Source organism: Pempheris klunzingeri, chromosome 10, assembly GCF_042242105.1.
Source record: "Pempheris klunzingeri isolate RE-2024b chromosome 10, fPemKlu1.hap1, whole genome shotgun sequence".
Classification (NCBI taxonomy): domain Eukaryota; kingdom Metazoa; phylum Chordata; class Actinopteri; order Acropomatiformes; family Pempheridae; genus Pempheris; species Pempheris klunzingeri.
In genome coordinates this window covers 15,016,912-15,260,704 of record NC_092021.1, presented here as the reverse complement: position 1 = coordinate 15,260,704, position 243,793 = coordinate 15,016,912, and the positions used below count along the sequence as shown (strand labels likewise).

The 243,793-nt window shown below is 41.8% G+C and overlaps 9 protein-coding genes across 14 annotated transcripts; 5 read left to right on the top strand and 4 right to left on the bottom strand.

Moving 5' to 3' along the window:
- Positions 1-1,229: 1,229 nt before the first annotated feature.
- LOC139208139 (hyccin 2) lies at positions 1,230-38,527 on the bottom strand. Of its 2 annotated transcripts, none has more exons than XM_070837719.1 (12): positions 38,352-38,527; positions 24,608-24,692; positions 20,702-20,779; positions 17,707-17,808; positions 16,269-16,448; positions 14,022-14,102; positions 12,143-12,258; positions 10,218-10,313; positions 8,848-8,964; positions 6,676-6,763; positions 6,282-6,438; positions 1,230-2,386 (listed from the first exon to the last, which is right to left on the bottom strand). In XM_070837719.1, the coding sequence occupies exons 3-12, from the start codon at positions 20,750-20,752 to the stop codon at positions 1,731-1,733; spliced, it is 1,644 nt and encodes a 547-aa protein (XP_070693820.1). In that variant the 5' UTR covers positions 20,753-20,779; positions 24,608-24,692; positions 38,352-38,527; the 3' UTR covers positions 1,230-1,730. The 2 variants fall into 2 exon arrangements, with proteins under 2 accessions (XP_070693820.1, XP_070693822.1); XM_070837721.1 differs by lacking the exon at positions 38,352-38,527 and adding an exon at positions 38,116-38,190.
- A 1,471-nt stretch (positions 38,528-39,998) lies between these two features.
- Positions 39,999-46,769, top strand: LOC139208641 (CASP8 and FADD-like apoptosis regulator). Its single transcript, XM_070838365.1, has 10 exons — positions 39,999-40,101; positions 40,289-40,647; positions 40,737-40,842; positions 41,021-41,156; positions 42,046-42,095; positions 43,151-43,220; positions 43,377-43,489; positions 43,620-43,698; positions 44,501-45,005; positions 45,115-46,769. The coding sequence occupies exons 2-10, from the start codon at positions 40,352-40,354 to the stop codon at positions 45,242-45,244; spliced, it is 1,485 nt and encodes a 494-aa protein (XP_070694466.1). The 5' UTR covers positions 39,999-40,101; positions 40,289-40,351; the 3' UTR covers positions 45,245-46,769.
- Positions 46,770-48,811: 2,042 nt separating this feature from the next.
- dip2a (disco-interacting protein 2 homolog A) lies at positions 48,812-133,347 on the top strand. 4 transcript variants are annotated; one of them, XM_070838470.1, is made up of 39 exons: positions 48,812-49,259; positions 95,103-95,174; positions 99,789-99,908; positions 99,999-100,118; positions 105,273-105,542; positions 107,294-107,431; positions 108,807-108,848; positions 111,107-111,226; positions 112,393-112,590; positions 112,818-112,909; positions 113,284-113,394; positions 114,534-114,657; positions 114,739-114,848; positions 115,000-115,102; positions 115,715-115,779; positions 116,261-116,354; positions 116,908-117,027; positions 117,234-117,348; positions 117,800-117,939; positions 118,201-118,337; positions 118,475-118,555; positions 119,276-119,403; positions 119,516-119,630; positions 120,249-120,450; positions 120,630-120,730; positions 121,028-121,108; positions 121,517-121,634; positions 121,888-122,009; positions 122,220-122,331; positions 122,490-122,599; positions 123,050-123,180; positions 123,350-123,518; positions 123,905-124,075; positions 128,589-128,650; positions 128,941-128,998; positions 129,125-129,199; positions 130,569-130,743; positions 130,950-131,073; positions 131,244-133,347. In XM_070838470.1, the coding sequence occupies exons 1-39, from the start codon at positions 49,136-49,138 to the stop codon at positions 131,494-131,496; spliced, it is 4,803 nt and encodes a 1,600-aa protein (XP_070694571.1). In that variant the 5' UTR covers positions 48,812-49,135; the 3' UTR covers positions 131,497-133,347. The 4 variants fall into 4 exon arrangements, with proteins under 4 accessions (XP_070694571.1, XP_070694570.1, XP_070694573.1 ...); XM_070838469.1 differs by having other exon boundaries at positions 120,630-120,739; XM_070838472.1 differs by lacking the exon at positions 108,807-108,848.
- Positions 133,348-133,762: 415 nt separating this feature from the next.
- Positions 133,763-153,840, bottom strand: sacs2 (sacsin molecular chaperone 2). Its single transcript, XM_070837791.1, has 8 exons — positions 153,806-153,840; positions 152,712-152,757; positions 151,293-151,380; positions 149,057-149,168; positions 148,463-148,609; positions 146,917-148,348; positions 145,620-145,708; positions 133,763-145,506 (listed from the first exon to the last, which is right to left on the bottom strand). Exons 2-8 carry the CDS (start codon positions 152,738-152,740, stop codon positions 134,537-134,539), a joined length of 12,867 nt encoding a protein of 4,288 aa, XP_070693892.1. The 5' UTR covers positions 152,741-152,757; positions 153,806-153,840; the 3' UTR covers positions 133,763-134,536.
- A 1,069-nt stretch (positions 153,841-154,909) lies between these two features.
- LOC139208639 (zinc finger protein 678) lies at positions 154,910-156,155 on the top strand. Its single transcript, XM_070838362.1, has one exon. The coding sequence runs from the start codon at positions 154,910-154,912 to the stop codon at positions 155,945-155,947; it is 1,038 nt and encodes a 345-aa protein (XP_070694463.1). The 3' UTR covers positions 155,948-156,155.
- A 1,584-nt stretch (positions 156,156-157,739) lies between these two features.
- prmt2 (protein arginine methyltransferase 2) lies at positions 157,740-163,322 on the bottom strand. Its single transcript, XM_070838558.1, has 9 exons — positions 163,147-163,322; positions 162,829-163,047; positions 161,407-161,568; positions 160,496-160,660; positions 160,171-160,346; positions 159,207-159,336; positions 158,985-159,121; positions 158,636-158,810; positions 157,740-158,465 (listed from the first exon to the last, which is right to left on the bottom strand). Exons 1-9 carry the CDS (start codon positions 163,231-163,233, stop codon positions 158,433-158,435), a joined length of 1,284 nt encoding a protein of 427 aa, XP_070694659.1. The 5' UTR covers positions 163,234-163,322; the 3' UTR covers positions 157,740-158,432.
- Positions 163,323-164,110: 788 nt separating this feature from the next.
- Positions 164,111-168,020, bottom strand: ercc1 (excision repair cross-complementation group 1). 2 transcript variants are annotated; one of them, XM_070838160.1, is made up of 9 exons: positions 167,704-168,020; positions 167,085-167,483; positions 166,788-166,891; positions 166,503-166,602; positions 165,549-165,625; positions 165,047-165,146; positions 164,768-164,839; positions 164,541-164,609; positions 164,111-164,449 (listed from the first exon to the last, which is right to left on the bottom strand). In XM_070838160.1, exons 1-9 carry the CDS (start codon positions 167,761-167,763, stop codon positions 164,387-164,389), a joined length of 1,044 nt encoding a protein of 347 aa, XP_070694261.1. In that variant the 5' UTR covers positions 167,764-168,020; the 3' UTR covers positions 164,111-164,386. The 2 variants fall into 2 exon arrangements, with proteins under 2 accessions (XP_070694261.1, XP_070694262.1); XM_070838161.1 differs by lacking the exon at positions 164,768-164,839.
- Positions 168,021-169,218: 1,198 nt separating this feature from the next.
- On the top strand, positions 169,219-179,628 carry sona (SON DNA and RNA binding protein a). Its single transcript, XM_070838473.1, has 10 exons — positions 169,219-169,346; positions 171,212-171,304; positions 171,877-172,084; positions 172,406-172,482; positions 172,574-174,409; positions 174,812-175,223; positions 175,408-175,925; positions 176,151-176,638; positions 176,756-176,849; positions 177,406-179,628. The coding sequence occupies exons 2-9, from the start codon at positions 171,277-171,279 to the stop codon at positions 176,828-176,830; spliced, it is 3,642 nt and encodes a 1,213-aa protein (XP_070694574.1). The 5' UTR covers positions 169,219-169,346; positions 171,212-171,276; the 3' UTR covers positions 176,831-176,849; positions 177,406-179,628.
- Positions 179,629-201,332: 21,704 nt separating this feature from the next.
- Positions 201,333-214,745, top strand: LOC139208175 (neuroligin-4, X-linked-like). The gene is made up of 8 exons (XM_070837767.1): positions 201,333-201,810; positions 202,823-202,975; positions 205,931-206,116; positions 206,624-207,074; positions 207,626-207,839; positions 208,555-208,679; positions 211,703-212,312; positions 214,338-214,745. The coding sequence occupies exons 1-8, from the start codon at positions 201,333-201,335 to the stop codon at positions 214,743-214,745; spliced, it is 2,625 nt and encodes an 874-aa protein (XP_070693868.1).
- Positions 214,746-243,793: the final 29,048 nt, after the last annotated feature.

Here is a 243,793-nt window from a genome sequence, read left to right as displayed (position 1 = left end):
AACAGAAACAAATTGCACTTCAAAAATCATTACATAAAAAGATAAGCAGGACATTTCTGGGGAATTCAAATAATCAGGTTAATCCCAATGTGGTTGTTTGATATATGACGGAAAATACCAGAACCTGAAGACAGTCACATGTTCTTGTTTCGCAGCTAAGTTTTCGTTTATGATGTGATTGAAGTGAAATGCAAAGGCCGAGATATTCAGTCATAACTCCTCATTAACACATTAACGCACACAGATTTTCCTGTGTTATTACAGTTTGCAGTGTGAAACCGTTTTGGTCCTCACTATCTAATCCCCAAACTGGTCAAGCGCTCCAGTTTCAGACCTAACGGGGGGGGGGGGGGGGGGGGGGGCGGGGGGGGGGGTGTCTTTAAATCCATGCATCTGATTGGGAGACTGGTGTCTGAGTGGCAGGTGAACACACAATGAGGTAGAACAAAATGTTTTCATGAGCATCCAACCAGAGCACAAAACATGAGACCATCGTCATGGTGACTGCTGATGCGCGGTGGCTGATACGAGCCTCCAGAGGGCAGTAACGCACCGGCTCAGAAACGGCACCGTGCACATCCTCGCAGACCAACACACACGCCAACAAGTGCTTTTGACATGGAAGGACCCACTGAATGGTTTTAACCACAACAATCCAATATAAAATACAGTCATCGCCTTTAGCGTCAGACCCAAACATGCATCGTCTACAATGTTTTAATCCAGTTCTTCCACAAGATTCAGCTTCAGATTTTAAGTCACAAGATGAATTCATTCCTCGTGTAGCTGCACAGTAGTGATTTCTTCGGATTTGTCCAATTAAAAAGCTTGGGGCAGGACAAACCATTACCATATTCCAGTTTGGTTTTACAACAGTCTTAAAAGTCTGATTTTACGGATCAAATGAAAATATCATAAATAAAAAGAAGTGAAAGGTCATGGGCTGAAAACTAGAGGATCGCTTGGGTCTGACTGATTTCTGCCAAATCATTGTCAACAAACGCTACCGTCTTTGGATTGTGATTTAAAAAAGAAAAGAAAAGAAAAAAAAAAACACTGAAAGAAATTTTGATAAAACCTTTTATGCCTAATTAAAAACAGTAATTAACAAGGAAGATAATCAGCAAGAACGATTGCACGTGAGCCCGGGAATGAAAGGGAAGGAATGAGGAGAAAGAGCAATAATCTCCACTCTTCTCTGCGTGAGCGACGGTAAGTGTTATTGCTGATTCTTTTTTTGACTGATTCAGTCAGGAACTCAAAATATCTGAAATGCCATATATATATATTTCCAACGGCTAGCGTGGCGTCCGTATGGGTTTTCCTCTCCTTGTTTCCTCATTTTGAGGAGAGCTTCTGAGTGAAAAGCTCAGCTTGGTCAGACGGGAGGACTCCTCTACACTCGTCATTTACTACTGTTGCATTTTCATGAATGTTAAACCCTCCAGCAACGACTGCAGGTCACTATTTTAGGTGTGATGGATGTTAAAAAGGTGGGGACACAACTTTTGAGATCTGAAGATGTGTTCCTGCGCACGCACACACACACACAAACAAACACACCCACACACACACACAGATAGGTAGACAGAGTTGTCACAGCAGGGCTGTAAAGAGTTGCAGAGAAAAACTGCATGAGGATGTGTGGTATGAACAGGTATTTTGTATGTATATATATATGTGTGTGTATGTGTGTGTGTGTGTGTGTCTACCATGCCCTGCACTGCACGTTAGACCTGTGATATGATCTGCATGTTGAAGCTGGGGGAGCGGGACTGCTTGGTGAGAGGAGCTCCAGGAGACAGGAGGTCCTGGGCGTCCTCTGGTCTGATGAGGTGCTCCTCCTGCAGGCTAATGGTGGAGTGGCGGTGGGAGCCGCCTGCTGCAAGCCCTCCTTCCTTGTCAGAGCCGCCTGTCGCCTCCTCTCGCTCATCATCACCTCCGTTCAGGTTGAAATTCATGCAGTCAAAGGACTTGCTGGAGGAGGTGCTGCCAGTCCGCACCAGCGTGGGCCCCGCAGGGAAGCTCAGGTGCTTCTTTATGGGGCTCAGCTGGATGGCATCCAGGTTGATGCTGGCTGGAGGTGTCTGCTGCCTCTGGTGATGCCTCCTCACAGCAGCCTGGTGATCCGCCGACAAATCTGCCTGTTTTTCCGCCTCCCTCTCCCGTTCCTTCTCTCGCTCTCGCTCCTTGTCCCGAGACAGCCGGGCCGTGATGGCTTTCTTGATGCTGCTGCTGCTGCTGTTCAGGCTGCCGCCCCTCGGCCCTACGCTGCCGCCCGCCTTTGTGCCGCTGGGCTGGCTGCTGTTAGACGCTCCGGAGGAGAAACCTTCGTCAGGGTCGTTGACGTTGAAGGAATCTTCCCCGCCGCTCATACCATCGGCATCTGAACACGAACATGCACCGACATACACAGAAAGAAAGCATGATAGACAAACAGGAAAGTGAGCAAGGTCAGACCACCTCTGAGGTTTTGTTGACAAATTTAAGTAAAACCTGACTGTGAACAAAACCTAATGCTATAAGTCAAATTTTGACAGACAGCTGCAAACAACTTCTAAAATACTAATAACCCAATTGCTAATCACTGTAAAGAAACTAAATACAAAATATCAGCACAATCCATAGAAAGGCCTTAGCTGCTCATTTGTGTTACCAGTGATGTGAAATGTGTTTACAAATAATGCCGAATATATTAGCAGACTAGATTAGTACCCTTCAGGCAGGCCAGCTCGAATACTCATTCAACAGACAGTGCTGCCTCATTAGCTCACTCAGAATTAGCACCAAACAGAGCTACAATTCAATACAGTGCACAATGACCTTGAGCTTTGATCATCTGACGTCATTCAGATTGACTAAAGTCTGACGAGCTGTTTGTTTAGGAAAAGTGTGAGTTCAATGACCTGCCTGATAAGACAACAGAGGTTGTTTTACAAAATGTGTCATATTCAATATTCATTAAATATTAACAGTTAATATCTATAATAATAATTTGGTGGGATTCTAACAGGCACAACATTGACATGAAGAAATCTAAACAATCATTTTTAATTTAATAATCCATCTATGACCTCGTTGTTTGAAAGCTGAAAGGGAAAAAGATGATAAATTGAGTTATATAAAAAAAAAAAAGCAGGTTATTGACATACAGTATGCAGGGTAAAGCCTGTTAAAGAGAGGAGACAGAGGATCAGCCGTCTGTCTCTGTCATGCATCGTTGGGACGAGCAAAATTGGACGACAGGGAACCACAGGCAGCACCAGAAAAGAAATGGAGAAACCGAGAAGAAAAGGTCTGGACTGACATGCACATAACATGAGGAGAAGACACATGCTCTCCTGCCCCATCCCTCCTCTCTCCTGCAGCACTGGCCCGGCGGTCACATGGTTGGCTGGCCGAGACGAGCCTGCCAATCTGTGGAGAGCACTAAGGCGAGTCCGCACACCTCACCAGATCAATAGCACTCCAGTTAAACTGACAGCCCGCGAGGCTAAACGGGCCGGTCTGCAAGCCAAACCAAAGCCAACCCAAATGAAGAGCTAGAGCTTTACAAACATGGATGCAATTCACGGATTGTACCAGTGCTTTTGCATGTTTTAGCCTTTTAATTGCAGCTGTGGGGCAGGGACCATTTTAAAAACTCTTCCTTGATGGTGCATTCAAGGACACAGTGACATGCAAAATTTTAGAGCTGAAAATCACCTCTCATATATGAAGTATATTTCCAGGAATCTGAGTCCTGAATACTTATATGCAGTCCATGTGAAAAGGATAACGCAAGTTTTGTAGTAAAAATCCAAGGAAGGAAGCGCTACTTGGGTTTGGCAGCAATACAACACAAAACAGGTTGTGCTAATGTGAAGGCAGGAAAACACAGTCCATATGTAAGGGAGCCTTTGGTTTGTTAAAGTGTAAAGCTTAAAAAGACATTTTTAAATCATGGCTACATTATTTTAAACAAGATACATAACGACTTTGTGTGTTGGCCTTGTGATTTCTGGCATTAAAATCATGTCCGGTAGTCAAATTACTCAAACCAAAGACTTTCAACTGTGGAAGGAAGGGAATCATTCAAAAAAAATGTAGTGTGGAAAATGTGACCAAAACTAAATTAAATAGCAGTTAACAGGTGTAAACATGCAAAACCACCAGTTTGGTCTTTTCCAACTTTGCTGAAATGCAGCTCCAAAATAAAGGACACCATGTGTAAAGGTTCTCGCTTAACTGGGTGGTAGATTTCTGCCTCGTGAAACAACTTTAAGGATTCTTTCGCCATAGCTGCACCGACTTTAATGAAAGATCAAGGGAAGAAGACGGGATGGCACTCAGACAAACACTAACTGTAAGGATCTGAGTGATAGTTCAAGATTTCAAAACACGGAGCCACCACACATGGAAATGGACACACATTCAACAAGACAAAATGGGCCGTATGGTAGGTCCTGGCAGTGGAATAGCCTCTGCTGTTCAAAGTATTGGACTTGTTAAGCGTGACAATGTTCAGTCTGCTCTCTTGGCTGTGTCATTTGAAATGTTAATGTCCTAGGGTTTCATGTGTTTGCAGAATGCTTCGAAGCTTGCCGTAACGTGCGCATGCATGATGAAGGGCTCGTTCCCACTCACTGAGCTGAGGAGAAGAAATGTAATGTGGCAGAACACAAAATTAGCTGCTGCACTGAAAAACAAAATGGAAGGCCTCTTCCTGCAGAATGGCGGCAGCAGATGGGTGCTGCTGGCCTGAGTGACCCTGAACTTGTGGTGCTGTCAAACACCGCGAGGGGCAGCACATGAACAAGATGTCGAGTACTCTGCGCCAGCTTTGTAAAACTGATGTATTTTTCCTGTTAAAACTACAGAAAAAATAAATCTATGAAAGCTATTGTCAGACATGGGGAGCTGAGAAAGCCCGGAGGAGAAGGTCGAGCTGCAGGCTGGGCACTGAACATGCTCAGTGAGTGACAAGGGCAGCAGTCTTAAGTACGTTGGAGGCATGATGAGGAAAAAGAGAGGATATGACATGATGACAAGGCCCATGCAAAATGGCCACTAGCCATACTTCCTTCAAACCCAGAATAGGAGACTCTTCCACTCTTGGATGAGGCGAAAAATAGCAGTCTGGTAGTAGAGGGGTTAACGGCTGAGGGTCTTATAGACTGGATGAGTTAGTATACTCTGGGGAAGTGAAGAGGCAGCCAAAACGGCAGAGTAAACCCCCTCAAGCTGTGGAGTGGCGGAAGGAGGAGGAGGAGGAGGAGGGTTGGGAAGATACAGATCGAAGGGGCACCTCCTTCTGAGACCCTCTCTGTTCTGAGTGTCCGCCCCTGTCCCCTACCCTCAAATGTGATGGGGGGAATGATGCTGCTGCTGCTGCTGCTGTGGTGGCTGTGAGGCTGCCCTTCTCTCTCCTCTTTGGCTGCGGGGTCCCAGGGAGTGTGGTGGAGGTGTTGTAGCTGGGCGAGGCTAGGAGGATTGACGATGAGGCTCAACTCTGCATCGGTTGAGTAGTCAAAACAATCTGGGAGTCAACAACACAGACGGGGAAACGTGTTTCTTTAGTGGCAGCAAGCCTCAAATGATTCGGGCCTCATCCATCATGGGCACAGCAGGCCTAACAGCGCTCTGTAAATTCATTTGTAGATTAATAAATATAGAAAAGAGGAACGCAACGCTATTTTAAAAGTGAACTTCCCCCGGTAATCGCCCAGAGACAAGGTAAAACGCAATCAGCAGAATCTACAGGCACCATTTTGTCGCCAGTTTCTCTTTATCCGCAAGCCTTAAATTTAACTGGTGATACGAAGCACAGCACACACTTAATAGACAGGACGAGCAAAAACAGGAGCGATAGGGAGCAGTGAGTGGCACAAGCACTGCAACACAGAGACTTTATGACCAAGATTACGTACAATAGCTGACACGAAACACCATTTGGATAATGCCAATGGTGTACTGGTTTACACAGAGACAGATTTTCTTCTCACTGCTAAGGACAAACACCAGAAAAGTCATTCTCTCACCAAATAGTTCCCTCCTGAGGCCTTTCACTGATCAAAAAAAAAAAAGTAACAGCTTGTAAGTTTACAGCTTAAATCATGACTGGTCTTTTTTCTTGCACAACCTACCCTAGTGTGCTAAATTAATAATGAGGATAGAAAAAAAAACGTTGTTATGGATCCACTGTGCTGTCACATGTACTGAGATCTCTCCTGCGCTGAGGCCTGCCTCACTTCGCTGTGTGCTGAAGCCGTTTCCTGTCTCCAGGGCTGCTGCGGTCTTACCCTCTCTCTTCCAGCGGTGGCGTCGTATGGAGGCGGTCGTGATGGCTGAGATGGAGATGCGGCTAATGGTGGGTGTCACCTCCACCTGGAGCACCTTGCGTCCCCGAGGCTCGTCGGGAGCGCTGTCTGGCAGCGAGTTCGTCATGGCGTTCCCCAGCTTGAGTTGACACATAAACGGATGTGGTTCAATGTGCAGTTAAATGAGAAAATCAGGGAGGTATTACGACCTTGATTGAGCCATTGCTGCTGACTTTAAAAGCCTGTGCTAATTTGTGTAAAACATGCCAGATAGAAAACTTTACTAGTGGCTTTATTTGACTCAGGCTCCATGGTTACAGACAGGTTGAACTGATTTATGTGATTAACTTCATACACACGGTGCTGTTGGTCTTACCAGGAGAGGCTGGGAGTAAAGCTCCAGCTGGGCTCTGTACAGAATGTCCTCCAGAGCTTCCCGCCCCATCTCCCACTCTCCATTGTATCTACACATCACAAAACACAAAACACAAATGCGCGCACGCCGGCTTTTAATAACATCATGTTGTGAGCTTATTTGAGTAAACAGGAGTGTCTGACAAGATGCCTTGATGTCTGAGTCACATCCCCCTGAACTATTAATAGTTATTTAGTAAGGCCTGCAGCTACAGCGAGGGAGGGAAGGAGAAGCTGGGCACATATCCAGTTTAAGTGATTATACCTCTCTGTCACACTATTGTCTGTTTAACCTCTGCATGACCATTTTCCTACAAACTACAAAGAGAAGTTTTAGAGGGAACAGCTTCCAAAAGCACCTGGAGAAGCTGAAGGCTGAACACAACAACAGGAGTGAGAAAAGGATCAATGTGAGGGCTCAGCTGGTATATTTTTGGGGTTATCACCTGGTTCTTTTCTAAAAACGAGGGGCGTCTTTAGCTTTGCATGAGGTGAGGCCACAATCCCGTATTAAATCAAGAAGGATTAAAGGAACAGCAACGCTAAATAAATACATTGCACATTTCAAAAAACGTGAGAAAAAAAGATGAACTGAACGGGTGAACTCTCTTTGATCTGGTCCTACACATACGACACAGCCAGAGACAAACGTTTGGGGATCCCTTTAGACTCAAGATGAAAAGGAGGGCATGAATGGGAAGGTAAAAACAGACTCTCTGATGTTGTGAGAGCTGGAAAATCGGTCCAGAATACATTTAACCTGATAGGAAAAAAAGAAATTAGATGAGTATCTATTTGTTCTGATATCCCTGCCTGTCTCTCTCTCTCTCTCTCTCTCTCTCTCTCTCTCTCTCTCTCTCTCTCCCCATGTGGTATTACAGCGCTGTAGCATTAGCGGACATATTAACCTAAATCCTAGAGTGTCCTCGACGAGTGCCAAGGTCCCTCTGCATGTGTGGAGCTGTGTATTCATGTTTATCTGCCCTTCATGTGAGCCTGCTCGAGCCAAGGGTGAATGTGTGAGCCCGGGCTGGCACTGAGGTGACCTATGGTAGGGATTGCTAAAAAGGCTATTATTCTTACACACATACACACACACCTATACACACAGTCTGGGTTTTTATCCAGCGGCACTGACTGCTCCAATCTCCTGCTTGCTGATGTGTACCCTTGTGAGGCCGAATGCATACTCATTCGCTCTCTCTCTCTCTCTCCCCCTTACAACATCATCCTCAACAGTGGTGATTCCAGTCACTGCCATATCAGGGGATCTATCTCTGAGGACGAGCTATCATCGAGGAGACGTAATCAGCTTTGCAATGACTGTCCTCATAGGGAATGAAATCACCTGCTCCCACAATGCACTGTCGATGTAATCAGCCTGTGCAATGGGGAGCTTCTGTCCTTGGTAGAGCGCTAGCATATGCTGTTAGGAGACTTTCTGCAGCAGATCACAGCAAACTCACAGAGAGACTGCCCTCATTAGTGACGTCCCGCGGAGGAACAACAGCAAAAACGAGAAACATTATGTTGCGTAGCTCAAAAAGGAACTCTGCACATGAGGATATCTGTTAGGGTGAGGAACATACATGAGATTATCTTCCTCCTTGATATCCAGTAGTCAATGTTAATGTCCTCAATGATCTTCCAACTAAGAGTGGTGATGGAAGAAAAACACTTAAAGCGGCTATAATCAATAGTTTTAGACTGAGAACAGTGCATCAAATGAGAGAGCGAGTCGCTCGTAGTGGTGACCTTATAGAGAATTTTCATCAGCTGTACACTTTTAGCACATTGTTAAGCTGTCAGGCCCGTGACTTAACTGTTCTGGTTCACTCCTGCTGCTCTCATAGCATCGTTTTGGTCACAGCAGGCAGCTGTTTTCAGTGAAGATGCTTTAAAAAAACACACTGAAAACTACCTGCTCAGCATTAAACAGCAGACAGACATAGTTAGCGACTAGCTGGCGAACATAATGGAGCAGCTAAAGAGCCAGATATTTCCCTCAGGGGTTGGTAGCCATAAAAAAAACAGACCTAAAAGAGATTGAATTTGGACTTCTATTACCCAGGTGGCCCTTAAAAACTCCAAATGAATTATAACGGTGCTCCGTAACTGCTTTAAAGATACATACATGGCATGATAAACAGCAGTCAGCATCTGCACCATGAACTCGGGGTCCAGCAGCACGCGGTTGCACGGTTCCTTCCAAAGCTTCTGCTGCTGCCGGGGGAAGCCACATACACACAACCTGAGATGAGGAGAACACACACACACACTCACGTAAGTAAACTGTAAAGTCATTCAGCATCAAGCAAGTTCCCTCTAACTGCTGCAGGAAGTATCAAGTGCCTTGAAACGGGGTCGTGTTTAATGTGTTCAACAGAAAATGTTATGAACGCCCGTCTTCTTGTTGATGTTTTCAGAAACAGCATTCATTAATCAGACGGGAGGTACATTAATATACTGTTATTTTAGTCATATAGTTTTTCTTAGTAATTTTATGTCTGAGATTCCCAACAGCTTCAAAATTCCTGTGCTCACTTGCTAGCTAATTTGTTAGCCTTGATGGCTTCTAGATGCCAACTTTAAGTGCTTATAGTTTAGCAACAAGTATAAAAGCCTTGTGTTACAACAATGTTTCTATGACTATAACCACTGGTTTATCTTTGGTCATGCAGCTGTATCTGTCAAAGTAAGTAACTATGCAACACTAGAAAGAAGCAAAGAATGACAAGACAACAGCGAGTTTGCCTTTTGGCGTCCACGTTGCCTAGCAACACTGTCATCACAACATAACTACTTGAATGCAGAGCACCATGTTTAAAGGCAGCATGTGAGCCTGGCTGAGAAGAACAACGAGACTGAACTACACAAAGAGGAGACACGTCAAACAGGCAGTAAAATTTTAACTACTTTACACTTGCAGAGGTCGGGCAAGGTTAGACAGCGGGGTGTTCGGGGGCTACACAGTGAGGCTAAACTCAAAGAGGGAGCATTGTTCTCCAGCTCGGAAATCTTCACAATCACAGTTTGCTGTCTGTCTAGACTGAGCTTGCTTCAGGCGTTGTCCGTCTGCTCACACAGTGCAGGGAACTTTTCATATCCTGAATCGCCTGCACGCTGCAGTGGAACAATCACCGGGCGGCCTCATATTGTGAAGTCCGCATTGATCTTCTCTCCTAACTTCAGGGCATCTCAGTGTATCCATGACAGACAGACTCAGACAGGTATCCAGCAGTGACGCTTACATTTGGGCAACCACAGACAACCGAGCCCTAATGAAATCGTACCTATCAAACCCTCCTGCAACAAGGACAGTCAGTATCGAGGTCAGTGTATGGCTGCAGGGTAGAGGAGGTGATTTAATGCTAGATTCAGGAGAGCAAGTAAGTAGAGGAGCGGGTGGTCACTAATTGGGTACAAAAAGGACAAAACTGTGGGTGAAAAAAGGCAAAATAACAAAACAAACAAACAGATATGCTTTACATGTGTGTTTCTCACCGTGAGCTCATTCTGCAGACTGACTGATAGGAAGATAGGGGCATGTAGACCACAGCAGAGTTGTAGCAAAGCATGAGGAAACATAGCACTTCAAACCTGCAACAGCAAAACAGTCAATCACCAACAATCAAAGACAATAAGACAGATTTTTACTGGGGTCCAATTAACTCATTTAAAGTCAAAACACCAGGAATGATAAAATGCAAAAACTCTCAAATTTAACAATAAATACTAAAAATAGATATCCGTTTAAAGCAGATTTCAGTTAAACTCTTATTTGTCCATTTTATAAAACATTCTATTTTCAATTTTCTGTGTCAATTATGTTGAGTTTCTAAACAAGTTATTAACTTGGAACTGTAAAATAGTCCTCTAAGCAAACTGCTTGCCTCTGCAGTGTTGTTCATTGTGAGTTTCTGTATTGTATGTAGACGCACAGCTTAATATCCCTGCCGTAATCTCCCTTGAATGCTCAACACACACTGTGTCAGTGGTGTAGAGTCTGTAAAAGTATGTAAAAGCTGGAATTATGCTTCTCCGTGCTGCACATCAGTTAACACACACAGAGGGGTCATTTAGATATGTTAATGTGGTTTATACTTTCATGTATTAATTAGTTTAATACTTCAGACATAAGTCAAATCCACATGTCAACTGGGGTCAGACACAGGTCTGTATATCGCTTTGTTTTCAGATTTAGAAGTTGTGTGTCGATTCCACTGCGATCCTTGTCAAGAGCTAAAAGTGTGCCTTTTTTAATCCAAAATGTCTCATAATTCTGGTTAAATTACATGTAAATAAGATGTAGCTCATATCTGATTTTCATTTGATCACAACAGTCAGCAGACTGTGCAGAGCTATAGAGAATCTTGCTGCTGTAGAAAAACTGCAAGAACATAGATGTTTAAAAATGTAAAGCCAAAACACATATTATTTTTGAGTTGAAGGGGACTGTGATGATCTCTTTGACAGACTGCAGGTACTTGCACCCTATTTAGGCCATGTGTCTTTTGTAGTGTGTGTGACTGTGTGTGACTGTGTGTGACTGTGTGTGTGTGTGTGTGTGTGTGTGTGTGTGTTTGTGGGTGTGTGTTGATGGACAACAAGGAGGCGGCTGGCTGTATATCATCAGTTGGAGTGAGTTGGCACCTCTGAGGAGCTTTGGGCTTTCTTCTCATAAACACTAACCCAGGCCCAGCCACTCAAACGGATTTCCAGATAAGCTATGAGGCCCGGCCCTGCTGAAATTCATAGAGTATATTCACAATGACGGCCACGCTGCTCTGGACAACAGGATGTCCAGTGCTGTCTGTGCCGCCCTTACAACATCAGCTCTGATAGTTCAGATGTGTGTCTGTCAGTGCGCATGTGTCACAGCAAACAAACGCATGTACGAAGTGCAAGTGAGCTCATTTCACTGCAGCAGAAGAATATTTTCTGGCAGGATTCCAGCACCCTTCATTACTATGCTAAGATTATCATCCATCCACAGCAGCAGAGAAAATGTGATAGCCAAAAAAGCTTTCAGGCCTGCTGAGTCTGGTCAGGGGAGGCTGAATAGAGATGAGGGTTACCCTCTGATCAATTTAAAAGGTCTTATTCATCTCCTGTCAAAGGATGAGATGTCAGGAAAAGGGAACTATTTTGTTGTAAAAAAATAAAAATAAATAAATAAATAAAAATAAACAAGAGAGAATGACGTCTATAGTCAGACAGTCTGGTGATGCCACCTGTGTTTACTGACGCTGAACGTCCTACAATGCTCCCATTTCTCGGTCAGAGGCTTCACTCTCTGGTAACCCATTCATTGCGCTACACTTACCACAATGTCTTTAAACTGCTGCAATTTAATCTCTTTTGTGACGTTAGCACTGCGTCTCAGATTATTCCCTCTCTGTCAGCAGCTGGTGGAGTCAGAGTAGTACCTGTTCTGGGCTGTGAATGTCTCTCTCTGAGGGTGGAGGCCACTGTACACCACTCTGATCAGGTCATGTTGACAGAGAGCCCCTTCTGTCAATGCCATGGATCCCAGGCTAGAAGGCTACACACACACACACACACACACACACAACAGAACATTAATTAAACACTTTCCACCATGTTGGCTTTTACAGCATGTTAGTAAATTGGCATCGATGATGCTGTGTTTCTAGCAGGTGCAGACAAGCTGCTGTGCTCTTCAAGTTGTTGTTAGTATTCACATTTTATTAAATAGGGGAATGATTTTACTACTGGACTTATCACGATTAAGTCAGTGTGTTAATCCCAACATAGAATTGCATACCTTTAAAGAATTAGGCACTCGTTCAGCTGTAATCTACTAACTAAAGTGGCCATAAAATGAGATTTGTGAGGATTTCAGTGGCTTGCTGCCTCTGCTAAATGATTTCCTCGGGGAATTTGCATTGGTCGACTATTGAGTCAATCCAGAAGACATATTCATTGCAAATATGGTTGATATGGCAATAAGCAAATGAATCTTAAATCTCTTTCTTTCATGAGCAAAATAGAAAGAGGAAGTGGCATTGGTAATGACAGAAAATGACTGAGTGGAGTCTAAATTTATGTCCAATGATAATAGATCACAAAGCTACTTCATTCTTATGATGTGCAGAACAAAAGTCACCCCTAAATTGAATTGATATTCTGCCCTAAGTATCTCGGGTGATTCTGAGCAGAGAGGGACTGAAGTGTATGCTAATTCTGGAGGCCTGGGGATTAGGCCACATGATGTGCAGGACCGTACTACAGTCTGTGAGGCTTGTTGTGATTCATGCACACACCTCCCAATCCTGCCTCCATGCTTTCTTCATTCTCTCAGCATGGAGGGAAGAGTCTCTCAAGCTTGTAATTACAGCGATAAATTGCCCTCAGCACGCGCCACACACTGTAGAGTCATCAGCACTCACTCACACAGACACACTAGCACCTGCTGAGGGCTATCATACCATATAAAAGTAGACTATACAGTCTTTGCTTTGCGTAGCAGAAGCCAAAAAGAGTAGTCAAGAAGACACACTGCTTCCTTATGCCCTCAGGAAATGGTCGTAGGTCAGCATGTCCTGTTAAACACCTTGCTAATGAAATCCAGGTCAACACAATAATCAATACTAAGCCCTGTTTTAGCAGTCAGGTCAGAAGTTGGGCTGGGTAGCAGAAGCCCAAAAGCAACGGGAGATTAAAAAGAATATTAGGGAAATGAAAAGAAAAGGTAAGAGTTATCTAATTCTAATATAAAAGTCGACACAAACAGAAATGTTTAAGTATAAGCATTTCCAGCTAAACTTTAAAGGATTTGTTCCTGGCTAGGCTAGTTCTTCGTTGTCGGGCTGCCCAAACTTTTCACCCTAAATGGTTTTAATTAAGCCTGTGGAAAAGTGGCTCTGGCAGAGGTGGCGTTAGCATGCTCAATCATTCCTCAAAACACATTCATAGTTGAAGCTTTTGGTCGTTTGCGCAAATTGACAGTAGTGTGTGAAAAATGACCCCCTCCCTCCTTCCTTTGCCTTAGTTCTGAAACATCCTGACACCTTATGACACATAAATGGATAAGCTCAGGAGACGACACTGAGGAGGTGTCATCTTCCAAACAGCCACTTAAATAAGTCTGTTGGAGAACGCTTCCACAGTCAGTAGGAAGGAGGAAAAGACAGAGAGAAGGAGACAGAAGCAGTAAAAGAGATTAAAAAAAGAAAGGGGGGGGTAAGAAAGGCAGGAAGGGTGAAAGTAAATAGTATACTTAGAAAAGAGGTGTGGTGAAAAACCCTTAAAATAATTGATTGATGGGACAGACGGGAGGCCCACCTCATGATATATCGACGGTTTGGACAGAGATGGGATTGTGAAGGAGAGGAGCTTGCTGTTGCCGTCTTTGTCCACGATCTCCTGCAAAACCAAAGAGAGGGAGGGAAGAGGAGACAGAAAGGCTGCGTCATTAAAGGAGTGGAGGATTGTTTTTAACAGTCTGGTGCTTGATGTTCATCTGCATTGGTATGGTAGATAGATATTGTTAAAAAAAAAACCCATCTGATTTGAATTCAGATTTCTACCAACATAATTCAATCTAGTTTAGACCTTCTCTGTGGTCCTGGAAAAGGCATTCAGCAGCGTGCGGTTAACAACTGCTGCACAATCCACTGTCCCTCCTGCTGTTGGGCTAAGACCGTGCTGCTGGTACACGCTATCGACTCTGACGCACTAAATATCATTGCCAGCTCCCTCACCACTCAATTCCCATTTCAAACTGTGATACATAACAAAGATTAATGCGTCACTAAAAAAAAAAAGATGCCACTTCCAAAAGCAATGCCTGATTATAAGCACCAGTCACAATCCCAGTGAAAATAATAATGAAGTACATGTAGAGCAGAGAGCTCTTGTTATTCCTGCTCTGCTCTGTAAACCAATTATGTGCAGCTGAGGAGGATTCAAGTGGTGTGCAAGAGTTATTGAGTAGTTTTATTACACGTGACCACTGCAGGCATTGTTAACTGAAAGACATAGAAATGATTGTGCTTCTTTTGAGTGTATTAGTTTCTCAGTACTCTTTATCTATTATCTGTATAATTTATGGCTGATGTTGAAGGTGGGGGGATTTTTATAATATCATTAAATATGCATAAATGCCCTTTAACTGCAATAGTTTTTCCTTTCACATACGCTCATCAAATTAGTCAGATTTATATTTTCCGTCTGCGTGGGTCCACTGCACGTAAATTAATGCAAAAGAAAACAACAACCATCAGTTTATCCATCCATGCATCCGAGCATCCATAATCTAGGTTTTGGAATGGGGCACTAAAAAGGCTTTATCCCTTTTATCTCCCATTCTCCCTGAGCGTACTGCTGGTTCAGGCCTTGTCCTGCCCTTCACTGGATCGCAGTATATCTCTGAATATCTGATGGGACTGCTGAGAGCAAAGCTGTTTATCAGAGCTCAGTCATCAATGGCTATAGGCAAGAGGTCTTTGTGCATGTACAGAGTGTGTGTGTGTGGTATGGACACAGAGGAATAAATTATGCATGGATATACCTTAAGCCATGCTGGCTGACATGGAGCTCTGTCTATAGATATCTCTGGCTCTTAGCCCATTTCCCCAAGGGTGTTTCCTGGTGACGCAATCCATCCCGAGTCTATCCATTAGGTTTTCCCTGGGTTTTCCCTGTGGATTGTCTTTAATGTCAACAGACTTACAACCTCCACCTGTCAACTAAAAGATAACTGATGACTTGTATATCAACGTTTTCAACGGTTTCCTACATTAACAGTATAAAAGCTGCACACGCAGAGCCAATCATAACCATCCCCAGGGTTGTAAAAGCAAATGCCAAATATGTTTCTGAGAAAAGCACAGCTTTTCCTGAAACAAAAAATTACATCTACATATATCCATTCACATCAAGCAATCACCTGTAAAGTATGATACTGAGCCCCCCTAATTAACAATGTCCTGTAAAGATTTGAGAGTTGGGAGACAGAATAAGGCCGTCTTTGTCGGCTGACAGTGATGTGACAACATAACAGCGACAGCATCCTGGTTAGTCAATTATCACGTCATGTATTTGAAGAGTTAAAGTCCAAATGCAGGAATGTGGACACGTCCCTGTTGGCCATTTATGTCCATAATGATAGTGACAATGGTGTGATTCTCTGTCAGGGTCCTTTACAGGGCAACATCCCTCGAGCTGTGGGGACCCAGTGTTTCTCTAAATGACACTTGACCTAGATGATGTTTGCTGTTTCTCTCATCACTGCAGTACCTATCTGCACACACAAGCCAAGTGCAGGACAATTACCCATTCATGTTCTTATTCTTTGCTCATCCATTGCTCTGTTTTATGTGACAGCTCCTTTTCTGAAGCCATTGTGGTTGCCATTTTGCATCCCTCTTAGTAGGTATGGATACTTTGAATTGGGGATAAAAACAGGCAGATAAAGATATATCTCACAGCTAACACATTAAGAAACAATTGCTCCAAATGCATATCTTGTACAAGATCTCGCCTTTAACCCCCCCATGCCCCACTACATACACAAGGGCCGACACCCACCAGGTTATAGATGCCCAGGAGGAGGGCCTCGATGCACCCATTGCTCTGGCGATCCCTGCTGGCTGTGATGCGCAGATATACCCACACCAGCTCAGGCAGGAACTGTAGGGTGAAGCGCCGCAGACGGTCTTCAGAGCTCCGGTACAGCTCGAACAGTTGGTGGCACACAGGTTCGAGTAGCTAGATTGGAGAGGGGGACGAAAGTAAACACAAATAAGTCTAAGACCCTAGTGGAAATACAGTATGTAATTTCCATTTGTCAACCTTTCTGAATAGCCATCAGAATTACACCGAGTGCCTTTGCTTCACAGCTCTCATCATAAAACATGATTGAACATCCTGACTGTAACACAGTGGGATGGATAGATGGAGGGAAAGTTTTGTTGCCGGTCAATAGTGGGAGGTGCGTAGGAGCAGAGGGGATAAATCACTACAATGAAAGCCTGGTCAGATGTAGTCTCAGGGGAGCCAGCTGGACCGATGTGTTTATGCCGGCCAGGGGTCAGTGAAGCGAGTGCCCACGCAGCACTACTGTCTAAGTGTGTGTGTGTCGTACTGTGGCTGACCCTGAAATAAGCAGCAACTCATTAATGAACTTGGCAAGGCATATGGCCCTCCATGTCATCAGCGAAAAAACACCCAAACATGCAACAGTCAAGCACACTTTGCAAACACACGCACGCACTCACACTCTCTTTCTCTCTCCCTCCCGGATCACTTGTCTGATCATTAATGGGATTTTGCAGCCACAGTGACAACACTAATGGAAATTAGATCCCTGGCTGCTTGACACCCAAGTTCGACCATGAAAGAGTGGGGGAATAAGGGGGTCGGGGTGCAGTGGAGGTGGGGAGAGAATTGAAGGCACTGACTGTATAATTATAATGAAATCAAAGTCGTATCTCATTGAGTGCTTCAGGCCTTTTCCTCAAAATCATGTCATTAGGTCCTTTAAAGACAAAATACTGGTTTAGCCTTGCTGGTACAGCAAACACCTGTGCTTTAAAAAATAGTTTGTGAGTTGCAGCACACCTAATAATAAACTGAATTTGTGAGTCTGTGCATATACAATATCTGCGTTACAGCTTTTCTGGTGTGTGCAGCAGATCTTTCAGTCAGACTGCTGTATGTGTATGTGTATGTGTATGTGTATGTGTGTGTGTGTGTGTGTGAGTCGGTGTGTGAGTGTAGGGAACATGCTGTGCCATCTCACAGGTAATGTGGCTGGCACTGCCACTGTGCCCGTCCATCACACTCTCCCAGAGTACAGTCTGCATGTGTAGCCCGCAGGCACAGTTGCGTGTTTCTTGCTCGCTGCCAGCTGAGACTACAGAATGTGAGTCACAAGCAAACACTTTTCCCTGAGCTAAAAAAAAAAAGCCATACTTGGGACTCTGTGCGTGTTTGTGTGCGTGTATGTATGCCCTCTGTGTATCACCTCATTGTTGGGGTCCTGGATGACTCTGTAGAGAGCTGGCACCAGGGACTTCTTTAGATGAAGGCTGCCGGCGTAGCTGGAGATGTGGGTTTCTGGTAAGGACTGGAGCGAGGAGAAAGAAAGGTTTGCTGAGCAATGGCACCCAATTTTTACATGAAATTACAAGTTTAAAGGTATGACACAAGATTGTTAGAGAAAAGAAGTGTATATGCTGTAAACACAATGTTTTCTCCCACCGGGGTGCTTAAAATGACAGCCAGTAAGTATAGTGCACTACAATGTAAAAGGAGCGTTTTCAGAGTGACACAAACAATCTTATTGGTCCATAAAGTTTGGTGTCATCCTATGATTTCAGGCAAAGCTCCACTCAACTGCAACCTGACGAAAGATCTGTTCGCCAGAGTGACTGAAAACACCAGCTAGAGTGTGCACAGCATTTAAATGTCTACATTAATGTTGAACAATCAATCAAAAATAAATGCATAAACTAATTCTCCAACGGCAGCTGCACAAATAGATCATCTTTCTGACCTAGTCTACTGAAACTTTGCTATTGTGATTTTACTATCATGACCCACACCTGAATGTCACCCTTACCCTTTTTTCACAGCAGGGAAATCATGTATTACTAATACAAGGTGCAGGGTACAAGGTTCATTTATTGTCATACTACAACACAGGGCTGCACAGCAGCCAGTGTGCACAACACCAGGACCCTGAAACTGAAGCAGCTAAATAGAACTCAGCCATGATCAACTGTATTATTTATTTACACCCGTGCTTTTCATACTGTGACGTGTCAAAATGTGTTGATAAAAGAGGCCCATCTCTGGTAAGTGACTGAGCAATTTAATGAGGCTGGTTAAGTGAAGGTGAACATGCTCATGAAATGGAATTACGAAATAACTCTTTGGAGGCACTGAACATCACAGAGTGATCTCCGTCTGTGACAGGCTCACAGTATCCTGGGGGGGAATTCTTTAAATGGTCAAGATTGTGTTTGTCTGTCAGTGACAGAAGGCAGAGATATCCTCTCAGCAAGGCCCAAGTATGGTCACTCTGAGGACAGAACACAATGTGCCTGGTCTGCACCACACACACACACACACACAATGAGTCATACCAATCCCTCACTATTCATCATACTCCCTCTTTTCTCTGTTTCACAATTTAGTGCTCTCTTCTGCCATCCCTCTTTACATACCTCACTCTAATTCCTTATTTTTGGCTCATCTTCTCTTAACACTCTGTAGATCTCATACATATAACTTTAAATACTTGATGTACAGGACATCTCAGACTCAACAGGGGCAGGTCTACCCTGATTGTTACCTTGGGTTGCTGTGTCCCAAGTCTGGTGCGTCTTCAAGCAGCCACATCTCCAATATTGCTTAGGTGTGTTTTGCCAGCATTTTTTTGCATCTTGAAAGCTTCTAGAATAGGTATTTGCCACCGATTAATGATTGTAAAGTAACAGACACTTGAATTTGTTTAACGAAATGGTGATAACGGCTATATTTGTTTTATTGAATAAACACAGTGTGCTGCCCAAAGGGAAACAATAGCTTTGCCTCTCCTGTTTAACAGACTTTAAAGTAAACATGACATGAACAAACAAGAAAATCTACTTAACCGTCTAAAAACAAAGTCAATAACAAAGGATATATATCATTAAATATTCAATTTCTGTCAGTTTGCAGGTAATTTCTGCATTCATATAAATTCCCATGTGAATATTGTGCTTTATAGACACGAGCCAGACCACCAAAAATAAACCCAGTGAGTAAAGATGGTGCAGTGGAGAAAAGAGATGCTCACAAATTAGATAGTAAAGGTTGTGTATGTGTTAGTCGGGGTGCTGTACTTCCTCGTGTTTCAATGAACTTTGTCAGACCCAGCTGTGCCTTAATATCAGTGAAAAGTAGTGAAGTGAATGTTGAAACGAGCATGTAGTTCCTCGAGATAATTAAACCAGATTGGTGTTTTTAAATTGCACACGTTAAATACATGCGTAGAATTAGGAACTGACAAGCTACTGTGAAACTGTGCCGGGTTTTTTATTTTGTTAGTTACGTTTTCCTTGGAGGAAAATCTAAATATTGTCAATATTTGTGATTAGTGCATGCTGATGAGCACTCAACACAACTCATAAATTAACGCTCCACGAGTCATCTTTTTTCAGATTAAACCCTTTAAACATGACTGTTTTGTTGTTACACGTCTTTAGGCAAAGCTCTGAAGGCTTTGTGCTATGAAAATGTGCATCTTTATCAAAGGATTATGTCAGTGGACTTCTAATGCATCTGATCTTAAATCTACAGCACATTAACAATGACAAATTAACAACAAACAGGAAAACTGCTGTTATCATTTCACCATGTTTGAGTTTCAGTTATGAGTGAGTGAAGCTGACTCTGTTTACTGTTTTTGAGTCAGTTTCATCAGCTTTTAGCACTTGAAAGAAAATTATATGGCAGCATTTATTATATGCTAGCAAGACATAAATCATATTCTTGCAGGTTAACAGAGTATAGAAAGTGTGATCTGAATGACCGCTTGTGTCCAAAGCCTGTTTATATTACAAACAAAAACAAGTTTCAATTAGAGCATAATGATACGGATAAATGTAACACGTGTCTCACAGGTAAAATCAAAAGTGTATCTGCTCTGTGAGATGGACGTCCAATAAATGCTTCAGGCACTGTTAGTGTGTTCAGGTTGAACTGGACGAAGTACAATCAACTTCAGCTGATAAAAGTAGAGCCATCTTAACCGTCCTAAAATGGCCACAGTTCTTGCTTGCATTCACAATTTACAAAAGGATTAAAATGTTGAAGAGGTGACATGCATAAACTTGCACATTTAACACTCAATCACAGCTCTTACTCCCACAGTGTGTGGTTTCTCTGGAAAAGTGCCTCTAAAGATGACGTCCAGGAGAACATTTCACTGATGTGAGTCATAAGAGGAGAGGAGAGGAGAGTAGGACCTTTACCTTGAATTCTGAGAGCCATTCTTCGACAACACCACGCTCTGAACCCAGCATCTTCTTCAGAGACCCCCCCTCGGCTGCCTGGTGGAGGACAGAGGGAGAGGGGAGGTGGAGGTTGAGGTATAGCAACAGGGAAGGTGGGCAGGAGGACACATGGGTGGAGAGGCAAAGCAAACACTTAGTTAGTTAAAGTCAGACAGCAGTAAAAAACGGTGAGCACTTATCCAAACCATGTGTGCTTGCAATGACGCGATGAAGATCAATACCAGCGTCTTTCGGTGTTTGAGCCTGTTTACCACATAGTACACGTACTTCATTTTAGTGCCAACCATTTTCGAAACAATACATTTTTTTAAAGATGTTATAATGTATTTCTAAATAGGCAGCCATTATGAAAATTAAGAAAACTAAATGTTTAGTGTGACTGATCACCGGCAAGTTGGAATAAACTATTTCCTGCATAGATGACAGTAGTTAGGAATCTAAGAAACTATGATACGCTTTGGAAACAGCAGTGATTATTGCAGATGACTTGTAGTGAATGGGATATAACGCCAGCATGGCCCTTTAACACCTCTGAGTGTTGAAGCTATAATGCTGGCCACATTGTTGTATAAGTAGCCACTTCAGTGACCTCACCTGTCACCATGGATCAGCGATGACATGGACATGAACCACAACACAGTCATATGGGTTTTCCCATGACAAATCTTAGGTGGCTGAGCTCAGGGCTTTTAGGAAATAACTGAAAATGACTGTGTTGTTTTATTGTACTTTGCAATGACAGAAAGCTAGATGTGAATTTCCTACATGTTATCACAGATTCTATTCATAGTACATTAAGAGAGATGATGTGTGAGATAATAAAAGACAGTTAGCCCCCTGGTTTCTTCAAACATACTCTGATCTCGGGCTACAGGCGCCCTGTTATCCCTCGTCTTGTTCTCTGCGCTCAGCAGCTAAAATTAACTTCAGCAAACTGCCCAAAATAAAAAGCTATTTCTTCTTCACACTTCATTGCATGGAAAATATTAATTATCCCATAAAATGGCTAGCTGAGAAGGAGGCATGAGTCTCAGCTAGTGTGTGAGTGTGAGAGTGCAGCTCAGCGGGGTGAGAGGTCACAGACTGCAGTGACAGTTTGGACACAGACTGTCGGCGATGTTGCAAGAGACACAGTGAGCCAAGCTGCCAGAATGAAGGAGATAAATCAAGCTGAAGTAATTCTAGACTTATAGCTTGCCATAAATGCCAAAATCTTTTTACACAATTTGACAACCAGTCAGTTAAATCTCTCATGACTCAGACGGTAATGTGAAATCTGTAATAAACAAACTTGGACTGAATGGCAGCCATATTTAAGGAACAAAAGGATCTTGAATGGCAAAGCAGCCAAAGCTGAGCTATACTTGCCTAGCAGCTGCACACACAACTGGCAAAATGTGACAGATGAAGAGAGTCCTTGACTCCAACCTCACTAACTAAACTAAACCATGCGGACTGAGTCATGGTCACACTGGGGCCTTTCTGAAAACACAAACCTAGAGACTTTGTCAACTCAAAGGCATAAACCCTTTAAAAGAGTGTTTTTTCAGACACGAGTTTGGTCTCTGACTTCTGTCACCTTTGCTCAGCTTCGACGTGCCCTGGAACCTTTGCTCTTGGAAACACCGTGTGGCTCATAAACTTGTTGTGGTTTTACATTGATGGGATTAGGATTAGCTCGATCTATTCTCATTTCAAAGTGGGAAGATCCCACTTAGCATTTCAGGCAAAGGCCTCTTGTCAGGTGCTCTTCTGCAGCTAACAGTCTGACTGTGTTACCTGCACGCTTCAAAACAAACTCAGTCTGAGCTTTTTATCAAATACTGTGACTGTGACAGCAATATTCAATTGACAAAAATTAACTATAATATAGATCGCATACATGCTGATAAACTATTATGGTGGTACAGAACTCATATTGTTACACAAGAATATATTTGTGATTACAGATGACATCTTGGTATTTGTACTGTTCATTTTGGTTAGAAGCCAGACAAAATATAAGTAGACATTTGACTCAGTTGGTTTGCAATGAGCTATTTCATCAAAGCTTCTGCCTTCATGCTGTGACCACATTGCAAGTCACAATCTGAGATCTGACCAATGCATTCCTCTCTTTGGCAGAACAAATTTGCTCTCAGAGCAGACGACATGTGACAGAGGAGTGTTGCGAATAAACTCATTCCAGCTGTATCTGGGTCAGTGTCCTTAACTTTGTGACACTTGCAAGTAAACAAACCTCAACTCCAGCCACAGAGATTATGCAGACAGTTATTCAGAGAGTTAAGACATATAAAACTGCCTAGATTCAAGAGTAAAAGGCTGTGTAGGCGCAAAATTGGGAATATGCAAACACAGACTTAGTCAGATTTAGCAACCCCTGCTTATAAGATGCTCACACACTGCTCTTTTTTGTTAAATCCCAAACAGTGTAAAAGTGTGTGCAAGTATAATGTTGACACACCCCTGTAAAATCTTATTTGATACACCCGAATCATTAGGCAAGGGAATTTGCAAAAGCTCTAATGCTTCTCTGGGATTCATTTCTCATTCTCTATGTTTTTATAGGGCAAGACCAAAAATGTTCACGTTCTTACTTTTGCCTGCAAAAAAGCAGTAAATGGTAGTAATGGACACACAAATGCTACAATCAAACCTGTGTTTAAAGCCTGAACAAGCGCTAACCTTAATGTGGACTACCTACTGTAACGGTTTAAAAAGGCACACCAGTGTTTCACTCCAGTATTTAGAGGTTAGCATCTTAAGCTAATCCAACCTATAATGATGCGTCGCACCCTGAATGGTGCAGATAAGTCTGAAAATGTTACAAAACAAGCTTAGGGGAACAAGATATCCGATTTGCCGTGAGGCTGAAGGAGACAGAGATCATGTTCTCTGCTCAGAGCCGATGACGATCTGAACGAGTCAAATCTTTTTGTGCAAGCACACTCCTTAAATCCGAGTGTGTGAATTGAGAGGCTCCATTTAGTAAGCTTGTTCAGCTCTTCATGAAAGGCTGACTCATTCATTTCCTCTGGCTTGTCAAACTGTCAAAGACTCACTGAAGTGTAATTCTCCATCAGCAGGGCAGGCTTATCAGTTACCATGGGAACTGCAGCCGAGTGACTTTTAGGCAGTGGCAAATATTCACCAATAAGATCTGACCATTTTGTAAAAACAGCTTAGTTTAAATTGCTCTCATGATGTAGATAAAACAGGGGGCTGCTGTAAACGTCAGGTAAGGGAAGAGCTGATACGAGATTAAAATCTGAGAATGTGAGATGTGAAACATGAAAAGGTTTCAAAATTTGTTGTTACATATGCCAGCAACACCATAATTCTTAAAGCCAGAGCTCATTGTGTTTTGTTTTGTCGTTTTTTGATCTAAGTGTATAGGGAACACATATAAAAAGGTGAAAACATAAAGCCAGGGGAAAAAAACATGTGTTTAACTTTGATAAAAAAACATCTGTAATCACTGAATTAAGGAAATGATCCGTCAAACAGATCATCAGGGGGACAATTTTCATATTTAAATTTCATTTGCAGTTTGCGATGTACAGTAATTGTCATGGTTAGCATTTTACATAATCAGTAATAGCAATCTATCAGTCTATATATACTGAAATAAACCCAAATGACTAGAGAAACATGCCGAGAATAGAATAAGCATCAATACTGGTCTAGTTCCAGTCTGTCACTGAAAATATGCAATACACTGTAAATGAGAAACTGATTTTTGTAGCATCAAGGCAGAAAATACATTCAACAAATACACAATTCAGGAGATCACCAGTATCAGTAAATTCAAAAAATATGAGGCAGTTTGGTAAACGTGTTGTTGACCCCCGCCCCTGTGCTTACCTCAGCGTCCCAGAACTCAGATCTCCACTGGGAGAGGCAAATGTTTCTCCACAGTGTCACACATCTGTCAATCACTGAGGGTCACCTGCAACAACAAGGCAAAAATGACCCATCAGTCACATCCTCAAGGGAAGAACTATCACGGGAAAAGTGGTCATCTGCAACAAATGATACTTAAACTTGATTCACATAACTTGTGCAACTGTGTGTCAGATCTAAGGACCAGCTACAATAACCTACACATACACAACATGGCCGTCAGTCAAACGTCTGACCACCAGAGAGAAAACTTCTGTGTGTGATCATCCACAGGTGTCTACTACTAAAAAACAGAGGTCCATTATCAACAGACCAAAGTGACATAACTGAAGTGGTAGAATCAATTTAACAAGAAAATGTTCTGTGCTTCAGCACCCATTAGGCGATACCAGTTAATATTCTTTTTTTACAATACAATGATCTGCCATCTGCAAATGATGCAAGATAATCAGATAAAGTAAAACCATAAAGAATTAGTTGATTGAAAAAAATGTATTAGCAACTGTTTTACCTATTAAAAAATGGCAAAATATAATTGTTCCAGGTTAGAAAATGTGAGAATCTGCAGCCATTGCTTGTCTTACATTATAGTGCATTTAATATCTGTGGGTTTAAGACGTAGTAGTTGGACAAAACAAGGAATTACATTACATCAATTTGGGCTCTCAGACATTGTGTTATTGTGTGTGTTTTTGGTCTTTGAGACCAAACCAAATGAATGTGATTAATTGAGAAGATCATCAGCGGATTGGTCGATACTGAAAATAATTGTTAAACTGTTTCCTCCCTATTATTCAGTATCATTTGGTGAGCTTGCAAAAAAATGCTTTACAAAGATTGGTGGTTTTGAATTTATGAATCTCATTTTGTTGAAAAGGGAAATTCTACTGCCAGCACTCAACATAAATGACAAATGATCAGTCAAAGACAATGCACAAAGCAGTTGACATCATGGAGACTTGGAAAAGTCAAACGGTTGCTACAACAGCACGGCCCTCCACTGAAAGACGCCCAGTTTTAGCATTAAAGGACATCGCAGTGATGCAGAGGCCTTATTACATGCATCCAGAGTACAAACCAATAACACGCATTTTGTTTCAAGATAAAAACTGCATTTGTTCAACAAACACTTTTGTTTTGAAGGTTATTTTGAGGCATGGCACAAGGAGTTATTGTTGCATAGCAACAGTCAGCTGGCGAACTTGTTATCCTCGGCTGCTAAAAATGCATCTTGAGGATCCACACCCATAGTTTTTACTGTATATTTGGCAGGAAGAATCAAGGCTGTAGAGGGCTTGCTCTGCACTGCTGCATGTCCCTAAGAAGCAGACCGTGCCACATCACTGAGCACTCCATCTGATGTCAAGCATTTCCAAAACAGCCTTGTGCTTATCGGAAGGACTCTTATATTAGCAATTCATCACAAAGAGCTGAGGAAATTACCATGCAGGCGTCCCATCTGTCTAGAATGATGTGTATACCCTCTTTACCATCTATTGAAAGCTGTAAAGAAGGTATTCACAAAGCGTACTCATAGTGTGACTCATCAAAGCTGAGGGCAACAGTGGCTCCAGGTTGAGTGAATGAAATAAAGGGAAGGACAAGGAATGAATAATAAAACAAGATCTGCAACACTAAAACATTGCATACATCACAGAAGCAGGTTAAAGGTTTGCCGGGAAGTTATTTTCAGTTAATAGTCAACCACAAGTAGCCATTAATTGTGAGAAATCTAATCTGAGGTTTCTATCTTTCTTTTAAATGGTAGAAACAGTGACTGATCTTAACCAGACAGTACAAGGTAGCAGTGGCCTCATGGTATACCCCTGTAGAAATGTGTTTTTCACTACTAAGGTACAAATTCATCTTAATAACTATGACGTTTAGAGCTTTGTTCCAAGTAGCTGGTGTGAAATCTTCAAGGGTTCATCTTTTATGCAATTACTTGTTAACTTTTCTTTATTTCACATAACTTTTACAGTAATTAGATATCTTCAATAGGTCTTCAATAGGATTCTTGCTCACTGCTGCTTTTTCAAATGAAAAAAACAGCTCCTTAACAGTAAGGAACAAAGCAAGCAGGAGGTACATCTATTAAGACTCCCCGAGGAACTTTCAGAGAATACCAGGTGAGCAAAAGAGACCCACATCATTTGAACTGCAGTGAATTGGTCTTTGAATTGTCGCACAAGTAAGACAGAGGAGGTGCCTGAAATCATAAAATATAAGAAACTGATTGCACTGTAACAAAAGGATATTCATTTTCTACTTCAGTTCAACAATTTCAGTCTTAACGAAAGGATTTTTGCCTCAAGCCTTTGATATTAGGTTGAATTTTGACCGTCATACAGATGAAACACAAAAGCCACAGAACCAATATAAAATAATTAATAATAAGACATATTAAACATCTACCTAAGCAACACAGCAAGACCAAAGAGTGGCAGAAATGTCCTCTCTGTCCTCCCTTCTGGTTACAAAACTGCATAATTACCTGGACGTGTACTTTGGGAGTACAAAGTAATTTCTCCCCACTCTGCTTCTATCTCATCCCGGCGTTTGCATGTCTAACAACAACAGTGTTTTCCAGCGCGCCGTCGCTGTTAGCTAAATGTCACACACCTAATGAGGCCCAGCGAATGACAATAAGCAAACTTTCCTTCATGAGCCACTCTTCCTCTGTGCAGGACCTGCTCATTGTCCTGGGGAGCGGCTCACATGGGAGAGTGCCAACCCATCCTGTTTACGGCACTTCAAACCCCAAAACACAATGTCGTTGTTAAACACACTGCTTAACGGCGCACGCTGCTGAAACACAGCCAGCAAGTTTATTTTGTGTGTTTATTTCCAAGAGCAGTTAGCACACAATAAATATGTTAACTGCTCTGCGTGGTTTTAACAAACTGTCGTGAATAATACAGCTAGCAGTAATCCTTTATCACAACAATTTTATACCAGAATTATATTCAGTTGCCCAAATCAACACCTCTCTAGAGACCTTTCAACAAAAAATGAATATTATAAGATGTATTGCAGGGTTGCTGTATTAAGGCAGCATTCGTTTTGGCTAGGTGGATCTAACAAACTGGCAATACAGAGTGCATTTGTGTTGTATAACATAGCTAGATAAAGCAACTTGGCTCAATATTTTCTTTATGACAAATACTACAGTACTTTCTTTTTGTCTGGATACACCCTGGACTGAGCAGTGGACAGGAAACAAGATTAAGAGTCTACAGCCGTAATAATGGCCCGAACAAAGTGAATTTTTTCTGATGTTGGTGCTAAATGAGAAGTTTTGGGATCAACAGATCTATTACAATTCATTTCATGGGGATTATGAATGTCCAAAGCGTGTGTCGATCAATTAAACAATTATGTAAATATTCAGTCCATCAAGTCTTCCTTTCTCAGTCTGTAAACGCAATCCATTTATTATATGATGATGCTATGGGGCTGAAATAGTGGAACCTTTCATACCACCACTGGTTAATACATAACTGAGTCAGGCAGGTGTGGAGTGCTTCATGTTGCTCTCACTGCGCTCATGAGGGAGGGGAAAGAATTGCTCACCATTCACACTCATACTGAACCCTGGAACCTCTGCAGTCTCATGACTCAATAAGTACTGTGTTGGCTGGCTAAGCTGGTGAGTGAATACAATCGGTCAAGTCGGTGATAAAATCCAAAACAGCAACATAGGATTAGCATCTTGAGTGTTTGGGGGAAAGACTGTGGCATGACTCTCGTCTCAGCCCCTCCTCCCCTCTGCCAGCTGCCAGGACATACAGGACCAACAACAGCTGCAGCATGCTAATCGACATGCTGTGCAACTCTATAAACAAACACTGCAAGCATGCTAATCACGTCAGTTCTATGACAGACAGCTTGCATGGTAATCCCACGCTGCTGGTCCATGCGCTCTGTATGTGTTTAACTTGCTGTCAGCGTTAACAAACCTCTTCATTTGGGGCTTGACTGAGCAATACATTAGGTGGGAGGCTCAAGAGTAGCTGATGATTATACCGATAAAAGGACGCTTTTCCAACAGGTGACACATTGGTAACAAAGCACCACATAAAACCGTGCAGCTTTACCCTGCAACCTATGCCCGTAGTAGCTGGAGTCTCATGTCAAGTGAGTACTAAGTGCTCTTTCAAGCACCAAACAATTTTCATCATTCATTGCAGACGGATGAATCATACAAGTATCCATGGCTAAGTGACTCATTAAACCAGTGTAAACAAACACACCTAGTTCTACAGAGTACAGAGAACCACTCTGAAGCACTGCTGTATTCAAACAGAAGAAAGGAGACGGACCTGGATGATTTCAGTTGTTGTAAAAACTAACCTTAGGCAAACCAATAAACACTGAGCTTCTATTAGTTAATTCTGGGATACAATTTTCCCTGCCAGTGGTGGCAGGTTTGCTGTTGTGGTTTCTGTATGAACCACTGGTGAGCCGTAGTCAAGACCTCCCTAAAAAAAAAAACAGAAATACCTGACACAATCAACACTTATTTAGGTTTTCCGGTGATTGCTGCAGTCTCAACATGTTAGAAACAAAATGATTTTATTTCCCCACAGCCAGCTACAAGTGTGTCGGAAATGTAATCACTTTTATCACATGCGCCAGTTCAAACACGAGTCGGCAAGTGCGTGCTCAAAACATTCATCAAAGCAGCGGAAAAAATATAGAAATATTTAGAAGGAAAATAAGTGTGGGGTAGCTTCGCCACAACAAATGCAAATGCTGCAGCAGTTTTAGTCAGCGGTGACGTGTGAAGACACGGTTCAAATGCTACCAGTACCCCATGAATCAGCACTTCTAGTCAAAACTGATATCTATGATACCTAAACTGATATCCAAGTATTTTTGTTATCAGACCGAATTTTGGAAAACGGTCATGTCGTAAGATTACTGAGAGGTTTTGGCAGGAGGAGGAGTGAAGGGAGTCAAAGCCAATCTCATTTCAGTCTCTATTATTTCAGTTAAGCATGGTGGACTAGTGCCCATTGCCATTATTTGCTTCTTCCGATGTTTGTACTGTGCTGGGTACAGCAACAACAAAAACAAGGCAACATCTGAAAATAAGTCTAGACAATAAATGGTAAATGATGTGTTTGTTTGTCTAGTGCCTTTCTCGTCATTTCAGCCACTCAAAGGACTTTTTACATTACATCCTCATTCACCCATCATTCATTCAAGAGGAATCTAAGTTGGAGGACACTCTTCCTTCACACACATTATGGATGAAGCTATGCTTCAAGAGCAAGTTTGGGTTCAGACACTTCGACATGCTGACTCATAGGAGACTCATTGAACCACTGACCTTCTGATTGATAGACGACCTACTCTACACCTCTGAGCCACAGCCACCCACAGTGGAACAATGGAAGTGTTAGCTATACAACTTCCGTTTCTTTGTAGCCAATGAAGAGCATGAGACAGCAATACAATAAAAATAATAAATAAAAAAAAACACATTAATAAAAGTAATAGATGAATATATGTTGGCTTAACCAAGTGAAGGTACAAAAATTAAACAAATAAAGAGCACATGTGAACTACAGTGATGAAATAAAAAATTTGCGTCGGCACATGACTCTCTTAACCTGCATCAACGAATAAAAGAAATAAAAAGTTACCACACGGGAGACTTAAAAATGTTCCCTATATGTGGCTTTGCATCTGTCGGTCTCAACTTCTCCTCTCTGCCCTAAATGAGCAGTGCCAGGTTTCAACAGTCCAACACTGGGGATTTTTCAAGGTCAGCTTAGCTCAGTCAGCCATGAATTATTGAGCTTGAGCAAGCTCTGTTCCTGCTCTGTTTGCGCCACTGATGCTGTCCTCCTTCCTTCAAGTTTGCTCAATGTGACACATGGCAAACTAAACGTCCAACAATGATGGTGTTATGATTCATTGATCCCTGTTGGGAAATTCTTTGCGTCTCACCTTTTTCAACAGGAAGGTCAGCTCATGGGGTCAAATGCAGACCAGGACTGACCCAGTGTCTTGCTCAAAGACAATACTGGACTTCATCTGTCCGCTGTTTCAATATGTTTGTGCGGTTCTCATACAGCACATGCAAATATTTTTGAGATTTAAATATGTTGTGCTTCCTAAATTATGGCCATTCAACTGCTCCAGTCAATCTGCTGGTTTGCATATAAACATGGCCCCAATGCTTAACCCTTCAGAGTCTTTTTTTCATTTTACCTTTGTGTTTCCCATTAAAACTGCTTAGCTTGCCTTTCTTTGTGTCTTTCTTTTCAGCACAACCTCACCTATGTGATTCTACAAGTATTTATTTATTTTGACGTAATATATGGACACACTGTATGTAAAAGTGCAAAAGAAACACAAAATCCGAGTAGGAACTAGTTGGATCTTTGGAGGAGCGGGGGTCTGCGCGGACACCTCCTCTCGTTCGTCTTCACGCGCAGCATCCAGTTCATCCTCTGAAAGGAGTCTTCCTCAGAATCAGAACGTTCTTTCCCAGATTCAGCATCTTCTAACTCGTAGAAGAGCTGTAGTGCACGACTTCGGCTCTTCAGAAATTTAGTCTTAATAGGCCGATCGCCAAAATTCAAACACTTTCCAACAGTCTTTGAATTGAGCACGTGCGTGCTTGTGTCACAGCTTTACGTTTTCAAACGTGCGACATGTGACTTTGACGCCGTGTGGCGGTCCTAGACTCTGAAGGGTTAAACACAAAAACACACACACACACTCATTTTGTTTCTGCCCAAGAATCCCTCTCGTACGTTTGATTTGACACAGTCAACGAGGGAATTTTACTCATCCTCTCTGGTGCATGTGTGTTTGCAGGTTGCCATTCTTCATGAACCACACACACAATCACACTACACACACAGACACTTTCCCTCGGTAGTGGGATTAACTCTAATACCTGACCACAGTAAACCAGTCGCCTGTAATCTCCGTCCCTGTGCTTCTCTCAATCGTAACAAGAACCAGCCACTCACCAGTGCAGTAGGCTGTCTGCTCAGGAATAGAATCGGGTTTATTAATAGCAAATACAGCACTGGAGAATGACCCCTGTTGCCTGGTTTATATATATATATATATATGTATATATATATATTTATAAAGATAGGGCAGCAGGCAGGTACAAACTTCAGTGAGACTCCAACTGACAGACTTTTGGTGGGTAAAGGTCACAAACAGGCAGGCAACTGTGACTACAGTCAATATGTTCCTGTACGAATCAATAGCGGTGCTCCTAGGACACGTGGACATAGACACAAAAAACAGCTTCTTAGGGCATGAAAAATACATACTAGAGGTGATAAAACCAGCAGGAATGAAGGGAGATACGTGCACAGAAAAGAGGAGGGAAAGAGAGAGTGAAAGATTGGCTATTCTGTCTCACTCATCCTCTCCTCATCTCTCATAGGCCAGGCTAGGGGAACTGAGGCGTACGCACATCCTGGGCTAAAATTAGCTCTGCTGCAGCTGCAGGGCCAGACGTGTTGGGATGGGCCCGTGATGCAACTACGCACGCACGCACGCACGCACACACACACACACACACAGACACACACACACACGGTTCCACAAATTAAACAGGGTGAGCCACAACACACAACAGCACAGGTGAATGCCAACAGCATCCTGCCTCCTTCCTCTCTGCTGTTCAAACTGAGGCATGCAAATGATCTCAACACAAATGTTGCATGCGAGGCCCTCCAGAGTGTCCCACACTAACCTCTCCTACACACATTAGCACTGGGATCAAGGAGGAACAATTTGATTTATGAAAGCCAATGGCATGTGGTACATTTCAAGCATTTAGTTCGTGATCCTATCCAGTAGGACATTCAATGGGATGTTGCGTACGACACTGTAATTTCCAGACAAGTATCATAATAAGCAAGCACTTACTGAGACTACAAGTGTTACAGCTGTGTCGTGGGAAGTCATGGCTTTCCTTACAAAAGGGAAAATGACACCATTCTACAGGAGTCTCATTTCCAAAGTAGTATTTTGAGAATTGAGTGTTCTCATGCTTTCCGTCCATCCATCGTCTACATCACTTATCTGTCAGGGTTGCAGGGCGTGCTGGATATTGGGCGAGAGGTGGGGTACACCCTGGACTGGTTGCCAGCCAATCACAGGGCCAACACATAGAGACAGATAACCACTCACACTCAAATTCACACCTACGAGGTGCTTTTTTGGTGTAAAATATGTCGAATAGCACAGCTTTTTCAAATCGAGTATTTCTGAGGAGCGCAAATGTTCCTGTGGACACAGAAGCATTGTGCAGTTGAGATGTACTAGGCAAGGACATATACACTGACCTGCTTCTTAAGATCACCAGCACAACCTATTGATTAGATTGTACAGGTGAACTTGATAAATCCCATCCTCATGAAGGTTCAAATGCTCAGTTGTTGACACTGTGTCACAGAAGCCTTGAGTCAACACCGTGGTTATTTTCTAAGCCGTGGTTAGTGGTGATGTTGAATTGAATTCATTATATTGAATGGTATCTCTAACATTCTGCCACCCTTGTGTATATAAAAAGGGGCAAACACACATTAAAAACCTTTCATTTTATCACTGCGTGATATAACACCACCACTGGCTACATCCTCAAAGAATACAATAGAGATTAATCAATACTGATACAATGCCAACAAAATTGAGGATTAGAAGCTTCACAAGGGCTGGATTCATAGCAGGGATACTGTAACGTATTGAATGAAATTGTTCAGGTTTTTACCAAATAAACAGTGTAAAACAAGAGCCATGGGGCTGCTTTTTAACGAAAGCTTAGGAAATCAGGAGGTTCGCTGACAGTTCAAACTACAGACACATGACCACTAATTCCACAGTATTTAGCACGGCTGTTGACAGTGTGTGCATGGTGTGTGGGGGAGCAGCTAAGTATTTAACTTTACTCCAGAGAAACTGGGAAAAATTGTGCACTGCTGTATAAGCCGCTCAGCAGTCTCCTATGAGTGGGCCACCTTGAGCTTTCGTGACATGGCCAGACCACTGCACAGCACCTCGGCCTCCAGGCCTGAGACCCCAGGCTGCGTGACCAAAGGATCAACAAGGGGGGGAACAGAGGAGATGGGGCTGAATTATTACAATACCACTTCAGATGCTGAAGGGGACAGGTAACTTGGCCTCTCAACCTCCCAAGAAACTCGTAATAATTGTTCAATCAAAGTGCTCCCTACATTGCAAACACCAACAATAATGTGGGCTATGTTTTGGCTCCGTCTATCCCACTGCAGCAGACACAAAGATATTGCGCTAGCTGGACAATAACAGTAATGTCTGCTAGCAACTGTAGCCAAGTTAATAAGCATTAGCCATCGAGCCATGGCCAGACTTTGGCTTTCCAATGAAACACTTGTCACTCTTTTTAAGACATAGACACCTAAAAAAAAAGAAAAAGAAAAAACATCTAATTACATAATGCAGAATTCCGTCTATGCTTTTAACCAGGTTTTAATTAGTACACTGTGTATAGTTGATCAGTTAGGGTGAATAAGTTTAGAGATACTCCCTCCCCTTATTACCAAACAAGGCCTCACGAAATGTAAGAGGACATATTTGTTAACAGGTGCCACGCTCGACAGCGCCTCGGCAAAAGCCCCCACTCTCCTTCCACGTCTTTTCCATCATATCACAACAGCAAATAACTGGCAATGACTCAAAGGCTCCTGGACTCAACCAGGCTTTGGCATCCGTTCAACCTCAGACAGGCGCTGAGTCGTGACCAGCAAGCTGAGCAGATCTACTGGAAGTTAAAGCCCAGCAGAGAACAGTGGCTCTGAGAGGATGATGACCTATTATCTTGGTTTAAATAAGCCGTCCATGCTGCCATACTAATGATACAGAGCTTGTGTTTCCCCTCAAAACACACGAGTGGGAAAGTTCACGTGCCGTTCAGTCTCATGTTAATTGTGTTCACTGATGTGAGCTATCCATTTGTGTCTGCTGACAAAGTATTATCTGGATACAAGAAGTGTAGTCAACTGAAAAAAGTTCAGATTCTACTTCATTCAAAGGCATTCATTGAGATTTTCTATTTTTGGCCACTAACCCATGATATAAATAGATATCTTTCTTTTCTCCATATATTATCAACACTGTATAATACAGATACAGAGAATGGTGGACTAAAGGTAAACCACTTCTTCTGTCAACACAGTGTTGGATTAATAATGGACTGTTTCAGACACAACACTCGCTGAAATGACCTGAAGGAGGTGAAAGTCTGTGGCTCACTGAAATCAACTGGTCATACTGCACAGTAGAGCAATGACAAAGCCTTTCACCACTTCCATGGGAACCAGCTACTTCCCCTTGGGGATAATACAGTTAATCTAACCTAATCAAAACATTCACACACGTCCAGCAAACCAACGCTCCAGCGATGGCAGCACACAGCAGCAGCACAGGCCACTTTCCAAATGTAATCTGAGATTGTTTTAAAAACCCACTGCGAGCACATGTAATCCTCTGTCACATGTCAACCGCTGTCAAACCCCGTAAACAACACCAACGTTGGAGTTATGGGTTTGATGAAGCATTCATACAACGTACCACAATGTGTTCTCCTTAGAGAGGCAACAAATAGTTCTTAAATGGATTGGATTTGAAATAGTAATTTGTTAATTTTCGCTCTTCTTTTAAACTTCATTAGCCGATAGTGAAATGATTTGAGATACAGTAAGATGTGGTGTATCCATCCGTTTCTACACATTTATGATGTAAATGTCACTTGTTTGCTTACTTTTGAATCTTATGATTGGATACAACGTGTAATAATAATATCTATAATAGTAGTTGTGATGTATATGCGCTTTAAAGGCTAAAGCTACACTTTGTCGCACAGTTTCTTAAACTTTCTCTTAAAATTCTGTGCAACTGAATCATAATGCTGTGACTAAGTGTAGTAAAACTGACTGCTTCTATCTATTAGAGCTAGGTTATAACTTCAGTGACACAACTGCAGCTGCAGAAATTTGTCACTTGACTGAGAACAAATTAATCTGCAACTTTTTCATAAACAATTACTTGTTTTATTCATTTTCAATCGTTTTCATCTGAAATTGGAACAAAACAGGCAATTTATTTATTTACATCACCTTCGGATGTGGGAAATTCTGAGAGGCATTTTTCACCATTTTACAGACTGATGTTTAAAATGAGAAAATAATCTACAGATGAAGAGATAATGGAAATATTGGTAGTCGCAGCCCTAAACACAATTATTATAATGAAACAGTCACCCTCCTAACATGCATTGTGTTTGGCAGAATTGCCTGTATCATAATACCATCATTAGCTGGGGCATGTACTCTGTGACTCCTAAACCTTGTTGCAATCAGTTTTGAAAGCATTGATTCATTTACAAACAAGAGAGTACGCACATTATGCTGCTCCACCTCTTCGGAGCCCCCAGAGGAACAGTATGAACTCGTGTTTGGCTGACAGAAAGACAGGGCTCTGAGCGGAGGGTGCTCAGGGAGAGACATACTGTACATCATGGAGACAGCCTACACACAGAGAGACCTCATACCTGGCAGTGCAGTGAGTCAGCAGCACCACAGCTCTCTCTCTCTCTCTCTCTCTCTCTCTCTCTCTCTCTCTCTCTCTCTCTCTCTCTCTCTCTCTCTCTCTCTCTCTCTCTCTCTCTCTCTCTCTCTCTATGCCAACCACATATCCAGCTGATTCTCAAGACTGTCAGCACGCAACAACAAGAATGACACCACCGGTGACTTAGAAGTGCACCGCATAGCGATTTGGATGCTTGGAGGCAACAAACAAAAGCAAAATACCATAATCGATTTAAAAATATTGGGTGTCCACACTAGAAGAAGTGGAGGGACGGGGGGCTGTCTGCCTGTGTGACCCTCTGGCTCAGTGGGAGCGAGTACAGTGGAAAATAGTCCCCACTGCTAATCTATGTCAGGCTAATTACAGCTTTGATCCCCTAGGCGTGTTCACCACCGTAGGAGGGAGGGAGGCAACGCACTCTGGGGCTCAATACAGTTACGGTTACATTTGGCTTGTTTTAGAGCTCTCTCAATAAGCTCACATCTGCTGCAGATGTGTGGCCAACACACGACAATGTTATTAGTCAACTCGAACACTGACACAAAGTTCAGAAGAGTTGACCTCAGCTTCTAGCAAATCCCCTTTGAAACCATTATGCAAGCTTAAGAGTTTTACACAGCACATGGCTCCATAAGTAACTATAATTTACTGTCTGATAAGGGAATTCACCAACTCCATAATACCACGATATGACGTGAGAGATTTAGCACCCTTGTGCTCATCTGAGAACATGGGCCGGATAAGCTGGCAACAATTTCCGCACTGAGCAATTGAAGAAACTCACCTCCTGGAGACGGAGACACAGATTAAGTAGGTAAATGGAGTTTCTGTCAAAAAATAGGCCACAGCTCTGATGATAGCCTAGTCCCAAAACACATGGTGGCAGAGATAGAGCAAAGGAGGAGGAGAGAGGAGGATGATGATGATGATTGAGGATGAACAGCAGATGGCATGGAATTATCTAGATCTTCAGCTCTGCATCTTGGCACACGATGCCATTACTTGAGGCGTAGTTTATTTATCATGACCAGTATCACTCCAGGGAGCATTCATTTCATGTGCTGCTGCCAGAGTGGGACCCTGTCTTCAGCCAGCTGGTGCAGGTGTACCTCTGTTCTTAAGACACCTTCAGGCCTCTGGTCTCATGCTTTTAAACTTGCCATGCACTGTCAGCCCTCGGTTATTTGGCCATTGAAACATGCAACATACATGTGCGTAATATGCAGTGAGCATGGTACTGCTGCAAACTCACAGGCATGATGGTATGGCGATAAAACTACTGACCAGCGAGAATTAAAACATACAAGTCACCAACTCTCCACTCTGACACTGTAATAAAGGATATTAAGCGACTTAAAGTGCACATTACTCCTTTCAGACCCAACCCTTTAACGTTACTTCGTACGAAACGTAGCTAATAGATGAAGGTTTAGCACTAAAAAGTTATACATCATGTCTGCATGAGAGCAAAACTGACGCTTCCGCTTACACATTTCAAAATAAAACCAGTGTTTTACCAACAAGCCGCGGCGTTTTAGTAGAGTTCAACTTTAAGCACCACAGTAAAAAAAAAAAAAAAACAAATAGTGTAAGTGATATATGTCTGGACTAAATGTGTAGAGGCTAAACCTACGGGCTGTTTTACCTTGTTAAACAGTAGCTAGCTAACGTGTTGACTGGAGGCTCTACGCAGCTGTTAGCTAGTTAACTAGTTAACTGCTAAACACTGTTAGCTAACGTCCGCTGCCACGACAGCCTGAACCTGGACGGCAGCGTTAGCCACCTTAGCTCGGCTTACAAGCCGTCAGCGTCCCTGCTGTAGTCAGCAGCTGGCGGACATCCTCATCCTTATTTCTCACCAGTCGTGACCAGGCCGACGCGGCTGGCTGCTGGCTCCGCCGCCGAAACATCTGCCGTGCGGTCTCCGGATAAAGACACTTCACCCGAGCCAGCCCGCAAGCGCTGGAGCCTCCTCTCCGCGGGTTCACGGCAACACAACGCCGCCGATGATGGTCCAAGTCACCAGCAGCCCTTCACTGCGACTACCTGGAAAATCCTGGATGTTTTGCCAACTACCAGGTAATGAAATACTCACCGCGACTGGAGCTGGTTGTGGCAATGTCATGCGGTGACAGTATCGGGGGAAGCGGGGGTGGTGTTTGCCCAGAGCGGTCACCCAGGTCGAGGATCTTTTCCTCCAAATTATCCTTCTCTCTCTCTCTCTCTCTCTCTCTCTCTGCCTCTGTGTGTGTGTATGTGTGTTTGTGTGTGTGTGTGTGTGTGTGAGCGTGCTAGCACCTCCGTATGATCTCTCCACACTGCAATGGTGCTGGAGCACAGCGGGACACGATTGGCCGGACTGAGCGGAAGAAAGCAGGAAGCTCCGGCGACCTGCAGGGGGAGCAGCACCGACACCTTCACGGCTGTCGGAAAACACAGCACCGCGGCTCCAGTGCGCCTCTACATTAGCCTGCAGCAGACTTAACCGTATTGATAAAGACACATTAAACTAATCGATTTCACTGCTTATGTGCACGACAGCTATAGAATAGAGAAATAAAAAAAATGTAGAAAGTTAAAATGTAAGAAAAATGAATGCAGTCGTTATCTGAAGCAAAAGGACCCTTATATAATCATATGATAACCTTGTTCTTTTGTTGCATGTTTAAAAGAGCAAAATGTAGCCTTTGTTAATCTTTTATTACTATATGGTGCTGCAATATTTGTATAATAAAATACTTCGATACTCCGATACAGAAAATCTTTTCTGCCAACAGCCATAACACTGTTTAATAACTCACCTCTGGCTGCCAGAGAGCTCTCAGCACCCTCTGCCATTTAACATTAACATGTTACTACTGGACTTTAAAACTTGCACTACAGTTTTTATTTAACTTGCACTTTGGTTTTAATCTGCACATTACATTTGGTACACTTGGTACTGTTTATAGTGTATATTACACTCTGTATTCATTTACCTGCTACACACAACATTTTGTACATTTTTATTTTTGCTTATTTATTGTTTGTATTCATGGTGGTGGACATTTTAACTTCTATACTGCTATAACACCAGAATGTCCCCCTGGGGATCAATAAAGTATTTCTATCTATCTATCTATCTATCTATCTATCTATCTATCTATCTATCTATCTATCTATCTATCTATCTATCTATCTATCTATCTATCTATCTATCTATACTTATTTCCCCCTCCCATGCAACCACCAAACAGAATTTAATTAGAAGGACCATTTTGATTTTGAACATAGTCTAAAAACACCAACCTGTTTCACTACAGTGTTCCTTTTTTTTTTTTTTTTTTTTTTAATATTACTCATGTTCATCTTAACAATCCCTGGTGGCTTTTTAGTCGTGGCTACTGGCTTTCTCAGTGGCTCATTATGCTTGTAATAAGCCACTGATAAGAACAAATATTGATTTATCATGATATGAGGACTCCCACTGGCGAGTCTCCTTTCTCTTTGGTAATAACACAGTAATACATGGTGTTAAATGCTGACGTGTCTCTGACTCTCCAATAAACATCACATCTGCTGTTATAAATATAAATACGCCACCAATAACAGGACTGAATGATAAAGTCTGCAGGTTTATAACTGTTTACAAATTGTCAATGAGCAGATTTTGGTGCAGACCATCTGGAGCTGCACTCCTGGATTGTGGCTTTAAAGTCTTTATCAGCTCGCTGCCGCCTTTTTTTTGCTTTCACTTTCACTGTAGCTGTGTGACACCCTATTGTGCAGGTTATCTTCACGAAAACCTCGAATAATTTGGTAATAGCAACGAATTGACCCGTATTCAAGAAGATCTTTGCGATTTGGTGAGTAACACGGCTTTAAGGCTTTCTGTTGAAGTCGAGGTACTTCCCCAGACACTTCTAGTTTTTGTTTTCCTTTTATATGCGTCATATTTTCCGCGTGGTTTCTAAATTCCTCATCAGGGGTTGTTGAGTGAGTTACTTCGGTGATTCTCACAGTTGTTGGATCATTCACTGCTGTATTTTTCAGTGTATTCAGAGGTTTGTTGAACCTGATCCAGTTTGTGGGCACACCGTCAGCTGGCACCCGCCCATGGCTCTCCTAGACCAGCATCAACTTGAGACGATCAACCACATAGCAGAGGCTCTCAGCAGCAGTGAACGCAGGAGCCTCTTCTACCTGTGTGGGAGCCTGGACTTGGACGACAGCGTGCCTTGTTTGAAGGAGATGTTGAAATCCGAGGTGATGGGTCAGGAGAGAGGTCACCTGTTTCTGAGAGAGCTGATGCTGCAGCTGAGGCGTTTTGATATCCTGAGGAAGGTGTGTAAAACCAGCAGAGAGGAGGTGGAGAGGAATCTGAAGCACAGGCAGGTTCTACCAAGGTTCAGGTAAGTTTACATATGTTTTGTGAATATTATAGCAATCCGAGTTAACACGCTTGTGGTTCTTTAAGTAACAGTGGGTTTCCTTCATTCAGAGTGTTGATGGCCAATATAAGTGAAGATATGGCCAATGAAGATATGAACAGTGTGAAATTCTTGTTGAGCAGCACATTACCTCGAGAGAAGATGGAGAAGGCAAAGGTGAAAAAAAATGAATGACGTTTGGTTTGGTTTTCCCAGATGTCTGATTCTAATGTGTGTGTGTGTGTGTGTGTGTGTGGGAGGGGGAGGTTTTGGTGTCACTTGACAAAAACCATTTAGAAATAATGTCTTTTACATTCTGAGGAAAAAAAGACACACCCTCTCTCTTTCATCACAGAGTTTCCTGGATGTGATTATTGAACTTGAGAAGCTGGACATAGTTTCACCCGAAAGGGTCGACTTTGTAGAGGAGTGTTTGATGAAAATTGACAGGGTTGACCTCGCCAAAAAAGTGACTGCGTACAAGGTGTCAGGTGGGACTGTGTTTTTACTTTTATCTTTTAATGCAGAATGGCCTGAATTTTTATGGAGTTTATGAATCAACGAATGTGTGAATAGGAAGTGCATGTTTGTATTGTATGTAAAGTAGGAAGAGTGAAAATTACTCATTCTTTAGGCAGGGAAGTGAAATATACATGTTTGCATGTTAAACCACTGAATGGTCGCATACTTATTTATAAGTATCTGTGTAGACATTTACCGCAGATCACGTGCTGTGCACAGCCCCCATATAAAGCACCCAGAAACTAAATCATGCTTTCCACAGAAGGAGAACTGAAACCCAATAGCTACTATACATATTGTGTTCCAACGGAAAGTAATTTTTTTTTCTTCCCCAGATTACGATAGAAAGGACAATATCAAACAAAATGCATTTCATCTTCTACATTTATTCAGCCATGTTGTGTGTTTTAGCTTATTCCAAACCTCATAATTCCATTTTACTGTAAACAACAAGAGACCAAACCTTATTCAAACAATATTAGCTTTTTCTTTCATGATGTATGCTTCTCCATAAAGTGTGCATTCGCCCAAGGGGCCACATATCTGTGCCGTAAATGAGGAGTTTCTTGCACAGTCTTGGTAGAGTTTAGTGTACGTGGGAATACCGACGTCTGCATTTATGTAGCCCACAAAAAAGGACAAGAAATGGGGAAACATGGAATTAAATCCTGACCAAGCAACCTCACTTGTATGCTGATTCCAAAGCATGCAATACAAAAGCCAGCTTAAAAGTACAGTCAGTCCATTTGCTGTATGATTAGTTAAAAAAAATCACAAGCACAGATATAAGTAAGAAATACAAGCTTTAAATGATCCTATATAGCTTAAATTTACCTGTATCTCTGTCTGCTTTCACAGCTGTAACGTCTGAACAACAACCATCTCAACTGCAAAGGTGCAGAGCTCTGGTGAGTATGACAGAGTACAGACGTCAAGCAATTTTAATGGAATCTCTTTCCATTTCGCTCTTTCCACATTTCGCTTAAGCCACAAAACATTTCAAAAGTGGCTGCTTTACTGAACTGCCTCGACACTATTAAAGATTGGAAGGCAAATACTTTTCTACAAGTAATTACTAATAAAACAGGAGTTCTTATATGTGCTCCAGAAGACATTGTACTGAAGGTGAATGAAGAGCGTTGGCTCTATATCTTCTTATTTTTGTAATCTAGGCGTTTCTCCGGGTCAGGCTTTGAGTCTTAACCAGCATGTAAATTGTTTGGTTCCATTGTTCCATTTCCACTACCTGAGAAACTTTTCTAAACCCAGGCCCATTGTGTCCATAGCTGAGACACAGATGATTAACCAGTAACATGCGTTAATTTCCTTCCATCTACTGTGATTCTTTGTAAATGGTAAATGGTCTGTATCCGACCTTCAGATTGAGGGACGACCCACTCTACCACTGAGCCACAGCCGCCCAACTTGTCTTTGCAAACATCCCCGAAATGCTTTACAAGTGGTCCAAAACACTGCTGCCAAGCTCCCGACCGAGTCCCCAAAAGGGCCCGTGTAGCACCAATCCTGAAGTCTTTACATTGGCTTCCCATCAAATACAGAAGCCAGTTTTAAGATCCTTATAATCTGGTCTAGAGCCCTGCCTGGTCAGACACCAGTGGGAACCCCATGTCCTCAGAACAGGGGAGACTGTGCTTTTGAGGTTGTAGCTCTTGAATTTTGGAACTCTCTCCCAGTGGGCTTAAGGTCTTTGGACACTGTTCAAAAAGCAGCCACAGAGACCCACATGTGTATTTAGTTTTTGTCTTGTGTTTGTTCTTGCTGGATGTTTGCTTTTGATGCTCCTTCTCTCATTTGCTTGTATTTTATTATGAAGCACTTTGTGACCTCTGTCCTTGAAAGGTGCTATATAAATACACTTATAATCATGTTCATTATTAGGATTAACATTTATTCATTTACTCTCTCAAAAATGTAATACTTTTGAAAAACATCTTCTCCTCAGCGTCCCTTCCCCGCTCCGAATAGTTCCCATTCTCTACAGCAAACAAGACAAGGACAGTCCTTCCACAGTGGTAAGACAGGCTACATATCAGCAAATTATAGCAATTTCAAAGATATGTAGTTGGCTGAGATACTGTAAGTGGAAAATACCCCTTTCAAACCGCTGGAACAAATACAAGCAAATATTATTTCACATGGGGCTTTTTAGCTCCCCAGTAATCCCCCAGGTCTGTTATTGTATGTCACTTTGATATTCATATTATTCACATTACCGTATTACTCTTTGTCACCAGCCACAGCAAATGTACCAGTGTCTGTATACAGAGAGCTGAGCTTCCAGGTAATGTCAGGCTTTCACTCACTTACTGAAACAATCCACCCCCCCACACACACACACACACACATTTTGAGCATGTTTAATTCCTAAATTGCATTGATAAAGCAGCTTTGCTTGCCCCTTTGCCTTACAGAGTCAACTCGACTGCTACAAATTTAACACTAATCCCAGAGGAGTCTGTGTCATCATAGACTGCGTGGGAAATGACGGAGGTAAGACACAAAACACACACAGTTCAAGTAAAATCCAACGAGTATTGTCAGCTAAAGGTACTTAAAAGTATCACAAGTTCTGAAGAAAAATGGCCCATGACTGGCATGTTATTATATGTAAGGGATAATGTGCAGGAAGTCGGTCATTAATGCAAAATTAATTCTGACAGTCTTTAAGCACCTTGCTCCACTTATTACACTGCTTCATGCTAAAGAAATCAACCATTTGACACAGAATATTGACTCACAAACAATTGTATTCCAACAATTGTTTATGGTTTCTGCTATGAAAATGGCTTCCACAGTGATGGTCTGCTATACAGAAATAACAATGCTGTAATTTAGTGTGTTTGTGGTGGATCCAATTTTAACTATTTTATATACAGTCAGGTTCAACTCAGTGATTCAGGCCCCACAAATGTGAAGCTGTAAGATTATTCATTGCAGAGGAATTGCAGGTGTTTTTTTTCTTTCTCTTTCTCTTTCTCTCTCTCTTGTGAAATGACAAACAACTGCACCTTTGGGGGCCTTGAACAGTTATTGAAATAAAACCGTGTGAGAAGTTTTAAAGGGGATAACCAAATCCTCAAACAGTCATTGTGTTTTTGTAAGAAGAAACAAGATAAACATGTCGTGATAGGAAAGTGAATATCGTTGGGATTTAGTGTTGGTTGGATTAAACAAGCAATTTAAAAGACATCGTTATTTAGTCTGTTAGTCTGTTAGTCTTCTCTCCTTTATCTTTTTAGTAACTTATTATCAGATTGAAACGTAAATTCTTCATCTTTCCTTAATCTCTCAGACATGTTGGAGCAGACATTTAAGGCTCTTCACTTCAACGTGATCCTCCACAAGTGGCTGAGTGCGGCTGACACTGTTTCAGCTCTCAGAGGGATATTCAGACAGAGAGAGAATCTCAAAGGCGATGGCTTTGCCTGCTGCATTATTAGCCGCGGTGTGCAAAATCGCCTCCTGGGTACGGACTTGTACGGCCCAGGTTTACATCTGGATGATATCAGAGATCTTTTCAACGCTGACTCGTGCCCCATGCTGGCTGGCAAGCCCAAGCTCTTCTTCATCCAGAGGTACACGGTCCCTGAGGCCCAGCTCTGCTCCAGGATGCACCACCGCGATGAGGATCTGGAGACCGACGGGTATGATGTGCTGTCCAGTACTGATTACATCCCCACAGATGCAGATGTCTTCTGGAGTCACTGCTGGACGGATGAACGTCAACTGGAGCAAGGACAGCACCGCTCCGTTTACCTGAGGGCCCTGGCAGACGGCTTCCATAGAAGCCAAAGGAGGTACAGGCAAACACTCACCAGAAGAAAAACTTCTGTATAGCATCAGTTTCCACAGAAGCATTAGGCTATAGAAGCTGTAGATTAAACTGTCGTGTGTGTGTTCTGACAGGAAAACACATCTTGTTGATGTTCATACCGAGGTGAATGGGGCCATCTTTGAACATAACAAGAGGAATCCTGAAGCAAGCTACCAAATCGACCTGAGACATACTCTACGGAAAGATCTTTACTTACAGTAGAGGAATTAACACCATCACTCAACCCTCAATACTACCACATATTAATATGTCTTGCCAAAGAAGAATCTTTTTTTTTTTTTTACTGTTTATATAGTGACACCTACTGGTTGTTTTAACTCAAAGCATTTAATCTCATTTTTTCAGAAGTGGTAAAACTTATGTACCTTATTGTTTTCAAGCATATTCATGTAATGTTGTAAAAATTCTCACCCAGCATGTTTTTTTTGTTTTTTTGCACATGTATATTCTAATAGTTTCATAACAGACATGCTCAGTCATGACAAAACAATAATGATAATAAGACGCTCACTTTCCAACCCAAAGCCACCAGACAACAGTTACTCCTCGACAACAGGTAGCTGCAAACAACAGGGCCAGTCAGAGCCGCACAATAGAGGAAAAAGTCAGTTCGTGCAAGATAATATAATATAATAATAATAATGTTTTTGAAGTAATATCAAGCATAGTGAAGATGTAGCATGTTATAATCAAACAATGCGCTAAACATTCAATCATATTATGTAACTTATTTTGCTTTTTGAAGTGTAATGTGAATGTGAATGGCTTCTTTTATGCCTCATACAGTGCAGCTATGCAGAACCCATATTTTTTATAGTGTTTTTATGCTCTGTATCACTCTCTAGAAACGTTTGAAGCAAGAAATGTAATATTTGTATTACAAAATAATTTGTAATGAAGGAAACACTATAATTTTTTATTCTTGCCATCTACCTGTCTACATACACACATACATAGATATTTTACAATGATGTCTCTTTGTTTTGGGATTTACACTTATTTGATTACTTACTTACTTAATTTTATTTAATTTCATTTTTTTACTCTTTTGTCTTTTTGTAATGCATTCTTTAATGTGACCAGAAATGTGCCCTACTGGCTGGACTTGCTATTGTTAACATTAACATTAACATTAACATATGTCTGTTAGTCTACAATATATAAATACATTCCATGCACTGCTGTACTATATACAGCTTGGGCTAGTAATATAATTTATCAGACAAACTATCATTCAATGGTGAACATACTCATTTTTAAACTATTTCTTCCTAATTCTTGAAAGCAATTTAATGTATGCATTCATTTATCACCTTCAGTATGTTTTTACTCCACAGATTATAGCTGATATTTTGTGTTTTGCTGTTTTTCTTTTAAAGGTGTCTATGTTATGCTAATACTATAGTTAAAGTTAAATATGATGACCAATGTGTTGATGTGGGTCATTTGAGTTCTCGTCTGTAAGTCCATATTTCAGGCGCGGTGTCGGCCCAGACGCCAACCACACCGCTGTCACACAACCGTCTCTTCGGTTTCAGAAAATTGATGACCTAATCACTTTATTAATGGAATATATATACAGTATATATGTCAGTTTGTTGAATTCCGTAGTGACTTTACTTACTATTCTCATCATTTGTTTCATGACAAACGCTTTGACACATTAAAATATCTTTTATGTAAATAATTTGGTAACGTGTGTAAAGTGAAATTGTATATAAAGAACTTTGCCTCAGTACTATAAACTTGCCTTGCTTTCCAGTGACCTTACACACTCATATACACTTTACCCTAAAATTCAATTAACAATGTCTTTCCTTTCATACCTTAAGGCACACACATTTCAGCTTGTTGGAACTTTAATTTCAACTGATACTTACCAGCGCTTAAAACATTTAAAATTACACTTCCCTTTTAATGGGTATTTCTATTACTTTCAGTATTTGTATTATTGCTGTTTCAAATGTTTCTATTGCAACACATCAGCAGCAAGCACACTCATTTTTGTCCTCAGAGAATTTTAGCCATTTCTAGTTATAAATTGTTCTTCAAAGATCTTCATAGGGAGTTTTGTATTCTATCTGGTATACGAAGATATTTTTGCTCAAGCACTGCACTTGAGTGTGAATTCAAGGTTACTGTACCCGAGTATCTCCAATACATCTCAGAGACAAATATTGTACTTTTAACTCTACTACATTCATCTGACATTTGTAGTTACTCGTTACTCTTTCAGATTACACACTTTCAGCCCCTTCCTCTGTGGTGATCATTACTGTTTCTGATAATTTGGAGGATTAAATGTTTATTTTAGTGTGACGGCCTTGCTGATGTGTCTGCTATGCTGCTGTTCTCCGTCCTGACCCCGGAGAAGTGGGTGTCGAGTTGCCTGGCCACACCTGTAGGTGTGGTCTTATCTTATAAAAGGCTGTCTGTCCTTCTGCTCTCTCTCTCTCTCTCTCTCTGGGGCTGAGGTGCTGGCTGACCACGTGGCCAGCAAACCTTTGTTGTTTAGAACAGTCATATTTTGGTTAATTTATGTTGTGGAAATAAATATCTCCTTGCTACTTTTGTGTGTACTCTCTCTTTTGTTGCAACCTGTGAGCCAGGGTTGTAACATTAGGGACTGACAAAATTATCTTCTTATGCCAAACAATCTATTTGGAATCCTCTTGGATTAGCTGGAAATGCATTGTCACAAAGAAAAGCAAAAATACTTCCAGATATTTACTCAAGGTGAGACACTACAGGCAAAAGCATAATTTTTTTTTCATGCACTGCTCAATCTTGAGATTTTGGGCTATTTTACTTTCATAACATGCCTTATTTCAGACTGGTAGAAAGACAGTGCCCAAAATACACATTTAGCTGTTTAGTTTTCCACACTTTGTCTGTCTGCATCTGTAGATTCCTCCGTAGATCTGTCTGTAGATCCGTAAAGGCTGCTTCCCCAAAGTGACTTTTTTCTCATAATCTAAGACACAGATCTGCACTTCAATAGTACTCACATACACCACCTTTCCAGCTCTAATCCCATCTGTATTCTAAAGGTTTTTTTACAGAGGGGTTTGTTCATATATCATTCATAGCCTTGTTTATGTAACATTTTATTCCTAAATACATGGCATGTCATTTTTTTTTAAAATGTTTATTTAATGGATATTTTCTGATATATAGAGTGATTGATTTATATATTTATAGAGTGAAAATGTTGCAAAAAGCCAAAATTTCCTCTGCAGAAACCTTTGGCTCTAATATGTCAGCAATAATCTTGAACGTGTCTTTATCCACTGTTCAGATTTCTGTTCTAAAAATTAATGCAAATGACTGAATATTTGATTAGATGATAACTCAAATGCATGTGTAAACTCAAAATGCTTGCAAGGAAACTTGTATCACGCAAAAAATAATTGTCTCACTGTAAGCAATCAGCTGTTTTTTTCACCTTAGTAAGTAGGCCTAAGGTTTTGAATGCAGCACTTTGCTTTGCACTGGTAGTGCCTCAGAAATCACACCGCATGTGCCTCAGGGTCACGCATGCACGCAGCGCTGCGGTGTTGACAGCAGGAGGCAGGCGAGTTTTATGAGCAACACCAGGGGCCGGCGTGCGGGGAGCACGCGCACGCGCACTGACAGGAGCGCGGGCCTCGTGGACGCGCACGCCGGGGCGGCTGTTGCTATGATGCAATGGCGACTGCGCGGTGGGAAGCGAGCGAGGAGTTGAATGAGTTCCCCGCACAGTTGAAGTGAAGCAGCCGCCGACAGTCAGTCAGTCAGGACAGCGTCAGCGCCGAGGGACCGACAGCAGGCAGGGAGACGCCGGCAGGACCCGGTCCCACCTCACTACATGGACACAGGCGGCCAGGTGTGTCTGCTAGCCCCGCCGCTAGCCGTGTCATGACGGTCGGAGAGGTTTCTCACACATCTGTACGACGCTGCAGCGAGACGGGAGAAGAAGCACCAACACCCAGTCTGCCCTCCGCAGCCGAGACCGAGTGAGGAGGGGTTGTGCTCTGTAATTTTCCTCATTCCTGGTTTCATTGTCCACCCCTGCGACCCAGTGGACCTATTCGTGCCTCGTACTGGACCACCATGGCCGAGAGAACCTCCACCGGGTTGCTGACGATGATGTTGGAGCCCACGCCGGCTGTCGCGATGACCCTGCCGGCGGAGGTCCGGGAGAAGCTGGCGGAGCTGGAGCTGGAGCTCTCTGAGGGTAAGTTGGCAACATGCACACAAACTACAGCACCAAAAGCTTCTTTTTTTTAAAATATACCTGTAGAGGTGCTTTAAAGGTTGTTCATGTACATGACAGCTATCAGAACCACCGCCCTTTATCTGGGCTTTGCAGCTCATGTCTACAAACATGCCAGCATCCCCCTCTGCTCCCGTCAGTCATCCCCAAAACTGAACTTCTGCTGTACTTTTCACCTCATGACTATTAACCACTGCAGCACAGGCTGCTGTTCAACTAATCTACATCAGTTTAAAGGTCGCACGGGTTTGTTTCACTTCATAATGAAGACAAGCTGTTCCGAAATGTTAGATATCTCAGACTCCAAATTCCACATTTGATCAGATGGCTGTCTGCCTCGCCGTGAACAGCTGAGCTGACACACCCATGCTGCTGTTATGTGGCTCTGTTTTTCACAGAACTACTGGGTCTGTCCTTTTGTTAGCTCATGAAAAAGAAAAGTCACACATAAACTTCAGCATATGCTATGAGACTTTGAGTACAAAAGGCCTTTCTCATCTTGTCTGACCAGCTCTGTGATGGTCTCTGGCTCTGAACCATGAAATTAGAAGGTCATCGGAAAAGTTGGAACAGTGAAGAATGTCCTTACATTGCTTCTCAAAGGCAAAGTAGGCTTGATGTTTTTATGTGAAGGAATATCCCATAATTTTGGTGATTTTAGTGCACATCCATGTGTCTATGTTCTTGCTTAGATCCTGTGTTTTGCCTTCCACTTGTTTTTTGATAAGAGTTTGAAAGTGAGGCTTGTGAACGTGGAGACCTTGTGTCTGCAGGGTATTTAAAGTATTGCATTTAAATTTTTCAAAAATCAGACCTTATGAATTGAGCCACTAAATTGAATTCTTTGTGTTTTAATTCCAACATTAATCATTTAATGTGATTTTATGTATTTTTCCTTTTTGTATGAATCGTGTGTTTTGACCAAAAGTACTTACTGTTATATATGTAAGAAAAGGTCTATTTCACATAAGACAAGCCCCTTAACTATCATTCTTACCTGCTGCCATAAACATCATATCATGAACTATGTACTACAGAGCCCTCTACAATGAGAAAGCAGTGTATGATTTATTATGCTGCCTAAACACTTTCCTTGATATTTGCCCTAAAGGACGAATTACTGGATGTAACCTTTGTGCTGAATGTACTAAAAAGGATCTTAATGTGTAAGCCGTCTCAGCAGAGTTCATCCTCTCTGGAACCTCATGTAAAATTAATACATGATGAAACTGTCCATATTTGTACCACCTGTCAACTGAAACCTGCCTGTTTTGTCCAAAAGCTCTTTGTTTTTTTGGTGTTAGAAGGACTTTACAGCACGGTACAGAGCAAACATAGCTGGACTCATCCTCTTGTTGTCTTCACATCCTTAAACGCAGAGTATCTGCGCACTGTAATTAAAGAAGAGGGTGCTCCTTGTTCACAAAGCTTTTCTTTTGTTTTTTTGTTAGCTCAATGAGACTCATTGTTTAAGTTCTCATGTGGTAAAATTAGCTGAGCTGTGGTAAAGTCATACTAATTAATGACCTACATCAAGTCTGATTTGATTTGGGATTTGACCCCGGGGTGTGACCCTGTTTCTTGCCAACTCTGGATAACTATTAACTCTGCAAGCCAATAAGTGTCTTCCTAGAACTTGAAATAATAGAAAACTCACTGACCTGTAGTTGAATTAAAAGGCTTCTCTGCCTCCATGTTAGCTGCATGCAGTAGCACAATACCAGGGTTGGGAATAGACCAAAGGTGCACGCTTTGATAAGCACATTAACTGCCACAGAGGCCCCTAATGGGATAGACATGTTTTCAGGAGAGGCAACCAAATTAATCTATATCTGTCCAGTTTCCTCTTCCTGCTCTCCACATGTCACATCCTGCCGTGTTGGCTCTGATAGCAGTATCTCCCCGACTCCATCGCTTTCTGCTTCTCTCTCTGGCTTTCCTTCCACTGACATACTATGCTGTCTCTTATCCAACGTCTCTCTTTCACTGCCTCTCTCCACGACTCCCCACCTTCATACTTCCTCTTATTTTCGCCCTGATGGGGAAAAAAAAGAGACTATCATCCTCTTTCAGGTAAAGAAAAATCCACCTCTCCTTTTTTTCACTCTCAAATTCTACTCCTGTACGCCGTTGTGAACTCTTCACCTCGTGATGATGCCCTTTGGTTACCTCCCCGTTGCATCCTGTCTCAGGATAGGATAGACGAGTCGTTTTATTGGAAGGAGATGAGAGCCTGAGAATCCTGCAGGTTTTCTGTCCTTCTCAATGACTTCTTCTCATAGAGGTTTAAAGTCGGGCATGTCTGTGTCCCGCTGAGGGACGCATCTCCGTTTTTAGTATGCACGAGTGCGCCAGTAGGTGTGTGTTAGTGTGCAGGAACACTGTATTATTCATGGAGTTGAATAAATGTGCCATGTATGTTTTCTTAAGCAGTTTAGCAGCAGCCATTGGAATAACATGAGCCTGAGACAACCCAGCAGCCCAGCTCGATAATATTCCAGCATCAGCAGCTTAGGCCTGCTGATGTGTGAAATAAACAATCTGTGCACTCTTATTGTGGTTATAATAAATAGTCTGTTCCTCCAGAGATGCATTTATTTTCAATTTGGCTTGCTCTGTGTTTAGTTCTTAGCCAACACGTGTCCTGAAATGTTTAGTTTACTTCACTCCACTGTCCTGAGATGAGTTTTTGTGGTAATGAGAATGTGTAGGCTAACCCAGCCACCCAGTCATTTTGCCTGTGCTTGTCGGCCAAGTTATTCTTTCTATGACACTTTGAATGTGCTTTTGTTCTTTTTGTTCACAACTTGCCTCAATGCTGCTCCGTTATTCAGTGAGTCTGTGCAATGAATAGACTTTCTGGTGAAGCAGGATTATAAAATAATCTGGATACCTTCACTGAGTTAAACCTTGAATCGTTTTAAATGTGGAAAATGGACTATGTTCCTGTTTAAATCTATCTAAAATAAAAACTACAATAGTTGGAGTATTCATTCTTTTTGTAGCAGAAAGCCAAGACTTTATTCTTGAGTTTCTATATTTAGATTTTTTTTTATCTGTATGTTTTGTGTCTTTATTTAGTCAGATTTGATGAAAAAACATGCCAGATTTAGATGAATTGGTTAGGTTTGGCGGTGCTGGTACTCGAATTTTGAATTTTGTTTTCCTATATGTCTCTGTGCTAAGCTAAGATAATTGTCACAGAACACAGCTAATCTGCTCCACCAGGACAGTGTGGGTGTGGTTTGATCAGATTTTACTGTAAGTAACCTAACGACCCACCAGCTGTTGTCTGATCCCGAATCCGATGATGCCAAATCTAGATCAGGGACATCACCGTTTTCTCACCCATCCCCTCCCACTTCTAAACAGTGAGAAGAGCTCAAACAAAATCTCTCATGTTAAATAACCAGAACTGTTCTACCTGTATGTTCATGTAGGACTCCGCCACTCGTCGACACTGATTCAGACTATGTGATTTCAGTGCCTTTTAGTCAGTGCCGTTATCTGGCTCGGTAATTCTGCTTTGTCAGACAGGTTGCTGTGTTTTCTCCCAACAATGCTGGTAGACTGAAATCTCCTCCTACCAAATTCTACACATCACAGTTATTTGAAAGGACCTGTGGTATTTCTCAGCTGACCTGGATGCAGATGAGTGGTCCAAAGATGGGGCGTAAAGGAGGGCAAGAAGACTGATGATCCCCATTATCTCGTGCAGGGAGGAAAAAGGGAGAGACGTGTCTGCTGAGTAATTCATAGGCTCACTCTATCATTCCCTGGTTTGCTTCCCTCCTCCTTTGTTTGCTCTCTAAACCCTCTGATTACAAAGTCATTTTTAGTCCAGTGCTGGTGTTTGCTGGGAAACTGCCAAACCCCTGGTTGGTAATTGTGCATGTTTTGCCTGCTCCAATTCAGCAAACGTTTACAGAGGAGCATTACAGGTTTTGTTTCCTGCTTGTTTCTGGTTCTTTGTATTCATTGAGAAAATGGTAGTAGATTCATAGGTTTTAGGTGGAAGAAGATGCAGCAGTATAAACGTGGCTACTGTATTTAGCAAATATTCTGCAAAAGCATAATGAAAATGATCTGGTCAGTTATCTATATCCTACTATCTGCTGCAGCAATGACCCAATTTCCCAGTGGAGATCATTAAAGTTTCACCTTATCTAATTATTCAGATAAGGTGAAACTTTACTCATTGTGAACCTGTAGGTTAAGACGCCACCAGGCAGAGTGCTGTCAAGCGGTCACTGTAGCAATGAAACAGTGATGATTAAATGTAGACATGCGTGTCAACCTCTGGCACTAACAGCAGCTTGATGCTGTAGTGGTCAGTGGTGTGTATCTTATTGCTGTTAATGGACCACAATAACTCCAAACCACTCTGGATGGATTTGAAAGCTCACATGGGCCTTAAAGCAGAGCTGTGCCATTCATCGTTATCAATCTTATTCTTACCCAATGATTCTTGCATTAGCATCAAAATAACCACTTCTAAAGAGAAAGAGAGAGAGAGAAACTTGTTCAATTTCACAGATGATGTTAACAGTCAAAGTATGAACTTGTATGTGCAACACAGGTACTTCATACAACAAAATACCTTTATTTATAAAGCTTTACAGCTATAAGGGCATTCAGTGCATCACCTTCTGACAGTCTCACTCACGAGGCGCTCACAGATGCAGTGTTTTGATAGAAAATGTTTCCTTAAGAATAGCGATAGGAAACCGTGTTCTCTGTTCTGAGTGAGATAATTGGTCTTTGTAGTAACAGAGCAGTAGATGGACAGTTGTGACCCGAGGCTGCAAGCGTCACCCCAGTTTGCTGTTGATCCTAAGAGGTTAGCAGCTGTCTGAGACTACAGGACTTGTTGCCTCAGCTAATAAACACGCACAGCTGTCACAACATGCTTGTATCTCATGCCACGATATGTAAAACAAATTTCAATTTCACTTCTACTATCATGACACTTATTTTATGGCCCAAGTCCCAAAATGATCGGGTATTAAAGCCATATTTTTAACCGATCTTTAAAAAACCCTAAAATTCTCTCTTGTAAGATATGATTTTCATCCATCAGAAGCTCTGGCCATACATATATCTTACCATTATGTGTTATATAGCCCTGCTATACAATCACATTTATAGTTCTGCATACTAGGAGGGGTTTAGTGGATGGCTTTGGTTTCATAAAACATCTTTTTGGAAAGTTTGAGTCTACAGGAAACCCCAGTGAGTGGGCCTACAGAGTTTAAGGAAAGACCAGTCTGTACAGGGGACGACTGCACACTGGTCCTGACTCATTCCTCTCTGTGGTCACCTACTCCCACCACCAACTCATGAAGAAAGAACGTCCACTGGGCTCACCCAGTGAGTTCAGCCTATTGTTAAGCAAAACCAAAACATTTGATGAATGTAGAATCACATTCTACATTAAGAGCTTTGAGAACATGTAGGATTTAGGGCGATTACTAAAGGGCCTTTGTACATGGCTGCTGGTTGGCTCTGTAATAGGATCCAAAACAGAAGAATGTTGAGCCTTGGAGCGAGCGAGCTAGCTGGCTGATGTACAGTAGCTGCCGCAATGTCCAGTTTAGAGATAAAGAGGCAGCTACGCTGTGCCCTTGCCATAGTGGAGGATAGAGTGTGGAGGGTCATAAATATTTCAAGGGTGTGCCTCAGAGCAGAGTGGAGATTCAGATTCCTGCTTCCATATGCTTCTGCCTGTATATGCAAGTCTGTACACCAAGTGGATTGTTCAGGTGCTCCTCACACCGACCACAGAGCTGGGCCTCATTTTAGCCCGACGACCAGTTATTGTCCTGGTGATTCCACTACATTTTGTTGCTCTGTACCGGAGGTCCCTCCTGCTTGTTTTCTTTACAGCACTCTTCAACATCCTGTCTCTGTCTTTACAGGAGCCATGAATATTTAATGGTTGCAGAATGGGAATATAATATGTAGAAATATGGCTTTTCCTCCTTTGTTTGTTTCAGCGTGGATGAGTCTACAGAGTAAGGTTTCTGCCAGCACAGTCATCTTAGTGTCCCTGTGGTTGTCCGTGTTGGAATTGTTCATTTAGTTTTTCAGTATTGGTGATTATTATAGTTTTTAAAAAGGAAAGTTTTACATGCAACAGTTGCATCTCATTTTAGAAGCAGTGAATATCTATCTATCTATCTATCTATCTATCTATCTATCTATCTATCTATCTATCTATCTATCTATCTATCTATCTATCTATCTATCTATCTATTCAGTTTTTGTATCCACTTATTATTGCTGAATTAACCGTTTCATTTTGCTCTAGTTAGATTTTTAGATTGTGGAATGAGCACAAGCATTGTTTTAGTAATGGTTGTTACTACTTTCTACATTCCTGTGGAAGTATTGTGAGGTTCAGAAGGATTTCAGTAGTTTGCTCTGAAACGTGTGATACAAAGAAGTTTTCCCTCTGCACGCTTGCCAAAAATATGACATTTCATTCTCGCTCAACTGATTCAACCATGAAGAAATACTGACTACTGACTGACTTACTGGTGCCATTTCAGCAGTGTTTTTTCACTTACACTGCCACACTCCTGCAGTCCACAGCGTGTAGCAGACAGCAGCAGTTTACAGTGTACTTTGTACGAGAGAACAAAAGCTGACAATGCCAGGAATTGAGTTTCTTACTCTTTAGTGAAGCTTGATTTACATGTGATACATTTCATTAGTCAGACATGGACGTTTGTTAAATGTCCAACTAGCTGTGCAATTAATTTATTGTGAAAAACCCACCAAAAGCTAAACCAGTCCCCCATCATTTATTCAGTATTTTCATGACATCAGTAACTGAAAATATATGCTGGCTTAATGGGTAATAACCTTTCAACTGGTTTATTAATGTTTTAGAAAACCAAATGAACAGATAATCACTGTCCACATTTATTTTGAATAGTATTGCCAATGAAATATTACTGTTGGCGGCATTATATCATAGTTTCTGTCATTTCTTTATAAGGCTAACATATGTATTAATGCTCCAGATCACGGACTCACAAGTTTTTTGTAAGTTGTTTGTAAATCATTCGTTTTCATCATGTCTAAGGTAAGACACTTTTCTATCCCTCCTCCCGTTCAGAGGACAGAAGTTAGTCCTTTTTCAAACCCACTGGAGACTTGGCCCTTTGCTAAGACAACTGTAGTAAGATGGCGTCAGCCTCCAGTTAGGCCACCATCCTGTCCATCTGGCCACAGATAGATTACTGAGCTCTGTGGTTGGCCAGGAGCTAGAAGGAAATCTTTCAAATCGACAAAGGTGTGGGCAAAATTTTGCGCAACTTGATAAACATTCCCTCCAGTTCAGAACATTTTCCTCATCGTAACGGATGCCAGGCGCTGTGCTTTAGGTGCTAGTGGGGTCGCCATGTGTGTCCTTGCTGCGAGAGAGGTGGCATGTGCAGCGGAGAGCAGGGCAGTGCAGTGGGCACTGGCGCCAGGGAGATCTGCTGAACAAACAAGCTGCATGCCCCACTTCAAGGACACACTGCAAAATTCACTCTGCTCTGTGCAGCGCATTCTTCTGGCCAGCAAGGCTTTTGTTCTGCCTCCATCGGCTTTCTGGTGTAAATTCTTTGCTGTCCATTTGCCTACCTGTGAGTGTATCTTTGATCCGCTCTGCACCCTCTCTGTGCCCATCTGGTGGAGACTGAGGCTTAGCATGAGAGTTGGATGGCAGCTAAGGACCCCTTCCCAGCTACGACCACAGCTCAATCTGGCCTCTCTCTGCTCTTCAGGCAGCTGAATCCTCTCTAGATGCTGTGAATTACACTCATCTCTAAGAGCATATTTTCTATTATTTGTGTTTCTTGCTCACAAGTACAGTATGTTCACAACATTTGTACTGCAGTGTTTTCAAGGTGCTGTATGAATTGCTTGCAGAGGATGGGGGTGGGGGGGGGGGGGTTTGAGGTCACCGAGCTGTTCAGTGAGCCTTTATACTGTAGTTTTTCAGAGCCCAAGGTAAAAATGTATGAATAGTCTTTCAGTAAATCTTTCTTTGCCGTCCCGATTATTTGCTGTCTTTTCTTGTTTATTATGTCCTTTCTACATGAATCGCTAAAACATGATGCACATACCTGAACTGACAAGATACCCATATGGCGTTTCACACATTCATTCGGTGCCATTTATGAACACATTGCCTCACATTGCCACCAAAGGCGGCAGCTTGAACACATTTTGATCGCTCTACACGCATATGCACACAAAAAGAGTCACGTTAGACCTGTTACGCATGCATAGAGTGTTAAAGAATGAAGCTTGAGTAATAATGTTAAAACCTCTTGAACCATCAAGCCTCTCTTACTGATTTTAATCTGTTTGCTGTATTGGCTCCCTGTTCACAAGTGAGCCCTTTATGGTGGAAACCTGACGGGGTGATGATAAACGTTGCAAATGTGAAAATGTTGGCAGGAGTCGGCAGTAGTAGCGATGGAGTAAGTGATGATAATTCATCCCAGAGAGGTAGTTTAATGATGTAAGGGGTAAGTGCCATCAACACCTATTAGCTTCTCTTGACCTTCTCTGGCCAGAAGCTAGAAGGGGTCAACCTGCACAGCATGACAGGACTGTGTGGAGTCTATGAACTTAGCTCCATCAGCAGCTGGCCAACAAGCAGCAAAGGTAGCAAAGGCAACTTTTTGAACAACCTTGATGGTAAACAGTGCTAAAAAAATAGATATAGCGTTGCCGCTTTATTTACAGTAAGATAGGGGTAATATTTTTTTCATGAAAAAAAAGATTGTGCATCTCTTTTGTTGCCAAGAGACTGAAGTCTAAAAATAGTTTTTAAATTGCTAAAGTTGACAGCAATGAGACGTCTAAGACCATAAACAAGTTTTGAATCTTTTTGTTGCTTCAGTCAATGTCTAGGCCTACTCAGGTGTGATGTGCAGATCAAAGACAAATAGGGGCCTTTGAGGCCCAGCAAGCTGCATTGTGAGCCTTCCTGGTGGAAAACAAACAGAGAGAAAATGTCTGGAATGTGCCGTGACCTATCAACTTAACCATGAGGAGTGGGTTTTCCAAATCGCCACTGCTGGAGGGCACGACTATACACAACAAACAGGCACATAGCTTAGCAGGCAGTTCCAGCCTTTTGAAAGAACAAGGCCAAGATGCCCCCCCTTGCTTTACCTCATTCCCTTCGGTGTCTCAGTAGAATAAGGGAGGGAAGAAATAAAATACAACTTTGGGAGGGTTTTTTTTCATTGTGGGGCTAAAGCTTTTTTTAGATATAAAACTTAACTCGGCTCACATACCAGAAAATATATTTTCAGCCTGCATGCTCTGAGCAAGCAGACAGTTTTAGGTGAGCTCTGCTGCTGCTGTTCTCCAGAGACTTTTTCCAGTGTGTTATTCAACGTGTACCTGTACAGCCAGAAAGAAAAGTGGGATGCAAAGTGAGGGCAAGTCAGGACTGCATTTAAAGCTCCTAAGGCATAACTGACAAACTGGAGTCTCTTTCGGTATTTAACAATTACCAACCACTGTAAGACATAAGTCTTATCATCTCTATAAACAAAAAGTTTTTTGTTGCGAGATGTTTCATGAGTCAGTTCCTTGTGCTACATTTAAAAACTAGTGCACATACGTTTGAATGCAGGGGGGCATGACAAACGGCTTATTTATCAAAGCGCAGTCACAGTTTTACTGTGCAAGCTATTCCACCTGGCTTTTGAGCAGCTTTTATGGAAATTCACATGCTTTCGGTGGCCTTTTTTATATTCGGATAGGAATTACTATTTAAGAAGATTGCATCCAATCTCCGTTCCTGAATAATAGTGTATGAGCGTGTTCTCTCGCACTATGCAGGTTCAAAGTCTAAAGTAATCACTGTGATGTGTTTCTCTGGCACTACCACTATTACAACAGATGTTTCTACAGATAAGGAGTTCAGAGAGGAGTGTGTTGTCGACCTTTTTTTTTTTTTACTCTAGACTGTAGCCGAACACATTTTTTGAACCAAGCATCTTGCCTTTACCTGCATTTTACTCAAGGATAACCCAAGAATTTTTAAACCTGGCCACTGTTTTTTCGTGTTTTGGGATCTAAATGGCTGGTAGGTATAGAACACTTATCAATTAGTGCAGTAGATCACCTCAGCCAGCTGTTGTGAATGAGCTACAATGGCTGTAATGTAATCTTTTAGGGCAGTTGTGCCCAATCAAAGCATGTCCACTGGTACGTGGCTTGTTTTTGCCACTGACAGGCTCAGATTGTTATTTGAAGTGTCTGACAACATTACAGAAATGTTCCCTACAGAGGTAGACCTTTAAGATCCTTTTTGTTTAACTAGAAACAGCTGTTGTGTCACACTATTCATACCCACAAAACTCTGTTGAGAAAAATAGTAATTTTACTTTGCAGAGCCTGGGAGTGGCTGTTTCAATAAGTTTTTTTGTTTGAGTTATTATGTTAGACAAATATTGTGTTTGATACGAACTAACCTTTTAAAACACCGCAGTCACGCAATAAAATAAACAAACCATCTCATTGAGACAGCAGTAAACCAGCAACTGTGTGTAAAATTATGTTTTTTTTGTCATTGGAGTCTGACGACTTGGAACCAAGTGATATAACAGCTATTTCTGGTTAAATAAAAAGGATCTTACAGGTCTTTCTCTGTAGGGACCCTTTCTGTAATGTTGTCAGACACTTCGAATAACAATCGGAGCCTGTCAGTGGCAGAAAAAAAGCACTTTAAATGGACACACTTTCATTTGCTGCAATTGCCCCAAAGAATTGCATTAAGGCCATTGTAGCTCTTTTATTGATTCTTCTCGGGTGCCGGCTGAGGTGATCTACTGGACCAATTCCAGAGCTTTTTGTTCCTACCAGTCATTTCGAACCCAATGTATATAAAAACAGAGTCGGCTTTAAAAAAAACTGGAGTAATCCTTTAACTTTAAAATGAGTCTACAGGCTCATTGTTTACACTAGTACACCCGACAATCTGCTAACAATATGTGGCTTCTTAATACTTTGATGAAATACACCTTTTTGTCACTGAAATAACCACACTTTTACTGCTTGTCCACACACCCCAGAGATTCTGAATAATCTTTTTACACAGTGTTACTCGTGGAATCCCAGACACTTGGGGAGGAACAATGACATGGATACAACTTTAAGCTGACCTGTAATCTAATATAACACACACACACACACACACACACACACACGTCACATCTCCGTGCTCTTACTCACAACATTCTTGACATAGAGGTCACAGGCCTCTGCAGCCTGTGGCTGATGCTCATGGCTGTGGTCCCATAACATGTGTGTGACTCGCCTCACGATGACAGTTGGAGCTCAGTTGTTGAATCTCAGACGTCTGTTCTCTATACCCCGCATCCCCTCCCCATCGCACTCTGTGCCTCCCACCAAGAAACTCAGTAGGAGACCCCCACCTTCCAGTAACCTTTCTTCTTTGTGCGAAGCCTTTCAGGCAAATAAGCAAACATTTAATGTGTTTGTGTGGTTTGGTGGGTGGGTGTGTTTGTCTGTGTGTGTTTGAAGTAACCAGGTCTTTGTTTTAAAGTTGCTTGAGGACTTGTCTTGCTCTAAATTGTCTCTCAGCCATAATCACCAGAGCAACAGTGGGATACGCTGGTTCATAATTCAACATCGTCAATAATGCCACATAATAATTGCAGTTTATGCCAAATGTGCTGTAATGATACTGCTGACTCCACCCTGTCTGTCATTAGGGAGGGAGAAGCAGTCAAGTATGAAATGCCAAGTGGCACCTAGCTGCCGGCAGGCTCTCCTAGTGTGTCATGCCCCTGATGACACACACACACTTGAGTGCAAACTTTCTCCTGAGGCTTACCACTGCAGCCTCCAATTCTCAGCGTAATTGGCAATTGTGTGGTGTGTGAGTGAGTAAGCCATATGACTTGAAAATCAGAAAGCTAACCCAGTTGCTGCTTGCGTGTTCCCTCCCTGTTAACTAATTTGATGAAACAAACTGAATTTAATTTTACTGTTGTCATGGTCGGGCCAGTCCTATATTTAGCCACCAGAATATTAAATCATAGTACACTGATGACCAGGTGACTTAACTTAATACGGAGAGAGGAAAATAGTAAAAAGAGGATGCGTTCCTGCACGGCTGCCATGTCTGGTGGAGATCAAAAGGACTGAAATGAGAAGGATTTACACAAAAATGGCAAATTTCTGCTGGTCCTCAACTTGAGCACCTCGTCTTCTTTTGACGATTGAATGCTGTCAGCGCACTGCAAAACATTTCATTTTTCTATTTTTGCCTTTTTTGTAGTTTGCGTAAGGAGTAGTTAACTCTCATTTGTGGGGAACGTTGGAATGAATGTCATGTTGACCAAGCTATGCTGTTGAAAATGTACTGAAAAATGAAAAAAATCAGCGGAGGTAACCAGTCTGCCTCTATTTAAAGATGACATGTCTTTCAAGTTCGCTCCAGTCCTGCATTGTGGTCTGGTTTTCTGAGGTTAAAGCCAGTCCCTCCAAGTCAAATCTATAAAGAGAGTTGTATTTACATGTATGTGTCCAAAGGGTCAGTTGAGGGAGAAGGAAAAAGGGGAGGAAGAAAGGAGGGGAGGTTGGAATAACGAGGCCTGGATTTAAATTTTCCCTTACACAGAAACAGCTGGAGTATGTCAGACCTCAGGGACGTCATTTACCAATTATTCATATTGCTTATTTTTTTAACCTGTTTGTACCAGAGTTATGTGCTTTGTCACAATACCAGAAACAATTACAAGAAACTATTTCAAGTCTATCTTTTATGGGATGACTCCTCCTCCTGATTATAGTTATCTTGATGCAGTAAATACCACAGTGAAACAAATAAAGAAAGAATTAACATCACATATTCTGAAAGACTGGATCCTTATATACTACTCACAAAAAGTTAGGGATATTCGACTTTCAGGTGAAATTTATGGAAAATGGAAAAAGTGAATGCTACAGTGATTTTATATCATGAAAGTAGGGCATTTAAGTAGAAGCATGCAATGGGAATTTCTTCATTTTAAACAATTTGTTGAAAGAAAAGCTAACAGCAGTGGTGGGTATACCACAACAAAAAATTTTCAGTCTCAATAAATTGGGATGTGGCCAAAGGACGTCCACTCCTCTCCTTTCTGTGACTCTTCCAGTCTCTCTGTATCACTGTTACAACCTCCTGATGACACTCTGTGACCCTCTAAGCTCAGTGAACACCTCCGTCTGAGGACTTCCTGTTTGAAGCCTCGCAATGGCGAGGTGCTGTTGATCAATTGTTAGGTGTCGTCTTGGTCTCATGATGTCAGAATGTGAACAGCTTGATGAGGAGGACTGTTTAAATACCAATTCTAACTGAAGCAGGAAATGTATTGGTCGATTCATGGATCAAACCTGTTGTGAATTTTGCTGTTAAGCTTCTTGTTAGAGAACAGCAACTTGTGCAAAAAGTACTGAAACACTGAACAGTTGGACATGTGCATTCAAAGGTTTAGAGAAGGTCACATTAAGTTCACCTGGAAAGGTTAGAATGCATTTTAGGTTCATCCTGAAATTTCACCCGAAAGCCGAATATCCCTAACTTTTTGTGAGTAGTGTATGTTGCATTCACTCTGGTGAAACAGTCACAGTGACTGCAGTAAAAAAAAAAAGGTGTGTGTGCACATCAGCGTATAGAATTTCTGTAAAAGAGTTTGCAATCACTGTGCTTTTTGTAGATGCATATTGATCCAGCCCTGCAGATTAGTACAATGCTGTAAAAGCTGACACGCATTATTCCCTCAGTCAGACTACTGGAAACATTAGGCTTCATCAAAAGCACTTAAAATGTACTGGCTTCTTGTGGCAGTTCACGTAGCACTAAAAATAAAAGGTGTTTTGTTAATTTTATTCACTCCTGAAGAGATTTTCAAAGAGCTATGCCAATAAAAATCATTCAGAGTACTTCCAACATCCGCATGTGTTTCACGCCTTAATTTTCACTTGTGCAGACACGTCACTGTCCTTTTGTCTTCTTGAAGAGTTTTAAAGATGAACTGTCCACAGGCCTTGGCAGGGACGTCCTCAAGGCCTTGACCTCTGACCTACTGTTACTGATGCTGTGTCAGGATGAATGCTGTATTCCCTGTAGGTCAAAGAAGACAAATGGTAGGCCATCAATCTGCACGTTTCTCTTTAGGGCAAAAGAGCTGGCCTCTGTCTGCTTAGATGATCATCTGGGAACCCTGACTCTGCTCCGTTTTGTATATTTCACTGTCTGCAGGCTTCGTACATGAACATGTATGTCCAGTAACGCACAGACAGACACTCCTCCCCTCGTCCCTGGTGTCACAGACTGTTTGTTGAATTAGGCTGGGGGTTTGGCCCCTGGCTTACATGTGTGTGTGGATAAGTGCAAAAGCAGACCCTGTGCTGGCTGCCTTGTCTGTCTGTCTGTCTGTCTGTCTATCTCTCTCTCTCTGGAGCTGACCATTTATTCTTACTCTCACTCTTCTTTTTTTCTGAGTGGTGAAGGGTCTGGAGCACCGAATGCCTCGCTCAGTGAAATATGCTATTACAAGACTCAGCCAGGACAAGAGTTTGTTTTTGTCTTGGAATCAGCTCCACTTGTTTTTTTAAGCTAACAAGTTAAACCCCACCCATAGCAATCTAACACTGGTTCCATAAATACTGGATATTTTGTCTAGTGTAATGACTGGTATTTATTAATTTTTGGAGATGTTTATTTTAAAACAATATGTTACAGAAGTGCATGCATTCCTGCGGTGGGTTCAAGAAACCTTTGGCTAGATCCTCAAGACTGGCCAATAGTTCCTGAGGTTTGAATTGAACCTATTTAGTTCACCACTTCCATGCTGTTTACTGCATGACAGCCATACTTAAGTGTTGCTTAATTGACTTTGAAATAGCCCATTTTTCTGGCAGTCATTAAGCACTTCTACACAATAAGCTTCAACCATCACTTGCCCCTAGCAGGATGAAACTGGAATTATTTGCAAATATTTGACTCAGGTCTGTTTATAAACTTCACATAATGAATTCTCAAGGGACGTACTTGAAACTCTTTAATTTCCCCAGCGAGGCAGAGGCTTCACCAAATTAGCTAATAGAGGCCGATTAGCCCGCAGTGGAGTTGGCAGACAGTATCAGCTGGCTAGTGTTACTGAGAAAGAGCCCTGTGAACAATATCACCACAGCTGACTCTCCTGCCTTATCTTCCACATGTCCTGGAAGAACAGTGAGCAGCCCTGCTGCTGCCTGGTCCGAAGGCTGCCTGACTTTGAACTGTGGGCGTATGTGGAATGTGGGGCTGGAAAAAGGCCTGCGAGGGCTTTGAGAAATTTTAGAACAAGCATATTATTCAGTTGTTTTCCCCGTGTATGGGGAAGCAGCAAGAACTGGCAGAACACGTCAGGAAGCTGCAATGGACCTCAGGCTGGTTGTCTCTTTGACAGACGTGAGCAAACAAGCCTCTGTGGTTGCTGTTATTCTGTTTGTTATTTTTTGCATGATATAACACCATCATACATCTGCGGGACTCTTCATCTACAAAGTGTAAATGATGATTTATGTGTCTTAAGGTGCATCCCAGAGATCTGTCTCATGTTTGTCAGAATGAAGATTTACATACAGGTTAACTTGAGGGCATGTTTCGTTTCTCTGAGGTACATCACCGCACGTCATTGCAGCACAGATGTTCTGGAGCTGTCGATGCATTTCTTTCCTCTCTCAGTTTAAAGGGCATGAGGCTAACCTCAGCTCACCTTAGGCTGAAATCTGCTGCATCTTTTCTGGGTTCATTTCTTTCTGTCTGCCTGCCAGAATCCACACTGAGACACTCACTCAGCGGTTTGACCAATGCCTGAGGTTTCGGCGGGGAGGATATTGATTGAGGAGCTGGAGGATGGAGAAGCAAAGCGAGAGACTCTTGAAAAAGGGAGTAATGGCAGACAATGAGAGGGAGCATGAGGCTTAGATATGTGGAAGAAAATGATGGAAGATAGCAAGAGCTGCTGAGTGACGGAGAGATAAAGTACATTAGCAAAGGATCAGAGTGTGAAGGCTGGAATTAGAGTAAGAAAATGGCAAGAGAGTAACATGCTGCATGAGGTTTTGCTGATATGTATTCTGTTAGACAATATGAATTTTGTCATACCATATAATATGTAGTAGGTAAAGGTGACATTGCTAATTGATAACCAAAAAGCATTACTGGATTTTGATGATATGACAGGTATAGTACTTAATTTTCAGAATCGGCCAAAAACTGACATTTCCATCTGGTTATTTTATCCTTAAACAGTTTATTTTCATTTCTATATATCATGCTATATATCGTTATTGCAATATAAAATCATGTATCATAATACGGCAATAGAGGGTTTTGTCCCTATTGCTCACTCCCATGTCGTAGCCTGTAGGCTCAGCTTTTCATTTGGGCTGGAAAATATAATCCGCAAATTACAGTTTTATCAGTTTTGAAGATAAAGATCAGGATTGGATCTTTCAGTGTTGCCTTCCAAAGCGGTAGCTCGTTATTGATAGCAAAACGATATCAAAACGTCTGAATGAAATCCATTAAACTTGTACTTGTGAAACATCTTGTCCACACGAGTTCATCCACTTGTGTGATCAGCATGTCTAAAACATGTGTTTTCATGATATCACTAAACAAACCAAGACATCGCATGTCTGGCTTTGGCTGTTTCATCGGCCATGTGTGCCCAGGTTTAGTTCGTACTGGATCTCTGATGCCATGTGGCAAAAGTGGATTATCATTGTGACTATCATTGTAAGGCTGTAATGTTTTTGGCTTTCTGGTTGAGGACTGTTATTCGTACGTTCACACGCTGTGACTGCTGACTGATGAAAACAAAACAAATGGCAACTTCTCGTCTTTTTGAAATGCCAAATTCATTCACAAGACCTAGAACTGGCTGAGAGGAAAGGCCCATTTTAAATGTTACTTAAAATCAGAAAAAAAACCTAAACAAAACGTTTCCATTGGCAACAGTTCATATCCTACTGAAGTGGTATCTCACGAGACTGTACATTCTGTATTATGCCCAGTAGATAGTGAAGGTGTACGGTATGTGTTACAGACCAAACCTTCAGGCTATGTCAGCTAAGGGCTTGTCTCACTTTCAGCTGAGGTACAGAGTGTCCCAATGAAAGACGATGAGAAAAATGGTCTCAAGGCAATGCTGAGAAGCATCAAATCACCTCACTGTAAAATGATCAGGCTGTGAAAAAATCTCTCTGCAGCATTCTTAGATTACATGAGCCAGCAGGTGTGTGCGATAACGTTAGTTTGCACATGCTGACGGGTGAGAGGAGCCAAGTTTGTTTTGACACTCACTTCATTAGTAGACTAAGACGATACAATGATGAGTATCAGTGTTGTAAAAGTATCTGTGGTTAGATTGAATTCACTGTTGGGAGATGGAGTTGGAGACTGTCATTCGGCCATTTTTAAGAATTCATATACTATTAGGCCTGTTATGCTTCAGAGAAAAACAGTTGTAGTGCTACATCATACAGACTGGCCACATTTCACGAGTGAATAGATGGTTTAAATCGTCATCTAGAAACTACATCAGTAATGAGTTACATCAGTATATGAAATTGTATCAGTAATGCGATGCGCCAGGATCTGTCTGATTCAGCTCAGCGGTGGACTGATTGATCGATCACATCATATCTTCCCTTCGCAGTAGTTAATCAGAGCAGCACTTCGCAATGTCTGGAAAATAATTAGGTCTGAGTTTTTACAAAGTACAGACAAACAGCTCAATCAGTGGCTGATGTCACTCACCAGGCTCAGTTTGTCAGTTGGAACATGTTTTACCCACTATAAGTTCTACACATATACGTGGGTTTAGATCATGGATAACACATACGATCTGACATAAATGCAGCATCAGAGAAAAGGGTTCTCATCACCTTACACACTCTAAAGTTAAAGCAAAATTTAACACACAATATACGTTCAAGGCGAAATTGTGAATCAGCTAGTTCCACTGCACATAGTCCCAGAGCACTTGTTGACTACTAAATGTAATGGGCCTTCACGTCACAGGGGACCACTGAAGCTTTCACTCTGATTCTCTGACCATTCAGGCCATTTGTGTGCTTCCTGTCTCCAGATAAGGCCTTCAGAAGTGGCTTTATCCCAGCCCTGGGATGTGTGAATGAGCAGCCAAGCATCCCTAGCTGGGACAAGCATTTTTCTTGCAAGAAACCGCTCGTCTTCCCCTGCCCACCATGCTGCTAGTGAGCTATTCTGGAGTTAATGCATGTGTGTGTGTGAAAATATGTATGTGTCTCCTCAGGCGAATGTGAAAGTGGACGGTGCGTGACCTGTGATTGCAGATTGGAATGTGTGTTGCGTTAATGTCTGCAAGCAAAGCACAGTCACGGGTCAGCAAGTGCCTCTGTCCGTCACCCCACCCCCCCACCCCAACCCCCTTCTCTCTCTCTCTCTCTCTCTCTCTCTCCCTCTGGGAGCTGGGCAGCTTGCCTACAGAGGGGAGTGGTGAGGCTAACACCATCCTGCAAAGAATCACTGCACTGTTGTCCTCATTGTCCTTCAATATGTAGCAAAGCCCATCTGATTAGCTGATGAGTCAGTGCGTGGAGTCCTTTATATTACATTATTATAATGATGCTGTTGCTTCATCATTGAAGTGCCAAGCAAAGGTTAAGGCATTAAAGGGTGTTCTTCACTGACTCTGACTGAATATTTTCCCCTTTGTGGCACTAGTTCTCTCTGGATCCCTCTAGCCTACTCCTGTGGAAGTATAAATGTAAGAATTCATGTTAGGGTGTTTCATGTAATGGTTGTTTTTAAGCAAGGCCTCAGATGCACATGCTGACGCTCACCCATCATTATAAGCTCTTCCTATATGATCACAGATACAAACAGATGAAAAGATACTTTGCACAGCAGGGTGAGACGTTCTGGTGCTGCAGCTGACGTACCGCACATTTGTAGTCAGTTAATATAATTCAGACTATCACTGATGCACTGTGTACAATGAACAATGATACATGAACATTGGAGTCTGGCTTTGTGGTCTTTGTGGCATAAACTGGCACTTTAATACTAATAAAAATCTGTTTAATAGTATTGTAAGAGATTCATTTTTCCCCACAATAATATGCTACCGATAGGGTTGGGTGATATGGCACAAATATAATACATTTTCCATATTGATCAATATCGATATATATCATGACATATAATTTGATTAATGCTGCCAGTTTGAAGAGTATCCTGATAATGATTGAAGCCTGAAAAAACCAGAGGCTTCATCAGTTAAACTACAGTTAGAGTACAGTTTAGTGAACTAAAAATACAAATAATGTAATGTTAACATTTAACTGTGCAAACACAGCTTGGTTTAGAATAGATTTTGTGATAAAATAATACATTGAATAACATGTAAATGTAAACATTTAACTTTGCAAGCATGCTTTACCTGCCTTATTTAAACTATACAACGTAGCTTGAATTGTAACTTATTATTCATCCTCTTGATGTGGTCACAGGAATTGGACCTTTTTAAGAGATTTGTTGTGTTTCCTGATTTCGTTGGAACAGATGGACGTACATCCATGCGATTGACGTAATTGTCAATAGTTTCTTTAGCTTTGGGAAAAAACACACATCCAAAGGGACAGTCCTTAAATGAAATAAGTCCAACATGAGATTCCACCTCCTTGAAATGCTCGTTGTCTATGGGCATGTAAGTAAAACAAATTATTAAACCCACTAAAATTCAGTGTCGCTCTCCTTTGGAATATTGTGTTGAAATGAACTCTGGCTGTGCAGCGACTGAATTTTTCATAGGACATATATGGTTTTCCCCTGTTTGGGTGGTTGGTAGTGCGGTTAAGTCTTTTCGGATGAGGGTGTTGCTGTGAGGTAACCAGTGTAAACACTGTTATCAGTCAGACTGCAGGAGGAAGTGTCCGTCATCAGCTGAGCGATCAAACCTCGGCTCTCCGCCACGCTGGTATTTCCGACCACTGGATGCTGGAACCCCTTCCCTTTTGTGAAAGTCGGATATTAAAGAGGTCACGCACTGATTAGCGGGTGTGTTTGTACGCACACACATTTAAATAATTCTATTTCCTGTAGTGCAGGACTTTTCCTTTACCTTTGAACTCTTTAGTCAGGCGGCCAGGTTGGATTCAGATGGTCACTTTGTGGCCGACAGGCTCTGTCCACATGCTAAGGTCATACGTGACACACGCCGAGCTGCGGGCCTTTTAGCCTTATTCAGGGGACATCAGCTTCAAAAGAGGCTGTGGCCTGAGGTTGACCTTTTATGCCTCGCCTACATGAGTTCCCTCAGAGCTGGTATACTAAAGGCCGCTCTCACAGATGAGCCTTTGCAGCTTTGCAGCGCCACCAAATTAACTAAAGGTCAATGAGGTCACACCTGGCCGGCAGCCTGGCTTCGTGACATCACTTGTGAAGCGTGTGGTGCATCAGTGTGTGATGAGGCTGAAAGAGAGAGTGAGTGAAGCCGCTCAGGATTAAAGTTATTGAATTCTGGTGGGAGAGATTAATGGAACAGTGGTTTCATTAGGATCAAGAGCATAAAACTGTATTACTGTATCCTCCACTTGTGAGAGCAAGAGAGGACTACAGCGATTGTATTAGTCATCCCTTATATGTCTCCTATAGTTTTTTTTTTTCATGAGTCATATAGCTTAGCCCAAACAAAAGACAATTTACATTTTCTTACTTCTAGCTTGAGGAGGTTGGACCTCTGAAAGATGAGACAAAGCCACGAAACTCCCTTCAGGACACTATGAACGCAGACCCTCGTTCTTTTTTTGAGCTCTTCTGACAAAGACGTAAAGAAAAGGCATGAAGACAGATGGGAAGATGAAGAAATACAAGAAGACAGGCTGACGGAAAGAAAGAACTGGGAGAAAGACGAGAAATAAAAACCCAGTGTTCCTCCTCTATTGTGTGAAGTTATATGTGGCAGATCTCCAGGCTGCCTTTACCCTGATGTCATCTAACATATCTCTGACCTCAGCTAGCATCTTGCCTAGCAGCGTAGCACCGAATCGTATGGCAACCAGATGACTAATTTGCAAAACTATCCAATGATGTATGACTTTTTTTTTTTTTTTTTAGTACGGGACCTTTCTCACCATACATGGTCACAGTGAGTTATGTGTTGCCTACAGATAACGAAAGAAAGAAGGAACAAAAACTCTTTGCGAGTGTAGTTTCTGTTTGACCCTCTGAGGTTAGAAATATGATTCAGTTGTTCATCCTGAGGGAAATGTAATTTACAATGCATAATTAGCAGATGTGAATACATAGACAGTGTTATACTTGTAGTACACAGGTTCCTTTACCATGAAGTAACAGATAGGCTGACTTTACAAAGTGATGGCAGCATGCAGTGTAGCACCAAGTTCAAAAATAATGAAAAATAGTTAATGGAACAAAGAATTTTGTGGGTTGCAGCTGACAGCTAGATGAACGTCAATGCTCATTTGAGAAAATTATCTCACCACACGCTACATTTTGCAGCTGTTCACTTGATCTCCAGATAGAATTTACCCACTTGTCACGGTAATGTAGATGTTCAAATTTTTGAGCTCTTTTAAGGCTTCTCATCCATGTCGGTTTAAAGTCTATGTTTTAAAGTTCCTTGGTTACCCTTGAAACTGATTAAAAGCCCCCATCTGCTGATGAAGATCATGTGATATGATCAAATGCTCCAATAACAGCGATGAAATGGACCTTTTTGGTTGGATTGGTTGTTTTTTTTTCTCTCAATTGCTGTTTTCAAGGTCAAGAATGCACTCTGAGTATCATTCCAATACGCGCACACTGAGAGTTGAGTAAATGGTTGCATATGCAGTGTCTGCTCCACACGCAGGTGCTTTTACTCTGAAATCCAAATGCCTGTCAAACAGCAGAGCATCGTTTGCCTTTTGTGATGTAAACACAAGGATTGTCAGTGTCAGTTACTATGTTTTGTGTGTGTCTGGTATGCACTTGCAGTCAGGTGTATTTTTTTTACCCATCTTTAGTCTTTGTGTCTGTGTGTTTTTAATGGGGAGGGGGGCTGGCTGTTGGTGTGTGTTATCTGAGCTGGCAGCGGTAGACTGGCCATGGCTTGTGTCCCTTGTTTCCTGTTGGCGGCTCACAAACAAACACACACATGCACGCACACACTTCACTCTCCTTTGCTGTGTCTCCCGTCAGTATCTAGTGTAGCTGTGCTCTCTTTTCTTCACGCCATTCTCTTTTCTCTCATCTCACTCCTCCCATAATCTGTCCGTCAAACGTAAGTTTTCCTCCTTGCTTTTCATTTTTTGTGTCCACACTTATTTCTCCTGTCTCTCATGTCTACTCCCCGCCCTCCCCCCATTCTTCCTGCCTTCCGCCCTCCCTGTTCTGTTTCCAGCCTGATTCAAGTCGAACCTTCTGTTGTCCTCGATGAAAGGCGCTTCAGTTTTTCTGACTGTAGCGCTGCATCACCAGTCCTTTGGTCCTTATAAGGAAATGATCCAAAGTGCTGCCTCAGAGCTGATGATTTATTGTAATGCCTCCTGCTCTGTCTCATCTCTTGGGTTTCATTCGGCCAGCATGTAGCACACCTGAGTCAGCATTTGTGTTCATAAACTGCTGTGGAGTTGTGTTTAAGATGTGGGCCCAGATTTACTATTAAGTATTTATCACACAATGGGGATCTTTGTGGATCTTTGTTGAACACACCTTATTAAACAACCCAGGCAGTTAGAGTTAAGGATGGACAGATGAAATAATCAAGTTTGTCAGAGAAGCTGCTAGACCGTGTCCCGAGTCAGAGAGCACATGTTTACATTAGTAATCCTGCCAGCACAATGGATCTGTGTCACTCATTAGACCTGGACAGTGTGCCGGAGAGGAGATAATACCAGCTGAGTGGAAACAACTCAGGTTTTAATGGGGATCTGCGAGGTAAGCTGCACGCTATTTAGGTTATGTCTGCATATCATGAGAATCTGGGCGGATTAGGAATCAGGATTATGTTATTGTATGTCAAACTCATCTTTACAGTATGGGTGTGTGCACATGTCAGTGTTGTGGTATTTATTGAGCACATGTGGTGTGAGAGAAAAACAAATCTGTGCGTGCTCATGTGTCGGTACATTAATGCATGCATGCTTCTGCGTGTGTGTCTGTATGGATCTGTTGCAAAGCATGTGGAAGCAAAGCGTGTTTGCTCGCTTTGTTTTTTTTTTCTTTTTGGCTCACAAAATAATAGTGGTGTGGTCTGCTGAAGGCCACCTAGGGATGTGAGCATTGATTCGACAGTAGACCCGCTTAGCTGGTTTCACTCTCGGCTAGGAGTGGAGATATGAGGAGTCCAGGACAAACACACGGCTGAGTTCACAGGTTCACAAAAACAAACACAACCCACACTGATATGTGGAGTCAACGAATAGCTGTAAGTGGGGGTTTGTAAAAACGACACACAGCACTCATGCACTGGATGTACACAACAAAACACACATACGCAGATGTATGTGTGTTTATAGAAAAGAGGGACATCGTCTTTGAGTTATAGGTCTACACAAGGATCAGTTCTGGATGTGTTTTAGAAGTGAATCCAGTGTGGAACAAAGGATTAGGGCTGTGTGTGTGTATTTCAGTAAAAGAGAGAATGGATGTGCGTGTGTTAATGCAGTGTGCCATTAGTGTACAGTTCTGTGCAGATGTGGCCCTGTGGCTGAAAGAGATTGCCCTCTTAGTTAAAAGAGTTGAGGTTGTGCATTGATATCTTTTAGGGGTCAAAGTTAAAAAGCAAAAAAAAAAAAAAGCAATATGTGGTTTACTTTCCATTCTCTCCTCTGTAAGCATGTCTCCCATCTGAATTAAAATGTTTCCTCTGTATCGTGACAAAACGCCTCACTCTTCCTTAATAATTGGTACGAAAGCTGTGATTAAGTAAAACGAGGCTTCTTTTAGAATGACTGATTCAGTACACGGGTGTGTATAATTACTGTTGCTCGTGTGTCGGTGCACTGTGTGTGTGGGCCCGGCAGTCTCTGAACCATCAGTGCAACGTTCCTTTGTAGTGTTCATCTGGTCCATCTGCCTCTTTCTCTGCCTGTTACATTAAGGTGTCGCCAAGTAAATAGCATGTGCAAACAGGTATGAGGGTTTACCTGTGTTTACATGTGTATTAACTGGTTTGTTTACGTCTCCCACAATGCATTTAGTATGCAAGCATGCACGTTGTCACATAGGAAGGTATTTGTAAAAGCATTGTGTGTGTGTGTGTGTGTGTGTGTGTGTGTGTGTGTGTGTGTGTGTGTGTGTGTGTGTGTGTGTGTGTGTGTGTGTGTGTGTGTGTGTGTGTGTGTGTGTGTGTGTGTGTGTGTGTGTGTGTGTGTGTGTGTGTGAGAAAGAGAGAGAGACATAGCCTGTGGGGCAGGTGTCAGGTGGAGTGACAGGTGGGAGCTGGGGAATTGGAGGATTTCCTCTTTTTAGCAACGGCTGATTAACTTCCACTCCCTGTACCTTCCATTCACAAAGACTATACATTTCCAACCAGGGCTCAACTTTGGTCCCGTGATTTTAGTTTCTACAGTTAACAGTTATAGTAAAATATGTCCAAGTTTAGAAAGCTTACGTTTGTAATGACTTCTGTTATTGAAAATAACAGAGATGGTAATAATGATGCAGTAAGTCCTCCAGACAGATAAATAAAGCAGGACTCATTTTAGTTTAAAGATATTCTGTGAGCCCAAATCTTTAGCAGCCTCATCTAATGAATATTTTCACTTTTTATTAATCTATTGATCATTTAAGACTATAAGCAAATGTTTGTAGCTTTTGTAAAAAGTAATAAATAATGACCAATACCCAGCTGTTCATTGTGTCTCATCATCAGCCATAAAAAACTTCAATGCATTCAGTTTATTATGTGACTAATTGTTCTTTCTCTGATCTTCTCCAGTATGGCAAAAATGACATAAACAGGAAAAAATGGTCTAGAAGAACAGAGGTTATGTGACAAGAAAAAGGAAGGGAGGGCTACAGACAATGAAAGAGAGAAAGAAAAGAGGTAATGGAGGGTTAAAATAACCTCTGAGGGAGGGGGAGGGAGGGGGAGAAGGCAGTACAGTTGTTTGTTCTCCACGTCAGTCCCATTTGAGGGGATTGCCCCTGTGGGAAAAGTCTTCCGCATCATCAAAGAGCAGACAGATACTGTACAACTACCAGTCTGTCGCTATCATGTTATTTCTCCACCTCCCTTATCTCCCTCTTTTTTTCTCTTGGGCGCTTTTTTGTAAACTGATTTTGCGTGTTGTCTGTGTGTGTGTGTGTGCTGCTGCTGGATTTAGTCAGCTGCTAATTTGAGCTGTTTCGGTTACAGATCGATTTCATCTCCTGGTGTGCTATTGTTTGTACAAAAAGCTTCCCATCATTCCGGTCATCTTTCCTTTAATGTGCGGTGTTTTTCAGGTCACACACACAAACACAAACACATGCTCTCCCTCTTTCTTCTCTTCTTGTGTTCACCCCGAGTCAATCAGGGTCTCTTGACCTCCCATCACCCTGTCAGATTAGTTTCCATTATTATCACACTCCATTAAACTCCCATGAACAACTGAGATGGCCAGAAGTCAAGGGCCCAGCTGTGTCCTCTGTAGTCTAATCTATAGATCGTGTGTGTGCCTCAGGTCACAATACGGGCACACACACACACACACACACACTCACATAATAACAATTGTGTGTAGGGTCACAGCGCCTCCAGATCGGTGTTTGATGTGGACAGTAACACACATGAGACTCACTCTAAGCCTACATCTGTGCAATAGTTCATGTGAGAACACACATTATCACTCAGGTGGACACAGTGGGGATAAGAGGGCTCGAGGTGACTGCAACATTGAGCCAAAGCCTGTCAGCTGAGGGGCGATTCATCTCATTTGTTTTGCTTTCTTAAACTGTTTGCTTTCAGGGAGGACACAGCAGTGCTGGATGTCTGACACGCCATCAGGTTTCAGGGTGGAGATGGACACAAGGGCTGACGGGTGGCGGTCAGCTCAGCTGTAATTACCCCTTCTGGCATCAGAATAGTTTGGTTGGCTGAGGCACATTTAAATGAAAGATTAGTCTGATTTTCTGGCTTGTTTGATAAAGGAAGAATGTACATGATTACCTTTAAAAAATTATGAGCGCGACACAGATGTCACAGATGCCTGCTCAAATAAGTCATACCTAAGGAGTAACAGAGTCACAGCTTATAGTTCCTGAACACCATGAGGTTATATTTCATTAGCCATGATAGCAGAACGGCTGTTGATTGAATCCAGACTGAAATATCTCAACAGCCATCGAATGCATTTCCATTAAGTCTTATATAGACATTCATGGTCCGCAGAGGATGAATCCAGCTGTCTTTTCCTCTTGCACCAACATGACCGAATTATCTCAACAACTACTGGATGGACTGTCATGGGATTTTGACGTTTACGCCCCCCTGAGGTGATCCCTTAAGTTTTCATCGAGCCCCGTCATCATGTCAAATTTGAATTTGCCACTGAAGCCGCTTAAGGTGCCTCTTTAGTGAGGGGCATGTGTTCTTCAATGGATTTCAGACTCTAGCCCCACAGTTTCACACTGGATTTGGAGTGTTGTGAACGTATCACTTTAGTATCTAGAAACTTCTGGCAAACCATTTACATTTTTCCATATTTGTTACCTCTTTCTTGATTTATATTAGAGATGGTGAGGCCCTTCGGAGTGGTCTCTACAGATTAGCATGGACTGAGAGGTGCATGTCCATGCAGGTCTTAGTGTTTAATATACCATTACCCCATGATTATGCCTGATTTACCCGGGTTACACCAAATTATATAAAGCTTTGTCTATTTTTGGTTTCTGTGTGTGTGTGTGTGTGTGTGTGTGTGTGTGTGTGTTTGTGACTGTGTGGGTAGAAAACGTGTTCTGTTTAAGTGTAAGTTGGAAAAGAGTCTATATATTTTTGTCACGTGCTCTCATCCTTAATAGTTTGACTCTTTGGAAATCAATAAACATGCTTCTAAAAAAACTTTTAATTTGCCAGCACTTGAGCGCCTAACTTCAGCTTCACACAGCTGCTAACATGACTGTAGACGACTCTTCGTGTCGTTATAGAACTCCCAAAACAGAACAGGGAGAGATTATACGGGGGAGAGACAAATCTGCAGTATTGATCATTCTACATCTCTACGTTTTGGATTGAATTAAATCACATCTAAACTAAACTATGGTTTCCCAAGAATACAGTTTTCGACCCACTTGGCTTGTGGAAAGAGAAAGATAGAGAAAACTGACAGAGAAATCTCATCAGAGTATCTTTGTTCAGCTTTGTGTTTTGTCAATTCCTCGTGTGTGTACACATACTTGGCCGACATGTTTCCTACTCTGAATTTAAAACTTACTGCTTCTCCCGCTGCGTCCTCCATTACTCTTATTGCTACTCGGAGCTGTGACAGATGACAGCACCAGACAACACCGCAGGTTTCCTCTTACTGCCTCGTGCCTCCTCCTTTTCTCTTTTATTTCTTTCCTTTGAGAATTTACCGTGCAGACAAACGCACACTCTTGCCCCGCTCTGCCAGCCTTGTGAAACAAGGGTCTGATTGGATGATGTCGGGCTGTCGTTACTCTGCTCTCCTTAAATCAATCTTTCCGACAGCTGCCCTCGCGCCCGCCTCCCTGATCCTTTCCCTCTCTCTCCTCATTTTTTGTTTCTTTCTCCACTGACTTGTCTGTCTAGTGGAACTAGTTTCTCTGGGTGTTGGTGGCAGCATGTTGACCTTCTCCCTACTTTCTATCGTTTAAAAATTGCACTGTAGAGGTTATGTCATAAAGATTCAATCCATATTTGAATGTGACTTAAACCAAAACCAAAACTGCTACAGACTTCTAAGGTGCAGTCCATGCAGATGAATGCAAAACATATCTCTTAGAACTAAAATGGAAGTGGGAAGAATACAAGACACAGAACAGCTACAATCAAAGGGGCAGTAGAACAAACATAAGATAATACTGCAAACAAGGTATGGTATATTTGCCTTGTGGCGTGTTGGTTCTCACTTTGCTGATTTTTCACAGATTTACAGATAAAAACATTTTTTAAAAACGTGCAAATGTCATGTAAGAGAGTGAAATTACACTGAAATGAAAATGGTTCTTTAAAAAACAAACAGTAGATTCCAGACTGAGCTGAGTTGAGTGTTGTCCATATAAAACATCCTTCCAATGTGATGTGAGAAGGAAATTCGAAAACCTACGAGGCGCACATGTGACAGACACAGTGAGTGACATTCGTGGCTTATTAACCCTCAGGGAAGAGAGAAGGAGGTGCTGTTACTGTGTCTGCAATAACACACTGAAAGAAATGGGGCCATATACTCAACTTTTAATCTTTTTGATGGCGCGTTGGGATAAATCCCCTCTTTTCTTAGCTATCAGCAGTGCAGCATAGATTAAAGGCAGGATTGATGGGATATTTCAAGCCAAAAAGAGTGCCGCTTTTCCAGAGGCTATTGTGGAGATGCGAATCAATAAAGAGTGGTAAATAGAGTTGGCTGACATGACATATGTTGTGGCTGAAAGCCTGCCATTGATGATTTATTCTGTTCCCTGATGGGTCATCAAACTGATCAATTCATCAGTAAGGATCAGGTGTCTAATCAGACGTTTGGCATGTGGCTGCCTGTGCGCCTACATTAAATGTCGGTTTATGAAGTATCTGATATCACCCCATCTGTGCTGATTCAGAACCTCCTCCTGTTTGTAGGCATCAGGCTCTCTTTATGTTTGAAGTACAGCCCCCACACTCACACCCCACAGCCCCATACTGTTGTGTGTGTGTGCTTCCAAGTGCAAAGGTCTCCACCAGGGGCTCCTTCCTGGTTACTTGCAAACACAGCGTGTTGTTGTCCCTCCCTCCGAGGTCCACGCACATTCCTGCCTTTAGTGAGCTGGACACCAGCAGGAAGGAGAAAGGAAACAAAGAGCCCACTTCCTGTGCGTACAGCCAGTATTCTACACAATGGAACAGGACGTGCCTGGCAACTGTAAGGGAGGCCATGGAGTGTGGAGGAAAGATAAAGTGGTCTCTCCATCCTATAAACTGATCTTTCTGTCCCTGCTACCCCTCTCATGTCTGTCATTTTCCATCGCCCTCTCTGTCAGGGGTCAACTTACGTTTATTTTCACTTCATGTCGTTTTCTGAAAGGATAAAGCACATCCTATTTCTCCTATAGTCAGATTTCTCATGCTTCTAACAGTTGATGGCTAGTTTTCATTGATTTGCAAGACAACTTTGTTTCTTTGGTCTAGTTTCTGTGAAAGTTGAACAATCAGTCTTTTTTAGCACATTGTGTCAGATGACCCTGGAGAGCACTGCTGCTGTCACCATGGTGACCTTTGCTTGGGATAGACAATCTTGGACAGCGGGGCACACTGGGCTAGTGCTGCAGATGCTGGAAGCCTTGCATTAAATCACCACTGTTGGCCTGGCTGAAACAGACAGAGAGACTCACAGGCTGCCAAGTCTGTAAAGAAAAAAAAAAAAAACAGCAAAGAGAAAGCAGTCTTAATACAGACCATCAAGCATCAGAGAGGAAAGTTGTTCAGGTTTTTGCAACAGTCCTTCACACTCAGCCCTTGGTTCCCTGTTTTGTGTCATTTGACCGATAAAACGGGTATCACAGAAACAAAAAGAAATATGGAGGCTTAAAAAGGGTCTGCTATCCAGCTCATTATGATTCATCACCTTTCTCTTTCCTCCAAACATCCACTCTTTACGATTGCAGGCTCCGACCCTCCCCTGGCGTTACTCTAGGGAGGCAGGTCTTTGCTCGGCTCCTAACTTCAAAGCACGTGCCCCCTCCTTTTTTTTCCCTGTCTACCTACTCAATCCCACTCTTCCTTTATTTGTATTCTCTCCTATTGTTCAATCAATATCTTTCCCCTTCTCTGTTCTTTCTCTCCCTTAGTCGTCCTCTATCTCTCTGCACCTCTTCCCTTTCCTGCTCCCGGCCTCCTTTTTTTCTCACCCTCCATCTCATGTTGAGTGACTCCCACCAGCCCAAAGACATAAAAGGCGCGCCTCCCCCTCTTGTAGCAGTCATTTACTCAGGCGGGTGGGCAGGCGGGTTTCATGCCAAGGCCAGGTACCCTCAGGGGAGGATCACACTGCACCTTATCTGGCGAAGAGAGTTTGGGAAAAGTAAAGGCCCATGTAAGGCATTATGTCATACTTGGTGGAATGTATGGACAAACGATGGTGAAATGTACACTTGGCATTGTTAGGCTACGCTCTGAGAGCACCAAGATAGTGAGAGAGCGAAGGAAAGCTCTGTCTGAGAACTAACGCGAAGCCTGTAATCTAGAATGACTAATGTTTCTTTTTTCTGTTTCTTATTTTCCATCTTCGCAACTATTTTTAGTGGAGCTCCCTATTTTCCGCGAACCACCATAAAGCCAGTTGTCAAGCACAAAATATATGCACGACAGGCAGTGCTGCGAGGCACTGCATGGCACTTATTTTAATAGCTGCTGAACTTTGTACCACATAATATCTCCCTTCAGTTAGGATTCTATAGCAGGCTTAACCATGGGTCTTTACAATGACATGCCTGTATTATCAAATTTCCTGTTCTGCCACTCTGTCATGTTCACAAGTGTTTGAGGGTTAAGATAGCCCACTTTTATGAATGTACTCCTTTGAATTCCCTCAAAGTAAAGCTTAAAATAGTCAGCAGTGTGTAAACTACTTTAGCCGATATCTGTTTTCTTTCAAAATAGTTTGATACTGATACATTGACATTAATACCTTTTGTCCAGTTGGCTGTGGTGGGTGGGTTTGTTGATGATTCACCAATGACGGGGGCCCTGCTCCTGTTAGGTCAGAGCTGCACCCTCCGCTCTGCTCTACTAAGACAATACAGTCAGCAAAGATGGTGCTGCACCACCACATGACTCACACATACATACATCAAGCACATGAAAATATGCAGAGCCATTCCCTCATATGCACCTCAACAGAGGTACACACACACACACCTACGCTTTTGTCTCTGTTCAGTCAAGGGTGCCCTTCAGTCAGAGGGTAGAAGGTTAATGTCCAGTATGCTGCACAGATTAGTTCAGCCTGAAGGGAGCTGTGCCACCCGCATTAGCATCGTAAATCCCTTTGAGGGCAGGTCACAGGCTGGCATCACTCTCTCATAGGTACAGTAAAGAGGAGACATCTGTCACTCACCCTTGCATCCCTCCCTCCCTCACCTCTGTATGCAATGGCCCACATCTGCAATCTCAGCACTCTCTCTGCGCATAAAGGGACATGGCTCATTTACAGGGAAGTGCAGAGCTGCCTTTGAGATCAGTAGCTCAAAGGTGTACCGCGTTAGCGTTACAAACAATGCTGTGCTCAGACTGCCATTAACAAAGCAAAAATATATGAAGTAGACTCCATATATTTAGTCAGGGATCTAAATAAGCAACAATCATAGAATATTGGCATATTTCCAATACTTTGACATTCATTACCTATGTTTGTTAGTTTGTTAGCCAGTTTGATAGGAGGATATTAAGATAAAACAAAAGATCTAGTTAATACTTGTAATAAAACTTAAAAACAAAAGGCCATGGTCCAAGGAATAAATGAGTTTTTGACGCAGATGTATTAGGATTCTCAATGATTTCTCTATTTTTCTCATGAAGTGCTCCAGTAACATAAATGAACAAATGGGTCCAGACACGGCTATTAAAAAATCTTCGCATTTGTAATTATTACAGTAACAAATTGATAGGTTTTAACAGAGGTATCTGCTCTCTGCCTGCAGCAGATTATCCATAGATTAATAGATTAAAATAAAATCTCTTAAAATAATAGCGATCAGCGTTTCAGCACTTAAAGTGCAGCAAAGCTGTAAACACACTGGTGTAAACATAAACCCATATGGAAAGATGATGGGTGCTATTTGCCTGAACAGGCCGTGAGCTTGATACTTTGTGCAAGAGTAGCTCTTTGCTTGTGCTACTGAGGCAAAGTGATTGCTTTTTTACAGCTTGGCCTTTGTTGAAGAGAGCTGATCACTCAGAGCTCAGCCTCATTAGTAGCACGCTCATTAGAAGACACACACACACAACCACTGTGATAGATGAGCACAGGCTAAGTGCTCCCACTTCACATGCATATACACACATTCTAAAGCCGGTTTACCGCCATGCTGCAGCTCAGTCTGTCAGTCCATATATGACAGCATCAGGCTCTGTCTGCAAGCTGCTGGTGCTCAGATACAGTATGTCTCACACACTCGTTAGAGAGCCCAGAGCCGCCCCAGGCCATGGTAGAATTATGCCATTAATAGTCTGAAATAGTGGTGTAATGGGGTGTTATCCATGAGAGTTTTCATGGTTATACTCCGGTTATTGAAAAATTATTCTTCTTTCATGTAAATGACTGAACAGACAAAATTTTGGTAGAAGTCTGTTGTAAAACATTTTAATCTTTAAAAATAAACATACACATAGAGAATATCCGGTGGATCTATAAATACCCTTGCAGTGTGACTTTGTGTGAGACTGAAGAAGAGGACAAGGTAGCGAGAGAAGAGGAGGAGGAGGAGGACGAGGAGACTGGGTGAAATGAAAGGCGCAAAGAGGCACTCAAAAAGTGACAGTATGGGAGCCTTCGGGCTACACATCGCTCTAGCACCCTCTGTTGGACAGATTAGACAAAAGCCCACTGCTATTTCACTGCCAATGTGCACTCCGGTGGGGTAGGGCGAGATGCTATCATGTAACATGATAAGCCTGTTTGACAGGAGTGCTATTCCCAGAGTTATCCAGTTGTATGGAGCGTCAATTTATCATGGCAAAATCAAGGTGTCGTGATGATGTGGGTCTGATCGTAGCCCTGGGGCAGGGGATGCATTAATTTGTGACTGTACTGCATGAATTTGAAAGTGTGTACTTAAAGTGTGCATTTTTGCATGTGTATATTTGTGCATGTGTGTGGTAGCAGTTGTGGTTGCTGTGCCACTGACTAATGGACTCATTATAACAGGAGCTCTGCACATGTGCTCCAGCTGGACTGTCTCCTCATACCACCTCTGCTCCTGTTAATGTACTGCTCACTGTGTGTGTGTGTGTGTGTGTGTGTGTGTGTGTGTGTGTGTGTGTGTGTGTGTGTGTGTGTGTGTGTGTGTGTGTGTGTGTGTGTGTGTGTGTGTGTGTGTGTGTGTGTGTGTGTGTGTGTGTGTGTGTGTGTAATAGTGAGTTTAGGTGAGTGTGCGTGTGTCTGTATATATTTAAGTTTAAACGTTTCTTTGCCATTGATGTACATTTGTATGTGTGTGTGCTGCTTTAGTGGGCTTTTTGCAGCAAAGTAACGAGTAATGTGTGTGTGTGTGTGTGTGTGTCTCAGATGAGACTGATTTTAATGAGCTCTCTCTTTCTCTCTCTCACACATGTTCCTTTCTAAGGTAGCCCAAACGATCAATACGCCACGTCTGAACAAGAACGTATGCAAAGTCAGATTGTTACAAAAAAGTCTATAAAAACCTGCTCATCTCTTGTTGTTCCTGAGCTCAACTTTGCTGGCCGTCACTGTGCGTACAGCATTTTCCTTCAGTAATAAATATCTTGTCTGAGAGCAACCAGATGTTCCAGCCAGCCCTGTTCTTGTTAACAGGGACTGGGGCAGTGTTGAGCTGTGGTGTTAAAATTTAAAAGGCTTATGTCTGGCCTTCAGAGTGCTATCACTGCTCCACTTAATTACTTCCTTGGTGCAGCCAGAGGAGCACAGTTCAGCTGTATGGCAGAGAAAGTGAAAGTGCCACGCGACTACTCACTTATAGACGAGCAATCGCACGCATGCATGCCTTATCACACCAGAAAGTGTGCATGTGCATGTGCTCGTGTTAGTTTGTGGAAAACAATGAAGAAGGTTGATTTTCTGGTTTGATTCTCGTATGAAACCATTTTGCATGTAAGCTATAGACGCCCATGGTTGCTTGGTTACTTACTCGCCTGTATATTTTTGGCTGTTGGAACTGTGAGTTTGTGATGCAGAGAGGAAGGGAAATGGAAAGAGAGGAACAGATGGTGTTTGAGAGGAGGTGAGGCTTGTGGTTGTCCTGTCCAGAGCCTGGTGAGATTGGCCTGTTTTACTTCCCGGGCTCGAAAGGGGGAGAATTGTAGCGGACCAGGGATTTATTGCATTTGTGTATGCGAGCAAAAGACAATAAGACACCTCAAACTCACTGTCTAAATATAATCCATATCACTGAGTAAACACCTTGTACCTCTAATAGTGCTGAAATGCCAAACAGCTGCTGTTTCTAGACTTTAGTCTTTTCTTTCAGTCACTGTAAATGTAATATTTTTGATGTGTGTATTGTTAGACAGAACGCTTGAGCTCCAGGAAACAGTGATGGCGATAATTCACTATTTTTTGACAATTTATAGACTAAACATTTAGCAGCATAATTAAATAAATAATACAGATGAAATGAAAATCATTGCTAGTTGCAGCTTTTATCTCCAGGAATGTTTTTGCACCTTCTCAAATTTGATTTTGTAATTGGATAAGAAGAACAAAAGCAAGTCTACCTGATACCTTTGCTGTTTGCCAGCAGTGCTGTCAGTCCTCTCTCACCTGGATAGAAAAAAAGAGCTGTGTGTATTTGGAAACATAAAGTTTCACTGTAGCAGCGTTGACAGGAAATGATGGGCCTATGGTATGTTTGGTGTCGAAAAGACACACACACACACACACAGACACACACACACTTTCATGTAATCACACATACTGGTGCTGGGCTCCCCTCCAAGACCCGGTCATGAATCACAGGCGAGGAACAAAAGAGTTTGTCGTATGGCTTGTTAGACTTGGAGCAGAGTTGGCTGCCGACATATAGATATGGATACACACACACACGCTCACACACACACACACACACACACACACACACACACACACACACAAACGCTCAGTTATCTGTGTGTGCACCCTTTAATTGGATTGCCACGGTACCCATGTGTAGATGTTTAGCTGTTTTGTGTGTATATGCAAAGACACCCAGCCCCAACCCACAGCAAAAGTGTTGGTGTTAGTGTGTGTGTGTGTGTGTGTGTGTGTGTGTGTGTGTGTTTATATATATGCAAGGGGCTTAATGGTTAAGCCTGTGTCAGGCTGGTGAAAACATGGTCATTCATATGGTAATAACCAAGCAAAGAAGAGGACAATAAATCTCTCCATATCCTCTGAGACCTTACAGAAAAGTGAGCAGATCCTACAGAGCTGGGAGCTTCAGATGGGACACCATCTCACTCATATCTCAGACACCAGGGACGCAGGGTTTCTCTCTACAGAGGTTCATGCTGGAAGAGCTGAAAGCCGCCTCTGCCAAGTAGGTGGTAGTCGTACTCAGTAGCGTTAGTTCTTCATTAGGGCAGTAGCCTTAAGTTGTGTTTTGATTTTTACTTGTCACTGTGTCTTTGTGGTTTTTAAAGGAAGGACAAAAATTGAGTAGTGCTGATGTGACAGGCTTTTGGCCTGTATCACACTGCATTTTAGAACAAAAAAGTGTACGTTTAGCAAGCAAGTGTTATGTTCACAATTCTATTAATCAGAGCCTCGGTCTGTGAAAACATTAGTGTCCTTCTCAGGTTATTTAACAGGTCCCCTGAGGAATTTAAAGCAGTTGGATTGCATGCTGATGTTCGGATGAGCGTGGCAAAAGATTTCCCATCAGGGTTGGCCATTCTGGGTTTTAGACTCGCTTTGAATTGAGACAAATTAGATTGTTGAGTAAGAGAATAGAGCTGTGATGCCCTGAATGGAGAGCATTAGGGAAACTGAGTTTGACTTTGCTTGACTTGATTTCTTACTTTTCAAAGCTGCTCACAGCGAGGAACACAACAACTTCTGGTTTCAGCCTCCTAATCATCTCAGTTAACAGTGGGGGTCGACCGTGTGTGAAGGCTGCATCCAGCTCAACACACACACAAGACGCAGTTTCTGAATGAGGAGAAATTGGATGGAGCGGCAGTTTTAAACTGAGCTCTTCACTAGGAGCTAGTAAGGCACCAGTCTTGACCTTTGTGCTGATCACTGCACCTATTCTCACTCTGTGACGACACATCAGCTCGGATGTGTTGGCCAAATGACAGTAACACACATGGCTTTCTGCAGCTCAAGACAGATCCTGAAGCTGTCACCACCAGCAGAGCTGATATATAGGCGTGCCTTCACATAACTGAAGCAGCAGCGAGTACAGTAAGGTCTGCGAGCCAAACATATAAAATACAGTAGTTAGTCCGTGGCGGTGTAGCTGGAGGCTGGAGTTGTGCTTGTTGGCTGTGAACAGATTCTTGTGTTTCATGGCAGCCTCTTTACTGTGAGGCTCCCACACTGGTCACGCCTGTCACACAGATGTCTTGCTCCACAAATCACACACATACACTGTAGAGACACACACACACACACTCACACATGGGCAACATGAAAGGACTTACACAATAAGAGAGCCTTGTGTGAACATTTATATTGCTCTCTCCAGCAGGTTTAAATAGTAAAGCAAACATTAATGTGTAGAAGATATCACACTCACTAAAGAGAAGCGGGCAGGTCAGCTGTAGTACAGATTAGGTGTGCAGTTGTAGTGCTCTTTGTTGTTATTGGTCAGGGTGGTTTCATATGAACGGAGTGTGATGTTGGATATGCAGGTGAGACACATGTTTACACATCATGAAACTCTGGCTGAGAGCCAGAATAGCAGCACATCGCTCAGTTACCGCGCGGCTCAGTCCAGCCTGTGTATCTGAATGGGGCTGAGATGAATATGTTTGGACTGGAGCCAGGCCACTCTCTCTCTCTCTCTCACTGTCTCACAAACACATTTCTGTGATTTCTAGATTTCTAGATTTCTGTGAGGACACCCATTGACATGATACATTCAAAGCATTCAAATAGCTGTGAGGACTTGTGAGGACGTTTCCGAAGTCTCATCACTCTAAAGCTCAAACTGGTCCTCACAAAGATGGACGTACACAGGGTGCCACAATTTAACATTTGACACAGTCAATAACTAAAGTACAATGTGTGAGGTTTGCATGCTAATGTCTATGTCTGTGTGTGTTTATGTGTGAGTGATGGCCTGATCCCTCTTCTGAGTGCTCTGTGCTTGAGTTGATCTGCATCTGCCTCTTTGTGAGTGCTGGTGCAAGCATCGCACATGTGTGTGCGTTTCTTTGGTGTGTGTGTACAGTATCAGTGTTTATTTGTGACTGTTAATTACGGCCCCCCTCTTGCCTGCTCCCCAAATCAGTGCACAGCTGCAGGGCCCCCTGAGAAAGGCAGCACTGCATCTAATGTCTTATTATTCACGCTGTCTGTCTGCTCACCAGCCATACAGGGCCTGGGGGATGGAGGGGGATTTTGGGCTGTGCGTATACGTGTGTGTGTGTGTGTGTGTGTGTGTGTGTGAATATGTGATGAGGGGGTTATGTATTAGCAAAGTGGTAATGGAGGGTTCGTCCAGTCTCCTAATTCGTTGGCACTACTTAATTAAAAGCGATGCGACAGTGTGATTGGTGCAGTTGATGGATGGAGAGACACCCAGGCGCTTTAGGATCAGGGATATCAGTGTGTGTGTGTGTCTGTGTGTGTCTGTGTGTGTGTGTGAGCATGTGTCTGTGTGTCTAGTGAAAGGAAGAGGAAGTCATTACCTTTTAATCATACCCTTTATTCCTTATCCCCCCTCTATTCTCTCTTCATCCCCCCCTTTCTGTCTCTAAATTCTCCCTAAAGCCTCCTCCACTCGGCCCTGCCCCCCCTACGTTCCTCCAGCTGGCTCTCAGTGTCAAGCTCCTTGTCATCTTCAATCAACCCCTCTTTTCTGCCACACTTACCCTTTTTCCTCCTATCCCTCAACCTTCCACTAGGATGTGTGACACATATAAATGATCCAACTCTGTCCATTCATGCCATTCAGTGTGCCTCGAGCTGTACAACAGAATAAATCTGTAGTCATATATTTGTTACAGCCTCGAGGTTACGTGCCACTGGCTTTAATGAAAGGTACTATACTGCTGTGTTCAGCTGGGTGCCACTGGTCCGGGACTACTGTCAGGTTACTTAAATTGGAGGTGACCAAGGACAAAATATAAAAACATCAATATAACTAGACCCCATCTTGTGATTAGATCACACCAGCTGCGGCGCCGATCTATGTGTATGGTGCAATGGAAAGCATGACATGAGAGAAGTGAATTTGGCAAAACAGGTGATCTGTGCCAGATTTATTCAGCATGTGTAACCATCGTCACATAGATAGGGGCACCCAAGTAGTGGTTTAATGCTCCTCAACAATAATATTGTTACTTATTAAGGATGTGATGGTCATCGTTAACAGATGTTGTTATAATGAGGGTTGAATGTTATTGAGATTGGGATGGATCAGTGGACAGGAATGATTGATTGAGACCGGGATACAGTGATCCGCCATTTAAAACAATTGTGTACTTCCTACCCCCTAAGTTTCGTGACTGTCAGTTGTTTACAGGACAGATTTTGGCAACACGACAGCGTCACAACTGTACAAGTATTCAAAATAGCTTCTGTGGTTTGTTTTGGCCTCAAGAAGTGTATCCAGGCCCACATTTTATCATGATGACACACGCAAACACACACTAACAAGGTGGAAATACCTGGCATGCTGTCACAACAGGTAACAACACCAAACTACCGCCTGCATATTATTCATACCGTAAATTTCTACTAACCCAACCACTGAGCTAAAATCAAAAACTGATCATTGAATAATGCTTAAATCCCTGTTTAATGAACTGTACCTATGTATCTGTCGCTGAAGATTGCTGACCTCATTCTAGCCCTTGTGCTTCTGCTCTAGTGCTCAGTCTATAAAGTTTAAAATGCTATAAGAATAAAAGAATAAAAACAAAAAAGAAATTGACCGTAATAAGTAGGGGTGCAACAATTACTTGCTCGCTTGTTTTATGTTGCCAATGGTCCAGATTCCAAAAGATTTTCAATTTACTGTCATATATGACACAAAAAAGCTTAAATGTTAAAAAAGGACAGAAATGATTACTTGATTATCTAACTAGTTCTTTCACAAAGGTGGTGCCGATTGCAGGGCTTTACTGCTTTACTGTTCATTACATTGTACAGGGGGTTTTCTTTTTTCACCCAGTGTATATTGTGGTTAACATGTGAATGGCTTCCTGTGACCTTAAGCCAACATACAGAAGGTGACTGGCCCACTAGTTCAAGGTGAAGCAACGGAGATGATCTATTGTATGTGTGCATTTGCTTGAGTGTTTGTGCAGGTCCATTAGTGTGTGTGCTAGCAAGCAATAATTGAACCTAATTATATGCAGCTATTCATTGGAACCTACTGCCATGGGGTGAAAAGGTCTCTAATTTCTAGTATAGTAATATGCGCGCACGCACCCACACACACACACACACACACACACACACACACCACTTGGGTGATAAGCCTGCTGTGACTGCAGTTGCACTCCATCTTTAACCAGTCTAAACACAGGGCAGTGTTTTCCTCCACATCAAAGGGCTCCTCATTACAATAGTAAAACCTTAACATTACTGCAGCAGAGCTTCTCTTTCCGAAATTCAGGAAAAATGTTTCACGAACCAATTTCAAGGTGGAAATTACAGCAGAATTACAGCCATTAGAGGTTAGAGACAGTGTACGGCTGTTTTGTCAGGCAGGTTTGATCTGGCTGTCCTGGTGGCTTTGTGGTTATGTCTACCAGTCAGCAGTGTTGGTAATGCTGAAACAAACATTAGCTGTAATGCTGTGGTTACCTGCATCAGTGTGAAACCTTCCTCTTGACACTGAAACAAGGTTTGCATGCTCTGTAACTGGACCTGTATCAACGTGTTTTAACAAGCTAACGAAGCCTCTTCCATAGTTATTGTACTGTATGTGTGTGTGTGTGTGAGAGAGAGATTGGTATGTGGGAAGGTGGGGGGCAGGGGTCTGCTTTGACACCCTAATCCTGCAGCCGAGTTTGGCTTTGTGTGGAGACCTTAGCTGGGAGGAGAGAGGGATGGAAAGAGTGAGAGAGAGCGAGAAAGAGGGAGCGGGAGAAGGAGGGGGTGTCAGGGGCAGTCGATTGAAGAGGTGGGGGAGTTGGTTTGAGGCAGGGCGAGAGGGAGGGGAGTGATGGGAAGGGAGAATGAGGGAGATGGGGTTCGTTCATTCTCCTGCTTCTCTCTATGAAAGGAAACAAAGGATGCTGTAAAGGGCCTGACTTATGACAGCAGGACTTCTTAGAGTTTGTCTGTTAGCCTGTTAGCTGGTTAGCCTCCGCTGGCCTCTTCTTCTCCCTCCATCCGTCTGTACATCTCTCACATCTCTGCCTCTGCTGAAGACGCCTCATCGCTCCTCTGCTCGCTTCCCTGGCTGCTCAATGTGAGTTATTCTGCATGTGTCTGTGTGTGTTAAAGCAATTTAATAGGGGTCTGCTGTGGTCATTGCACACTATACTTCTAATATACTTTTTTCTGCAGTTTGGTTAGTTTTTTTTGTCATGTAGACAGTCTAAAAAGCAAGACATGCGGTTGAATCTGTGGTGTGGATCTGCTCTCTCTCCAACTATCGCCCTCTTTGCCACTGATTCATATTTCTGCTCCTTTTCCTCAGACACAAGTGAGGAAAAGCTTTGAGTAGCAGGGGGATATGCCCATTTCCTCTGGGCTGGGAGAATGAGAGAAGTAATAAACAGAGCTGACCATGCACACCTGAAATAGGTCACTTCTGGTCTTCAAATAGAATTAGAAAATTTCAGCGCCTGTCAAGGGTAAAGCTTAATCCAGATGCGTAAAACTGACATTTGTACGCCAGAGAGCTAATGCTAAATGACAGCCGGCTACATCTGCTTTTGTTGGAGTCAACACACAAGACTGCAGAGCAAATGCTGCCCTGCCTAAATATTTAGCAGTGGTTTTCTGTGGCTGAAGGGCAGACGGCTTGGTTGCTGGCACGGCAGCAGTGTTGGCACATAGTCGGTCAGCCTGGCACAGGAACTGACATTAAGGGTGGGTGGGGCCACCTCTCTCGCTGTCTGTCCCTTAAGAAGGGAAGGTAGCAGTGTGGCAAAGACATGGGGGGATTTCTAGAATAATTTTGGACTATTGATTAACAGAAGCCGATATTGACAAAATTAGTACTGCACCAATCGACACAGCATTATCTCCATTTTGATATGTTCATTAATGTCTAATATATAAATTTAAAATGCATTTTCAAAGCCAGATCTCCGATTCTCTGAGAGATTATGGTAAAATTGAACTCATCATTCATTTTAGAGTTGAAAAGATTAGTCGATTTGACAAAATTCATCAGAAACCATTTTGTCAATCAATATACTGTACTGAACTGTTAATGAGCTGAATATCTGTTTGTTGGTTGGACATAAGACGCAATTTTTATACACCTCATCGGGCATTAAGAGAATATGATGGGCATTTTTCATTATTTATCCAAACAATTAATTCATTCATCGAGAAAGTAATCGGCAGATTAATTGATACTGAAAATAATTTATATTTGCATCCCCTACTCATTTACAGATGATGATTGTGATACACACATTTATGTACAGAGGCAATCTGTTATAATGTGAAATTATCACCCAACCTTAGTGTTGCTTGTTGTAGTAGACTGACTCTCATACATTAGTTACTCACACACACACGCACACACACATACTGGCTGTGGATTTTGTTTTTTAATAGGCAGCTTGCAGAAGAGGAAAACGCAAACAGATGCAGGGCTTTAGACATTGAAACTATTGCTGTGGGATTGTCCTTGCTGCTGCTGTTTCTGCTTTGGTTTGTGTGTGTGTGTGTGTGTGTGTGTGTGTGTGTGCGAGATACCCAGGGAGATTGCTGAGAGCAAGAGTTGAGATGCCTGTCTGGCTTTCTGCATCTAAATGAGGAGAGAAAATGTGTGTGGCGGTGTGGATGTGTAAATCTTCATTTCTACTTTGTCTTATTAAGCTAAGCAAGGAGTAAAGCCAATCTCACCAGCTACATTCAGAGCTTCATTATCTATCCTTAACATGTTTGTGCTGGCTTGTAGAGGAATGTGCTGTGTTTGGTATTTCCCTCCTGGTTGAAGAGATCCGCCTGTACAGATGCAAGGTAATTCTCTAATGGGCCCCATCGCAGGAACAGCTCCACTCAATAGCCATCAGTCAATTATACTCAATAGCCATCAGTCAATTAAAGTCAATACGACAAAGCAGAGGACAGCGGGCTCTCTTGCTGTCAGTGTTTAGAGTGTCACAAGATTGACCGTCTCTCTGTCGAAATTGGATTCAGTGCCGGGTGAGAGGAATGCTTACGGTAACAACATTGCACACTGGTCTCTGGGAAATAAAATCGTGCCACTTCAGATGGATGGAGGCTAGTGTCACAAGATTAGCATTAATACTCCTAAAAATGTGGACGTAAGCCATGATATCCCCTCAGAAAGAGCTGCTGCCCATAATTAAAAAGAGAGGTCAAAAGATGACACGATTGCTTAGTATGTGTGGACGGTGAGCCCTTGAGGATTGGGAAGAAGGTGAAGAGGTTAGACTGCAGGGATGGAGGCAACAAAGGAGGTGAGTTTTTATGAAGGTGGATGCCAGCTGAGGAAAGAAAAAAACAGCTCTTCCAGCTGAGCCCCTGATGATGGTCTCTGTCAGCAACTTGAGAGATGCCTCCTTTCTTTTGCACCCCTCCCTGTTGTGCTTCTGTTCATCTCCTCTTCGACACATTTGTTCTCAGGTGCTTGTTTAGATATATACCTTTTGCCTTTTGTTTACAGCTCTCATGGCAAAGCTTGTAGCCTGGAGGAGGGTGAAAGGGGTCAAATCAAGTGTTTCCCACCCACTGTAAATATACAGTAAGCTACAGCTTGTCTCTTTTGACTGTTTAATTTGGCATACATACTAAGCGTTCCTCCATCCATCCTTCAATATCTCTCTTTCCCTACATCCCACTATGCTCTCTCCCCTCGGCTATTCCCCAGGCGGCAGGCCACATATTGAATCCTTTGAATCCTCCTATTTTTCTCTTATGGGGGCACTCAAAGCTCAAACAGAGAGGGGAAATGCAGCATCTGCCTGCAAACACACACTGATGCACAAACAAATATATGCACAACCATATGCAAACACCAACACACTTGCACAGGAAATATTGTGATCCTTTGGTGCCTCAGACTTTTGTTTTGCTCGGGTCATTGTTTACCATTGAATGCTTGAGTCCATTCCTCCATATTCAATGACAAAGCTGTTTGTTCTTGGATCAAAAGATTAGTTTCACTGAGACATAACTTGATGGATCAGTGTGCGAAGGAGCGCTTGGCCACCGAGGCTGTTAGCCAGAATTCGGAGCCACCGCGGAGAATAGCCTTCTATTGTTTGGTTGTCAGGCTGGTTGGCTGCCGTGGCGCGCACACTCAGACATGTTGGCATGCACACAGACATGTACTGATGTACACACATACAAACAGAGACACTTATCACCAGAAAGAGTCAGTGTCAGGTCAGCCGGCTCGGCCCGTGGACAGCGCTGTATTGTTGCTAGCCTCCAGCTCTCCTGGACATTTAACAGTGCAGGCATTCAGCTGTTACTGGTGACTCAGTACCGGCGGGCAGCGCGGCGACCAGTGTGACCAACAACACCTGCCCTCACACTACCACACTGTTGTGTTCAAGAGGATTGAGGAGCAGATGGCCGGCAAAGATAAATCAAGAGTATTTTGCTTCTGAAATACATATTTACATAAATGAAGGGGCATGAAATACTATATGACATGAGGGAGGTAAAAACCACAGTGTACCTTTAATGAATTCAACAATGAGTTAAACATGTCTGTGAGGAACGAGCAAAATAAAGTATTCCCCATGGTGAGATGATGAAATGTGAGCCCATAGTGAGGTTTCTATTGGTTTTGTTCTCATAGCCCTATTGAACGTATTGGTCTTTCACTTGACCTCCACCCTGATGACCCCCACTGAGAGCCCCAAGAGATAAACATTAATGACACATTGTGATCCCTGCTTATTGGACTCTAACGTTAACATCCAGTGGAAAATGTGATGACTGAGATCTTTCATCGACATTTGTGAGTATTTCTAGCTTCCTGCCAAAACAATATATGTGTCATGTCAAGTGGCTGTTTGACTTTGACACTTCTTGTAGCCCGAATATTTGACTGGCATATTTTCCAAGGCCCTTCATATACCACATCTTATTCTGGCCTTTTTTCTTTTTTTTTTTTACATTAATTCTTAGGGGTGTTGGAGAGGTCATGTATGCAAGTATAGTTATGTACACACTCGTGGTTTGTTAGAGGTGCTGTCAGGCAGCCTTCTCTGAGCGAATCAATATGCCTTTTGTCTGCAAAAGAGTGCAAATGAGCCTCCATCAGCCTCAGCCTGGTCCACACCAGTGTCACATATGCAGGAGCACGGTGACATCTTAAACCCCCAAATCAGCGACAAGCAGCCAAAACAGTCAAGTCAGTGACCTACTTCTCTGTATTTTAAAGAGGTCCCATGTGGACATGGATGTTTTTCAACATTTTTTGTCATTTTAGTGGTGCTGTCATTTGTTACAGGCTTTTATGTCACCCAGCAAACATACAGTATTTTGCTGGTTTCTTTCTTCTTGGAAAAAGGCAATAAAGGGTCACTGCATACTCCGTGTAGTTAATGAAGCGTCCTCTAATATTACTGTACTACTGTACCTGACTAGGGATGGACTGATCACACTTTTCTTTCTCACTGTAGATTCTGATACTTCAACTCAGCGAATCTGCTAATACAGTTACCACAGCCGGTGCCTGGCTTCTCTTTTCCCCAAATTTAAAATCTGTGTACCTGATTGTGTGATGATATCATACAGGCAACTATGCCCCCAGCCTGCATATCAACCAAAGATCACATTTTGCTGTTTGTTTTTTACTTAGCCATAGACCTTCCGCCCATCGTTCTGTCTTCCTCTGCCCTCAATGTTTCTGTCTTCATTTACTGTAGTTAAATTCCTGCGCTGGAAAACATGTACATTGATATTGCTTTCAAATAGGGCTATTAAAACAACATGCAGCTATATCCTTTTTAACAGACCACTTTTTAATCATATGTGTGGAGACAACTTGGGTGGATTCAGTTCATGCTGACATCAGCAGTATTTTTATTTCTGGTAAAAATCCTGCGAGGGAAAATATTCCAGACGCACCAGACAAATGATCCTTTAAATGCCCCTTGCCTGGCTGATGTTATCATCCAAGTATTCAGTAGGAAATTCACCACACTACTATCTATCAACTATCATATCTAACGATTGCAATGTCACTTTGCAACCAGTGTGTGTGTGAGTGTGAGTGTGAGAGAGACATCCAGTGAGTGAGAGCTGGTCATCTGCTACCACAACCCTCCTCTGGTGCCCCGTGGTGCCAGTGTAACCAGCCTGGCAGTATGCTCCTGAAGCACTAGTGTACAGACACACACACACACACACACACACACACACACACACACACACACACACACACACACACACACACACACACACACACATATATTACCAAGGCACGGCTGAGCTAATGACTCATCTCTCTGCCCCCCCTCTTCTCTCTCTGTCTGTCTGTTCCTCTGTTTTTCTCTGTCTCTGTCTGTACAGGGGACATCACTCAGAAGGGCTATGAGAAGAAAAGAGGCAAGCTTTTGGCACCGTACATCCCACAGATACAAGGTAAGACTGACGGGCCTGCAGGAAATTTACTGTCCAGAATGGGTTTTATCTTTGCTCTGGCGGTCTGTTAGCGTAGCAGTTAGCATAGTGTCCTTGCAAGAGCAAACCGAATGAGGCAAGTATCTCATATTATTATCATCATTATTATCAATGATACTATGGAGTAGCTTCATTTACATATGCACAGACATATACATACATATAGCATAGTTTGCTTTTTTTAAATAAGACACACCTTATTATTGCTTGTTGGGATAAAGAAAAGAAACAATACCAAATATAATAAAAACATAAATAAAAAGAGGAGCCAAAAGAAAACAGTGTATATGTAGAAATTGTATATTTTAGATGAGTTAATTGAGTCATTTGAATATCAGAGATACCACATCAAACATCACACGGTCATAAAGTTGAGTTAGATGTGTCTCTGCTGTGCTCTCTGTGACCTTTGAGTCTGTTGTTAATGCCTTTAACCCCGCTTCAGCCAGTCACCATTAGTTTATGTCTGTGGCTAAATGAAAACAGGAGCTAATCTACCAAGGCAAGGAAGGCATATTAGGCATATTATGGAAATATTAGGTGTCTCTGCTAAGATCATAACTGCTAGTAATGGTACTAAATTTGTGTTGCTCTTCAATCCACATGCTAATTTGATTTAATAAAATGCACTTTATAGGCTGTGATTATGCGTTTTAGGTAATTGCCTGCTTTTTTAGAGGAATGCTTTTTTTTTTTTTTTTACCATCCTGTGTTATGGGTGTTTGAAATGAGATGTATGAACTTTGAAAAACAGGGAGGCTTGAACTTGATCAGCTGTATGTTACTCATTTGACTGTGTAGGGGCCTGCATGCATTTATCAATCAATTCAGTGTATTTTTAGCCCCAGTCATGCAGTCAGTCAGCCCCAGCCGCCTTGGGCAGACTAAAGGGTTGAGTTGGTTTGTGGTGCATCCCAGAGAGGAGTTGTTGCCTGTATGCTTCATGCTTCTTCGTCCTCTACCCAGGGTCCATGGCAGTCTTTGGTTTGGCCCACTATCAGAACAGCAAGCCTCAGTGGAAACCAGAGTCTGGTGTGGGCCACTCGCTCAAGGCTTTCCACTGAAGTTAGCAGGACTGTTATTTAGCTTGGGCGGACCAGCTCCTTCGTTCTCTGTCATTCTCTTGCGCTGTCTCTGTCCTTGTTATCATGGATTTATGGATTTTCATTCTGATGTCCATTGTTAGATTAGTACAGTGTGGATCCTAACACCTAAAGCAGGGAAGTGATAGATATAGAGCAGAGATGGATGGGCTTCGGAGTGGGTGAGCTTTTTCACATAGATTCATTCATATTCCATCAGGATGAATGGATGTGTTGGGAATTAATGACATATCCATCCAGTGCGATTAATCGGTGGATTAGGGTTCAGCAGCTGCATGGTTTAAATAGGTGACCAATAGATTGTAGACCTCTGAGCTACATGCAACAAGCTATTTTACAGCCTTGTATTTCACTGGTGCCATAAGACTGCATATGTGCCAAGTGCAGTAAAGTAACTGTATAAAACCAGATTGTTAAAATCTACGAGAGAGTACATTAATTTCCTTTGTTCATATTTTAGTGTTCAGGTTTTACTGTGAGCTTTCAGAGTAAATAATTGCTTCAGATGTTGACCATACTTGGAAGTCAAAAAATAAGGGAAAGTTGGCATATGAATATAAATCAATCAACGTCAAATTGCTCTCTGCGGAGGAATTTTTGTACCTTCTCTGTGAGAATACGGGTATGTGGTGTCTGGTTTTCATTTTCTGACAGTGAGTGCTGTTGCTGAGTCCCTGCTCTTTCGCACTGAATTTGCCATCCATTCATTTTTATTAGGCACATGTCAGACATACAACTGTGAACTTGATGCAAGTCATTAGCCATGCATATTTGCTCTCGAGGAAGTGGGACACAGCTCACGTGTCATCAGCCGCCACACCGGTAAGTGTTGGCATCAGACAGGTGCTAAAAATTCATCAGGGTTCGCCGTGAACCAATAACAACATCTGCTATGACATAGCATGCCTCTGATTGGCTCAGTGTCTCTGAAGTATGCTCTGCCCAGCAACCAGGCCCGGTGTCCTGGCTTGTTATATAGACCTGTCTCCTCTGGGAGCGGGGAAAGGCTGTTGTGCGACTGGGTTGTCAGAGCGATATAAGGGACCAGCATATATTGATGTGTCTGTCCATGCTCAGGGGATGCTGCATGTGCATGTGTGTGTCAGACTCCACGCATTGCGTGTCCTTAAATGTCCTCAGGCCTTATTGAACATTGTGTAATATTTGAAACTCATGTTATTAGATTTAGCTGAAGAGTGTGTCAGTGTTGCTCAGTGTGTGTGCTGCTGCCGTCTGAGAGTTGCTGACAGTGTGGGGCTCACTGATCCTCACTAAGCTGCTGCTGAAAAGCCAGGCGGGCTGATGGCTGGCTGACTGCTTGGCTGGCTGGGTGTCTGACTCGCCAGCCAACTAGGTGTTGGATGTAACAGGCTGAATGTGGTGGCAGAACTCTGTCCTCAAAAGGCCGTTTTTGATGCAAAGGCAACCACTCTGTATGCTGCTTGGTTCATTTGGTAACAGGTCGTCACAGCAACCCCAAAGCTGTCCACAGTCTGGTCAGAGATGCTTTTTAGCACCCAATTGTTGATTTGTAGACTTTCTGTCATTCCACACTGTGACAACTGTTAGTCATTGGCCAAAAGTAGGAGCTGCTTTGACTCCCTAAAGGTTTGGTTGAAGTGTGTGAATAGAGCTGGACTGTTGTGGTAATGTTACTGATGAGTCCCTCAGAGGTCGACTGATATTTGACTTTTAAAGGTCGATAGAACGAGAGTTTGGAGCAGGAAGAAGCTGATGGCCAAACCGATTAATCAGTTGGCCTCTAGTCGCTCATACTTACTCAGTCTGTGTCATCAGGTTGATATAATATCACTGCTGACACCTTTAGTTATCCTTTTTTGTATCACTCATCTTTGTAACTATTCAAATAATGTTCCATTGGGGAAAGAAGGCTCCAGGAGTGATAGCCATCTAACAAAAGAAAAACAGTATCAAGATGTCCGTGAAAGCATCTTATCATACTCACGCAGGGAACATTGGTGGTGCAGCAGCAAAGCCTCTTGCCTACCGCCACAGAGGGGTAGGATTCATTTCATAGTAGCTGTACTATTGGCTTTGTTGTGCGTTCCAGTGAACACAGTCAGCTATGTTTGCCATGAGAATTTGTATAAGTTAATGTCTCTGTTACTGTAGGTTTCATCTGAGTAAAGGGCTTTCTGTTAAATTTAGTTGTGTTGCATGCACCTGAGCCTATGATATTTCAAGTTATTTTTTCAGTAGTCAACTCATTGTCGCTTTTGTACTTCGTTCATACAAAAATTCTATGTATTTTGTTGTGCTGCTGCTTTGATATATCTGTAAGTATACATGTAGTGTTTGAGTATCAGAAAGAAGAGAATTTTGTTGTAATAAATCTTTCAAGTGGAGATGAAAACCAGCAGGAGGCTGTTGAAACATGGTACTAGTTGGCATTGTTTATTTATATTGTTACTCTCCTCTTTGTCCCACTCTCTGGAAAATATACCTTCAAAAATTGTCAGATATGGTTGAGTTGAGTTATAATGCCGTTCTTTGCGACAGCTTCCTGTTCTTTTGTGTGAAAAGGTCCTTTAAGGCCTTTCATTACACAACACAGAAATAAAAGCAAGTTGTGGGAGAAGCATTTCTTTAGCTTGTGTGTTCATATTATATTAGTAATATTCCATTTTTATGTGTGCATTTAGATCTTCGAACACGCAGAATATTATATACCATAACAGAGGAGAAGGTGAAGATTCTGGGTCAAGAAGTTTATCTAGATCAAACTTTTGATCTACAGTAAAATTAATTTAATCTCATTTAGACACATTTTACATCCTCTGTGTGTCATGAGATTAAAGCTCATTGGAATCATTTTGTGAGTTTTTCCTCTACATTTATCCATCCTACAAACTTCAAATGCATCAGCATAAGAGCATGAGAGGATGAAATGAAGCCAGTGATATGAGACTACTAATAGAGCCTGATCCATGACCTTCCTTCAGGCAGTAGTCTTGGATTTCTCCTCTGATGCTAACCACTAGTTACTTAATGAAGCTCCAATGAGAATTGCATAAGCTGAACTATGAATCACTGACTGTGTCACACCGAGCACAGAGAGGTTGACGAGTTTGAGAGTTTTATCATTTTAGAATGTTCTACTTAGAAGATGTTGTCTTTTTGACATTCATGGTGCTTAATCACCTCCTTTCCGTTAACGTCTGTGTAATTTGCATTTGCTTCTCTTAAAAGGCTGGAAGGCGGCTGGAAGGCAGCTGGAGAGCTGCGAGAGAGGCTGGATTAATTAAAGGGAATACTTTCACAACTGCAAGCTTCTGTATTAGAAGAAAGCAGCCTAAATAGAGATTACCATTAAGCTTGTGGATACTTGATCTGGTCGAGCAATATTCAGCAGCGTTGTTCAACATTGTGCACATTCTGCATTGGAGGAATATATAACTTTCTGTCCAGTTATCAACTGTCCTCTTCCTGCTTTGGTCTTGTCTCTCCGCAGGTGTAGATCCTTCTCTGCAAATTGACAACAGGATCCAGGCCTCTTCACAAGCTGTTCTCCAAGGCTCTAAGCACAACAAGTCTCGGGCCGCCAACACTCGGGATGAGCGCTTCAGATCTGGTAATCATGTGTCCATGCTTCCTTGGAGTTTTAAATGCCTCGTGCTCTTCTTTTATGCACTAGCTTAACTGTGTTGATGTTTTCTCTTAGATTTGCACACAGAAGCCGTCCAAGCAGCTTTGGCAAAGTACAAAGAGAGGAAGATGCCAATGCCCTCCAAGAGACGATCTGTGTTAGTTCAGTCTTCGGTTGAGGCATGCACCCCGCCAGGTGAGACTTTCCTGTAAATCCACTGTTCACCAAGGGCAGAGTTTGTCCAGTACACACACAGTTGAGGTTTATGCTCACGCCGGCTTGTTTACATGTGTTCCCATGAGTATTGGAGTGTAGGATGCTGACACGGTTGTGCCCAGTGGTCAGTGATGATATCGCCAAGCATTTGCTACTGGAAAAAATGTGCGGTTTGATGAATGTGTCCATTATTTGTGACTATAAAGGACTCGGTTCTCACTGTTGTGCTCAGAGGCAGACCTTCCCACATGAGTTGCATAATGGGTGCATAATCAGATTTTTAACATAGTCTCAAAATGTTGACCTTTTGCCTGCTTTTATAACAGTTTGTATTGTGTGGGCCGGTTCAGCTGAATATTTGTCATTTTACTGCATTCTGCAGCTACTTTTTTGTTGTGAATCCCAAACATTTCCCAAAGAAAGCATTTTATATTCCAGTCAGTCAGTAAGATGTCTGTGTGATTTGATGACAGAAAACTTGCCTCAAAGTCTCTCAAACACTACAGGGGTTTTATCGTTGGTCTGTAAGAGTTCATTGGTGGGGGGCCTTAGAGCCTCATGTCTTGGATAAAGAGAGGACACAGTGGTGGAGCAAGTAACTGGATTATGAGCTCAGACATTTGGGCTTGAACAAGAGAAGGAGGGGGCCTTTTCATGGTTGTTCTCAGTCACTCTGAGTGATCAGCGTTAATCTGTTTGGATAAGGTGCATAGGTAGGGCTGACAGACCCACAAAATCTCATATTGTGCATCAACAGTAAGATAACCTGGGACTCTGCTACTTTTTCAAGGTTAATGGCAGCTACAGGTGTTGGTGTGCACACAGTGGCATGGTTGTGTTAGTTATTTCCACATTTCATCTGAGCAACATTCTCCTTTTCCATCTTGATAATCTCCAGTGGAAGGTTCACATCTGGTCACATTATATAAATAAATCTAAATTGAATGGCTGACTGGATGTGGCCAACGTACAGACCAACTGTGACAATAGACAGCAGTGTCCACAAAACATTGGAACTAAAAACACATTGTACAAAAAAACGCTCCAATGTATTTTAGTTATGCACTGCCCCAGAAAATTCAACAACTATTGGATGGATTTCCATGAAACATTGTACAGACATTCATTGTGCCCAGTAGATGAAGCGTACATACTTTGGTGATCCTCTGCCGCTACTACAAGATTCATGGTATGTTATTCATGTCATTAGATGGACTGCCATGAAATTTGGCTCAGTCATTCATTTTCCCCCAAGAAATTGTCTTCAGTTTTGGTTTAAAACCAAATACCTGCGAAATTAACGACATCCCCCATCAGCCTCAGGTGTAGCTGACTAGCTAATGTTGTTATGAGCATGGTACATATACCTGCTATTTTAACATCATTTCATCACTTAGACTGTGTTAGCATACTGACATGACCATTAAGCTCAAATCACCACTGTGCCCAAGTACAGCCTTTTAGTCTTGTTTTCGTCACTAGTAGACAACTTAAAAGGTAATCAGCAAAAGTGATTTGTCATTTATACTTCATCAATGAAGGATAGGTTGAACCTTCAGGCTCCTGTTTTAGGATACAAAAAAAGAGTATGCACACACATCCACACTTTACTCAGTATAGTAATTGTCACTTTCAGGCACCAACCATTATGATGTTGCTGCAGACATTTGGATTGAGGCATTTTTTGTCGAAATTATTTATTGAAAACCAGCTCAATCTTTTAACTTCTGGGCCGAAGCTTTATTATTCTAACTGTCTGTGTTTGCTATAATGCGGTAGTTCAGTGGTGCACAAGAATAACTGAGATTTTGGCATATCTGCTACTGTCTCTCTGTCTTAGGTATTCTCTCTTTTATACCCCTCTCTACCTCAAAATCTTCCATCACTGCCTGTCTCTCTGACTCAGTCTGCACTATCTATTCTTGTTTTTGTCAGTTTATCTGCGACTTACACCTCTTTTCCCCTTTTAGTTTTTTTCTTATTATTTCCACCTCTCTATTTCTGCATTGCATTTGTTCTCTGACCCGTCTCCCTCTGTGTAACTGTGTCAAGGTTACTGAGATGGAGAGAGAAATTGAGAGAGGCAGAGGAATAACAAACAGAATCATAAATGCGAGATAACCCCCATGAGTCTGCTGGATGTAGAGACATTAAATCTTAACTTGTTATAATCAAACCTCATGCAGCTTTCCTCTGACAGCCTCTGCAAGGCCACGATGAAGCTTGAGGAGAGCAACAGCGAGTTTCTCAATTGATGGACTTTAAGTCTAACTGCATTCTGTGAGTGATCAGGAGGCAGATTAATCACATGAAGGCTCATTAGTTTTGCGAACATCATCAGGCATGTGGTGATCACACACACAGGCTTAATCACTCTTTTTTTAAATGTCTCTCCCTCATCCTCTCCAGGGACTTGAGGTTTTTGTAAAGTATGCTCAGAGACTTTAGTGTAATATTTTGAGACGTTTGAATGTACTTTTTTACGAGGGCTGCAGGGCAAGCACTGCTGTTTATTTCGTTCATGATGAATAATGTGCAAAAGTGTGAAAACAGCAATTTTTATAACTTAAGTATTTAATTTTCCTCAACTGGATGATGCCTAAGCCTGTTTAGCCCTTTCACTGCTCTCAATTCTCTGCAGAGCACAAATCTCAAACTGGGCTGCTCTTGTGTAACTTCAGTGATCCTGTTGAAGGAACAGACATTTCTGGGAATTTGGCAGATGAAATGGAATGTGTTCATTTTGAATGAGCCTTACCGTACTTTGAAGTTGTTCCTGTTTAGGCTTTTTTTGCCGAGACCACCTGCTCACAGTTGCCTCAAAGGAGAGGCAGTAAAATCATCAATGACTGGGTTTGAGTACAAGCTGTAATAGTTTGAGCATACACAATGTTTTGGAATTTTTTTTGTATACCAACATTAGAAATTAAAAAATGGAAATTAGAAAATTTCAGTTTTGTGTTTTGTATGGAAGTAAAGTGTGCGTGTGTTTTTGCAGTTTGTTTTTAAGCAGCACTTTTAAGTAGGAATAATAGTGCTATGTAGTAGGCAAATGCACTGATACAGTAGGAAGAAAACACATCTTTTTTTTTCTTAGCTGCAATTTTAACTCCCAGTTAAGTGCTCAGTTTTCTAGCAGCACCTATTGTAGATATACAGTTGCAAGAAAAAGTATGTGAACCCTTTGGGATTACTTGGATTTCTGCATAAATTGGTCATAAAATATGTTCTGATCTTCATCTAAGTCACATCACTAGACAAACACAGTCTGCTTAAACTAATACCGCACAAAAAATTATAAGTTTTCATGTTTTTATTGAACACAACATGTAAACATCCACAGTGCAGGGTGGAAAAAGTATGTGAACCTTTGGATTTAATAACTGGTTGACCCTCCTTTGGCAGCAATAACCTCAACCAAACGTTTCCTGTAGTTGCAGATTAGACCTGCACAACGGTCAGGAGGAATTTTGGACCATTCCTCTGTACAAAACTGTTTCAGTTCAGCAATATTCTTGGGATGTCTGGTGTGAATCGCTCTCTTGAGGTCATTCCACAGTATCTCAATCGGGTTGAGGTCAGGACTCTGACTGGGCCACTCCAGAAGGCGTATTTTCTTCTGTTGAAGCCATTCTGTTGTTGATTTACTTCTATGCTTTGGGTCGTTGTCCTGTTGCATCACCCATCCTCTGTTGAGCTTCAGTTGGCGGACAGATGGTCTTAGGTTTTCCTGCAAAATGTCTTGATAAACTTGGGAATTCATTTTTCCGTCGATGACAGCAATCCGTCCAGGCCCTGAGGCAGCAAAGCAGCCCCAAACCATGATGCCCCCTTCACCATATTTCACAGTTGGGATGAGGTTTTGGTGTTGGTGTGCTGTGCATTTTTTTCTCCACACATAGCGTTGTGTGTTCCTTCCAAACAACTCAATTTTGGTTTCATCTGTCCACAGAATATTTTGCCAGTAGTGCTGTGGAACATCCAGGTGCTCTTTTGCAAACTTCAGACGTGCAGCAATGTTTTTTTTGGACAGCAATGGCTTCCTCCGTGGTGTCCTCCCATGAACTCCATTCTTGTTTAATGTTTTACTTATTGTAGATTTGTCAACAATAATGTTAGCATGTGCCAGAGATTTCTGTACGTCTTTAACTGACCCTAGGATTCTTCTTCACCTCATTGAGCATTCTGCGCTGTGCTCTCACAGTCATCTTTACAGGACGACCACACCTAGGGAGAGTAGCAACAGTGCTGAACTTTCTCCATTTGTAGACAGTCTGTCTTACTGTGGACACGTGGACATCAAGGCTTTTAGAGATACTTTTGTAACCCTTTCCAGCTTCATGCAAGTCAACAATTCTTGATCGTAGATCTTCTGAGAGCTCTTTTGTGCGAGGCACGGTTCACATCAGGCAATGCCTCTTGAGAACAGCAAACTCAAAACTGGTGTGTGTTTTTTATAGGGCAGGGCAGCTTTAACCAACACATCCAATCTCATCACATTGATTGGACTCCAGGTTGGCTGACTCCTCGCTCCAATTAGCTCTTGGAGAAGCCATTAGCCTAGGGGTTCACATACTTTTTCCACCCTGCACTGTTAATGTTTACATGTTGTGTTCAATAAAAACATGAAAACGTATAATTTTTTGTGCGGTATTAGTTTAAGCAGACTTTGTTTGTCCAGTGATGTGACTTAGATGAAGATCAGAACATATTTTATGACCAATTTATGCAGAAATCCAAGTAATCCCAAAGGGTTCACATACTTTTTCTTGCAACTGTATATAGTTTGTACCATGAACATTTCTGTTAAAAAGCTGGGCTGTCTTGAAACCTCTGTGTATGTGTTGGTGTGGCTACCTCTATAGGTAAATTTAAATTGCATAATCTACCAGTGAAGCTTTAAAAACAAGCATCCCTCAGGCTAACATCTTTCATCTCATCAAAATCATCTGGCCATCCCACTATCTTATATGTACTCTTATCCAGTATGTATAAGTAGAATAATGTATCATCAGCATATCATATAAATCCTGCCATTGCCAGTTTTATTGGTTATTTTCCTGGTGACATTGTACGGCCCGATGTCAATGTCCACTGTTGTGACGCTGCCCTGTCTTGACCTGTCAAACACAGACACCTCCTCAGCGTCGGAAGACGAGGGCTCGCTTCGCCGGCAGGGACGCCTGGCCACCTCCACGCCCTACCAGGGCCACGGCCACCCAGCCGTTGAGCACTGGTTTAACCGTGTCATCCAGGGTTCGTCCACCTCATCCTCCGCGTCATCCACCTCATCTCACCCGGGAGGGAGATCCGTCACCACCACCAACACCACTGCCCACGCAGCTCTCAACGCCAACGCCGCAGCTACAGCACTGGCCGACCTTATGGCACACACCCAGCTAGGTCAGTGACACACAGTCTCACACGCCATCACATTTCAGTTGGTCGCTCTGTATGTTTTTGTCCCATTTCTACTGATGCAGTGCTCTCATGCAGTTAGTCCAGAGGTGAATAAGTTTATCAAACGTTACGTTTATCACGTAAATCAAAGTCTTTTTGCGTCCTCATGCTATTCGGTGAAATGCAAAAATGTGAGTCGTGTAGTTTTTAGCTAAAGTAGGAAGGTATTACAGAAGTACAATGAGATAATCATGCTAAGCAAGCAAACAGTGTTGGATGTTTTGAATTATTTCCGGCATATAGTGTTCTCACTGTTCAAGTTTGCTGATGAAAGAATCCCAATGTAGGTTTAATTAAGGTTACCTTCACAGTAAAATTACAGTCCTTTCAACAAGCCTGCAGAACCTTTTGCTTAGCTGTACGGTTTTAAATTCTTCCATTTAAATATATGCATGCATTGTTGAGCCTGCAGCCTTTTACTTTCTCCATTGTCGTACATTTGCTGGTATCAGCAGAAGTTCATTGTCTTCCATTATTTCCAGCCAATCACAAATTTTGTCATGTCAAAGGTGACATCTTAACTTGTGTTGTTCAGACTGTTTTTCTAGAGCTGTAGCTCAATTGTAGACAGACAGCGGTGTCTTACACATCTCCTCCAGTCAGGGCCATATCTCCCTCCAGATACACATAAGTACTTGATGAGGCAAGACAAAGGGAACCAGCGACAGAGTTTTAATTCATGTCTTTCTAATTAGCCGTCTCTGCCTGCCATCCCACTGTCATTCTGTCATGTGAAAGAGTTCACAGCCACATCCCCCTCAAAGCTCCTCATTCCACGTTGCCATGTGAGTGTCAAAAGCTAGTTAATGAGATTCAGTGGATTTATCTCCATCCGTCTCTCCGCAGCAGCAAAGTGAGATGGTGTCTTGCTTGCGTATGTGTGCGTGTGTTCACGTGTGTCTGTATGTGTTACTGGCAGAAGGATATCCTATTAGGATGGAGCTGTCTGATTTCTGTCCAGCTTGTCTCTCCTCAAGGTTGCTGTCATAAAGTAGCAGCAGAGACTGGTGCTGAATGGACCTTTAAATAAATCTCCCATATCATCCTGTTCCTTGGCCTCTCAAGCTGTCTTTCATTCATTTCAGCAATAGAGAGTGACTAGTAGGCCATCATACATGAGAATATGGATGGTGCTACACTCTATGTAGTTAATATATGTAAGATGTATTTGAACAGGTTATTAGGTGTTTTAGAGGGGATCCTCAGCTCTCACTTATCCATAGCCTTGATGAACAGTGATTGTGTTACTGTAGCAGTTTAGTGTTCAAAAGTTTACATTTTAAACTCAGTTCCCTCCACTCTGTACCAAAGTACCTGGTCTAACTACCCGGTCACCTCTTAAATATCTAAAATAATCTTAATCTGATACACACTATCAGAGAGGTATTATTTTAACTATATGTTTAATAATGAAGTTGTAGTTTACTGTGGTGTTTCTGGACAGCAGACTTGTCTGTTAATCATACTACACAGACATCTTGTCCTCTGTGAACACATCACTCACTGAAAGGAGTGTATCTGCTGATTAGAAACATTCATTCATTATCATGGCAAGTAGTTAAAATGTGGTAAAGTTTGAAATCTTTGTTAAAATACACTCTTCTGCAGTAGTAGACTCTTTACTGGCAGATCTCTCAATCCAGTACCTAAATTGGCGTTTGACCTTTTAACCCCCGACACCCCACTCATCACAGATAACCACTCAGCGCCCCCCGATGTGACGGGGCTGTCGGAGCGCTCCCCGCTTCATGCGGAGCGGCCCCAGGTGGCCTCAGTGCGAGGCATTTCCCGTGGCTACAACCACCACACCAGCGTCATGGAGACTGCAGATGGTGAGTTTCATGCTCTCTCTCTCTCTCTCTCTCTCTCTCTCTCTCTCTCTCTCTCTCTCTCTCTCTCTCTCTCTCTCTCTCTCTCTCTCGCACACACACACACACACACACACACACACACACGGAGAAAGTCACCTCCCTTTCCTTTTCTACCCTGCTGTCTGTCCCTCTGTCTTCTCCTTAGTCAGACTGGCACAAGCTGCTGACTGACCCTCGTGTGTTGCCATGGTAACACTGCACCTCTCCAAGCCCTTCTGCAAAAGACAGTGTTTCTACCTTAATGCTTAATATGTAGTTGATGCTGATAAAAACATGCAATTATCATTGATAATGATTTTTTTTTCTCTTGTAGTCCTAAAAAGGAAAGTTCTTTGAATAACGTTGCTAAACCACATTATTAGAGGTGCTTCTTGTGCTCAGTTTTAATGCATTGATTCACCAGCAACATGACACGATGAACTAATTGCTCCCAAACAGCGTTCATCATTCAAGCAGCACAGTCTGGTATCCAACCAATATTGCCAGCTGTTTGTAGATGGGCCATTGCAGATATTGATAATTAGATGCTGTGCAGTGAGATGGGTACCCAGTGAAACAAACCAAGATGATGTGTCATTATAATGCCTAAAACTTTTATTTAACTGGCCGTTTCTTCCTGGTATTATTGTAAGTCAACTTGTTTTATGATTCCCCCCCCCCCAATAGCACATGACATTTCCAGAAACTTGTGTTTTACGATAGATGTTTTTTTTTCCAACGAGACTTCAGAGAGTTGCTATAGATGACAATCTGGACGACCAGTCTATAAAAGGAGTGACACTGTATTCCTGCCACCCCTCCATCTTAATTTCTTCAACATCAGAGCTGAAATGCTCCTTTGAATTAATGTCCAATGTGTTAATAAGCTCGCAGCCAGAAAAGTGTAACACAGCTTCAGCAGAGCTGTTACCTTCCTGCCATCCGTCCTCTTTCATTAAGAATATGTGCGTGTCTGAGTTTTCACTGCTAATAAATGCTGAACCAGCCCACTCAGCTGACACATAAACAGGAAGGGATTTGTTAAATTTATGGATTTTTAAAAGATGTAAACAGTGTCATTTATATCCCTTCGCGTTCAAGATGTTTCAAGCCCACACTTTCCCACAATGATCAAAAACAAGAACAGAAGAGAATCTTTGTTGCTGTTGTACAACAACAGTCTGTGCCTGAGAGCTTCTTAAGGCTGCTCTCACCTGTGTCTGTCTGCTGATAGATCACTCTATCACACATCAACACTTTCTCACACATGCACACACACACGTGTGCGCGCATGTGCACACACTCTTAGTGTGTTAGTTAGCAGTTTGATTGACATCCTGATGTGTCTCTCCTCCAGGCTGTGAGTGGAGAGGTGATGGATCCCTCAGTTTAATGGATGGTATTTATAACTGTTCCTCCAACTCTATGGTAGTCTGCTATATGTGCACTCTACTGCGTGTGCATTTGTGTTTGTGTGTGTTGGTGTCTGCCTTCGCCTCTACTGTCAGGTCTAGCACTTGTCCAAACCGTGTGTTTTCCAAATATATTTGCAAAGCTACAGTGAATTCAGATGTGTGTGTGTGGGTGTGTGTGTGTGCAGTGTGTAACCCTTAATGTTCTTCAAATTTGTGTTGTTGAAGCAGATTTTGTGAAAAGGCCTTTCCTGTGACAGGTGTAACTACTCATTCTGGGTTGTGAATAATTAGCATGTTGACACACTGGTTTCTGCCTTCACACTGAGACACTAAGACTTGTCAGTTTATTTTTCTCACTATATTCAGTGACACAAGCCCGTTAGCCTGTAGCCACACAGTGGGCTCTTTGACGGCAGCCGTCTAGCACTGTTGCCATTTTAATAACAACACATACTTGGGTGTAGAAAACATGCCACGCAGTAACTTGGGTTCCATCTGTTCTCAGATACTGACACTGTATGTGTGGGTTTCTTTATGGAGCATGCAAACTGTGGTGCATTTTTTTGTCAACAAATCCCATGAAAAGGCCAAAACCAACAATTAATTAATCCTACTAATAAATATTGTCTGTGTATACAAAGCCTAATACAGCTCATTCCTCTGCGCCATAGACCTCCATTGTTGCCAAAAACTATTAAAAATGGCATGTCCCTTCATTATTGTAACAAACATGGGCACTATAGTTTATTTTAAGTCAACTCAACATACATCTTCATGGTGCCATAACCACTCACCAGAGCACCAAATGTGTATTAATCTGATCAACAAATACAATGTTCCTTCTCTTTTGAGTTCAGTAAAAACTACAATGCCCAGCTGTTGAAAGAATCACATCTTCAAATGAGCTTGTGGCTGAGAGTCAAAGACAGAGTAGGGACGACAAAAATATTAAAAAGACAGACTAACACATTAGTTGGTTTTGGTCTGTCCAGTGGTTCAATACTTACTGTTGTAATTTGAAGTTGTTATTTGTAGAATATGGCCAGACTTGTTCTTTATTTCCAATTTTGTTATGGTCTGAGCTTGTTGGTAAATGCATTTCTGTTAACTGTGAAGATCTGTTGTGGCATTATTGTCTCAGAATTAAACTAGAGCAGGGTAAATTATGAAAACATGAATACGTTAATTATAGTCATCATCACAGACGGGTCCTGGTTGACTGTGATATTAATGATCAAGGCCCTTGAGTGGGTGGGGTTCAGGGCCCACAGATGTCCTGTGTGTCTTGGGCTTTCTAATTGGCCCATCAGGTGCGGTGCTGACCCCCACACGTCTATTCCCAGTACATCTGCCCCTACACGAGGAGGCAAAGTCTGTCTGAGCCAGGCTTATTATAGTAAGATAGATCATGCAAGCTTTGTGCAGCTGCGGCCTTCATCTCCTGTGGCTGTCTGGAATGTCTGACGTAGTCCACCCCTCCCCAACTAAGTATGAATTCATATGGAGAAAATGATGGAGTGGTGATTATGCTCTGCACATACCCTTGTCCAGAATGTGAGGGACACTTCTCTCATTCTTAGTCTGTTGTTTCCCTTCTGTCTTGCACTTTCTTTTATGTCTTCATGTCTCTGTGATTTTGATTTCCGAGTATTGTAATTAAGTTCTGGTTCAACGATTTCAACATAAATGTCAAATGACTTACATATATTTTGACTTGACTGGGGTAAGGTTGATGTTAGTCTCCCAGTTATGAATTTTGCAGAGCGTATGTGAGACAGACACCTCATGAATCACTTACTGCTGTGAGGACATCTTTGTTGCTAGGCAGCAGCCTAGCAACAACAAATGCGATTTATTTAGCCCGCGAGGTCTGTCAGTGATTCCAGAGAGTATCTTGACTGAAGGACTGTAACCTTTGACCTCCAGGTGACTGGCGAGGGCCTCGAGGTCCTCTGTTTTGTTGTCTTGCTACAGTGTTGGTGTCAGCTGGCTGTCGTCTGTGTCTCATTAAAGCACCACAATGACCTTTTCTCTTTTCTTTTCTTATCTGTCCTCCGCTCATCCATCCTCCTCCTTACTTCATCAATCTCTCAATCAATCTGTCTACATGCATCTTTATCTACTGTACTGCCTCCCACCTGCTCCATTACATCTCTTTCCACCACACATATCCATATCCTTGTCTTGCCATGTTTATTCCCCCGATCTTTTTCTTTTCATCCCCTCCAATCTCATTGTGTAGGTGTTCCAGTCAACAGTCGAGTCTCCTCCAAAATCCAGCAGCTGCTCAACACTCTGAAGAGACCAAAGCGGCCACCGTTGCGAGAGTTCTTCGTCGACGACTTTGAGGAGCTTTTGGATGGTAAGCTGGCCTGAAAGCAATTACATTGCTTCTATTAAATCAATAAATCATGAATAAAAGCATCCCTCTGTCTGTGGTGTGATCAGCATACTGATCAGACACTTGGCAGTTTTGAGTGTGACAGCCACCTCGGCTGTAATATTTTGCCCTATTTTTTTTTGTAGTTTTCAGCTTCAGTATTGGTTATTTATAAAGTTCTTGTTGCAGCTGAGATAAAAATTCACACTGACCTCACCACACCTCACAAATCAACAGTCAGGGTACACTTTCAGATCAGTGGTTGTTATTTTGTCTCTCGGTGGAGCTGAGACCACCAGGTGTGCTAAGGGAGTGGTTAGGGAGTACAGTGTACAGAGACACACACACACACACACACACACACACACACACACACACACACACACACACACACACACACACACACACACACACACACACACACACACACACACACACGGCGGACCAGCCCTCTCTAACCATTTCCTCCATTCCAACCAGCCCATCGTGGGTTTTGGGTGGTACTCTGCCAGGCTGAATAAACACTGTGAAAATAAATAACCAGCAGGAATAGTAAAACATCAGCAGGTAATTGTAAAGCACAGGAACTGTGGCACGGCAAGCGTCGGTGGTCTTCTTGGTGTGTGCAGAAAAACACACAGAGCTGAAATGGCAGCAGGCTGAACACTATCTGTTCCCGCTAGAGGTGTTTTATTTGGCGGGGACATCTTGCCAGCTCAGTTAAGCAGCTCTGAATTCCACTTATCAGAGATTTCAGGAGAGTGTGAGGGGAGAATAGTGATGGAAAGGAGCAAGTGAAGGAAAGTTGGGTAAAGGATGAAGAGAGATACCTGTGTCTTTCAATAAGCCATAGCTCCAAGTTTCTCATGAATTTGTATCTGAGGCAGCTAAGACTGATAAGGACAGGACACACCTTTAATCCTTCAGTCTTTCAATCCCCACACTACCTCTATCATCCTGCCTTCCCTCAAAAGATTTAGGATTTACAATTTTACCATTTCTTTGTTATTCATTCAACCAAAAATACACACAGAGCTTCTTTCCCAAGTAGCTCAGATGGCACCAGTATACCAGGAGCTGGTTCCGCTTTGTTGCTACATACCCATTGAGCCACATTCACGCCGATATTCTCTTCCCCATGTGTTTAGTCCAGCAGGCAGATCCCAACCAGCCAAAGCCAGAAGGTCAGCAGATGAGTACCCTGGAAGGGGAGCCTCTCGGGGTGGTCAACAAGTGGCCCCCTTCCTTGCCAGCAGCCTTACAACGATGGGGCACCACTCAGCCCAAGAGCCCCTGTCTAACAGCACTCGACAATGCTGGCAAGCCCGTCTACACACTCACCTATGGTAGGTATCAACCTGTGGATGACTGGCTTCAAATTTACAACGGAAATGGAAAACAATATCATCTCGTTATCTATTCTTTGTGGATTTCTCTGTACAAATAACAGACAAGGAAGTGTCTCTACATATCTTATCTGCTGTTATTCTCGCCCATTTTGTGCGAGTTGATTTGCAGGTCTGGGGTTGTTAAATTAAATGAAATATTTGACACTGTATGTTGACCTCTGTAGGTAAACTATGGACCCGCAGTCAGAAGCTGGCCTACACTCTTCTTAACAAGCTGAGCACCAGGAACGAGCCTTTACTCATGCCTGGAGACAGAGTAAGTCATGAGATAAAACAGTGGTGGTCTGTTGCATATTAAATTCCTTATTACATTACAGACATTTGACTGAGGCTCCTAAAGTGAATGCAAGGGTAGACAAGTTCAATTCAAAGTCTGGAGCCATTGTATTTCTCTTAACAAGAAGTAGTGTGGAAAATTGTTGGGGAAAAAAAGTTGATGGATATGAAGTTAGCCTCCTTCAAATCTTGATATGTCTGATTATTCCCTTACTGAAGGCTGCATGTTTTTGTTCTCTCTTTAGAAATAAAACATCACGACTTCATTTTTTGTGAGGGGAAGGAAATGTTTGGCTTCAGATCTTGATCACAATACTCGCTACATAACATATTATGCCTGTGATACACCTGCAGGTTGCGCTTGTTTTCCCCAACAACGACCCAGTGATGTTCATGGTGGCGTTCTACGGCTGTCTTCTGGCAGAGCTGGTACCTGTGCCTATTGAAGTGCCGCTGACCAGAAAGGTAAAGGCAAATGCAAAATGCAGTCTCCTCGAATGTCTGACTTTGTCTTTAATAATGAAATTATATTATTTTTAATATTAATTATGTCATCATTATTTTGTCACAGAGCTTGCATTAATATGCCGATGAATATTAAGAAAATTAGGATGATGTATAGACATTTTTATATGTACTGCTCTGCATAATCAGTGCAGAGCAGTAGTGACCCCTGCTGGACATTTGACCTCTAAATGATTGAAGGATAGTCGAGATGTGCAGTTTTTTTCAATGTGGATATTTACGATTTATTCCAATATCTCAGATTACCTGTTTGTTCCAAACAACATCTAGCTTCTTGGTAATGTGTTGCATGATTACGACTGCAGCAGCAGCATTGTTTGTTTTAAATGTTGTAACTACACAGCGCCGTAATGCATCGCCGTTTCCTTCCATCCATCAGCTCAAACCGAATGAAATTCATCCACATTAGTTACACAGGCTGAATATCAATGCCTGTTCTTGATTGCCCTTTATAAGCATGCTGTTGGCAGACGCTGTCCTGTAATTAATGAGATTTGAGTGAGGTGAAATGATGTGTAATTCCAGTCAAAATATTAGATCACAGGCCAACTGTTCTCAGGAGTCAAACTCATTCGCTCGCTCTGCCAATTCACATTTTTCCTCCCTCTCACTTTCTGTTCCTCTTTATTTCTTCATCCCCTTTTTTCTTCCTATTACTTATTTTCCTCCCTCCAGGTATCTCTCCCATTTTTCTCTCTCTTTTTTTTGCACAGTGTGGTTTGCTCAGCTGTACGCTAATTTGCACAGCCAATCAAATATGAGTGAGTGTTTGTCAGATCTTGGGCTTCGTTCCTGCTACGATTGGGCTTTGATGCTCAGTGGTAGAGTTTTTAATAGTGATTGGCTGTCACTCTGCTTTCTTACCTGCTGCTCCTTTGATGTGCAACGATCTGAGGTTTCTTCTTCTTCGATCTCTATCCTTCTTTCTCTCCCTGTTACAATTCCCACATTCCCTTAGAGCATCTTTTCTCAAACCTTTTATGTTCTGAATTTTATTGTTCTTAATAGTTGTTGTGTGATACTGTTTGACAAAGTTTGCCAGTATGAACTTTTGTTTTTCATCGTCCTTGGTCCCCCAGGATGCAGGAAGTCAGCAGATTGGCTTTCTGTTGGGCAGCTGTGGCGTCACGTTGGCACTGACCACTGATGCTTGTCAGAAAGGTTTGCCCAAAGCACAAACGGGGGAGGTTGCCACTTTCAAAGGTACAGCCGGTTTTATTTTCATTTTGACTGTCTGTACAGTTTAATTTGGTTTGTACTGACTTCACGTCTCTTTCTCTGCAGGCTGGCCGCGGTTGCTGTGGTTTGTGACAGATGGAAAACATGTTGTGAAGCCTCCAAAAGACTGGCATCCTCCAGTACGGGAGGCCAGTAATGACATAGCCTACATAGAGGTAAGTGGAGTTTCATTGTGGATAAAATTTATATTTCATTTGTGTCTAATATTTCTAAGGCAATAATAAGTACTCTTCTTTTTCATTTAATGTTTGCCATTGTTTTTGGAATGAAACTGTTCAAATGTTTTTTCATGTTTCTTATATCCAGTATAAAACCAGCAAGGAAGGAAGCACCATGGGGATCACAGTGTCCCATTCAGCCATGCTGGCTCACTGTCACGCCCTCACACAGGCCTGTGGCTACACTGAAGGTGAGGAGGACTCTCTGCTTTTACTCATTTGTGTGAAAATGGAGGAATAATTAAGAAATGTAGATACTGGGCTTGGCTTTTTGGAAATGATGTGTTGTTTTTTCTTATTTATAGTGCATGTTAGATAAGGCAGAGCACATTCATTGAATACACCTATTTTATTATCTATAATATCATAGAATTCCCCTTTTACGTTGCTCACAGATCCTATTATGAGTGTAATTAAAGTCTAGTTGAGAAATGCAGCTGCTCAGCTGGTTGTGTTTCTTTCTGTCAGACCTGGGTCAGGTCTGCTTAAAAAGAAAGCGAACATAAGGCACATCCTCTCCTCCAGTGTCCCAGTTTTGCTCTAAATAACTCCTAACTACTCCAGCAGCCCCTGGAGACTCTCCAGGTCTGTTTCTGAAACTTTTTGGTTTGGTGCTTCACTCAATCCAATATAGCTACAGTCAGGATTTACATATCATTACACAGCTTCGTTTACTGAGCTTTTGTTGTTTAAAATAATAGGATGATGTATAAATGCTCTAGTAAAGAATAGGAATGCAAGATTAAATGTCACAGACCCCATTTCACCACTAATCTTGGCAAAATCTCCTTTTTGATTTGCAGCTGAGACCATAACCAACGTCCTGGACTTCAAGAGAGAAGCAGGATTATGGCATGGTGTTCTCACTGTGAGTAAAGCTAATAGGAGGGTTATATAATTGGAAATAGAAGAGATCCGTGCTCAGTTTACTGATACAATATCTGATTTATCTGACTTCTTTCCTTTGAGGGTTTCATCAGTATATAAATCCATTCAAACTAATGAAGTCTTTATGGCTAGAAACACCTTGTCTCATTATTTGAGAATTTTTAACCTATAGTAAATTATTCACTTTCTTCCAAAACATACTCAACCTAACCTTGAATGATGCTTTTAAACATGCCTTGGGATTTACATACAACTCATAATTTATATTGACCTGTTGTTGCACGTTTAAATTCCTAAAATGACACAGCAGTACCACAAACATGTTTTATTTGTACTCATAGCATAGTCAGTGATAACATCTTGTCATGACTCGCAGCTTGTTTACAGAGACATCATGTAATTATAATACCCTCGTGGCATATTTTTGGTGCTTATGTGATGCTTCTCCGTTCCCATGGCAGAGTGTCATGAATCGGATGCACGTGATCAGCATCCCTTACTCCTTGATGAAAGTCAACCCCCTCTCCTGGATACAGAAGGTTCACACATACAAAGGTGAGGTTCAATCTATATTAACATTTGTCACTGCGTGCCGGCTCTTGGAAGGAATAAGTTCTGGACAAACCAGCCTTATTTCATCGTAACTGTAGGGTGCATTTTTTTTTTATTGCTATTCAGTACGTAAAACTGATTTTATTTATTATAGTGAATTCTATCATACAGGACATGTCACATGCAGGACAGTATATAGGTTTTCACAAGAAAGCACCTTGAGTAAAATAGTTAAATAGTTTACACAAAATTTTCTTAAGACCATACTTGGAGAGAGAGTATGTTTCAGTTTTGACTCTCACTGCACATTTGACAGGCGGATGGATTCAAGCAATAGATTGTGGGACTCACTGATCTCCAGTTCAGTTGCGTTATCCCAGTGCAGGTCGAGCACAGGAGGCCCGCTGAGTCACCTGTTGGCAACTGAGTCAGGCCGTGCTGCTATTTGTCTGTCAGATTTTATGCTCTGCAATTGGCTGTCAAGCTGGATGACAGAGGAGGTGATTGGCTGATTCTATTACGAGCCTGTCTCTTTGTCTTTGTGTCCCCTGCGCAGCACGGGTTGCAGTGGTGAAGTCGCGGGACATGCACTGGTCTCTTCTGGCCCAGAGAGACCAGAGAGACATCAGCCTGAGCTCACTGCGCATGCTCATCGTAGCCGACGGCGCTAATCCATGTGAGTCCACCTGCAGATTCTCATTTAATAAAATAATTAAACACCCTAAAGCCACAAGAGATTACCATTGATTTGTTTTGTTGTGTTTGCTTGCATGTCTGGCTTTGTGTGTGTGTGCATGCGTGTGTGTGTGTGTGCATTTGTGCGTGTGTGTGTGTGTGCATGCGTGCGTGTGTGTGCATTTGTGCGTGTGTGTGTTACCACAGGGTCGATATCCTCCTGCGATGCCTTCCTCAACGTGTTTCAGGCACGTGGGCTGCGACCTGAGGTGATCTGTCCATGTGCCAGCTCTTCAGAAGCCATGACTGTCGCCATCCGCAGGTGAGCTGCTGTTACTGCTTCTTGTTAGAACAAAAGCGACCTGCCACCACTTTGCATTACTGTGCTATAATATGCCAGTGCATTCCCGACATTGGCTAAATCCGGGGTGGAAAAGATGGAGATTTGTGCTACTTTAACACAGAGGTTCTCTGCTGATCACAGGGCTCAGTCATGGAGAAGGATTAGGAAGACAGAAAGACTAACAACACATGCTTCAAATAGGAAAACTGGCTCTATTTTTGAAATGAAAAATGCCTCTTTTCTGGATTATGTTTCCAGCTCTAGCTGCTGTACAGACTGAGTTGCGCAGTTTGACTTGAAAGGCAGAGGAATTAAAGAGGAATCGGTGACAGTGTTGTTTTCTGACATCTGCAGCTATCTCAACTGCAGGTTTTTTTACATCTTGTGTTCAGTAATAACAAGCGTAACTGTGATAATGTTTGTCTTGCAGACCTCCAGAAATGGGTGTTCCTCCTCCAGGGAAGGCGGTGCTGTCTATGGGGGGGCTGAGCCACAGTGTGATCCGTGTGGACACGGAGGAGAAACTCTCTGTCCTCACAGTGCAGGATGTGGGACAGGTCATGCCTGGAGGTACCGTACACTGTGCTGCTTTTTAACATTTTGCTGCCGTTAATGAGCAAAATGCTGAAGATAAAGATGAAAGACAGACACAACCGTCTGTCCTCAAAGAATAGCGGTGGTCGGATTAGATTTTGTAAAATCTAAAAACTAAACTGAAGAGTTTAGAAATAAGTAATCCAAACAGGAATCTGTAAACTAATTTAGACATCTGCTTTAAATGATATTTCATTGTTCCTAATGTCCCACCCTACTGTCATCATGCGTCTCCAGCTCTGGTTTGTGTGGTGCGGGTGGAGGGAACACCCTATCTCTGTCAGACAGATGAGGTTGGAGAGATCTGCGTGAGCTCAGGTAGCACGGGTGTAGCTTACTACGGCCTCCCGGGCATGACCAAGAACGTCTTTGAGGTGAGGTTCATGTGTGACAAATTCTGCAGTTCATGTCTTTAGATTCTGTATTCATAGATGTGTATTTGTAAAGACAGTTAAAATTTGTTCTTGATCAATGAATGTGTGTTTTTTTAACGTATTGTGTCTTGTTGCAGACCATCCCAGTCACATCATCCGGGCTTCCCATCAGTGACAGACCTTTTACCAGGACCTCACTGCTGGGCTTTGTGGGACCAGTAAGTTCTACCTCATTAATGTGCAGTCTTTTACCCATTCATAATGTTGATGTCTGTCTCGTAACATTAAGGTGGCCCTGTTAAAAACACGAGTTCTCAAAGACGTCCCACTTATTTTGTAGTTTTGGCAGCACATGCTTTTTAAGGACATGTCAGCTGAGGCCTCAAATAGTCTCCTTTTATCATAGATCATCAATCTGCGATGTTCAGTGACGTATCTTTTTGATCTATTTTACCCAACCTGCCCCTGTCCTACGTAAAGGATCAGTTCACTCAAATCACAGAAGCATCTAGAAATATCTAACCATGCAGATAGTTTCAGTTTATGTGCTCAGGGCTTGAGATATATGTCTCCAAAGCTTTGGCTTGATGCAATAGAAGAAAATGGAATTTCAATTGAGCTAAAATTCAACTGCAGTGTGTCTTTTCAGAAACAACTCTGTGTGGACAGTTTTATAGGAGTATATACTGAAGTTCCTATGAAAACTTTTTAGAAACTACCTTTAGATGTTAGTTTAAACAAACAACTGTCACGTTTTACCACTTTAACATCACGAGTTGACAGATAATGATGGTTTTTATTCCTGTTCTGATTTTAAGGACAGCTCAAGGGTATAAAGGCATTAAGTAAATCTTTTCAAGTACCATTGCCTCTCGTGCTATGTGTCTGGACGCATACTGTATGTGTCAGCAGTGTGTGTGCTTTGTGTTTCCCACCAGGACAGCCTCGTGTTTGTTGTGGGGAAGATGGATGGACTGATGGTGGTCAGTGGGCGGAGACACAATGCTGATGACGTAGTGGCCACAGCATTAGCAGTGGAGCCCATGAAGTTTGTGTACAGGGGGAGGTAAAAGAGGAAGCAGCTTTAAAAACATCCAGAATTTAAAAACTGTGCCTCTCTGTATACTGTATCAATAGAGAGTCAGTGAATCAGTGTTTTTTGTGTTGTGTGTTCCCAGGATAGCAGTGTTTTCTGTGTCCGTGCTGCATGATGAGAGGATCGTTGTTGTGGCAGAGCAGAGGCCAGACGCCTCTGAGGAAGACAGCTTCCAGTGGATGAGCCGCGTCCTTCAGGTGCTCATTGTGCTCTGACTTTTTCAGATCTCATCGCATAGTCACATCTAATTTAAGGACTATACATCTGGTTTTATATGTTTTATCTCCAAGTGCAAATCTGGTATGCTTAGTTAATATTACTCCATCTAGTTTTATATTATAAATTGATGTTCTACCTTCCAGGAAATCATTGGTTTACATATATATCAATTTCATTTTAAAAGCAACTTGCAAAACTTTCAATCTTCCTTGAAATAATTTATTGCAGTGAATAATTCTCATGTCTGGGATGTTGAAGCATTCCTGAATGCATTACATTAAGAAAGATGTTTAAGGATGCTATTGCTGTCCAGGTTGAGTATCAATACTGCCTTAATGCAGGCCTTGGAAAATTATATTATTCATAGTTTATATTTAATGTGGTAAAAAATAAATGTATGGTAAAAAAAAAAAAGATCAAACTTTTTGTCTTGATTTGGTTTATTTTCTAATCAAAAAACAAAGAATTGGATTGCAAAAAAACACAAAAACTCATATTGTTGTGTTTTAATAGAGTAAAAGTGAAACAACTTCCTCTCATTTACTTACTAGCTTTACTGATCTCAAATTTTCTGCATGTTACCCATATGTTCCCAGGCCATAGACAGCATCCACCAGGTCGGGGTATACTGCCTGGCTCTGGTGCCTGCTAACACGCTGCCTAAGGCTCCGCTGGGTGGCATCCATATATCTGAGACCAAACAGCGCTTCCTGGAGGGTGCTTTGCACCCCTGCAACGTCCTCATGTGCCCTCACACATGCGTCACCAACCTGCCAAAGCCGAGACAAAAACAGCCAGGTAGCCCACCAGATGTCCCAGCATGGATCAGGTTTAGAGACAAATGTGGCATGAAAACTCATTTATCTGGTTTCTCCATTTTTTAGCGCTGTATTACATATTTTCGTGTTGATATGAATGTTGGCTCTAACCTCACTGACATGTATGATGACATTGGTGCGTGTGGTTGTGCTGGACAGAGGTCGGTCCTGCTTCTATGATAGTGGGCAACCTGGTGGCAGGCAAGAGGATAGCACAGGCCTGTGGGAGAGACGTGGCCCAGCTAGAGGACAATGACCAGGCACGTAAGGTAGATAGTCATCCTCATTTCACCCACTCATCACATCCGCACACACACTGCAGACACAGGTAAGGATCCCTACTGGAGAGAGTGGAATCTGAAAGTTATGTGAATGAACACAGGCGTGGTGGAACTCAGATTTCACTTGTATCACCACCCATTGCTCTTTTCAGCTTCACATCATATCTGTCATTCCTTCATTAGAAAAACCACCATGGTCCATCATTTCATGCGTGACTTTGCTGTGTGTTCCCCTCATTTCTCTGTAGTTAACTTGATTGTCTCTTTCCCCTGTAGTTTCTGTACATACAAGATGTGCTGCAATGGAGAGCTCAGGCCACTCCAGACCATCCTCTCTTCCTGGTTCTCAATGCAAAGGTATTGGCTTTTATTCATGGTATATAGAATGGTGTTTTGCAATAGCAATATATAATGTGATATAGTTTATTTCTCAGCAAACCAGATAAAACGATTTATCTATTTTTCTTGTAATCTACTTATCTAGTTTATGTCTATTTTTGTCAAATTCAGTGGATTGATGCAAAAATTCTTAACTCCAGTTTTCTAAAAAGAAAAAATAAGCAGTCTTAATTATATGTTTGCTACAGACAAGGAAACTAGGTTGCAAGGGACTAAAACAGCAGGAGATGTTAAAATGAAAGCTACCTGGATTGAAATCTCTACTGGCTGATGAATCAATAGGATGATGAAGACGAGCCGCTGTCTTTGAAATACAAACAGCAGTGTAAATGGATGTACCGTGTGTTCTTATCTTTTGCTTTTCAGGGTACGGTGGCCAGCACAGCTTCCTGTCTGCAGCTCCACAAGCGGGCAGAGCGGGTGGCTGCTGCACTGATGGGACGCCTCAACACTGGAGACCACGTAGCACTCGTCTACCCACCAGGTAAGAGGTGCTTCTAACACTAATGCTACTTGTCCTTTCACTTCTGTTCTTTAGTGTGACAGCTATGTCCTCACTGTCCCCATCTTCAGTTCTTCAGTTTTTCCATTAAGCATAGTCACACTCCAGAAGAGACTGAGGCTCTCAGTGATGTTCTTAATGTTACTGTAATGCCTAATCTACTGTTATCCCATATTCAGTTCATCAACTACAAGGTATAAAATGCAAAATTCTAAATATAGACATTTGCATACAGGAATCGACCTGATTGCCACCTTCTATGGCTGCCTGTATGCTGGCTGTGTGCCAGTCACTGTCAGACCCCCACACCCCCAGAACCTGGCAACCACTCTGCCCACTGTCAAGATGATTGTTGAGGTAATAGAGTCAGCTGACCTGCATCTAAATGCTAATCTAATCCCTCTCTGCACAATTTTTACAATCATTAAACCTGACAAATGTATGTATTGACAAATTGCAATGAAATAAGATATATTCAAAATCAGCTCTGCCAAATGAGGGATGCTTTTCTGAATTACATGTAATGTAATATATATGTATTAACAATGTTATATGTGTGTATTAAAGGTCAGTAAGTCGGTGTGTATCTTGACCACTCAAGCAATAATGAAACTGCTGAAATCCAAAGAGGCTGCAGCTGCTGTGGACATCAAGAGCTGGCCCATGGTGCTGGACACAGGTGAGTTGTATACACTCCCACATCACACAGGTTTTCAGTTTATGCTCTCGTATTCCCACCAAAGAGTAGATTTTTTTTTTTAGCAAAGAAAGGACGTGATCAGTGATTTCCATGCCTGCTTTGAAATCTCTCCTTCACTCCTCCTGTCCATCCCCCAGATGACCTCCCCAGGAAGAAGAGTCCCCAGATGTACAAGCCCCCGACCCCAGAGATGTTAGCTTACCTGGACTTCAGTGTGTCCACAACAGGCATCTTAGCAGGGGTCAAAGTATGTTGAAGGACACACATGGGCCATCTGGGTGTTTGATAGGATGTCATAGTCTGTTGTGCCAGTCTTTCTTTGTTTCTGTTAGTAGGACTTTTATTAATTTTAATATTTACAGTCTGCTGTTTGCAGGTAGAGATTATGAGTAAAACAACAATATGGTTACTGTCATTACTAGCTAACAAAATACAAAACTAAATGTTTAGATCGGGTAAACTTCAGCACATTAAAGTTCACAGGCAGCTGGAGGGTATTGCTTTATTGGGCACCAGTCCAGTTGATTATAGAGAAAGTTCTTTTCTTAAAGCAACCATCCTCACACTGCTGAGGTGTCCAAGTGATAACGGATGTCTAAAAGCTCAAGGAGTTGTTTTAACTTAAGGTGTTTTTAACTTCCAAAATCCCATTTTGATGCATCATTCATGTCTTTGTGTGTCATATCATCTCCTCTAGATGTCTCACGCCGCCACCAGTGCCTTGTGTCGCTCCATCAAACTGCAGTGTGAACTGTACCCTTCCCGGCAGATCGCCATCTGTCTGGACCCCTACTGCGGCCTGGGCTTCGCACTCTGGTGCCTGTGCAGGTAAACCAGCAGCTCTGGACACACGAATGACGGTCAAATCAGAAATAAAAGCATTGGTGTTGAAGAGCCTTTGGCTGGACAGAAACGTTGTGTTGTTTTCTAGTGGAGACTTTTTTGTCTCTGTCTTCACATTCAGCCTCCCTGATTCCATGTATGTTTATGGTTTCAGTGTGTACTCAGGCCACCAGTCGATCCTAGTTCCCCCCCTGGAGCTGGAGAGCAACGCGTCTCTGTGGCTTGCTGCTGTCAGCCAGTACAAAGTGCGTGTCACCTTCTGCTCGTATTCAGTCATGGAGATGTGCACCAAGGGCCTGGGTTCACAGACAGAAGCACTGCGGGTTAGTTTCTCTCTACAGGTGTTGAGTCATGTCAATGGTGAAGCAACAAACTGCAGTTTTCCTCCATTATTCATTTTCCCTGTGGTGCTGTTGCCGACAATGTTAAGGTACTCAGCTGTGAAACACTTCACCTCTCCGTGTCTGTATGCTGATTACTGTTTTTACAAATCATGTCTGTGTTTGATAAGTAGAATCTATCTAATAAAAAGTTCTATTAATATGAAAATGTAAATTGCTTGCAACTTCCTCAGTCGTCTTTGCAAATTGAGAAAGAATATTACTTAATCCTTATTTGTTTACTGTATTAAACTACATTTGTGTTTTCACACAATTTACATAAAGTTTTTAGTTTTTGCTGATCCAACTTTTCTTTTTTCCATTTGCAGTTGCGAAATGTGAACCTGTCTTGTGTGCGGACATGCATGGTGGTAGCAGAGGAGAGGCCCCGCATAGCTCTCACTCAGTCCTTCTCAAAGATCTTCAAGGACTTGGGGCTTTCGCCACGCGCTGTCAGCACCACCTTTGGCTGCAGGGTGAATGTGGCGATCTGTTTGCAGGTAAGCGGGTGGTCAAGGAAAAAGAGGAGGAGGAGGAAGAGGCGGCTTAGGGTTAGAGAGGTCCAGAGTTCATGGTGGTCAATGTTTTAGGGGGCAAAACTGGCTATAAATCTATGCAATGTTTTAGAGAAGGAATGAAGAAATCCTTGAAAAATGTAGGCAGTGAATGTTGTTGCTTTACACAGCCTGTTCAGCTAGTTTATGCAGCAGTCAGTTACAGGAAAAGAAAATAAGCATGTAGACCAGATGTACAGTTGTGGTCAAAAGTTTACATACACTTGTAAAGAACATAATGTCATTTCTACAACTCTGATTTTTCTCTGATAGAGTGATTGGAACAGATACTTCTTTGTCACAAAAAGCATTCATGAAGTTTGGTTCTTTTATGACTTTATTATGGGTTAACTGAAAATGTGACCAAATGTGCTGGGTCAAAAATATACATACAGCAACATGAATTAGCAATTTTGGTGACTTAGAAAGTTGTGTCAATGAAATGAGCTTCATAGCATGGCTTCTTAACTTCTTGTGAGTGATTATGAGTGACTACAGCTGGTGACTTCTCTGAGGCCATTTAAATAGGGCTCATTGGATACAAACGCCCACAAACGCTACAATCGGAAAGTCAAAGGAGCTCAGCACGGATCTGAAAAAGCGAATCATTGACTTGAACAAGTCAGGAAAGTCACTTGGAGCCATTTCAAAGCAGCTGTAGGTCCCAAGAGCAACAGTGCAAACAATTGTTTGTAAGTATAAAGTGCATGGCACTGTTTTGTCACTGCCATGACCAGGAAGAACATGCAAGCTATCACCTGCTGCTGAGAGAAAATTGGTCAGGAGGGTGAAGAGTCAACCGAGAACCACCAAAAAGCAGATCTGCCAAGAATTAGAAGCTGCTGGAACACAGGTGTCAGTGTCCACAGTCAAGCGTGTTTTGCATCGCCATGGACTGAGAGGCTGCCGTGCAAGAAGGAAGCCCTTGCTCCAAAAGCGGCACCTTAAGGCTCGACTGAAGTTTGCTGCTGATCACATGGACAAAGATAAGACCTTCTGGAGGAAAGTTCTGTGGTCAGACGAAACAAAAATCAAGCTGTTTGGCCACAATGCCCAGCAATATGTTTGGAGGAGAAAAGGTGAGGCCTTTAACCCCAAGAACACCATGCCTACTGTCAAGCACGGTGGTGGTAGTATTATGCTGTGGGGCTGTTTTGCTGCCAATGGAACTGGTGCTTTACAGAGAATAAATGGGATAATGAAGAAGGAGGATTACCTTCAAATTCTTCAAGATAACCTAAAATCATCAGCCCAAAGGTTGGGTCTTGGGCGCAGTTGGGTGTTCCAACAGGACAATGACCCCAAACACACATCAAAAGTGGTAATGGAATGGCTAAATCAGGTTAGAATTAAGGTTTTAGAATGGCCTTCCCAAAGTCCTGACTTAAACCCCATTGAGAACATGTGGACAATGCTGAAGAAACAAGTCCATGTCAGAAAGCCAACAAATTTAACTGAACTGCACCAATTCTGTCAAGAGGAGTGGTCAAAGATTCAACCAGAAGCTTGCCAGAAGCTTGTGGATGGCTACCAAAAGCGCCTAATTGAAGTGAAAATGGCCAAGGGACATGTAACCAAATATTAGCATTGCTGTATGTATATTTTTGACCCAGCAGATTTGGTCACTTTTTCTGTTAACCCATAATAAAGTCATAAAAGAACCAAACTTCATGAATGTTTTATGTGACAAAGAAGTATCTGTTCCAATCACTCTATCAGAGAAAAATCAGAGTTGTAGAAATAACTGGAAACTCAAGAGAGCCATAACATTATGTTCTTTACAAGTGTATGTAAACTTTTGACCACAACTGTATGCTCGGAATCAAGAAAACAGAAAAAGGCAGTAAAAGGGTTAGGGTTACTCCAAAAAGTAATATGTCAATATACACTTATTCGATGGTAACAAGAGCAAAATGGTTCATTTGGTGAAATGCTTCTGTTACATTTTGCAAAATGGTGCAAAATGTAACAGAAGCATTTCAGCTGGCACAAATAAGCAAGTAAAAAACTCACATTTATTTTATCACCTGAATGGAGGTAAATGCAAAGAAATAATCTTTTTTTATGCTTTAATGCCTAATTTATGGGTTTAGGAAATGTATAAAGGTTTATATTTCATAGGTTTTCGAACATTGGCGAAAACACCATACCAAGCTTCTCAGTCTGACTGTTCATCATTTTTCTTTCCTCCTGTGGCCCTTTGATGTTCTGTTTAACTTGGTTCTCCCTATCCCTGGTGGTTTTGTTCATGAGTGGGTGTGTGCATGTATGTCCACATATATAAACACATATCTATACATATATATATATATATGTCTTTATTTATCTGTCCTGCCCTGTCCCGTCAGCCCAACAGGTTAGGGAAACTGGCTGAGCAGGTAACTGTAGGATAAGAGTTGCTGTTTGCTCATTGGGCTGCTGCTGGATCTGTGTGTGTATGTGTGTGTCTGTGTGTGTTTGTTCCTCATCTGGCATGATTTTTTTACACTTAACTTTAATTCACTGATTTCTTTTCTTGGTTTCGTTTTCCTCTGACAGGCTTAAGCTTCACTTTGCCTCTATTCATTTTAGCCGAGTCTTACCTGTACCGGCTGGCTCTCGACCATTGCTTTATGATAGGTTATACGTGATGTGCTACCATGAGCTAGCAATATGAACTCTGCTGCAATTAAGTTAATTTGGGAGGACTTCTGATTTGAGTACCATGTCAAACCCTTTGATCTAACTGAAACATTTTACCATATTTAGTTTATGTGTTGGTTGTAGTGGATAATTATTTTGTTTAATTATTTAGTTATTTATTTAATGAATATTCTGCTGGTAGCCTCGTCTTTTCTACCAGTAGTCATTTAGTGTGAGACATATTTTTTTCAACTCCTCATTAACAAATACTACACACAGTTTTGACGGTTAAGTCGCACAGGATGAGCCAACATGTTGATCAGGTTCTTAACAGGAAATGTTTGACAGTAGTGATTAATTCACTTGTTTTTTTTCCTAAACTTTATTCACTGAGTGTCAAGACAGATAACAGATAACATTAGTATACAGAGTTCCTAATATGGCTTTACATAATCACAAAACACACTTCAGAGTAAACGACAACAAACAAACACACAGAACAAACAGAACGATCCTCATAGTGTTGAGCTTTTTTCTTTCCCATTGTAACAAAGTAGAGGATGTCTATAAAATCCACGAGAGATGAGTAGGTGGAGCGAGCCAAGAGAGTTACAAAAGCTATACAGTTTTTCAAATAATTTGATATTGCAGGCGTGAGGGTGACTCTGACCATGAGGCAGTGATTCCAGATTGTTTGACAGAGACTGAGGTCATTTGTGAGATTGAATATTTCCAACTAAAGGTTATGCAACATATGGATGTGCCTAAAAAAGATTTTTAGGAAGATTAAACTTCTCTGAGAGTTCTTGTAAATATAAGAATATCTTATCAGCATATCTTTGATATCTTTGTCTTTGATTGTTTTGATCCCACAAGCCTGCCAGGAAGAAAATGTTCTCTATATTGAAGACGAGTGGATTAATGCATTTTCTGCTAGTGGAGCAAAAAGGCCAACATAAACATTGATTTGGCCATTACATTTTTTGAATAGGGAGAGATTTAGATTAAGATTGACGGGAGCATGAACAAGAGTGGACAGGGAGTTTGGTCTAGAAGAGGAGGACTCCCTTATTATCTATGATGGGGGAGATTCATGCACTTTTAATTAGGCTAATCAAATCGCTGGCTTTGGTTTTATTTTTTGTTTGTTTGTTTGTTTTTTTGGCAAAGACTAATCTCTGTATTGAGTCTTGTTGATGTTTTCTAAATAAACAGAATCAGCCCGCTCTGTGTCTTGCTTTGACCTCACAGACAGGCGTTCAGTGACTCATTGCCAGCTTGTGTTCTGGCTGCATGCTGGCAAAGGAGTGATGGGAAACACAATGTGCTGTGACCAGTCTTTCAGCAATAATGATGACAAATCCCAAAGTGGAGGGGATTAATATCTGACAACCAGAATCAGTTCCTGAGACATGGTGCTCAGTTAGACTGTTTCTGACATTTGTTTGGCTTTTTTCTTACAGAACTTAAGCATTCGACGGAAATAAACTACAGCTGATTTATTATTTCTTGTATTCCTTCTATTAACCGGCACTGCAGCTTTTCCCGACCTTCTTACACCTGTATGAAAACAAACTGGCAGCATCAGAGCAGGTGACTTTAACTCTGCAGGTACTTACAGCGTCTGTGGCTACATGGCTGAGTTTTGCCAAAGTCCTAACTATCATAGCCTGGCTGGTCGGCTTCTGGCTGCCCCCCTCCCACCCCGCTTTGTCATCAATTGTGTCATAAGCAGCTTCCACCTCCCCTCCACTCAGGCTACACACAAGCATTACTCTTAGGCCCATAACAGTTACATCACTGACTCGTGCCCCACTCTGCTTGTTTTTATCTCCAGGGCACAGCTGGACCGGACCCCACCACTGTTTATGTGGACATGAGAGCTCTGCGCCATGATAGGTAGGGGGCGCCACTGCAGCCATTCGGACGACATGAGCTGTCTGAGATATAAAAGTTGTCATGTTGATGCATTGTGATTATAATATAATGTATAGTTTGCTACCATATGATGTGATTAATTATTATTCTTGTTTGATTTTATTATCTATGGTTTTCTTTTGATTTTCTTGTAAATGTAAAGTTTTACTTAAATACATTCTTCCAAAGAAGTTTTTCCTTTTTCCAGAACTGAAACGAGAATAGAGAAACAAAATTGCTCATTTTGTGTTTTTCATTCGTGTTTCCTTCAGGGTTCGCCTGGTGGAGAGAGGGTCGCCACATAGCTTGCCACTGATGGAGTCTGGGAAGGTACGGCATCATGTAAACATGCACTACACAAGACACTACAAAACAACTATGACTTTATGCTGCCAAATAGTTGCTCTCTCCTCAAGCTGACATGGTGATTTGAGATATGGCCGTCTGCTGTTGCAGATCCTTCCAGGAGTGAAGGTGATCATCGCCAACACGGAGACTAAAGGACCTTTGGGAGACTCCCATCTAGGAGAGGTAATGTTAGCTGACCTGTTCCATCGTAACCTGTTCCACCATCAGGTTTTCTGCAGTAAACTAATTTCTTAAACATTATGTAAATGAGACACCTACAGTGGGGCAAAAAAGTATTTAGTCAGCCACCAATTGTGCAAGTTCTCCCACTTAAAAAGATGACAGAGGCCTGTAATTTTCATCATAGGTACACTTCAACTATGAGAGACAAAATGAGAAAAAAAAATCCAGAAAATCACATTGTCTGATTTTTAAAGAATTTATTTGCAAATTAACACACACACACACAATCAAACAAAAACAAAGCCATATTTTGCTTCAATGCTACAGTAATTAATGCTGTCAAATAAGTCAGCAGAGGGAGAAATCACATTACTGACCTGCTGCATGAAAATGTGGATACAAAGTAACCATGTTTAGGGTTGCTGTGGGTTCTTAAAAAAAGCTTTAGATGTCTTAAATTCACATTTACTGATAAAAGACCTTAAATATTTTTTCAAAAAACTATAAATACTTGACTGGAAACTAGACTTGAATTCTGTTTAGGAAGGTCTTAGATATTAATTCATCTTAATGCTGTAAACTTGATCAAAAATCCACTCCAAGAACAAAATAAATATTGAATGTTTGAAGAAATCAGTTCAGAGTTTACTTCAAATGTCTCTTTATTCCTGCTAATGGTGCAGCTTCATTGAACACGTAACGTATGCAATTCTGGCTGCAAGACATTTGTAGTGATTAATATCATTAAAGACAAATATGTATTTTTTTCACATTAATAAATATATTTGGACAGTTGTTCTTTAACTAAACCAGTTATTGTCAGCTTATTGTTAAAGTTTTGAACCGACATTATATGTATTTGTACGACTATATTTTAACATTTGGTGTCTTGCCCTGAAATGTAAGTAAATGGTGCCATTAAAGTCTGAAATTCAAATTGGTGATACATAAACAGTTGATACCCTGATGTTTCTTTGGTACATGTAAACATGCTGCCTAAGAAACGGAGCCATGCAGCAGCACCTACAGTACTGTGTAACACTACCTTATTTATTTGGCACAAATCCCATCCGAAATCAAAAATGTCCTCAGATTTTTGTTCTTCTCGTGTATCGTTACCAAATAATCAAACAACCACAGCTGTCCTGTCAGTATCATATGCATCTTGTGACTATGCACACAGTTATTAATATTTTATAACATTTTAATTAATATTAAAATGTTCAAAGCCCAACACAGTCAACACATTAATATTTATGATTCCAAGTTAATACCTTTTTATTATCTTTTTTATGTAAATGTGTAATGGACCCATAACTTTGGTCAAAAGAGCGACAGATGAGCATGATGATCATTCTGTGTGTGATAGATCTGGGTGAGCAGCCCTCACAATGCCACAGGCTACTACACAGTTTATGGTGAGGAGGCGCTGCACGCTGACCACTTCAACACCAAGCTGAGCTTTGGCGACACGCAGACAGTGTGGGCGCGGACGGGCTACCTGGGCTTCCTGCGGCGCACAGAGCTGACTGACGCCAGTGGAGGTGAGACTCACCAGCGCTCGCTCTAGCTTACAGTCAGCGCCTTGCTTTTGGCGTCAGCTGGGCTCACACATTTTTCAACACAGATTATTACAAACTATAGATATTTCTTACCTCCTTTTTTCTCTCACCTCAAAACTTGATCTCTGTAACCTAGCAGATATAAACTGACAAATCTGTGACTGTGTGCGTGTGTTTATGTGTCTCAGAGCGGCACGACGCCCTCTATGTGGTGGGCTCTCTTGATGAGACTCTGGAGCTGAGGGGAATGAGGTATCACCCAATTGACATCGAGACCTCTGTTATCCGTTCTCACAAGAGCATAGCTGAATGGTGAGGAATTGACACCAATTGCAAATATGATGAGATTATCACTGTTCAGTTTGAAATAGTCACCATGTAGCCAGATGTTGATTCATTTTATATTCGAACTGTAGTTGAGTAACATGAATTCTGACTACCGTCTGCCCTTTCCCACTTACCGTGTCTCTGCCTCCCTCCAGTGCGGTGTTCACTTGGACCAACCTCCTCGTGGTGGTCGTGGAGCTGGAGGGGTCAGAGCAGGAGGCCCTGGACCTGGTGGCCCTGGTCACCAACGTAGTCCTGGAGGAGCACTACCTCATCGTAGGGGTGGTGGTGGTGGTCGACCCTGGCGTCATCCCCATCAACTCCAGAGGGGAGAAGCAACGCATGCACCTCAGAGACGGATTCCTGGCTGACCAGCTGGACCCCATATACGTGGCTTACAACATGTGAGGGCCCGGCTGCAGGAGGGTTACTCTTCCACGTGGCTTATCACACAACAGGAGACAGCGGGACAGTGAATATGGGGCTGGTAACTGTCGCAGGCCCGGAGTCAGCACAGCGTCTGCTGAATGAAAGCGAGCTGCTCTCTTCTTTCAGCTCAAGAAGTGGGAATATGAAAGAAACGTGGATGCAAAACTTCACAGCAAAATGGAGATAAGTCCCAAGAGGAATAAGATTGACTCAAACTTCATGTCTATTTCTCCCTGTGATTTCTTGCCTCAACAAATAATGTTTTTATGGGCATTTTGGTTTGTTGAGGTGAGTTTTGTACGTATGCTAGAGACTCCTTAAATCCAGGACAGCCGATAGCAGTACAGCAGGTGGTTAAGTATTACTACACTGTGCCATTAGCATAATTTACTTACTGTCAGTCTCCAAAATGATGAATGTTAGCTGTGTTTGCCATACACTTGTGCCATAGAACAGGACTGATGCCAGTACCCTAACCCTGGTTCAAACAAGCTCCAACACACTTCACTTTCACAGAGGCTCCTGTGCCATTGCAGGTCGAGAAAGTCTGGGAGTGTGGGAGCAGCTCTTCAGATTACAGCTGCACCCTAAAGTGAACCCTGATTTTTGTGCCCCAGCGCAGTTCTAAGAAGCACACAGCAGTGGTGAAGGAGGACGGGGCAGTTAGTTAGTGTTATTTGTTGCTCATTTCCAGCAGTAGTGCTTTTGTTTGTCAGTAACAGAACGCTTAGAAACAATGTGGTTTGACTCAATCTCGTTCTTTTTCTAAATCTAAAATGTATAATGTAGTTATTGTTTTATCTGAACAAAATGCAATATGAGTGATGTAAAAGACGTTGCTTTGAATGACTGCAGACAGCAAGTGCCGATCATTCAAAGTCATCAGATGGCGAGGAACATAATCGTTGCTTACTATTAGCAATGTGCCAAATGATATGAATTAAGCCTTAAGTGTTTTTTCAGATGCCTGCTCCTATCCCAGCTCCTGTCTAACTTAATTTTGTGAAGTTTATCAGCTGTTGGATAGGGAGGGAATATGCAGAGGGAGGTTAGGTGTGGTAAATCCTGCTCTTATTGCACCCAAAGTCTTGATCTAAGATGAATATACTTGATCCTAACATCAGCCATTACAAACACACACTTACTCCATAAACATTTTTAACTGTGTCCGTCACTATTGTCAGTTGCGTTGAATGAGTGTTTTATAGCAAAAGACTGGAAGAAATTGTAGTCGACATTGGGTTGATGCAGAATGTCTCATTTTGAGTGACAAGGTTGAATGAGAGTCGAAACGTCGTTAGCTGCATGTACCGTATGAGGCACGCGTCTAAGTGTTCGTAACACCGTAAACTCCCACCTTGTCACATTGACTTTGTAAAGATTCGGTTCACTGTGTGTCGCTTCTTTTTTTCTATGTGCACATCCCCGCAGAAACAGGCCCCAGCCTGCTGTAAGTATGTACAGGTTTTGTGTAAATTATTAATAGACGATAGGAGGAGACGACAGGAAGCATAACGCAAAGACCGAATCTGGTATATATGTGAACAAAAAACAATATCTGAAATGTATCCTCATGTGTGGACGCTGGGAAGAGACATGAAAAGCCTTGTAAACATTTTTATAGTATGAAAGAACTGGGTGAAACGAAGCACACTCCGAGCACAAGGAGAGGACGGGTCATGCTCTGGTGACTGCTGAGACGCCTCGCGCTCCAGAGCAAACTTTTGTCGTCAACATACAGAAAGATACATTTGTCTGATATATGGTTAGTTGTCATTATTTTCATAACATGATTTCTTAATGAATAAAAAAAGTGCTTTTAACTTGAAATGTTTGTTTTCTTCGGCAACTGAACATCCAAGTGTCCTGTCCAATAAGAACATTTTAAGGTAAATACTTATTTTAAATGCTACGATCTGAGGTGCCAGTAAAAACGTCAGTTCAGCTTTTTGTAAAAACTATTTCAAGCCTGATGCCCCATATTGGGTGAACAATCTAAAAAGCATGATAACAGTCAAAGTGTAATAATTCCTGGGGATATTGTTAATGAAGCGAACCTCCCCTTTAGGTTTCAGCGGTCGCTATTAAGGACTTCTTCACCCTTCAAGAGGTGGTGCTAAAAATAGCTCTCCATCTATCAGCTGCAGCCATCAAACCACCTTAAGTCAGAAATACATGACAGCACAAATCTCCCTCAGACAACAGGTAGGTTGAAACCCATTAAAACACACACACACACACACAATTACTGGATTAAGCTGTTTTTTATTATTATTTTGAGCAAACGTACTGTGCATAATCAATAAGACAGAATCAGAAATAGAGATATATAGCTATATCACATGACACACAATCACTACCAAATGATCAAAGTATTCTTCTGGTGTCCTCATCCAGAAAAGGTTTGCTGAAGTAATAGTTACATTCCTTAATAACATTTCATTATTTTATTTGTTTAAAATTAAAAATAGGTAAAAGATAATAAAACAAAAAAGAATTATGGCAACAAAATTCCACAAAATGCTTTGATATTTGCATTTTCATAACATTGTGCAGTGATTATATTGATCCTCAGTGAGTGCTCTTACTCTACAGCGAGTACTATTAATGATAACATAACAATATCATACAGTACAGTGATCATATTGGTCCTCAAGTGAGTAGTGAGTAATCATGAAGGTTTAAAACACTGCTTAAAAATCTTTGATTCCATTTTTATGACTCATACATTGATTAAATTGTTCCTCTGTGAATAGACATAAATGTTTAATATTGCTATAAAAAAAAAATTAGGTAACAAATTTATACAGTGATTGGTCTTCAGTAATGAGTCAAAGAAAAAAAAAATCATTTCATAATATTCATAACAGTCACATCAGGCACGTTTGTCTTGTTAAAAAAAATAATTTGCTTGTTTCTAGTAATGTTTCAATATCACACTGTTGCATTGTTAACTGCATTTTAACATGTTAAAAAATCAAAAATCTTTAATTGACTCAACGCCTGTCTGTCCTGAATCCTAGTTCACATATGCCTCTATTTTACTGAGCAGCTCAGATGCCTTGTTCAGTGCCAACGTTTCATTCTCTGATTTGAACTGTCCATTGGGAATGTGGGGAAAGGGGTGGCAGTTGGGATACTGAGTCTTTTTGGCGTCCACCCCCAGCGCCTTCAGATTCACCACGATCTGAGGCAGAGCTCTCAGTTGGGGGTCATACAGTGAAACCTGTGCAGCAGTGACTGAAATGGAGCTGCTGCTTGGATGTTGACCATGTTTTTTATATTGTGCAGCTATTAGAGACTTTTCCACTGCCTGATGGACTTTGAACAGACACCACTCTGTGCTTCCCCCACCAGCATCTTTGTGAGCTGCGTTGAGATCACAGCGAGCCTGCCTACACCAGCGCTGGGCCTCCTCTTTGTTTGGCTTCGGGACATTTTCATTGTGGCTCCAGAAATCGTAGTAAAAGTCACCTGTAGAGAATCTCTCACGACTTCTCCTGTGATGTCTGGCCTCCTGGTTCCATTCCTGATAAAAGTCTCTGAAATTTGAATTTCCCTTTGGACAGGACGAACCTGCAGTTGTGCCACTGTCTTTTCCTTTGCCTTTGCCTTTGACAAGCTCATCAATTCGATTCTGCAAGTATTTGAATGCCTCAGTGGCGAGAGACTGGCAGTCAGGGTTTTTGTCAGGATGCCATCGCAGATACAGTCGCTTGATGGCTTTATGCCTCTCCTTCTCAGGAAGAGTCCAGATCTCTGTCAGACATTTGTCAATTTCACTTTTAGCTTCGTCAAGAGAGGCTGGTGAGGATCTTGTAGATGAGGAACTTGGAGTTGATGGTTGGGATGAATGTGGCACAGCTCCTGCTAGCAGCTCCAGCTCCATGCAAGTAGCTTCAGCAGATGTGCAAGTCCTCCCTCCAGGCTTTGGCTTCTTTTGTCGTTTAAACTGATACAGGTCAAGACAACTGACTTCAATTGGCTCATCTTCTCCAACTTCTATTTTGTATCGCCGTAAATATTGTCCAGAGTGCCCAGGGAGTTCTTCAACAATAACTGCATAGATATACTTGTTGTTAGTGCTGTAGCCAACATATTCTCCCTCTTCAAAGTTATTGAGGAAACTCATGTCCAAGGAATCATGCCATTCCTCTGGAATATCTGTTCCAGGGGCTGGTGGACTATGGAAGATGCTTTCAGTTTCAGCACTGTCATGGATCCCATTCTTAGCCAGAGTTCTCTGAACGTCCTCCAGAGTGTCACACATGAGTAGTTGTCCAAGGACTGAGAGGTGGGATGATGCAATTCTGTTACCTAAGAGAGCATTAATCTCCTTTGTCAGTGTCATATTGATGTCATTTATCACCTTAGGAACCATGTCATTGTTGTGTTTTAAGTAAAAGATGCAGCCTTGTTGCCCTCGTGTGACAAAAACATCGGTTTCAGTGGCAGTTTTGTGTAGTTGCTGTTTATCCAGCCAAAGCATTGTTTTCAGGCTTGTGCAACACATAATCTGAATACTGCCAAACGTCTTCTTGCACATGTCAGCTGCATCTTTTTGTGTTATTTCTCCACGAGACTGCTCTCTGATAAGACAAATTAGTCCATGTGTAAACGCTACTGAGGACAGATGCTTGTTAAACCATCCACTAAATTCACAGTCCGTCTCAAGCTCACAACGTTGCATGTCATGTTCCACTACTTTCTCCTCAGTGAATTGCGACAGCATTTTAGGCTGAAATTTCTGAGGCAGCAATTCCAGCAACCGATGATGCTCATAGATGTCCCTGCCCAAATGACATTCACTGAGTCTCTCAAGCAACAGGAACTTCTTCAGCAGTGCTTTTTCTAACCTTCTGGTCTCAAACACTGCGTCATTATAGTAGAGTGTGCATGATGGGTACAGTTTCCCGTCTACTGCAGGAAGATACAGAGTCGTTACACTGTCGACAAGGGACTGGTTTTCCTTAGCTTTGATTGACTTGAAAAGCTGCTCAACAGCACGTTTCACAGTTTTCTGTTGGTTTGGGTGTAGTTGTGGTTTGTCCCAGGAATCAGCATAAACTGCTGCCAGAACATTGCAATACTGCACTGCGGTAGGTTTGTCCTTTACACCAATTTTCTGGAAGAACTCAGCGAACATGACATCCTTTGGAGAAATTTTGTACAAATATGGTCTGAAATCAAGGTCATTGTCCAATGAAAAGCATGTATCATCAGTCCTCACAAGTTCAGTGTCTTTTTCGACCAACACAACAGGAAGACCAGCCAGTGTTTGATCATCAAACCCATTTGCTTGCAGGTAGGCATATGAACTTCGAAACACATCACCACGGGTTTCGATCAATTTGTCAGTTTTACAGGGCGACCGGCAGATGTTGCTCATGTTACTGGTTACACAGTGTGGAGGCGGCTCTTCATGAGCTCCTGCATTTTTCAGCATTTTCAGGAGGTTCTGTGACTTATAAATGGGTAAGTGTATGATGGGCATTGAGGACCAAATCAGTTTTTGATGCTTATCATCACTTTCTATCAAGGAACCTCTGATTGTAACAGCGGTTCTCTCCTCAGCATATGGCTTGTGATAGTTGCAGAGCTCTTTTTGAATTTTCCCAGGAAAAATGAACTTGATGTCAGCGATGCACTTCAGGAAATTTTCCTCTTTGTTTTTGCTGTTATTCACTATTGCCAAGGCGTCATGGAATAACAATGATGATTTCAATTTCAACTCTTCAAGTTGGCAGTTTCCTTTTGCTTCTGATTCTAACTGGTATGCAAAAGTTTTTATGTCTTCTTTTGACACAACATACTTCATTCCAAGTTCTCTGAGTAGCTGTTCTGTTTGTTTTTGTGTATGTGGGTTTCCTTTGCACAGCTCAGTCCAAAATCTCTCAGGCACAAATCGCTCTTTGGGCAACATTTTATTGTATAGCTTGACACTCTTATCAAAGTAGTATGATGCTGTCTCCATTCTGCCTTGAGAATTGCAAATCAACTTCACTGTCTCCAGTGAGGAGATGATTTTGTTCTTGCACTGAGAGTAATTCAAATGATGTTGCAGTGACAGTAACAGCTTGAGGCACTGTAGCAGCTGCTTCTCTGTGAGTCTGTGTACATCAGGCAGAATGAACTTCATGAAATACTCCAAATCAGTTAGGACTTGGATGTCCAAAATTTGTGACAGACTGCAATTCTCTGGACTGTTTTGGAGGAAAATGCAGTTGCTCTCAGCAAGGGTGAACAAATCTGGAAATGTCATTGAACATGCGCTGTTGAGGACAAATACTTCTTTAGGTGCATCAATCCTCACTCGGTTACCATGTATCGTTTCAAATAATGGTAAGGATTTGAGCTTTTGCTGGTATTCCTTATTGTTTTTGGCCTTGGATACTCCAGACTGCAGGACAGACTGAAGCTCTTTCATTTCGTCAGTGGAAAGCTGGGAAAACTCTGAGTGCTTAATGTTGTAGACCTGGTCCAACACAGAGCTCTTATCATTCACATCCATAAGTTCAGGGCATAGGACTAAATGCGCCAGTCGGTCTGCATGTATCTCAGAGAAGAACACACTGTCAAGCCTCAAAAAACCAAGTTTAAAGAGGATGTCTGATATGTCCCTGTCTGAGGCGAACTGAATCACACTTGGCATGTCTTTCATTGTTTGCAGGAAGCGCTTGTTTTTCAACCTTGGGCATACAACAGGTAAAATGCAACAGTCGTTGAAGAGCTGCCTCACATCCTTTAAAGTCAGACTTTGACCGTCCCCACAGGATCTTTCAGGTTTTATGTGACTTATGAAAAACCTCCAAAGTGATTTCAACCACTTCAACATTGACTCATTTGGGACGTGAAGACCATTGTGTGGATCAACTTCACAGTTCAGAAGGTGTTTCTGAATTAATGGCTTCAGATATTTCGTTGCATGTGGAACTGTCAAACCAACGACAAGTTTTAAAGTTTGTAGAACTTGAATGTGGTCTTTGTTGGTCTCATAATCTGCAAATTGGTCCTCGTAGTCAAAGAACAGATGGTCATATCTTGATATCAGTTTAGGGGATTCGGAGTTAAACACTCTCAAAACTTTATCTTTTGTGAGAAGAAGTGGAAGCCCGTTGAGGAGAGTGGAATCGTCCGTGGTGACATTTTTCAAGGAGAAATATTTTAAGCAGAAACTCAAGAGCTTTGAACATCTTTTTTCATCTCTGATCAGAGTGGCAGTTATGGGCAGGGGTAAATCCTTATCTGTTTGGGCTGGATCATTGAGGGGTTTTTCTCTCAGGAATGTCTGCACAGTTGAAGGATTCACATCTTTCACAGCGATACCGGCCAATTTGAAACTGTTCCAAACTTTTTGCATTTCCATGGAAACTGGAACCAATGCCATTCCAAGATCTTCCAAAATATCACTAATCTCGTCACCTATGGATGTCAGGTAAGGTGCCTTAGTTGATTCAGTTTCTTCAACGTTATGCCAGTCCAAAGAGTACACCTTAATTGTTATGCCTGCAGTTGTACGTTTTGAACTCCGCAACACAGGAATCACATTAAGGCCTCTTTCTTTGATCGATATGTATACCTTATGTATCATCTCATGCCAGTCCTGGCCAATATCTTTCGATACAGCTGGCCAAAAACACAAGTATGAGTTATTGAGGCATGACTCGACTTGTAGAAGGGAGGCTTTCTTGTCTGCAATGCTACGGCTGATGTAGTGAAGGAGATCTGCATACAGTGGAGCAATGACATCCAGTTTCAAAGATTCATTCCAGTTAGATTTTAGACTTTGCCCATCTTCTTTCCAAAGGCTTCTTCTAGCAGAATCTACCTCAAAGTTTGCATTGACATGCACTGGCAGTCCAGTTTTCCCTGGCAAAGGAAGTGAACAAAAGGCTACTCCAGTAAAATCCGTATTTGAACTCACACGTGCCGCTATTGCTGCTTGGGGAAGTTTGTATGATTGTGTTACTTCTGTTTTGCCACTGTTTTTGGATGAGCCAAACTGTTCTGCAATGATCCATTTACTTTGTCTTTTATCTGAGGTTGAAATCACAGTTCCATAAATGGCGTTTTGTGGTTTTACCGGTCTGTGAGATTGCAGTGCATTTTGTTGAAGTTTTACAAAAGCATCTTTTCCTTCTCTGCTTTTCTGTGGTAGGCTTTTTTCAACCACAAAGATGGTTTCGAGTTTGCCTGAATGTTGATTGATTTCATGGACTTGTATTTTGCAGATGTTTTTCAGAAACAGAATTAGTCCTTCAGGATCTTCAGAGAGTGCAGAGCAGAGTTCTTTCATGTCATGGTCAGTGACTCCCTGAGTTGATATTTTAGAGCCATTTGCCATGGTGCCCATCCTTAGAGGTAGTCTGAACATGGTGCCCTCTTTAAGTGGGAATTTGTCAGGGAGGAAGGATTTGTAGACATCTATGTACATGTTCTTGAAGGTGTCAGCTAGTTTATAGCCAGTGCCAGTTGGTGACTTGTGTGAATGACATTCAATGTATTTCTGATTGGGATCAGAAATGCAGAGTAATTCATCTCCAGTGAGGATTGAGGGGCAGTCAGTCAGATGGTAAACAGAGTTGAATCCAACTCCATATTTTCCTGTCTTTCCTGGAGAGTTGTGCTTTCCTCCTTCTCCCAGCTGTTGAATGCCTGTCAGGTCAGCATCAGAAAACACTTTGTTGTTGAACACACACAGTGCTGGACCCTGGAGATGGTTCCATTTCTTCCCAAATGTTTTTTCTTTGCCATGTTGTCGTTTGTCCCAAACAAAGTGAATTTCTGTTGCCTCTGCATCATCAGCATTTTGAATAAGCTCTTTGAGGATATCCTTCTTTGATGGATAGGCTGAAATTATGTTTTTAATCCGAACAGTTAGTTCTTCCTTTTGTTCAAACTCAAAAGCAAATGGTGAAATGTTCTCAACTAAGTGGTTTTGCAGAGTATGATGTCTGGTGGTTTTGATTCCAAAGTGGCGAGCCATAACCCGCGGAATATGCTCATGGCATAATGTGACACCTGGAGCAACTGGCATCCATGGGCTGTCATTGTAAAACATCTCACTTGCAGGTTGCAGAACACCATGTTCATTCGGTATCAGACAGTTACCTGTTGTTTTCTCTTTGGCCTCATATATCCCTCTGTTTAAGATTGTGAGGCAAATTGATAGGTCACTCTTTGGCAGGGGCTTGTTGCCGTGTCGAGAGTGCAGTTCCTGGAGCACAGTTAGAAACTGACTGATTGTGAAACATTTTTCAACACCTACACTTTCCCAGAGTCTCCTGAAACTAGTGAGGGCAGGTGGAAGTACATAGAGATAGGGTTTTGCTTCAAACTGCTCATTTTCTGCTACACAGTGCACATTTACAAATGTATCACCCACAAGAATGAATGGGAATGAGTTTGCCCTCTGTGAAATCAAAGCGGAATTCCCAAAATCATTGAGCCACTGATCTAGAAACTTATAGCATTCGTATGCTATTTTGTGAAGCATGGATCTGTCAGTAGATTGAGATTGTTTACAAGCTTCTTGCAGCTGCTGAAGCACTGTCTCGGGGCTTGGACTGTGACGAACTCCCAAAATTTGTAGGACTGGATCAGTGTTGTGCATTTTCAGATTGGTCTGATCCAACACGGGTTGTGTCAAGCTAACGAGTTGGGAGCATTTGTCACTAAAAATATCAGTGGGCCTTCTTAGTGTTACATTTCTTTCCATTTTTGTATCACCAGGGGAAAATGCTGGGAGAAACTCAGTCATCCTCAGTGTTTCCCAGTGGTCAGAGTCTGTGCCATGCATGTGATTCTTCATAAGTTCAAGAAGGCACTTCAGATGCCCATAGGCTTTCTTTTTGTCAGTGCTCCAGGTTTTGGTGATTGTGCCTGCTTTTTCTGTGATGTCCTCCAGTGGGAGATGGTCACTTGCCATTCCAAGTTCCACCAAGCGTTGGATCCTTTTGGGGGAGCAAAAGTCATTTTTGGTACCACCAAGCAAGCGTCCCTCTTCTGGTTCAAAAAGACAGGCCCCTTTCCCTGATGGATTCACAAGTTTCTTGATATACTGGAGTTTCCCGCCTTTTGTGGGGATGCATTGATAGCAGACCAGTAGATTGTCAATTTCTTTCATATCAAGGTCAATAGCATGCAGCACCAGAGTATCTCTACTCTTAGCGTCCAAGGCATCAAGGTTGTTAAACACTGCTTCTTGGTAAAACTTCTCCCAGTTCCATGTCCTGTCTTGTAAAACCTTTTCCAGGCCAGCCTGCTTGAAGCTATTTCTCAACCACAATGGAAGTGGAACAACATAGTTGGGTGCTTTTGCGAGTTTCTTGCACACCTGTACTGCAAGGGCACTGATGTTTTTATCCTCCTCAATGCTCTCATGAAGAAAGATGACACTGTCCATTGAGCACCAGTGTTCTCCATCGCTAAAAAGCTCTGGACCAATGGAGTGCTGCGCAATGGTGGTGTAAAACGCATCCACCAAAGGCTTGAATGTTTCACTCACTTTCTCTCTATCAGGCCAAAATGTGTGATAACAGTAAGCTTCCAGTTTCTTGTTTTCAGACATCGTCTTCAGTACCAAGAGTACAGTAACGTATGCCGTCACTGCAGGATCCTGAAGAAGGGCTCTGTTCCAGTCATGTTTCACTCCACTCTCCCACAGACCTTTTCTGTTGCTTGTCACAGCAAATGTTCCATTTACATTGACTGGAAGACCTGTGTGAATGGAAAGGGGCAGAAAGCAAAATGCCTGTCCAACAAGATCTGTTTGTGATGGGGACAGGTTCCCAGTTTCTGGATCCTTTTGCAAGGGCACAGCAATCCCTCCAATTGGCAAAGAGAACTTGACTCGCTTGTTTTCTTGAAGGGTCATTTTCAAAGACTGATGTACACCAAAGCAGTTGTACAGGAGCCAGAACTGGACTTCAGTTACACCACATTGTTGACTGGTTATTTGGACAATTCTGACTGTGCCGTAGTCAATGACCTCTTTGCATTTTCCATCAAGTTTCATTAAGGATTTCTCAGCTTGACACTGTTTTGACATGTGGGCTTCATTAGGAATCATCATTGTATTCACAGTGGTTTTGGAGACAGTGAGGACGGTTTCTATTTCATCATCTTTTGGTGGAGTTGATGCATTTTTTGAGATACTTTGTAGAGATAATGTATTGATGTTCTTCAGAAACAGCAGGTGAGTTTGTGAATTGTCAGTCAAGTGCTGCTGAAAAGTGATGACATTTTGTTTGTGATACACCTTTGTGCTTATGTCTGACTTGAGAGCCTCTTCTTCAGTTCGGAAAGGTAATTTTATCAGAGTTCCCCTATAGGGTTCAGGACGGCTTTGTTTGGTGAAATTACAATCAAAAATGCGTTCATATGGTCCAAACTGACCAGGAAACCAACGGAAAAGTCGTTGCTGAGAGAGATCCAATTTGATACCAGGATTTGTTTGATGTTTGATGTGCTTCTTAAGGTGAGTGACGTTTGGATCAAGTATGAGAAGACTGTTGCCACTAAGGATCGAAGGCACATCTGTCACATGATACACAGTATTAAATCCAAGTCCAAACTTTCCAATTTTCTCCACCTTGTTTTCCTTTGAGGCAGCGCCAACTCTGACGATGTTTGTCCAATCCTCAGCTGTAAACTGCTCATTATTAAATGCCCAAAGACAAGGTCCCTGACAAAGGGTCATGTCAGGGTCAATGAGACTTTCCGGGGCATTTTCATGCACTCTGAAATCCATCAAGAACTTGCAGGCTTCTGCGCCAGCATCCTCTGCATTTTGGATGAGCTCTTTGAAGATGTCACTTTCTTCATCATACTCTTTGAGAATGTTTTTAATCCTCGTTGTTATCGGTTCAGATTGTCCACACTGTTCTATTCCCACCAACTCTGGATCAAGGATGTAGGTACTGAGAAATCGGATGTTCAGCCATTCAGCTGTTGCTTTTGGGATTTCCTCATGTATGACGTGAATTTCCTCCTGGCTGTACTTAAGCTCCTTCAACCCATTTTTGCTTACGTCACAGAAGACTGCTGTTGACAGTGGTTTGTAGGTGTAATGTTTACCCTTTACATGGACTGGCACTGGGATGTCATCCTGAACTATCTTCTTCTCTCTCCACAGCCAGTTGAGGATTTCTATCGACACTTTGACCTCAGCGGGACTTGCAAATGGCTGTTGCCTTCCTTTGATGGTTTGCTCAATAGAAAACAGAATGCCAACAATTTCTTCATCTGACAGCAATGTTCTCAGACCAAACTCCTGGAGTAACCTCTTGTATGGCAGAAATTCCTTTGGCACCTTTGCAATGTAAGAGCTCAGATCTAGATTTCGTGGGTATTCTAGAACTAGATCCTGTGGTGATACAAACTGGTTGTGGCTCCATAGCCAGCGTGTGTCCTTGTTCATCTTTCTTGCGAATTCAGATATGTGGTCTTGCATGTGTTTGTAAATGCTAAGCAGCTTCCTTCTGAAATCCACATTTGAGTCAGGATCAGCCAATTTCTGTGCTTCTGATATAAACACTGACAAATTCTCTATAACTTTTTCCGGTGGGGGTAGGCGCTTGAGACCAAGTTGGCTGCTAACTCTGTCACTGAACACTCCCACCAGAGGCATCACATGTCCAACAATGTCCTTGTACACAGAATGTCTTATTTCATCTGGACAATAGAAATGACTTTCCTGAGATTTGTCATTGCAGTGTTTGCTGTCACATCCTGGTTTAGCACATGGGACCCATTTCAGCATTTTGAGGCGATGAAGCTGCTCATTTGAAAACTTTGACAGTAGATCGTTAGTATCCAACATTTTCAAGAGCACCTGAGCTCTTTTGAGAGCCTCTGTTTGAGAGCCAGCATATAGTTTGTCAATCAGCGTGGCGACGTACAGCACATGCTCAGGTGACACATCTGCCTCTTTTTTTAGCAATCCAAGGTCTGTTAGGCTTTCAAGCATCTGCGATGTGCGAGTGTATATAGGTGGGGGAAAGAAATTTGAGTCAAAAATGACTTTAAAAGTTTGAATTCTTGGATCAAAAAGGCTTGAGGTCTTTTTCAGCATTCCATTCACATCGATGAAGCTCAAGTCCTTAAGTCTGTGTTTCAAGGTCTGATTTTGAGAGAAAAGGATGTTACCATGCTGTAAAATCCAAGTCATGATTTTCTCTGTGTCTTCTTTTCTGCAAGCTCCCTTCCCAATACAGTCAACGAGGAGATTAGCTGCCTCAGCTGTTTCCAAGAGATGAACTTTGAGCAGCTGTAACAGTCTGCGATCAGCCTCAGTTGCGCATTGCACAACTGAATCGGGCATAGGGAAATCTGCTGGTACCCTCAGACCAGAAATTAGAAGAACAGCCTGTTTTGACTGAGATGCAACGCAGGATCCTTTCATAGTTTGAAACAGAGGCAATTTTGACAGTAAATCTCTCTCTCTGGCTGAGAGACAATCCAGACGAGAGAGGTAATCTTTCAGTTCTTCTCGTGCTTTTTGAGAGGCAGTCTTGAGTTCTCCGATGAGATGCTGAGAATCTAAATTCACCAAGACTTTCATGACACTCTGTGGAGACGGGCACAACACATAAGAGTCAAGATCTTCGTGCCTGAGCCACTCGTTTTCTCTCACTGCTGTGCCACCGATTTTGTTCACCAACTGCGCTATTTGTTCTGGCAACTTCATCTGCTTGTTTTTCTGAAAAATTAGGGTTGTGTTCTGCTGTAGCCTTGCTAATGATACAGGCTGAGTGACAGACAGAGGACTGACTGGTATTAATGGCATTCCAGTGAAACTACTTAACTCTTTGAAGTGAGTGTTGAGAAATTTCCAGAATTCTTTCAGCCAGTCTAAAGGTGGATGCTGACTGCTGCTGATGTCCCAGGTAACGAGGCCCGTCCTCGTCTGCTTCCAGTCCTGGGGCAAATACTTCTTTGTATATTCAGCCACGTGGTCTGCATCAATGTCAATGACCATGAACAAATCTGAAAAAAAGATTTTTGAAAGATATATCCATAAATATATGTAGAATGAAAACATGCAGGTAAAAAATGCAAATACATCTTAAATCCCTTTATTCTGGAAAATGCATTCCAACCTTTTCTGGCCAGTTCTCTCAGGTGGGTTCTGCAGGATGGACTAAGATCATCTGGGATGAAGAGGTGCTTGCAGCATGGTAGCAAGACTCTGCACAAAGGATACATTTATTTATTGTACATGTAACAAAAACAAGGGCCTTTGCATATAATATATTAGTGTAAATGTAGACAGACAATAGACAATATTTTACAATCTGAATCCAATCCAAAAGAGATAAAATAATAGCTATTGTCAAATAATATACTGAAGCAAGTACGCATGTGCCGGGTAGTGCTAATGATAATTAACTGCCAACATGTGAACTTAATATGAATATAATTGCTTTAAATTACACTAAATATTTCTAACTTGTGTTGATATAGAATGTTATAAATTTGAAGAACAGCATTGCTGGAGATCATGGAAAAAATGTGGTGTTTTTATGGTCTGAAACAAATTCTACGGGAACTGAATGAATAAAAGCCATGCATGTAATATCACAGCACTTGAGGATGGAGTATGGGCCCACACCTGTGACCATTTACCTTATCATAGTATCATAGTTAGTTGCACTACTCAATGTTTTTATATTACAATAGATCAGACGACTCCCTTAAGTTTCAAAGAGCACTTTGGCATCTTTCAATCCATCATTTCCTTTACTGTTTTGGTTCAATTTCAGAACCCTCATCAACCCCTTTTCCCGCTGCAGAAGGCCATTCTTTTCAACAAAAAAAACTCTGACAAGCTCATTGTACTGTACCTGCCCAAAACCTAATGGCAGACAGACAAAACTAGCGACAAGCTGGTGGAGCATTTACTGGCTAAATCATGTTTCTCTCCACCTGAGAGTGATGACCAAAACAGAGTTGGGAGTAGCGTGACTATCGAATTCAACGGTGGATGCACAGTAGACGTGGTACAAAATATTCTCCTCAAATCAAGATCTCCTGGCACAGAGATTGCAGCAAATTATTTCAGACTAGAATACCAAAACTGCCAATTTCACCCAGCGATCACTATCCATCCAATTATCCAGTTCTTGCTAACAGTCACAATATTGTTTGGTCCATATGTTGTTCCCCATTATAGTAACAGTGATGTTAATAGCGATTATTTTGCTTGTGTACGACAAATGGCTAAAACAACAGTAACCAAACAACAAATATCTTTCCTTCTATAGATGTAAGGCAAAAATGGTCATGACAAACAATATTTATAACCAGATACCCTTTATGTCCAATAACAGACACATCTTTAGCAGTAATTTATTTATTTTTTTATCTAGAGAATATATCCAAAAATGAAAACCCTACCTTGGAAATTCATTGCTGTCAATCAAAGCAGTGTCCTCCTTTCTGTTTGTGAACGATCTGAAAGAGCCATCGCTGAGTGGAAGCAGCTGAAGACCCTCGAGTTCTTTGTATTTTCCATCACTCAAAATGTACTCCAAAAGACAGAGTTTGTCATCTTTAGAGATGGTGTCCACGCCAATCCTGCGAAGAATGTCCCTTAAGAAAGCTGGAGTCACATGTTTTAGGGAGCTGAGGTGTGGATAGGCCGCGTTTATAGCTCTTGCAACACTACCTGGTAAAGTGACAAGATTTTCTCCAAAGGAAACCAAAGTCCTTTGAATGGCAGCCAGTATGTCAGGGCTTGTTGGACCATTACAGGGGAACACAGCTTCTGGTGGAGTGACGAACTTTCTTTCATCTTTGGCAAGAGAAAGGACGGCCGCATTCTGTCTGAATAAATGATCAAGAACATCCAGAGCGACAGCATGCCATTTGTTTTTGTGCTTCATCTGTGCAATATCCGGCCATAGATCGTACACTGAGGAGACAGGCAGAATATACTCTTTGGCAAGTTTGATAGCATCCTGGATGATCATGACGTACGCCAGTGGGAGCATCTCCTTCATCAGCATTTCATTCCACACAGCATGTTCGTCATGTTTCTGGTCTTCCTCTTGCCACTTGATCTGTCTTCTGTTGTCCGTGAGGCCAAAGCACGCGTTGACATAAACTGGGAGTCCTGTCTTGTTGGACTCATTGTTTGGGAGAGGTAGAAAGCAGCTCAGTCTACTCTCACCACTGTCTCTCTTCTCACCACAAGGGAATGCCAAGTCAACTCGAGGGTAAAAGCTCAACTTTTTTGCGAGTGAATCAAGACTTTCTACTTTGCCTTCTTTCATGGTACATGTTGTCACAAGCCACTTTGTTTCTTTGCAGTCTTTTGAGTTGAGGGTTATTACTTTGAATCTTGTTGAACCCTCAGTGATTGACTCATCGCCCGACTCCAGAACAACATCTGTGGAGACTGAGGATTTCACTTCAAGTTTGGTGTTAACAGTGCCATGTGCATTGATATGGATCAAGGACACAGAGGTCACGTTTTTCAGGAACAAGAGGCTTAAGTGTGCATCTGCAATGAAGCTATCGAAAAGCTCAACCACCTTATTAGAGTCATATAGATTATTTGAGATATCTGATGCTTTATTGCGCAAGGGGAATCTGAAAATTGTCCCGTCAAAGTGCTGATCCTCCATGATGACTTTTGACCATTCTTGTCCGCTGACAAGCGCAACTACATCTCGAAAGGGCTGGAATTGATCATGCAAAGTCGTCAGATCTTCTTGGTGTTCTGCATCATCCAGGGACCACAGAAAGCCTCCATTTCTTTCTCCAAACACTTTTTCTTGGGGGTCCATAAATCCAAGGTGCTCTGAGCTGAATATACTTGGCACATCTGTGAATGAAATTAAACAAATATTGTCCCATTAATCTATGACGTGTGTTCTTTGAGGCCTAAAACTTAACCTGAAACTATCAGTATATGTGTGATAAATGTACATAGTTTCACCTGTTATGTGGTAAACAGAGTTGAAGCCGATTCCAAACCTCCCAACTTTGTTTGGGTCGTTGCGCTTGACACTCCTCCCTGCCATCTGAATTCCTGCCCAGTCGTCATCAGTGAACGCTGCGTTGTTGTAGGCATAGAGAGCAGGACCTTTTGCAAAAACCAGAAAAATTAGTACCAAAGGAAAGTGCTTATAACATAAGGTTATACAGGAAGTCTAAATGTTGTTAAATATTGTTATAACTGCTGATTAAAATGGGTAGACAAGTATAACAGAGTATATGGTATATAATAGTGATCTCAGGGTCTTCTGTTCTATATGGTTTAATGTAAATGTAACCAGCGGCAGAGACTGCATTATGTCTGCTGAATATAAATGATTGGCGTATTATAAGAAAACTGTCTGTGAATGTCAAGATCAAAAAATAAGCATTTTGGGCAAATGACATCCTCTTTGGCCAACCACAGTGGACTGTGAGAGGAAACCCACATGAACACAGACAGAAGATACAAACTCCTTGAGATTAGCTGCATATATTTTTGTTGAAAAGGACATCATGGCTGATATTGGTAACCATCCTAGAACACCCAGCATACCTTGATATCCACCCAATTCATCAGTCCAAAGGCTCTCAGTCCCATAATGCCTCTCATCATGGATGAAGACCACTTCTGTGGCTTGAGCATCATCTGCATTTTGAATCAGCTCCTGGTGACAAATAAGAAAGAACAGTAACCATTAACGAATTAACCATTAATTAATGTAGCAGGCCAAAAGCAAACACTCAAGGATTCACATGTTCCTTTTGCAGCATTCTCACTGTGCTAAGCCCCAAATCTGGGCTACAGAAATCAGTATAGTTAAAGCTCCTGCACAGCCTGAGTCCACCCACACAGATGTTTTCACTTATTTTGCCTAATTAACCCTTTGCTAAGCCCCCGCTAAAAGGGACTTGGTGACGTTGTGTCATTTCCAGCACATGTCCACCCATCTTACTCTAGTCTAGGGGTCTTATCAGCCAGAGTAATATATGTGCGTATTCATTTATCTCAGTCATCCTACTGCTGTAATAAGCAAAGCACCTGGACTTTTTTGAGAACTGACACACCTAAATGAACAGCCATAGTTAATGTGATTAGTTTGATAAGCGTAGCCAAGTGTTCGATAAGTCAAACATCCACTGTGAGACTATTGTCTATTGAAAACTTAACCAAAATACATGGAGTTACAAGTTAATTCAGTACATCCACACAGGTGAAATCTAATGAAATGCAATTCAACAGCTCTGCTTTAAAACGTGTGTATATGTGGTTTAACACGTTCGATTTTATCACTGCATCAGAGAGCTTTGCTAAAAGTGATATGAATTTCTATAGTAATTTAGGAGGCTGTGGGTTATAGTGTTGTTGAATCTTATTGCATTATATTACTAATATGTTGTCTATCCACTGACACAAATAGGGGCAGCTAATAAACTGGCAACTCAGTGTAATGTAAAATGCAAATGCATTCTGCATTTGTTTACAATAAACCAGTGATATCAGATGATGTCATGCTCACCATTTAGCCTGTGTAAAGGTAAACAACAGGCGTCTCCACAGCAGAAATAAGTTGTCATAGTAGAAAAGCACAGTTGTTAGTAATAATATTAATGAAGGCTGCGTTCCATTTAGCTACTTCAGTTTCGGGGTCCTGGTATTGTTCATGCTGGCTTACTGTCACACTGTCATGTCTTACTAGGACACTTTTAGTAACAGCTGTTCTATTCCTACTATGACAAGTCAAAATGTCTGCTGTGAAAAAGGCCTATTGTGAGTGCGCTTTGCACCAAATTACGACCAGTATTTTGGGGTAGAAAAATACATTTTGTACCATTCTCTTTCAATTAGCTCCTTTAATGGAGTGCTCAATGATATATTGTTCATTCAGAAACACATAATGGATGATGGATAATGGATAAAGGAACACAAATGTAATCCAGTTCATTGTCAGAAAAAACAATGAAGACATCAGATATCTACATTTAAAATGAGAATATGTAGAGGCAAGATTATGAAAATGAATTAAAATCAGTTGCAACACAAAAGGGGCTTTTGAACAGAGGTCACAAAAGAAATACATGGCAAATAAATTACAACAAAACAAACAAATCTGACACATAGCAAAATTAAAAAAAAGCTAAACAGTCTGGGGATTGAAGGCAGGGAATGATAATGTCAAAACTGTTACAGCTTAAGTCGTGCAAATCTAAGAAAATATTAACAAACAATTGCCAAATTCCTCATTGTGACCCCGAGACCGCCACCAGTGAGTCTTAAACAGGCCCCACAGTTGATGACACTAAGGGCTATGCCGCTGGCCCGTCGACCCAAATGATATATCCATTGTGGGGAATGCGACCATTACATTGCATTTGTTCTCTACTGTTCAACAAGACAACATATTCAATACACCAAACGTTGCCGAAAGCTCATTTGCTCCTGTGTGGGTGGGAGCCCATCCAGTGTTTTTATACAATCGGAGCTAATGTGCTAAATGAGTCCACTGAATGTGACACGTCCTTTGTTGTTTCACTGGCAGGACAAAAAGAAACCATGCAATTTGAATCAAAGCAAATGTAATCATATTTAGCATTCAAACATTAAGAAAAAAAGTTAAGCTGAATCAACATGTTTAGCATCTTTAGTCATGTCTTAGATTTAAAAAATAGACTTCAAAAAAATCCAGGTGTGTATGAGCAAGGTGTGAAGAATAATGCAATTAGTGGATTATGTACCAATTAAAAAACATGAAAGTAATTATCATAACCCTTTGACAGGGCATTGTGCCAACCTTCAGAATTTGTCCACCATCTGGATAGCGCTGTAGAATATCTTTCAGGTAGTCGATGAAGGGCGGTGCTGTTGCCCCGAAGGACGTTCTAAACAAAGCCGGAGGGTGTAGATAGATAGAGAGGGGTAAAAAAAGACTGGAGTTAAAATTCAAATCAACACAGGGTGAATGAAAATGATCGCAGGCAGACGTGTGACTTTTCCCTCCTATACATAAGGAATGACACACAAACAATTACAAAAAAGGCATCAGTCTTACAGCATTAGGTTGTAACTAGTTACATATAGTATATTATCATATACAGGAGGGTGCTCCAATAAGAATTTAAAAAAATCCTTATCTGGCTTGTAAGTGGTTATGGAACTGCCATGTATTGTTACTGTGCTTAATCAGCCATGCTAAAAAGCCTGTTAAGTCAAATAATACATTAATCATGCATTAAAACCGCCAATTATTTAGATGCCAACACACAACACTTGGCCTTACTAGTACTATAAATACGAGCTTGATCTTAGTTATACTAATGGTTTAAATACTATTAATTGCTGAGCATATCTTCGCGTATACTACAAGTTCCTTTTGGCCTTAAAATGTAGTGAGCTGATTAACACTCATGGAAAATAAGTTAAAAGATCAAAATAAGTGGAACCTCAACCTATGATGATCCTGTAGCCAGGTGAGGTTTGTATGATACAAGAATCTCACCATGCCAAACTTCATTGTAAATTCTGATAATTTAGTGATGATATAATAGCATGCACATATGTGTGTGATACTATGATTCAACAGTGTTCACTCTGACAGTCTCTAGGTCCACTGGTTAATGTGACAAGCATCCATCTGTCTGACACGACAATAATGTTCTGTACAAGATGATGTATGGTGTCCAGGAGGGTCAAAAACTAAGATAGCAGTGTTGACTATTGCTACACAAAGCCACTGTGTGATTGCTAGAGTGGGTTAGAATAGATAGATAGATAGATAGATAGATAGATAGATAGATAGATAGAAATACTTTATTGATCCCCGGGGGGGAAATTCTGGTGTTACAATAGTAAAGAAGTAAAAGTGACCACCACCATGAATACAAACAAATAAATAAGAAAAATAAAAATGTACAAAATGTTGCAGGTAAAAAAAAAGAACTAGTGTGAATGTGTTTCTCTATACAGACGAACTTGCAAAACTGTTTTCTTACAGCACAACTGACAGCAGCGTGTGCATGGACACATGTACCACCCAGTGTTCAAAAACAGAATTACAAAAAAACTAAACAAATACCCCACACATACACAATGGCTGCAACAACCTGAATTTATGGGTTTAACATGATGTTATTCTCTGTATGAAGGCAAACCACTGGCATATTCGAAAAAGCTCTTACAGTCATCGGTAAAAACAAACAGAGGTGCAACTCACCGAGTTTTTTTCTTTATCTTCGAGCTCATCCTTCCTGGGTTGGATGCTGCAAGAGGGTCAGAGTATTGTGATGGAAGCATTGCAGAACAAACTCATTTTATCCACATTGTACATCAAATGAATTCAGGCAATAACAGTAAGTTAACGCAAAGGCCTGAGCACTTCACACAGGACGCTTTGCTTATATATGACACCTTAAAAATGCATCAGTATGGCTGAATATCTGTTTCAGGGCTTTACGTGTTACAAGGCTAAAAACAGAAATAACTGTTTTATTGTAATTTTAGCAGTAAAATACTTTTATCTTTCAGTTCAAAAGTTTTTCTTCAGTAAATTCATAATGTTTTCTAAACAAAAAAAAATCTGAACCAGTGATAAAAGTGATAAACTCAGACAAAACCGACGCCTGGTTCACAGAGCTTTCTGTGTCTGTCTGTCTGAGCCCAGAGATGTAAATCAGATCTTCAATACATAAACCCTGTTTTAGAGTTTTGAGGGTTTTTTGGTTTTATTCAGCTCACTACTCAGAGTCACTGCAGTGCTGTAGAGGAAACTGGCAGCCTCTGCTTGCATGTGCCTGCTGGCTCTTGTCCAGTTTTGTCACCAGGGAGCACAGATTTCCTGCACACTGCAGAAAGCCTGGCATGCAGATGGGTGAGTTCTTAGTGAGCACAATAATTCACTGCACCCTGGATTTTCACTTCTGAACGTTCAGATTTAGAGTTTGCTGCCTCACAGACTCTCTTTCTCTAAGAAACTGTAGTAGTTTAGCAGTGAAAAAAAAAAAAAAAAAAAAAAAGGCCCTGTGACACATCTGCATCTGTGGACAGGGAGATAGGGCAGTGCCCAACACTAAAGCACTAAAGGAAGTGGATGAATAAACACATGCAGAAATAGTACAAATACATAAACAGAAATATATAAGCAAATAAATAAAAGTATTAGTAATAACACAGAAAGAAAGTGTGAAATTAAATTAAGGAACCAACTTTTTTTTTTATTCCATGGTTTAATCCCCTAATCAGGCTACTCTGGCAGTCAATCTTTACTATTTCAGACTCTTATTTCAGATAAATGTGCTAAAGTCACATTACCTCAGTCATGTCTGTTGAAGGCTCCTCTCATCTTCCCTCTGTCTAAGTTTGACAAACAAACTAAAAGATGGTTCATCAGCTGTGCGCCTTATAAATGCTGCTGGTGTCCAACCCCAAAACCACACGTCGTTTCCAGTCATCTACCTCCTTTCTGCACCGGTTTCTCTCGTTTTGCACTACAGTCAAGTATGAAACGAAAGTTAAGGAGGCAGCACGGACACAATGGCTCGTTTCTTGCTGCATCCTCGGTGAAACGAAACTTAAATGAGTGATTAAGGACGTAGTTACCATCTCCGATGAATATCTGCCCTTACGCGCCCTGTAGGCCATCCTATCTTTGTGGCATTGGTGTGCACACACTGGTTTGCTGTAGTAGAACTACTGTAGTAGAACTACAGCAATCATTTGTGAGGGGCTGATTGAAGTCCAACTCTGTTTAAATGCATTTTAATGTATTTTCATGGTGTGCCTCCTCCGGCCCTCAGACGGGATCATTTTTATCACACAGTTACTCCGCCACTCGCTAGATGATGCTGCAGCCCGTCTTCATCGGTGGAAACCGGGCAGCTTCTTGCAGGAAAAAAAGAAAAAAAAAAAAAAAGCAGGCGATGAAACGCGACCCATCAGCCCTCCTGTTGTTGTCATCTGGCTGTGATGTTGTGCTGTATAACCGAGATAATTACCGATAATACGCGCACATTTCCTTAGGAAGACTGAACACGGTATGTAAAGTCTTTGTTTATGCGCCATTACGCGACCTTCTCCTGCTGCTGAGGACGGAGCGAGGCCTGCAACATGGTTGATTGGTTGCGAAATAAGCTAGTGTGTGTGTCTGTATTGTAGATTTGCATGTGGACGGCGGTCTGTGCGCTCATCAGCCCGCGTATCCAGATGAGCTTTGATAGCGCTGATGAGGAACTAATGAAAAGACGAGAGAATCCGAGACGTAGCTCTTATTTATAATAGTAGTAAAGCTGGCAGCGTGGATGTGCGTTGTACTCTGAGCTACACCTCTGTTAAACATAAACTACATGTGTGTCTCACTTCCAGATGTCCTAAGTGGCAGAGAATGGCTCCCCTTCCACTCTGGATGTAGACTGCACCATGCTGGATAAAACCAGTGATAAAGGCCAACAGTCTGGGCGCTGCTCAGACTGTGGATGCACTTTCAGCCTGCCCCAGCCCGACTCTGACCCCGATCCAGCCATCACATCGGCCTCTCCTAAACAGCAGCGCGTGCACAAAGCGGACAGTCCTTCAAAATGTCCATCCTGTCAGGCAGGAGACAGCAGCCTCCCCAATGGCCGGCGTCCACACCGGCGCATCCGCCTGGATCCTCACAGCTGCACCCTGTGCTCCAAAACCTTCATCTCCTCCGCTCACCTGACCCTTCACCTCGCCTCACACAACAAGGAGAGGAAGTTCCGATGCAGCACCTGTGGCAAGTACTTCCATCAGACGTCCCACCTGATGGCACACAAGATAATCCACAGCGGGGACAGGCCGTTTAAATGCCCAGAGTGTGGCAAGACCTTCGGCCGCGCCTCCCATCTGAAGACCCACCGCCGACTCCACACAGGCGAGAAGCCCTTCAAGTGCACACACTGTGACAAGTCGTTCACGCAGAAGGCTGGGCTCCTGGCACACGTTCGTCTGCACACAGGGGAGCGGCCGTACAAGTGTGAGAACTGCGGTGAGGGTTTTCGCACTTTGTCGCTCCTGCTTGCTCACAAGGCCGAAGAGTCGTCTGGGCAGACCAAACCAGCGTCAGCACCGGCGCTCAGCCAGCCCCAGAAGACGCAAAGCTGCCCCGAGGATCTGAAGTGTGGGGTCTGCTGCCGCACCTTTGTGCGATCGTCATACATCAGGCTGCACATTCGCCTCAACAAAGGACAGCGGCCTTATCACTGCAAAGTGTGCAACAAGACCTTTGTCAAGCTGGATACGTTCGTGAACCACTGTGATAAACACTTAAGGCAGAAAAGGGATAAAAGCAAGGAGGCCAAAGACAAAGTTGTGAAGCCTCCATTGTTTGTCCCGCTCTCCAAGCCTCCCTCTCCTGAGCCCTTACCCCCTCAGCCTCTATCCGCTGAGGTCAACACGCGCTCCAGAGCTAAAGCAAAGAGTAAAACGGAGCCATGACCAAGAGGGACGCATCAGCAGCCACACAAACATACTCTTAAACTAAAAGAAATGTGTCATAACAGTTCTGCCACAGCACATAATAGCAAATGCAGGACAAAAGTGTCGTGTTAACGTCATTTAAAAAAAAAAAAAAAAAAAAAAAGTTACATGTTTACAACCTATCAAAGAAAGGGCAAATTTGTGACTCCCAAGTTGCGATTTATATTAACACGAGTTTACAAATTGTACAGTTATTTTATTTAGAGTTATTGAACCATGAAATTATCTTTTCATGCACTAAAATGTTGGTTTTTAATGCCATGTTTAGCATCCGAGTCTATTTAACATTTTGTAAAAGTAACATTTCAGTGGTGTACATTGTTCAAAAAGTTTATCTAGCCATTCAAATTCATGGTTAATCCATTGTTTTCTTTACTTCATAGAGCCCACTGGCATGTATAGCACTTACAGTGGCAAGAAAAAGTACGTGAACCTTTTGGAATTTCATGGTTTTCTGCATTAATTTGTCATAAAATGTGATCTGAGCTTCATATAACTGAAGGGTATTGACAAATGTAATGTGCCTAAAATAATAACACACAAAAAAATTCTGATCTTTCATGTCTTTGTTGAACACACTCATTCAACATTCAAAATGGTAGTGGAAAAAGTAAGTGAACCCTTGGAATTAATAATTGGTTGAACCAGGCGCTTCCTGTAGCGTATCTATGTGAATTTTAGCCCATTCTTCCTGGCAGAACTGCTTTAGCTCAGTCATATTCTGTGGACGTCTCATGTCTATGGCTCTCTTCAAGTCAGTCCATAACATCTCTATTGGGTTGAGGTCTAGGCTCTGACTTGGCCACTCCAAAAGGCGGATTTTGTTTTTCTGAAGCCATTCTGTTGTGGACTAGCTCCGGTGTTTTGGGTCATTGTCCTGTTGCGTCACCCAACTTCTACAGAGTTTCAGCTGACGTACAGACAGTCTCACATTACCCTGAAGAATTTTTTAATACACTTGGGAATTCATCTTCCCCTCAATGATTGCAAGCTGGCCCAAATCATGATGTTTCCTCCACCATACTTTACGGTTGGGATGATGTTTTCATGCTGATATATACAGTGCCCTTTTTACGCCAGATGTAGTGCTGCGTGTTCTTTCCAAATAGTTCCATCTTTGTTTCATCAGTCCACAAAACATTTTGCCAATACCGCTGTGGAGTGTCAATGTGCTCTTTCGCAAATTTCAGGCGTGCAGCAATGTTATTTTTAGTAAGCAGCGGCTTCCTTCCTGGTGTCCTGCCATAGACACCCTGCTTGTTCAATGTTTTACGTACTGTAGACTCATGAAGACTGATGTCAGCCAGTTCCAATGACGCCTTCAAATCTTTGGCCGTCACTCTGGGTTGTTTCTTTACCCCACTGATGAGTCTTTGTTGTGCTCTTGGGGTCATTTTGACTGGGCGCCCACTACTTGGTAGAGTCCCAAAGTGTCTCCATTTGTAGATTGTTTGCCTAACTGTAGACTGGTGAACTTCTAAAGTCTTTGAAATCACTTTGTAACCCTTTCCAGCTTTATGTAAATCAACAATTCTTGATCGTAGATCCTCTCAAAGTTCTCTTTGGCGAGGCATGGCTCACAGAAGCGTATTCTTCTTGTGCGGAGCAAACTCAAAAGGTTTGAGTGGTTTTTAATCAGTCAAAGTAGCTCTAGTCCACACCTCCAAACTCATTTTCTTAACAAGACTCCGGGTATGCTAACACCTGACTCCAATTTTGAGGTCATTAACTCAAGGGTTCACATACTTTTTCCACTAGCACTATGAGGTTTTTAATGGTTGTTCTTAATAAAGACATGAAAGATCGGAATTTTTTTTGTGTTACTATTTGAGGCACATTATATTTGTCAATACCCTTGACTTATATGAAGATCAGATCACATTTTATGACAAATTCATGAACCATGAAACCATGAAATTCCAAAAGGTGTCCACTGTATACAAATTACAAACAATGTCAATGAAATGCCTGTTGTAAAACAATATGCACAGAGTAAAAATAAACATAAAAGCATAAAAGCGGAGAACTGAGCCATTTCATTTCTTGCACCTTGAGACCACAAATATCTGTTAAAAACAATTAGGTGTTTCAGTTTCAACTAGTGTCAACATAACATCTTTATCTTCTATAAAGCCTTTTTACCTGTCTAGCCCAGTGAGCATTCAAGTCAATGTTATAGAGATGCTCCACAGTTCATTCTTGACATTTAAGGTCTTCTCTGTTAATCTGGTTCATGATGTGCTAAATCACCTGGGCTTATGGCTGCCAGGCTTAACACTTACTACAGGACTTTCTGTTCTGAGGACCGTCACATTCGCCATGATGTGACAATCTCACTTGATTCCAGGTCAGCAGCAGCTCACAGCTGACGCCTCGCTGACCCCTAACTCGACAGAGGATGTGACCGTTTGTCTGCGGGTCTCCACCGCTGATGGAGAATCTGTCATCTCCACATGGGGAAACTCTTTGTCCCAACCTAAGGCAGAGAGAAAAAAAAAACCCCACTAAACATCATTTACAAGTTTAAGATCAAGTTAGGATTGATGGGAGGATGGTGTGTGTAAGAGTCACACTGCACGAGAGTCACAAATGGAACCACAGGGACATAAAACACCACTTTATAGATAATGAAGGTTAGATGTTTGCCTGGCTGTTGTCTGTTTCCTCTGTGCTGCTGTTAATGCTCCAGTGCAGGGTGACGGTCATGTGCCGTCTCCAGGTGGGGTTCCTGCGCAGGACGATGGTCCCGCTGATGGAGTCTCCAGCGTACATGCTAACCGGCCTGTCTAGCATGAACAGAGTCTGCTTCCAGTGCGTCGGCCTGAGGAGAAGAGCGCCTCCTTAATATTGTCATGCATTGCAGTTTTACTAAGATGTACTAAGACATTCGCAGACATTGGCTACAAAGTAGTAGTATCTGCATGTTCACCACTCACTAATTTTGATTATTTGAATTACTGCACAACGGAGTGAGAATGTGTCTTTGCTGTTTTACTCAGAGTTAGGTCCAGTGTTTAGCTCCACTGTAGCACCTCCTGTCTCCAGGCTCTCGAACTGAACCGTAAACCAGGCGGTGAATCCATGGAAAATCCCAGACTTTTCCACGCTAAAATGAAACTGACCCTTCATTTCCTGAGAAATGAAACCGAGCACTCAGTTAGGTACACCATGAATGGGCTGGAGCAATTTCCATTAAACACACACATTCCCACACTACCTCCAGATCATTGACCTGCAGGGTGTACATGTCCAGGGATATGACATCACAGGGAGCGGTGAGGCAGTCATCGGGCTCTATGACGTGGCTGAACTTGGGCTTGGTGAAGAACTCCTGCTGTGCCAAGGGCCTGCAGGAACGACACGTTATTCAGCACCGTGGGGAAAATGCGGATGCAGCCACAGATAGCTTGTATGGCCCAAAAGGGAAGAGGACAAATGGAATTTAATCACACATGAAATAAGATGCTGATGAAATAAAACATAAACAACTGTAGGTTTCTGTGTGTGCACCAATTTTAACCACACAGTGTTTAGTCAGTGTTTCCTGGAGGCAAACTGCTCTGCATGAGTCACATAAATGGGTTGTTATCTGGCTCGTGCAGAGCAGGTCTCTTGTTGCAGTGCATTGGCACTTTGTTGTTTAATGTTCATTAGTACCTTGTAACACTGTTAAGAAAGTTGCTATACAAATAAAAATGATTATTAATACTATTATTAATTCACAGCCACCAATTTTATGTATAGGGCAACATATGGGAAACTTAGAGAAATACAAAGACTCCTTTTAGTTTCTGCTTGAGGTGCTGGTGGATCAGTCAGTATGTGTGTTTATGCCGAAGTGTGAAAATAGTTAATTGTACACAAAAGTTCTGTGGTATAAAGAGTCATTTGTTCTCATAAAATATAGAAGTTAAAGTATATTTGCAACTGATGTCTCTTTTACTCATGAGGTTGCCATACCTGTGGATTCTTCTCTGACTGTCACACATATCATTCATCCCGCCAAATGTGACATAATCTATAAAGCAGCATCACAACGTGGCATCGACCTAGCACCACAGATTATTGTACTAAATGCTTATACTCCATATCCGAGATCTTTAAAATGCCCACTGAAAATCAGATTCAGAACTGTGACCTTGTTAGTTGCAAGAACTCTGAGTAAGACTGATGGCTCTTACTGAAGAGGAGTGAAGTCCAGGCCATAGGGCTGCTCCCAGAAGGCCATTTTCTCAGCGTAATAGCTGTCGGCCTGACATGGCACCAAGGTGAGGGCCGCAGATGAGGGCCACATCACGCCGCCTTCCTTTAGCCAGCGGTCCCTGGCCAGCAGAACGGACTCCACCATGAACTCAAACTAGAGGAGAGGGAGGACAGACAGACAGGCAAACATGATGTGGTGGAAGAGCATGATACGATAAAATAAATCTATAATGATACCGGGATAAATCACCTTAAGTAAAATCTTCACACAACAATTCACAGTATTGGCAGAGTCATCATTACCAGCAGACAGTTGCCCATCCACTCAGACACCAGGACGTCCACCCGCTCAGGTAGCTCGATGTCCTCAGCTCGTCCCTGCAGCACCGTGACCACCTCCTCACAGCCGTTCTGCTTCACCAGCTGTCTGGTGTACTCAGCCATAGAGCTCGCCTCCACAGCATACACCTACAGTGTACCACAGATTAACTTATTCACCGTATGCACACTGCTGTTGATAACATGTAGCAACACTCTCTGTCCAGTAGATGGGAGCATGAGTTCACTAATGTTAGACATACGGTTCACTTAGTGCGAGCGGGCTGAATAGTTTGGTTTATTAGAAAGAGATTCTGTTCCCGTGATGATCCATATATCTCTGGATTTTAAGGCAGATTTCTGTGTGAATTCTGTTACCATTGGAGATGTACTCAGTATCCAGGGTTCATACAGCTTTTTAAGGGTAAAATTCAAGCACTATTTGAGCTCTTCCAAGGTACGTCAAACAACAATTTCCAGACTCACAAAGCCTTTATTATCACATCTTAACTGTTAATATAAAAAAAATAAAGTTTACAGAATTCCTTTATACCCACAGCAATCAGTTTATATTGTCACACAACAACAAAAAATACGATCGGGATAATTCATTTTAAACAAAGATTTTTGGTTTACATGAGCGACTGTGTAGATGAAACACCAGATCATGTTATAAAATCTCTCATTTCATCAAATTTCTCAGGAAGTAAATTCAAGTAATTTCCAGACATTCCAGACTTTGTACAAACCCCTGCTCAAATTTAACTCGGGGAATGTTAGGCATCTTAATTTCTCTAATAACAGGATTGCAACCAACTTCAAATGATCTGAGCTGTGTGTTAGTGTGAAAGAGCCTCAGTGTTTGAGTAACTTCCCCACCGTCCTGTTGACATTACCACCGAGGGTTGTGCCAGCTGAGCGCAGAACAGGCTGATGATACCAGTCCCACAGCCGAGGTCCATCACCACTTTACGCCTCAGAGAAGCACTGCTGCTGAGAATGACCTGCCGGTACGTCTCTGTGCGGCTCTTATCCGACAACATCTCCAAGTGAAGCCTCTGTATGATAAAAGCAATAATAATAATAATTACAAATTAATCAAATAAAATACAGCAGCTGATATGATTTGCTGATCAGTGCAACATGCGGCAAGCCATGACACATGCTGTTGTCTGGACAATATTGGCAGATACGCAGGTTCTTTTATAGAAACTTTATATATATCAAATAAAGATGACATTATGAATTTTATTGTTTATTTACATCTAAATTATCTATTGCAAATAACCATTACATTTTGAAATAATCCAGTAATTGTTTTTAACTCAATTGCAATAGGATGTCAGACCAAACAAACAACCAATCAGAGAGCTATGTCTGTGCGGGGTTCGTCCTGATTGACAAACACCGTGTGATGAATGGTATTATGAAATAAAAGAAAAAAGACACTGTGGACTCAAAACAGCCGACTTAAAGTCATATGGATGACTTTACTAGTTAATACTACACACTAGAAGGGTTTTACACAGTAACTTTAAACTGCACATACTCCAAAATAGCTGACAGTTGCTCTCATCAGGCCTTAAGATTTTAGTTTAATCGTCCAACCTTCCAGGCAGCCATTGTTTTCCATTCATTTCAATACAAGGTGACAGGTTACTCTGCAGAGAGGGTAATTCCTTGTGGTTTTATTTTTGGACCAGTAATTGTTGCAGAGTAAACAATTAACAATGCCCTCCTTATACCACAGCAGAGCCATTTGCTGGGTCTTCCTGGGTGGGGCATTAAAGGAAGTGGGTGGATGCAAAGGTTTGAAAGTCAGTGGCTGAACAGCAGCCTCTCTTGTGTAGTTTTATTATTCCTAGACTTTTTTTCTTATTATCTGACCATGTTGCTATCCTTCTCCTGCTGCAAGAATCGAATTTCCACACTGGAGAAAAATTTAAGGTTTACCATCTAAATTCACAAATCTATTCTGGGTTTGATTTTCCAACATTTCTTATGAGAGCAATACATTTCTGCAGCTCTCTGAAGTTGTCGGTAAGCACACCACCAAAGAATGGCACCTTATATCAATAAGAAGAAGTTACATCACGAGGATGATTTAATTTTGACAAAAGAAAAGATTGTGACAGATGACTTAACTGAAGTTAGTTTCATGTCCCTGCCTGTTGACGCATGGCTGCCTGGAGGGATGCAAATCAGCCATCGGTCTTATGTTATACTTCAGCATGTGCACGTTGTAGATCATCAGGCTGAGGCATGCTGAGCATTATGATGATGGTGAGGACGATGATGATGATATTGATGGTACTAACCAGTGTCCCATAACTGCCAAAGTACTCCTCATCTTGCCATGGGTCCTCCAGAGACACCTCCTCCTCATCCTCTTCCTCCTCCTCTTCCTCCTCAGCAGCAGCATGTTGGCGCAGGTAGCTGGCAGGGACATAACCTATGACCCCGTGCAGCTCTGCCCACCACCACTCTGATGAAGGCTTGGTGTGCACGAGCAGTCTGTCCCCCCGGCTGAAACTAAGCTGCATAAACAGCACAGTTTGACCTTCAACTGCATGTGCAGTTATTAGATCAGATGTCAGATGTATGTGTGTGTGTGTGTGTGTGTGTGTGTGTCTGACCTGGTCGCTGGCACTTCCAGTGAAACTAAACAGGGCAACAAACTCTTCAGGAGATGCATGATCCTCATCTTCTTTCTCTGCCTGCATGGTTGCTTCCAGCCGCCTGCTGCTTAGTTTCCTGTCAGAAACGAGTTAAGTCTTATCATGAGACAACACGGTGTCTCTGTGAGTAAAGAAAATCGGTGCTACTGTGAAACGACCGATAAAACCATCATCTCAACACTTCAGCTGGCGTGGACAGCACAAACACTTCCTGCTTTGACGTCAGAATAAATTACCATGCCTTCACGTGCTGTCGGAAATATGTAACTTAAAAATGGAGCAGCAAATGCACGGTCCAAAAAATATAACAGACATTTTATACTCTATCATGTGAACGTGTCAAAACCTTATGGCTGTTATGGTACTGCATTTCGTAGCAAATACTGAACCTACCACGTGTTTCTTTCATTTATGAAAAACATTCGTGTGGCTTTTATTGTATCTGAGTCGTGCTTATTTTATTTATAGTTTTACCACCATAGGCAGGTTTATTTCCAAGGTGTCTCCTCTTTTACTGTATCCAACCTTGCAATTTACTTCTAAGTACTCAATAAAATTGTAACTCGGTGACTTCGGAACTAAGAAGACAGAATCTCGGAGGAGCACCTAAAGGCAGCACCGCGCTCTAAAATAAATGGGAGACTAGTTCAAAACATTGAAACAAACTGATATTTAGCACATATGAGAAAGGGAACTCCAAAAAAGGTTGTGTTCAGGTTATATTCTCTTAGGGTAACCTCACTGCTCCTTTCCATAATGTTCAATTTTATAAATAAATATGGTAATTTGTAATTGAGGACAAAGGATTCAAGGAACTTTATTTGTCATACCGACACACATTTACACATGGGGAGGTACGAAATTACGTTCTCAGGTCCCGGTTTAGTGTAAAGTAACTGTAAGAAAGAATTTAAGCACACTATACAGTAAAAAAATATTTATTTTCATAAAAAATACTTCAAGAATGAACAAATTGTATCACACCTTAACTCAATAAAGCACAAAATCGTAAAACTGATTCTCAGTCTGAGAGCAGTCACATTTTACACATTTCTTTCCTCCCCCCCATAAATCAAGAATGCTTTCAGTTTTTATTCCAATCCACTGAAGTGCGTTTGCGTGTTTGCACGCTGTTCAACGTGACGACCAGCTTCATGGTTCTTTTCAGAGTCATTCTTCACATGCTTGGTAGGAAGTTTCAGCTGTCGTTGGTCTTCGACTTGAGGAAGGGCTTATGCAGCACGTCATACAGTCGTCTCGCCTGCAAGCAAAAAATGTCAATATTACAATTTAAAAGAAATGTTCCATCGACCTTCTGTATATTCACATGCTACTAATTAACTTTTACTCACTTTTTGTGGCCCAAGGCCTGGACAGAGAACCAAGTCTTCCTTAGAGGCACTAATAATTCCTTCTACAGACTGGTAGAAAAAACACAAAATTCATCATCTCAGTCTAATGATCATTAACTCTGACAACAATACTAAATAAAACCAAGATAAAAGGATGAATTCAGTGTACACACACTAATTGTAGTAGAGCATAAATCTGAGAATTTTTTATCTATAGCCGTACTTACTGAAAAGGTGGACAGTAACGTAATGGCATCGGTCTTGTTTATAGACTTCACAGTGGTCAGGCACTCTGTAACCTTGAAATGAACCAATCCACTCAGCATTGTGTTGTTCAAAGACTGAAATACACTTCAAGACTTTGGCAGATACTCTGATTTCAGATAGTTTTCCTTGACTGCATCATAGTCAGTCGATCACATTACAATGTTTTCAAATTGGCAAAATTCTCACACTAAAAATAGCCGTGGAGCCCACAAATAGGAATAGAAGAAGGTGGCACATACCTTTGACAAATAGTTTTTTTCAACCTGCTCCTTCAGTATGTCTGCTGGTTTCTTTTCATATGATTTATATGTTTCCAGGTACCGCCCTGCCTCCTCTGGACTGTCAAGACAACATGAGGAAAATATTAGGGGAGCTTATTTATTGACTTCATTTAGTTTTTGTTAGTTTGTTATCAGACACATTGCTCCCCGGTTAACATGGGCTAGAGTTAGCCTGGGAGGCCACTTTCCATCTCTTCATTCTGGTCTGAAAAAAAGCACCATAATAAAACAATGCTCAAAATATGAAAAGACATTAGCTACCAATTACAAACCCGCAGATTCATTACATAACACACTCAAGAAGCAGAAGTATCAGACTTTATCTTCTGATTACTGGGCCAGGATCATGTCCACATGGAGATAGAAACATTCACAACTGTGTCCAAATACGCTCTCTGACATGTCGGTGTCTTGCACCGAAGTTGTTCAAGTCCTCTTGGCGGTCTGTTGCAGGTCTTACCTCCAAGCCAGGATGAGAGTGCAGTCAGCCATGATGCAGATACGAGCCAGCTCCTTCAGTGCATGATGAGGATCTTTCTGCGATGAAAAAAATATCAGTGAGAAAAGCTACATTCATTCTAAAAGCTTTATAAACTGAACTTGGGGCTATAGATCTGTTGCATTTACAGAGGCCCCGTTTTGTGAGTTTCTCTAAAGGATCTAGTGTTCATCAGCTCTGGCATTTATATTTTCTTACATACAGTGCCGAAATTACCCCCAGACTTCAATTACACCACTGTTAGAGAAACTAATTCCATTGAAGTATCATATTTTCTTGGACAAATTAATTGTTCTGCATGGATGGCTTACATTACAGCCCTCGTTTAACAGTTTAGTGTTTTGTAAGGCTGCTGAACATTGTAATCCTTGTCAGCACTTTGTAACAGACAATTACATTATGTACCTGAGAGCTGTTATGGTTAACTAGCTAGCTTACAAAGTGTGGAAGTATTCTGTGTCTCTATTTTAATTATCAGTTTGCTTTAAAGCCTATATTTGTGCTACTAGTATTAATTGCTGATCAGAAGGGTTTAACTAGAATAAATGTAGTTTCTATTCAATTAACTAAATTCGTCATTTATAATTTTTTTAATGTAAGAATGTATTATGGCAGAGTACAATGTATATTGTAGTAATTAGAATTAAACACAGAAAAAGTCATGTGCATTATAAACAGGTTCTAGTTTTTAACAGAACCAGAGAAAATGTACGACACCTTAGAACAGCAGGTTAAATAAATGAAAAATCTATCAAATATCGGTCAATTAAAATGATCATAAAGACTGGGCCTCTACTCTCCTACCTGCATAAAAACAGTACTGACAACCAGAATACTGACACAGTGAATGCTGACTGAATTAATACAACTTTTTTTTAAAAAACTTTTTTCTTAAAAGAAAAAAAAAAGACTTACCACATCTACCTGCAACAGTAACACTCGCAGGACGAAATTCTGTCCAAGCTGCTTGAGACGGTCGTGGATATAGTTTGGGTTGAGATTGTGATACCTCAGACTTGAAGACAGGCCCAAAACCAGCATGACAGCAAAACAAAAAGAGAAGAAAAAAAAAAAAACATGAAAAAAGTGTATAGCCACTTTTGCGCATCAAATATTCGTCTTTAAAAATTTACTGTGCATTACACCACACTGTTGAGACAACAGAAGAAAAAAAATAAAACGTCATGATCTCATACCCACCTGAGGAAGAGCGCACAAGTTGTCTGGCCTAAGACATAATCTGGCACCACTTCTCCGAACTCCCAGGGGACACTCCTCACAAACTTCAGAATGGGATTTCCCCTCTGAATGAGTAAAAACACATATGTGATGTGCTATCTACCATGGTGCAAGCCAACCTGTAAGCCTTAAAACAGTGACAAATATTCCAAACTGATGAAGAAACAACCCGAGGGCCTGATGCCTCCATGGAGAAGAGTATCACAAACTAACTGACCTTGTGATGTGACTGTGGGTCTTATACATGTTGGTGCATACCTGTCGTGGACTGACTATGATGCTGCTCCCAGACCCTGCTGGTTTTGGACCCAGGCTGAGGCTCGGATCTGGTACATTCCCCTCTTTTAGGTGAGTACCAGCCACCTGTGTCTCCTCACTCTTCTGATCCCCTTCAGATCCACCTCCTGTCCCTTTGGCACAGTCCTGACCTGCTTCACACCTTGCAGGGGCGGATGACACTGAGGCTTCCTCCCTTTGCTTCAGACTGGTGACTCCTGCTCCGTCAGTCCCGGACAGTTTGGAGGGAGCAGCCACATTGCTTTTACTCTGGACGATGTAATCTGCATAGGACAAGGGCTGCCCAGAGGGAGGCTTTGCTGAGGACGAAGTTGTTGTGTTTTGTCCACCTTTGGATGAAGACTGAAACTGCGGCTTTGGCTGGAATACAATCACATGGAAAGCCGTGGTACGAAATTAATCATGCAATTACCTCGCATTTTAGCAAGACGTCCTGGCCAAAGCTTTGTGGCGCTAGGTTGGTAAGCTAGTTAAACACTTGAATGTGAAATATGTAGTAACTAGCTGAAAAGCTAGCTAGCTAGCTAGCTGATTCATAGCCGCCGTAGAAAGATAGATGCAACTACAGCAAAGTACCGACCGGTGTTCTTTCTTTGGTGAAAGCAGAGTCGTCCAGGTTGATGTTAAACCTCTTCTTCATGTTTTTTAATTGATGAAGACTGTTCAACTCAACACATGCCACTAGTGAGACCTGTTGTATCGTCCTGAGGAGATCTATTGACAGACATTAGCCTCGTTAGAGATGAACCAGGCCGTACAATGTATGCCGGGTAGATTTGTGTCCGACTTGATCCCGGGTCGCTAATTTTAAGTCTTCTTCAATACAACATGGTGTTTATTTGGTGAATTATGGCCCCATTTAGAGGGAAATGGGCAATAAAACAGAGTATGCTTTTAGGCGGGACTACGTTGTAGAGGAGGTCTTTGAGGAACAAACGTCACTTCCGGTTCCAAAAAGACCAAGATGGTGACGTTCATGAAACGGAGGAGGATGCAATACAATGCCAGATGTACACACGTTCCCACATTACAAATATAAAGAAATCAATTTTTTAAAAATGGGACTTTCCTGTATGGAGTTGTGAGAAGTTGTGGTCTTTAAGTTCTGTAATGCCATTGCTTAAATTTCGGAATCCTATCATTTATAAAATGACAGTGCCTTTACATACATTTTCTATGGAGGCTGAACTTATTCAATAAAATAAGACTCTCAAGGGGATAAAAACTTTCTCGGATTCTTTTCTCAACTATAACTGCAGCATCGTTAAAAAAAAAAATGAAAAGTACAACTGACAAACAAAGTGCAGTGTGAAAAGTAAATTTATTGCTGGATGTAAAAAATATTTTTGTGACTTCCTGTTTAAATCAGATCGGCAATGCATCATCCAGAGTAGCTCTCATTACCATGCTCCTGTCTGGGAGAAAACAATCCCTTGTCCACACTTAAACAAGGCTGTTAAAACCTGTAACAACTGTCTCAAGAAGGGCTCTTATTGTGATGTTGTTGTAATATCTGTATGATGCATGACTGATCTCAGATCTGACAACGCTCACTATAAAATGTGCTTGGTGCCAGAGAAAGATGTCTTGATAAGTACAATAGTTAATTATATATTTTTGGATTTCAGCACTGAGTGCAAAGTTCAGATGAAGACTAATCTCTTGTCTTCGTCCAGGATATATGTCAATTTACATTATACGTGGAATGTGAACTCTAGATTAATGTTTAATAAGCATCGCTTATTGTCAGAGTACATGTAACGATATTGGCTTTTTTGCTTTGTAATGCAGGGAAAATAGTGGATGTTGATATGTGTTGCCTTGCCTTAATGTTTTATGCATTAAAAAACTTCCCTTTTTTATTTTCGGCTTGTCAGAAGCCCACAGAATTTGTAGTCAATTTCCATTCATGTACTGTAAATAAAGACAGTGAAACTCCGAGCTGAACAAAGGTAAACATAAACAGTGGTTTATGTTGTGCAGGTAGGCCATTTGCTGTGGAGTTTGTTACCATGGAGCGTGGAGTTGCCTAGGAGACAGTGACGCCGCCATTCAAGCCGCGAAGCATGGCATGTCGGGATACCTTCCTCCATCATGGCGGATCAGGTAGTTTGCTAACATCAACGGTTAGCACATTCAACGATTGTTTGATTTCACACAGCGCAAGACTGCGACCATCTGGTGTTTTCTACACAGAGACTGCAGCAGCCGAACAGAAACTGGGTAATTATGTGCTACAGAAAGGGCAGCTGTGTTAAGCGAACGAACTTACTTTGTTGAAATAAGTAGCGGCTAACTGTCCTTAGCAAACTAGCTAGTCCAACATTTACAAGAACGCTAACTTGGCTAAACGAGTTAGCAGCGGATCGCCGCTTAATAGGCCGCGGCGTGCAGGCAGCATGTTTGTCTCTTACGGGTGGTCGCACTCGTAAGCTTGCAGAAAATACATTTCAAGTAAAACATTTTTTTAGTGAAAACCACAGCCATTGTTCTTTTAATTTACGCTATCTTAAAAGCTATCTGCAGTGATCTGTGAATGAATGTTAATGCTAGCCATGGCGGTGCAGGCCCGGCAGTCATTGGCGTTATCTAACGTGTTAGTGGACGGTCTGTTGCTGCTGAAAACTTTGTTCTCCCTTTTCTCTTTTACCAGTGCAGATTTGACCTACATTTAAATGATTCTGTGTAACGTAACACTGTGGGATAGAGTGCCGGAAACAGAGGGACTAACATACAGACAGCTAACATTACTGGAAATCCAAGATAGCATGTTGGTAGTCGTGCCTTTGATGGTTAGCTTTAGCATTAACTGACGCGGTAATGTTCACCAGCTAGGTGTTTGCCGACGTTACATACCGGTAATGTAGGTATTTTAGTGTCGTTGTTTTCGAATATGAATTATTGTCAAGTGCAGGGTAATTCATACAAATAAAACCTGTAAAGTTACGTGATTTGAGTAAACTAAGATTATAGGGTCATTTACACTGCTCTATTAAAGCGTTACGGTGGTAGGGCGAGTACTTTCTTCAGTTATGTGCAGTTTGGTTTAAAATTGTTTCATATCGCAAACAATAATCAAATCAGGAGTAACAAAATAAACATTGAAACGACCAGCCTCCTGTAGTCTGGGAGATGCTGCAGCGAAAGCTCCTTCTGTCGCTCCTATATTTAAATGCTGGTTGGACAAGTTTGCGTCTGTTACACCTCTGGCCAAATCTTGGTCAGTGGTGTGAGGGCAGATATTTTGCCTTTGGCAGCTTTAGATGCGCGCAGTGTATTTATTCCCCTAAAGATAGCTGCACTATTAACAGACACATCCCACTGTTGACTTGTGTTTACTTATATAAATCTTTCAAAAGCGTGTTGTGGAAACTAATCGAAAGCTGTATTTACAGACTGTAAAATCAAAACTAAAGTGTAACCCGTTACTCTGTTATCTTCTAATCTCATTAGCTTTTGATATCTGTGCTGGGAAATACTGTGGGTTTATTTAAGCAATGGGGTTGCGGTCTGTTTGCAGACACGCTGTCTTAGTTTACTAGAAGAATTAATTTGTGGCTGCACTGCAGTATGTGGTGGAACAATTGGATATCAAAATGATCAGAATGTGTTTTTCTGACGTCAATATTTATCACAATATCTGTTGAGGAAGGAAGAAGAGGGAATGAGACCTAGTTTGTCAAGGGCACAAAATGATGTAGAATGAGTACACTGGTAATATCAAGTTTTATTTAACATGTATTATTGTTATGTTGCATTTCAGCATAAATTGGAAACTGATCAGCGCCAATCCTGAACCTGTAGATTGTCTCAGGACATTTATAGTCCGTTCTGTTGGTTTTAATCACAGAGGGGTCATGTACAACCGCAGATTGATACAACAGGCTTGTGATAAATCCCACTTTCAAGAAGGTTATAGCTTGGCATGGCGAGGCTGCAGCAGATCCTATTAGTAGTTGTTGATGTAATCAAGCTGGAGTTACTTACTTATTTTGTTGTAGCATTGCTACATGGTTCTTTTGTTGGTGCTGCATCCTTTATGTATTCGGCATACTGAAGTTGTTATACCTTTTTGTTTCCTTTGCCAGTGTTGAGTGAGGGACACCAAGGACATTAAGAGGGCTTTTTATAAAATCAGGGCAGCATCGGCACAATGGACTGTGCAGTGGACATTCCCTCAGGTGAGTGATGGATGGGACACAAACAAGACACAATTCACTATTGTTTCCCCTCACATTTCAGGTTTATAATTTAGTTTATGCCTCTTAATCATGGTCTACTGTTGTCCAAAGACCATCTAAAACACATGGGTGACACAGGGATGTTTGTTTCCCCTCAAAACAACTGTCTAGCTGAATTTTCAATCTTGAAGAAGCAGAACACCTGACAGACATCACTGCGCATGCTCTTTGATGTGGATACACCTTCGCATTGTTATGAGAAATAAACCACACTGGCCATGTCAGTGATTCTTAAGAAAAAATGCCCGGATACAACAGTTAGGTTACCCATGGCATGGCTTGTTATGGGGTTTGTCCCTTAGCCATGCATCTCTTTACTCTTTGTGTACCCTCAGTTTACACAGCATTCCTGGGAATAGTACACATTAAATGAATATGATAATCAATACATTCCTTCAGAAAATAAAAATAAAATGTATACAGCACTAATCTGATAATTTCAAAAATAACTTGCTGTAGGTTTTATACATGTTTTGGATTGTGTAATCTGAAATATTGGTTGCTCTGTGCAGGTGAGGATGAAGCACCTGAGAAAGATGACATGAATGCCAAAGAAGGGAATGAGCAACCTCACAAGAAAAACAAGAAACACAGAAAACACAAGAGCAAGAAGAAGAAGAGGAAGAGGAAGGGGGAAAAGGAAAGCAGTTCAGAATCCGGTCCTGAGTCGGATGTGGAGCCTCCACCTCCACAGAGAACTGTCAGGACCACCAGAGCCAGGTCAGAAGAACTAAAATTATATTCAGAATACATTCTGTAAAGTAAATGTACTGTAATCTGAGACTTGATAGATGTATGCTATCAACTTCATGAATTTTTACCGTTTGTAAAATTCAAGTTGGCTAACAAAACAAAGCATGTATTTGTAAGAACATCTTTGTCTCAATGTGTTATTAATACATTGTAGTCAAAATCTCATATCTCTTGCTGTTCAGATCTCTTACACAAGCTGTGGTTAAAGTTTTTGAACTTGGATTACCATCACATCTCTGTGGGTTTTATAGTGATCATATATGTGTATGTATTTCTTTGTGTTTGTAGTGCCAGACTAGCAGCAGCTGCAGGAGCTGGAGATCATGCTGGGCTAAAGGAGGAGGGCAAAAGGGATGTCATTACAGGTAGGATATCCTCACACACAAGCGTAATTCATATTTCCTTTGAAAGTAGTGAATTAATTCTATTGTTTTTAAAATCACTATTCTTTCTCAGATCGTGTGGACACAGAAGGAGATGCAAAATCCAAAAAACACAAAAGACATGCTGCCAAGAAGAAGAAAAAGAAGAGGAAGAAGGATGAAAAGCAGGAAAAGAAATCCCCATCTCGCTCCCCATCTGAAAGTAGCTCAGCTTCAGGTTCTGAGTCTGAGGGCGAAGGAGCTAAGGGGGCTGGTGATGGCAAATTCTCTCCAGTCGTTGCATCTGACCTGCAAGAACCAGTGTCCAAATTGACAAAAAGCAAACGAGGGGAGGAGAAGGGGGTTCCCATTGTTGCGCAGAAACCTGAATTGCTCGGAGTGAAGAAAGAGGAGATATTGGATATGGATGTGTCCCCATCTGAAGGGAAGGGTAACACCAATGGATCAGAAAGTGATATGAAGTTGCCCGCTGCAGGCCAAGATGAGATAACACACACAGCAACAGTTAAAGTTGAAACAGAGGGTAGTCATGCTGATGGGGCATTTAGCCATGCCCAGGAACTCCCTGACATCATCCCGAAACAGGAAGGTGCTGCCCCAAGAGACGACCCAGGCCTGAAAGATCAGGCCAATTCACTTCAGGGGGCAAAGGTTAAGGGACGTGATTCATCCACGTCCAGGTCTCCTTCCCCTTCCAGGGGCCTAGACAATAAAAAGAGTGGGTCGAATCATAGTCGGTCACCAACACCTAGTCCCAGTAAGCAGCAGTCTGATGGTCAAACAACAGCAGGGAAGGAACGGCCAAGAACTCATTCCAGGTCAACATCGAAAGGAAAATGTTCCACGACTCCTAGACAGAGTCGGCAACTGTCCCGCTCTCTGTCACGCTCTCAGTCCCCTAAATCTAGGAGGAAGTCACTCTCCCCATCCCTGAAGTCTCCCAAGAGAGCTAGCTGTCAGTCCCGCTCCGTCTCTCGCTCCCTCACCCCCAAGAAGAAGGTGTCAAAGCCTCCAAGGAAGTCCAAGTCTCCTAAACGTCGAAGGAATTCTTTGTCTCTTTCCCCAAAGCGACGCAGAAGTTCACACTCTCCTAGAAAAAGGGTGTCAAGATCCCCTAAACGCAGTGGACGTAGATCCCCCTCGCTGTCTAGATCCCCAAGGAGAGGTCGAAGGTCAGAGTCGCGTCCTCGTGGAGGCACAAGGCGCTCCAGGACCCGCTCACCCAGACGAGGTGGTGGAGCCAGCAGACGTTCGCGGTCACGTTCCGTTGCTAGAACCCGTCGCTCCCACTCTAGATCAAGACGCCCTGTTCGTCGCTCAAGGACGCGGTCACCGGTGAGGCGTGCAGGAGGGAGACGCTCCAGGAGTCGATCCTTGTCTCGTCGTAGGAGGTCACCACCCCCCAGATCCCGCCGCTCTCGTTCCCGGTCAGTTCGTAGGAGCAGACGGACTCGATCACGCTCCATTGTAGTCCTCAAGCGTAACCGTCGCTCAAGATCCAGGAGTCCCCGCAAACGGACCAAATCCAGGACCCCCCATTCCCCGCGGCGGTCTAAATCCCGATCGCCCGTCAAAAGGCGCTCTCGGTCCCCCGCAAGGAGAAATCGTTCACCACCAAGGTCTGGCAAAAAATCTAGATCCCCCTCACTGTCTCGAAGGCATCGGTCAAAGTCACACTCACCACTACCTGGCAAGAAGAGGTCCAAATCTCCTAAAAAGAGTGGAAGAAGGTCAAAGTCTAAATCTGTGTCTCCTGGCTTGAACAGATCTAAGTCTAGATCCAGGTCTGAGTCAAGTGATGGTCACTCAGACAGCTCCTCCCCAGCCAGATCCACATCTTCCTCTCCTGTTAAAGACAAGAAGCTTTCCCCTCCCCAGGAGGGTGGGAAGGCAGCTGGAGAAAGCGGAGGTCAGACCTTTTTCATTGCAATATTTTATAAGCAAACAACAACAACTTGAATAGATTTTGTTCCAAAAATGGCTGTTTACTCACTTACAAAGAGTGTCAGCTTTCCATCACAAAAACTTAACTGCTACTTAACTTTCTATTCTCTACAAATTGGCAAATGTTATATGTAAATTTGTTGAGTAAGATTGACATGAGTGCGATATTAACACTCACATATTGCCCGTAGTCAGAAATCAGACAAGCTCTTGTTCAGTGAAGATTTATTATTGAATATATGTAGGCTCTACATAGCTTAAAGTACAGCTTATAAATTAATTAAATCTCCCCTGCAATTTGTGTTAAAGTTGCCTTGAAATGTTCTAATATGTCTTTATACCTTGTCATTTAACATTTACAATGCAGGTCCATGGAAACCTGTGCTCTCAGCAGCTGCCCCCAGCCCCCAAGCTGGGAGCTCCTTGGATAAGTTGCAGCCTCAGACACTTGCTCCCAACCATGACGAGGAACAGAGGGAGTGTGCCAGCTCATCCAATGAACGAGAGGGCTCTGGGTCCGGATCTGTTTCTGGAGACCCTGCCATTGGCCCAGATGGGTCAGATTGTTCGGAAGGCTCAGATGAAGAAGAGGAGTCTTCCTCTCCAGTTAAAACCGCATCAAAATGCCAGAGAAGCTCCTCGGGTTCACCATCTCCAGAAGTGCAGAAGAAGCAGCTGTCCAAGTCACGCTCACCTGTTGAACGCAGGAAACTTTCACGCTCAACCTCATCGCCTCGACGATCGACATCCAAGTCTGCATCTAGAAAAAAGCAGTCTAGGTTTGTTGTTTTTAACAACTGTCTTACAAGTTATTAAATGTTAAAGAGCCCATGAAACTGGGACTTGAGATCACATCTAATTGCCAGACCCATTGCTCACATTATGCTGCAGTAGTAGATGTAATTAAAAAGTCATAATTGTGCTCGAATACAATTATTAGTCTTATCATTCACCTTTCCTCAGGTCCAAGTCTCCTGTCAGGAAAAGAGAATCTGTCTCTCCATCAGAAAGGAAGAAGCGACGGTCCAAATCGCGGAGTCCTGCTCGGCGGCGAAGGTCGCGCTCCACCACACGGCGTAAGCGATCACCCTCCAAGTCACGAGCCAGAATTCGCCGGTCCAAGTCCCGCTCTCCAACCCGCAAGAGACGATCCCGTTCACCCAACGCTCGTGGAAGGAGGAGGTCAAAGTCCACAGACAGAAGCAAGCGATCCAAGAGCCGCTCCACAGGCCGGAGGAAAAGGTCCGGAGACAGAAGCAGGCGATCGCGGTCTCGTTCCTCTGACCGCAGACGCAGGTCTAGATCAAGGTCGAGGGGTCGGGGAAGGCGCCCGGTGTTTCGCAGTCGTTCGTTCGATAGAAGGGACAGGTGGAAAAGGGAACCCAGCCACTCTCCAGTTCTCATTCTCCGCAAACAGCGACGCTCAGGGTCCCGGACACGACGCAGCACCAGCAAGACTCCCCCACGGCTCACCGAACTGGGTAAAACATAGTAACTATTAACACTCAGGACCACATTTATATTTATGATGATTTATTAACATTCAGAGCTTAATTTTTGTGTTTTTAGATTTTTTTTATTACTTTTTATTTTGTTGTGCACTTTTTGTATGCCTAATTGTACCTTTCCCTCTCTCTATCTACCCTCTCCATGCCCTGTTGTTGCATTACCCTTTCCTCTCTCTCCTCTGCCCTCTCTTTCCTCAGATAAGGACCAGCTGCTGGAGATAGCTAAAGCTAATGCTGCTGCCATGTGTGCTAAGGCGGGGGTGCCCATTCCTGAGAGTCTTCGGCCGAAAGCCATCCTCCAGCTCCCTCTGCCCACTCCATCTCCTACCCCCCTGTCCCTACCTCTACCTTTACCTCTCCCAATGGGCATGGGGATGCCCAACATGCCGAATATGCCCAGCATGGGTCCAATGGGAATACCCAATATTCCAGGAATGCCCAGCATGTCAAACATCACCATGAGTGCCGCTATGGCAAGTATGACAGCAGCCACTATGACTGCTGCCCTGACCAACATGGGTGCCCTGGCGGCCATGCCTCCCCTCGCCCCACTTCCTACCATCACTAACAAGCCTCCCCCATGCCTCGCCCCCCCAACACCAGCCCTTAACCTGGACCACATCGAGGAAGCAAAGAGGAAGGTCACTCAGCAAGCTAACATACACACCATCAAGGAGCTTACGGAGGTAAATGCAGGTTGATTGTATAATGTCAACATGTTTGATAGAAACAGAGTGAGAGTTGTTTACATGCATAACTGTGTCAATTCAGACGAACTGATTATTTTTTATCTGTTTTTGTAGAAGTGTAAGATGATTGCAAATAGCAAGGAGGAGATGGCCATTGCTAAACCCCATGTCTCAGATGATGAAAGCTAAAACCGTCAAACCCCCTGTGGTAAGATTTTAATTCTTTAGTGTTTGTCTGTCTGTGTCTGTTTCATTTCCATTTCTTTTGTGACCATTTTAATCATTCGTATTAAATGTTTTCTTTTTCTTTATATCCTTTGGCTTTGTGCTCCCACTGTTACCTTTTTTTGTGATCCAGTCCTGTTGGTTATTTACATTTATGAAGACATTTAACAGTGACCAGTCAAAATACAATCAATCTGTTTGTTTTGTTTTATTTTATTTTATTTCTTATTCTGTTTATAGACCCACACCCAGTCTGGAATGAAGATTTGTATTATGCTAACCAGAACAGACTTATTAACTGAGACTTAGATGATTTCTTGCAGAGCTAAATTGAAGGAGCCAAACTCACTATTTATTTTTAACTATTCAGATTCCTCGCTTCACGTATGACTTCACTGAACAAGTCGTAGTTGTAATGAAACCTAATGTTGTTCTCTGTAGACAGTAACTTATGATCTAGTCTCTAATTAACACAAGCTAGTTAGACAGAATGATATATGGACATGTGTGACCTTTTCTCTTTCTTTGCATACGCACAGCCACTTCAAAGATCTGAAGGAAAAATTAAAGAAAAAAAAAAAAAAAATACAACGCCTCACAGAAGGACCTACCTTCCCACAGTTCCCTTTGGCAGCCAGATGACCCGCCTGAGCCTCTTAAACCACCGTGGAGGAGGAGAGCACCATAGCTGTCACAGTTACAACATAGGAGCGCTGGCACCGGCCACTGCCCCACTCAGCTCCCCAGTTTGTTTCTGTTTGTGTGAGAGAGAGAGAGAGACTGGCAGACGGTCACCCGTGATACCACTCAAAACTGGACATGCTGACTTGTGTGCACAGTTGTATGACTGTGTAGTGAGTGGGAGCCCGTGTGGGAATTGTGAGTGTGTGTGTGTGTGTGTGTGTGTGTATATAGTGACTTTCACCACCAACTCCTCAGTGTTGCTGCTCATTCAAGCAGTCACTGTTGTAATGACTGAAGACAAAACAAACCAAACTAACTAGTGGCGCAAGTGTTTTTGTAAAAGATTAGTTTCTCTAAATTTGTTTTACTTTTATGCTTTCTTAAAGGATTGTGTTAAGCGGAGACTGCTTCCTTCTGTTGTATTCTCCTCGCCTATCTCTAGTCCCCAATTTTATAGATGAGTAATGCAGGCAAAGTTTTGAGATCCTCACACATGATTTGTTTTCTCAAGCCTGGTTCTCCAGGGCAAGAGAGTGACCACATGTTGCTCATCCTGGATCAAGATGTGAGATATGATTATTCTGAAGGAAGGCAATAACTGAATAACAAAAGAAGGTTGAGTTTTGGCTATGACAAAGATTATCACATCCATTCACAAACCTTAACTAATTCAGTTAGTACTGCCCTGGGTGTGATTCCTTGTTCCCTCTATTTTAAATGGCACAAACCTAATCTCTGTCTTTTATTTGGGCTTTGTTGGGATATTTTTTTTTCTAAGTTGGAAACATGTTTGCTATAGCTTGAAATGAACGTTTCATCTGCCACAGTTTTAACACCGTCATAACATGCAGTGTAGTTCATTTTGCAAAAAGCTATAATATACGAGATGCACCAAAAGTATACTATTAGTTCTTGCTTCTAATTGTCATGGTACCATTTAAAACTTTCAGTCAAACATTTGAAGGGTCTGTCTATCATTTGTCAGCAGGGTTTGTTTTTCCGAGTGTCATTTGAAAGCAATGTTAGGTTGATGGCTATCAACAGGGAAAAAAACCCTCTGTCCTTGATTCAGATCACACTAAGATCCGATTGACTGGACCTTCAACCATCAGTTCTAACCATTTTCTGTTTTCCTGACAAGAAACGGGGGGTAAAAATGCTACGAAAACTTCACACTGTAAATGGAAGTAATAATTACTTGTTTAGAAGGACATTTTTATTGAACTGTTCCTCTGAATATGTAGTCAGTTGACATCTTTAAATACGCTTTAGATATGTTTTTGCCTTTCTTTTACTGTTTACATTATTAAAATAGTTTCTATCAGTGGCACTCATTGACGACACAATTCATGCCATTGTGCTGAGTTGAAAAATTACTTGTATTGGTTGAGTTGACTGTAGAAAGTTTAGTATGTCCTGAACTGCCATTGTTTGAAGTTTTTGTGTATTAGACAATCAGGTTCTTTGTCTCAAAATTCTTTTTTGAGGAAAGAACTATAACCACATGGCATTTACACATCCTACTCATTATATTCAGGCAAACTTTTTTTGTTGAATTGAAATTGAAAACCCAACAAGCCCTTCTCATTTAATCCACTGATACGCTTAATATCTGCTTTGCTTTTAAATGTTGATACTCTGGCCCGTAGCAGGTCTTCTGTGTGAGCTGTGGTGGTAAACGGGGTCCATGTTTCACTGAGTGTTTTTGTCCCATTAGATAATGAAGAACAAAAACTAAAATTGGTGCTTTTGGGAAAACTGGCATGGATGAGGTTTTTCTGTTTTTGCAGTCATAAGTCATTTATTTTCATTGGAGAGGTAAATAACTTTGGATCCATCCTTCTTTGTGAGCCTCCCATACCCAGGGCTGTTTAACTATGGAAGGTAATCTGTGAAGGTTCTGTCAAACTGTAACCATACTGACTTAGTGGATTCCCTGAGATAATCTTTAGCTATTTTAATGACAGAAGAAAAGAAAATGCATTTTAGGATTCTTTTTGGGGGGGTCATTTGAGTATGACATCGCTTGCTTTGTACATAAATGTGTTGATGATTATTAAAAACCTCAATGATCTGTATATACTCGTGTCCCTCTGTGCTATATTCACTTTATTCAGGCTCACAATGTATTCACTTCACGTTTATGACCTGATGTCTGATTTTATATTGAAACAAAATATAAGAAGTGGATTACATTGATTCATTAGAGTCAATTGAGTGTTTATATTCCAATATGGGTACTTTCTTTAATGAATTAAATTTTCCAAACCACGTGCAAGAAATTAACAACATATTGTTCAATATTTATCCAAATATTCACCTTGTAGAGTTCAAGACAAGCTTAACAGTTTGCCATTTTTCTGATGGGAAACGTTCAGGAGAGCCCACTTAAGATAAAAAAATGAAAGGCTGCAGGCTATTTTAAAATGATCTGTGCCAAATTCATGGAGCAGTGAGCAGAAGATGTGTCACCCAATGTCAGCTGGCACTGTGCGAGAGGTGGGGTGCATCCTGGTCACCAGTCAGTCATAGGAAACAGACACACATTCACACCCATGGAAAATTAAGAGTAACCAATTAAGCGAACCTGCATGTCTTTGGACTGTGAGAGGAAGTACCCAAGGAGAACATGCAAACTTGACATGGAAAGACCCCAGCCAGTCGACAGGTTCAAATCTGTGGTTAGCAACATTGCTAACCACTGCCCATTTGAATGAGGTGTGTTGGAGCAGGGAACATTGACACGTGCAGAGCAGCCGGCCTCCAGCGCCAGGATAAGGAAACACTGTTTTAAATCAAGTTAGAATATTGAGCTGCATGCTTTAAAGCCAAAATGTCCCGTCGTCAGGGAGGAGGTTCTTGCTGATTATCCAAATGACCAACAGGAAAGCAGAATGTTTTGGAAATGTGTGGAACAGGATAGACACAGTTATTGATTACTTTTTTTTTTGCTCTTATTAATGCTTTTACATTTGGAGTCTACACTGATTATTTACCCAAATACTGGACCTTCTTAGCAGTGCCGCACAAACCCCCGTTGCCTATTTGAAACCATGATGCAAACCCCATTTCATGATCAAAGGATAATAACATCAGTTTCCGAGGAATTCAACCGGAGTTGTAAAGTAGCTTTTGTACTGTGTGACTGAAAATTAGACTCTGCCAGGTGTGAGTGGGGTTACAGAATGAATGTTAAATGAGGCGACATTGGCCCTGTTGTGCATTGCTCAGCAGAGTGACCAGCTTTCAGATCCATAATGAAAGCCTTCACAGCAGAAATGGAGCCCAGCAGCACAACCTGACCGCACAACATCGATTATCTGTGGGCATGTGGGCAGTTTGTATGTTTGCTTGTGTGACACAGAGCTAAAGATAAATTAATGTTATTTTTATGAGTGTTAGAATTGGGCTGATGCCATTTCATGTCATGTCATTTCCTGGGTACTTAGGTGATCGCTCCAGAAAACAGTTGTAGTTATAAAACCGTCCTACAAGTGGTGCACTTTCTCTTTGTTTCCACTGTACTTTTATTGTGGCGGTCAGAGACTTAATCAACAAAAAGGTCCTTAATGTAAAGCCCTAACAGATTATGGAGGAAGAGTAGTAAAGTGAGTAAAGCGCAGGGCTTTGACATGTCAAACACTTTATTTTCAGCAGACAAGGTATCTGATTTACTCAGAAGTTGAGTGGAGAGAAGCAACTCGAAGTAATCTTCATGATGAAAGTGTAAAAGCCTTTAATCTGTAGGTTTGTTTACTGAATCGGAAACAAAAAGATCCAGAAAAACCTCCTGAGTGAGAGTTTCCACCTTAGTCTTCAACACTGGGTTCAAAATACAGATCGCCATGGCGTAAGTTCAGATGAAAAATACAATAGCCATGAAAACTTTTCCTCTTCAAATGAAGCAAAAACCACAGAAAAAGGAAAGAACGTGCCTTAATCCTTTCTGTGTGACAAGTGACTTTTTTGTGTTTTGTGTATTCTGAGGCTGAGCAGTGAATGAAATCTATACATGCAACATATTTCCGTATGAACAATAGTCAAGTCAATAGAACTCACATAAGTTCAGTAGGTGAGTGCATGTTTTCATATATCACTGTGCACGCATGTCTAAAATACTCGTTGGTCGACCTCATAAGATCTCAAAACAGTATGTATATGGCAAAAAGGTGAAAACTGTGAGGAGAAAAATAGATTCCTGTAAAGCGCTCTCTGAAAAGTCAGACAAGCCTCCCTTCAGCAAAAAGAAAAAGCACATCAGCATCATCCTGACCCCTCCCTCCCCCCCTAACTTTCACACTCTCCCTACAGACAAAAACAGCAGCAACAGTGAAAACAAATGTCTTAATTAGAAATGCAGAGCCAGTATTTTAATTCCACTCTCAGTTTCCAATTCTGTTTTCTTAATTACTGTGTATGGGTTAAGGTTAGTAATCTGCATTAACTGCAAACCCTGAAAGACTAACTCTATTTAGATATTCTGGACCAATTATACTCATTTAATTTGTAGACTGTAATTACATTAATCAGTAATTATGTTACAGGCCTTTCTGTCAGTGTCTGCATGTGTGCTTGTTTACACACTCACGTTTTCATGTATATTTATGTGGGTTGCATACTGAGAAGCTAGTGAGTCATTGGATTTTGCAGATCAATAGCTGTCGGTCGATGGATGCCTGAGTGCTTTGCAACGACCACCCAGTCCAAGCACTCTACCCACTCTGTCAGGCAGCCAGGAAAAGAGGTCACGCACACAAATCTCCTCTCACTCCCCCTTGCTTTCCTTTTTCAAAACGCACTTTTCCCACAATGTTGTATCACACTCATACACACAAGCACAAGGTCTCACACACACACACACGCTGGATAAGCTGATGAATTCAGCCCATGGTGGAGTTCTGGATCAGAGAGGAACTTGTTTCACTACAATGTGAGACAGGCTAACGAAGACAACAGAGACAGCGAAGAGAAAAGGAGGAAAGAGGATTTGAGAGAAATGAGAGGCTGGACGAGATAAAAGCTGACGCGAGTGAGGAGAAAAGAGAGGGGGTGGGGGTGAGAACAAAAGAGGAAATAAGATGCCTAATTTTATGGAGGAGGATTTGGAGCACTGCCTACAGAAACAAGTGAACTGTGTCTGTAACTGTGAGGTTCCATGTACTGGTCAGTGGAGTACAATAAAGGTTGTGACTTTGACTGTACTTGTCGGTTCATTGTACTGTCAAAACTAAGTGTGTGTGTGTGTGTGCACATTTCAGTTCAAGTGTGTGTGTGTGTGTGTCAATGCCCTTGACAAGACAGAGTCATTCCAAAACCAAATTTGTATGAAAGCGGGATAGTCTGAAGCGACAATAGCATGTGAGCACGTCCATCTAAATGATTGAAGACACACATGTTGCATTCATGCATGGATATTTCATGAGGGCACTGGGAAGGAGCAACAACAGATATTAATTAATGGATGAGTGAAGTTAACCTGTATAAAACATTCATGCAAATTGGAAAGTAAAAATGAAATTTCCAAATATTCTGATTGAAAAGTTAAATATGCATAAGTTTGCACATTTGCTGAGAATATTAAGATATTAGAAGGAGATCTTTCAAAGTCACCTCTAACTTGATTAATGGTTAATATTCACATGACAGTTCATTCCTGAAAACTCAAACGCGATACAGCAATTGCAACTGTAAGACATGCAACATGTGAAAACTTGCTCTTTGCTATTTGTTAATGCACGTGGAGCGGATGAGCTGCATGTCTCCATGTAACTGCCTGTCTGTTTGTATTTCCAGATAGACAGGAATTTAATTCTCAACTTGTGCATATCTCATTTGGGACGGCTAAAGTCATCTTGGTGTAAGACTGCAGACAGTCGTGATTCTCCTTGGTTCCCCATGTGACCTTTATTTGAAGCAAGTCTTCTCAGAGAAAATGACTAAAAACGACCCATTTGCAGCAAACCTAAGAGCATACTGTATGTAAACTGTAATTTAGAAGTCTTGCAGATCCTCCCATAGCATCAAGGCATACGTTTGCCCTGCTGTGTAGCAGAGACAGTGTTTTCATTTGTCCTTGAACCATGTTAAAATGTTTGTGTTCTTTGTATCTAATTTAGTATCTAATTTGAAATGTGTCTTCTAGTCATTTTAGCTGGACGTGGGTCATCAAACTCGGTCTCCACGAGGGCGAAGGAGACGCTGGCCGTCGTCGCAGAGTTGACCTATGAAGTCAGCCACTGAGACAGATGCTTCCTGACTGCAGCACGTGTTGGTGTGAATGATGACAACATCGAGGTAGTACAGTTTAGTTTGTGTGGGAGTGTGTGTGTGTGTGTGTGTGTGTGCGTCGGGCTCCAAGTGATTCATTTCTATAGGGAGAGAGTGTGTGTTTGTGTGAGTCAGAGATAATTGAGTGCGTGCGTGTGTGTAGTTGTGTCTTTGTGCGTTCAATAGACACAGCAGCAAGGTTGTGTGCATGCATGTGTGCGTGTGTCCTCTTTGTGTCGCTCCCTCTGTATGCATGTGCGTGTGTGCGTGTGACAGCCGCAGGAATGTGTATGTTAGTTCCAGTCCATTGCTCGAGAATGAGAGCAGAGGTAGTGCCCTCTGTATGTGTGTGTGTGTGTGTGTGTGTTTTTTCTCACAGGAATGGAGGGAGAACCAATGATGATGTCCACAAAGATCAAGGTAGGTCAAGGTTAATATGTGTGTATGTGTGTGTGTGTTAGCTGCAGGGAAGGAAAGTTCCTCTTCTGTCTACACTGATTAACATAGCATGTGTTCGAACATCAAAGGTGAGACTCAGTATTCAATCTTCAGTGGTAACATGTTCATGATGGCAGCAACATTTAGTTTTCTTCATAAATACTTCTTAAATCTGTAACCTTATTTAGTTAATTTTTCAACACAGTGTGATTTAAGATAAGAAATGATTGCAACGTCACTCCACAATTATATATATATATGTGTGTGTGTGTGTGTGTGTGTGCTTGTGCGTGCGTCTATGTCACATGTATGGGAGGTTTCAGTTCAGTGCTCACACCTAAGCCCCTAACCCGACTGCTGAGATGTGTGTATTATAGAGTCATGGACTTTCCAGTCCATCGCCCATGTTAGGGCTCACAGTGAGAATATCAAGAGTGTGTCACACTCACAAAACGGTGTAAGGTCATGATACAACAAGGTAGACTGCTGCAGCTGTGTGTGTGTGTGTGTGTGTGTGTACTTGTCACTTGCACTGAGGCGAGATCTAGTTCATCGCTCTTGCTGACGTGTACAACAAAAGCATCAAGGTAGAGTAGTGTTGGCATTTGTATTTGTGTGGGTGTGTGTGCGCGCACACTTGCGGAGAAACACACAGCAGCAAATACACAAAGCATATGAGTAGCTGCCATTTCCTATTGGTGCTTTGACAGTTACCTGCTTGCGTTTCCTTTGCGCGACAAGAATATTCAGGCTGGCAATCTATTCAGATCGGCTGCCGGCTTGTTAAAGACTCACAGGAGCCAATAAATCGCCTGTTATGAACAACTATATTAATTAGTGATCGCTCGATATTTAGGTCTGTAACTTACCGACGACTGTTTGCATGGTAAGTTTACAGGCTGCTACAGATATATTGAACAGTGCAAAAGTCCCCGACAAATGGTGACCCTTCCCTCCACAAATAAAATATCCAGGTTCCACTTACCCACCTGCAACAGGCTAATCAAATATTGAACTCTGCAACTGGCTGATCAAATATTCATACTTGCCACAGGGCTGTAAAGTACTCACATTAGTTAGCTGAGTGGTCTCCCTGGCTTACCGAGAGATCACAAGTTCTATTCCTGGATAAACTAGTATAATCTTTAATTATAAACTGAATCCTTTCGGCTTACTCATTCATTAGTCACCTCTCACAGTGACGACAAAACGTATCTTCCTTTTTTATTACATTGATTGTACTGTATTACATCAGTATTTAATTTAATCATGATTATAATCAACTCATCTTTATTTTCTTAAGTTTTCTTTATATGGCATTAATGGGATCGTGAAAAGTCACAGGAAAGATGGACAGAGGGAAAGTTGAGGGTTATTCCTTTGTACCTCAGCTTTATTAGGTATCATACATCGGGGAGAAATAAGAAAAATGAGAAAGACAGAGGGGGTGGGATGGCGAAGGTAATGAACCAGATTTGAACCCACTTAATGAATCCATAGTGACTCACTTCCCATTATGATGTGCATGGACTTACTTATTACTTGAGCCTCAGCATATACAGTATACATATATATATATATTTCATACATGTTATCCTACCCTAACATTAGCTATCCTTGCTTAACATGTTCTACTCACTTCAGGTATTTAAGTGCGGACTGGATGACTCTCTGGAGAGCTCGCTGATAAAAGAGCTCGCTCTTTTACATTTATACACCAGAAAGCTCCCAGAACTATCTTGGGTGTCTTGTTTGTCACAAGCTGCCTGAAAATCTTTTTTTTGTTATGACTTGAACACTTACTGCATACATTTAATTCATGTGAAGTATGTTACAAGAATACAAGCGCTGAAATGTTTTCTGTGTGCGGCAGGGATGACAGATATCTCGTCACTTTTCCACTGCTACTCTCAATGGACTGCACTTAGCACATTTTATTCATGCAAGGTGTTAAACGCTGACTCACTTTCACCAACAGCAACAAACATTTTCACTCTGCTGCTGTCCCAAGACTTTTACCTCTGACTGTACTTGTACGCATTTTTATACACGACAGCTCTTTTAACGTTAACTCACTGCTCCCTTACATAGCAGGACGGCCAAGAAATGTATGTTTTTGCCCGCTGCTGCATGCATTAATTATGGCTTCCATGCAAAATAGATTAGAGCTGCAACTTCATTGAGTGGCCGAGGCGGTTGCGGAGTTCACTGCTCACATGACTTTGCCTCCTGTACCAGTCCAACTAGATGGAATCCGCCTTCACACACATCAAGCAAAGTAATAAAAATCAGGCAAATTATGACATTATGCCCCTCATTATAGTTGCTCTGGATATTACATCCCTTATCAGAAGGTGCTACTGAGACATTGGACTTGGACTTGGTCATTTAATATCAAATGAGCTGGAATATTCGGCTATTAAAATTTTACTCTTATATCATTCATTGTGTGTATGTTTTTAAGAATATACTCTATCAACAATTAAGCAGCAAAGGAAAAACTGAGGATATGACACATGCATTATCGTTATTGAGTATGCCATAATTTAACACTTAGAACAGCTCCTTTGTCTATTTTCACATCCCTAAAACCCCTTTTCAGATGTTTCCAACAACATTGTGCTGTATTACAGAGAGGACAGAAAGTCGGATGTGTCATTGTTTTGGTTATTCTTCTATTTTACTGCAGGACATGTTTGACTTTGAGACAACAAGGGGGTTTCTGTAAGCTTGTCTCCTGTTGTCTCCCAGTGTTTGCCATTTTTGAATGCTTGTATGACTACGCTGACCCATATTTGTTTTGCGGGATACAAACTCACAGCGAGTCAAATCTCTGTGTTTCCCTTATAGTCATCCGCCAAAAAAGAATCATTGTGAGCTTATTATCTAGAGAAAACAAAGGTTTTAACTGTAACATGATCTGATGGATTCGATGCTGTCATTATTGTAAAGTGCAAAATTGGATTGTAGATGAAAAATTATCCCGACGTCTCAGTTCTGTTGGAAATTCATGGGGAATATGTTCATATTTTATCATATTCATGCATTATACAGCACAATGGACCAAAGTCTTCTCTGTAGCCAAAGTATCTCCAAATCCACCTCATTTAGCACAGACAGGGATGTTTAAATATGCCAGTCTGTCTGATATGGGACAGAATTTTTTTGACAGTGGTTATTTCCACAAGTTCAGATGTTTAGTCCCAGGCTTTTAATTTGAGAGCTCTTATCTGTATCTGTGGAAAGAGTGGTTTGGTTTAGAGGCTGGTATCGACTTTCTTTGCCCCTAAAGTGTTGTGCTTATTAGCCACCTGACAAACAATCTATGGCAAATGGACTCTGTAGGCGTCAGTGTGGTGCATCACACACTGTACCAGAAGGAGCCCTTTGCCTCTCAATTTCATTCTGTATCCTATCCTCTTCTGCATCGCCTCATCTTTCTTTCTCAAGTGAAGACACTTACGTGCCTCTGTGAACGCGTGTGCTTGAGTATTTCTGTTGTGGCACTGCTCATCTCTCCCTGCATCTCTCTTTCTCTCTCAGTTCAGTTTAATTTAAAGATGTGTTGAATGAATGTGGATGATACATTATTGCCACAGCTACGTCATGCTAATGAACATGTTTTCATGAGAAAAATAAATCACAGAAAGACACCAAAACAGCCTCCCTCCTTCCTCAAGTTGTGACGCCCAACTCTGCTGCTTATTACGGGGTTACTCAGGCGTTGCTAGGTTACCACTAGCATCTGACACGTCAATGACCGCACCACTTGGAGTTTTAATTTAAGGCTCTTTGTCACATATTCTTGCACTGCTGTGTTGCATCAGTCTCTGTGCAGTGTAGCTACATTTTATGAGCTGTTTTGTTTACTCTTCCTTTCCATAATTTCCTGCATTTCCCAGAGCGCTGTTTTATATCATGGCATATCAGCGTGGTGGGCTATACTTCATCAACATCAAGAAAATGACTTTTTGATTTTTACCATTTCCCTCCTGTGTCCAGTCTCCACGATATCTAGACTTACCCTTTACTGACATGTCTCTGTACTGAGATATTAAAATTATATAAATAGTCTTCCTACATGCATGATAAAATGGACTCATGTCCATTTTATCCATTTATTATATTGAACAAATGACTAGTGCTGCAGTTTTCCTGGTGTGGACAGTCCCGCAAGACAGCAAGCAGTCATATTCCAAAAAATGATGAAAGGCTCCTTAATTCACAGAACAGGTCCAAAAATAATGATAAGTGTCGAAACTGTGACTCAGTACTGTCCTAATTATCTTTTATATCAGTTGCCAATCTACGTTTTCTCCTGCTGTTACTCTTCAACTGACTTAAATACGTTTGCGAGGGCATAGAGAGTTTCCGCAGCCCCTCGTAGGTTTGGCAGAATGTATAATGAAACAGTTTATGAACCTTAAATCACAGTGATTTCATCTGCTTCTTTCTGTTTAAAAAGAAAAAAGAATCTTCCATTTTAATAATCCGTGGATGAAACAAGGGTGACATCTTCCCAGTTAAGCTTATCAGCCTGTGAAGGGAATGTTTCTGGAAAATTGCCCTCACGCGCTGCAGCCTCACAGGTCATAGTTCACTTGGGTCTGTGACTTAATTTATGAGGGAAATAAGGGATGGGATGGCCAGAGTAGCAGCTCAATTAGACAGCCAAGTTGGCTGTAAATCCATTTTGCTCCTGTTCAAGCATGTGATGGATCACTTGTGCAGAAAATCTAAGAATTGCATTTTGCAGTAAATTGCTGCAAACATCTTACACCATGTAAAGCTATGCAATGTCTTACCATCATTTTTCATTATTTTCTTAGCAGCTGCTTTTGGTGTTTAATGCACTAAAGACCTTCTTCCAAACTGGACAAGAAATAAAAGAATGAAGTTAAAGCTACTAAAAGTGGTAGAATATTTTTTGTTGATGTCAAATTGTTATGTATTGATTATTTTACAAACTGATGTCAGGGTATAATTTAGTACAATTTTATATTTAGAGTTGTTTTGATTGACTGTGTAAACTGTTCTTCTGTGTCTTTAAGCATGAGCTTTTTTTTCTTCCACATCTGCAGAAGATCAGAACATGGAACATGCAAAAATCCATTTTGCACATCACATGCATATACGTATTGCATATTTTAAATCTGGCTTGCATGTATTGCATGTTGTGGGTCTGTGCATGAACTAGAATTTGCACTCGTACTCGTATGCATACATATGCTCCTGCATATGTATGCATGTAAGCGTGTTTTTGGAAGGGAAAGTAGGCCTTGGAGAGGACTGTGGGTTGCCGTAGAAACATCTGAGGGTTTGATAGAGGCAGAGCTCATGGCCACATGGAGATAATCAACTGTTGGACAAGAAGGTCCACCAGCCTCATTACCTTTAGTGCTAGCTGTGCCCAGATTGTGCTTGCAGCATCAAGGAACGTTTACACACAGTCACACACAAATGAATAGATTAAACCCAGGTCAATCAACAGCATCACTGATCTCTGAGCTTCCATGTTTTTCTTCTGGTGATTTTCAAGTTATGTGATTGCGCACTTTCAGTCCTCTCCGCACACATTGATACAAAGCTTTTGTATTTTTCTTTTGCTCTAATTGTCAGACACTTTGTAAACCTCTGTTTTTTTGAAAATTGCACTATAAAAAAGTTGAATATTATGATTATATCATTAGTATTGCCTTGTTTTATATTACATTACCTTGCAATGCCTAAAGATGCTTCAGATGATGACAGGTATTCATAAATTATTGAAAAAATCATGTATAGCTATGTGTAATTTATATATTAATGCGATGCTTGGTGTATGAATGATTAATTTTGCGACCTCCATGAATTCCCAAGACTTTTACCCCCCACTTGAGAAACAAACACTAAACACTCACTAATGAAATGTCTTTCTCTCAAAAAGCATCCAAATTATGACAGTAATTCTGTTGGAACGCTGCTTAAGTAAACAAAGCAGGAGGTGTGTTGCTTCTGCATAAATTCATACTGATTTGACAAATTGGAGTTGATGCACTGTTTTCTACACAGAGATTTGAAACACAGACTCACGCACGCTCACAGCTCAAAGCTGTCAGAGAGATGACTGAGGCATTACAGAATGGAGGGATCTTCAAGTTAAGCAGTAGGATTTCACCGACACTTCAACTGTCACCTGGCAGTGCCTGTAGGTCTCCTGATTACACAGCTGCCGTATCAATTCAGGGGCCAGAGCAGTGGCTATTTGCAGCTCAGAGGTACCTTTGGCGATAAATCTCCTGTCAGATGAGGAGGGAGACACAAGCACACGCAACCCACTCATGAACACAGCCCTCTCACGTTGCACTCGCTGCTTCAACCCAGTGTTCTTGCTTGATGAAATGGAGCTCACGCACATTTGTGGATACACACATCCATATTTTGAAATCGAGAAGCTCGAGTCCCTGAGTGATGAGAGCTCCTTTTTCTATTCGATGCGAGATGACAGCAGGAAGCCCCTTTAGGGCTGCAATACATGGACATCAATTTCAGGCACTGTGAATTTACATGGGCAGTGCTTCCTGCAACATGCTGAGACAAAAGTAAAATTACCATCACTGGGTTATGAGGTTCAAAAATATCATGAAGAAATTGCTGTAGCTTACAGGTGTGACAAAATGATTCAAAAGGTTTTATAATGACATTTAGATGGGCGCTAACACTCAGACGCTGCACAGCATAGTGATTCTGTGTTTCAGGTAAAAGCAATATGGTGAATGTGTAAAAAAAAACTTCATTTGACAAATGCAAGTCATTTGTTTTTCCTCATACCTGCTTTCCAATGTCAGACCATTACACACCAACAGTCAAGCAGTTCAGCCTAGTCAGCCAGTCATTGATTGACTGATTGATCAGTCAGTTGATCAGTCAATCAATAAACTGATTATGGGGTCAGAAGTCAGATAGCTGGGGTCCAGACATTCCAGAATGATAACATCTAAAATCTCATTAGACAAAGATACCCTTGTCTCTTTTGGTCCCTCAAACAATTAATTTCTGTAGTTGTCTGGTGCTTTTTATTGGTTCTAACCTCTGGCCAAACCAGTCCACAGAGAATGACCAATTATAGGGCTTTTATTTTCACATCACACAAGCATGGCCCAGTCAATTTCCTCACAGCCCCTGGATGTCCGTACACCCTGGTGTGTGAGCCAATCGATACTCGTGCTTACCTGTGTAATATCCATACCGCTTGAACTGTGATCACACTAGATTCACATAACTGTTCATTTAGAAGACTGATAAAAACACCACTCTCTACAACACCTTATTGTTTTTTTTTCTATATCTCTGCAAGCCTCTCACCCCTCCCAATTGCTTTCCACTTGTTTTCCACACCCTCATCCTCCTCTATTAGCTCCTTCCACTTTTCCACCGTCTCTCCCATTCTCCTTTGTCTCTCACTTCCACCATTTTTTCTTTTTTGTGCCTCCCTCTTCTTCCTCCCTCCTCATTCGTCATTTCCATCTCACGTGCCCCTAAATTACCTGCCCCCCCCCAACCCATCTCCATCTGACATCTGTCTTTTACTTCACTGTGCAATCTCTGTCCTCCATTCATCTTCCTAACACCACTCTAACGCTGTGAGAAATACCAATAAGGATTGGTGCTGTGTGCAGTAGTGTGTGCTCCCAAAACGGCATAAGTGTGTCATCCAGTGCAACCTGCAGCTCTACTTCAAACACTCCTCCAACCTGCAAGAGTGCAGCATCAGTACTGAGCTGGACAGCACTGCACAGAAAATCAGCAGTTTCAGGCCTACTCATGCTGAACACAAGTGTGGGTGTGTGTAGATGACATTTTTAAAATGAACTAAATCGGAATCCAGGATAAATCAAATTTTGGCATATATCTGTTGGTAGGAGCTTAAAACAAAGGCTTTTATTTCTGGGAACAATAGTTTGCACTTGGATAATGTGTAATATGTGGGTGATGTGTGTCTGTTGTGTATGAGATAAAATTACTACAATACTTTGTATTGTACCCATGGACACCACTTAGTACATGCCTGTACTGTCCAGTGACAGTCCAACAAGGCTGACAAATCACAGCTGATGAGGCAGAATCTTCATCCAATCTAAATAAACTCTAGAGAGCCCATAACTCCAGAGCGAACTTGCGAGCCCTCTGTTTTAATTTTCAGTACATACTTTCCAATAACAATTACAGCTGATTTAATGTTACTGTAACTTAGGACAGATTAAACATTAACTACTGCAGAATTCATAATAGTACATCACATTAGGTATTTGTGTAATATTTAAGCCTTGCACTTGTGACTAAACTGGTAACACATATGTGGGTGTCTTTCTGTAAGTCTGCTACTTTAACTAGTCTGAAATCGACAATAAGATTCATGTCTTCCTAAAGTTATAATCATTGACACCTCTCTCCTGTCTATTGCTATCACTTGTAGATGCTTCAGAATCCACTGAGCACTCACTACCACCCACAATATACAAGTCTCCATGTCAGTCGACCCATTTCATCATTTCAGACGATGTGCCAGGTTTTGCTCCAGACGACACATCCGTTAAGTGATAAAAGCTTCCTATATGAAAACCATTACTTCCTGTATGGTTGATTTCTCCCAGTATGTCTTAGTCTGGCAGGTCTCCTAAAGACTGTTTGCTGTAATATGCTCTTATACACATGCTGTGAGGCACGCATATTCTTGGTTTGATCTTTTATCGGCCCTTGTTTTTAATATCGGTTTCCGTGTTTTCTTTGAAGCACAGGTCTTTGTGACAAAGCACTTTGTGACAAGTGTTTTAGAAATAAATCTGACTGGACTTGACCGCCCAGCCATATAATATGATGGGAAGGATAAAAATACTTCTTAAAGCACAGCTAGACCAGTTAACCATGGTCCAGTAGGTGGGTAGGAGGAGAAAGGCTCTGAGATATGCAGGTTGACTGAAATTTAATTGGAACACTCATGACTTAAATAAGATTGCATGTCAAGAGGGTACACAGGAAATGGATAGACCAGTGGTTATTTTAACTATATGACTTTAATGAATGTGGCTTCATGTGTGCATTGGGCTCATTTGTGTGTGTGTGTGTCTCTGTCTGTTTGCATTTTCGTGCACTGAAGACCGCAATAAGAAAAGGTTTTCTCAGGGCCTGTGAGCTTTAATAAGCCACATACTGTACATTGAAAATAGGTTTAAAATGTGGCTGAAGAGGAAAGACTTCATGAGATAAGCAACAGGTTTACATAATCAAACGGTTGGAGAAAAGGCATTTTTGTTACTCTGAATTCTCAAGCTCAGGCAGGGATTAATTTTTCATCATTTTTGAAACATTCGCAGCATTTTCCACTGTCCCCTGTTGCACATGTTTGATGGGGTTCTACTGGGATTACAACACTACAAACATCTACTTGTATTTCTGATTTGGCTTTATGGATTTTAAAGTAACTCAAATCAAACAGCAGTCATGGTGCCAGTACCAGTGTCTCTGACCACAAAAATCACAGAATACTATAACTCTAAATAGGGCTGTTAGATTACATATAACCCTGGAAAATAAAAGTAAATAATAGAGCAAAATAAAATAAAATAAAAGAGCATTGTCTGAAGTGCCAATAAAATGAGGAATTGTGTGAATGTAAATGAATTGCACTTGTGTTTAAAAATATGTGATGTTATCTATTATTCATGGGGGTTGCACAGAGCAATGAAAGAGTTAAGGATAGGTAGTGTGTGTCAAAGAGACAGAAAAAGTGTTTAAGACATCAATGAATATTTTAAGAGAGAGCAGGAGCTGTGGGAGGGATGGCTGAACTGAAAGAGAGTTAGGCTGCTGAGAGACGGAGAGATAATTTAATAGATGAGCAGAGCAAATGTGTTGGAGGAGAGACAGAAAAGATGGAGGAGAGAGGATGGGAGATGAATGAATGGTAGACTAATCTGGACTAAGGGATGGAGAAAAGAACTGACATTAATTTAATAAGATGGAAGAATAGACATAGATGGAATAGATTCATTGTGTAATGTCTTAAAAGTCCCTAAACCTGGACAGGCTTGTGACAAACATTAAGTGTGTGTATTTACGGGTGTGTGTGCGAGTGTGTAGTTGCACTGCTGAAATTATATGGTTTTGGAAAAGAACTATAAAGGAGGACACTTAAAAAACGGGAGACTAAAACAAGTTTTAGACTAATGAGATCTGGTGAGTTGAACAAACAAATAGGGATGCTGAGATAGAAAACAAATAAGCAGTATCATTAAAAAATTGCATGCGCAGATAAGTTCAGTCTTGAATCAATGATTTCTACGAGGCAATCGTGAAAATCAACAGGGGCCACCTCTCCTGTGTGCAGGTTAAGGATTAATTTATGCCCCAATGTCACACAAAAGCAGCACTTGAGCAAAGCAGAGTGCCATCTGGTGCCGACCTGGTGACCCGAAAGGCCCTGGGGATGATCAAGGGATCCCTTTTTGGGCAAATGGACTGACCAGAAGGGCTTTTGGGAGTACTTGAATTGACCGAGGAGACACACACGCATGCTTTGGGTGTGGAATTGGTGCACAAAGTAAAAAGAAGGAGGGCAGTAAGTGAGAGATTTAGTTTGCTCAGCTCCATTCACTAAAAGGTATTAAGAAACCAAAAAATACCTCACCTGTCTGCTTCTCTGGTTACAACTCATTTCAACCACGAGCAAAGTGTTACATTCAGACAGAAATGAAGCATAGCAGTGTCCCAGTAGAGCATAAATATGGCAAAAACCGCCCTGTGCATGACACTGGCTATGATGACACTGTAGAATTATTCTTGCTTGTTGAATTGAAATGTCCTTTGAATTAGTGGCTGTAATTACTTCATAACTTAAGCTACATGTTTTGTACCTCCAGATTCAGGCTTAGGTGCAGTTTTATTCTCACTATATGCAACTATTTGGCTACACCACCTGCTAAAACAACATTAAGCTCCACTGCTATACTGATGATGACCCACTGTGGAATCCACAGTGTCCCAGGAGCTAAAGTGGCCATCCAACATCAACTCCATCGTCAAGATCAGGGAGTTCAATCACACAGTCCTAATGTCAAACATTAATTTACCTACAAATTCAAAACTATTTATTTGCAGTTTAAATTACACACTGTGATTAAACATATACATATCATTATTTTGCAGAATTTGTACATGTCATGTTATGATATTGTATGTTGCAGGTCACCATTACTATATATATTTATATATGGGTGTAGTATAAATAGGTACATTTTCCTAGTTGCATTTATATAATAGTTCTATGTTTATTCTTACCAATCTTTGTTCAGCATTATTGCCCTAGTTTTTGGCTGTATATCTATTTCTGTCCTCTGTAAAAATTGCTCATGGAACTGTGTGTAGTAGCAGAAGTCGTATTCCTTGTATGTGTACACTTACTTGGCCAATAAAGCTGATTCTGATACTGAGCACTTTAAGACAGATACAGATACTGACAGCAATTTAAATCCAAAGATTCAGTTGGACTGAAGCTCATTAGACATGAGCTTAAGCTCCACTTGCCTACATCCAGATGACCTCTGCCTCCAGCTTCTGGTTGTACAGGCATAAGGATTCAAACAGGAAATGTCTCTTCAACAGATAAAATAATGGTGGTGGAGTATGTGAATCCACAGTGGTATTAAACGGTGTTAAAACATGTTCTGTATTGCAATAATCTATTAATTTGACGTGACTTTTAGCTGACTGTGGTATTTTTATACCATAAAAAAGAACATTTACACATACAACAGCCAGTTTATTTTGGAAGAACTGTTGGCTCCTTATCTGGCTCCTTGAATGATTCTGAAATTGAAACTATTTTGAGAAATACCGCGCACTTTCACTCAGGGGTGTAGCATAAAAATCTGTATGTATCATACATGATTGGCATATGGATTGGAGAAATCACTTAAGCAGTTTGTGGTGGCAATTAAATGGAAAGTACAGCTCATCTTTGTAAAATAATGTCATTACTGGGACATGGTTGGCATGAGGGTACGGTGCTCCAATAGGAACAATGCTTTGAAAAAGACATCAGTAAATGGGCTGAAAACCTTGCAGCTCAATAACTGATGCATGTGCATTAGTGCAGCATGTAAGGAAAAGTAGATTAACTCTTCAGTTTGTGACGTGATTCATTTGTGTTAGCATCAACAGTCTACTGACCACCACAAGAGAGGGCTACTGTCGTCTGTATGCAGTGCATAAATCCCTCATCACACACATTTAAAGACAAAAGAAGGTGTTGGTCTGTGCACGCCAGAACGACACACAGCAACATTTTCTGATCTGGCGCCCTGATGACATCATTTGTCTGCAACTTTGAAAACTCTAATAAATCACTGTTGAAAGAGAAATCTGCTTTATGATGTGACAGCATTTTAATCAAGAAACATTGTGATTTATGTTAAAATGACAAATGTCAAAGTTTGGGGGCCTTCGTTGTCATGGTCACACTATTAAAAACAAGGTCAAGTTAGGGAGCGGTTGTGTTCACGTTTAAAATAATGTTGTTGACTCGACAGAAAGCGATGAACAGTCAGTATTGTTACAGTCCCATGTTTTATCTACCCATCCATCCATCCATCCATCCATCCATCCATCCATCCATCCATCCATCCATCCATCCATCCATCCATCCCCGTCACAATTACAGGGTCCACTAGAGGGATTTCTCACTTGCACATAAACTCATGCCATTTTGGGCCACTTTGCTGAATTGACTTTGTTGGCGGCAACGCCATTTTTCTTGGAGAACAGTCCCTCTTTTCAATAACAAATGCACATTTGAGTGTTCTGTTGTTCAAAAACCATAGACACAGACACAGAGATACATGGTCACTGCAAATCAACACAAAGTCTCAACCCAGCTGAATAAGACCTTATTGAGCTTTGTAATAATTAGGTTTCTACTTTCTAGTGTGTCCACTGATGGATTATCTTAATGTGAAGGCTGTCGTTGAATCTAAACAGACCTTATTACCTTTGTAGGTATAGATTTTCTTTTTTGCAAATGTATAACATTTCATAGCAAATTGTAAGTTATCGTCGAGGGATGGCGGCTATCTTTTGCTCATCATTTTGTCTGCTATATTTTTTCCTCAGAAATGGCAAGCAAAGGACAGTGAAAAGAGTGATGACAAACACAGGGGATGTTATGTCCTCTTCAGTCCCAACATCCAAGTACAAGGGCTCCTCGTCCGAACAGATCTGGGTTTAATCTTTACAACTGACTGACTTACTAGTAAACATCTTAGATCCAGGTTCACCTCACTGCACAAGGAAATAACCTCTGTAAAATTCTCCAACCTCTGACAAAACTGGGGTATTGTTTTGTTGCCAGCACCTCTTCTTTGTCCCTGAATCCATTTAAAATCAGATAATCAACTTTGAATATCATCTTTTATCCAAACTGAATCTTTGCACAACTCTCCCCATTCATCATGTTTGCTACAGCTGGGCAATATTCCACACAAAATTCACGACAGAGAATAAAGCATGCTTTCCGAGCTGTTTGTCTCAAATGTAACACTTTATCTTTCTCACCTGAAGAGATGTGATATGTCTCTGGATAGTGCAAATTGCTGTAGCTTATTTTTACGCCTTTCCATTCACACCTTGACAGTTTTTGAGTTATTCCTCTGATTTTATTGATAACTTCTTTGGGTCGTACGTGCCCAACCTCTAGCTACAACTCTAACCTTTTAATCCGATATGAGTCTGACACAGCCTCAGACACTCATGCAGGGTTTTTTGGCAGTCTCGGTTAAAAAGAATGAGTGGCAGAGCTTTTGCTGTTAGGGGCCCCGCAGCTTTGTTGTAAAGCTTAGACTATAAGTCAGTGTCATTCTTCTAAATCACCTCTCAAAATGCATCTGTGCAAATGCATTCCGCAAATTCATGTTTTATTTAGAAAAAGATACTTACAAAACAGGCTGTATCTTTTTTTAATAAGGTGAAATTAAGGAGAGAGAGGGAGGGCTCGGGAGACATGAGTAGAGGGCAACAGAGAGGAATAAGCAAACAAGTGCGCGGGCAGACAGAGAGGCAGACAAAGAGATGGATGGGTGGATGGAGGATTGTTGAGGAGAGGAATAGAAAGTTCTGAATGCTGCTGCGGCAGGCTGTGCTGACGTGAGAGTGTTCCCAAACACAGTCAGTAGCGACTGCAGACCCACCGCATTACCATACTCACACACACACACACACACACACACACTCACATGCAGTGCCTTAGGGAGAAAGCAGAGCTGAACAGAATTGCAACAGAATCTCCTGTTCTGGTCCTGAAGAGGTCACTGTGTACTCCAGCACCATTTGTGGATGTGTTATGGTGTGTGTGTGTGTGTGTGTGTGTGTAAGAGAGAGAGAGAAAGAGAGAGACAGAGTGCACAGGTGTGTCTGGGCATGTGTTTCCTACAGGTTTGTGTGGACTTGCATTGGGTGTTTGTTTTTCCAGGCATCTCATTCATCTGTGCGTGTATGTCTTTATGTGTGATGGGACCCTCCACATACAGGTGTGTGTAAATGTGTGAAGCCATGTGTGTATATATGCACCATTTGGCTTTGTGTAATGGTGCCCACTTCTGTGTGTGTGTGTGTGTGTGTGTGTCTCCCTGCACAGGTCGGTCCTCTTCTCTTCTCTTCTCTTCTCTTCTCCTCTCCTCTCTTCTCTTCTCTTCTCTCCTCCATTCTCCCCTCTTCTCTCCAGCCTCACGGAGTTAGGTGCGTATCATTGGATCAGTAGCTGCTGCCTGCCACACTGTCCAATCGCATCTAGGGAGAGAAAGGGAGAGAAAGAGACACAGGGAGAGGGAGAGAGAGAGAGGCAGCGAGAGAGAGAGAGATGGGGGAGGGAGGAGAAAGAAGGGAAGAGAGGGAGATTGATTATTTGAACGTCCTGGGCCTCGCGTTCCACGGAGAAACACTCCAGTTTCTACTATTTCCAAATCTTCGTTATTTTTCATTGTCACCTTTCTCGGACTGAAGGCTTGAGGGTTGTTTTTCCTTCTTTCTTTTTTTTTTGGGGTTATTCCCACCCAGGAGACGTGCCATCGCCACCAGCAGCAGTAGCAGCAGCAGCGGCGGCAGCAGCAGCAGAGGAATATCTCCCAATATCCCATCCCGGGCACGTCGGATAAGCTGCAGCAGCGAAAACACGAGGCGAATATTGCGGTGGATCTGGAAGGGGATCATGGTCCGCGGGATTTCACACCTCTCACCCCGGCTGGGTACGGTTATCCTACATTCTGTCTTTTGGAGGGTTTTTTTTTTTTTTTTTTTTTTTTTTACTGCAGCGGGGATGCAGGTTGAGGCTTTGTATTTGAGTGTGTGTGTGTGTGTGTGTGTTTTGCCGTAGTCAGCTTCAGTGCCGAAAGAGATTTAGACAGGATATTCCACCTCACAAGCAAGCGTTTATTGTCTGCACTTGCTCTAATTCCCCCCCCCCCCCCCCCTGTTCTCCTCTTCATCCCTCTTGGTAATTTTAATAATAGTGCAGCGCAGCTTTTATCTGTTCTTTCTCTGTAAAAACGTACAGGGGGAGGGTGGCAGGCGGGTTTGCCTTGATAAATGGAGCGTTATTCATCAGCGTGTGTGATCACCACTGGAATGTTAACTAGCACCTTGGACAGCCGACACCAATACAATTTAACATGGGAGGAGCGATAGTACTGATCAATTTTACACTCTAATATCTTTGCTGCTTAGTGAGGATATGCGTGTGGACGTGCGTGTGATCACATGGAAATTGATGTTGCTCCGTGCGTGCGCGCTCGAGCGTGTGTGTGTGTGTGTGTGTGTGTGTGTGTGTGTGTTAATGTTCTGCCCCAAGGCCCTCTGAGAGAGATAGCAGTGTCGGCCGGGGAGCAGCTGTGTGTGTGTGTGTGTGTGTGTGTGTGTGTGTGTGTGTGTGTGAGAGAGAGTGTGAACATGTACATCAAGAAAGTGTGTGTGCGTGTGTGTGTGTGTGTGTGTGTCTATTATTGGGAGACATAAAGAAGGGGTGTGTGCATGCATCTGGAGGAGAGAGATAGAGAACAAAGTGTATGTGTGTGTGTGTGTGTGTCACAGGCTTCCTGCCTTATGCTACATGCAGGTCAGGAGCCCCAAGGTGTATATTCAGGGTTTAATTAAGCATGTGACGTGAACCCCCCCCAAACCTCCCACCCCCTCTATGGGGTCCTGTGATCTGTGAAGCAGTGTGGAGTGAGGATGTGACATATGTCTGCAGCTCATACCTGGTACACACACACACACACACACATTAGCTGTTCCTGTGTGACACAGCAGCCCTGACAGTCTGACGGCAAGTTAAGCTGAGCGGACAACATCTCGTTTGCCCTATCTATCGCTCTCATATCTATTTTTAACGTGAACAGCAGCGAGGTGGCACAGCCTATTCTTTTGATGTGATGTGCAAGTCTGTTGTGTGTGGATGTGTGTGTGACAATTTATTTATTTACCCTGTGATTATTCTAATGAAGACTAATTAAATCCTTCTCCGCTTCTCTTTCCATTTCTCTGCCTCTCTTTCTCTTTTTTTCAGGAAGCAGTTTGGACTTGTTATGGGGGTGACCGGAAGGAGAGAGTGACAGAGGAACAGTGATGCTACTGTTTACATAACGAGAGACTCTCACACGCACACACACATACACACACGCACATGCACACACACACGCTCAAATCGCCAGTCCAGGACATACACACTCGCTTAAACACTTCCACACATACATCCACACACACAGACACGTATTCAAGGGACTCACTGACTGAGTCACCACACACTCAGAGGAACCAAATCACTGACTCACACACACAGGACCAAACACACACACACAGACACATACAAGAGGAAAAGGTTGTTTGCAAGAGCCAGGACTGTGTGTTGTGTGTGTTATGGGCCAAGCTGAGCAGCAGCTGTGTGTGAGTGTTGGATACCTCTGAAGGGTCAACACAGCCATAACCATCGCCCTCCCCTAGTCCTTCCTCCTCCCCTTCTATCCCTCATCTCCCAGCTACCCCTAAACACTCCATCATGTCCAAGCTGAGGACCAGGAAAACTCCCTCTACTCCTCTCCCATCCTTTTCCTCCCCTCTTGGGTTTCCATCCCTCCTCCTCTCCCTCTGCCTCTGCCTTTCTCTCTATCCGGTCTCCTCACTGGCGCAGCAGACTGTGCCTGTCATTTCCACGGCACAGGGCCGCATACGTGGCATCCTGACCCCCCTGTCCTCTGACCTCCTGGGGCCCGTCATCCAGTACCTGGGAGTACCTTACGCAAGGCCTCCAACGGGGGACCGGCGCTTCCAGCCGCCTGAGCCGCCTTTACCTTGGCCAGGAATACGGAATGTGACGCAATTTGCTCCCGTGTGCCCACAGTCACTGGATGAGAGGAGCATGCTGGGAGATATGATGCCGTCCTGGCTCACGGCTAACCTGGATATAGCGGCTACGTACCTCACTCACCAGAGTGAGGATTGTCTCTACCTCAATATCTACGTGCCCACTGAGGAAGGTGAGTGAACCCAGAGGTGTGCACAGACTCTGTCAGGGGCAAGGGTGAATAAATATGCATGCAGGGTTAGATTTAGGATGACATGTTTAGGCTAATTTTGTCTTAAGGTCAAAACAGAGAAGCAACAAAGCTGCAATGACTATTGAAAGAGGTCCTTGGGGTGACTGCAAGGGCATTTTGACTGTGACAAATGGTTGAAAGATGGTCCTGTCAGGGCACAGAAATGAATAGATAAATGAATAAAGGTTTTGTTTTTTCAAAAAGTGGACCCCCCTCCCTAAATCAAGTTCCCTCCACCCTCCTTGTGCACGCCGCTGGTTGAACCAACACTTAATATGCAGACACCTGCATCAGTCGCCAAGGGGTTTACGCCTTTACTTGTGGAGGAAAGTGGGAAGGACACAGACTCACTCATGCATACATATTGGATCACACAAATGCATATGACCCTACACAAACACACACACACACACACACACACACACACACGATAGCAAGCATGAATACTCCCACTGCCTCAATTTACATTCACCCGTTGAGAAATGAGGGTAGGGAGGGACGGTAGCACAGATTGTTGCTGCTTTTATATGTATTAACCCACTGAGTGACTAAAGGCTTAGATACATAAAAATGGACAGGTGGACAGTCAGCCGTACACACATCCACCCACCCACACACACACACACTCACACCCTCGCATATAAACACAGTCAATACAGAAATGTTTTCAAACAACAGATTGAACGGAGGCAGAAGGAAGGTGGGCGGTTCTGTGCATACAGTTAAGCACCAAAAATGATAATGTATGGCACTGTCATCAGTAGCTTCAATAATGTCACCTTGACATGACATATGTTGCTGCAAATCTATCTATCTATCTATCTATCTATCTATCTATCTATCTATCTATCTATCTATCTATCTATCTATCTATCTATCTATCTATCTATCTATCTATCTATCTATCTATCTATCTATCTATCTATCAATCATCTGTCCTTCTCTTTCCCAGACATCCATGAGGAGGGGGGTCAGAGGCCTGTGATGGTCTACGTCCACGGGGGCTCGTATACAGAAGGCACCGGTAACATGATGGATGGCAGCGTGCTGGCAAGCTACGGCAACGTCATTGTCATAACCCTAAACTATCGCCTAGGAGTACTGGGTAAATTAATAATTTTCTATATCTAATATATCCTCTATATCTGTGTAATTGGAGTGTGGGTGCAGCTGCATTTCCAAATAAAGCCCTGTGTCCGCAGCCTGTTAACATCGCTGTTAAAGCATACCGCTGTTTTCCAGTCGTTTCTCATCCTACTGAGTTATGCTGCCATGTTGATACCTGTATGTTGACAAATGTATTTGTACATTAACACTGAGCGCCACCCTCTGAGCCAGAGCAGTAGCAGTCCAATTACTACCAATGTGCTCTGGGTATTCTGATAATATCCCTGTGGTAGCACAAACCCTCTGTATAGTAATTTACTTTATGTTGGGGGCAAGAGTAAAGGGCGATGATTGGATAACAATTAGAAATGCACACATCTCTGCTGCATTTATGTGGGCTGGGAAATTAGCTGTGTTTTCTTTTATACAATTGCTTATGACTAAATAGATCCCCTGTTAGAAGCTGAAGGAGAAAAAAGGAGGTGGTGTGGGAGGAAGAAATGGAAGTTCAATTGTTTGGGCAAAACATCAACTGTGGATAAAAAGACACTCCAGTTGGGTGTTGATTAATGTGCTAATTAATGCAAAAGTTTAAATCACACCATTAAAAACCAAAGTCATGTTTTCATATAAAACCACTCAATCAGTGTTGTTACTTTAATTTAATTTAATTTCTCTATGGGTTGTCAGGTTTCAGTGGGGTGAGGTGTATTTATTAGTAAGACCTATAAATCATTAAGTATTGACGCAATGTACTCTTTGGAGGTGCTATTTGTTTTAACTGGAAATTTACATACGATTCTTCACTTTGAATCTGATAGTTTCTTCACATTTACATTACATTCATCATCTAGACTGTTTAATTCTTTATGGGGCTATAAAATGTAAAAACCATCAGTGAGTTGTTTTCACCCACAGCGCCTTTTTGCTTTTCTGACTGAAAATGTGTTCAGTATGGGTGTCCCTAGTGGAAATAAACCCCAATTTTTTCCACTACTAGCATTGACTCAAATCTGATCCTTTTTACCTCGGTGGCTCCCTGACTCATTGCTCCCTGAACAGGGAAAATCTGATTCCCTCTGGTTTTTCTAATTTTAGAAAGCTATGCAAAGCTCCCACGCTGAATAAATAGAATATCTTAGAATCCTAGCATTAAGCCTTTTGTGGCTGTAATTGTAAAAATTACAGAGCTTGTGCAGGGCCACTGGAGGGTTAAAAACACACTTTGAAGGCATTATCATTAACTGTATTATACTGAGGGCATGAGGATTGAGCTTGAGTTTGTGTGAGCAAGTATGCTTTCATATTGATTAAGTCGAATGCACGAGCTGCATATCAGTCCATTGGCGGGGTTAAATCATACACTCACTCTCATTAGGAATTGCCCATATTTTTAATAATTCATATGGACAAATTAATTAAAATGTGCCAGTGGGTTAATAAAACAACACAGCCAATTCAGCACTGTTAAAAATGATTTCACCCATAATCCATTATCACTTTAATCCACTTGATTATATAGACTTATGTTACAGAAGGGAACTGTACTTTGGACTGTTAATATTGGCATGCTAATACAGAAAAGGTTAATACTGTATATGAGACGTTTCTCTTCCAGAGGGAAGGCCACTTCTGGGTTCTCCTTTAGTTAGACGGAGAATGTTTTTGAAAATGGAGCGGAGTAGACTTGAACGCGTGTTGAAAGGTTAAAACATTCAACAAAAAAAATATTGATTTGAGTTTATGAGCTCCACGCTGTGTTCTCTGATCTTTGTAGATGCTTTCAAGATTTTCAAGGCTTTCATTAGGTATTGATCGTATAAGTTGGCATAAATCTGCATCTGCTTGTTGTTGTGGAAGAACTATTTAATTCTGACCTTGGGGACAAAACTAGTTGCTACGGCTCTTAATCACCATATCGAGCCAAATAAAGTCAATTATTTATGTTTCTTTCTGTCTTCATCTCCATCCTGTGTGTTTACACCACCTCCAATACGATCATCACCATCACCACCATCATCCATCATCACCAGTAGCAGTGTCTTCCTCCTCCTCCTTCTCATCATTGCCATTGTAAGTTGGATGCATGCGGCGTGCCCATACATGCAAAGCAATGTCGAATTATGAACATGATCATTTTTTTTGCTATTTTTGCTAATCTTACTGTAATCTGATGGAATTGGAGCATGTGCATATAGAAATGTATTGACACAAATCTATGAAAGCACGTCCTACAGTATATATGAAGTAATACTGAAACTGCTATTACAATCATATTAATATATAATCCTTATAATGTCCATTTTGCACGAGAGAAATTTGAAATGAAATGTGTGATTTTAACAGCGTTTTCTTTCTTGCTCATTATAATCATATATGCTCAGGGCCAGCTTCAGAGAAATTAGCTTTGCAGTAATGCGATATACTGTAGTGGATTGAACCATTAAGATTTGAGATTTAGTTTACTTAACATTGTCAGCAGTAGAGGGAATAAGGGGGAGCTGCGTTTGTAACTGCATGCATGTGTAGGTTTATGTCTGTGTGTATTTGAGTTGATTTCCCCTTACATGAATATGGATGTACCTTGTTGATTTGATCCTGTTTTCCAGGGATTGTAGGGAAGGCACATAATTTTTCATTCATTTTCTCTTTCAATATATGATGAACAAAACTTGTGCATAATTGATCTGAACAGTGGGGGTGCCATGATGTGGGGATGTTCAACCGATCACCTCCCTGCATGCTTCTGTGTGTTTGTGCTTTGTAAGGTTAAGAGGTTCTATTTTCAAAAAGTCAGCGGGAAGACATCTTTTGATCGATTATTTTTTATATTTTTTGATGTGTTCTCTACAGGCTATTTTAGTTTTGACTTTATGTTTATAAATATATTTAATCCTAAAATAGTACATGCTGTACCATATGCAACAACATCTGTCTCTCTGTCTGCCTGTAGGATTTCTCAGTACAGGTGACCAGGCAGCAAAAGGGAACTATGGCTTGCTGGATCAGATCCAGGCTCTGCGCTGGGTGAAGGAGAACATTGCAGCCTTCGGAGGTGACCCAAACAGGGTCACTGTGTTTGGATCTGGGGCCGGGGCCTCCTGTGTCAGCCTGCTCACCTTGTCTCACTACTCTGAGGGTAAGGAAGAATCGTGCACAAAGACCCTGCTTTTAATCAGTTTATTCTATGTGGCACAAATGCAGAAACATTTTATAGTATAGGCAGATAGACAGTTGGGTGGCGCTATGATGGCTGCTAAGTAGGTGGATGCTGTTAAAGCTTTGACATTTAGGATTTTGTACCGATAAAGCTTTCATTTACTGATATGAATGCCTCAATAAGCCTTTGAGTCCTCTGAACAGTACAGCCTGTCCATGACTCATATAGCTGAGAGTTATTATTTCAAACTTTTAACCCTTACTTACTTGAACGTCATGCTCTCGCCATGACCTATGGTTCTTTTGAATAATGCATATCTGTGAGTTCACTGTTTTCTTGCTGTGGTTATGCTTGTTCTCACTCTTTTTATGTGTGCTAATGTATTGTGGAGTTCATGCATGTGTGGGAGTGAGTACATGTGTGCGTGTCTCAGTGCTTTATACACCCATGTTTGTATTCATGTGTGTGTGTTCATGTGTGTTTCAGACCTGTTCCACAGAGCCATCATCCAGAGTGGCAGCGCTTTAGCCAGTTGGGCTGTCAACTACCAGCCCAGCAAGTACGCCCGTCAGCTCGGTGAGAGGGTGGGCTGCGGCATCGACGACAGCACCCAACTGGTTGCTTGCCTCCAGGGCCGGAGTTACCGCGAACTTGTGGAGCAGAACGTAACACCGGCCAAATATCACACGGCTTTTGCCCCGGTGATTGATGGTGATGTTATACCAGATGACCCCCAGATTCTGATGGAGCAGGGAGAGTTTCTCAACTACGATGTGATGCTGGGGGTTAACCAGGGTGAGGGCGTGAAGTTTGTGGAGGGCATTGTGGACTCAGAGGACGGTGTCACAGCTGAGGACTTTGACTTTGCTGTGTCAGACTTTGTGGATAGTTTGTATGGATACCCCGAAGGCCGAGACACACTGAGAGAGAGCATAAGGTGAGCCAGTGTCAATGTCTGAATGTATTTAAGGATACATTTGACATTTTCGGTAATATGCTTATTGGCTTTCTCACCAAGAGTTTTATGAGAATGTGATATGATGCCACAGTCAGCTGATGGTTGTCTTAGCTCAGCCTAAACAATGCAAGCAGGTGAAAACAGCCTGGCTGTGTCCAAAGGTAACTGCCTATCAGCATCTCTAAAGCTTCACTATTTGTGTGTAGTATTGACAAGTTGGGGTTGTTTGGGGGTGTTATGTGCTGTACTATTTGTTTGCTGGGAGTAGTGACATTGTTTTATCTTGTTTAATAAGCGTGTTTCCCAAAATGTCAAACTATGCCTTCAAATGAAAGTTTGAATATGCACACTTTTGATCATGAGTTGTTTTTATGAATATGCAGACACCATTAAGTGTAACATCTTTATTCAAATGTATTTTTTATACTTAAATATCAAGCAAACGCTTCCGAATAGATTGTTTGATAGATAAATGGACTTCATTGATTAATTGATTGACTAATGGCTAATGTGAAATGTATACACTACAGGTTCATGTACACAGACTGGGCAGACCGTGACAATGCAGAAACCCGGCGGAAGACTCTGGTAGCGCTATTCACAGACCACCAATGGGTGGCGCCAGCAATTGCCACAGCTGACCTCCACGCTCAGTATGGATCCCCCACTTACTTCTACTCCTTTTACCACCACTGCCAGAGTGATGCCACACCGCCCTGGGCCGACTCCGCCCACGGGGACGAGGTAAAGTAACGCCACAATGCTGGATTGCTTTACAGAGATAACATTAGTGACAGTCAAAGATATGTTTGTAAGTAAGACAAGATATCAAGGAGAGGAATAATGGTATGAGATTTCACAAAAGGTAGAGCGACTGACTTGTTCTTAACTCTAAAGCAGATTAAGGCAAAAATGTAGGTGCCTAACAGCAGGAGCTCTTGGTTTACCCTTGAAGTGCTGCTTCGTATTGAGTAGTTCAAAGTGCTTAATAAGTAGTTTTCTACAGCATGAAATATTTGAACTGTTCATGGAATTTATTTCCCTGTAGGTCTGGTTTTGAAGCTGCCTTGTTTACCTGTATATTTACTGCTCTCGTAATTGTAGTGTATTACAGCGATCCTTGCATAGGTGTGCACTTGCCATATGTTCAGCACACTGGATGTGTTTGTAGTTGGTGTTTGTGGGAGTGGACTTGAGTCCAGATGATTGCGGATGACTTGTCAAACAGAAGATAAATTCAGTGACCTGAGTTTAGGATCACTGCAGTTACATATGAAGCAGTTTATGTCCTCTTTGAGATGAGGTTAGAGTTTGACATGATTCAGTTATGGTCCCAGTTTCTGTCAAGAGAATGAATGTAATCTGTTGGCTCCAACAGTAAGCTATCCTAAAGTGTCTGTGTGTGGTATGTGTGTGTGTGTGTGTGTGTGTGTGTGTGTGTGTGTGTGTGTGTGTGTAGGTGCCCTACGTGTTCGGCGTGCCCATGGTGGGACCCACTGATCTATTCAACTGTAACTTCTCCAAAAACGACGTGATGCTGAGTGCTGTAGTCATGACTTACTGGACCAACTTTGCCAAGACTGGGTGAGCTATTAAAATGTACACTGATGTGTGACGTTGATTTCAGTTGGAAAAAATTCCACTGAGGGAAGTTTTTTTTGTTCTTCTGCCTGACTGTACTCCGAAAACAAGATGAAACAAAGCACAGCTTCAGCATTTCTGTCTTAGACACAGAAATCCATTTCTAATTTCTGCTATTGATATCTAATCCCCACCCACTTGTATAAAATGCCTCATGATAGTGAGTGAAAGCCAGACCATTTAATCACATTTTAAAATGTACAAAGGAAAATGCACAGCTGTCAGTTGGAAATCACTCGTCCTTCTTTCTTTTATCTTTGACTCTCGGCAGAGGGAAGGCTTTTGGCAACACAGTGTGTTGTTGCTGTAACTGTGGACAGCTCACTCTTGATTTTACAGGAACAAACCTCCTCCAAGCTTGCAATAATTCAGCCAAGACTCAAGTCTGTGGTGTCATCAAGACAAACAGCATGGTGACTCTCCACTTTAAAGTACTTAATAAGTTTTCTTTATGTTTAATTTGTTGGACTGATTGATAGTAAATTGTTGGTTTCTGGCAGGGTTCACAGAGAGAGAGGACAGTCAAAGGCTTTGATTTTAAAGTAGCATTAAGCAAATGTATATCTCACATGATGCTCATGTGTAACTGTTTTACATTCGCTAAATACAATTTGGGGAAAATTGGCTCCTATTTGAAGGAAGCGCGAGCATGGGACAGTTCAGCCTGAATTCATCTCTCTGTCATGTTTGTCAAGATAAGTTACATTTTAATTGCATAGAAAAGAATCTTTCTCCGCAATATTAGGTTTTCATTTGGAAAGGAAGTTTAAATGTAGTGAAGCTGAGATTTAATGATGCTTTAGAGGAAAACACTGGAGTTTTAGAGCAACACAAATAATGAGCTCACAGGAATATGCTATCATAATGTCTTTTCCGTCAAAAAGTCTCTTATGTCTGACGAGAAACAGCCCTTTAGATACAATCATGAAGGCAGCACTGCAGACTCATTTTGGCAGACAGCGCACACAGTTTCTTTGTCATGTCAAAATCTAGACAAGGCTTTTCTTCTTTGGACCTTGACTGAGAAAGTTAAAGAAACCCTGCTCTTGAAAAAGTCCTTGAGGAAAGCTGAGGTAATGTCCTAGAAGAAGAATGAAGGATTGGACCTTGTTTGATAAATCTTCTCTTCTCTTCCTGTATCCTCAGTCATCTATGTTCAAAAATGGTGCAGTGAGATAGAGAGCTCATTCAGTATGTTAAATCTAAATTAAAACGATCAGCCAGTGGCTAAAAAACTGCTACAGATCCAATTTATTAAATTGGAAGTGAAATGATCTGCCAGTAGCAAAGAAAACTACACTTGTTTTAGAAAGAATCCACAGCAAAACTTTAAAAACCTGACAATTCACGCTGATAAGAGTATGTTTCATCTCTCCACTCTGACATGATATACAAGATAAAAGTAATTGTTGAGGATGGACCCTCTTTCTGCAGTGCTCGAAGTGAGTAATTACCAGTAATTAATCCAATCGAGACTCACTCCGCCGAGACCTCTTCAGATTTACACAGACATCTGCAGTCTAGACCTTGATCTAAATCACTGTGGAGCCTTGCTGTCTCACAACATACAGAATTAGGACAGAGCTCTCACATAAAAAAACATTAAAAAAAAAAAACTCTCCTTAACACTGGTGCATTAAGGCAATCCCACTGCATGAAGTTGGTGGTTTCTAGCCCATAGTCTGTATTGCCATTAGCACCTCAGCAAGCTGCAGAGCAAAATCACCAAGGAGGGATGAGAAGATTTCAGTGTGCACTTCAATTACCAGTGGGAAACTTTCTGTGAAGAAAGATTTCACTCGGTTGAGAGTGCCTCAGATAGTGGCGGAACTCTGCGACAGCTCAATTTAACAGGGATGATATGATGCTCCCTGATGTATATTTTGTAAGCCTCTGTGTGGGCGTATAAATCCTCAGCTTCTGTGAGTGTTTGTCTGCCGGTAGGTCTTTACCTTTACGCTGGCTGCCTTTTTGTGCTGTTGAAAAGGGTTTGATTGACAAGTGAGCACATAGCGTGTAACTGGCAAGTCTGTAAAGATGTGCTTTCATTTACGTCATTTCTCGCTCCTGACACAAATAAGACGGTAAGTCAACAAATAAGCGCCTGTCCGCCTGTGTCAGGAAAGTGATTTTTCAGGATATTTTTGCCATGCCACGGACACATTCATCTCTAATGAGGAAAACTGACAGTTTTATGTTTGCTAGAGGGGCAAATATCCACACACTAACTGTGCATTTACTGAAATGTTTTGTAAGACGCATATAAAGTGGACAGGAATCAATGATCTGCTACCAAATAACCTTTTAGCTTTGTTGACAGGAAAACAAAACTAGTTTTGCTTTGTGTAAATATTTTTTGCCACTAGTTTGTCTTATGTTACTCTGATATTGATCAGAAAGATGTGTGCCAGCTCTGGTGAAACAGTTGGCCAGCACGAGAGAAAGTCCTCCGCAGCTCTGTTGGGAGTGTCTGACATTTCAAAAATGTATACATGCAAAGAAAAGGTGCATCACGAGGGGCAGAACACTCACTCATTTTGCTTTATTTTTTTTAAATATCACCCTTGAATTCAAATATGAAGGTGCCAACCTTGTACTCTCTGTTGCATTTCATTGTGGTTTATATCATCATTTATCTATCTGTTGAGTTACACTATTATTTTTGTGATTTGATTTTGATTCTTACTCAATGTTTTCATCTGTTAAGATGCTCAGAGCTTCAGCTACTTCACAGCTCAGCTAATTTCTTTTTTTAATATTTCTTTGTTCTTTTTCTCTCTTTTTGTATTAAAGCTCTTTGTTGAACAACAGGTTCAGTGGGAATGAAAAGCAACGACAAATGATTAGTCCTTCCTTTTTGTTATCTATAAATTATAGAAAAAAACAAAACAGCTTACATAACCACCACAATCCCGCACAACCCATTTAATGTGAATAAATAAATCATTGTGTTTCACTCCTTCCAGTGACCCAAACCAGCCGGTTCCTCAAGACACCAAGTTCATTCACACTAAACCTAACCGTTTTGAAGAAGTGGCCTGGTCCAAGTACACCCCTAAAGAGCAGCTGTACCTCCACATTGGCCTGAAGCCCCGTGTCAGAGACCACTACCGCGCCACCAAAATCTCCTTCTGGCTCCAGCTGGTTCCCCACTTGCATCATGTCAATGAACTCCTACAATCAGTGTCCTCCTTCACGCACAGCCCCTCTCCACAGGATGACCCTCCTTCTTCTTACACAAAGCGTCTATCCAAAGGTTGGTCGCCAAGTAGTACACGCCATCCAGGTTCCCAGGGAGGTACTCCACAGCCGCCAGAGTCTGCTTTAGGCCAAGGTGGAGGGGAAAATGGGGTCCGGGTCCCTAACGAGGACTACTCAACTGAACTCTCGGTGACAATTGCGGTGGGAGCGTCACTGTTGTTTCTTAACATCCTGGCATTCGCAGCTCTGCTGTACAAGAAAGACAAGAGGCGTCTGGAGCATCGTCGGCCACGTCCACTTCCTCCTCCGAGACGAGACATCACACCTGCAGATGTTGCCGCCCACTTGCAGGGAGAGGGACTGATGTCATTACAGGTGAGTTATTTGTTTCTTTTTTCATTTGAATGCATTTGAATGCATTTGAATGTATTTGAATGCATTGTGCACCATAACTGAAGCCAATGTAGATTGTGTGATGTATATATACACATATGTATATATATATATATATATATATATATATGGACAGACAGACAAAATAATGAGGCTTATTGTTATTGCTCATAATTGCACATATTATTATTACCATAAGTTGAAGTTATTGAGGGGCAGCATGCTGGTGCTGTGGTTAGCACCGTTGCCTCACAGCAAGAAGGTCCTGGGTTCAAATCCCAGTTTGAACCCGGGGTCTTTCTGTGTGGAGTTTGCATGTTCTCCCCATGCTAGCGTGGGTTCTCTCCGGGTACTCCGGCTTCCTCCCACAATCCAAAGCTCATGCACATTAGGTTAATTGGTAACTTGAAAATTGCCCGTAGGTGTGAGTATGAGAGTGAGTGGTTGTCTGTCTGTCTGTATGTGGCCATGTGTTTGGCTGGCGACCAGTCCAGGGTGTACCCCGCCTCTCGCCCGAAGTCAGCTGGGATAGGCTCCAGCTCCCCCCGCGATAAGCGGTATAGAAAATGGATGGATGGATGGATGCAGTTATTGAGGTTGTGCATCTGACTGTCTGAATGAATAAATGCCTCTCTCGCCAGTAGAGAAGCTGCCAGTAGAGCACTCCTAAAAAACACAGCCTGTCATCGGCAGACATTATCATTGTGAGAATGTGTGTGTGTGTGTGTGTGTGTGTGTGTGTGTGTGTGTTTTGATGCATGTGTGAGCTGTGTCCAATTGCCTGAATTGCTTCCAATTGCCTCCAATTCATCCACTGACTATTTGGCCTCTTCTGAGCTCTGTTAGCTGCTCTGAACTCTCACACACTGAGCGCTAAACGTCAGATCTCTTTTATAGCTGACAAATCCTGTTAATTAGCAGTTTGATTACAGTAATGTAGCTCAACATTGCAGCTGCTTTTGTAATTGTGTTTTATTTGTTTTAAATGTCATTTCTTTTCACGCTGTGTTTTAAACCATCACAGCTCTGGTGTGACCAGCAAATCAAACATAATTTTTTTTGTATAGACATTATTGTCATGTACTGTAATCTTGTGCATAATCAAGCATAATTATGATTGGGAAAAATCAGTCTAACTCAGTCAGAAGTGGTTTAGATGATGAAAAATAGCACCAGTAGTTTGAATTTGATTTGAGCTCTGTATGTGGTTTGTAGCTCTGTCTGGTCTCAGGCTGGACCAAATGTCTGCCAGATACTTGCTCTAAAATGAATCTGACTGGAGTAATTATAGACTCTTAATTAATAATTTCACTAATTTTAATGTTTCATGCTTCTGATTTTAAAATTAATGTTTCTCAGGGTGAAATAAAGTCTCACAGAGGGGGATGTTTATGGACAGAGTTACAGTGACATTAACACAGACAGAATGGTTACAACGTGGACACTATGTGAATCAAAATAGTTTATTACGATAATTATTATCATGAAGAGATTTTCATATTGAGACTATATGATCATTTCATATGAATTCTGGTAAATGGTATTTAAATACCAACAAAATTAGCTACAAGTTATTTCACACATGTAAAATAAAACATTTTGTCGGATGCAATACTATTTTGATGATGAATCTTATTGTTTAATTGTTAAGTATTTTTGCCAAAACATTCTCTGGTTCAAGTTTCTCAGTTGTGAGAATTTGCTATTTTTCTCTATTTCATATCACTGTAAATATCTCCGGTGTTTCGATTTTTGGTTGTGGAAAGCATGCTATTTGAACATGTCAAAAATATGATGGACATTATTTTATCTACAGCGAGGATTAAGTGATGAATCAAGAAAATAATGGATAGATTAATTGACAATAAAAATACTCCTTAGTGGCAGATTTGACTATTTGGTGATGGACCTGATTTTCATTTTCATTTCCTATCTCTCCATCTGTGTCCCCATTGCTAATCATCTTCTCATTTACCCATTCACTCATTGACTCATCCAACCTTTTAGGTGAAGCAGCTGGAGTGTGATGCGGCATCAGCAGACGAGAGGAACAACACTCACCACCATCACACTCTGGATACGCTGGATGCCCTTGATGGCTTAGACACCCAGGACATCTACAGCACACTGGACACCGTGCGCCTCACCTGCCCGCCCGATTACACCCTCACCTTGCGCCGCTCGCCTGATGACGTCCCCCTCATGACCTCTCTGACCCCAGGATCACTCCCTGTGACCCCCGGGTCACACCCTGTTACCCCGGCGACGCCGATGACCCCCATGACGCCTGGATCAGTGGTGGGGATGAGGATGGGGCATCCGCACCAGGGATACACACACCATAGCCCATATAGTAATACACACTTGCCACACACACACATCTCCACGCACACACACTCCACCACGCGTGTATAACCGCAGCAAGATACTTGCACGTAGGACATGATTACAACTCACAAACACACACCCACACACACACACACACATCCACACACACACACACACACACACACACACACACACACACACACACACACACACACACACACACACACACACACAAACACACAAACACACATAAAACAAAAGACTTAAATACCTCTACTAATTACCCTGCAGGATTGTTACAGATGGAGTGACAGAAAGACATTTTCAGTAACAGGATGAAAAGGCAGTCAGCTGTGTGTTGCATGTCGGGGAACTAAAGACAAACTGGATCCCAGGAGATGCAGTTCTATGCATCATTCGCTCATAACCTGGAACAAGGCGAGCCAAGACATCCATCAAATGTCTCAAAACCTGCTTTGGATATTAAATCTTCCGCTTTTTCTACAACTGAGGAGGAAGAGGAGGAGTGCTGTGGCAAAAGGGTCAGTTATGGATCAGTTTACATCTCCTACTGTACCTGTGCTGCACAGTGAGGCGGTGCCAGGGCCGAGCAGAGCAGAGCAGATGCAGAACTGAGCTAAGAAGTACCACACACAGACTGTTGATGTCAACTTGAACAACCTGTGAAATGTGAATGTAGCATTTTTTCCATTAAAAGATCAAAGGCCCTATCTGCCAAGGATCAAACTAAGCTGAGAAGAAAATAACAAATTTCGGCAAGATATGGATGTAAAAACAGACAGAGAGGAAGAAGGGATTAAAAAAACACAACATTAGCTGAAGGAAAAGTTGGTCAGATGGTGGGAAAGAGATTAAGATTTCATTGAGAGGGATTTAGCAGATTTGAGAGCAAGAAAGACGGAGTGAGATAGAGTGATATGGAAAACACAGGAATGGAAAGTGTGGCAAGAGACAGAAATTAGCTTCAGAAGAAGAAAGGGCCTCTGAAGTGTTGTCAGACTTACTGAAGAATCACTCTAACCAGCTATGTGTTAAACTCTTGTAAATAGAATGGAAAGATACAGATGATATATTATGATTTATAGCATTTACCTGCTCTTGCATTAAAACATGACTTATTTAACCACATTATTGCTTTCATTTCAGATATTACTATATTATTGTATAGATGTCCTGAAGCAAGGCTGGTTGTCTTTCTATCTCACCCACTGTAATATGTACACAGTACTGTTATTTAAAGGCTATATTTGCTATGCACAGTCATTTCAATAATTCTTAACTATGTAAACATCTAGATACTTGTTTAGTAGTCTAAGTATAGGTCATTTTTCGCACCATCCTGTCTATTTGTTTGACCATCAGGTGATGAGCTAGTACTGTGTAGATAATGCAACTTTGGTTTGATGATTGAGCACCAGCCAAAAACCATGACCCTTAACCCTTTGAGCCTAACCCCTTCCCATTCTCCTTTCCTCCTTTGTTCCTAAAATTCTTCATAAAGGCCTTACCCCTAATTCCTAATATACAAAACCTTAATTATTTCCATCAGCACACAGACAGGTGGTGATGATTCAGGGGGTCCAAGCGTGTTCCAAAAAGTCAGGGATGCTTTTTCGTGTTCATCTGACCTTTATGTTTTACACCTTATCAGGGGCCCCAGTATTTAAGAGCCCCTGCTTGAACTACCTAATGCTGACCGAAACCCCGTCCCCCTCAAATTGAGTTTGGTCGAGTTGTATTTCGTCAAAAATGTCATATTGCTTTCTCTAAAATAAAGAATTGTTGGAAATTGAAATTGAAATCTTTCCATAGTGTCTATGGGAAAACGTGGACCTGTCACCCACATTTTAAAGTCTGGTTTATTGCCTGCCACCATTATGTCAATTCTTTGAAGCCAAATTTGATTAATTAGGTGGAGCCTGGGTGGAGCTGATGAAGGATGATCTATGCGGCTTTGTGTGTTAGTTTGAGAAACTTGACAATGATGGCAAACACACCTCAAAACACACCGCTTTTTAAGCCTTAACATCATCTTTTAGAAGCAAGAATCTTTTCTCAAATTGCCACCAAGCCATGCTTTAGATGCTTTGGATGAAGTGAAATTAATTATCAAACCCCCAACCAGCATCTTGTGGAGATAATGACTGACTTGAAGTTGGGGGTTTTCCTGCTGACTTCACAGTGAATGCCTGAGGGTAGTGATGGTTACTGCTATGTGTCATCATAATTAGATTCCCAGCATTCATAAAATCAGTTTTAACTAGTTCACACTGGCAATTAATTTGGCAGAGATGTGTTACTGTCATGGCTGCCACTAAAAATGACAAATGGTGGAGATAAAAACCTTGTACGTCAACTACACCACTAACACTAAACTGCCATACCTTTATCCTCAACCAAAGGCCCTACCTTTGATAATTTAACTCTCCTGATCCTGTTTCCTTACTCTAACCTGTCCCATCCGCCCCCGTCCCGTCCTGTCAACCCCCAGCCTCATCTGTGTGTGACTACATGCAGCTTTGTCACAGTGAGGCCTATTTAACCTCCTCTCATTCTAAGTAACTTCTTCATGAGAGATTTTAGTTAATTGTCAGTGGAATACATGAAAAATGAAAGCCGGAAAATTTGTGGATGGCAAAGCAAAGAACTTTTACAAAATGATATAAAAATAACATTTAATGGATGTTTGATTGACTGAATATTTTTTTCATATGGGTTTATTGACTCAGCAGATGGCTGGATTGTGTTAAGCATAAAACATTTCTGCTGCATTTTTGGAAAATAAAAATATCAGTATTTTACAGTTTATGAGCATTTTAAATGTGTTGTATGTCTTAATTCAGAATGTTTATCATTGTGTTCATGGACATTTAGAGGGAATGTAGGTAGTTTTGCTAATTGCATTGTCTGAAGTGTTTCCTACAGAATATGCCAAATGATGCACAGTACACATATGAAATCAGTAATTTTATTTGCACAGGCAGTTATATCCATTGTTCTTTCATTATTTGTTTTAACTTGTTAAAAAAAAAGTTACATTTCCAACAAAGTGGTAGAATTCCTATCCACAAAGAGATAGTTTAACATTTTGGGAGGTACTTTTATTTGGTATCTTACCAAGAGAAAGAAGAGAAAATACCTCCCTCATGTCTGTACACTGAATATGAAGCTATAGCCAGGAGACTGTTTGCTTAGCTTAGCATAAAGACTGGGAGCACGGGGAAAGTAGTTCTCTGTGGCTCTAGCAAAGTTAACAAAACCCACTGGTAAAGCTCACCAATGAACATGTTTTATTACACGGCTTTGCTGAATACTTGATTCTGATTGGTCAATAATGGCATTTTATGGTCTGTTATTTCTGTATCGTGGACCATTGCCATGTATAACAGAACGCTGCTATGGGCACCGCTCTGATAGTGGAAGCCATAAAATCATGAAATCAATAAAACTGTTTTTAAGTCAGTATTTTGTGTCAAATTGTTGATTTCTTTAGTTTGAAGCCGTGTAATAAGATAAGTGAGATCATGTACTGCGAGCTGATCATCAAACAAACCCTGACTTGATGATGCAGGACTTGAATCATCCCAGAATCATTTCATTTACACAGAAACAAATATTTTTGGATCTTAGGTTATATATTTCTTGGCTGGGAGCAGTAACTTCCTTGAATCTGCACTCATAGCGAAGTCAAGATCTGAGGAAGTCACTGTGTTTGGCCAAGAAACAGTTTCAGCCCATATTCCACGTAAAGCTACAGCATTTATACACTTTGGTTTTGTGTATTTTGATATAATATGTTAAATAGGACATCCACAAAAAAACTTTTTTTGCCTTTTAAGAGAGCCAAGCTGGCTGGATCCCCCTTCCCCCAGTTTTTGTGCTAAGCTAAGCTAATTGGTAGCTGGCTGTGGGTTCATATGTCCATATATCTCATCTAACTCTCAGGAAGAGAAGATATGCTACTATGCTTTAAATTTTACCAATTGGATTAATTAATTCTATATAGATTGTCTTTGGCTTTTCTCTACAGTGCATATGTTGTACAATTACTGAAGTCACTACTGCAGCAAAATAAGAAAGTATTACTGTAAATCATCACGGACCAGCAGGCTCTGCCAGCTGGCCGAGGAGACCCTGTGAGATGTGAAAGAACCAAATTCGTGGCTGACTTCCAGAGTAGATTGATGTCTCCTACACTGTGTCCCCGCTCTAATCCCATTAACTAGATCTAACTGCAGTTAATTTGATTTATGGCAGGCAACACATTACAAAGCATGAGTTCAAGTCATGTCCAGGTGTTTTTTTTTTTTGTTTGCTGTCAACGTGAAGGAAGAAGCTTGAGAAGCCAGTGGGGCTCAGAACAGAAAAATCACAGTGGACTGCTTCTTACTGAATCAAATGTCAGGACTGTTGGACACAGACACACATTTCCAACTTTAAGGCAACTTGATTGAGGTTATTTCAGCAGAATATTTCTGCTCTTTACCAATAGTGGAGGAGAAGCCTATCTGTTAAATGCGACGCAGAAATATTGTGTGTACCGAGATGTGTCCAGATGGTGGGGATTGGAACATTTTCACAGATACCCGAATCATATTTTAAAACTGAATGGGAAGCATCTGGGGACCATTTCAAGGTGATATTCGGCTGTGGTTGATTCTGTATGAGTGTTACTACCTGTCAGGGACATAGAACATTGTGTTTTATTGCTTTTTTTTTTTTTATCTAAACGCTGAATCTTCAGTGGAGAGAGAGAGTTCACTGTCCTATGTATGATAAGCTGTAAACACAGTCAGTGCTCATCTTTTTGTGGCAAAGACAACTGTGACAGCGTGGCTGTCTTGTAGCCTACATGTCACTTATTGGAGGTGAAATTAGTTCAAAAGAGAAACAGAGCCGGAAGTCATGACACTGAATTGGATGTTTTTACCCACTTTGTTTAACAAAAAGTGAACATGGATATTGTTAAAACAAGACCTAGAGTCTTCAGCCATGTTAGCAGCTCTGTGAGGCCGTATTTAGGCACGGTGATGCTCTGAATTAAACGCTAACTTCAACATGTTGCACACAATGCTAACATGCTATGTTTAACAGGTATAATGCTTTCTGTGTTCACTGTCTTGCTAACATTCATCCTGTTGGGACCATGAATGTCTGCACAAAATTTCATGGCACTCCATCCAAAGAGGTGGGCGAACAGACCGACATAACAGGATTTGATCCAATACTTGCTTATGATGCATCCCACCGTCTGAAAAATTGCGACAATGTCGACTCCTCCTGCTTTTATCTTTCTAGGGGAATCGTGGGAGTGAGTAGGTAGGCTGGGAGGAAGATAAAGCTAAAAAAAAAAAGTAGTTGAGCAAGGAAATATTGAAAGGGGAGGATGCCCGATGAATGATAATGGGACATGGAGAGGGGGAGTGAGCGAGATAATTTAGATGAGAGTAAGTGAAGGATGTATGGAAGGAGGAGAGGAGAGGAGAGGAGAGGAGAGGAGAGGAGAGGAGAGGAACAGATAAGGGCAGCTCATTAAGAAATGCAACACAGCCTGCCTGGTTGTTTACTCTCTGGCACGCTCATTGTACTTAATCACTCTTGCCAACACACACACACACACACACACACACACACACACACACACGCAAAGGCATCCTTGAATGTACACTGTCGCATTTTAGCGTATCTGCCGATACTGATACACACACACACTGTGCACATGTTAATGCATGCCTGCCTCAAACACACACACACACACACACACACACACACGCACTACTGCATGCCTCATAGCAACTTGAGTCACTGAATCATTTTCTCTGTGGCCTTCATCACTCTCTTTCTCTCTCACTATTATATTCCCCTCTTCTCCCTTCATCTCTTCACACTTCTTTCGCCTCCCCCTCATCCTCCTCTCCTGTTTTTTTTTTTGCTTGCCGTATATATATATATATATATATTTACAGCATTTATCACGTTCCCTGTTGATCTTCACACTACCACAGTCTTTTCTCCCAATTCCTTTGTCACCACCAGCTTCCCCCCACTCCTCTGTCTGGATGGGCTCCCTCTTATCTAACAACCTTGAGATGATCTTCAAAGCGTCATTGCAGCCGAGCATGTGAGGTCACAGTGTCTCCAGTCTCTCTTCTCCTCTTTTCGCATCTGCCTCCTCTCGTTCCAGTCCGCTCTCCTCTCCACTGCGCTTTACTACTCTTTTTTGGCTCTCCTTCCTCCATCTAATCTGCCCTCCTCATCCCCTCTCTATCTCTGCATCCTAGAAGAATGCACACTCCATTTCTCTCCTCCTCTCCTGACATCTATCTCTACCTCATCTGGCCTCATCTCCACTCCACTCGTCCCGTCTTCAATCCATCTCTGCTTCGTGCCTCCATTTCTCCTCTCCTCTCCTCTCCTCTCTTCTCCTCTCCTCTCCTCTCCTCTCCTCTCCTCTCCTCTCCTCTCCTCTCCTCTCCTCTCCTCTCCTCTCTATTTTTCTCCCCGATCCCCCCTCCTCCTCCCACTGCTGTCTCCTCCTCCTCTTTTTGCCCAACTCATTAACTTCCCCTCTTCCTCTTTTCATCCCTCTTTTCCTCACCCTCTCCTCATCTAAGAAGCTGTGAAAAGAAGTGATACAAGGTTCCTTTGTGGTGGGTGTACATGCCTGTTTTTTGCACGTGTCTGGGATTTTGAGTGTGGGTGTCTTGTTTTGGGGATGTTACACGCCGAACTGTCTTTCAAGCAGCCTAGAGCCCCGCAGTGTTTTCGCCCTCTAATTAATTAAGCGTGGGATGCTTTAGTCTGTTTATTGCTTGTCTGACTCACTTGCTTATTATCTGTGTTGACCATCTGTCTCTCCCTCACCTCCGTTGCCATAATGGATCACTCCTACCTACCTGTTTATCGTGCTACGTATATCCATCTCACTGTCTGCTGTCTCGCCTGTCTACCCCCCCTTTCATCTGTCTGCCTGTCTCTGTAACTCTGATTCTGTGCTCTGTCAGACTTCTCTCCGTGGGGTAATTCCTGCATAATTCATTCATTTTGATGCTCGCTGCTTTTCATAAAGGAGCGTAAACAACGGCAGTAACACAGTTGGTCCAGCTGAGGTCAGCATTGTTCCTGAAAATTAAGAGCAGGAAAAAATGTTTTGAGGAAAGATTTTAGGGAAAAGTTTCACTTTTTAAAAAGCATATTGTTTATTTTAGAGCATAATAATTGGTAAAAATAACAGAATATTTGGTATCACGGGGCACTGGTCTGTAGAGGATGGGGAAAATAATATTTTTGTAATCTATGTGAGCTGTTTCATTACAATGCAGCATGTTCACCCATACTAAAACATAAACAATTATTAGAATAATGAGAATCAAATATATGCATACACATTTTCATTTTTAACATACACTGTGCACACGGTTGATGGCTCCACCATTAGTGTTGCTACAAAATGTTTTCCATGTTGTGAACAAATATTAAACGCTTCTACTGATCCTCTTTATTCTTTCTGTTTTTAAGGAGAGATGGAGGGGAGTGTGTGCACCACTCCCAGGCTGTCCTGCTGCTAGACAGGATTGTGTGTGTGTTTGTGTGTACCGTTCACATGTCTGATCTGTGTGCACTGTCCTCAAGTAGAGAGAGAGAGAGAGTATGATAGACAGATGAAAACAGAGAGTGTGCGTGCATGTGTGTGTGTTTGTGTGTGTGTGTGTTGTTGTTGGCCTGTGATATCGCTCAGACAGGAAGGAAGTTTGGCTTTTCATCATTGACTTTCTCCACTGCAAAAACTCTCCTACAAAACACACGCTAACACACACACACACACACACACACACAAACGCAAACACCCTCCCACCCACCCACCCACACTCTCAGTAGCCCCATTACCAGGGTGTGAACTATCTGTGATTCTGTGCAGATAAAATCCGATCATCTCACACCCTGCAGTCTCTGGTTGTTCCTTTGGAGAAGTAATTTCTATTCACATTCAGTCAGTTAAATTCCTCACAAGCTCTCATGCTGCTACTTAAAGCTCTGATGTCGTCCCAAAATAGCCTAGAAAGCAGCCTAATTGGTATTGCAATGTGACCTCCTGTATCACACTGAAGCCCACTGTGCTCAAAGTTTGTCTGGCTGCTTGTGTTTGTTTGAGAATGCAGCGCAGCTCTGTATTCCCACTGTGCCTCATTTATCAATTTTTCAGCATGTTTGCTCCATTAAAATGAGCTAAATTACTGGGTGTAGTGAATTAATGCAGCGAACATCTCATTGTTATTGTCCACGTTATTGCTCATGCTATTTTACCCTGCGACATTCTGCTGCCTCAGCCGTGAGGGATGGGGATGTGGGACCAGCTCTGTTCAAGATTCCTGTATTTTCTTCCTTAAAAGCTTTATCATGTCCGCTCCTCCGTGTCCTCTGGTGGTGTTTGGGTTAGGGCTATACCAGGCCAATGTCTTCACAACATGATATTTTTTGTTTGCTTAGATTTTCAATAGTTAAATCTTGACTCATTCTTTGTATAATCTGTTGAGAAAAGATTTGTGGTAAAGGGATGCACCTGCAGCCTTGTGCTCATACCTTGATGTGTACTTTACAAAGAAACGCTTGTCAACTTGAGCTAATTCCTGTCTGACTGTACAATGCCACCAGGCTCTGGCTCAGACAAATAAGATGTTTCAAAAGTGGAAAAGCCTAAACTGGCTCGATGCATCGCTTTGGATTATTTTTTTCGGTTTGTTCAAATTCTGCATCCTTGATTGAAGCTGTGCTGCTCAGCTTAGTCTAATCTTCTTTCATATGGAGCAACTGGGACAAATACCTGCCCTCAGATATGTTCTGGCAAACCTGCTTTTACTAATAACCAAATGTTGTTATTGTTGCTTTTGCTGTTACTTATCTCTCACTAACTGGAGCTGTTTTTGTCACCTAACAGCACTCGCTCAGTATCCATCCAGGATGTGGAGCTGCCCTGGCTTCAGTGGTTTCAGTGACAGGACTGTTTTAGACAAATGGCTCTGCTTATCCAGTCTGGCCATGTAGAGACAGATGAGACAAACAGAATCACTTAACCAGCTAGCCAGGTACTGTACTGTCTGTGTGCTGATTCACTCAACAGATGCACGGCCACAGTCCGCAGAGACTCATGTATTCCTAATTTTATCTGTCCTGCTCCAGACCTGCACACAAGCATCTACATTGTTGTGTATGGAATGTGCATTTAACTGTGTGCACAGGGTTTTGTGAGTTGCAACTTGCTGTATGCGTTTCTGTGTTTCAGTGTGTGTGTGTGTGTGTATGTGTGTGTTACATAAAGCACACCCAGGTGTCTCTCTGAGCTGTGATGTAACTCAAGTTAGTAGGTTCACAGCTGTGAGGGATAGATAATTACCTGGATGTGTGTGTATTAGAGTGTGTATGCAAATTCTCTCTGCGCTCTGGACGTGTTCTCCAATAAGCTGATAATAACTTAGCAGGACTCCCATTTGACTTTGCGATGGTGCAAAGGTTTCTCAGGAAAACTGACCAAATAGCTCTCAGCTACAACTACAAAAAACCCAAAAACCAAAATCAAGTGGGGTCAGTTTCTCATACCTTTATCTTAACGTTTCATCTCATCTGTTTTCAATTAAAGTCAGAGTGGTTAGAAAATGAAAAAAAAGGACATAATTTCTTTAGACTAATTAGATACAACCAGTGATTCCTGATGCAATTTTGCATTTTGGCAGCCTCAAAAAGCAGCAAAGGTTTGAATCTGGTGAACTTCATTATCCAGAAATTGTAAAACCCCATGTCAGTAAAATGTTCACTTCCCAGACTTTAATATCTTCCTCTTAGTGGCTACAGGAAATGAGAAAAATGTTTTTTTTCCGAACAGCTTCAGCCACTGCTGGTGAGTGCAGCTCTGTTGATGCTGTTAGAGGCAATTTTGCATTCTGCTCCTCAGTTTTGATGGTTATGCTGATATGACTTCCTACCACTGCACATACCCAGCACCAGAATACTAATAATCTGAACAAACAGAGTGAGACCGCAGTTTCTCAATTAGAGAGACGGTGTTACTTCTCTCTAGTGTAGCCCCACTTTGTGGTTTTGAAAAACGAGACAGGTGTGTAATTGTGTAGCAGAGTAATTCTAAATCTGTGCAATATCTAAAGGTTATTCATAGCACACCCGTGTACGCTTATCTGTGGCGTTTTATATGTGTGTTTTAGGGTGAAAAAGGTGACCTGGTTTTAAGTTATTTACTGTATTTGTGGTGTGGATGTTTGTGTTTGGATGAGACGGGGGAGAGATATAGATACAAAGCAGGCCGTGCACAACAGAAAGAAAAGAGGCCAAAAACTGATAATGGCAGATAACGACTTTCTCAGTGTTTGTTCCACCCTTTGTGTGTGTGTGTGTGTGTGCTTATTAAAGGTGTTTCAGAGTAACTGTATCTTTACAGATGTCAGGGGTCAAACCCTGTTCTCCTCTGCTGCAGAGGTCAAACCTATATTCCCCTTCGTCTTTGATGTTAAGCTATGCTCACCCCCCCTGCCTCTTCCTCTGCCACAGCACACTAGGAGAATGGCAATTTTTCTCATCTCCCATCTTGCTGCCTTCCTTGCTCCTTGTGACTTTTTGGTTCATTCTTCTCCATTCTTACTGTCTGGCTCGCTTTATTGCCTCCTTTCTCCCTCCTTTTACTTTACCCCTCTTTTCTCTTGAACCAGACAGCTTCACAGAACCAATATTTTCAGCTTTGAATGTATGTCTGTCCTTGCCCAGGTTTGCTTTGCAGGAATGTCGGTCTGTTCCTCTGCCTTCCTGCCTTTCTGTCTGTCCCCCAATAACTCCTTTTGTAGAATTTGTGGAGAAGTCTGATCTGTATTGTATAAACAGTCTGTTGGAGTTCAATATCTGAACTCTTGTTCAATATCTTGTTGTCATCTTCCCAACAACAAGCCCACGTATCTGTTTCTTTCAGAAGAAGCAGTTTCTTTCACCATTGCACAGCAGAGGTCATTTCCCCATGGCCAATCGCTTTGCAAATTCACAAACTCAGATTCACTTGAAAACACTTCCCTGCTCTGTTAATCTGGCTTCATCTCTCTTTTCGCTCCCTCTGTCTCTCTCTCTCTCCCTCACACACACACACACACACACACACACACACAACACACACATACACAAACACACACACACACACACATCGACCTATGCTGCCAAACCTGATGGATTCCCACTTAAAGTCCTTTCTGAGATACAGCGCAGGTGTGTCAAGGCCAGCATAGACAAGGCCATCGTCGTCAAACAGCTGTGTGTTAACATGAGTGTATGTAACAGTGTTAGTCTAGATGTTTGTGTGTGCGCAGTCTGGGGGTGTGTTTTACCGGAGGCTATGTTTTAGTTTTAGCTCTGACATTAGTGACTCTCAAAGTGCCTCTGAAAGTACAAGCTACTACCTCTGTTCCCAATAAATCCCCAACTATGCTGCTGGGTGTGCAGCTTGACTGTCTATGCATGCATGTGGCTCTGTGCAACAGTACGTGTGTGTGCATGTGTTGGTGTTTGCGCGAATGCTTGTTGGCATATTTCTAAGGATGTCTCAGTATAACATTACTGCTGGTGCTTTCTATGTAAGTCAGTAAAAAAGAGGTTTTACATAATGGCTTTATTTGGTGTGTATCCGTGCATGGATTCATTGCAGCAGTGCAATAGCCATGAGTCTGGGAATGTAGTTCTTCCTTCGGCCAAAGAGCATCATGTAACTCTGGTATTTTACTTCTCAGACAGTCTCTTTTTCTGTGTAGCTCTGCATTCAGACTCATGGGTGGTTTGATATCTGCTGGCTGGAGAAACACTTAGACAAACAACACTCTCTGCAGGGAAGGTTTGTCTCTTACGGGAATCAATGGCCTGCTTAGAATAACCATCTTTCATCTGAGTTTCATCTTCGGCACTGCAGAATTTAAACTCAAATTGCAATCTGCTCTGTCAGGAACAATGTAACTGCAATATTTTAGCTCGAAGAGACAAAAATTGCTCACGCACACACACACACACACACACACACACACACACACACACACACACACATTACTATAGACAGAATGGTAAAACTCTGTGTCATAGTGCGCATTCCTGCAGACAGGCTTCTCCTCCTCATCCATAAACTCTCCTCAAAACTACAGGAATATATTATAAAAGGGATTAATTACTTGGTAAGTAATATTAGTCATTATAGAATTATGCCTGTAAGCGTTATTGACCTCAGTTTAAAGTAATTACAATTAGATGTCTCTATTTACATCAGACCCAAGAATCTCTTGTATAAAATATAAAATATCCTCACGTTTGACTTTCTGTGGCACAACAGACCCAATTTTTAATATCCATTCTTATGGCAACTCTTTGACTCATGATTTATGGAATCACTGTGACTGCAACCTTGGCCCGGTTTTTGTTCATCAACTTTTCTCCAGATGGATTCCTCCACCATCTGGTCCTTCAGAGAAAACCTGTAACTCAGAAGGAATAACCATTGTTGAAAGTGCAATTTTGGAATTAGACCTTACACAACAGTAGTGTGCAAGTAGTGAGTAGTGAGGGATGTGTGACGTAGATGAGTAAGTGTTATCAGTAGCGTGTTTGCTGTTGGATGATGACTATTGGCAGTGTGATCTATTACAGTGTTATCTAATTATCTAATAGACTACACTAATTGGAGATTTGGTGATTTTGGTGATGGATCATTTTCAGTTGGATTTATCAATTATTAAAAATAATGAAAACAAAAAAAAAAAAAGTAACTTTGAAGGGACCCTTAAATGTGGTTTTCAGAAATGATCAAATCACTATTCATTACACTAAATAGAGATGAAAGAATGAACTTTAAAGAACTTGCAGGTTTAAAAAACCTTACTGCATTTTACTGTAGTTATGCCTCATTTTATGCCTCTGAGCCTGAAGGTTATGTTTTTGGGTTGTTCATCCATCCCATTCTTGTGAGTGCGATATCTAAGAAGTGCATTAAGGTAATTTCTTCATATTCGGCACAAATGTCCACTTGAACTCAAACTGATTACATTTTGGTGGTCAATATTTTAGATCCAAATAGTCAAAGGTCACCTTTACCGTGACATCATGATGTTTTACAAAAAACATTTCTGCCAGTACTCTAACATGGATTTCGTTTTATTAAGCTTATACATATTCAAAAGTGACTCACAATTTCTCCTTAGGCTTTTACTTGCTGTCCAGTCTGCATGTGAAATACGAACTAAATTTGACCTTGTCACCTCTTGAGGTGTGATGGACTTCCTCTATGCCTGTATGAGGCTGCTTCAGGTCAAAGTTCAAGAGCTGGGGGTGAAAAGTGATGCCAAAGGAAAGGCTGACTGTGGACATGAACTCTTCCTATCTGTCTGTCTGTCTGTCTGTCTGTCTGTCCGAGTCCTCACTGGCTTCCTGACCTACTGTCAAACAGTAAACTGCCATGCACATGTGTGTGAATGTGTGGCTGTGCATGTTGACATGCACCACAGGTCATCTCTGTTAAAGTGAGCCTCACCATCACAACGGCATCACCCATATTTTGTTATCACTGAGAGCCTCAGTGATAATTAAAAATAAATTGGCCAGTTTGCTCTGGCCCTGAATCCAGTGTGAAGAGGAAATGTGCATTGGATCAGCTTTTGGCTTTAGAGGGTTGTCCCTCAGGAAATGTTTTTTCTTTAATTATTTCCACATGGCTTAAACTGCATGTAACCTTTGACCTCTTTCACAAATTAAAAAATTAACACAGAGGGAGAGCTAGAAGAGAAATGTTAATTAAATTTGGATTAGACATCAGTTTGTGGACGCACCCGTGGACGTATGTGTGTTGGAGCAGGCCTGAGTGTTAATAGTGAACTGGATACTTGGCTCTGTCTCTCCCTGCAGCTTAAGCGTCACTCCAGAACAATGTGGAGTCCAACATACACAGAAATCTGTGCTGAGATTTTATTCACCAACACATGGCACAGGGTGTGCCCACTACTCTTCACTGTGAGAGGCAAACAATGAAATTGTATCTAATTTTTCTCAATTTATTTTTTTACGTAAAAAAATATCCAAAAGGAAAATAGGAAATTTAGAATAAGTGCCCAGTCAACCATTTAATTAATAGCAAACATAAACGGCTGCGAGTTGGTGCAAATCAACCATGATTAATTATTTTTCATTGTTTGTTATTGAAAAGATCAGGTTGCTTGTTATTTGCAGACAAAAAAACACAACCAAACCAAACCAAACACAAAAGAAACAGAGTGGATGAGGCAGTACAGTTCCGTTTGAGCTGGTATATGCATATTTTGTGAGATTAGTGTGTGATGAATCTCTTTGTATACAAAAATGTTTACATATGTATATTTGTATGTGTTTGCCTTGTCTGTATACATGTTTGTGTGTGTTTCTCTCTCTCTCTCTCTCTCTCTCTGTATACTACCTGGCTCTTTCTATCTGAAAGTGTTTCCGTGTGTCAGTAATTATTATTCTGTAGGTGGTCACACACAGGCCAGAGGGGATCTTTATAGTAATGCTTGAGCAGCTGTGCATTTGTGTGTGTGTGAGTGTGTGTGTGTTGGTGAGAGATGAGGTGTGAGTTGGTCAAGGTTGTGTGTGGATGTGTGTTTCTTAATAACAATGTTGTGTTTTCGTTGTTTTGTGTGTGCTTCAGCATTGGTTATGTGTGTGTCTGTGTACGAGCTTACATAATGTGTGTTTGTGGGTATGTGTGTGTGTTACCAGGCCAGGGTACGGTCTATTGGTACCTGGGGATCAGTGATCAGTGTTATTGCTACCAGCAGCTATGGACAAACAGCAGAACACTGGGCTCATTCATGCGAAACAAGAGCTGGATACGCAAGTGAGGTGTGATTTTACATACTAACACATGCAGTATTCTTGCACGTACTGATGCAGTAATGAAGACAGCGGAGACATCTATTTTCACATCACACGTATGATGAATGAAGTCTTATCACATCACGTCTAAATGATCATAACTCAATAAAACACTTTATTTTAACAGCTTTTGGATTATGGTGCTTTTGGTCATTGCGGCATACTTTCTGCTCCCCTTTGTTTTTTGTTTTGCCCCGTTTCATTAATCATCTCACTCTGACTCTTTCTTCCCCTCACAGCCACAGAAGCAGGCCTCATGTCTGTTTTAGGACTGCAGCAGCACAGATCTGATCTGTCTTTGGCCGTCTAAACAGACACAAAGTGGTTTCTTCCAATTCAAAAAGCCAGAAGATTATCAGATCTGTGTCATGTCTTTACCCCTTACTGATCCAGACGAAACAGAAGTGCTGATTTTATCAGCTGATCCTCTCATGGGGGCAAATGAAAGCTGGTCAGACTCAGGACAGGTTGAGCGACTGCTGTTAGTTACATAAGCACGACAGAAGCCGAGTGTTTTACACATCCTCTCTTTGGCGGTTGTCATAGTAACATGGATTTAGACAGAGAGAAGCCCTTACATTTTTCAATGATTTTACCATCCTGGGACCTCGGTGTAAGTGTGTGTGTGTGTATCAGTAGGATTGATGATCCCCAGGTTTTCTTTCAACAGGCGGAAAGCAGCTTAAATTCACTCTTATGATTATCTAATCAGCAAGAAGCTGTTTATGTTTATTTATATTTACCATACGTACATACTTTCCTTTTCCCAATACTCTTCTATTCTCTGTTTAGTCTCGGAAAAGCCACATCAATCACATTTACTGTTGGTGCTCATTGCTCCTTTGAGGTTTCTAATGATTGTGAAACCAACTGTTTGGTGGCTGAGAGCAAAAGTGACATTCAAGAAATGCAAGAATTCATGAATGTTACTGTATAGAAACTAAACAGCACATTTTAGCAATGTTTTGCACTAGATCTGGCCTAAAAGTAATCACAGGGATTTTGGTGGTCTTGTTGTGAATCTGCTGCTTGTTTGTCAGAGTGGACGTTCTATCAGAGGCATTAGTGAGATCTAAACATGCTCTCGCCACGGGGAGTTTTCCGCTGCTCTTTCAAAGGTCATTCTTTGAGAACAGATTGGAGGGAAGTGTGCTCTTTATCAGAGGGACAGGAGAGTGTGAGTCAGTGGACGTGGAGCTTTGATGAGCTCATAAAACCAAGAGCAAAATCTGGTGAAGATTACACAGATGTATTTGGTTTAATTAATCTCTATGGGTCGCATCTTGGGTTTGGCACAAACACACAGCTAAGGCTAAAAGTCTAAAATCTACAGGCCACCCATTGTGAGTGTGCACACACTTACAATAAGCAATGAATATATCTATTTTTGGCTGGAGCGCAGCAAAGCTGGGCCAGCCCTACAAATGCTAAAGTCTGTCCCTGACTTGCTGAGTGATTGAATGAATGTTGCAGTTTCCTCACTGGCTTTTGCTCTTTCAATATGAATAGGCGTGAACAGTCCCCAGTCACATCCTCAGGAGGCTTTTCAGCTTTGTTTACGCTCTCTCTGACTTGTTTTTCTACATTTGGTCATTTGTTGAGCTGTGCAGGCAATGGATTGCTTTTTTGCAGATTATTGGTTCAAACATTTTAGCTTGAGCATTTATTTGCTCATGGCCCTGTGATTGGCTGGCGACCAGTCGCCTGAAGTCAACTGGGATTGGCTCCAGCTCCCCCCGCGACCCTGATGGAGAAGCGATATAGATAATGGATGGATGGATTTATTTGTTCAGGCTCAAATGGTTATTTGAGTTAACCAAAACTAAACTAATAACTAAAACTTGGTGTGAGAAAACATTTTGGTGAACTGGAATAAATATTAAAAACTAGACTTTACAAAAAATGAAAATTAACCAACAATATTGTGTACCTACAAAGCTAACTAAAATGAAATAAAAAATATACAAGAAATGTTTTTAGTTTTAGTCTTTTGGTCAAATTTAGTGAATTTGGTCAAATTTGTCGATGATGCCCGTGCCAACAAAGACCTTGTCAGATGTTGGGGAACTGGGACAACCTGATGAGAAATGGGCTACTGAAATGGAACATAGGAGGACCAAAGCAGAGAACGCCACAAAACAAGTAACCCCAGTGAGAGGGTCTACATACAGAGGATGTCCCAACAAGCTGAAAAACCTGACCTGACTAAAAAAGAGATGAGACAGATGAGAGAGAGGAGGATAGAATAGTAGTAATAGTAATAGTAGTAGAAAGTACTAAAAGTAGTGGGGCTTGCCTTTCTGGTGAACAACAGGTGGTACAGTCCTGCTCATATTACTATCAAGGAGCACATCTGCAGCCCGGACATTGAACTGTTTGCTGTTGGTCTTTGTCCACGTTGCCTGCCACGGGAGTTTTCACATGTTGTCATGGTGACTGTTTACATTCCTCCCTCTGCCAATCCAACTTCGGTGTGACGTCATCCACTCCGCCATAGCCCGGGTACAGACTCTACACCTGAGTGCACTCACTGCCATCTCTGTCTTCAACCATGTCACCATGGCAAAGGCACTGCCCAACTTCACCCAGTACGTGAACTGTTTCACCAGAGAGGAGAGGACCCTGGACTCTGGACTCACCTGATTATTATTATTGTTATTATTATTATTATTATTATTATTATATACTACAGCTCCTCACTCAGAGTGTACATGTTGTTATATGTTATTGTTGGTAGTAGTGGTATTATTTGTATCATTATTATTTTTATTATTATATAATACAGCTCACTCTGAGTGTACATGTTGTTATATGTTATTATTAGTAGTAGTGGTATTATTTGTATCATTATTATTATTATTATTATTATCATTATTATTAGTTTATTCTTATTCTTTTGGAGCTGTGTGTAACAAAAAGCAATTTCCCCCTGGGGATTATTAAAGTAATTCTGAAACTGACAGGTTTTCAAGGTTTTCGAGTTGTAGATTTAGTCTTAGTATAGTTGTATATTGAGCACTCAAACTGTACCATGTTGTCAGTATACTTGTCAATAGATTATTTTTATTGCATGTAAATGTAAATATTTAATGAGATTGTTACAATAATCACACTTTTGGTACATAGTCTGGTGAGACCACAGGTCAAGGACAGTGTTGTGATTCAGCAAGCGATTTCTTACATTCTGTTTCCTGCACCGAAAAATAATCATCAGCAAAAGTCTGATCCAGATCCTGTACTCCTCCGACAAAACAACCCCTCTCTGTCTATTTACATGTTTGCGGCCAAGACTGAGCTACCAGCTATCCACCACATAAAGAGAGAGGAGATCTGTGGGAAATCCTGGAGAATTTCCTGTTTGTGGTGTTTCCTTTGCACTGCCAATGCATCAGCAGCCCTGGCGTCTGGCTTGTGAAGGCCTCTGTATATGTTCAGTGGGTGCTTAATACACTGTGTGTCTGTGTCTTACATGTGCACACTCTCATCATCTATACAGTGCACGTCTATGTGTATTTGTATTCACGTGCTTGTGGACATGTGAGCGCTTGTGTGTATTTTATGGAGGTTTCTGGGTTTACTCTGCCTTTCATTTAGCGTTTGGCTGTTTCTCTGCCATAGTAAAAACTATGCAGTAACTGGATACACATGTTATCGCAACTTTCTATAGGGAAAGAGAGAGAGAGCTGGAGAGAGAGTAGTATCCACAGCCTCTACACAACCAAGGGCAACCAAATTACAGCCAAAGAAAAAGAAAAGCACAAACTGGACATCTACTACAAAAGGACAGTTTCAGTGCTATTTAAAAATGACCAAGTGGTAGATTTTCTGGACACAATAGGCAACCAGAAACTCAGAAAGACATTAACAGTGTGGGCATTAAGATTGGTCGACACAGAAAAACCTGGCAACCCAAAGGAAACAGACAGCTCTGTTAGTTCTGCCAAGAGCAGGAGGCAGAGCAACACTTCCCACTACATGTCAGTTTGTATGAAGATATTCAAACCAAGTTCTTTGCCAAAATAAAACTCAAACACAAGGAGGTCAACATACTTTTAGACAATGGGGAAACTGACACTGTAATAGAAATGAAAATATCAGAACCTGGCACAGCTTTAGAGAAAACCACCGGAACAACTCATGAGACTGTATTCAGATCTCTCAGAATCTGACCAATCTTTTTGATATTTTCAAAGCCTCTTTTCCTCTGTGGTTCTCACCCTTAGATCCTTACATTCAACCGTTAAACAAGACCTCATCTTATCATGTAGTATAGTTCATTATGAGAGTCACTTACATCAAGAAATTCATTCTAGCAAATGGTTATAGAGTAAGATCACCAAAACCAAAATGAGTCAAATCAATAATACCAATGATACCAAAAAAGAGAGGGTTTCAGTGGCGGAGGGATCTGTGGAGCAGGAAATGGCTTTGGCCACATCAGCGCAGTGATATTGATTATGTTAAGGGGCAGGCTGTAATGTCTGCACTTTGTATCTTCATGCAGATGATTGGATGTTACTAGCCACAGCTGCTGTGAATTAGACAGAGATTATGAGGCATGAATGAAACAGCTGATGCTAATCAGCTAATGCAAGGACGACTCCAGTGCTCTGCCTGAACTAGCGCCATGCTTCATTCTATCATTTTCTATTTTTCTACTGATCTGCTCGTAACAATTTGTTTTCCTTCCAGTTTGCTTGTGATAAAGTGTATGTTGTATAGTGTATATAGTAAAGTAACATGCAGCGCAAACCATTTGTTTTCTTTTCTTTCAGTTTGAATAGCTGCATTGTGAGCATTGTCCAACATGATACATCTGGACAAAGATGAAAAAAAAAGACATTAAAAGAAAGACAAAAGAAAGACAGACAAAATATAACCTGGAAGTGACATTTTTTTCCTTGCTAAATCTCCTCTCCCTTCATTCGTAATCTCTTCATCTCCGTTACCCTTTTATCTCCTCATTTTTTTCTACGTTTCCTCCTCTTACTAGACTTGAGGAGCATTACATTGTCCTTTAATGTTGTGAAAAAGAAAGAGGGGTGGAAGGATGAAAGAAAGAAGATTTTCCATTCCTTTAAGATTAGGCTGGTTTATCTGAGAGCAGACATATGTGCAATGCCATGCGCACACACACACACACACACACACACACACACACACAGAAGCACATACCAGGATGTATGCAGCCAGAAATCGTGAACAGAGCATCAGATGTGATGTGATTATTAATGGATAAAGATAATCCTGCATGTGTGCACGCATGCTCATAGGTCTGTATACATTTAAGTGTGTGTGTGTGTGTGCTGAACCATATGTAAATGTCCAAAACTCTGCAGAAGATAGCACTAATCCTTCTGAAGAATTACGTCGACCTTACTTTTCATCTGTTCCTCCTCATCCTTTCAACTCTCTATCATGCTCTTTTTCCTCACTAAACCTCTTTTCATGTCCTTCTTCCAATTCCTGGTCATTCTCTTGCACGTTGTGTCGTCCAAATCCACTTCCCTCTCAATGGCTTGCCAGCATCAGACGATCTCAGGACCGCTTTGGGCTCTGGCTGCGAAATCCGCTGTCACATTTGATGATTTCAAACAGCATATCACCCTTTCCAGAATATCACAGAGCAAGAGGAGCCCTTCAAAAATGGTTTGAAGACTCTCATCTGAGCTCTGATTATGGATTTCTATGTTTTAATGGCCCTGCCATCTCTCACTCTTCTTTTTCTCTCTCTAGTTGGTTGTCTGATTGTTGTCTGAAGCACTCTGCCTATGTGGTTATTATCAACAGCCCAAAGGATTTTACTAATGTTTAACTGAACTCAACATTTAATTTAAGCATTTTCTCCACATCAACGATTCATTGTTGACTTGCCAGTTCTGCATGTTCAGCTGTCCCTTGGGATTTTTGCTACAATAAATATCCAACAAAAATTTTGCACTCACTCGAACACGATTTAATGGCAACATTTTCAGTGTTTTTCTCCCAGTTTCAGAGGATTTAGGCCAAGTACACTGAATTTGCTGGTTCCCGTTCAAGGAAACATTTATTTGTGCCTTCAGCAGTGGAATTTCCATTGTTTTGCCAAAATGTGCCTCTGTACCAAAAATATTGAGAACCGCTGAGTTGGGTGTTTGGCCTTAAATAGTTTGTATTACCATTTCTGCACCTCATCAATCTCTATATTTACTTTGTGAGTCTGTTTGCTTCTCATTTTGGTCGGTAAGCCATACGTACACTGTGCAACATGAATGATTGAATGTGTATTTGTGTGTGTATGTGTGTTTGAGACGTGATAATTTCACACCACAGTGTTGAAACACTCCTCTCTTCACTCCAGCTGGTCAAAGATTACAGAGCATGCCCTCCACCAAAACACACACATACACAAGCCCACTGTGCCCACTGACATTTGACACACACTCACTTCACACTCTGCCTTCGAATGCAGCTTGCGGAGTCAATTCTTTATTATTTAGCTTGCAGGAAAGAACTGAGGACAACAAGGTAGAGACAATCACTGATGATCAAAGGTCCTGGGACAGCAGGCAGGATGTTTAAACAGAGCCAATGAAAAATATATTTTGCAAGGTTGAACTACAAAGCAATGATTCTCCCTCTTGACTTCTTCAGATATGCTCTTTGTTATATTACTGCTGTTAGATGTCTGACAAAAACACTGTCAGGTAGAAAAATGTAGTCACTTAGGAGAGGCTGTGGGGCAGGATTCTGGGTAAGACCAAAATATCCACACAATTTTCCCCCAAATCTTTCTCCAAAAGTTTGCCACCCGTATAGAAATGCAATAATTACAGAGAGTTCAAGGCACAACATGTTACATATGAAAGTTTGTAAAAGGCAGAGACGGGGCGTGATAATCTTTTAAATACGGGGATAATGGTGCACATCTTTAGACAGGTATTCAACATGGTGTTACACTCATCTGTACGCACAGAAAAGTGAAAGAAATAGTTAAAAAAGAGAAGTTCAAACACTGCTTACTTTCTCACCTCCACATACCACCGCTAGTATTGAATTGTCCATTCTGTAAAGTTACAGAAATTGTCAGACACATCCACTATAATCCAACGTCAGAAGGGTGCTTGACCATCTGAAATACTTCTGATGAAGCATGCTGGTCTATCTACAGTCTACAGTCATGCTATTGGCTCCCTCGGTTAGACAGTACTTATACACACAGTGGTGCTTGGAGCTAAGTGCTAACATCAGTACGCTCACAATGGGGGACAAGAGGGACAATACACTTGAAACCACAATGTCAGCCTCATGGTGGTAGCGGAAAAGTCACAAGGGTTCATCCTCTGGTGACCAGGAATGCCTGTAGAAAATGTCTTGGCAATCCAGCCAATATTTGTTGAGATATTTCAATCTGGACCAAAGTGGTGAACCCACGGACTCCCAAACTGACAGACAACCTCGAACGCTGAAAAGGCATGAATGAAGACAAGATATTCACTACCTCAACAGCACATCCACACATGCTGCAACACAGAAACTTATATGTGCTGAGTTATTTTGAGCAGAAAAAGATGAATCTCTTCACTTCATGTGTCTTAATTTTCAGCAAGTGAATTTTTGTTTAATTTGAGTCGTGTTTTTTAAAAATATCAATCTTTTGTAGTTTACAGTAAAAATAAACTGTTGTTAGTACTGCACTTTACTGTGGTGAAAGCTGTGCAGCAGAAAGGAGAACAGACAAGGAATGAGGTATTGGGTGGAGTGGAAGGAAAGAAAGTGGGCACAGGGATAAAGGCGAGGCCTAATGGCAGTAACACATCATATTACTGTTGGACTGTCATCATAAAGAGCAAATCTTATTCTCCTCAGGACAGAGAATAATGCTGGACAGAGGAGAGAGAACTGTTGAAATGAAGACTCTGTGGTCCTTACCTCAGGATCTCACTTGCAAAACTACCCGTACGTTTTGTGTAATTTGAGAAATCAACCTTTTGTAATTTACAGTAAAAATAAACTGTTCAAATAAAATGTTTTTCATCACTACCAGACACCCCACTGGGTCATAGTGTGCTAAATAACAGCTAGAAGCCAAACCAACAGCTTCTTCTTCTCTTTTTTATTTATGAAGTTTCATCCAGGCAGTGGGCTTAGGGAGTTTATTTTTATATGTGCACGATTGCTTTCTATGTCTTAGAGGTGCTTTGTCATGTTTTGTTTGTACTGTAGGCTTGTTCTCATTTCACAAAAGTGCCTGTTGTCTTGTTACTGTGTTGTGAGTATATTTAAGTGTGTTAATGAGGCAGCCTTCCTGTGTTGTTGGCCTGTTGATAAGCTAAGCTATAGGTTAACAGCTTTTACTGTGGTTTTACTATGGTGTTTAGCTGTGAGCGTGTGTGTCTATGTGCGCATTTGTATGTATGTCTGGAGCCAAGGAAAGGTTCCCCGGGGCGTCAGACTCCTCATTAACCTTCTCTTCATCTTTCCATTCCTCTCTCTCTTCCCTTTGCCCAATCCAACATTCCTCAGTCCCTCCTCCTTCTCCTCCTTTTCTCCATCCAACATTAACATCAAACAATGTTCTGTGCGGTAATTTACTCATATACTCATATTGAACCTTTCTGTTCATTATATTGAGATTCTCTCTATTTGCCAGTCTTCGTCTGTGTGCTCAAGGACATTTCTCCCTAAACTGTCATGTAGGGGTTTTTCAGATTTTCTGTTTCTGAATCCAGCTTAAGAGTCCCTTTTTGATGGCCTGCCATCTTTATAATGAAAACCCAAATACTACATACTCCCTGTGAGACAAAAATCCTAATCTGTTTGCATCCAGACTCACCAATTCTGTAGAGCAATGGTACCATCTTGAAACAAGTACAAAACAAGTGGAAATATTTGAATACTTAATCTGTGACTTCAGTGAAGTGACTCTGAATGGAGTCTTAACACAAAATAAAGCAGAAGTGTAGGTTCTGCCTGTGAGAAAAGCAGTGTTGACTTTCTAAAGCAGGAGTTAAAAGTGAACAAATTTCTGATGTATTTTCACTCCATCAGTTTCCCTGTACAGAACGTCCCCTCAAGCAGAGTGGAGTGTTAGTAAAGAGACTTCTCTTGTCCCAACAGTGGCAATATTGCTGTGTTTTATCACTCTCTTTATCTTTCTCTCTCTCTCTCTCTCACCCTGTCCTTCTGTTCCTCGCATGCTCCATTTATCTCTTCTTTTCTCTCTCTCTCTCTCTCCCTGCTTCCCTCTCAATCTCTCTCTTCCTGTCGCTGTCAGAGGGGAATGACGACCATCTGCAGCCCTCCTGCCCCCTGACATCTGGAGACGGGCTGAGACACAACGACAAGAGCGCGCACGCGTGTGCACACACACACACACACACACACACAAACATACAATCTTTACTGTAGTGAAAGCTGTGCAGCAGAAAGGAGAACAGACAAGGAATGAACAGACAAGGAATGAGGTATTGGGTGGAGTGGAAGGAAAGAAAGAGGGCACAGGGATAAAGGCGAGGCCTAATGGCAGTAACACATCATATTACTGTTGGACTGTCATCATAAAGAGTAAATCTTATTCTCCTCAGGACAGAGAATAATGCTGGACAGAGGAGAGAGAACTGTTGAAATGAAGACTCTGTGGTCCTTACCTCAGGATCTCACTTGCAAAACTACCTGTACAACTCTCAAAAAAGCTGAACTATCATTAATTTATTTGTTGACACTAATTACATATTTTGTCCTCAGTATACTTTCCTTATTTACTTACTTGTTACAGTAAACAGGCCACAGCAGAGAGCAGAGTAATTAACATTGCTGCAAATGTGCCAAAAGGCTCATTTTCATCTGTCCCTGAACAGATGTTATTTGGTCACCTTAAAAGAGAATCCAAAATGAAAAAGGTTGTCGTAATAAGACGTGAGCATGCAAAACAATAACAACAGGCTTATCTATGAAGCCTATAGCATAAGTACTTTTACCTGATTCCTGTTCTCTGATGCTGCAATAATATATTTTGCCATTGGCTTCATTATATTGCATTTTATTTCAATTTTGAAATGTTTAGTGTGAACTTTAAAGGTGAACTGTAGCACTGTATCTTGGTTGTAAAAGTATCAAACCTCTGTTTAGATCTTTATTTTATATCTCAAATGGCTGTTTGATTAGGGATGGAGGTCATATTTAAAACCTTTAAAGCCACGTATGTGCATGCTTGTCTGAATCCTTCCAGGATACTCCTACAGTAAATTTCCATTTATGAGAGCTGCTGTGCTGGCAAAATCTGCTGGTTAACTGTGTGTGAATATGTGTGATTTTGTGGATGTTAATATAGATACACATTCACTTTTCTTGTTGACACCTACAGACTGAATTTATATCAGAGACAGCTATTTTCTATACTACAGCCTTAAATTGTCTATTTTGTATGTAAAGAACATGTAGGTCATTTTATTTAATCAGTGACAGTAAAATTGTCTCTGTTGCTGACTGTACGCTCTATCAAGCTCTCCGATGAGAAGACTACAGAAAACTCTTCAGTCATCAGTGGGGAGCAACAACTGCCTAATATACCTTTTCTACCCAGGGACCCAGGTGTGGAATTAAAGTTCTTGTTTTGGAAAGCGAAGACTCCAGAGAGCATTTTCTACCTTTTTATGCACAAAACCTCCACAAAAAGACCTACAATCCTATGTAGGTCCTTATCATTAAACCTTAAGCCTACATTAATTGATTTTTTGCCCACTTGGGGGCAATAAAAACAAGCTGTGAACACAACACTGACATGTAATCACCTTTTCACTGTTGGTTATTCACACATCCTCTGCAGAGGGGGAGCAACGTTGTCATTCTTCTGTAGATGTGTTTCTGGCTCCAATATTAATTTTCCTTTTAGTTCTGTTTTTGGTCTCCGCCACCTCCTGAGGGAAATATGTGGCTCTTCAGCTGCTAAATTCTCCACTATGTTAATTAGCTTGATTACTTTGTCTGCCTGACGTTTGGTGCAGAACAGAAGGTAATGAACAGAGGGTTTTTTAAGTGTAAAGTTAATGCCTGAAAACCAAAACAATTAACTAAAATGTTCTGCAAAGCTGAGGTGAACTGCAGAGTCAGGTGAGTCAGGTGGGTTAATTACTATGAGTTACATTTTTCCCATATATACATTTACATATAGTCATTTGAGCGATTGTCAGAATAGAAATATTGATTATTGCAGCTTTAATGGCTCACAATTGTGTCTGAACTAATTAGCAAGAAGTACATTAGAGGTCAAGAACATTATGTGTAGACAAAACCTGTAGTTTTTAGTGTACTTAGAAACATTAACAGTTTTAGCATGCATCACTTGTAGGCTTCAACCATGCTGGCAAAGTTAACAACTTCCTGACAGGGTGAGTCACTTTCCTGCCTTGAACTTAGCCCAAAGGCAGCGCCCCCCCCCAGAATGATAGATCACCAATTTACTGTCTGAACTAATTAGAAGTACAAGCTCTTGAAGTGTATGAAGGATAATATTTCCACCAGAGTGAGTTTAATCAGAGCTGCTTCATCTCAGTCACATGAAGAGCTAATTCAAAGGACAAGCTCTTGTAGAAGATGAAGGATCATATTTCTACCAGAGCTGAATATCGTTGACTTTGTCTGCTCCTTAATAGCAGAAACGTGTTAGCAGTGATTCAAACAAATGAATTGCAAAGCCTGAACGTGCACTAGAAGAATAAAGTCAAACCACCTTGGCGCGTCTCCTCCAAACTAAATTTAGTCAAACAGTATATAAAAAAAAATTTGTTATGTTAAGCCATGCTTGAGGTGTGGCTGTAGCGATGGAAAAGGCTGGGCCAAGTGGTTCCAATTCAGTCGATCCACTAACAATACTGGATCAATACAATCTAACTAACAGCAGTGCAAAATGTGACCAAACTCCTGAAACTCTGAGAGCCGGTCCTGATATCACTGCTTTCTTATAATCTTCACGGGTGGCATCAGGCTACACTTTACATATCAGTTTGCTTAGCTCACTTTGTAGCAACAGCATAGCAGCAAGAAAACAGCCACAGCAGAACGATACATCAACGCAACTTGGAATGTTTTTCGATACAGTTTGCGTTGCCATTTGTCCACTAAATATTGATTTCACTTCAGTTTACAGTTTAAAAGAAACGTTTCATCAACATTCATGGTGCCCAGAGGATGAATCCTACTTACTTTTGTGATCCTCTGACTTTTCCTTCAGCACCAACGCATTTGTGGTTTTGGGTGAAATATCTCAGCAACTCAGGACCTGCTCAGCAGTAGCAGTCTGGGACCTGGTGTTGCAGTGCAGCACTGCCTGCTGTGCTACTAAGATTTGAAAGGGGCCTAGAAACACTACAGTGGAACGCTCTACTTTATGCTCATCTGATGCAATGTGAGTGTCAACCCGGTGAGAACCGATTGCACATAGTTTAGCTCCCACAGCGACGAAAGAACAGAGCTGGAGTGGAATACTGAAAAAAAATGCATCAAACAAAGCTATTCTGCACACATGAAACAAACTGTGCAACAGCAAAACAACTATCCATTTGGAGCAAATTTGTGAAATACATGCTCAGCGCAACATACCCACAGAGCTGCAGCTTCAAGAGAGCCCAGAGACTGCCAACTATTTCATATTTGTATTTGTGAATGCAGCATTAGTCATATAAATGTAGATACCTTAGTAAGTTAGTGTCTAAATCCTAGAAGGTACCTGGAAGTTAACTCTACTACTACCACATACTTTTTCATCATTATTATTATCAATTGATGTTTGAGCACAACACGATGCAGATGGTTAACAGGATCATATTACAAAGATGAGGCATCAAGAATCTCATCTCATTTGCGTCTTTACAAGTGCAGCATAAGTGTAGTGTAGTGACTGCAGTGCTAGCCGTGTATGTAATAAACCTTGTCAGGAGACTGATAGCTGAGCTACATCTGTGTGACAGTCAGAAATTAGTTTGATTAGTGTTTTCAACACATTTCTGACCCAGACTAGCCATTACATAAGAAGGTCTAGATTCTTGTGTGAAGGTTCAATGCAAAAGTCAGAGTATTCCACTGAGATAATTACAGATTCTGTCTGTCTGACCTGTGGGGCAGCAAATGTGTGTGCTCTGGTGCCTTTGTGCTTGTTCACAAGTGCTGATGTGAATATGAGTCCATTTCTAGGTCTATGTGTGAGAGAGAAGGGGAAAGATACAAAGAGTGTCCCCAAAGGAAAAGCCTTTCAGTGTTTGTCTGAGTGAGTGCCAGCGCTCTGCTATTTCTTGCTGTTTATTGTGTGTACTTGAGTGTAAATGTGAACTGGTGGCAAGACCAGTTATTTTCATAAAATCAAGTGTGACACTGAAAAACTATTTCTTTGCATAGTCTGGGTCCAAATTAGAGTCCCTGTCGCTGTCTAGAGGATATGATTCCTCAGCCTGACAGTATAATGTCCCTGAAGTGTTTGATTAATCATTTATTCTGTTATTCTGTTATTTATGTTGTTTTCCTTCTGTCCCAGCTGTCTGTCATGTAATACAATGGGACAGCTCTGAGACACAGTGCTCTTGTAGATGAACTTATCCAAATCCTTTCTCTGGGCTGGTCAGCTAGCTGCCACTTTTAGCACTCTTAGGTAAACCAGCTAAATTACTGTGGCAAGCTGTGAAATGCCATTTCTTTCCTATTTAAGATAGGTGTTTGCCACTCAGCTTTAAATTGTGTTTGTGTTTCGAGGCAGAATCCAAGTGTTGGATGAGCTATGACCTATGACTTTTCAGACCTAGTTTAAAATGTGCTTATTTTGTCCTTTGCAAAGACCGCAGAGTTAAACTTTCATTTAGTTCGACATTTGCTGCACATTATTACCCATAAAAGCAAAGTGTTGGTAGATTACTGTTTGGGAAGACCAAACTCAAACCAGCTGACCTGGTTTTATACCCTCTGTCAGCAAACACTCCACTGGATGCCTTGGAGAGACAGTATTGCTTCCTTGGAGCATCAATTAGTTACCGCATACCTCCTTTTTCAGCAATTACAAAAATGACACATTTTACTTTTATAAAGCAAAAATAATTCCATGTTGGACAACGAAAACAGACCAGAAACACAACACAAGTCTGCATTACATTTTTTATTTCAAAAGTGATTAGGCCTAATTATGCCATGCCAGTAGCCACAGTGACATTTATGCATTATAG

Bases quoted from the DNA above. Each gene is read 5' to 3' on its own strand.
- LOC139208139 (XM_070837719.1), bottom strand. From the start codon at position 20,752: ATGCTGGGTTCAGAGCGTGGTGTTGTCGAAGAATGGCTCTCAGAATTC. The intron at 14,103-16,268 runs GTGGGTGTCGGC...TTGGTTTTGCAG, and splicing joins TCCTGGGCATCTATAACCTG to GAGATCGTGGACAAAGACGG. The intron at 2,387-6,281 runs GTAAGACCGCAG...GTTCGTGTTCAG, and splicing joins CCACCGCTGGAAGAGAGAGG to ATGCCGATGGTATGAGCGGC.
- LOC139208641 (XM_070838365.1), top strand. From the start codon at position 40,352: ATGGCTCTCCTAGACCAGCATCAACTTGAGACGATCAACCACATAGCA. The intron at 43,490-43,619 runs GTAATGTCAGGC...TTTGCCTTACAG, and splicing joins ACAGAGAGCTGAGCTTCCAG to AGTCAACTCGACTGCTACAA. The intron at 45,006-45,114 runs GTACAGGCAAAC...GTGTTCTGACAG, and splicing joins TTCCATAGAAGCCAAAGGAG to GAAAACACATCTTGTTGATG.
- dip2a (XM_070838469.1), top strand. From the start codon at position 49,136: ATGGCCGAGAGAACCTCCACCGGGTTGCTGACGATGATGTTGGAGCCC. The intron at 107,432-108,806 runs GTGAGTTTCATG...TCTCTCCTCCAG, and splicing joins CGTCATGGAGACTGCAGATG to GCTGTGAGTGGAGAGGTGAT. The intron at 117,940-118,200 runs GTACCGTACACT...ATGCGTCTCCAG, and splicing joins GGGACAGGTCATGCCTGGAG to CTCTGGTTTGTGTGGTGCGG.
- sacs2 (XM_070837791.1), bottom strand. From the start codon at position 152,740: ATGAGCTCGAAGATAAAGAAAAAAACTCG. The intron at 148,610-149,056 runs GTATGCTGGGTG...TTTTTGCAAAAG, and splicing joins TGAATTGGGTGGATATCAAG to GTCCTGCTCTCTATGCCTAC. The intron at 145,709-146,916 runs GTAGGGTTTTCA...TCCTTTGTGCAG, and splicing joins GACAGCAATGAATTTCCAAG to AGTCTTGCTACCATGCTGCA.
- LOC139208639 (XM_070838362.1), top strand. From the start codon at position 154,910: ATGCTGGATAAAACCAGTGATAAAGGCCAACAGTCTGGGCGCTGCTCA.
- prmt2 (XM_070838558.1), bottom strand. From the start codon at position 163,233: ATGCAGGCAGAGAAAGAAGATGAGGATCATGCATCTCCTGAAGAGTTT. The intron at 160,661-161,406 runs GTAATGTCAACA...GGTACACTGTAG, and splicing joins AGCTGGCACAACCCTCGGTG to GTGTATGCTGTGGAGGCGAG. The intron at 158,466-158,635 runs GCAAACATCTAA...TCTCTGCCTTAG, and splicing joins AGGAAACAGACAACAGCCAG to GTTGGGACAAAGAGTTTCCC.
- ercc1 (XM_070838160.1), bottom strand. From the start codon at position 167,763: ATGAAGAAGAGGTTTAACATCAACCTGGACGACTCTGCTTTCACCAAA. The intron at 167,484-167,703 runs GTCGGTACTTTG...ATTGTATTCCAG, and splicing joins TCACCAAAGAAAGAACACCG to CCAAAGCCGCAGTTTCAGTC. The intron at 164,610-164,767 runs GTAAGTACGGCT...TTTTTCTACCAG, and splicing joins CGTTACTGTCCACCTTTTCA to TCTGTAGAAGGAATTATTAG.
- sona (XM_070838473.1), top strand. From the start codon at position 171,277: ATGGACTGTGCAGTGGACATTCCCTCAG. The intron at 172,483-172,573 runs GTAGGATATCCT...ATTCTTTCTCAG, and splicing joins CAAAAGGGATGTCATTACAG to ATCGTGTGGACACAGAAGGA. The intron at 174,410-174,811 runs GTCAGACCTTTT...TTTACAATGCAG, and splicing joins GGCAGCTGGAGAAAGCGGAG to GTCCATGGAAACCTGTGCTC.
- LOC139208175 (XM_070837767.1), top strand. From the start codon at position 201,333: ATGTCCAAGCTGAGGACCAGGAAAACTCCCTCTACTCCTCTCCCATCC. The intron at 201,811-202,822 runs GTGAGTGAACCC...TCTCTTTCCCAG, and splicing joins CTACGTGCCCACTGAGGAAG to ACATCCATGAGGAGGGGGGT. The intron at 206,117-206,623 runs GTAAGGAAGAAT...TGTGTGTTTCAG, and splicing joins CTTGTCTCACTACTCTGAGG to ACCTGTTCCACAGAGCCATC.